At 45.8% G+C, this 288,358-nt stretch overlaps 1 protein-coding gene and 1 long non-coding RNA gene across 3 annotated transcripts; one reads left to right on the top strand and one right to left on the bottom strand.

Moving 5' to 3' along the window:
• Positions 1-112,535: 112,535 nt before the first annotated feature.
• On the top strand, positions 112,536-247,288 carry CNIH3 (cornichon family AMPA receptor auxiliary protein 3). 2 transcript variants are annotated; one of them, XM_056568458.1, is made up of 6 exons: positions 112,540-112,923; positions 176,380-176,448; positions 186,549-186,596; positions 220,940-221,052; positions 242,639-242,782; positions 246,251-247,288. In XM_056568458.1, exons 1-6 carry the CDS (start codon positions 112,843-112,845, stop codon positions 246,276-246,278), a joined length of 483 nt encoding a protein of 160 aa, XP_056424433.1. In that variant the 5' UTR covers positions 112,540-112,842; the 3' UTR covers positions 246,279-247,288. The 2 variants fall into 2 exon arrangements, with proteins under 2 accessions (XP_056424434.1, XP_056424433.1); XM_056568459.1 differs by lacking the exon at positions 176,380-176,448 and having other exon boundaries at positions 112,536-112,923.
• Positions 134,040-190,751, bottom strand: LOC130363106 (uncharacterized). Its single transcript, XR_008891727.1, has 3 exons — positions 190,623-190,751; positions 171,719-171,821; positions 134,040-134,390 (listed from the first exon to the last, which is right to left on the bottom strand). It is a non-coding gene; the product is annotated as an uncharacterized LOC130363106 (long non-coding RNA).
• Positions 247,289-288,358: the final 41,070 nt, after the last annotated feature.

The following is a 288,358-nucleotide window of genomic DNA, read 5'->3' as shown; positions in this document are numbered from 1 at the left end:
TTTCATGGCTTTAGGGAGGCTTGGGAATATTGATTTGAGCCAGAGTTTCGCTGTTCTGTTCTGGGGGGGGGGGGGCTAATAACACAGGGGGGCCTAATACTACTACAGGGGGTGGCTAATACTAATACAGGAGGGCCTAATACTACTACAGGGGAAACCTAATACTTAGGGAGAGGGGATTAATATTACAGATGGCCCAGAGGGGGACCAAACTACTATACGGGGGCACAGTGTGAAGCCTAATTACCATATGGAGGCACAGCGTAAGGCCTAACTACTATATGGGGGCAAAGTGTGAGGCCTAACGAGTATGTGGGGGCACATTCTGAGGCCTTACTCCCATTCACACTTCTGAAATTCCGCTTGCAGAATTTCAGAAGTGTGAATGGGAGTGCGGAATCCCATAGAAGTCTATGGTCTTTAATCTGAGGCAAAAATTCTGCCGTGTGAATAGACCCTCCGCCCAGCATCGCCAGTCAACCTGGCTCGGAGCGAACTTCGCTCCGTGCACGGGATGTATGGGGGGGCCGCAGCCAAGATCGCGCGGGTCACCTTTTGATAGGGGATAAGATGTCTAGGGGCTGAGTACCCCTTGAAGGCCTGGTTCACAGTACGGAATTTCCGAGTGGAATTCCGCTTTAAAATTCCACTGGGTATGGTATTCCCCTGCACAGTACACACTATGGAATTTCAGCAGTGGACGTTCCACCCCTGAAATTGCGCCACCGAAAGAATGATCGTGCTTATTCTTTTGACGGAATCCATCTGGATTACATTGCCGTCTATGGGAAGTCAATGTGCGTGAGGTCCTGGTGCCGACTGATTCTGAATTTTTCCCACCGGAGATTCCGTAGTGTGGATCGCGTAATTTTCACTGCGAAATTCAGTCTTCGGCTGTCCGGGCTTGCTGCTGGGTGTTGTAGTTTTGCAACAGCTGGAGACACCAATTAAAAGAAGAGGAGGCAGATGTAGTGGAGCAACTCATGGCTGCAGGATCAGACTACACAACGTTGTTTTGTAGTCTGTAACCATGGAGACACTCAGACACTTTGCATAGGAAATGTATACACATAACCAAAAGGAGATTTATTTATTTTATAAAACATCTTTTTGCTACAGTCTTTTTTTTTTAAAGCAAATATTACTATAAATAGTACTTATCAGCTGCTGTATACTACCGAGAAATTTGTCAAATTCTTTCGATTCTGACCACAGTGCTCTCTGCTGACACCTCTGTCCATGTCAGGAACTGTCCAGATTAGAAGCAAATCCCCATAGCAAACCTCTCCTGCTCTCGACAGTTCCTGACACAGACAGAGGTGTCAGCAGAGAGCACTGTGGTCAGACGGGAAAGAACTTCACAATTTTCTCTGAAGTATACAGCAGCTGATAAGTACAGGAAGGATTAAGATTTTTTAAATAGAAGTAATTTCCAAATTTGTTTAATTTTATGGCACCAGTTGATTTGAAAAACCTGGTCTTAAGGGTAGGTTCACACTACGATTGTAGTGTACGGGTGGTGGATCCGGTTGGGAGGAGCGAAAACCAGCCGCTCCCGTATCTCAGCCGGATCCAGCCCGAACCCCATTCATTTCAATGAGCCGACCGGAGTCAAACGCTAAGCGTTTGACTCCGGTCGGCTCATTGAACTGAATGGGGTTCGGCCGGATCCGGCTGGGATATGAGAGTGGCCGGTTTTCGCTCCTCCCAACTGGATCCAGCACCCGTAGTGTGAACCTACCTTTAACCTGGTCTTAGGCTGCATTCACACCTCGTTTTTTACATACGGGTGCCGGATCTGGCTGGGGTAGGGGCAAACCGGGCGCTCCCATATCCCAGCCGGATCAGCCCGTGACTTCATTTACTTTAAGGAGACGACCGGAGTCAAACGGTGACTCCAGTCGGCTCAGTTTTGACCCCTATGCGGTTTCCTGACCGGACCTAAAACCGTAGTATACTATGGTTTTAGGTCCGGTCCAAAACCGGATACGGGTCAAAACTGAGCCGACCGGAGTCACCGTTTGACTCCGGTTGTCTCCTTAAATGGGCACTGTCACCAACTTTATTTTTTGATATGTTGTAGTACTTATGTACTACAACATATCTCTAATATACTATTATTATTATTTTTTTTCATTAAAAAGGTTTAATTTACATTTAATAACCGGCTACTGAAAAAGGACTGATTTTGGAGTGGCAATCAGTCCTTTTTCAGTTAGGCTGCACTTGCTCCCTGCCTGTCAATCAGACAGGCGGGAGCGAGCGCATTGGCTCCCCGGCCACTGGCTGGGAGGCCACTCCTCCCGCACATCGCCGCCGCCTTGTTGCCGCCGCTGTCCCTGCACGCCCGCTGCCGGACTCTGCAGTAACTGCAAGTGTAATGAGGGAACGGGGTAGGGGGGGGGGGGGGAGGAAGGAACGGGCTAGTGCCGTAGCGGGGGGAGGGGGAAACAGGCTAGCATAAAAAAAAAATAGAATGGTGGAAGCTACTCTTTAAAGTAAATGGAGTCATGGGCTGATCCGGCTGGGGTAGGGGAGTGCTCGGTTTGCCCCTCCCCCAGCCGGATCCGTCACCCGTATGTAAAAAACGAGGTGTGAATGCAGCCTTAGAGAAATCTTGGTTACACCCGAGTGAGGCTCACAGGATCACACAAATATGTTTGACATGATGGAGAAGAGGTAGGATAGTAAGCGCCTGACCTGCCAAATAATAAAATCTCATGCAATGAATCACACAAGGAGTAATAAGTGTTTCATCTGTGCCAGCGGGGTAGATGTAAACAACAGAGCAAATCACAAGTGCAGGAATAACCACAGGGATGGCACGCATACCATGTGCCCGGAGGAGGCAGGCTACGAAATAATTTACCCATGTAAGGTAAGCACGAAAAATGCCAGTGTAGACCGAATATACTGTGCGTTCCCATGTGTGATGTGTTCCATTCAGGTGCAGAGGATGGCTGTATAATGTCCGGGTATAGGTAGTGCAAGTAACGGACCTAGACTGGGGGCCAGTAGTATAGTAGTTATATTCTTGTATATAGGAGCAGTATTATAGTAGTTATATTCTTGTATATAGGAGCAGTATTATAGTAGTTATATTCTTGTATATAGGAGCAGTATTATAGTAGTTATATTCTTGTACATAGGAGGCAGTATTATAGTAGTTATATTCTTGTATATAGGAGCAGTATTATAGTAGTTATATTCTTGTACATAGGAGGCAATTTTTATTAGTAAAAAACAAACAGAAATATTACAGTACATTCGACCACAAAAACTAAACGAAAATAATAATCACGTATTATATATCATACACTTGCATTAAAGAGAAAATAAATAAATAACAACACAAAAACATCATGAAGGTGAATATTATTCTATATGTACGTTCCTCCATAATGAACGATTTTTTCCATCCTTCCTGACCTCCAAACATTTGATCCACCTCAGCTCTGACATGATCAGGTCCACTGCTTTCCTATCATGGAAGGGTTCACTGTACATAGACACGTGGGTTCTGGTGTGCCAGTGATAGTATTTTATGACGGTGATGATCAGATATAACGTCTCCCGGTCAATGTCCCTCACACTAGATGTTACACCATATATAATTTCGGGGTATTTTAGGGTCTGTAGTCTCAGGATCTTAAGCTTCCTGGATATCGCCTGCCATATGTGTCGCCCTCCCCCACACTCCAATATAAAATGTGTCATGGTCTCCTCCTCCTGACACCCCAAGGGACACTTGCGATCTGACAGACTCAGATATCTTAAATTCCCCCTGACAAATAGTTTGCCGTGTAAGGACAGCCAGGCGATGTCATGAAATTTTTTCGGGAGCCTAACACTATTCAGGAGTCTCAGACTGTCCTGTAAGATGGCGGATGTACAGTCCTTCAGAGCTGGCTGTAAATAGAAGAACGTCCTACATACCATGACATACAGGTCCTTACGGGTCTTACTCTCTATATAGGACTTCTCAATGCGCCATCTCTTCAGACATCTGAGCCCGTATTCCAGGTACGGGGGGAGGTAGTCACGCATCCATCTCCCCCTCTTGAGACTGCCGCCTCACACCCAAGACTCTGCAAAAGGCAATATCCAGTCCCTGATACTATTCGCCCACAGTGAGCTGTTGTTTGAGTCCAGGCAACCAAAATTAACTTTTAGAAACATGGAGTCAAAGAACACCCTTGGATTCAGCATATCCAACCCACCCTCTCTCTTCTGTAGGTAGGTGATCCCTCTTTTTATTGGGTTCAACCTGTTCCCCCAAAACATCTGGAAGAACAGGCTAAAGAGCCGAGCGGAGAAACATTCTGGCAAAGGAAAAACGACAGAGACATATAAGAAGACGGGGACCAGGTAAGTCTTCAACAGCTTGACTCTTCTCAAAGTTGACCAGAGACCCTGAGGCCTCCGAGTAACTTCTGATGGCCATAGACAACATCTCCACCTCCCGAGGCTCAGATATCACTACAGTCACATCATCCGCATAGGCAACAACACTCAGGGGCAAGCAGTGGGGGACCGGCACCCCCTGAAAACCACACTCCTGCAGCGACCTCAGAAACGGGTCTAAGGCAAATACATACAGCAGCGGACTCAGTGGGCAACCTTGTCTCACCCCCGCCTCAACCCTGAACGTGTCACCCTGCCAACCATTGATCAGAGGAAAGCTCTCGGCCTCACAATACAAAGTCTTCAGCCAATCGATGAATTGTCCCGGAATACCGTACTTTGACAAAGTGGCCCATAGATACTCGTGATCTACTCTGTCAAAGGCTTTAGCCTGGTCAAGACTGACAACATATCTCCCACACCTCAGGACTTTACATCTCTCAAACATCTCCCTTATGGAGATCACTGCCCCAGAGATGTTCCGCCCTTTTACTGTGCCATACTGACAGCCTGCCAACAGTGCCGGGGACAGACAAACTAACCTAGAAAACAGGATTTTTGCCAGAATCTTCCTGTCGACATTCAAGAGGGCAATTGACCTCCAGTTCTTGATGTCACTCGGCTCTTTACCTTTAGACAGCAGAATCAGCGAGGACACTCTCACGGATGGAGGCATCAGGTGACTTTCTAGACAATTTGTATAAACATCCACGAGAATTGGAGCCAAGAGGTCTCTGAATGTCTTATAGAATTCTGCTGTTATCCCATCTGGACCTGGCGCCTTCTTCACATGTAACTTATCAATGGCCTCTTTGACCTCCGCCACCGTCAATTCTGCTGTCAAAGGAGAAAAGTCCAAATCATTAGTATCAGGGAGCGGAGTTGTCTCCAAGAATTGGGTCATCTTGTCTCTATCCAAAACCTTCCTCTGAAACAAGTCAGCATAGTACGATCTCACCACCCCCAGGATACCCTCCCGAGATTCCTGCAAAACACCCTGGGAGTCAGTGAGACCGGTGACAGATTTATTTGCCACCCGCTCCCGGCAATTCTCAAAGGGATCAGGAGACCCTAAGGACCCATAATCCCTTTCAAGAACCAGGGAGGTATACCTGCTGTACTGATACTGCCTTATCTCAGATTTCAGCCGGTCTATCCTTTGTTGGTCCCCACCCGCCGAATATAGTGACTCCAATTCTTTGCGCAGCTTGAGATACTGGCCATACTTACTCTTCCCCTTTATAACTGACAGTCTCTTTAAGAGGGTTTTGATCTCATCCTTGACATCCTCCCACCAGGCGGCCATATCATCATAGAAGTCCACTCTATCTAGCTGGCTCTGTATAAGAGAGTGAATACCTCCCTTAACATGCACATCATCCAAGATACTAGAATTGAGCTTCCAGAGCCCCCTTCCAATATCTGGACATTTGGTGACACCAAGACAGAAGACTAAGGCCATGTGATCTGAATATGGGACAGTTTTCTCATTCCTCTCACTAATAAATTCTTCAGGACTCACAAATGCCATATCTATTCTACTGCTCCTATTAGAACAAGAATATGTGAGTTTTGGATTCCTTCCACCCTGTGTGAACACATCACTCAGACCAGCCTGCAAGATCATGTTATTTAGGACCTTGGAGTACCTGGCCACCGCTCTGCCTGAGGACCTGTCACCTGATGTCCTAGTGACGTTAAAATCCCCGGCCATGACTACAGGAACAGATGTGAATAGATATGCCTTGGCCTCGTTAAACAACTGGACCCTTTCCGCCACTGTCTGTGGGCCATAGATATTTATGAGCCGGAGCCTTCTACCATGGATAGTGACCTCCAGGATCAGACACCTTCCCATGACGACCTCTGTCATCCTATGTACAGTCACATCCCTGGTGGTGAACAGTATGGCCACTCCGGCATAAGGCTCCACAGCCAGTGACCAGAAAGAAGGTCCAGATGTCCATTCCCTCTCAGCCTCACGTAAGTGCCCCAGTGTAGTCAGGCGCGTCTCCTGCAAATAGATGACCTCTGCGTCTAAATCTCTAAGATGGTCATAGACTATGTGCCGTGTCTTCCTCACTTTAATACTGTTCACATTACTTGAGATAATATTTAAAGTAAACTCAGCCATTACAAGGTAACACAAGAAGAGCAGAGACTTAACCTCCCTAGCGGTACGATTCCGTCTGGAAATTTGTACCAAAAGCGGTACAATTTTTTGCATTGAAATTCCACATCTCCCCCCGTCACATTCCCCCTCCCTTGTCACATTTCCCCCCCCATATCACATTCCCCCCCCTTGTTGCATTCTCCCCCCCCCCCTGTCACATTCATCCCCCCTGTCACATTCTCCCCCCTTGTTACACTCTCCCCCCCCGTCACATTCATCCCCCCCTGTCACATTCCCCCCTTGTTACATTCTCCCCCCCCCTTGTTACCTTCTCCCCCCTCCATGTTACATTCCACTCCCCCCCTGTCACATCCCCCTTTGTCACATTCCTCCCCCCTGTCACATCCCCCCCCCCCCTTGTCACATTCTCCCCTCTGTCACATTCCCCCCTATGTCACATTCCCCCCCTATGTCACATTCCCCCCTATGTCACATTCCCCCCCCTTGTCACATTTCCCCCCCCCCCCCCCCCCTTGTTACATTCTCCCCTGTGTCACATTCCCCCCCTTGTCACCTTGTCACCTAGTCCTGCAGCAAATACACTAGGTTTGCCGGGCAGATTTCAAACCTAGTGTATTTGCTGCAGAACAAGCCCTTTCCCCTTCAGCCAATCACAGACTTTACACCACTGCGGCCTGTGATTGGCTGAAAAGGGAAAGGTCCTGTAAGATGAATAGAGCAGTGAACAGAGCGCACGGAGGGGATCGACATCTTCAGGGACCGGGACTAGGTGAGCAAAAGGTTTTTTTATTTTCTTCCTTCTTACTTTTACACTTAGTTCAGGGTTTTCTTCCAGGGGGCCTCCAGCTGTTGTGAAACTACTGCTCCCAGCATGCCCGGACAGCCTTTGGCTGTCCGGGCATGCTGAGAGTTGTAGTTTTGCAACATCTGGAGGCCCCCTGGTTGAGAAACACTGACTTTTAGTATATGTCTTTACCTGCTCTGGCCGGCCCCCGCAACGGGAGCCGACCCGAGCAGATAATCACATATTTTCCCGGGGGCTGCATCACTACATCGCAAAAAGCAAAAATCGCGATTTGATTGCTTTTGCGATATACTGTGCAGCCCGCACAGCAACTCTGCAATTCTACCCCGAGCGTGACTCGGGGTTACCGCTTCTAGCAGCGAAAATTAACCCCGAGTCACACTCGGGAATACCGCTAGGCTGGTTAATCCCCATCATCACAAGTCAGAATCTGAGTCCCGCTGTCCACCACCTGTCTCCCTGTCTGACTCTACCTGAGGTTTTACACTCGGGGGTTTCTTTTTTATTGGGGGTTGGTCCCTTGTGTCACCATCACAGTCATCCTCAATTCTTTTCAATTCAGTGTCCAGATCTCCCTCGGACTCTGACAGGACCTCGTACCTGTTGGACACAACCATCACTCCAGCCCTGTTGTCCGCCCTTTTCTTCACACTTTGGCCGGAGCTGTTCTCCCCCCTCAGGCCTGCGGGAGGACTTGTCTTTTTTCCTCCTTTTAGTTTGTTGTATCCTATTCCCCTCAGACACAGTAGAGGATACCCCTGGCTGCTGCTGGTCTTGTGGCACAACCTCCATGTCCCCCTGTGTGCTCTCTGACTGCTGCGGTGTTGGTGCAATGTTACGTAAGTCGGGCTGAACCTCCTGTCTGGTCAGTATAGGGCCTGATATTAAAGCCTCCTCCTCTACAGCCTCTGCCCCCGCCACAAGGTCCTCATCAGGAAGCTCCCGGCAGATGTTGTGCCAGGCATTGGGACAGTCCCGGTGAGGGTGACCGATCTCAACACATAGATTACATCTGATCTTGTGACAGTCAGCACTTAGGTGACCAGTCTCACCACAGAGGTTACATTTTACCACGGTACAGGTGTTAGCCAGAAGCCCAGGTTTACCACATTTAAAACACTTTCTGGGCTGACCGGGGTAGAAGCATACGCCCTTTTCCCTCCCAATGAAGAAGGAGTTGGGAAGATGTTGGGTGATGTTCCCGTGTTGGCGCAGCTTCACCAGGACCTTCCACCCTCCAGTCCAGATACCGTCATCATCTCTGTTCTTGGTGAGATCAGACACCAGGTCACAATGTCTGCGGAGCCACACCACAATGTCCTGGGGGGGGAACAGCTTCATTCCAGAAGATGATGTTTATGATGACGGTATCTGGCTTGGATATAGGAATAAAGCTGAATTTATTCCAACCCTCTGTGTCTCTGAACCTAGAGAAGTTGGACCAGAACCTATCCAGATTAGACATGAGCTTAAAGCTGACATCCTAGCCCTGTCTATCTGGAAGGTTTATCACTGCCAAGATGTCCGCTAGCACAAACCCCATCTGGTGGCACAGGAGCTCCCTCACCACAAACCTCCTATCTGGAAGGTCCTCCTTGGCACCTCTGTGCTGAAATCGCACCACATTCCTCCTTTTAAATGGCTGGCCAGTGTAATTGGTGCTGGAAGTGAAGGATGGAGCACCACGGCTCCAGGCATTTCTAGGAGAAACCTGGCGGGTACCCGTGTCCTGTCTTACAAGGTTGGGGTCTACTCTGGGGGGCCCTGCTACATCTGCGGCATTTGTGGGTAAAGGGGGGAAATCCTGCACATTATTATGTACACCAACACCTGTCCCATCCACCTCTATATCATCATCAGACACAACACCCCACACAGACTGTGCACCCCCTCCAGCCACCGACCCCTCAGGAACATCGCAGTCCTCACCCCCAGTCCGTGCCCCAACATCATCACAGTCCGCACCCCCAGTCCGTGCCCCAACATCATCACAGTCCTCACCCCCAGTCCGTGCCCCAACATTGGAGCTCTGCTCCATCACCCCATCACCTTCATACACCGGCAAATGTCCACTGTCCTCCTGGTGTACTGGGTTCTCTGGGACTTGTGGTGCCTCTGCAGGTACCGGAATTGCAGGCTCTTGTTTAGGAACAGCTGCAGGTCTCTGAGATTGCTGATCTCCATACTTATGCTGATCCTTGAAGGTGAAGCTTGGCGGTTTTATTAGGGGTCTTTTCACCTCCTGGGGCTCCTCTGCGGTGATGTCAGGTATTACATCCGATCTGGGCTCTGCATCAAAATATAGCTGGTACTGGGAGAAGCGTTCCTGGTTCCTATAGGATTCCGCCAGTGGTCCCATCCTCTCCAGTAAACAGTCCATCTCACTCACTATGGTGGCCAGCTCTGTGCTCAGTGTATACAGTTTGTTGTCAAGTATTATAGTAGTTATATTCTTGTATATAGGAGCAGTATTATCGTATTTATATTCTTGTATATAGGAGCAGTATTATAGTAATTATATTCTTGTATATAGGAGGCAGTATTATTATAGTAATTATATTCTTGTACATAGGAGGCAGTATTACAGTAGTAATATTCTTGTATATAGGAGCAGTGTTATAGTAGTTATATTCTTGTATATAGGAGCAGTATTATAGCAGTTATATTCTTGTATATAGGAGCAGTATTATAGTAGTTATATTCTTGTATATAGGAGGCAGTATTATAGTAGTTATATTCTTGTATATAGGAGCAGTATTATAGTAGATATATTCTTGTATATAGGAGCAGTATTATAGTAGTTATATTCTTGTATATAGGGGGCAGTATTATAGTAGTTATATTCTTGTATATAGGAGCAGTATTATAGTAGTCATATTCTTGTATATAGGAGACAGTATTATAGAAGTTATATTCTTGTATATAGGGGCAGTATTATAGTAGTTATATTCTTGTAAATAGGAGGCAGTATTATAGTAGTTATATTATTGTACATAGGAGCAGTATTATAGTAGTTATATTCTTGTATATAGGAGCAGTGTTATAGTAGTTATATTCTTGTATATAGGAGACAGTATTATAGTAGTTATATTCTTGTATATAGGAGCAGTATTATAGTAGTTATATTCTTGTATATAGGAGCAGTATTATAGTAGTTATATTCTTGTATATAGGGGCAGTATTATAGTAGTTATATTCTTGTACATAGGAGCAGTATTATAGTAGTTATATTCTTGTATATAGGAGCAGTGTTATAGTAGTTATATTCTTGTATATAGGAGCAGTATTATAGTAGTTATATTCTTGTATATAGGAGCAGTATTATAGTAGTTATATTCTTGTATATAGGAGCAGTATTATAGTAGTTATATTCTTGTATATAGGGGCAGTATTATAGTAGTTATATTCTTGTAAATAGGAGGCAGTATTATAGTAGTTATATTCTTGTACACAGAAGCAGTATTATAGTAATATACCCGTGACCACAGAGTGCCGCATAAGACTGCGTTTTCACTTTCTGTCACAGGCATCCATAGGTATACTGTTGTATGGAGATGGAGAACAGTCAGAAAACTGCAGCTGAATACAGCACTAGTGTCCAGCTAAAGTGTCTGAACCCACAACTCACTGCTCTCTAGCACAGATTGGCTATAACAGTGGACGACCAGTTCCAGCGCCATTGTGTCTAAGGATACCAGAAAGGTGATACTTCAGGAAACAAAAGAGCAAAAACGATATCACTGAACGGTGGAGAAACATGGCCTGGTCAGATGGATCCAAATCTCTGTGGAGAAACATGTCCTGGTCAGATGGATCCAAATCTCTGTGGAGAAACATGTCCTGGTCAGATGGATCCAAATCTCTGTGGAGAAGAAACATGGCCTGTTCAGATGGATCCAGATCTCTATAGAGAAGAAACATGGCCTGGTCAGAGTGATTCAGATCTCTGTGGAGAAGAAACATGGCCTGTTCAGATGGATCCAGATCTCTGTGGAGAAACATGGCCTGCTCAGATGGATCCAAATCTCTGTGGAGAAACATGTCCTGGTCAGATGGATCCAAATCTCTGTGGAGAAACATGTCCTGGTCAGATGGATCCAGATCTCTGTGGAGAAGAAACATGGCCTGTTCAGATGGATCCAGATCTCTATAGAGAAGAAACATGGCCTGGTCAGATGGATCCAGATCTCTGTGGAGAAGAAACATGGCCTGTTCAGATGGATCCAGATCTCTATAGAGAAGAAACATGGCCTGGTCAGATGGATCCAAATCTCTGTGGAGAAACATGTCCTGGTCAGATGGATCCAGATCTCTATAGAGAAGAAACATGGCCTGTTCAGATGGATCTAGATCTCTGTGGAGAAACATGGCCTGATTAGATGTATCCAGGTCTCTGTGGGGAAACATGGTGTGGTGTCCCAGTACCGCATCCTATACGGTACCTTTGTATATAAGTCCCCATAGCCAGAGTCCCTAGGAAGTCGGGGTTCTTCTTAACTAGCCCGCCCCTAGTCACCTCTCATTTCGATATTAGTTATCTAATAATTATTTAGGATTTATATATATATATAGGATTTTACAAGTGTATATAAATGGTTAATTACCTGTGCATAGCGTAACAGGACCTGCGGGTCACGTGATCAGGTAAACTCTATGGTTTTATGCTTAAGGACCTTTGGAGGTCCCTGTGACGTTTATCTCCCATCACTCCTTGTAACGGTGAGTGACAGTTAATTGGACCAGTAAAAACGGCCCTGCCCCTGCCCATATAAGGGAGCGGTGGCCATTGCTCACTATCTTTCCTCGTGGGCTGTTGATGGAGAAGGATCTGCGCTGCTGTCATCAGTGAGTTTAGGCCTGAGCCTTGCGGCGACGGCTGATATCTGCTAAATTGTGAGTGTATCAATCAAGCTGACATTGGCCAGGTCAGTGCTGGTAACACATCATATAATGTATTGAACTGGCTTAATGTAGAGATGGTACAAGGTAAGTTAAGTAAAGTAAATGTAAGCAAATCTCCAGGGCCGGATGGACTACACCCAAGAGTTCTTAGAGAGGTAAGTTCAGTAATATCTGTACCCTTGTTCATGATATTTAGAGATTCTCTGGTGTCTGGTATTGTGCCAAGGGACTGGCGCAAGGCTAATGTGGTACCAATCTTCAAGAAGGGCTCTAGGTCTTCGCCAGGCAATTATAGACCGGTAAGTCTAACGTGCATTGTGGGTAAATTGTTTGAAGGACTTATAAGGGATTACATACAGGAATACATAGGGGATAATAGTATTATAAGTGATAGCCAGCATGGGTTTACTAAGGATAGAAGTTGTCAAACCAATCTAATTTGCTTTTATGAAGAGGTGAGTAGAAGCCTTGACAGAGGAATGGCTGTGGATATAGTGTTTCTGGATTTTGCTAAAGCATTTGATACTGTCCCTCACAGACATCTGACAGGTAAGTTAAGGTCCTTGGGCTTGGAAACTATAGTTTGTAACTGGATTGAACACTGGCTCATGGATCGTACCCAGAGAGTGGTGGTAAATGATTCGTACTCTGATTGGTCCCCGGTTATTAGTGGTGTACCCCAAGGTTCAGTACTGGGCCCGCTGCTGTTTAATTTATTTATCAATGATATAGAGAATGGTATTAACAGCTCTGTTTCTATCTTTGCAGATGACACCAAGCTTTGTAGCACGGTACAGTCTATAGAGGATGTGCATAAGTTACAAGATGACTTGGATAGACTAAGTGTCTGGGCATCCACTTGGCAAATGAGGTTCAATGTGGATAAATGTAAAGTTATGCATCTGGGTACTAATAACCTGCATGCGTCGTATGTCTTAGGGGGGATTAAACTGTCAGAGTCACTGGTAGAGAAGGATCTGGGTGTACTTGTAGATCACAGACTACAGAATAGCATGCAATGTCAGGCTGCTGCTTCCAAAGCCAGCAGGATATTGTCATGTATCAAAAGAGGCATGGACTCAAGGGACAGGGACATAATACTCCCCCTTTATAAAGCATTGGTACGGCCTCACCTGGAATATGCTGTTCAGTTTTGGTCGCCTGTTCATAAAAGGGACACTGCGGAGTTGGAAAGGGTGCAGAGACGCGCGACTAAACTAATATGGGGCATGGAACATCTTAGCTATGAGGAGCGATTAAAGGAGTTACAATTGTTTAGTCTTGAGAAGAGACGTTTAAGGGGGGATATGATAAACGTATATAAGTATATAAATGGCCCATACAAAAAATATGGAGAAAAACTGTTCCAGGTTAAACCCCCCCAAAGGACGAGGGGGCACTCCCTCCGTCTGGAGAAGAAAAGGTTTAGTCTAAAGGGGCGACACGCCTTCTTTACCGTGAGGACTGTGAATTTATGGAACGGTCTACCTCAGGAACTGGTCACAGCAGGAACAATTAACAGCTTTAAAGCAGGGTTAGATACATTCCTGGAACAAAATAACATTAATGCTTATGCAGAATTATAAAACTACATCCCTTTCCCTTATCCCCTTACATCCTTCCCTTCAATCCCCTGGTTGGACTTGATGGACGTATGTCTTTTTTCAACCATACTAACTATGTAACTATGTAACACTCTGCAAGATCACCGGACCTTATCTATCCCCTAAATCCGGACGGATCTTCGCAACATTCCCTAATTCAGAGACTTTTATGAAAAGTCAAGGTCCGCAACAACTGTCAGTGATTGCACTAGATATAGACTGTATTCCTGAGACTGTTACTGTTCATTGGATGTACCGCAAGCATTTAAGTAAAGTTATCCAAGTTGAAGTACCTTGTGGACCTTCAGTCATTTTATGCATGCACCTATCGTTACTGGGAAGAGCGGCGATAGGCCGGAGAATTACCTCAGCATACTAGCCCTCAGCCTGGCGTCACAAACTATAGGGTTAACATTAACCCCTCATCTACTGAAACAACACCCCCACTACCATACACCCCCCAAGGGCTACCACAATGGCCTGGTCATATGGATCCAGATATCTGTGGAGAAACATGGCCTGGTCAGATGGATCCAGATCTCTGTGGAGAAACATGGCCTGGTCAGATGGATCCAGATCTCTGTGGAGATACATGGCCTGGTCAGATGGATCCAGATCTCTGTGGAGAAACATGGCCTGGTCAGATGGATCCAGATCTCTGTGGAGAAACATGGCCTGGTCAGATGGATCCAGATCTCTGTGGAGATACATGGCCTGGTCATATGGATCCAGATCTGTGGGCAAACATGGCCTGGTCAGATGGATTCAGATCTCTGTATAGAAGAAACATGGCCTGGTCAGATGGATCAAGATCTCTGTGGAGAAACATGGCCTGGTCAGATGATCCGGATCTCTGTGGAGAAACATGGCCTGGTCAGATGGATCCAGATCTCTGTGGAGGAAAATGACCTGGTCAGAGTGATCCAGATCTCTGTGGAGAAACATAGCCTGGTCAGATGGATTCAGATCTCTATAGAGAAGAAACATGGCCTGGTCAGATAGATCGAGATCTCTGTGGAGAAACATGGCCTGCTCAGATGTATCCAGATCTCTGTGGAGGAACATGGGCTGGTCATATGGATCCAGATTTCTGTGGGGAAACATGGCCTGGTCAGAGGGACCCAGATCTCTTTGGAGAAACATGGCCTGGTCAGATGGATTCAGATCTCTATAGAAAAGAAACATGGCCTGGTCAGAGTGATTCAGATCTCTGTGGAGAAACATGGCGTGGTCATATGGATCCAGATCTCTATAGAGAAGAAACATGGCCTGCTCAGATGGATCCAGATCTCTGTGGAGGAACATAGCTTGGTCATATGGATCCAGATCTCTGTGGGGAAACATGGCCTGGTCAGAGGGATCCAGATCTCTTTGGAGAAACATGGCCTGGTCAGATGGATTCAGATCTCTATAGAGAAGAAACATGGCCTGGTCAGATTGATTCAGATCTCTATAGAGAAACATGGCCTGGTCAGATGGATCCAGATCTCTGTGGAGAAACATGACCTGGTCAGGTGGATCCAGATCTCTGTGGAGAAACATGGCCTGGTCATATGGATCCAGATCTCTGTGGAGGAACATGGCCTGCTCAGATGGATCCAGATCTCTGTGGAGGAACATGGTCTGGTCAGAGGCATCCAGATCTCTGTGGAGGAACATGGCCTGGTCAGAGGCATCCAGATCTCTCATGAGAAACATGGCCTGATCATATGAATCCAGATCTCTGTGGAGGAACATGGCCTGGTCAGATGGATCTATGAATCCATGACACCTTTCTGTCAGTTTAGGCTGGTGGAGGTGAAGTAATGGTGGGGGAAATGTTTCTCTGGAACCTCTGATACCTGTGGATCTGCTCTGCTGTCATCAGTGAGTTTAGGCCTGAGCCTTGCGGCGACGGCTGATATCTGCTAAATTGTGAGTGTATCAATCCCGTAACACTCTGCAAGATCACCGGACCTTATCTATCCCCTAAATCCGGACGGATCTTCGCAACATTCCCTAATTTAGAGACTTTTATGAAAAGTCAAGGTCCGCAACAACTGTCAGTGATTGCACTAGATAGAGACTGTATTCCTGAGACTGTTACTGTTCATTGGATGTACCGCAAGCATTTAAGTAAAGTTATCCAAGTTCAAGTACCTTGTGGACCTTCAGTCATTTTATGCATGCACCTATCGTTACTGGGAAGAGCGGCGATAGGCCGGAGAATTACCTCAGCATACTAGCCCTCAGCCTGGCGTCACAAACTATAGGGTTAACATTAACCCCTCATCTACTGAAACAACACCCCCACTACCATACACCCCCCAAGTGCTACCACAATGGCCTGGTCATATGGATCCAGATATCTGTGGAGAAACATGGCCTGGTCAGATGGATCCAGATCTCTGTGGAGAAACATGGCCTGGTCAGATGGATCCAGATATCTGTGGAGAAACATGGCCTGGTCAGATGGATCCAGATCTCTGTGGAGAAACATGGCCTGGTCAGATGGATCCAGATCTGTTACGCCTAGCGCTCCGGGTCCCCGCTCCTCCCCGGAGCGCTCACGGCGTCTTTCTCCCTGCAGCGCCCCGGTCAGTCCCGCTGACCGGGAGCGCTGCACTGTCATGGCCGTCGGGGATGCGATTCGCACAGCGTGACGCGCCCGCTCGCGAATCGCATCCCAGGTCACTTACCCGTCCCGGTCCCCTGCTGTCTTGTGCTGGCGCGCGCGGCTCCGCTCTCTAGGGCGCGCGCGCGCCAGCTCTCTGAGACTTAAAGGGCCAGTGCACCAATGATTGGTGCCTGGCCCAATTAGCTTAATTGGCTTCCATCTGCTCCCTGGCTATATCTGATCTCCTCCCTTGCACTCCCTTGCCGGATCTTGTTGCCTTGTGCCAGTGAAAGCGTTTAGTGTGTCCAAAGCCTGTGTACCTGAACTTCTGCTATCCATCCTGACTACGAACCTTGCCGCCTGCCCCCGACCTTCTGCTACGTCTGACCTTGCCTCTGCCTAGTCCTTCTGTCCCACGCCTTCTCAGCAGTCAGCGAGGTTGAGCCGTTGCTAGTGGATACGACCTGGTTGCTACTGCCGCAGCAAGACCATCCCGCTTTGCGGCGGGCTCTGGTGAAAACCAGTAGCCTCTTAGAACCGGTCCACTAGCACGGTCCACGCCAATCCCTCGCTGACACAGCGGATCCACAACCCGTAGCCGAATCGTGACAGTAGATCCGGCCATGGATCCCGCTGAGGTGCCGCTGCCAAGTCTCGCTGACCTTACCACGGTGGTCGCTCAGCAATCGCAGCAAATTGCCCAACAAGGACAGCAGCTGTCGCAGTTGACCGCCACATTACAGCAACTTCTGCCTCTGCTACAGCAACAACCATCTCCTCCGCCAGCTCCTGCACCTCCTCCGCAGCGAGTGGCCGCTCCTAGCCTCCGCTTGTCCCTGCCGGACAAATTTGATGGGGACTCTAAACTCTGCCGTGGATTTTTGTCTCAGTGTTCCCTGCATATGGAGATGTTGTCGGACTTGTTTCCTACAGAACGGTCTAAGGTGGCGTTCGTAGTAAGCCTACTTTCAGGAAAGGCCTTGTCTTGGGCCACACCGCTCTGGGACCGCAATGATCCTGCCACAGCCACAGTCCAGGCCTTCTTCGCTGAAGTCCGGAGTGTCTTCGAGGAGCCAGCCCGAGCTTCTTCTGCCGAGACTGCCCTGTTGAACCTGGTCCAGGGTAATTCTTCAGTGGGCGAGTACGCCATCCAATTTCGTACTCTTGCTTCCGAGTTATCATGGAATAACGAGGCTCTCTGCGCGACCTTTAAAAAAGGCCTATCCAGTCGCATCAAGGATGTGCTGGCCACACGAGAGATTCCTGCCAACCTCCAAGAACTCATCCATTTGGCTACCCGCATTGACATGCGTTTTTCTGAGCGACACCAAGAGCTCCGCCAGGAAAAAGACTTAGATCTCTGGGCACCTCTCCCACAGCATCCTTTGCAGTCTACGCCTGGGCCTCCCGCCGAGGAGGCCATGCAAGTGGATCGCTCTCGCCTGACCCAGGAAGAGAGGAATCGCCGTAGGGAAGAAAATCTCTGTCTGTACTGTGCCAGTACCGAGCACTTCTTGGTGGATTGCCCTATCCGTCCTCCACGTCTGGGAAACGCACGCACGCACCCAGCTCACGTGGGTGTGGCGTCTCTTGGTTCTAAGTCTGCTTCTCCACGTCTCACGGTGCCCGTGCGGATTTCTCCTTCAGCCAACTCCTCCCTCTCAGCCCTGGCCTGCCTGGACTCTGGTGCCTCCGGGAATTTTATTTTGGAGTCTTTTGTGAATAAATTCCGCATCCCGGTGACCCGTCTCGTCAAGCCGCTCTACATTTCCGCGGTCAATGGAGCCAGACTGGATTGCACTGTACGTTACCGCACAGAACCCCTCCTGATGTGTATCGGACCCCATCGCGAAGTGATTGAGCTCTTCGTCCTACCCAACTGTACCTCTGAGGTCCTCCTCGGTCTGCCATGGCTCCGGCTTCATTCCCCCACCCTTGATTGGACCACCGGGGAGATCAAGAACTGGGACTCTGCCTGCCATAGGAAGTGCCTCTCCCCCCCTCCCAGTCCCGTCAGGCAAGCCTCTGTGCCTCCTCATGGCTCCCGTCCTTGTGTCACCCTGCCCCGTGCCAAGCTTCACCCTCTGCCCTCCCTCCCCATTCCAACTCCTGCTGTACTGCCTGCCGTTGAGGAAACCCTCCATTCTTTCCCGGTGTCCCCATCCCAGGGGAGGCAGTTACCGGACAAAAAAAAGGGGAGACCTAAGGGGGGGGGGGGGGGTACTGTTACGCCTAGCGCTCTGGGTCCCCGCTCCTCCCCGGAGCGCTCACGGCGTCTTTCTCCCTGCAGCGCCCCGGTCAGTCCCGCTGACCGGGAGCGCTGCACTGTCATGGCCGTCGGGGATGCGATTCGCACAGCGGGACGCGCCCGCTCGCGAATCACATCCCAGGTCACTTACCCGTCCCGGTCCCCTGCTGTCGCGCGCGGCTCCGCTCTCTAGGGCGCGCGCGCGCCAGCTCTCTGAGACTTAAAGTGGATACGACCTGGTTGCTACTGCCGCAGCAAGACCATCCCGCTTTGCGGCGGGCTCTGGTGAAAACCAGTAGCCTCTTAGAACCGGTCCACTAGCACGGACAACGCCAATCCCTCGCTGACACAGCGGATCCACAACCCGTAGCCGAATCGTGACAAGATCTCTGTGGAGATACATGGTCTGGTCATATGGATCCAGATCTGTGGGCAAACATGGCCTGGTCAGATGGATTCAGATCTCTGTATAGAAGAAACATGGCCTGGTCAGATGGATCAAGATCTCTGTGGAGAAACATGGCCTGGTCAGATGATCCGGATCTCTGTGGAGAAACATGGCCTGGTCAGATGGATCCAGATCTCTGTGGAGGAAAATGACCTGGTCAGAGTGATCCAGATCTCTGTGGAGAAACATAGCCTGGTCAGATGGATTCAGATCTCTATAGAGAAGAAACATGGCCTGGTCAGATAGATCGAGATCTCTGTGGAGAAACATGGCCTGCTCAGATGTATCCAGATCTCTGTGGAGGAACATGGCCTGGTCATATGGATCCAGATCTCTGTGGGGAAACATGGCCTGGTCAGAGGGACCCAGATCTCTTTGGAGAAACATGGCCTGGTCAGATGGATTCAGATCTCTATCCCCTTAAGGACTCAGGGTTTTTCCGTTTTTGCACTTTCGTTTTTTCCTCCTTACCTTTTAAAAATCATAACCCTTTCAATTTTCCACCTAAAAATCCATATTATGGCTTATTTTTTGCGTCGCCAATTCTACTTTGCAGTGACATTAGTCATTTTACCCAAAAATGCACGGCGAAACGGAAAAAAAATCATTGTGCGACAAAATCGAAAAAAAAACGCCATTTTGTAACTTTTGGGGGCTTTCGTTTCTACGCAGTGCATATTTCGGTAAAAATTACACCTTATCATTATTCTGTAGGTCCATACGGTTAAAATGATACCCTACTTATATAGGTTTGATTTTGTCGCACTTCTGGAAAAAATCATAACTACATGCAGGAAAATTTATACGTTTAAAAATGTCATCTTCTGACCCCTATAACTTTTTTATTTTTCCACGTATGGGGTGGTATGAGGACTCATTTTTTGCGCCGTGATCTGAAGTTTTTATCGGTATGATTTTTGTTTTGATTGGACTTTTTGATCACTTTTTATTCATTTTTTTAATGATATAAAAAGTGACCAAAATACGCTTTTTTGGACTTTGGAATTTTTTTGCGCGTACGCCATTGACCGTACGGCTTAATTAATGATATATTTTTATAGTTCGGACATTTACGCACGCGGCGATACCACATATGTTTATTTTTTATTTTTTTTACACTGTTTTATTTTTTTTATGGGAAAAGGGGGGTGATTCAAACTTTTATTAGGGAAGGGGTTAAATGACCTTTATTAACACTTTTTTTTTACATTTTTTTTGCAGTGTTATAGGTCCCATAGGGACCTATAACACTGCACACACTGATCTCTAATGCTGATCACTGGCGTGCATTAACACGCCTGTGATCAGCATTATCGGCGCTTGACTGCTCCTGCCTGGATCTCAGGCACGGAGCAGTCATTCGTCGATCGGACACCGGGGAGGCAGGTAAGAGCCCTCCCGGTGTCCGATCAGCTGTTCGGGACGCCGCGATTTCACCGCGGCGGTCCCGAACAGCCCGACTGAGCAGCCGGGTCACTTTCACTTTCACTTTAGAAGCGGCGGTCAGCTTTGACCGCCGCTTCTAAAGGGTTAATACCGCACATCGCCGCGATCGGCGATGTGTGGTATTAGCCGCGGGTCCCGGCCGTTGATTAGCGCCGGGACCGACGCGATATGATGCGGGATCGCGGCGCGATCCCGCTTCATATCGCGGGAGCCGGCGCAGGACGTAAATATACGTCCTGCGTCGTTAAGGGGCTATAGAAAAGAAACATGGCCTGGTCAGAGTGATTCAGATCTCTGTGGAGAAACATGGCGTGGTCATATGGATCCAGATCTCTATAGAGAAGAAACATGGCCTGGTCAGATAGATCGAGATCTCTGTGGAGAAACATGGCCTGCTCAGATGTATCCAGATCTCTGTGGAGGAACATGGCCTGGTCATATGGATCCAGATCTCTGTGGGGAAACATGGCCTGGTCAGAGGGACCCAGATCTCTTTGGAGAAACATGGCCTGGTCAGATGGATTCAGATCTCTATAGAAAAGAAACATGGCCTGGTCAGAGTGATTCAGATCTCTGTGGAGAAACATGGCGTGGTCATATGGATCCAGATCTCTATAGAGAAGAAACATGGCCTGCTCAGATGGATCCAGATCTCTGTGGAGGAACATAGCTTGGTCATATGGATCCAGATCTCTGTGGGGAAACATGGCCTGGTCAGAGGGATCCAGATATCTTTGGAGAAACATGGCCTGGTCAGATGGATTCAGATCTCTATAGAGAAGAAACATGGCCTGGTCAGATTGATTCAGATCTCTATAGAGAAACATGGCCTGGTCAGATGGATCCAGATCTCTGTGGAGAAACATGACCTGGTCAGGTGGATCCAGATCTCTGTGGAGAAACATGGCCTGGTCAGATGGATCCAGATCTCTGTGGAGAAACATGGCCTGGTCAGATGGATCCAGATCTCTGTGGAGGAACATGGCCTGGTCAGATGGATCCAGATCTCTGTGGAGGAACATGGTCTGGTCAGAGGCATCCAGATCTCTGTGGAGGAACATGGCCTGGTCAGAGGCATCCAGATCTCTCATGAGAAACATGGCCTGATCATATGAATCCAGATCTCTGCGGAGGAACATGGCCTGGTCAGATGGATCTATGAATCCATGACACCTTTCTGTCAGTTTAGGCTGGTGGAGGTGAAGTAATGGTGGGGGAAATGTTTCTCTGGAACCTCTGATACCTGTGGATGGACATTTGGACAGTAGGGTTTATCTAAGCATTGTGGCCAACCAAGTTCCTCCATACATGGCAGCTGTTCTTTCTATGGCAGAAGGAGACTGTCAGCAGGACAATGCACCATCCACAAGGATCATAAAGTCATGTATTGGCTCCAGGAACATGACAGCGAATTTTCCTTTCTTTACAATCCTCAGATTTTAATCCTATAGAGCATCTCTGGAATGAGGTAGAACAGGCTGTTAAGGGCATGTAATGACCGCCACCTAATGCGATCTTGTCCATATGAGCCAACATTGTTGAACAATGTCATCACTGGAGTTGCAGTTCTGAAGGCCAATAGAGGTCCGTCGTGCTTAGGGTTGCCATCTTTCTTGCAAAAAAATACCGGCCATGATAATTTGCATAATAATTATATATGCGAGACATCACAGGATACACATATGTGGGGGAAATTTTGTCCTATTCTGACCCCTATAACTTCTTTATTTCTTCTTCTACGGGCCTGTTAGAGGGCTGATTTTTTGTGCCCCAATCTGTAGTTTTTAACAGTACCATTTTTGTTTTGATGGGACTTTTTGATATTTTTTTTTTTTTAAACTAACTACAACTCCCAGCATGCCCTGATACAGCTTGTGGCTCAGCAGCTACCCTAAACGAAAACTACAACTCCCAGCATGTTGGACTATATCAGTGGTTCCTAACCTTTTTCTGCTCGTGGCACCCCTCGCAAAAATTTTTTTGCACGGGGCAACCCTACCGAATAATATTTGACTCGCGAGAAAAAATGGCTAAGAAGAAGCAATACACATCACCTATATATCTGTTAACTATGTAGATTAAAGTGCTGCTATATGCAAGACTCACAGGTGATGTCTTCTCTGATCGGAGTCGTTCACTATTCTTTTCCATCTGGCCCAGACCGTCATGATGGTTTCTTTCAGTCACAACTCTTCACCATAGGGAAAAAAAACATATTAGGTTCCTTACTTTTCCAGCATCATCCTATCTTTTTTCCCCACAAATACCTTCAGTCTCACACACACAATCCCCCAGCAGCCTGACACATGAACACAATGCCCCCAGCAGCCTGACACATGAACACAATGCCCCCAGAAGCCTGACACATGAACACAATGCCCCCAGAAGCCTGACACATGAACACAATGCCCCCAGAAGCCTGACACATGAACACAATGCCCCCAGCAGCCTGACATATGAACACAAAGCCCGCAGCAGCCTCACACATGCACACAATGGTGGAGAGTTATCAAAACCTGTGCAGAGGAAGAGTGGTGTAGTTGCCCACAGCATAGGGTAGGGGATAAGATGCCTGATTGGGGACCCCCGCAATCTTTCATGCAGCACCCCGCTATCATCAGCCTCCACACCAGGGAGAGAAGTTCCAACTTGAATGAGCTGTAATTGGCATCGTTCTTCTCTGCTCCTCGCAGGTTGAGACTGGCATAAGCAATTACTCGCTCTTGTCCTTCCTGAACTCCTTCGCTGTACCCGGTAAGAGAGCTGTGAGGGGTTCTGCAATCTGGGCGAAGTGGGGAATGAAGCGGCGGTAGTAGCCGGCAAATCCCAGGAAGCTCCTGACATCTTTCACCATGCACGGGGTAGGCCGGTTCCTGACAGCTTCCACCTTTTCAGGATTGGGCTGGACCCCTTCTTCACTGACAACATGACCCAAGTAATGGACTTGAGGCTTGAGCAGGTGACACTTGGACGGTTTAATCTTTAATCCATGCTTGATTAAGACTTGGAAGACGTCTGAAAGATTACTGACGTGTTCCTGATAGGATTTGGAATACACAATGACATCGTTCAGGTACAATAGGACACTTCGGATGGCCGAAAATTCAGATGGCCCAGGCACCTTTCCATCAGACGCTGGAACGTAGCAGGGGCATTGCACAGTCCAAACGGCATACTTTTAAACTCGAACAGTCCCATCGGTGTCACAAAGCCAGTCTTCTCCCGATCCTCCACGGCCATGGGCACTTGCCAATATCTGCTGGTCAAGTCCAGGGTGGAGAAGGTAGCAGCCGACTGCGAGGGCTGTGAGTGACTCCTCGATCCTTGGCAAAGGATAAGCATCTTTATGAGTGACACATAAGTCTGGGGACTGGTTGCCCATTACCCGCAATTACTCTGAAGTTAACGTCATCAGGCTAACACAATAAACTAGCATCCCAATGCTGATAAAAAACACTTAGATATAGTAGACACTTGTGACCCTGTATCTATCAACGCCTCCAACGGTACACCTTCTACAATAACTTTTACATAGGGGCAGGAGGCGACATAAAGTGAGAGTCCTGACTTAGGTCATTCGGGGATTGGACCTGATGACTGTTTTCCTGAGGGCCAGTCCTCGACCTCAGGGGAAATCCGTTTAAATCCCAGCACTGCATTTTCCAATGTCCTGACTTATTACAGTAAGTGCAAAAGGGTCTTTGAGTCCCCGAGGGTCTATTGGGCAGAGGATTGCGGTAATTTAAATTGCGGGAAGCAGGGGCAGGTTTTCTAGGCAGAGGCAGTTCACGGTCAGGTGGAGTGGCCCGGGTGGCAAGCTCCTTCACAGTCAGTTGTTCAATGTCTTGCCTAACACTGGCAAAGTTAAGGACACTGGGCTGGGGCTGGTGACGGTGGTGGTATAGGTCTGTCCACCGCCCCTAGTGGCTCTTGAACGGGTGTACAAACTTCCTCTAACTCAGTCCCAAACTCAATCACTTGGATAGCCAGTCTTTTGAAAGCGGGGAATCACATGTTGGGGTTTTGCACCGCTAAAATTCTCAGCTGGGCTTTGTCCCACTTATTTCCATTAACACCTTGTTGCCTTGCTCGGGAGTTATACCATCTAATTTTTGGAAAGTTTCTAGGGCATTCTGTAGGGCTACGGCATATGCTCTCAAGGTCTCACCTGGCTTTTGTCGCCTTTCATACAGCCAGAGATGCACCTCTGATGGAGAATGTGACTCAAATACCTGGTAAAGTCCTTCAAACATCTGCTCTACAGTCGCCTTCTTGGAGGATGGCCAGGTGCAGACTTCCTTTAACGCTGGTCCCTGTAGTTGTCCTGTGAGCAATTGCACCTTTTGGTTAAGAGGGAAATAGTAAAAGGCTATGTGGTAGCTTGGGGGTGTAGGGTAGGTAGTGTATAGCTATGCAGTGATGAAAGGGTGTTGGATTAACCCTTAACTGTCGTGACGCCAGGGTGCGGGTTCCTCTCTGTATATATGTCCTACCGCCACCCGTCCCAGGAACGATAGGGAGGAATAAACTGAAGATAACTTTACTGCAGATTTTATGCAGGTTAAACGTAGTAACAGTCTTTACAGAGGACCGGACTTTAGGCTCCTCACAGGTTTGGTTGGGACCTTGTAGGGAATAAGCTTGAAAGATTAGCTTTACGCTGTTCCACTGGATTTAGGGAATTGTTTAGGTCCAGCAGTCACGTAGGATTAGGATTGAGTTAGATTGAACTCACTGTTTTGTATTTGGCTGAAGTTAGCAGGCTTAAGGCCTAGATTTGTCTTGCAGGTATAGGTATACACAGAGCTCCTCTCTCTCTCCTAGTCCGGAACCCAAGAGAGCGATGATTGGGTAACAGCGCCCTTATATCTAAGGGGGCGGGCTTCAAGCTTATTGGTCCCCCAGACCTGTCAGTCCTAATACAAAGCATTGTGGTACAACATGTGACATGAACACATGACCCAAAAGGTCCTTAACCTTAGCAGAACAAAACAATTATCAATCATGTGACCTAAGGTCCTGGAAGCAATATTTACACTATACATTTTATATATTACAAACACATAAAATTAAAGAAGGAAGAGGTGACTAGGGGTTATCCCACTAAGAGCATCCTATCGTTACGGAGGAACTCTGACTTTGGGGACTTATAAGACAAGGTACAGTACCGGGACACCACAACATATAAACTCTGGATCCTCTCTTTGAAATCCCTCAAGGTGAAGGGGTCTCCCTTGTAGGTAGGGAGGACAGGGTTCCCCATGAACACCGGTGCAGACGTTGGAACATCAGGACTGTTAATGTTGACTGCAGGCAGGGCTGGCAAGGTCCCGACTGTTGGGGCAGGTAATGACCTCGCTGCTGAAGATGAAGGGGCGCTGCCGCCTGGTTGATCTGGAGAGCTGAGTTCTTACATCCTGTTGATTTTTGAGTGCACTGTCGCTTTAAGAGAAAGAAGGTGCATTCCCCTTTAAGATGCTTGCTGTAGTGCTGCAGCGGCTTTAACTTGACTAATGGGGGTACTGTAATGGATGCTCCCCCTCTATTTTGCAGGCACCCGGTTGTGACTAGTCTTGCGACCAGACTGGCAGGCACTAACGGGTTAATACTGATAGCTGCTGGAACCGGAGACTTAATACTGGCAATCGCAGAGTTTGCGCTGCAGCAGGTGCTTGACAGATAACAGCAGAGACGAGTGCAGCAGCCGCAGCTTTCAATATGGCTGCACCCAGGGAACTTCCGTTCTTGGTCCAGTCGGCAAAATCTTCCCCTGTGCAACACAGGGCGGCTCTTTGGTTCCTCCTCGCTGTACTGAAGAGGCGTCACCGCTGGGGACTGACAGGCAGAGCTGCGACCGCTCATGCGGGAAACACCGGTCCAAGTTAACCCTTTTAGGTACCGACTCTCTGCAGTTCACAATGGCAAATAACAGTCCTTTCTCCACCTCCCCCTCTATTTCACAAGTGCCTTGGGTAAAACACTTTCCACTGAAAGAGTCCCATACACTTTCTGGCGCAAAATTTATTTGCATTGGCATGCGGTTTTCTAACAATACTAGATACAGTTCAGACTGGGGGAGGACTTGTCGCATAAGGCGCACACCCGTATCCTGTTCGTGATGCCAAAAGTTGTGGTATGGGGTGTGAGATGCAAGGCAGATGGCATTAACCACTTGTATTCCTGACGCCAGGGCGTGGTTTATCCTCAATACCAATCCGAAGGTATACTGCTGCATCCTGGGCTAGGTACGGGGACAATAATGACTATGACGCCAAGTTACGTACAACGGTAGTTTTTTTTTTTTTTTATATATTTTTTATTCATTTTCAAATAAACAAAATAACAAAACATGAGCCAGGACAATCCCCTGGACTGGATATTAGTGCATATCAAATATCGACACAGGACAAAACAGGAAAACATAAGAAAACAGGAATACATAGGAAATAAAGGTCACCGAGAGTCCCATCTAAGTTCTCTGTAGTGCCTGATCACCGACTGTACATCGAGGCACTCATACTCGCACCCGCAGGTACCGAACAAGCTCACAACGGTAGCTTTAATGAGTGGTAGATGGTACAGTCTATAGAGTGTAGCCAGGCCCACGGAGGTGACCAGTGACTTCAGAGACCTTAAAGGAGATCTATAGTGCAAAATAACTTATCCCCTATCCGAAAGATAGAGGATAAGTTATAGATCGCGGGGGGTCCGAGCGCTGGGGCCCCCCCCGCGATCTTCGGTACGGGGCCGCGGCAATATACAGGAAAGGGGGCGTTCGTTCCCCGCATGACGCAGCGGCTGACACGCCCCCTCCATGTACCCCATAGAGATACATGGAGGGGGAGTGTCTGCTGAGGACGAAACTTCACTTCCGGCAGACTGCCGCAGCCCCGTCCAGGAGATCCCGGGGGGCCCCAGCGCTCGGACCCCCCGCGATCTATAACATATCCCCTATCCTTTGGATAGGGGATAAGTTATTTTGCTCTGGAGTACTCCTTTAAGGGCTTGCTGGGACTTGCAGTGGCTTTGGACAATTTACTGCAGGCCACGTTGACTTGACAATAGATGACAGTGACTGACTTGACTTGAATGGAGACTGACTAAGCTGTGACTTTATCTTACTTGTAGACTTGTAGCTTGACTTGAGGCTCCTAGGACTCCAGACTCTTAGGCTCAACTGCACCTCAGAAAAGACTCAGGAACTAAGAGAGAGAAGAGACTCCTCCCAGGGCTTTTATGGGGGGACTCACACACACACAAAGCCTCCAGCAGCCTCACACACACACACACACACACACAAAGCCTCCAGCAGCCTCACACACACACACACACAGTGCCCTCAGCAGCTTCACACACACACACACACACATACACGCAATGCCCACAGCAGCCACACACACACACACACAGTGCCCTCAGCAGCTTCACACACACACACACACACATACACGCAATGCCCCCAGCAGCCACACACACACACACACACAATTCCCCCAGCAGCCTCACACACACACACACACATACACACACACACACATACACGCAATGCCCCCAGCAGCCACACACACACAGTGCCCTCAGCAGCTTCACACACACACACACATACACACACACACACACACACATACACGCAATGCCCCCAGCAGACACACACACACACACACAGAGTGCCCTCAGCAGCTTCACACACACACACACACACACACACACAAAGCCTCCAGCAGCCTCACACACACACACACAGTGCCCTCAGCAGCTTCACACACACACACACACACACACACACACATACACGCAATGCCCCCAGCAGCCACACACACACACACAATTCCCCCAGCAGCCTCACACACACACACACACATACACACACACACATACACGCAATGCCCCCAGCAGCCACACACACACAGTGCCCTCAGCAGCTTCACACACACACACACACATACACACACACACACACATACACGCAATGCCCCCAGCAACCACACACACATACACACACACACATACACGCAATGCCCCCAGCAGCCACACACACACACACACACACACACAGAGTGCCCTCAGCAGCTTCACACACACACACACACACACAATGTCCCCAGCAGCCTCACACACACACACACACACACACACACAGAGCCTCCAGCCACCCACTCATACCTTTTGCCTTCAGCCTCCCACCCATGTTGCTTCCAGCCTCCTAGCGCCATAGCCTTCATTGCCCCCCCGCCATTGCTTCCATTCACCCCTCAGCCACCCATCCACCCCTGCCACTGATTCCATTCACCTGCAGCCACCCAACCCTGCTTCCATTCAAACACCCCCTGCCCCTACTTCCATTTACCCCACCGCTCCTGCCCCTACTTCCATTTACCCCACCGCTCCTGCCCCTACTTCCATTTACCCCACCGCTCCTGCCCCTGCTTCCATTTACCCCACTACTCCTGCTTCCATTCACCCCACCGCTCCTGACCCTGCTTCCATTCACCTCACTGCTCCTGCCCCTGTGGTGGCCCAGTACGGGAGGTGTTACCTCGTGCTCCTGCTGTCCTGTCAGGCAGCCTCCTTCAGTGTCCCCTGGGCCCCCTGCACTTGTTTCCCCATTGTAAATATGTTTTACCATGTAAAGTGTTATAAAATGTGTTATATCTTTAAGAGTTATGTCATGTGATATGTCATGTGATTGTTACCCAGGAGGTATCGGTGACCAGGTGATCCCAAGAGTGACCTATGGGCTCCCTGCTAGTCTCCCCCATATAAGCCCTGGGTGGAGCTTCTCTCTCTTGGAGCTTCTCTCTCTCCTGCTGAGGTCCAGTGCAGTCTTGTCTAGTGTGTGTATCCAGAGTGTTGGAGACCTCAAAGTCCAGTCCTGCAGCCGCCATCAAGTCAAGTAAGATAAAGTCACAGCTTTATGAGTCAAGTCAGTCCCTGTCATCTGTCAAGTCAGCATGGTCTGCATTAAATTGTCCAAAAAAAAGTCCCAGCAAGCCCCCAAGGTCTCTGTGTCACTGGTCACCTCCTTGGGCCCTGGCTGAACTGTATAGACTTTACCATCTGTCTACCCTCAGTAAAGCTACCGTTATCCCTAACTTGGTGTCGGAGTCTTTATTGCCCCTGTGCCTAGCCCAGGATCCAGCGGTATACCTTCAGGTGGTTATAGGCTAAACCACGCCCTGGCATCACGAATACAAGGGGTTAATAACATATGCCTTGGGTAACAACATCTGCCCTGCACCAAACACCCCACCACCACATTCCATTCACCCCGCCGCTCCTGCCCCTGCTTCAATTTACCCCACAGCTCCTGCCCCTGCTTTCATTTACCCCACAGCTCCTACCCCTGCTTTCATTCAACCCCCCTACTTCTGCCCCTGCTTTCATTCAAACCACCCCCCCCCCCCCCTTGCTTCTGCTCCTGCTTTCATTAACCCCTTAAGGACCAGGGGTTTTTCCCGTTTTACACTTTAATTTTTTCCTCCTTACATTTAAAAAATCATAACTCTTTCAATTTTGCACCTAAAAATCCATATGATGGCTTATTTTTTGCGCCTCTAATTCTACTTTTTAAATGGGAAAAAAATCATTGTGAGACAAAATTGAAAAAAAAAAAACCCACCATTTTGTAACTTTTGGGGGCTTCTGTTTCTACGCCATAAATTTTTCAGTAAAAATTACACATTTTCTTTATTCTGTAGGTCCATACGATTAAAATGATCCCCTACTTATATAGGTTTGATTTTGTCGTACTTCTGAAAAAAATCATAACTACATGCAGGAAAATGTATACGTTTAAAAATGTCATCTTCTGACCCATATATCTTTTTATTTTTTTTTTATTTCTGCCTATGGGGCGGTATGAGGGCTCATTTTTGCACCGTGATCTGAAGTTTAGCGGTACCATTTTTGTATTGATCGGACTTATTGGACTTATTGATCGCTTTTTATTCATTTTTTCATGATATAAAAAGTGACCAAAAATGCACTGTTTTGGACATTGGAATTTTTTTGCACGTACGCCATTGACCGTGCAGTTTAATTAATGATATATTTTTATAATTCGGACATTTTCGCACGCAGCGATACCATATATATTTTTTTATTTACACAGTTTTTTTTGTTAATGGGAAACCTATAACACTGCACACACTGATCTCTTATACTGATCATTATTATCCCATAGGGACCTATAACACTGCACACACTGATCTCTCATACTGATCATTATTATTCCATAGGGACCTATAACACTGCACACACTGATCTCTTATACTGATTATTATTCCATAGGGACCTATAACACTGCACACACTGATCTCTTATACTGATCATTATTATCCCATAGGGACCTATAACACTGCACACACTGATCTCTTATACTGATTATTATCCCATAGGGACCTATAACACTGCACACACTGATCTCTTATACTGATCATTATTATTCCATAGGGACCTATAACACTGCACACACTGATCTCTTATACTGATTATTATCCCATAGGGACCTATAACACTGCACACACTGATCTCTTATACTGATCATTATTATCCCATAGGGACCTATAACACTGCACACACTGATCTCTTATACTGATCATTATTATCCCATAGGGACCTATAACACTGCACACACTGATCTCTTATACTGATTATTATCCCATAGGGACCTATAACACTGCACACACTGATCTCTTATACTGATTATTATCCCATAGGGACCTATAACACTGCACACACTGATCTTTTCCATCAATGAATGGTTTCTCATAGGAAACCATTGATCGATGATTCTGCCGCTTGACTGCTCATGCCTGGATCTCAGGCACTGAGCAGTCATTCGGCAATCGGACATCAGGAGGCAAGGTAGGGGACCCTCCTCATGTCCCAGAGCTGTTCGGGATGCGATTGCGCTGCGGACATCCCGAACAGCCCCCTGAGCTAAGCGGCAGTGATTTACTTTTATTTTAGACACGGCGTTCAACTTTGAACGCCACGTCTAAAGGGTTAATAGCTTGCGGCATCAGCCACGGGTCCCGGCCATTGTTAGAGGCTCCGCGTTATAGAAAGGGAAAGGACTCATGATGTACCGATACGTCCTTGGTCCTTAACAGGTTAAACCCCTCCCCTGCTTTTGCCCCTGCTTTCATTCAATACCCCCTCCCTGCTTCTGTCCCTGCCCCTGCTTACAATTCAATCCCCTTCCCTTGTGCAGTTTTCAGAAAACATCCCTGCTCCCCAACCCCTCACCATCCATTCGTGTCCTCCTTCAGATTGGCTTGGTCTGGCTTGGCCCCGGCTGTTTCCTTAGTTCTTTCAGCTTTGAAGTCTTGAACCATTGACTAAACTCTGATTGGATGTTGAACACTTCCTTACAGGCCAAAGATTCGATTTAGGTTTACTCATGTAAGCATATAGTTATGGTCATGAAATACTTCTTAGCTTCAGCTATTCTATCAATAGGATTCGACTAGCTCACCTCGTATACATTTAAAGGAGATGTCCGGCACAGACCTTTTCTATTCCGTCCTGCCCGGGCTGCAAAAAAAGACAAAACAAACTTTCACTCACATATGTTCTTCCGGAGCTCCGCAACAGCTGATTGGTCGGCCGGGCTGTTTACTTCCTACTTCCTGTTAGCCCGGTACATCACAAGGCACTTCAGCCTATCACTGGCCGAGGCGGACTGTTGAGACCCAATTAGCTCCTAGCAGGCTATAACTACCCCTCCCCCTTATTACAATAATTAATTAAATAATAACTGACACAACAACAATTCAACTTTTCCGTGGGTGGGGATCGGCCACAGCTTTATTTATAAAATTACTTATATAAATAACAATTTAACTGTAACAAAGACACCGATTGGCTTCTTGCCAACCCGAGAGGTGCTGCCACACTGTCCTGTGTGGAGGTCTACCCCGGGTTGACCCCGCTTTCACCGTCTTCTTACCGCCAAGCTGTGACTTACAATAAACAGAGATACAAAAAAGGGAGGGAGGGCAAAACTCCGGGTCCTGGGCAGATTGAGGGGGGGAAGGGAGGCACCACAGCTATAAATACCCAGGGGAGGGCCCCTGAAAGCCCAGGAAACTATTAAGCCCCTGATTGGTGCACTCCTTCCCCCCCACCCATGGGACATACCACTATATTTACCCACAAGTTTTACAGGCGGGGGAGGGGGCTAAAAAACCTTGCCTGTACATTTCTTAACCCCTTAACTGCTCACCAGTCAGGGGGCAAGCTAGTTATGCACAGCTTGCCCCTCCAGGACATCGCTGCGGCCGGTGATAGGCTGAAGCGCCGCGTGACGTACCGGGCTAACAGGAAGAACATATGTAGGTAAGTGGAAGTTTGTTTTGTCTTTTTTTGCAGCCCGTTCAGGACGGAATAGAAAAAGTCTGCACCGGACATCTCCTTTAACTTGTCTCAAAAGGTCAGTTCAGCCATCTTGTATTCAATACCCTTGATCCATGGATTATAATGATATTATATATTATGCACAATATTTTACAATTCCCCCTGTTTTGAGATTACCGTATATACTCGAGTATAAACCGAGTTTTTCAGCAAGATTTTTCGTGCTGAAAAGGCCCCCCTCGGCTTATACTCGAGTGAACTCTCCGCCTGTCAATAACTTCATAAGTGGTCTTCAACCTGCGGACATCCAGATGTTTCAAAACTACAACTCCCAGCATGGAAGTTGTAGTTTTGAAACATCTGGAGGTCCGCAGGTTGAAGACCACTGCGTGGACCTTCGTCATCATCCAGACCCCCCCCCCCCTTTAGTTTTCTACTCACCTCCCCTCGGTGGGAAGGAAGGGTGAGCTGGTCCGGGCCATCTATGCTGCAGGGACCCCTCCGGTGGGGAGGGTAAGTCGTTCCGGGCTGTCCATTTTCACCGGGAGGCCCTCTTCTCCGCTCGCTCCGGGCCGGCCCCGGACTAGTGACGTTGCCTTGACGACGACGCACAGGGACTTTCATGTGCATGAACGTCCCTGTGCGTCATCGTCAAGGCAACATCACTAGTCCGGGGCCAGCCCGGAGCGATCGGAGAAGAGGGCCTCCCGGTGAAAATGAACAGCCCGGACTAACCCTCCCCACCGGACGGTCCCTGCAGCATAGATGGCCCGGACCAGCTCACCCTTCCTTCCCACCGAGGGGAGGTGAGTAGAAAACTAAAGGGGGGGGGGGGTCTGGATGATGACGAAGGCCCGCGCAGTGGTCTTCAACCTGCGGACCTCCCGATGTTTCATAACTACAACTCCCAGCATGCACGGGAATTGTAGTTTTGCAACCTCTGGAGGTCCGCAGGTTGAAGACCACTGAGAAGGGATTGACAGGCGGTGATGATGAAGGGGGGGCAGGGATGATGATAGGGTGATAATGTCGGGGGTCTGGATGATGACAGGGGGGGATGATGACGGGGGTGTTAATGACGGGGGTCTGGATGATGACAGGGGGGGATGATGACAGCGGGGGATGATGACAGGGGGGATGATGACAGGGGGGATGATGACGGGGGTGTTAATGACGGGGGTCTGGATGATGACAGGGGGGATGATGACAGGGGGGGGATGATGACAGGGGGGATGATGACAGGGAGGATGATGACAGGGGGGGATGATGACAGGGGGGATGATGACATGGGGGGGATGATGTATTTCCCACCCTAGGCTTATAGTCGAGTCAATAACTTTTCCTGGGTTTTTGGGGTGAAATTAGGGGCCTCGGCTTATATTCGGGTAGGCTTATACTCGAGTATATACTGTAAATACATTTTAATACTAAAAATAAAGATCTTTCACTATACAACTACCATATAAATTTTGATTATCAAATTCTCACATTGTATTCTTCCTCATAATAAACAAGACAACTCCCATTACTATAGCATAGTATTATCATTATATCATCGAATAACAATTCATGGCATTTATGGGTAATATCATTAATTCTAATAATTCTATGTCATAGCATATCGTGATATGTACCAGATCATGTTATACTAGGCCACATTATGATAAACTATGTCACATTATATTATCATATTAAATTATACCATGTTGTGTTGTATTATGTCATGTTATGTTGTGGTATACTGTCATTTATTTTTCATAAAAAAAACATTAACTAATACCTAAACCTAATCTAGATCTTCTTGTCTTCTTCTCTTGGGCCTTGGAAAAATTAAAATATAAAAGATCAATGTAACTTTTTATCATAACACAGTCCATAAAAGTCCTTGGGATGGAAAAAACTTGAACGTAATATTGAAAATCTTTGAAAAATAAAGCATCTTCATCCTTATATTACTTTGTTTTTCTGTCATCATCTTTTTCATTATTTTTTACTGGGCTTAGTGTTTGGTAAGCAACAACAATTGTCGTCCTCTGGACAGCCAAGGGTTAAAGGTGTACTCCTGTGAAAAACTTTTTTTTTTTTTTTTAAATCACCTGGTGCCAGAAAGTTAAACAGATTTGTAAATTACTTCTATTAAAAAATCTTAATCCTTCCTGGACTTATTAGCTGCTGAATACTACAGAGGAAATTCTTTTCTTTTTTGAAACACAGAGCTCTCTGCTGACATCATGACCACAGTGCTCTCTGCTGACATCATGAGCACAGTGCTCTCTGCTGACATCATGACCACAGTGCTCTCTGCTGACATCTCTGTCCATTTTAGGAACTGTCCAGAACAGCATATGTTTGCTATGGGGATTTCCTTTTACTCTGGACAGTTCCTAAAATGGACAGAGATGTCAGCAGAGAGCACTGTGCTCATGATGTCAGCAGAGAGCTGTGTGTTTCAAACGGAAAAGAGTATTCAGCAGCTAATAAGTACAGAAAGGATTAAAAAATTTTAATAGAAGTCATTTACAAATCTGTTTAACTTTCTGGCACCAGTTGATTTAAAAAAAAAAAAAAAAAAAAAAAAAAAAGTTTTTCACCGGAGTACCCCTTTAACATCCCTCCTTTCACATGGACGCTGTGTTTTCTTACAGTATGGCACTGCATTCTTTTGCTCCTTTGCTTGAGACAACAGCTGATGCTCAGATACCTCACTCCCACTGGGACGGTGGTTTATTCAGTTAGAATACAGTCCATTTTACACAAACTTCACACCCCCTCCCATAGGCTTGCATTGAGGGGGCGGGGCGTGACGTCATGAAGGGGGCGGGGCTATGACGTCACAAGCTCCCGGTGCCGGCTCCAGCGTTCAGAACCGTTTGTTCCAAATGCTGAGCAGCGGAGTACCCCTTTAAAGCTATCAAATGGCTTTTAAACCTTTGAAAAATGCATCAATATGTAAGTACAAAACTTTATTTAACCTTTACTAAGTTAGTTTAGTCACACATCTTATTGTGCTAATTAGTTCTTTTAACAGCAATCTCTGTTAACCCTGCAATCCTTGTCCTTGTACATAGGATAATACAGTTTTCCACATTTTACTTCTACAAAGAAAGATAACATCAGATACCATTAGGTGCATATTTTTTTTATAATGTAAGCATTAACTCTATAATGTAAGCATTAACTTCTAAATGTGCACCTCATACATGTATATATCCTCTCTCTATGGAATATTATATATCTCTACCTTTACCATAAAAAGAAGTAGGGAAGGGTAAAATATACACAATCACGTGATCTTTCTTCATCTTATTGATACAGTGATCCCTCAACTTACAATGGCCTCAACATACAATAGTTTCAACATACAATGGTCTTTTCTGGACCATTGTAAGTTGAAACCAGACTCAACATACAATGCTACGGACAGTCCAGGTCTGTGAAATGTGTCAATGGCTGAAAGAACCGACCAATCAGAATGGACATTTTACTGGTAAAACCCCTGTATTACTGAAGTGTATGCACTGACTGGTGTCTGGTAGCACCTCCTACAGTACAGGGAGGTATTACATGTTCTGTACTCTTTACCTGTATTACTGAAGTGCATGCACTGACTGATGTCTGGCAGCGCCCCCTACAGTACAGGGAGGTATTACATGTTCTGTACTCTTCACCTGTATTACTGAAGTGTATGCACTGACTGGTATCTGGTAGCGCCCCCTACAGTACAGGGAGGTATTACATGTTCTGTACTACTCTTCACCTGTATTACTGAAGTGCATGCACTGACTGGTGTCTGGTAGCACCTCCTACAGTACAGAGAGGTATTACATGTTCTGTACACTTTACCTGTACCAGGGTTAGCTGCTCCTTTGGACATCAGGTGAGGGCGACTCCATGTTACTTTTTTAGGACACTGGGTGTACTGTACAGGACCCCGAAGAAGTTCCTTTCCTCTACATAGAGCCTCCAGCTGTTGCAAAACTACAACTCCCAGCATGCCCGGACAGCCGAAGGCTGTCCGGGCATGCTGGGAGTTGTAGTTTTGCAACAGCTGGGGGCACCCTGCTTGGGAAACACTGACATAAACAGTGATTACAGCTCCCAACAGATCTTTCTTACTTTTATATGTAAGGATTTGCTTTATATTAGTTATCTACTTATTTTTCTTTAATCCTCACTTTTTCCTATTTTTGAATGACATTTTGGGCCTTTAGAACCAATTACCAGGTTTCCATAGAGTTCTGGTCTCAACATACAATGGTTTCAACATACAATGGTCGTCCTGGAACCGATTAATATTGTAACTTGAGGGACCACTGTAATGTATATTACATTAATTCCTCACTGACATATAAAATCATAACTAACGATTTACACAATATTGTATCGAGCCGTTAAACTTGGCCAAGGTCATGTTACCATTAATCCTTAATCCATTAAAACATTAATACAGGTTTTTTTTTTTTTTCTTTTAAATCCAATGTATATTTCTGCTTTAACCCCCTTCCCGACCCATGACATACATGTATGTCATGGGTCGGCTCCCATTCTATAACGTGGGGCCACGGCGTGGCCCCTCGTCATAGCGGGTCGGGCCCGGCACCTTGCAACGGCCGGGACCCATGGCTAATAGCGTGTGGCAGTGATCGTGGTGCAGCGCGCTATTAACCCTTTAGATGCGGCGTTCAAAGTTGAATGCCGCGTCTAAAGTGAAAGTAAACGAATGCCGGTTAGCTCAGGGAGCTGCTCGGGATCGCCGCGGCAAAATCGCAGCATCCCGAACAGCTTACATGACAGCCGGAGGATCCCTACCTGCCTCCATGCTGTCCGATCGCCGAATGACTGCTCAGTGCCTGAGATCCAGGCATGAGCAGTCAAGCGGCAGAATCATTGATCACTGGTTTCCTATGAGAAACCAGTGATCAATGTAAAAGATCAGTGTGTGCAGTGTTATAGGTCCCTATGGGATAACAATGATCAGTATAAGAGATCAGTGTGTGCAGTGTTATAGGTCCCTATGGGATAATAAAGATCAGTGTGTGCAGTGTTATAGGTCCCTATGGGATAATAAAGATCAGTGTGTGCAGTGTTATAGGTCCCTATGGGATAACAATGATCAGTATAAGAGATCAGTGTGTGCAGTGTTATAGGTCCCTATGGGATAACAATGATCAGTATAAGAGATCAGTGTGTGCAGTGTTATAGGTCCCTATGGGATAACAATGATCAGTGTGTGCTGTGTTATAGGTCCCTATGGGACCTATAACACTGAAAAAAAAAAGTGGAAAAAAAAGTGAATAAAGATCATTTAACCCCTTCCCTAATAAAAGTTTGAATCACCCCCCTTTTCCTATTTAAAAAAAAACTGTGTAAATAAAAATAAACATATGTGGTATCTTCGCGTGCCGAAATGTCTGAATTATAAAAATATATCATTAATTAAACCGCACGGTCAATGGCGTACGCGCCAAAAAATTCCAAAGTCCAAAAAAGCATATTTTTGGTCACTTTTTATATCATGAAAAAATGAATAAAAAGTGATCAAAAAGTCCGATCATTACAAAAATGGTACCGCTAAAAACTTCAGATCACGACGTAAAAAATTAGCCCTCATACTGTCCCATACGCAGAAGAATAAAAAAGTTATAGGGGTCAGAAGATGATAATTTTAAACGTATACATTTTCCTGCATGTAGTTATGATTTTTTCCAGAAGTACAATAAAATCAAACCTACCGTATATACTCGAGTATAAGCCGACCCGAGTATAAGCCGAGACCCCTAATTTCAACCCAAAATCCCAGGAAAAGTTATTGACTCGAGTATAAGCCTAGGGTGGGAAATACCTCATCCCCCCCTGTCATCATCCAGACCCGTCATTAACATCCTCATCATCATCCCCTTGTCATCATCCCACACATCCCCCCTTCATCATCCCCTTATCATCCCACACATCCCCCCCTTCATCATCCCCTTGTCATCATCCCACACATCCCCCCTTCATCATCCCCTTATCATCCCACACATCCCCCCTTCATCATCCCCTTGTCATCATCCCACACATCCCCCCTTCATCATCCCCTTATCATCCCACACATCCCCCTTCATCATCCCCTTGTAATCATCCCACACCCCCCCTTCATCATCCCCTTGTCATCATCCCCACCCCCCTTCATCATCCCCACACCCCCCCTTCATCATCCCCTTATCATCCCACACCCCCCCATCATCATCCCCACCCCCCTTCATCATCCCCACACCCCCCCTTCATCATCCTCTTCTCATCATTCGCCCTCAGTGGTCTTCAACCTGCGGACCTCCAGAGGTTTCAAAACTACAACTCCCAGCAAGCCCGGGCAGCCATCGGCTGTCCGGACTTGCTGGGAGTTGTAGTTTTGAAACCTCCGGAGGTCCGCAGGTTGAAGACCACTGCGGCCTTCAACATCATCCAGCCCCCTCTCACCCCCCTTTAGTTCTGAGTACTCACCTCCGCTCGGCGCTGGTCCGGTCCTGCAGGGCTGTCCGGTGAGGAGGTGGTCCGGTGGGATAGTGGTTTCGGGCTGCTATCTTCACCGGGGGCGCCTCTTCTCCGCGCTTCCGGCCCGGAATAGAGCCGTTGCCTTGACAACGACGCATCTGCGTCGTTGTCAAGGCAACGTGACTATTCTGAGGCCGGGCCCGAAGCGCTTAGAAGAGGCCTCCCCGGTGAAGATAGCAGCCCGGAACCACTATCCCACCGGACGACCTCCTCACCGGACAGCCCTGCAGGACCGGACCAGCGCCGAGCGGAGGTGAGTATTCAGAACTAAAGGGGGGTGAGAGGGGGCTGGATGATGTTGAAGGCCGCAGTGGTCTTCAACCTGCGGACCTCCGGAGGTTTCAAAACTACAACTCCCAGCAAGCCCGGACAGCCGATGGCTGCCCTGGCTTGCTGGGAGTTGTAGTTTTGAAACCTCTGGAAGTCCGCAGGTTGAAGACCACTGCGGGTGGGGGAGTTCACTCGAGTATAAGCCGAGGGGGGTGTTTTCAGCACGAAAAATCGTGCTGAAAAACTCGGCTTATACTCGAGTATATACGGTATATAAGTTGGGTAAAAATCATGCTGAAAAACTCGGCTTATACTCGAGTATATATACATGGTAGGTTTCTTTGTAGGTTTTAATTCCCTATAATTTATTTTCCACGGTATTTACTAAGGTTTCCCTACATTTTCCACTTTCCCTACACTTTGCTTTTTTTACACATGTTCTGATCTGTCGGGTTTTCCTCAGCTCAAATCCACCACATTTTATGTGGAAACCTTAGTAAATATGTTGGGTTTTAATGAAAATGTCAGGAACACGCCCCATTTTGGAGGCCATGCCCCCTTTCCCGGCATCCATGCCCCTTTTTCGGGTTTTCTTAGCAAAATGGAGAGTTAGTCTGGGTTTTTTTCAATTCTGGTGCAAATTCTGGGGCAAAATCTGGCGCAGACGGAATTTCTAGCGCAATGTGACAGAATCCGGCACACAACCCGACAAAACATGGCGGGTAGAGATGAGCGAACTTACAGTAAATTCGATTCGTCACAAACTTCTCGGCTCGGCAGTTGATGACTTTTCCTGCATAAATTAGTTCAGCTTTCAGGTGCTCCCGTGGGCTGGAAAAGGTGGATACAGTCCTAGGAAAGAGTCTCCTAGGACTGTATCCACCTTTTCGAGCCCACCGGAGCACCTGAAAGCTGAACTAATTTACGCAGGATAAGTCATCAACTGCCGAGCCGAGAAGTTTGTGACGAATCGAATTTACTGTAAGTTCGCTCATCTCTAATGGCGGGTTTGCAATAGTAAATGGGGGCCTATGTGTTGGTTTATAGTCTCTCTGAGTTATCTGTGGTAGCTGTTTTTGCTGCGATACTAGGGGGGCCTTTTAGGTAGTTTACCTATCTCACTTTGCTCATGCTTTCTAGCAAAGTCAATCATTATAGCATCTTCTAATAATGTCTTTTTCTCTGAAGCTATGGCTAAAATTACCTGATTCAAAAACGGAAATATATGAATAAATGATTTTATCATTCTACTATCTTTCCCATGTCGCAGAATCATTCTGATAGCACGCTCATAGAGAGTCATGAAAGAATATGTATCTTCCTTTTTTCCTATCCGTAATGTTGTCAACAGCTCGTATGTAGGAATGTCATATAAGCCTTCACAAAGTACAGATAACCTACATTACAGAGCAAAAGTTTGGACGCCTTCTCATTCAAAGAGTTTTCTTTATTTTCATGACTATGAAAATTGTAGATTCACACTGAAGGCATCAAAACTATGAATTAACACATGTGGAATTATAAACATAACAAAAAAGTGTGAAAATATGTCATGTTCTAGGTTCTAGCCACCTTTTGCTTTGATTACTGCTTTGAACACTCTTGGCATTCTCTTGGTGAGATTCAAGAGGTAGTCACCTGAAATGGTTTTCACTTCAAAGGCGTGCTGGTGTGGAGGAGGAGGTGTGATGGTGTGGAGGAGGAGGTGTGATGGTGTGGAGGAGGAGGTGTGATGGTGTGGGGGAGGAGGTGTGATGGTGTGGGGGAGGAGGAGTGATGGTGTGGAGGAGGAGGTGTGATGTGTGGAGGAGGAGGTGTGATGGTGTGGGGGAGGAGGTGTGATGGTGTGGGGGAGGAGGTGTGATGGTGTGGAGGAGGAGGTGTGATGGTGTGGAGGAGGAGGTGTGATGGTGTGGAGGAGGAGGTGTGATGGTGTGGGGGAGGAGGTGTGATGGTGTGGAGGAGGAGGTGTGATGGTGTGGAGGAGGAGGAGGTGTGATGGTGTGGAGGAGGAGGAGGTGTGATGGTGTGGAGGAGGTGTGATGGTGTGGAGGAGGAGGTGTGATGGTGTGGAGGAGGAGGTGTGATGGTGTGGAGGAGGAGGTGTGATGGTGTGGGGGAGGAGGTGTGATGGTGTGGGGGAGGAGGTGTGATGGTGTGGGGGAGGAGGTGTGATGGTGTGGGGGAGGAAGTGTGATGGTGTGGAGGAGGAGGTGTGATGGTGTGGAGGAGGAGGTGTGCTGGTGTGGAGGAGAAGGTGTGATGGTGTGGAGGAGGAGGTGTGATGGTGTGGAGGAGGAGGTGTGATGGTGTGGGGGAGGAGGTGTGATGGTGTGGGGGAGGAGGTGTGATGGTGTGGAGGAGGAGGTGTGATGGTGTGGAGGAGGAGGAGGTGTGATGGTGTGGAGGAGGAGGAGGTGTGATGGTGTGGAGGAGGTGTGATGGTGTGGAGGAGGAGGTGTGATGGTGTGGAGGAGGAGGTGTGATGGTGTGGGGGAGGAGGTGTGATGGTGTGGGGGAGGAGGTGTGATGGTGTGGGGGAGGAGGTGTGATGGTGTGGGGGAGGAAGTGTGATGGTGTGGAGGAGGAGGTGTGATGGTGTGGAGGAGGAGGTGTGCTGGTGTGGAGGAGAAGGTGTGATGGTGTGGAGGAGGAGGTGTGATGGTGTGGAGGAGGAGGTGTGATGGTGTGGGGGAGGAGGTGTGATGGTGTGGGGGATCAGGTGTGATGGTGTGGAGGAGGAGGTGTGATGGTGTGGGGGAGGAGGTGTGATGGTGTGGGGGAGGAGGTGTGATGGTGTGGAGGAGGAGGTGTGATGGTGTGGAGGAGGAGGAGGAGGTGTGATGGTGTGGAGGAGGAGGTGTGATGGTGTGGAGGAGGAGGTGTGATGGTGTGGAGGAGGAGGTGTGATGGTGTGGGGGAGGAGGTGTGATGGTGTGGAGGAGGAGGTGTGATGGTGTGGAGGAGGAGGTGTGATGGTGTGGGGGAGGAGGTGTGATGGTGTGGAGGAGGAGGTGTGATGGTGTGGAGGAGGAGGTGTGATTGTGTGGAGGAGGAGGTGTGATGGTGTGGGGGAGGAGGTGTGATGGTGTGGAGGAGGAGGTGTGATGGTGTGGGGGAGGAGGTGTGATGGTGTGGGGGAGGAGGTGTGATGGTGTGGAGGAGGAGGTGTGATGGTGTGGAGGAGGAGGTGTGATGGTGTGGGGGAGGAGGTGTGATGGTGTGGGGGAGGAGGTGTGATGGTATGGGGGGGGCTTTGCTGGTGACACTGTTGGGGATTTATTCAAAATTGAAGGCATACTGACCCAGCATGGCTACCACAGCATCTTGCAGCGGCTGCTATTCCATCCGGTTTGCGTTTAGTTGGACCATCATTTATTTTTCAACAGGACAATGACCCCAAACACACATGTTCCACATGTATTAATTCATAGTTTTGATGCCTTCAGTGTGAATCTACAATTATCATAGTCATGAAAAGAAAGAAAACTCTGAATGAGGTGTCCAAACTTTTGGTCTGTACTGTATTTATATAATTAAATTTAAGCCAATTTTCATTTTGGAAAGACTGTTCTACCCTTCGCTAAAATTGTTTCAGGTATCCATATTTTAAAAAGTTTGTTTATATTTTCCTGTGTGAGGCCAAATCTTGCTACATGTGATTAAAATATCTCTGCATTTCTTGCTACATATAATTTTTCGTGAAATGCAGGTATTTGACTTTTTATCTTCATTAAAGGGATTATCCAGGAAAAAAACTTTTTTCTATATATCAACTGGCTCCAGAAAGTTAAACAGATTTGTAAATGACTTCTATTAAAAAATCTTAATCCTTTCAGTACTTATGAGCTGATGAAGTTGAGTTGTTCTTTTCTGTCTAAGTGCTCTCTGATGATACGTGTCTCGGGAACCGCCCAGTTTAGAAGCAAATCCCCATAGCAAACCTCCTCTACTCTGCTCTCTGCTGACATCTCTGCTTGTCTCGGGAACTGCACACTGTTGCCAGACAGAAAACAACAACTCAACTTCAGCAGTTGATAATTATTGCAAGGATTAAGATTTTTTTAATAGAAGTAATTTACAAATCTGTTTAACTTTCTGGAGCCAGTTGATATATAAAAAAGTTTTTTTCATGGAATACCCCTTCAAACAGATTTGTAAATTACTTCTATTAAAAAATCTTAATCCTTTCAGTACTTATGAGCTTCTGAAGTTAAGGTTGTTCTTTTCTGTCTAAGTGCTCTCTGATGACACGTGTCTCGGGAAATGCCCAGTTTAGAAGAGGTTTGCTATGGGGATTTGCTTCTAAACTGGGCGGTTCCCGAGACACGTGTCATCAAAGAGGACTTAGACAGAAAAGAACAACCTTAACTCCAGAAGGTCATAACTACTGAAAGGATTAAGATTTTTTAATAGAAGAAATTTACAAATCTGTTTAACTTTCCGGAGCCAGTTGATATATAAAAAAAAGTTTTTTCCTGGAATACCCCTTTAAATATGATTGCTCTTTTACATTTAAAATCTGCTCCTTTATTTGCATTGATCTGTCACTTTGACAGATGTCAGCAGCTGACTGCACGCTACTTTCCTTACTTCTCTGGGACACAAGGTCAGTATCATGTGTCGGCACAGACATAGTTTGACTCTGCCTTGGTACGTCATTATCGCACTGTATAGCAATATCTTTACTGCTATCAGTCTTATTATCTTCTTTTTTTAACAAAGTCATTGACTATTTTCACCATGTGACAAATATTTTGTGACTTAGCTATTTACAGTTATTAATTTACTCTCTAATTCTTTGTTCTTAATTTCACACTCTGTAAAAAGATTAAAGGGGTTATCCAGGAAAAAAACTTTTTTTTATTTATCAACTGGCTCCAGAAAGTTAAAGAGATTTGTAAATTACTTCTATTAAAAAATATTAATCCTTTCAGTACTTATGAGCTGCTGAAGTTGAGCTGTTTTTTTCTGTCTAAGTGCTCTCTGATGACACGTGTCTCGGGAACCGCCCAGTTTAGAAGCAAATCCCCATAGCAAACCTCTTGTACTCTGCTCTCTGCTGACATCTCTGCTTGTCTCGGGAACTGCACACTGTTGCCAGACAGAAAACAACAACTCAACTTCAGCAGTTGATAATTATTGCAAGGATTAAGATTTTTTAATAGAAGTAATTTACAAATCTCTTTAACTTTCTGGAGCCAGTTGATATATATATAAAAAAGTTTTTTCATGGATAACCCCTTTAAGCCATACTGTCTTTAAATCTATCTCATAACAAGATAATTCTGGAACTTGAACAAAACTTTTTCCTGCCATAATAAAATGTATTCAAGTAATATGCAATATGGGACAGAAAAGGAACCTTGGCACCGCTGAAGTCCCTTTGTGCAAATGCCCACTGCGGCAGCTGTAATGTCCTGGACTCCAGATGTAAAGCCAAGGGTGGTGCTACACGAACAAATGTAGAACATAGGCAATGGCGTGTGTAGAAGAATAAATCGGAGCACTCACCCGGTAGAAGCTTGCAAAATCTTCAGGCTTTATTCAGCGATGGAGCAGGTTACAAAAGCAGTGCGGGAGAGAGGATTGGCGTGGGGGGTTGGGCAAACGGACCGTGTATAGTATGTAATGTGTACAGTGTGTGTATATTATGCATGTACAGTATGTAATGTGTGCAGTGTGTGTGTATGATGCATGTATAGTATGTAATGTGTACAGTGTGTGTGTGTATATGATGCATGTACAGTATGTAATGTGTACAGTGTGTGTGTATATGATGCATGTACAGTATGTAATGTGTACAGTGTGTGTGTATATGATGCATGTACAGTATGTAATGTGTACAGTGTGTGTGTATATGATGCATGTACAATATGTAATGTGTACAGTGTGTGTGTGTGTATGATGCATGTATAGTATGTAATGTGTACAGTGTGTGTGTATAATGCATGTACAGTATGTCATGTGTACAGTGTGTGTGTATGATGCATGTGCAGTATGTAATGTGTACAGTATGTGTGTATGATGCATGTATAGTATGTAATGTGTACAGTGTGTGTGTATGATGCATGTACAGTATGTAATGTGTACAGTATGTGTGTGTATGATGCATGTATAGTATGTAATGTGTACAGTGTGTGTGTATGATGCATGTACAGTATGTAATGTGTACAGCATGTGTGTGTATGATGCATGTACAGTATGTAATGTATACAGTGTGTGTTGTGTGTATGATGCATGTACAGTATGTGATGTGTACAGTATGTGTGTATGATGCATGTACAGTATGTAATGTGTACAGTGTGTTGTGTGTATGATGCATGTACAGTATGTATTGTGTACAGTATGTGTGTGTATGATGCATGTACAGTATGTAATGTGTACAGTGTGTTGTGTGCGTGTATGAAGCATGCATGTACAGTATGTAATGTGTACAGTACCTGTGTGTATGAAGCATGCATGTACAGTATGTAATGTATACAGTATGGTGTGTGTATGAAGCATGCATGTACAGTATGTAATGTATACAGTATGGTGTGTGTGTGTATGCAGCATGCATGTACAGTATGTAATGTATACAGTATGGTGTGTGTGTATGAAGCATTCATGTACAGAATGTAATGTATACAGTATGGTGTGTGTGTGTGTATGAAGCATGCATGTACAGTATGTGATGTATACAGTATGGTGTGTGTGTGTGTGTGTGTATGAAGCATTCATGTACAGTATGTAATGTATACAGTATGGTGTGTGTGTGTATGAAGCATTCATGTACAGTATGTAATGTATACAGTATGGTGTGTGTGTGTGTGTGTATGAAGCATGCATGTACAATATGTAATGTATACATTGTGGTGTGTGTGTGTGTATGAAGCATGCAGTGGCAGATCCAGGGGGGGGGGAACGGGGCAATTGCTATGGTGGCAGGACAAAAGGAGCTGTGCTCAGAACACTGAAGTAGGGCAGTAAACAGGCATACAGCCTCCAGCCATACACTGTATGGCTGGAGGCTGTATGTCTGTGGGGGAACATACTACACCTAATGTGGGGGGACTATACTGCACCTAATGTGGGGAACTATACTGCACCTAATGTGGAGAACTATACTGCACCTAATGTGGGGAGAACTATACTGCACCTAATGTGGGGAGAACTATACTGCACCTAATGTGGGGAGAACTATACTGCACCTAATGTGGGGGACTATACTGCACCTAATGTGGGGAGAACTATACTGCACCTAATGTGGGGAACTGTACTGCACCTAATGTGGGGAACTATACTGCACCTAATGTGGGGGACTATACTGCACCTAATGTAGGGAGATCTATACTGCACCTAATGTGGGGGAACTACAGCCTAATGTGGGGAACTATACTGCCTAATGTGGGGAACTATACTGCACCTAATTTGGGGAACTATACTGCACCTAATGTGGAGAATTATACTGCACCTAATGTGGGGGACTATACTAATGAGGAGAACTATACTGCACCTAATGTGGGGAACTATACTGCACCTAATGTGGAGAACTATACTGCACCTAATGTGGGGAGAACTATACTGCACCTAATGTGGGGGACTATACTGCACCTAATGTGGGGAGAACTATACTGCACCTAATGTGGGGGAACTGTACTGCACCTAATGTGGGGGAACTACAGCCTAATGTGGGGGAACTATACTGCACCTAATGTGGGGAACTATACTGCACCTAAAGTGGGGAACTATATGGCACCTAATGTGGGGAACTATACTGCACCTAATGTGGGGGAACTATACTGCACCACCTAATGTGGGGGAACTATACTGCACCTAATGTGGGGGAGCTATACTGCACCTAATGTGGGGGAACTATACTGCACCTAATGTGGGGGAACTATACTGCACCTAATGTGGGGGAACTATACTGCACCTAATGTGGGGAACTATACTGCCTAATGTGGGGGAACTATACTGCACCTAATGTGGGGAACTATACTGCACCTAATGTGGGGAACTCTACTGCACCTAATGTGGGGAACTATACTGCACCTAATGTGTGGGAACTATACTGCACTTAATGTGGGGGAACACTGCTAGCCTAATGTGGGGAGAACTCTGCTACACCTAATGTGGGGGAACTCTGCTGCACCTAATGTGGGGGGGAACTGTGCTGCAATAACGTGGGGGGAACTGTGCCACACCTAATGTGGGGGGAACTGTGCTGCACCTAACGTGGGGGGAACTGTGCCGCACCTAACGTGGGGGGAACTGTGCCGCACCTAACTTGGGGGGAACTGTGCCGCAGCTAACGTGGGGGAACTGTGCTGCACCTAATGTGGGGGCCTCGTATCGCTGTTCGCTCACGTCGCGCTACCAGCATTCAAGGGCCGGCCCTAGAGCGTGACATGCGTGAACATCAAGGGGGGGCCTCCATGTCCATTTTGCTTGGGGCCCCCAAATTCCTTCAAACGGCCCTGACAGTACCTGACTGTGTTACAGGGACTATACCTGCATTTGTATGGAAATAATCCTTCCTTAATCCAATACGTAAGGTGCAGCTGTTCTTAGATTTGAACACATGTAAAGAGGTTAGAGGTTAGGTGATAGATACTTAGGTGATACTTAAAGAACATTCTGTATAAATATTCAGGGCCTGACTGCGATGGAGCTTCTTGTTCCCTATCAGTATAATAACAGGAGAATCTCCGCTCACCGCATGCACCGGAGACCCCACCTGGTGCGCAGAGGAGCTCCTGGCGCTGCGATATTTCCTTCACACTCGGCTGCACCGATAATTGTGTTGTAAGAGACACAAGGAGGTGTGAATGGGAACATGTCAGACGTGCGCGCGCTGCTCACATCTGCTTTGTGCTGCCTGGTAATGGCCATTAACACCTACGCAGCTGATTCGTCCGCCAATGTCTAACGCACCAGTCAGGGCACCTTGTGGCTCTGTCCCTGCTACAGTACACGCACAATCCTGCCACGTCCAAGGCGTCTGTAGTCAGAAACCAACCATTTGTGATCCTTACATGATCAAAGTAAGGACGTGTTCACATGTTGTGGTAATGTTGCTTTTTTTTGCTGCTATTTCTGATATAGGGTCCTATTGTATTTTAAAGGATTCTGCTGCACCGTGCACACACCGGAATTTCTAAGCAGGAAAAATCTTTTTTGTTGGAAAGAGTTAAAATGTCTATTCTTTTGGCGAAACCCACTCAGAAATGCATTGCCATCTATAGAGAAGGCACATCTCCGAGTGGTCCTAGCGCCGCCGTGTTCCAGTCACCGCCCCGCTATTTGCGAAAGGTCCCCCCATGTTTTCCATCCTAACATGACAGTACTGCAATGTGTGAACACAGCCCAAATTCTTCCAGATAAAGTATAGAAGGATTTATTTTAGCTATTTTGGGCATTCAGGACCAAGCTTTTTTTTTCTTTTCTTTGTTTTTACTTTCTTGACTAAGCCTGAAAATTAAAATATTTTATTTCGCATCATTTTGGGGGTACATATTTTTATTTATTGGTTAACTTTTACCTAACTTTTTTATTGCATCTCCTTTTTATAGAAATTAGGGTATATAAAAAAAAGACCACTAGAGGTCCCCATACCATCCAGAACATAATCCTGTCCGACTGCAGCATCATCTTTGTACCAACTAAAGCCCAGACTGGGACCAAGTCCAGGAAGTGAGGATGGGACTATCAGTCCTCTGTGCTCACTCCTGTTCTATCAGACTGCAGCATGAAAACAGAGAGAAGAGGGTTACAAAGCAGCCTGCAGTGATTGGATGAAGGGATACAGCACAGCAGACTCAGGGAGGAAGTGAATGCATGGTGAGTGAGGGCGGGCTCACTGCTTGCCTCGGACATGCCCTTTCCTGAGCAGTGGATGTCAGAATGAGTGAGTAGAAGACAAGAGGGATTTGTGAGGCAAATACAGAAGCTAGACATATAAAGAAGACAATTTTCTTTCTGTGATATGACAGATATGCTTTAATCGATTTTGGTGAGAGATTTTTAACTGATAGAAACTTTTTTTTCTTTATATAAAGTTTATTTTTATTTTTTTCCTTAAGGCTAGGATTCCACTTGGTTTTTTTTCTGGCAGTTTTTGGATTTCTGCCACTGCAGTTTTTGAGCCAAAGCCAGAAGTGTATTCAAAAGGAATAGGACATATAAAGGAAGGACTTACACTTCTCCTCCATTATGGATCCACTTCTGACTTTGGCTCAAAAACTGCAGTGACAGAAATCCAAAAACTGCCAGAAAAAAAAACAAGTGGAATCCTAGCCTTACGCTTCTTGGAACCCAGAAGTCGGACCCCTTACTGATCAGAATGCCATGGCAGATACTATTTATGCACAATTACATGGGAATGCTTCTTTAACCCCTTAACGACCATGGACGTGTATACACGTCCAATGGCCGTTACCGAGGTATGACGCGGGCTCCCGACTCGAGCCCGCGTTATACCGGCCGGCCCCCAGCTGATTCTTGCAGCTGGGGGCTGGCGTTAATGGCCGACATGCGGCGATCGCCGCGGCCGGCTATTAACCCTTTAGATCGCCGCTGTCAAAGCTGACAGCGGCATCTAAAGGTGCCTGTATCCAGTCCCTGGTGGTCCAGTGGGGTGGATCGCTCCCCCGCAGCGCGATCGTGGGGGAGCGATCCACTACTGAGGTAGCCTGAGGGCTTAACTCTCCTCCTGTGTCGGCTCCGGCTCTCCGAATGATAAAGCTTTATCAATCGAGCGCAGAGCACACAGACGAATGGGATTGTATGTAATCCCATTCATCTGTATGAGTAATCAAATGATTCCTCCTAAAAGTCCCCTAAGGGGACAAAAAGTGTAAAAGAAAAAAAAGGTAAAAAAAAGTTTAACACACACACATTAACCCCTTCCTTATTAAAAGTTTCAATCACCTCCCTTTTCCCAAATTCCATATAAATAATATATAAATATAATAAAAATAAACATATGTGGTATCGCCGTGTGCGTAAATGTCCAAACTATAAAAATATATCATTAATTAAACTGCACGGTCAATGGCGTATGCGCAAAAAAATTCCAAAGTCCAAAATAGCGTATTTTTGGTCACTTTTCATATCATGAAAAAGTGAATAAAAAGCGATCAAAAAGTCTGATCAATACAAAAATGGTACCGATAAAAACTTCAGATCATGTCGCAAAATATGAGCCCTCATAATGCCCCATATGTGGAAAAATAAAAAAGTTATAGTGGTCATAAAATGACAATATTAAACGTATACATTTTCCTGCATCTAGTTATGATTTTTTCCAGAAGTCCGACAAAATCCAACCTATATAAGTAGGGGATCATTTTAACCGTATGGAGCTACAGAATAAAGATAAGGTGTAATTTTTACCGAAAAATGTACTGCGTAGAAACGGAAGCCCCCAAAAGTTACAAAATGGCCTTTTTCCTTCAATTTTGATGCACAATGATTTTTTTGTCCGTTTTGCCGTAGATTTTTGGATAAAATGACTTATCTCACTGCAAAGTAGAATTGGTGGCGCAAAAAATAAGCCATAATATGGATTTTTAGGTGCAAAATTGAAAGGGTTATGAATTTTAAAAAGTGAGGAGGAAAAAATGAAAGTGCAAAAACGGAAAAACCCGTGGTCCTTAAGGGGTTATAGCGGTTGCAAAACTACAACTCCCATCATGCCCTGACAGCCTTTGGCTGTCAGGGCATGATGGGAGTTGTAGTTTTGCAAGAGAGAAACACAGATTTAAAGCAGTGTTTTCCAAACAGTGTGCCTCCAGTTGTAGCAAAACTACAACTCCCAGTATTCCCACACAGCCAAAGACTAATGAATAATTACATGGGAATGCTCCTTTAAGGATATGTTCACACAGTATTATCGGCGGTGGCCGCCAGACGGAAAACTCCACTCACTGAATTCAGCGAGTGGAGTTTTTTTGTCTGGGTTCCGCCACCGAAAATACCTTGGCGGTAGGACCGAGCGGCACTGCGCCTTCACCATTGACGGCTATGCAGTGCTCGCGGACTTCCGCGCAAAGAATGAACATGTTCTTTCTTTGCGCGTAACAATTTAGCGGCGGAATTATCCGCCACTGAAATTCCGCGGTCTAAACGGGTCTCATGGATGGTAATGTTGGCACTGATGGTAATGTTCACCGTGCGGAATCCCGCAGTGTGAACATACCCTTAAAGCGGTGGCAAAACTACAACTCTCATCATGCCCTGACAGCCTTCGGCCGGAGACACACTGTTTGGAAAACACTGCTTTAACCCCTTAACGACGCAGGACGTATATTTACGTCCTGCGCCGGCTCCCGCGATATGAAGCGGGATCGCGCCGCGATCCCGCATCATATCGCGTCGGTCCCGGCGCTAATCAACAGCCGGGACCCGCGGCTAATACCACACATCGCCGATCGCGGCGATGTGCGGTATTAACCCTTTAGAAGCGGCGGTCAAAGCTGACCGCCGCTTCTAAAGTGAAAGTGAAAGTGACCCGGCTGCTCAGTCGGGCTGTTCGGGACCGCCGCGGTGAAATCGCGGCGTCCCGAACAGCTGATCGGACACCGGGAGGGCTCTTACCTGCCTCCCCGGTGTCCGATCGACGAATGACTGCTCCGTGCCTGAGATCCAGGCAGGAGCAGTCAAGCGCCGATAATGCTGATCACAGGCGTGTTAATGCACGCCAGTGATCAGCATTAGAGATCAGTGTGTGCAGTGTTATAGGTCCCTATGGGACCTATAACACTGCAAAAAAAATGTTAAAAAAAAGTGTTAATAAAGGTCATTTAACCCCTTCCCTAATAAAAGTTTGAATCACCCCCCTTTTCCCATAAAAAAAATAAAACAGTGTAAAAAAAATAAAAAATAAACATATGTGGTATCGCCGCGTGCGTAAATGTCCGAACTATAAAAATATATCATTAATTAAGCCGTACGGTCAATGGCGTACGCGCAAAAAAATTCCAAAGTCCAAAAAAGCGTATTTTGGTCACTTTTTATATCATTAAAAAATGAATAAAAAGTGATCAAAAAGTCCGATCAAAACAAAAATCATACCGATAAAAACTTCAGATCACGGTGCAAAAAATGAGTCCTCATACCACCCCATACGTGGAAAAATAAAAAAGTTATAGGGGTCAGAAGATGACATTTTTAAACGTATAAATTTTCCTGCATGTAGTTATGATTTTTTCCAGAAGTGCGACAAAATCAAACCTATATAAGTAGGGTATCATTTTAACCGTATGGACCTACAGAATAATGATAAGGTGTAATTTTTACCGAAATATGCACTGCGTAGAAACGAAAGCCCCCAAAAGTTACAAAATGGCGTTTTTTTTTCGATTTTGTCGCACAATGATTTTTTTTTCCGTTTCGCCGTGCATTTTTGGGTAAAATGACTAATGTCACTGCAAAGTAGAATTGGCGACGCAAAAAATAAGCCATAATATGGATTTTTAGGTGGAAAATTGAAAGGGTTATGATTTTTAAAAGGTAAGGAGGAAAAGGGGTTAAAGGGTATCCAAAAAATCTAAAAAAAAGTTTAGGAAAATACAATAGTAAAAACGACTTGGCAATGTGATTACTTTGCCACTTCATGTATGGATTCCCATGTTTTTCATGTGTGTGAACAGGGCCTTGGGGGATCAGACCTACAGTTTTATACAGATAATAGAAATGCACAAAGTAATTTGATTCATAGACAATAGGAGGTGCTAGAGCGCCAAATCTATTTCTCCTAAAATATATATGATCACCAGCAGGACATCTATACGCAACGACTCGATGCCGGCTCATAGGGAATCCATCATTTCTAATAGTTCGCTGATAATTAATATAACTCGTCAATCAGTCATGTCACATGTATGTAGGAAATGATAGATTGATGTCATTCTCATTGCGCTTGATTAACACCCATTATCTCTCCGAAGATGCCAGATCCCCCCCCCCCAGTGATGACAGACGTGATAGATGAAGCCCTGTATATATGTCATAAGCCATATTCCCCATTGAGTTCAGTTTATGTCTGTAGGAGTTGAGTATATCTACAGTGGGGCAAACAAGTATTTAGTCAGCCACCAATTGTGCAAATTCTCATCATATAAAGATGAGAGAGGCCTGTAATTTCCAAAAGTTTTCTATGGGGTTGAGATCTGGAGACTGGCTAGGTCACTCCAGGACCTTGAAATGCTTCTTACGAAGCCACTCCTTTGTTGCCCGGGCGGTGTGTTTGGGATCATTGTCATGCTGAAAGACCCAGCCACGTTTCATCTTCAATGCCCTTGCAGATGGAAGGAGGTTTTCACTCAAAATCTCACGATACATGGCCCCATTCATTCTTTGCTTTACACAGATTAGTCGTCCTGGTCCCTTCACTGAAAAATAGCCCCAAAGCATGATGTTTCCACCCCCCATGCATCACAGTAGGTATGGTGTTCTTTGGATGCAACTCAGAATTCTTTCTCCTACAAACACAATGAGATTTCTACCAAAAAGTTCTACTTTGGTTTCATCTGACCATATGACATTCTCCCAATCCTCTTCTGGATGATCCAAATGCTCTCTAGCAAACTTCAGATGGGCCCGGACATGTACTGGCTTAAGCAGGGGGACACGTCTGGCAGTGCATGATTGAGTCCCTGGCGGCGTAGTGTGTTACTGATGGTAGCCTTTGTTACTTTGGTCTCAGCTCTCTGCAGGTCATTCACTAGGTCCCGCCCGTGTGATTCTGGGATTTTTGCTCACCATTCTTGTGATCATTGACACCACGGGGTGAGATCTTGCGTGGAGCCCCAGATCGAGGTAGATTATCGGTGGCCTTGTATGTCTTCCATTTTCTAATAATTGCTCCCACAGTTGATTTCTTCACACCAAGCTGCTTGCCTATTGCACATTCAGTCTTCCCAGCCTGGTGCAGGTCTACAATTTTGTTTCTGGTGTCCTTCGACAGCTCTTTGGTCTTGACCATAGTGGAGTTTGGAGTGTGACTGTTTGAGGTTGTGGACAGGTGTCTTTTATACTGATAACAAGTTCAAACAGGAGCCATTAATACAGGTAATGAGTGGAGGACAGAGGAGACTCTTAAAGAAGAAGTTACAGGTCTGTGAGAGCCAGAAATCTTGCTTGTTTGTAGGTGACCAAATACTTATTTTACAGAGGAATTTACCAATTAATTCATTATAAATCCTACAATGTGATTTCCTGTCTTATTTTCCCCCCATAGTTAAGGTTATAACCTATGATGAAAATTAGAGGCCTCTCATCTTTTTAAGTGGGAGAACTGGCACAATTGGTGGCTGACTAAATACTTTTTTGCCCCACCGTATATACTATGGGATTAGAATACCTCCTTTTATTAGCCGGAGTGCCTCTATTGCCTGGAGGACCCAACTAAGTTTATTTCATATTGATTTCTATAAGCAATGTGTAATTCTGCACTTCTCCTGTGGAGGCGCTGCAGGATATCTGAACAGAGAACAGAGAGGTGGTTTACACAGAGGGGTGGCATTTTTTTCCCCAAAAATAATGTGTATTAGTATAGGTCTTTTGGTTGTTCTTTTTTTTTTTTTTTTTGTCTTTATATCCCCCTGTGGAGGTATTTTTTTTCCATTACAAGTCATATGACACAATTTCAAGAATAGTGTGTATTAGTATAGTTGTTTTTTTTTTAACTCTTTATCCCGTGTGATAATTAAAAGTCATGTGATTCATTCAGAATTGAAAGGGTAGGGGACAATTAGAGATATACACTGCATTACCGTATTTTTCGTCCTATAGGACGCACCGGCGTATAAGACGCACCCAATTTATAGGTGCAAAATCTAAAAAAATAAAGATTTTGAACCCAATAGTGGTCTTCAACCTGCGGACCTCCAGATGTTGCAAAACTACAACTCCCAGCATGCCCGGACAGCCGTTGGCTGTCCGGGCATGCTGGGAGTTGTAGTTTTGCAACATCTGGAGGTCCGCAGATTGAAGACCACTGCATAGGAGGTAATACTCACGTGTCCCCGCCGCTCCGGACCCGTCACCGCTGCCCTGGATGTCGCTCCATCGCTGTTGCCGTGTCCCCGTCGCTCCGGAACGTCTCTGCTGCCGGCCGGGTATCCTCGCTCTCCGTCGCCGTCATCACGTCGTTACGTACGCCGACGCACGTACGCGACGACGAGGAAGGAGAGCGCCGGCCATATAGGGGACCCCTGAACGGAGAAGACACCGAAGAGGCAGGTAAGGTCCCTCCCGGTGTCCTGTAAGCACTAACCCGGCTATTCAGTCGGGCTGTTCGGGACCGCCACGGTGAAATCGCGGCGGGCCCGAACAGCCGGGTTAGTGTAACTTTCCCTTCAGACGCGGCGGTCAGCTTTGATCGCCGCGTCTGAAGGGTTAATACAGGGCATCACCGCGATCGGTGATGTCCTGTATTAGCCGCGGGTCCCGGCCGTTGATGGCCGCAGGGACCGCCGCGATAGGGGTGTATTCGCCGTATAAGACGCACCGACTTTTTCCCCCCAGTATTGGGCAAGAAAAAGTGCGTCTTATACGGCAAAAAATACGGTATTTTGGAGGGGGGGGGGGGGGGTTAAGTTGGCATGCTGCTCTGAGCCTATAAAAGGCACAAAAGGGTGAAAGAATCACATGACTTGTAATTAAAAAGAAAACGCAGGGAACCCCCCCCCCCTCCCCCATAAAAAAAAGGCATCTATATTAATACACGCTATTAGAAAAAAAAATTCCTGCAGAAAATTTGCACTTCCAAGATGCAGTTTTTGTGGGTTTTTATTTTTTTTTGCAAAAATAGTTTATTGCAGACTAAAGGGTATTAAAAAAAAATACATGATATGTTTCTGGTGTTCATACTTCCAGCTAACATGTGGACGCAGCTTTATTAGCACAAAAGGCACATTAGCCACCAAAACTGCATCATGGAGGAAAAAAACGCAAGGGCAATTGTTTTTTGTGGCGTTTAAATTTTTTAAAATTTTTTATTTTTTTTGCAGGCCAAAATAAAGCCAAAGTTGTATCCTGTTTGTAGCCTTAGGGTACGTTCACACGCGCATATTTTCAGCGTATTTTACGCTGCAGATCCACTGGTGAAGGCCCCGCTCTATGCTGTCTTTACATGTGCCTGCTCGTAGCGGCAATACGCCGCTACCAGCAGATACACTGCGATGTGCGAGTCGTCAGTATACGCGCACATCGCGGGAGCTCTCTGCCTAGCTCAGAGCAGGGAGAGCAGATGCGATGGGCGAGTACACCGCGCACATCGCTGCACTGTGTCTGCTGGTAGCGGCGTATTGCCACTACGAGCAGGCACATGTAAAGCCAGCATACAGGGGGCCTTCACCAGCGGATCTGCAGCTAAATATGCTGAGAAAATCCGCGCGTGTGAACGTACCCTTAGGCTGGGTTCACACCACGTTTTTGCTTACAGTTCCCGTATCAGGTTTTTGGATGAAAAACAGATTCCTCAAAACCGGACTAAACTGTATCAATACGTGTGTACAAATGATGTCCGTTTGCATCCGTTTTTTTTAAGACCGTATACCGTATAACCGTATACGTTTTTAACTTTTAACTCTATTATGAATAAAGTTTCACTTTTTTGATTGAAATTCAAAGAAAAAACTGTGTAAAGTCAAAAGCCGTATGGTGAAAACCAGATGGAACCGTACGCACATAAGGTTCTGTACGGTTCCCATTGACTCCCTTGTTAACCCTTTAACGACGCAGGACGTATATTTACGTCCTGCGCCGGCTCCCGCGATATGAAGCGGGGTCGCGCTGCGACCCCGCATCACATCGCGTCGGTCCCGGCGCTCATCAACGGCCAGGACCCGCGGCTAATACCACACATCGCCGATTGCTGACCGCCGCTTCTAAAGCGAAAGTGAAAGTATCCCGGCTAGTCAGTCGGGCTGTTCGGGACCGCCGCGGTGAAATCGCGGCGTCCCGAACAGCTGATCGGACACCGGGAGGGCCCTTACCTGCCTCCTCGGTGTCCGATCGGCGAATGATTGCTCCGTGCCTGAGATCCAGGCAGGAGCAGTCAAGCGCCGATAACGCTGATCACAGGCGCGTTAATACACGCCAGTGATCAGCATAGGAGATCAGTGTGTGCAGTGTTATAGGTCCTTATGGGATAATAATGATCAGTGTGTGCAGTGTTATAGGTCCCTATGGGAGCTATAACACTGCAAAAAAAGTGTTAATAAAGGTCATTTAACCCCTTCCCTAATAAAAGTTTGAATCACCCCCCTTTTCCCATAAAAAAATAAAACAGTGTAAATAAAAATAAACATATGTGGTATCGCCGCGTGCGTAAATGTCCGAACTATAAAAATATATAAAATTCCAAAGTCCAAAAAAGCGTATTTTGGTCACTTTTTATACCATTAAAAAATGAATAAAAAGTGATCAAAAAGTCCGATCAAAACAAAAATCATACCGATAAAAACTTCAGATCACGGCGCAAAAAATGAGTCCTCATACCACCCTGTACGTGGAAAAATAAAAAAGTTATAGGGGTCAGAAGAGGAAATTTTTAAACGTATAAATTTTCCTGCATGTGGTTATGATTTTTTCCAGAAGTGCGACAAAATCAAACCTATATAAGTAGGGGATCATTTTAACCGTATGGACCTACAGAATAATGATAAGGTGTAATTTTTACCGAAATATGCACTGCGTAGAAACGGAAGCCCCCAAAAGTTACAAAATGGCGTTTTTTCTTCGATTTTGTCGCACAATTATTTTTTTTTCCGTTTCGTCGTGATTTTTTGGGTAAAATGACTAATGTCACTGCAAAGTAGAATTGGCGACGCAAAAAATAAGCCATAATATGGATTTTTAGGTGGAAAATTTAAAGGGTTATGATTTTTAAAAGGTAAGGAGGAAAAAACGAAAGTGCAAAAACGAAAAAAAACCTGAGTCCTTAATGGGTTTCCTGGGTACAGGAAAAAAAACGGACAAAACCGTACAAGATGCAAAACGGACACAACCAGATGCATCTTTTGGCGTACGGTTATCAATGGAGAGTCAATGGATACGGTTTTCAATACGGTTCCGTACGGTTTTCATATTGAAAACGTATACGGGAACTGTATTGCAAAAAACGGGTTGTGAACCCAGTCTATGGGCGGAAACCTCACAGGGGTTAGTTATTGTTGTAGAAACTAGTACAGCCGTGTTTTCCAAACAGTGTGTCTCCAGCTGTTGCAAAACTACAACTTCCAGCATGCCCGGACAGCCAACGGCTGTCCGGGCATGCTGGGAGTTGCAGTTTTGCAACAGCCGGAGGCACGTTGTTTAAAAAAAAAAAAACACTGTAGTACAGATTGATCCCGACCACAGTCTCCAAAATTATTTAATTTTTTCCATTATATAAAGATCGGTGCCTGAAAAAAGCAAGAAAATCTGTGATATTTCCATGTGTATACCACAGTCTGCCACTAGGTGGCACCATAACCAAGCAGACAGGGAGGTATCACAGGCGTCAGCTGAGATACACAGGGGGATAAAAGGGGCTAAAGTTTTTACTGTACAATATTATCCAAGTAGCTAAAAAAAACAAAAAAAAAAAACTAATGTTTTTTGTATTTCCCAAATGGTGTGTGAACATCGTCCAATTCTTGTGTCTGTGTCTATCGTATATCAATGTGCTCCATAATTCAACCAGTCCCGTCCTATGATTTTCGGTTTATTTTTAGTTTTTTTACAATATGAAATCCACTTCTTTATTCATATAAACATTCAACATTTTTGCAGAGGCCTTGTTAAAAATGAAAGCAGCGAGCTGATTGGTTGCTATGGGCAACTGGGCAACTTGTCGTCTGCACAGGTTTTGATAAATCTCCCTCTATATCCCTGCGCAATTTTACAGACGCAGGACACTGTACTAGCACAGATGGGGACATGAATGATCCTAAGATCAGTATATGTTATACAGTAACTCTAGGCCAGTGGTCTCCAATCTGTGGCTCTCCAGCTGTTGCAGAACTACAATACCCATTATTCCCCATTAACATGTATGCAGAACACTATATTAGCACAGATGAGGGACAATAAAGGAGTACCCCTTTAAAGGGGTAGTCCAGTGGTGAAAAACTTATCCCCTATCCTAAGGATGGGGGATAAGTTTGAGATCGCGGGGGTCCGACCGCTGGGGCCCCCTGCGATCTCTCTGTACGGGGGCCAGGCTCTCCGGCCAGATAGTGGGTGTTGACCTCCGCACGAAGCGGCGGCCGACACGCCCCCTCAATACATCTCTATGGCAGAGCCGGAGATTGCCGAAGGCAGCGCTTCGGCTCTGCCATAGAGTTGTATTGAGGGGGCGTGTCGGCTGCCGCTTCGTGCGGAGGTCGACACGCCCCCTTCGCGCGTGCTGTCGGGGCCCCGTACAGGAGATCTCGGGGGGCCCCAGCGGTCGGACCCCCCGCGATCTGCAACTTATCCCCTATCCTTAGGATAGGGGATAAGTTGTTCACCACTGGGTTCACCACTGGACTACTCCTTTAATCCTTGCAGTACTTATCAGCTGCTGCATGCTCCAGAGGAAGTTGTGTAGTTCTTTCCAGTCTTACCACAGTGCTCTCTGCTGACACTTCTGTCCATGTCCGGAACTGTCCAGAGCAGGAATAAATCTCCATAGCAAGCCTCTCCTGCTCTGGACAGTTCTTGACATGGACAGAGGTGTCAGCAGAGAGCACTGTGGTCAGACTGGAAAGAACTACACAACTTCCTGTGGAGCATACAGCAGCTGATAAGTATCAGAAGGATTAAGATTTTTTAAGCCACCAGTTGATTTGAATTTTTTCCCCTCTAGAGTACCCCTTTAATGATACTAAGATCAGTATATGTAGTACAGTAACTCTAGGGTAGTGGTCTCCAATCTGTGGCTCTCCAGCTGTTGCAGAACAACAATACCCATCATTCCCTAGTAACCTGTATGCTGAACACTGTACTAGCACAGATGAGGGACAATACAGGGGTACTCTGGAGGAAAAAAAATATGTTTTCAAATCAACTGGTGCCAGAAAGTTAAACAGATTTGTAAATTATTTCTATATAAAAATCTTAATCCTTCCAGTACTTATCAGCTGCTGTATGCTCCACAGGAAGTTATTTTATTTCTTAATTTCTTTCCAGTCTGACCACAGTGCTCTCTGCTGTCCGTGTCAGGAACTGTCCAGAGCAGGATAGGTTTGCTATGAGGATTTGCTTGTACTCTGGACAGTTCCTGACTTGGACAGAGGTGGCAGCAGAGAGCACAGTGGTCAGACAAAAAAGAAATTAAAAAAGAAAATAACTTCCTCTGCAGCATACAGCAGCTAAGTACTGGAAGGATTAAGATTTTTATATAGAAGTCATTTACAAATCTGGTTCACTGGTTCATTTAAAAAAAATTGTTTTCCACCGGAGTACCCCTTTAATCCTTCCAGTACTTATCAGCTGCTGCATGCTCCAGAGGAAGTTGTAGTAGTTCTTTCCAGTCTGACCACAGTGCCCTCTGTCCATGTCAGGAACTGTCCAGAGCAAGAATAAATCCCCATAGAAAACCTCTCCTGCTCTGGACAGTTCCTGACATGGACAGAGGTGTCAGCAGAGAGCACTGTGGTCAGACTGGAAAGAACTACACAACTCCCTCTGGAGCATACAGCAGCTGATATGTACCGGAAGGATTAAGATTTTTTTCTGCCACCAGTTGATTTGAATTTTTTAATGATACTAAGAGCAGTAAATGTAGTACAGTAACTCTAGGGTAGTGGTCTCCGAACTGTGGCTCTCCAGCTGTTGCAAAACTGCAACCCCCATCATTCCCTAATAAGGTGTGACTTTTGCAACTGTTGAAAGACTACGACCCCCTCATCATGCTTTAATAAGCATTGGTTCTCTACAACTCTACAAATACTACAACTCTCATCCTGCCCTAGCAAATTGTGGCTCTCCAGCTGTTGCAAGACTACTACTCCCATCGAGTAAGTGGTAGTTTTGCAACTTTATTAAAAAAGTGAATATAATAGGGTAAGGAAGTATTTTGTCATATCTGCCATGGGAAATGAATTAGGAAACCATGTTTTCCCCCCCCCCCCCCAAATGGAAAGAAGACCAATGCAGGAGTTGCTGTCACTTGTAGTCCTCCACTTGCCAAGAGAGCACTTTATATTATATAGAGTTGTTCTCTCTCTATGGGGGAGATTTATCAAAACCTGTGCAGAGGAAAAATTGTCCATTTACCCATAGCAACTAGTGATGAGCGATCTTACAGTAAATTCGATTCGTCACGAACTTCTCGGCTCGGCAGTTGATGCCTTTTCCTGCATAAATGAGTTCAGCTTTCCGGTGCTCCGGGGGGCTGGAAAAGGTGGATACAGTCCTAGGAGGCTCTTTCCTAGGACTGTATCCATCTTTTCCAGCCCACCGGAGCACCGGAAAGCTGAACTAATTTATGCAGGAAAAGTCATCAACTGCCGAGCCGAGAAGTTTGTGACGAATCGAATTTACTGTAAGTTCGCTCATCTCTAATAGCAACCAATCAGATCGTTTCTTGTATTTCTAAGGTTGCGTTCACACGGCCGTCTGTTCCCGTTTTTTTTATCCCCGTTTCGGTTCCGTTCTTGCAGGCTGTAAATTCCTGTCAATGGGATTTTTTTAAAAATCCGTTTACATCCGTTTGAACCCATCTGCGCTCATTTCCGTTTTTTTTTATGGCAGAAAAAAACGGCACATGCGGTATTTCTTCTTCCGTCAAAAAAAAAACGGAAGAAAAAACGGATACAGTAAATTTAACATTGAAGTCTATGGGAAATGGATGAGCCTTTAATGTCATCCGTTTGCATCCGTTTTTTTCAATATGTTTTTTCGATCCGTTTTTACTTCTGAGCATGCTCAGAACAAAAAAAAAATTAATATTTTTTTTGGTTTATTAACTGAACAATAACGGATCCAAACGGATACAAATGGATAACATTCGTTATTGTCCGTTTTTATTTTTGACGGGAGAACGGGAGGGGTCTAGACGGCCGTGTGAACGCAGCCTTAGGCTGCGTTCACACGGCTGTCTAGACCCCTCCCGTTCTCCTGTCAAAAATAAATAGGGACTTTAAAAAAAAAAAAAAAAAAGAACGGACAATAACGGATGCAAACAGATGTTATCCGTTTGGATCCGTTATTGTTCAATTAATAAACCAAAAATTTTTTATTATTTTTGTTCTGAGCATGCTCAGAAGTAAAAACGGATCAAAAAAACATATTGAAAAAAACGGATGCAAACGTATGACATTAAAGGCTCATCCGTTTCCCATAGACTTCAATGTTAAATTTACTGTATCCGGGGATTTTTTTACAATCCGTTTACATCCGTCAGTACTCGTCTACATTTCCATTTGTTTGGACGGCATAAAAAACGGTGCATGCAGTATTTTTTCTTCCGTCAAAAAAAAAAAAAAAAAACGGAGGAAAAAATGGATACAATAAATTTAACATTGAAGTCTATGGAAACGGATGAGCCGTTAATGTCATACTGCATGTGCCGTTTTTTCTGTTGTCAAAAAAATCGGAAGGGGGCGCAGACGGGTACAAACGGATGTAAAAAAATCCCATTGACATGAATAGGATTTTTTTAAAACCGTTTTTAATCCGTTTACAGCCTGCAAGAACGGAACTGAAACGGGGATAAAAAAAAAAACGGGGGCAGACGGCCGTGTGAACGCAACCTTAGAGGCCTTTTTTTTTTTTTAACCTGTTAAGGACCAAGGACGTACCGGTACGTCCTGAGTCCTTTCCCTTTCTATGACGCGGGACCACGGCGTGGCCCTGCGTCATAGCGGGTCCAGCCCGGCCTCTAACAACGGCCGGGACCCGTGGCTAATAGCGCCTGGCACTGATCGCTTTTAACCCTTTAGACGCGGCGTTCAACTTTGAACCGGCCGTCTAAAGTGAAAGTAAAACCATGCCGGTTAGCTCAAGGAGCATCCCGAACAGCTTACAGGACAGCTGGAGGGTCCCTACCTGCCTCCTCGCTGTTCGATCGCCGAATGACTGCTCACTGCCTGAGATCCAGGCATGAGCAGTCAAGCGGCAGAATCATCAATCAGTGGTTTCTTATGAGAAACCATTGATCAATGTAAAAGATCAGTGTGTGCAGCGTTATAGGTCCCTATGGGAGCTATTACACTGCAAAAAAAATTTGAATCACCCCCCTTTTCCCATTTAAAAAAAAAAAAAAAGTGTAAATAAAAATAAACATATGTGGTATCGCCGCGTGCGGAAATGTGCGACTTATAAAAATATATCATTAATTAAACCGCACGGTCAATGGCGTACGTGCAAAAAAATCCAATGTCCAAAATAGTGTATTTTTGGTCACTTTTTATATCATGAAAAAATGAATGAAAAGCGATCAATAAGTCCGATCAATACAAAAATGGTACCGCTAAAAACTTCAGATCACGACGCAAAAAATGTGCCCTCATGCTGCCCCATACGCGGAAAAATAAAAAAGTTATAGGGGTCAGAAGATGACAATTTTAAACGTATAAATTTTCCTGCATGTGGTTATGATTTTTTCCAGAAGTCCGACAAAATCAAACCTATATAAGTAGGGGATCATTTTAACCGTATGGACCTACAGAATAAAGAGAAGGTGTCATTTTTACCGAAAAATTTACAGCGTAGAAACAGCAGCCCCCAAAAGTTACAAAAGGGCGTTTTTTCTTAAATTTTTGTCTCACAATTATTTTTTTGTTGTTGTTTTGCCGTAGATTTTTGGGTAAAATGACCGATGTCATTACAAAGTAGAATTGGTGGCGCAAACAATAAGTCATCATATGTATTTTTAGGTGCAAAATTTAAAGAGTTATGATTTTTTTTTTAAAGGTAAGGAGGAAAAAATGAAAGTGCAAAAACGGAAATGCCCCTGGTCCTTAAGGGGTTAAATGAAAGAAGAGCTCTGATTGGCTGCTATGGGCATGTGCACCGCTAAATCTCCCCCTATGTATTTTGTGTTTATCCTGGATCTTGTTTATGTTTGATGTTGTCTTATTTTCGTTCATTCCGGGGTCACGAGAAGCTTTTATCACTTATAAAGTGGCGGTGAGGCTGCCATGAGACGGTCCCGGAGTGACAGGTGCTAAAACCCAGACCGCCGGGGGCCGCTGGGGATACAGTGCCATTCTCTCATCATGAAATATGAAAGGCATCGCCAGCCTGCTTGTTACCGCTGTTCTAGGGAGCACAACACTCATCCAAAAATAATCCGCCATATTTTTGTATATGGAGATGTATAGAGCAATGTTTCCCAACCAGTGTGCCTCCAGCTGTTGCAAAACTACAACTCCCAGCATGCCCGGACAGCCGAAGGCTGTCCGGGCATGCTGGGAGTTGTAGTTTTGCAACAGCTGGAGGCACACTGGTCGGGAAACACTTGTATAGAGGTGGTGGTGTCAAGGTGCGATCAGACGTGGCAGTTTATGGTACAATATGTGGTCTTGCCCTTAACAGTTGCAATAAAAAGTAAGTGAACCCTCGACATAGTGTAAATCATTTATGCAGCCACAGCAAAACATTGGTTGGAGGCGACTGCTGCTTCAGGGGAATGTAGAGGTTATAAAATTAAAGTGATCACATGCTTTTATTCCCTGCACTGTGGATGTTTACTCCATGTGCTTAAAGGGGTACTCCGGTGGAGAACTTTTTTTTTTTTTTTTTTTCTTATTCAAAATTTTTATTAATTTTCAATAATTTTCAATAATCAAGAAAAACAATAACAAGGCACGACAGTGGCAGAGGCACAAGGTGTTAAGCATGGCCTCAATGCAAGATAAAAAAAAAACAGAATAAGTCATAAAGACTGTGCATGGCAGAAAGTGCGGTCAGCACAGAACTTTTTTTTTTTATTATTATTATTATTATTTTTAATGAACTGGTGCCAGAAAGTTAAACAGATTTGTAAATTACTTCTATTAAAAAAAATCTTTACCCTTTCTGTACTTTTTAGCAGCTGTATGCTACAGAGGAAATTCTTTTAGAATTTCTTTTTTTGTCTTGTCCACAGTGCTCTCTGCTGACACCTGATGTCCGTATCAGGAACTGTCCAGAGCAGGAGAAAATCCCCATAGCAAACCTATGCTGCTCTGGACAATTCCTGCTACGGGCATCAGGTGTCAGCAGAGAGCACTGTGGACAAGACAACAAAGAAATAAAAAAATTTCCTTGGTAGCATACAGCTGCAAAAAAGTACAGGAAGGGTAAAGATTTTTTAATAGAAATAGTTTACAAATCTGTTTAACTTTCTGGCACCAGTTGACTTATAAAGACCTAAAATAAAATGTTTTCCACCGTAGTAACCCTTTAATGCAAGACATGAACAGTGTGTCTGGTTTGGAGAACAATCAGTCCATGTTTTATTAGTAATCATTGCATAAATCCAGGTCATTCCAAAGGGGTTGGCTCACTTTTTTCCCCCTACACTGTGGATGTTTATTCATTGTACTCAATACAAGACACAAACAGAACGTCTGGTTTGGAGAGCAGTCAGTCCATGTTTTATTAGTAATCATTGCATAAATCCAGGTCATTCCAAAGGGTTCACTTACCTTTTCTCCTTGCACTGTGGATGTTTGCTCAGTGTGCTCAATACAATGCAAAACATGTACAGTGCAATAGGCTTAGAGAACGCTACTGTATTAAAATGAACAACAAATATGCACTAAAATTGCATCAGCACACATGTTACGCCGAGCGCTCCGGGTCCCCGCTCCTCCCCGGAGCGCTCGCTACACTCTCGCTACTGCAGCGCTCCGGTCAGATCCACTGACCCGGTGCGCTGCGATACCGCCTCCAGCCGGGATGCGATTCGCGATGCGGGTGGCGCCCGCTCGCGATGCGCACCCCGGCTCCCGTACCTGACTCGCTCTCCGTCGGTCCTGTCCCGGCGCGCGCGGCCCCGCTCCCTAGGGCGCGCCCGCGCCGGGTCTCTGCGATTTAAAGGGCCACTGCGCCGCTGATTGGCGCAAGTGGTTCTAATTAGTGTGTTCACCTGTGCACTCCCTATGTATACCTCACTTCCCCTGCACTCCCTCGCCGGATCTTGTTGCCATTGTGCCAGTGAAAGCATTTCCTTGTGTGTTCCTAGCCTGTGTTCCAGACCTCCTGCCGTTGCCCCTGACTACGATCCTTGCTGCCTGCCCCGACCTTCTGCTACGTCCGACCTTGCTTCTGTCTACTCCCTTGTACCGCGCCTATCTTCAGCAGTCAGAGAGGTTGAGCCGTTGCTAGTGGATACGACCTGGTCACTACCGCCGCAGCAAGACCATCCCGCTTTGCGGCGGGCTCTGGTGAAAACCAGTAGTGACTTAGAACCGGTCCACTAGCACGGTCCACGCCAATCCCTCTCTGGCACAGAGGATCCACCTCCTGCCAGCCGGCATCGTGACAACACATAGTGGATGTATACACAGAAAATGCCCCTATACATTAGCTACCAGAATAATATATATGAAAGAATAGTAACGGTACTGCAAAAATAGCTAAACCCACACAATGATGCAAGTAGCAACACTGCAGAGCAATGGAATAGCAACACGCAAGTACATGAAGGCATAAAAAAATCTGGGAAACACACAGCAAAGATGTAAACCATGTGGGGGCCAAACCCATGTTTACCTACCACAACACACGTTTCACTGTTATTAGGTATCGATGCAGAAATCCAGAGGATTTCCTAGGGTTCACTTACTTTTTCTCCTTGCACTGTGGATGTTTGCTAAATGTGCTCAATAAATGACATTAGCATTACAACTGTTTACATGTTATTTGTTTAGTTACATTGTTATCTAAGTCACAATTAGGTAACTAAACTAATATCACATAAACAATTGTACTGTTCAAGTCATTTATTGAGGGCAATGGGCAAACATCCACAGTGCAGGGAGAAAAAAAAAGAAAATGAACCCTTTGGAAACCCCTAGTTTTTTTTTTCATTGATAATATTACACATACCACATCTTATTAGTTATTAATGCAGAGATGAAGGGGATTCAAAAGGGTTCACATACTATTTCTCCCTGCATAGTGGATGTTTACTCAATTAAAAACATGAATGATACTACTGTTTGTGTACAATTTTGAGTAATGGCCAAGCCCCATAGAGGATGCCCAGCAAGTTCAGGAATTCACATACTAATTCCTATTCAAAAAAATTCTGGCATGATACCAGGTCCACTGCCATCTGGGACCTAAAGACATTGTGGTGACAGCCAACAATCCATAGGACCAAACCTTTGTAACTACCCAGAACTTACCATGTTAAAGGGTTACTCCGGTGGAAAACCAAAATGTTTTCAAATCAACTAAAGCCAGAAAGTTCTACATATTTGTAAATTACTTCTATATACAAATCTTAATCCTTCCAGTACTTATCAGCTGCTGTATGCTCCAAAAGACGTTGTGTAGTTCTTTCCAGTCTGACCACAGTGCTCTCTGCTGCCATCTCTGTCCATGTCAGGAACTGTCCAAGGCAGGAGCAAATCCCCATAGAAAACCTCTCCTGCTCTGGACAGTTCCTGACACTGACAGAGGTGTCAGCAGAGAGCACATCCTGTGGTTTCAGTGTGTGCAGCTGTCGGGTGTGGCTCCATTTGCTCTCCAGACTTCCAGGCAGAGAAGCAGGTTTTTACATCGGGCTTTCCCAGGAGCGTGGCAGGCTCCTTGGGAGGGCTTTCCTGCATGGAGCCTCGGGCTTCTACCTCTCATTCCCGGCTGGCGAGAGGGGGGAAGAAAGTGTCTACAGCCGGATTCAAGGTCGGGGTGAGACGTTCCAACAGGGCCCGCAGAAATGTGGAGCCCACTCCCCTGACCGGATCAGAGGGACATAAGGCATCAGCAAAGACCAGCGGTCCTTCTGTTACCCCGGAACCCCAGCAATGGGGGGCACGGGGACCAAGGGAGTCATTGGCGACATATGGCTCAAGGATACAAGCAAAGATGGCGGAGTACGAAGAGCTGGGCAGGAAGCTGAGGAGTCTGAGAGAGGACCTGAGATTTGCCCGCTACCAGGCTGACCAGGGCCCTACAGGTAAGAGGCAGAAGTTCACTGCCCAGGTGCGGGCTCTGAAGATAGAGGTGGCGGAGGTGGAGGAGGCCAAAAGAAAAATCTCTGAGGGGGCAGGATTCCTAAAAGAAAAACTGGTTAATGAGGAGAGATTCAAGGAAAGGAAGTATGGTGCATGCTGCCCTCAGGAGAGCAGTGAGGAGGAAGGAGGGGAGGAAGATGGCGGAGAGTCGGCTGTGGGAAGTGAAATGGATGCCACCCCTAGTGTGTGTGAGCCCCAGCCCCCCCAAGATAGCTACCCTGAGCCAGCCCAGGTGGCGCTACCCTCCAGTGATGGGGAGACAGAGGAGAGCGGTGAGGAGGAGCTGGCCAGTGGGGGTTTGCTGCAAGCCATTATACAGCAGGAGTCCCCTACCCGTATGGAGGATTTTACCTTTGGTGAGGATCTCGGTAAAGATGATCTAGTAAAGAAAAGGAAGAAAAGGCAGAAGGTTCAGGAGACTGTGACTTATGTGTTTCGTCCTTTCCAGCAGTCTGGGCCAGCTGTAAAGTTGGTTCAGACTGCTGGGCCCCCCAAACTGCCAGTCCCCGTTTCTGTGGTGAAGCGGGGCCAGAAAGGGGGGTACAGCATGGCGTCCAAGACGGCAGAGGACGCTATAGAGCCAGCAAGTCCTATTGGGCTTAAGGTGAGCAGCCCTGGTGCTGCGGGAGCGCCCCAGGGTGGCGGGGGGCGTGTCCAGGCACCAGGGGCAAGCTATGCTACTGTTTGCTTGGGGAGCGGTTCCCCAGGTGTTGCTGGCACTGAGGGGCACTTCCCTGTGAGGGGGGGGAGTGTCCAGATAAGTGATATGTCTGTGTGCTTGGGGGGCGGTCCCTCGAGTGCCGTGGACATTACCGGCGCTGCAGGGCACTCCTCTGTGAGGGGGGGGAGTGTCCGGGCATCGGGAGTGGAAAACGGTCGGTCTGTGTGTTCTGTGGGTGCTGCGGGGCACTCTCCTGTGAGGGGGGGGAGTGTCCGAGTGCCAGTGCCAGCCTCAGAGCCCGTGCAGTCGGGAAGACATGGTGATGGCGTTGTGGGAGGAGCTGGGGTGCGCTCGGAGGGGCAGCCCCAGGCTCAGGCAGTAACATCGCCCATGGAGGAGGAGCCATCAGAGTCGACCCCAGCAACAGCAAAGCCAGCGAAAAAGACTCTGTTAAAACCGGCAGTACTACAAGTCCCAGCCAGCCCAGGATATGTTAGGCACAACGCGAGTGTAGGGGGTGAGGATGATGGGTGTGGTAGTGTTGTGAATGAGAAGAGTGCATGTGGGAGTGTTAGTGGAGTGAATAATGGTGGGAGTAGTGGTGGTATGAATACAAAGTCTGGTATGGATGATGAGAATTGTGGTGTGAATGTTGGTGGGTGTAGTGGTGTGAATGGTGGTCCTGGGTCTGAGTCTGGGTCTGGTTCGGCTGCCCCCCCGGTAGTGACTGCTCCTAGGAGCTATGCTCATGTCGCTGCCGGGGGGTCCCCCTCTCCATCCGGCCCCGGGGGTCACTTGCAGCAGCGCCTCCTGGAGGCTCTACGTAGGGGCGACAGGTCAATCGAGGTAGAGGGAAGGGGTGAGGTCGACCTGTCTTTCTGGATAGAGAGGCACGGTTTGGGGGCATTCCGAGAGCAGAATGGGGAGGTGGTCTGGTCCCTCCCGACACCCGGGCAGGACAATAACCGTAGGAACGTGGTCCGTCTGATTTGGAGGGGCAAGGATGTGTGCCCGCCTCGCGCTAAAGTGGTTGAGCTCCTCCTCCAGATGGAATTCAGGGCGAATGACATCTTTGCTCTGATTCACCCCTATGGTTCGTCTGAGTTTGATGTCAGTTTCGTTCGGCCGGAGGGTCTTGAACTCTTCTGGTCGAACTACGAAGTGGCAAAAAACGAGCCCGGCTGGCGGGAGTTCGCCGTGAAGGCGATTTCCCGTCAGAATGCTGTCAAGAAGGTGACCGTTTTGACCCGTAACGAGTCACTTTCTTGTTATGATATCATGACCTGGCTCGGACGGTATGGGGATGTGACGGACATGCCCAAGAAAAACTTGGATGAGCACGGGATCTGGTCCGGGGCCTGGACGTTTTCCGTCAAACTCAAGCGTTCAGGGAGTACGGTTGCCCACATTCCGTCAGCCGCCTTCCTTGGACGTGATAGGATCCAGGTCTTCTACCAGGGGCAGCCTAAGGTCTGTCACAGGTGTGGCAGCCCCACCCACTTTAGCGCAGCCTGTACTGTGCAGGTCTGTGCTTTGTGTGGTGGGGTGGGTCATCTGGCCGCATCCTGTCGGCAGATCCGGTGCCACCTGTGTGGTGTCCTCGGACACCCTTTCAGCCGTTGTCCTAGCGCCTTCGCCCATGCGGCGGCCGCTCCAGCTGAGGAGAGCTGTGACGTTGCCTCGGCTGGGGAGGGTACGGGCAGGGATGGGGGCGCAACAGGGCTAGTGAGGAGGAAAAAGGGCCCTGCCAAACTAAGGCGGGAGGAAAATCGTAGAAGGAGTAGGGAGCTGGAGAGTGCCCAGGTGGCGGGGGTAGCTTCAGTCCCTGCTCCTGAAGCTGGCCCTGTAACTGCTGAAGCCCTGGTGGAGAATGTGCTGGATGAGGAGATCAGGAGACTTCACAGAGAGGAAAGCAATATGGCCGACCCTTCCGATTCCTCCCACTATGAAAGTGTGGATGAGGAAAGTGGGGTGAGGCCCAAAAAGAAAGAAAAGGGCAAAAGGAAAGGGAGAAAGAAGAGGTCAGAGCCCTCTGAAGCTCCTGGTACTACGGGCCAGGTCCAAAGCGGAAGCCTGGCTGCCCCCCCTCTGATTGACCTGTCAAACCGGTACCTCGTCCTCGATACCATCTCCTCCCCCTCCTTGGAGGGGGAAGGTGAGGGCGGGGTGCCTCGGGAGAAAGAGCCTCTGGGGGGAACTGGGCCCTGTCCTGTCGAGGCACCTTCCTCAGAGGGCAGGGCTAGACCGGGGCCGGACGGACACGGGGACCTTATGGACCAATCGGAGTCTAAAAAAAGATGTAAGAGTGGTCCTGCCCTTTCGTCGTCTTCGGGGGATGAGGGGGCTAAAAAGAAGGGGAAAAAGAAATAAATGGTGAGGCCATCTAATTCAATCACCCTGTATGGCGGCACTCACCCCATTGACGCTGGCATCTATTAATTGTGCCAGCATAAAGTCGGATACGGCTAGATTTGCAGCCTTTGATTTTCTCGGCCGTGTTGAAGCCGACATTTTGTATCTGCAGGAGACCAGGTTGTCAGATCTAGCCTCCCTGGTAAAAGCCAGGAGAGAGTGGAGGCGCGGCCCCTCCCACTGGTCTCTTGCGGCTGAGTCGTATATTGGGGTGGCGGTCCTTTTTACCGCTCCTGTTGAATGCCGACGGGTTATTGAATTAGAAATGGGGAGGTGCCTGATCTTAGATGTCTTCATGAAGGGACAAGAGCTCCGACTCATTAACATCTACGCCCCGCAAACTAAGCGGGGCCGTAAAGATCTCTTTATGAGGATTAAGCCCTTTCTTTTTACGAGTCGGCAGGTGATCTTTGGAGGGGACTTCAATAATGTCACGAGGTCCCAAGATAGGAGAGGCTCCAATGGTCCGCTGACTTGCGATAGTGTGGCACTGATTAGCATAACTAGAGAAGCTCGCCTAGAGGATGCCCACATCCGGAGCCCCTCGGGCCACGCGGGTTTCACCTATCATCAAGGTAGTCGCAGGTCTAGAATAGATAGGTTTTATTTGAAGGAGGAAGCCGTCTCTTCCGCAGTGTCCGTGGTTGAGGTGGAGTTCTCCGATCACTGTATGATTTTGTTTTCCCTGAATGTTTCAGAGACCCCCCGGATGGGAAAAGGTTATTGGAAGCTGAATTCGTCCCTCCTGGAGGAAGCGGAGGTAAGACAGTCCTTTGAGGATTTTCTTCAGAGTCAGGTACCTTTACTGGACCTTTGTAGTAGTAAGTCAGAGTGGTGGGAGATATTCAAGAAGTGGGTTGCGGGGTTCTTCCGCCAGCTCTCGAGCCTCAGGTCCCTGAACAGGTATCGCTTGTATCAGGGTCTGAGGAGGAAACTCGAGCTTCTCGTCTCGACTGGAGGTAGCCGAGAGGATATCTCCAGAGTGAAGTCCTTGCTGATGAGGTGTCAGTACGATAGGCACGCATCTTTGGTTTTTGAGAGGGATTTCGGGAAGTACCGCTCGCCCGACCCTTACAGAAACTGTAAGATGTCAGTGAGTAGTAAAGTCATTTCAGGACTGATTGATAGTACGGGATCTCTGAATCGGTCCAGATCAGGGATCTTGGAGGTCGTCAGATCCTTCTACTCGCACCTCTTGGGAAGGAAGGATCTAGATCGAGACAGGATGTCGGCTTTCCTGGCTGAAACCATTCCTGAGCCAGGGGTAGACCCCTCTCTTGTTGTTTTGGCAGAAGAAATCAGGGAAGAGGAAGTGAGACTGGCGATCGAGGGGCTTGCCCCTAAGAAGTCGCCAGGTCCGGATGGCTTAACATCCGAGTGGTACAGGACCTTTAAGGAGTCTTTAGCTCCCCTCTTGACTGAGGTATTCAATGAGTGTCTCTCCTCGGGCACTCTGCCGAAGTCAATGAGGAGGTCAGCCCTGATTCTTCTCTCAAAGGGTAAAGATCCCAGCCGAATTGAGAATTGGAGGCCCATAGCTCTTCTCAATACGGACAGGAAGCTTCTGGCCAAGATACTGTTTAATCGGCTGGTGAAGTTTGCACCCCGGCTCCTTTCGGGGACTCAGCACTGCTCTGTTCCAGGCCGAAGCACCTTAAGTGCTGTCCTTGGTGTCAGGGAGGCAGTGGAGCGGAGTAGTGCGGGTTTCTGGAAGGGGTACTTGCTGTCCCTGGATCAGGCCAAGGCGTTTGATCGGGTGAACCACGAGTACCTCTGGTCCGTCCTCCTGAGATATGGCTTACCGAGTACTTTTGTTAATTGGCTTAAGATCTTGTATGCAGGGGCAGAGAGTTTCCCGCTGGTGAACGGTTGGTCTGGCCGCTCTTTTGAGGTGGGGTCCGGAGTCCGTCAGGGTTGTCCTTTGAGCCCGCTTTTATACGTGTTTGCAATCGATCCCTTCGTCCGGAGGGTAGATTGTGGGCCGTTGGCGGGAGTCGGGATGAGTCTGGCGGAGCTGGATGTCACCCAGAGAGTGGTGGCGTACGCTGACGATGTCACTATTTTCGTCTCCTCACAGGAGGAGGTCGATGTGGTGATGTCGGAGGTGGACCGCTACTCGGAGGCATCCGGGTCTAAGATCAACCGGGATAAGTGTGAGAGTCTCTGGCTGGGAGGGGGGGATCCCACGTTTGATCTCCCGGACACCCTTCCAGGGCCCCAAGAATCAGCAAAAGTCTTAGGCATCACATTCGGCCAGGATGATTATCCCACCAAAAACTGGGATGGTAAGCTCCAGGATGCCGCTCAGAAGGTGGACCAATGGAAGGGTTGGTCTATGACCCTCAGGGAAAGGGTACACCTGATCAAATCGTACCTGCTCCCCTTGTTTATCTATCTGGGCAGCGTATGTATCTTGCCAGAGGCTTACTACACTAGGATCTACAGCCTGTTTTTCCAACTGTTATGGGGGAACAGGATGAACCTAGTCAAGAGGGAGGTTACGTACCGCACGAGGAGACTAGGGGGTTTATCTATGGTAAACCCTGTGGTGTTCTTTACGAACACCTTCTTGAAAGCTAACATCGCAAACCTCTGGAAAGAGAGGGCTCCTCCGTGGGTACTCTCCTGCAGGGAATGGTTTCGGCCTTTCTTCCAGGAATGGGAGAGAGGAGGGCGAGTGAAGGACCTCCGCACGCCCCATGGATATCTTCCGGCTTATGCTACCCCGACTCTGAAGGCGATACGTCGGTGGGGTCTGGGAGTGTGGGAGATCAGGACCCAGTCAAGGCAGTTCCTTGACAAACGGGTTCTGTTGACCCATTTCCAGAAGCCTCTGGCGCTCAGGGACTGCCCAGGTCGGGATCTGAGGGTGGGGTTGTACCTTTTAAACATGAAAAGGATCCCCCAGAAGTTTTGGGACTTGGCCTGGCGCTGCTTTCAGGGGAAGCTATATGTAAGGGACAACCTGAAGTGCAGGAACTCTGATGACCGGGGATGTCCCCGAGAAGAGTGCGGGGACACGCTGGAAAGCATGGACCACTTCCTGCTTCATTGTCCCTTTAATATAGGGGTTTACAACAGGGTGGGCGCTTCCATCGGCTGGAGTCAACTTGCCGGCCTAACCTATCCGGAGTGGGCTTATGGGGCATTCAGGAACCTGGGTGGCCGAGATCGGGGCACTTTATTCTTAGTTAGTTTAGTGGTTAGGTACTACACGTGGAATGCACGGTGTTTAGTGTCTACACAGCGGAAAGTCCTCTCCGAGGTGGAGGTCTGTAGGAACATCACCGGTGACCTCGGGAAGATCAGGTCTTTGGAGTATGGCAGTCTTGGTACCAGTAGGGCTTCTCTCCTGTGGAGAGGTTTTTCTTTTGATGTGCCCTAGGTACTAGACCTTTTTAGGTAGAGTACCTTTATTTTGGTTAGGGGCAGTGTTATAGGGATAGTGATAGGGTGAGAGCAGGGTCAGTTTTAATGGAGGGATAGAATTAGGGAAAATTGTAGGGGGGAGTTAGGGAAAGAGTTTAAAATTATTTTGATGTATCAAGTCTGCCATCCTTCTTCCTGGTGGTGGGCTAATGCATGCACACGCTAGCTTTTTGTTTTGTTTTAAGCTGATATGGTATGAAGGGCTTACAGGCGACCAAACTTGGGCCAAAGGTAGCTTTGGTTTAGTGTGTATATGTTAGTATGTATAAGTCTGTGTGTAAGTTGGTTGGGAGGAGTGCTAGGTGGGGAGGGTGTATTTGTGGGTGGTGGTGTTTGCTTTTCTTTTGGGGACCTGACATGGGTCAGTTAGGGACAGGACTTTGTGTACGAACGGTATGGACTCTGACCCATGTGCAGGAGGGGTGGTGTGGGAGAGGGTACAGTTTTAGTGTAGGGATTTTGGTAGGGTTTTCTATTGTTTTTGTAGGTTTTCTTTAGTGTATATATATTTATTTTTAGTTAAATACTATATTATTATGTTCATGTGATTTTGTATGTATATTGTTTATATATTGTTTTCATTTTGTTTCTATATTACAGCATTACAGTAGTCATGGCAGTCGGACCAGTTATTATGTTACGTGGTTTACTTGATTTTCTCATGTTGTTACGTTGTTTATTTTATAAAAATTTTTTTTTTTTTTTTTTTTTTTTTTTTTTTTGTAGCCAGGTAGTGCTAAATTTTATGTTTATGTTTATATTTTGCTAAGCCAAGTTGTGCTTTTGTATTTTAATTTTAATTTATAATTTTATTTTTATTTTTTTTTTTTTTGTGTTTCCCGAATATGGATGATTTTGAGTTGTAGCCAGGTAGTGCTAAATTTTATTTTCATATTTTGATAAGCCAAGCGCTATTTTTTTTTTTTTTTTTTTTGTTCATTTTTGTTATGTGTGTGAGTGTGGTTCGGTTAGGTGGGTTGGCATATTTTAGGTTTTTGTAAAGCTGGGCTGGCCGGTTAGGCAGGGTTTTGTTTTTGTTCTTTGGTACCAGTGTATTTCTTATTTATGTTATAGCTGGTTAAGCTTGTTTTGTGTTTTTGTATAAGTTTTGTACTTTTATAATAAAAAAAGAGTGTCAGCAGAGAGCACTGTGGTCAGACTAGAAAGAACTACACAGCTTCCTGCGGAGCATACAGCAGCTGATAAGTACTGGAAGGATTTAGATTTTTATATTGAAGCAATTTACAAATCTGTCGAACTTTCTGATACCAGATGATTAAAAAAAAAAATAATTGTTTTCCACTGGAGTACCCCTTTAAGTGTGCAAAAGTAATCTATTATAAAACCATAGCCCAAATGATAAATGCCACCTCACATTACATTGTCATTGTCACCTTGGAAGGTTGTCATCTTCTCCATATCCTCCTGAGCCGTAAACTTATGGCAATAAAAAAAAAAAAACTTTAAATGTTTCCCATATAAAGTCCAGATTGTCTATTCGCTGCATTAAAACCTTATTGAAATACCTTGGGGCGCAGCAATATTAAACATGCTGCCCCCTCCAGCTGCCTGGTTTATTGCCCGTCGGACCACCTGGGAGGGATATTACCATGTCCTTGGGCTCAACGGTCGCTTGTCTGCGCCAGCAAGTATTTTATTACTGCTTACTCCTCTCATTGCAGGGGATGTTGATATAAGGTACGATCACACTTACAGGATCCTGCGCAGATTTGATGCGCAGGATTTGTAACTGCCGATTAGAAGCGGAGCTCAGTCATTTCGGTTACATTGAAATCTGCTGCAGAGAATCCTGTGCATCAAATCTGCGTATGTGTATGTGATGGGCCATGGGGTGTGATGAGGTGAGGTATGGGGCAGATGTTATAGCCCAGGGGCAGATGGTAACCCCTAAATGTTCGTGGCGCCAGGGCGTGGTTTTCCCGGTAACCACCCCAACGGTAGTACTGCTATCCCAAAGTTAGGCAGGGCAATAATAGTCCAAGACCAGGTTAGGGTTAACGGTAGCTTTACTGAGGCAGACAGATGGAAATAGTCTTTACAGCTAGGCCAGGATCCCAGAGAGGTGGCCAGTAACACAGGGGACCTCGCAGCTTGCTGGGACTTGCAGTGACTTTGACAGACTTTAGGGCAGCCACGCTGACTATGATAGACTTGACTTGACTGTAGGTAGTGACAGCTGACAGAGACGACTTCACTTACGGGCATGTGGTTGTAGGTTTGGCTTGAGGCCTCCAGATGTGCTGGACACTGGCTCTGAGACGTCTGGTCTTTACTGTTCCTCAGAATCTAAGAGAGATTGTAATGGCTGCCCCTCTTTTATAAAGAGAGGCTGAGCCAGAAGCTCATAGGTCAAGCTGCAGGTCACCTGGTTAGCTGGTGCTCTCTGGGTAACAAACACATCATGTGAACACATTATCATGTGACTAACTCAAAGGTCCTTAAAGGTCCTTTATACATTACACACAATATATATTACTATGGGGGAGACACTGCAGGAGAGCACCTAGGACACAGAGGGACTCAACCTGACAGGGCCTAAGTACTGTACGGGACTATATCCCGTACTGGGACACCACATGTATTTTATGTTTTTACCTCCTTGTGGTTGTTTTGATCTCGGGTCAGGAACATTTGAATCATGTTGGTGGTACAGAAGATGAGGAGGTGGTGATGAGGTTGTCTGTCGGAGCTGTGATCTTACATCAGATATGACGCATCCCACACAAGATAAGTCACTGCTGTATGGGGGGGTGGCAGCCCGCCTGACACAATCAGGGTTAAAATACATTTTAGTCTATTCTTCTCCCTTAAAGTGTGACTCCAACTTCTTGTCCTTTTTAGGCCGAGAATTACGTGTGGGTTAAATTTAGCTCTGACCCCCCCACCCCTAGGCCCGGACTCCATATTTTTGTGATGTGACCCCCGAGGCCGGGACCCAATAGACCTGTGATGCGTCCTGTGGTATCAAACTGTGGCCCTCCAGCTGTTGCAAAACTTCAACTCCCAGCATGTCCAGACAGTCTTGCAAAACTAGAAGGTAACTAGATCCGTATTTTCCAACCTGGGTGCCTCCAGCTGTTGCAAAACTATAACTCCAAGCATGCCCGGACAGCCTTCGGCTGTCCGGGCATGCTGGGAGTTGTAGTTTTGCAACAGCTGGAGGCATCCTGGTTGGGAAACACTAATATTAGGGGTGCAGAAATAGCAGTAACACCCTAGCCATTGTAAGGGAGGGGAATCAAAGCCCCCCTACCAGAAAAGACACTAGTATTATATTATAAATGGCAGTATATATATTGGGGGAGATTTATCAAAACCTATGTAGAGGTAGAGGGGTGCAGTTGCCCATAGCAACCAATTAGATTGCTTCTTTCATTTTCACCAGTCTTGTTAAAAATGAAAGAATCGATCCGATTGGTTGCTATGGGCAACTCCCCCGCTCTCCTTCTACACAGGGTTTGATAAATCTCCCCCATAGACTGTTTGATTCTTCTTCTTTGAGGCCCGGGATCTTCTGGTAACGTCTCCGGGCGCAGCGACAGATCAGAGACGTATGTGATCTGTACAGCGCTCCATCTTCTGCTGTCCCTGAGTCAGCGAGTCACATCTAATCTATTCATTACTCTCCCATTCATCTCACTGTGAAGACTCTTGAGCTTTAACCGGTGATGAGGGATGAAAGCCCCGTTGGAGTGCGTTCAGAGGAGACACAAAGGGTATAGGATCTGTCACCGCCTGTTATACCGTCTGAGAGGGAGACATTACCATATGTATGAGTCTCATCCGTCCTGTGATATCTCTACATTATACTGACTATATACAGGTGTATTATACAACATCCACATATAGAAATCATCCTGACCGAGTAGTCATAGCAAACAGTAGTTATTTTCTACTACATAGGAACAGTATTATAGTAGTTATATTCCTGTATATAGGAGCAGTATTATAGTAGTTATATTCTTGTGTATAGGAGCAGTATTATAGTAGTTATATTCTTGTATATAGGAGCAGTATTATAGTAGTTATATTCTTGTATATAGGAGCAGTATTATAGTAGTTATATTCTTGTATATAGGAGCAGTATTATAGTAGTTATATTCCTGTATATAGGAGCAGTATTATAGTAGTTATATTCTTGTATATAGGAGCAGTATTATAGTAGTTATATTCTTGTATATAGGAGCAGTATTATAGTAGTTATAGTCTTGTATATAGGAGCAGTATTATAGTAGTTATATTCCTGTATATAGGAGCAGTATTATAGTAGTTATATTCTTGTATATAGGAGCAGTATTATAGTAGTTATATTCTTGTATATATGAGCAGTATTATAATAGTTATATTCTTGTATATAGGGGGCAGTATTATAGTAGTTATATTCTTGTATATAGGGGGCAGTATTATAGTAGTTATATTCTTGTATATAGGAGCAGTATTATAGTAGTAGTTATATTCTTGTATATAGGAGGCAGTATTATAGTAGTTATATTCTTGTATATAGGAGGCAGTATTATAGTAGTTATATTCTTGTATATAGGAGCAGTATTATAGTAGTTATATTCTTCTACATAGGAGCAGTATTATAGTAGTTATATTCTTGTATACAGGAGCAGTATTATAGTAGTTATATTCTTGTATATAGGAGCAGTATTATAGTAGTTATATTCTTGTATATAGGAGCAGTATTATAGTAGTTATATTCTTGTATATAGGAGCAGTATTATAGTAGTTATAGTCTTGTATATAGGAGCATTATTATAGTAGTTATATTCTTGTATATATGAGCAGTATTATAATAGTTATATTCTTGTATATAGGAGCAGTATTATAGTAGTTATATCAAACATCGAGGAGAAGAAAGTGAAAAGACCGTTCTCACCCACTGTACTCGCTGGTGGATTGTAGATTTATTCAGAATGCAAAAAACAATTCCATATTGTGGAGGACGTGGAGGGGAAAAAAAGCAAAACGGACTAGTTTCGCACCAGCCGGCGCTTTCTCTGACTGGGTAGGCCAGTCAGAGAAAGCGCCGGCTGGCGCGAAACTAGTCCGTTTGGCTTTTTTTCCCCTCCACGTCCTCCACAATATGGAATTGTTTTTTGCATTCTGAATAAATCTACAATCCACCAGCGAGTACAGTGGGTGAGAACGGTCTTTTCACTTTCTTCTCCTCGATGTTTGATGTTATCTGATATTACACCTGCACCCCCAGGTACGGCAGTACTTCAAATCTTCTGGATAGCCCTGATTATATTGCCTCAGAATCTCAATATTGAACAGGAATATTTGCTCTTTGGTGCCACTTTTCCTTTCTTCCTTATAGTAGTTATATTCTTGTACATAGGAGGCAGCATTATAATAGTTATGTGGTGTCCCGGTACCGTATGTTGTACCGTACCTTTTGTCAGAGTTCCTGTATATCGGTAGGATCCTCCTACTGGGATAGCCCCTTGTCACCTCTTCCTTCTTTAATTTTATGTGTTTGATGTATATAATTTGTATATAATTTATATATGTATAGTACTTCCAGGACCTTAGGTCACATGACTACTATGCCTACTGTTAGATTAAGCTTAAGGACCTTCCAGGTCACATGAGTGGGTCACATGATGTACCACAATGCTTTATGAAAGGACTGACAGTTGGTGGAACCAATAAGCTATGAGTCTGCCCCTTGCCATATAAGGGCGCTGTTACCCAATCATCGGTCTCTTGGGTTCCGTACTAGCAGAGAGAGAGGAGCTCTGTGTATACCTGCAAGGCAAATCTAGGCCTGAAGCCTGCCGAATCTGAAACTTCAGCCGAATACCAAACCGTGAGTTCAACTAAACTCAATCCTAAATCTATGTGACTACTGAACCTAAAACCAAAACCCTAAATTCAGTGGAACAGTGTAAAGCAAACCTCGGAGCTTATTCCCTACAAGGTCCCAACCAACTGTGAGGAACTTAAAGTCCGGTCCTCTGTAAAGACTGTTACTCCTGTTAACCTGCATAAATGTTGCAGTAAAGTTATTTCCAGTTGACTAAACCTCCAGTTGTGGACAATCCTTTATTCCTCCCTATCGTTCCTGGGATGGGTGGCAGTAGGATATATATATATATATGTATATATATATATATACATATAGAGGAAGAACCCGCACCCTGGCGTCATGACAGTAAGGGTTAATCCAACACCCTTTCATCACTGCACAGCCACACCCTTCCTACCCTACATCCCCACAAGCTCACCACATAGCTTTTGGGCGTCTTACGAACAGGATACTGGTATGTGCCTACAGCTGTTGTCACCATTAACAGAGTACTCCCTCCATGTAAAGAACTGTATTAATGTACTGTGAATTGCATTCAAGTGTCCGGGACTGTGCTTATGGTACGGTGTGTGTGAAATGCGCACGAAAAGTAAGGGGGGAGGTGAAAATATATTTGCTGCGAAGATGTGTAAAGTGCGTAGTTAAGCCATGCTATGATACTCTGGGCCATACAGTGCTGCAGGGGTTAACTGCTTGCCAGAAAAGCGCGCGAAGAAAGCCCGCGCTTCTCCACGACCCGCCCCTGGGCGTGGCTACCAAGTACATGTGTCGCAGCCAAAGGGGAAATTAAAGTCACTGCTGTTGTTTGCCGGGGGACCGGAAGTCGGGGCTGCACCGATGACGTCCTTCCGGTCGGCAGCCATTTTGGAGAAGCCCAAGATACAAGGAGCGCTGCACAGCGACCTCTTCAGTCTTCACGAGGAAGAGAAGGAGAGTACAGACATGGCAGAGAGCAGTGTTCCACGTGCTGAAAGTACCAAGATGGCACCGGAGCAGAAGAAAGTTGTGGCGGTTGCAGCCCAACTGTTCCAAGAAATAGCAGACAGTCTGCAGCAGTTGTCGCTGAACACGGAGGGGGCCTACGACCTGCCCCCGCTGCCCGATGATGACTGGCCGGCAACCTCTCCGGGGGAAACTCCAGGGACATCTGGAGCGGCATCACCGGTGAGACTGTCCCCTCACCACCGGACATGCGGGGTCCTGGGCCGAGATCCCGACGGAGGAGTCTTCTGTGAGTACCCGGCGGAAGCCGCATTTTCATCCTCCTCCAGCCCAGAGCCAGAAATACCCCTGTCCCGAATAACCCTGCCGAGTGCACGACCGGGACTGATCGAGTTCATGCACGAGACTGTCCTCACTGAGCCCGGGAAGCCACTCCCACCGGTCCCTACAGCACAAAGAGAGAGGGAGGGAGGCCGAAATGGCTAAGCTTATGGAACAGCTCCAAGCTCGACATAGGGCACTCTATGCTCCTAAATCCGTCCATCTGCCTTATGAAGAGAGGGTCCGTCAACAGCAAAACACCAAGGATCTGGAGGCCCTCTACATCCGTATGTGGGACTACCCCCGAGAAGGGGAAACACCGTTAGAGCGCCGCCGCACTATGGTGGCCAAATTTGACAAGGCCAGGGGATATGGTACTCTTCTTGATTGCAGGACGGGGAGTACCATCCTGGTGAACAGAAGGGCCGTCCAAAGGGAGTATCTTCACAAAAAATACCACTCCCTGGAAGATGGAGAGATTGTCGAATATACACCGGTCCAGAGTTTAAGGGGTGAGTGGGCTGCAGTGGTCACGAGGCCAAAGAACCCCACGCAGATCCCCTTCAAGTGTTTCCCCTCCGATGACTGGGAGGCAGATCCACATGGACTGAGGCCGAAGAGGTCCATCCCTATTGCCTCCAACAAAAGAGATCTCTTCCCACAACACCCGGATGTCTCCATGCCTTGTAATGTACCCAGGCCTACTCCTATTGAGGAGGTTTGGCCTAAACTGCGGGTACCAACCACAGTGCCGCGGCCTACTCCTACTGAGGAGGTTTGGCCGGACCAACCGGCACCAATGGGAACCGCAGCTGTCAATTTTATGGTGAATGTAAACCCCACGGTGTCTCAGTCCACCCTGTCTAATGTTGCTTGGGACACCACCATTAACCCTGTCAAGGGGTCCTCAGCTCATCCTGACTCCCAGAGGCGCAAGAGTGTCATCCAGAGGGGAGGGCGTGTCAGGAAGGGGTTTATGTGAAGGCTGATCTGATGTTTTTTTTGTTCAGCTTTGTCTCTCTCCAGACAGCGACGTTGAAGAAGCACCTAGCAGGACTGTGCTAAGACTGTTCTAGTTACTTATGCAACTATCAAGCTTGTGCCTGGCCTTTGGCCAAGAGACTCCTGGTCATTAGGAGATTCGTAAGTGTGTGCCCGGCTAAATGTGGTAGCCGTGTTTCATTGGACTCCTAGCACAGATGGACTGTTGATCCTTGTGCATCTGTTTACATGTAATGGGGCGATGGGGCGCCGGCACCGATAGTCAGGGGGACAGAACGGGCAGCGGCGCCGATAGCCAGGGGGAGAGAAGGGCCGGCAGCAGGGCTCTAGACCCCAGGAAAGGCAGGGGCAGAGAAGCGGGCAGCGACGGCCTCTCTCCCCCTGCCTTTCCTGCGGGTGTATCGGGGTATACACGCGCACACACGCACCCTCATTTTACCATGGATATTTGGGTAAAAAACTTTTTTTACCCAAATATCCTTGGTAAAATGAGGGTGCGTGTTATAGGCTGGTGCGTGGTATACCCCGATAAATACGGTAATAATAAGTTTATTCAGAGCTTGCAAGGACATTTTTCATGCGCAAAGACTCTCTTAATGTGTATTCATACAGCCTGACAAAAGGACATTTGGAAATTATGCCCATAACTGTTTCAGAACTTTCAGTACTTCGTCCCTCTGCCTTAGGGGACGGTCGTCGAGGTCAACTTATCTCAAGTAAGGGGGTTTGTGGTGTCCCGTACCGCCCCGGTACCGTACGTACGATATATGGTCAAAAATTTGAAAGAAGAGAAAGAGAAAACGTGTCTAAAATAGCATAAAATAACAACATTTATTTAGAAAATGATGTGAGGTCTGCGGCAGGGCCCTTGTCGCAGACTGGTCACTAGATAAAATGTTTACAATGGTATAAAATACTAAAAATATAAACAGTGATATTGCACTTCAACAATTGGACAATAAGACAATGAAAGTGGGGCAATGGAACAGTGCAAACAGTATCTGTTTAGTTATACTGTAAAGTCATATTATAGGAGCCGGGATTAATCCAGATGAAAGTGCATGGCAAAAAAGTTAATAATCCAATAGGGCAATTTTCAGTAGCTCTAGATTGGGGCCCACTATAAACGTTTTTAGGTGCAGAGATACAGGCGATGCCCCCTCTACCCCGACGGCACTGGGACTGAATGCAAGAGGGCAATCGCTATACAGTTCAGGCAATTAGTGCCTCTTACTAGCTACAGTGTGCACGGTCAGATGTGTGCGGCTATGCTTGCGATCCGGATGCACGTACCTCTGTCCCGGTGGCATGGGAGAAATGAAGGAGGGGTGATAGGATCCGGTGCTGGGGGTCGGAGATGATGGCTGGGAAGCAGCATGTGGCAGCGCTGTGAAGCCTAGCGATCGTAGCAGCGTATGGCAGCGCTGGAGGTATCCTCTCTACCCCGATGGTACGGGGAGCAGGTGAGAGAGTAGGTGAGGACCGGCAATGCGGTAACGATTGTCTCAGATGATGTGCAGGGTTGTCTTAACACCAGACGCGTATCGGGGAGCTGCGTCCCCTTTTTCAATGGTAGAGGTTCAGGAAGACTGTCATCTCCGACCCCCAGCACCGGATCCTATCACCCCTCCTACATTTCTCCCGTGCATCCTGATCGCAAGCATAGCCGCACACATCTGACCGTGCACACTGTAGCCGGTAAGAGGCACAAAGTGCCTGAACTGTATAGTGATTGCCCTCTTGCATTCAGTCCCCGTGCCGCTGGGGTAGAGGGGGCATCGCCTTTCTCTCTGCACCTAAAAACGTTTATAGTGGGCCTCAATCTGGGAGGCTCCAGAGCTACTGATAATTACCCTATTGGATTATTAACTTTTTCTGGATTAATCCCGGCTCCTATAATATGACTTTACAGTATTACTAAACAGATACTGTTTGCACTGTCCCATTGCCCCACTTTCATTGTCTCATTCTCCAATTGTTGAAGTGCAATATCACTGTTTATATTTAATATTTTTAGTATTTTATACCATTGTAACCATTTTATCTAGTGACCAGTCTGCGACAAGGGCCCTGCCGCAGACCTCACATCATTTTCTAAATAAATGTCGTTATTTTATGCTATTTTAGACAAGTTTTCTCTTTCTCTTCTTTCTAATTTTTGACCATATATCTTTTACTCTTACCTAGCCTAGCAGGACTGCCTCCCTTTTTATACTATTAAACTCAATCCTAAATCAACATGACTACTGAACCTAAAACCAAACCCTAAATTCAGTGGAACAGCGTAAAGCAAACCTCGGATCTTATTCCCTACAAGGTCCCAACCAACTGTGAGGAACTTAAAGTCCGGTCCTCTGTAAAGACTGTTACTCCTGTTAACCTGCATAAATGTTGCAGTAAAGTTATTTCCAGTTTACTAAACCTCCAGTTATGGACAATCCTTTATTCCTCCCTATCGTTCCTGGGATGGGTGGCGGTAGGATATATATATATACTGGTTGGGCCATTTATATGGATACACCTTAATAAAATGGGAATGGTTGGTGATATTAACTTCCTGTTTGTGGCACATTAGTATATGTGAGGGGGGAAACTTTTCAAGATGGGTGGTGACCATGGCGGCCATTTTGAATCCAACTTTTGTTTTTTCAATAGGAAGAGGGTCATGTGACACATCAAACTTATTGGGAATTTCACAAGAAAAACAATGATGGCTTGGTTTTAACGTAACTTTATTCTTTCATGAGTTATTTGAAAGTTTCTGATCACTTATAAAATGTGTTCAATGTGCTGCCCATTGTGTTGGATTATCAATGCAACCCTCTTCTCTATATACTACTATATACTACTATATACACCGCAGGAGAAATGCTAGCACAGGCTTCCAGTATCCGTATACACTGCTATATACTACTATATACACCGCAGGAGAAATGCTAGCACAGGCTTCCAGTATCCGTATACACTGCTATATACTACTATATACACCGCAGGAGAAATGCTAGCACAGGCTTCCAGTATCCGTATACACCGCAGGAGAAATGCTAGCACAGGCTTCCAGTATCCGTATACACTGCTATATACTACTATATACACCGCAGGAGAAATGCTAGCACAGGCTTCCAGTATCTGTATACACTGCTATATACTACTATATACACCGCAGGAGAAATGCTAGCACAGGATTCCAGTATCCGTATACACTGCTATATACTACTATATACACCGCAGGAGAAATGCTAGCAAAGGCTTCCAGTATCTGTATACACTGCTATATACTACTATATACACCGCAGGAGAAATGCTAGCACAGGATTCCAGTATCCGTATACACTGCTATATACTACTATATACACCGCAGGAGAAATGCTAGCACAGGCTTCCAGTATCCGTAGTTTCAGGTGCTGCACATCTCGTACCTTCACAGCATAGACAGTTGCCTTCAGATGACCCCAAAGATAAAAGTCTAAGGGGGTCAGATCGGGAGACCTTGGGGGCCATTCAACTGGCCCACGACGATCAATCCACTTTCCAGGAAACTGTTCATCTAGGAATGCTTGGACATGACTGGGAAAACTCGGGGAACGTGCCAGCTTCAGTGCATAAAGAGGGAAACACATCATCATTTAGCAATTTTGCATATCCAGTGGCCTACATGATGATATGTTTCCCTCTTTATGCACTGAAGCTGGCACGTTCCCTGAGTTTTTCCAGTCAGGTCCGAGCATTCCTAGATGAACAGTTTCCTGGAAAAGTGGATTGATCGTCGTGGGCCAGTTGAATGGCCCCCAAGGTCTCCCGATCTGACCCCCTTAGACTTTTATCTTTGGGGTCATCTGAAGGCAATTGTCTATGCTGTGAAGATAAGAGATGTGCAGCACCTGAAACTACTGATACTGGAAGCCTGTGCTAGCATTTCTCCTGCGGTGTATATAGTAGTATATAGCAGTGTATACGGATACTGGAAGCCTGTGCTAGCATTTCTCCTGCGGGGTATATTGTAGTATATAGCAGTGTATACGGATACTGGAAGCCTGTGCTAGTATTTCTCCTGCGGTGTATATAGTAGTATATAGCAGTGTATACGGATACTGGAAGCCTGTGCTAGCATTTCTCCTGCGGTGTATATAGTAGTATATACGGATACTGGGAGCCTGTGCTGGCATTTCTCCTGCAGTGTATATAGTAGTATATAGCAGTATATAGAGAAGAGGGTTGCATTGACAATCCAACACAATGGGCAGCACATTGAACACATTTTATAAGTGGTCAGAAACTTGTAAATAACTCATCAAAGAATAAAGTTACGTTAATACCAATCACATCATTGTTTTTCTTGTGAAATTCCCAATAAGTTTGATGTGTCACATGACCCTCTTCCTATTGAAAAAACTAAAGTTGGATTCAAAATGGCCAACTTCAAAATGGCCGCCATGGTCACCACCCATCTTGAAAAGTTTCCCCCCTCACATATACTAATGTGCCACAAACAGGAAGTTAATATCACCAACCATTCCCATTTTATTAAGGTGTATCCATATAAACAGCCCACCCTGTGCGTATGGATAGATAGATAGATAGATAGATAGATAGAGATAGATAGAGAGAGATAGAGAGAGAGAGCCCACACCCTGGCATCACAACAGTTAAGGGTTAATCTAACACCCTTTCATCACTGCACATCTACACCCTTCTTACCCTACATCCCCACAAGCTCACCACAGTTATATTCTTGTACATAGGAGCCGTATTATAGTAGTTATATTCTTGTATATAGGAGCAGTATTATAGTAGTTATATTCTTGTATATAGGAGCAGTATTATAGTAGTTATATTCTTGTATATAGGAGCAGTATTATAGTAGTTATATTCTTGTATATAGGAGCAGTATTATAGTAGTTATATTCTTGTATATAGGAGCAGTATTATAGTAGTTATATTCTTGTATATAGGGGCAGTATTATAGTAGTTATATTCTTGTATATAGGAGCAGTATTATAGTAGTTATATTCTTGTATATAGGAGCAGTATTATAGTGGTTCTATTCTTGTATATAGGAGCAGTATTATAGTGGTTCTATTCTTGTATATAGGAGCAGTATTATAGTGGTTCTATTCTTGTATATAGGAGCAGTATTATAGTAGTTATATTCTTGTATATAGGGGGCAGTATTATAGTAGTTATAGTCTTGTATACAGGGGGCAGTATTTTTGTAGTTATATTCTTGTATATAGGAGTAGTATTATAGTAGTTATATTCTTGTATATAGGAGCAGTATTATAGTAGTTATATTCTTGTATATAGGAGCCAGTATTATAGCAGTTATATTCTTGTATATAGGAGCAGTAGTATAGTAGTTATATTCTTGTATATAGGAGACAGTATTATAGTAGTTATATTCTTGTATATAGGAGCAGTAGTATAGCAGTTATATTCTTATACACAGGAGCAGTATTATACGGTAGTAGTTAAATTCTTGTATAGAGGAGCAGTATTATAGTAGTTATATTCTTGTATATAGGAGACAGTATTATAGTAGTTATATTCTTGTATATAGGAGCAGTATTATAGTAGTTATATTCTTGTATATAGGAGGCAGTATTATAGTAGTTATATTCTTGTATATAGGAGCAGTATTATAGTAGTTATATTCTTGTATATAGGAGACAGTATTATAGTAGTTATATTCTTGTATATGGGAGCGGTATTATAGTAGTTATATTCTTGTATATAGGAGGCAGTATTATAGTAGTTATATTCTTGTATATAGGAGCAGTATTATAGTAGTTATATTCTTGTATATAGGATCAGTATTATAGTAGATATATTCTTGTATATAGGAGCAGTAATATAGTAGATATATTCTTGTATATAGGAACAGTATTATAGTAGTTATATTCTTGTATATAGGAGCAGTATTATAGTAGTTATATTCTTGTATATAGGAGCAGTATTATAGTAGTTATATTCTTGTATATAGGAGCAGTATTATAGTAGTTATATTCTTGTATATAGGAGGCAATTTTTATTAGTAAAAAACAAACATAAATATGTTAGGACACTCGACCAAAAATTATCAAAACAATATCAAATATTAAATATCATACACTTCCATTACAAAAGAAACAATAATGTTAACTTAGAAAAAGCCCATTGCTTTTATATGAGAAGAAAAGTAAATAAATGAACAACACAAAAGCATCATGAAGGTAAATATCATTCTATATGTACATTCCTCCATAATGATACATTTTTCTCATCCCTCCTGACCTCCAAACACTTGATCCACCTCAGCTCTGACATGATCAGGTCTACTGCTCTCCTATCATGGAAGGGTTCACTGTACATAGAGACTCGGGTCCTGGTGTGCCAATGGTAGTATTTTATGACAGATATGATGATATATAACTTTTCCCTGTCAATGTCACTTACACTAGATGTTACACTGTAAATTATTTCGGAATATTTTAGGGTCTGTATTCTCGGGATTCTTAGCTTGTTGGATATCGTCTGCCATATGTGTCGCCCTCCCCAGCACTCCGATATAAAATGTGTCATGGTCTCCTCCTCCTGACACCCTAGGGGACACTTCCGATCAGACACACTCAGGTATTTTAAATTCCCTCTTACGAACAGTTTCCCGTGTAAGGACAGCCAGGTGATGTCATGGAATTTGTTCGGTAGCCTCACACTGTTTAGAAGCCTCAGACTGTCCTGTAGGACGGCGGTTGTGCAGTCCTTCAGAGCTGGCTGTAAATAGAAGAATGTTCTACACACCCTGACATATAGCTCTTTACGGGTCTTACTCTCTATATAGGACTTCTCAATGCGCCATCTCTTCAGACATCTGAGCCCGTATTCCAGGTACGGGGGGAGGTAGTCATGCGTCCATCTCCCCCTCTTGAGACTGCCGCCTCGCACCCAAGACTCTGCAAAAGGCAATATCCAGTCCCTGATACTATTCGCCCACAGGGAGCTGTTGTTTGAGTCCAGGCAACCAAAATTGACTTTTAGAAACATGGAGTCAAAGAACACCCTTGGATTCAGCATATCCAACCCACCCTCTCTCCTCTGTAGGTAGGTGATCCCTCTTTTTATTGGGTTCAACCTGTTCCCCCAAAACATCTGGAAGAACAGGCTAAAGAGCCGAGCGGAGAAAGATTCTGGCAAAGGAAAAACGACAGAGACATATAAGAAGACGGGGACCAGGTAAGTCTTCAGCATTTTAACCCTTTCTCTATAGGTCAGCCTCCAGTTCTTCCATCGCTGAACCTTTGCATTTCCGGCTTCCAATTTCTCTTCCCAATTTAGTTTGGCGTTATCGTCCCTCCCGAATTTGACCCCTAAGATTTTAATATAGGAGGAGGCTCTCACAAATTGGGGCAGATCAAAGTCTGGATTAGTATCTGATACCCAGAGAGCTTGACTCTTCTCTAGGTTGACCAGAGACCCTGAGGCCTCCGAGTAACTTCTGATGGCCGCAGACAACATCTCCACCTCACGTGGCTCAGATATCGCTACAGTCACATCATCCGCATAGGCAACAACACTCAGGGGCAGGCAGTGGGGGACCGGCACCCCCTGAAAACCACACTCCTGCAGTGACCTCAGAAACGGGTCTAAGGCAAATACATACAGCAGCGGACTCAGTGGGCAACCTTGTCTCACCCCCGCCTCAACCCTGAAGGTGTCACCCTGCCAACCATTGATCAGAGGAAAGCTCTCAGCCTCACAATACAAAGTCTTCAGCCAATCAATGAATTGTCCCGGAATACCGTACTTTGACAAAGTGGCCCATAGATACTCATGATCTACTCTGTCAAAGGCTTTAGCCTGGTCAAGACTGACAACATATCTCCCACACCTCAGGACTTTACATCTCTCAAACATCTCCCTTATGGAGATCACTGCCCCAGAGATGTTCCGCCCTTTTACTGTGCCATACTGACAGCCTGCCAACAGTGCCGGGGACAGACAAGCTAACCTAGAGAACAGGATCTTTGCCAGAATCTTCCTGTCGACATTCAAGAGGGCAATTGGCCTCCAGTTCTTGATGTCACTCGGCTCTTTACCTTTCGACAGCAGAATCAGCGAGGACACTCTCATGGATGGAGGCATCAGGTGACTTTCTAGACAATTTGTGTAAACATCCACGAGGATTGGGGCTAAGAGGTCTCTAAATGTCTTATAGAATTCTGCTGTTATCCCATCTGGACCTGGAGCCTTCTTCAGATGTAACTTATCAATGGCCTCTTTGACCTCCACCACCGTCAATTCTGCTGTCAAAAGGAGAAAAGTCCAAATCATTAGTATCAGGGAGCGGAGTTGTCTCCAAGAATTGGGTCATCTTGTCTCTATCCAAAACCTTCCTCTGAAACAAGTCAGCATAGTACGATCTCACCACCCCCAGGATACCCTCCCGAGATTCCAGCAAAGGTGAAAAGAAGCCGGTACAGTGGAGGCGCTGCTCGAATGGTGAAATTACTGAGAAACTCAGGCGGTGCAGGATAACGATTTTTATTCATATAAATTGGGACAACGCGTTTCGGCATCCACTGATGCCTTCCTCAGGTCCACTTAACAATTCCCATATTTCTATGTTCAATGTGGGAGAGCTGGAGGATGATCCTGTCTTGGCGTCTGCACCGCTGCTGGTCTGACAGACCAGCAGCGGTGCAGACGCCAAGACAGGATCATCCTCCAGCTCTCCCACATTGAACATAGAAATATGGGAATTGTTAAGGTGACCTGAGGAAGGCATCAGTGGATGCCGAAACGCGTTGTCCCAATTTATATAAATAAAAATCGTTATCCTGCACCGCCTGAGTTTCTCAGTAATTTCACCATTCGAGCAGCGCCTCCACTGTACCGGCTTCTTTTCACCCTTTCTTCTCACATTGCATATCGGCTCCTTATTTAGGAGCTCGATGCCGGTGGGAGAGCAGCAGCTCATCCAACACTAGGGCTGCACAGGTCCCAGTGCGGCCCCTTCCAAGGTCGGTATATCACTATTGGTGTGGTGGAGGGTGCACATCAGTGAATACAATTCTCTCAGGGAGCGCCCCCTGCACCTTTTTCTCCCCTCTCGTTTTCGAGATTCCAGCAAAACACCTTGGGAGTCAGTGAGACCCGCCGAATATAGTGACTCCAATTCTTTGCGCAGCTTGAGATACTGGTCATACTTACTCCTCCCCTTTTAAAAGGACAGTCTCTTTAAGAGGGTTCTGATCTCATCCTTGACATCCTCCCACCAGGTGGCCATATCATCATAGAAGTCCACCCGCTCTAGCTGGCTCTGCATAAAGGAATGAACACATTTCTGGACATAGACATCCTCCAAGATACTGGAATTAAGCTTCCAGAGCCCCCTTCCAATATCTGGGCGCTTACTGACACCAAGGCAGAAAGCTAAGGCCATGTGATCTGAATAAGGGACAGTTCTCTCATTCCTATCACTAATAAATTCTTCAGGACCCACAAACGCCATATCTATTCTACTGCTCCTGTCAGAACATGAGTATATTAGTTTGTGTTTCCTTCCACCCTGTGTGAAGACATCACTCAGACCGGCCTGCAATATTATGTTATTAAGGACCCTGGAGTCCCTGGCCACCGCTCTACCTGAGGACCTGTCACCCGATGTCCTAGTGACATTAAAATCCCCGGCCATGATTACAGGAACAGATGTGAATAGATATGGTTTTACCTCATTAAATAGCTGGACCCTTTCTGTCACTGTCTGTGGGCCATAGATATTTATGAGCCGGAGTCTTCTACCTTGGATGGTGACTTCCAGGATCAGACACCTTCCCATAACGACCTCTGTCATCCTATGTACAGTCACATCCCTGGTGGTAAAAAGTATGGCCACTCCGGCATAAGGCTCCACAGCCAGTGACCAGAAAGAAGGACCAGACGTCCATTACCTCTCAGCCTCACGTAAATACCCCGAAGAAGTCAGGCGCGTCTCCTGCATAAAGATGACATCTGTGTCCAGATCCCTAAGATGGTCATAGACTATGTGCCGTGTCCTCCTCACTTTAATACTGTTCACATTACTAGAAGTTACCCTTAAAGTAAACCCAGCCATGATAAGAAAGAAGAGCAGAGACCTGACCCCCATTACCACAAGTCAGAATCCGAGTCCCGCTGTCCACCACCTGTCTCCCTGTCTGACTCTACCTGAGGTTTTACACTCGGAGGTTTCTTTTTTATTGGGGGTTGGTCCCTTGTGTCACCGTCACAGTCATCCTCTATTCTTTTCAATTCAGTGTCCAGATCTCCCTCGGACTCTGACAGGACCTCGTACCTGTTGGACACAACCATCACTCCAGCCCTGTTGTCAGCCCTTTTCTTCACACTTTGGCCGGAGCTGTTCTCCCCCTCAGGCCTGCGGGAGGACTTGTCTTTTTTTCTCCTTTTATTTTGCTGCATCCTATTCCCCTCAGACACAGAAGTGGACACCCCTGGCTGCTGCTGGTCTTGTGGCACAACCTCCATGTCCCCCTGTGTGCTCTCTGACTGCTGAGGTGTTGGTGCAGTGTCACTCACATCTGTCTGGACCTCCTGTCTGGTCAGTATAGGGCCTGATAACAAAGCCTCCTCCTCTACAGCCTCTGCCCCCGCCACAAGGTCCTCATCAGGAAGCTCCCGGCAGATGTTGTGCCAGGCATTGGGACAGTCCCGGTGAGGGTGACCGATCTCACCACATAGATTACATCTGATGTTGTGACAGTCAGCACTTAGGTGACCAGTCTCACCACACAGGTTACATTTTACCACAGTACAGGTGTTAGCCACAAGCCCAGGTTTACCACATTTAAAGCACTTTCTGGGCTGACCGGGGTAGAAGCATACGCCCTTTTCCCTCCCAATGAAGAAGGAGTTGGGCAGATGCTGGGTGATGTTCCCGTGTTGGCGCAGCTTAACCAGGACCTTCCACCCTCCAATCCAGATACCGTCATCATCTCTGTTCTTGGTGAGATCAGACACCAGGTCACAATGTCTGCGGAGCCACACCACAATGTCCTGGGGGGGGGGGGGGGAACAGCTTCGTTCCAGAAGATGATATTGATGATGACGGTATCTGGCTTGGATATGGGAATAAAACTAAATTTACTCCATCCATCCTTGTCTCTGAACCTGGGGAAATTGGACCAGAACCTATCCAGATTAGACATGAGCTTAAAGCTGACATCATAGCCCTGTCTATCTGGAAGATTTATTACTGCCAAGATGTCCGCTGGCACAAACCCCATCTGGTGGCACAGGAGCTCCCTCACCACAAACCTCCTATCTGGAAGGTCCTCCTTGGAACCTCTGTGCCGAAATCGCACCACGTTCCTCCTTTTAAATGCCTGGCCAGTGTAATTGGCGCTGGAGGTGAAGGATGGAGCACCATGGCTCCAGGCATTTCTAGGAGGAACCTGGCGGGTACCTGCGTCCTGTCTTACAGGGTTGGGGTCTACTCTAGGGGGCCCTGCCACATCTGCTGCATTTGTGGGTAAAGGGGGGAAATCCTGCACATTATTGTGTACAACATCACCTGTCCCATCCACCTCTATGTCATTATCAGACATTACACCCCACACAGATTGTGCACCCCCTCCAGCCACCGACCCCTCAGGAACATCACAGTCCGCACCCCCAGTCCGTGCCCCAACATCATCACACTCCGCACCCCCAGTCCGTGCCCCAACATCATCACAGTCCTCACCCCCAGTCCGTGCCCCAACATTAGAGCTCTGCTCCATCACCCCATCACCTTCATACACCGGCAAATGTTCAATGTCCTCCTGATGCACTGGGACTTCTGGGACTTGTGGTGCCTCTGCTGGTAACTGAGTTGCAGGCTCAGGAACAGCTGCAGATGTCTGAGGTTGCTGCTCCTCGGGCTTATGAACATGCTGATTCTTGAAGGTGAAACTTGGGGCTTTTTTCAGGGGTCTTGTCACCTGCTGGGGCTCATCTGGGGTGATGACAGGTACCACATCCAATCTGGGCTCTGCACCAAAACTCAGCTGGTACTGGGAAAAGCGCTCCTTGTTCCTATAGGATTCCGCTAAGGGTCCTATCCTCTCCAGTATAGAGTCCATCTCGCTCACTATGGTGGCCAGTTCTGTGCTCAGTGCATACAGTTTATTATCATGCATGGACTTGTACTGTGGGTTAGCAGTCTTTAGTTTATATACACTGTCTATCTGCATTTGTAGCATTTGTTTTAGGTGCTTCAGCTCCTCCATCCTCCTCACCAGAGCAGGGATCTCCTCCGCCAGCTGTAGCTCTGGTGCCCGGGCGGTCTCTTTGCCCTGCTGGAGGGGTCTGGACAGTCTCTCAGGCTGGGTAAACACACCGGAGCCTTGGCTGGTTGTGTCTTCTGAGGCCCAGTCACATGCACCAGGGTCTGGGGCAGGAACAGTTTTGCAAACACTTTCAGATTTTTCGGCAGATTTCCCAGGTGTCACCTCCATAGACTCCTCTGCAGTGTTATGGCTCTTACCTCCAGCCTGGGATCTTGTGCGGCCTGAGCGGGCCATGCTGGAGACCACCTCTTGTTGCTGTAGGTTCTCCTGTAATGTCTGTCTCTCCAGAGATGTCCTCCTCTGTCTCTGTGCTGGAGAGTGGAGCTGCACACCTGCTGCCTGTGATCCACTCACCTCCTGTGCACCTTCATGTGATCCCCTCACCTCCTGTGCACCAACATGTGATCCACTCACCTCCTGTGCACCTTCATGTGATCCCCTCACCTCCTGTGCACCTCCATGTGATCCACTCTGCCCCAGCTCCTGTGCACCAACATGGCCTCGGTTTGCAGACTTTGGAGTTCCCACAATGGATTCTGTCTTGAATTCAGTCATGTTACCATCACACTGTTCACCATGGCTGGCAGACTGTTCCACATCACATTCCTTACACATACTTGCTGCTGCTGCTGCTTTCTTTTCTTTACATACGTCCATTGCTGTATAATCCTTCTTTACAATGGCTGGGCTTGCATGCTCAGTATTCTTCTGTATTGGAATGACTTTAGGATTTCCATCCACATTAGAAGAAGCCTGGGAGTTTTCCCCCAGGGTAGGCTGAGAAGCCTGGGCCTTGCTTGGGGAGCTTCCTCGCCCAGGGTGGCCCCTCCCTGGGCTTTCTCCAGACATGAGGAGAACCACAGACACACAACCTCACAGCTAGGAGGCAGTATTATAGTAGTTATATTCTTGTATATAGGAGCAGTATTATAGTAGTTATATTCTTGTATATAGGAGCAGTATTATAGTAGTTATATTCTTGTATATAGGAGCAGTATTATAGTAGTTATATTCTTATATATAGGAGACAGTATTATAGTAGTTATATTCTTGTATATAGGAGCAGTATTATAGTAGTTATATTCTTGTATATAGGAGGCAGTATTATAGTAGTTATATTCTTGTATATAGGAGGCAGTATAATAGTAGTTATATTCTTGTATATAGGAGCAGTATTATAGTAGTTCTATTCTTGTATATAGGAGCAGTATTATAGTAGTTCTATTCTTGTATATAGGAGGCAGTATTATAGTAGTTATATTCTTGTATATAGGGTCAGTATTATAGTAGTTATATTCTTGTGTATAGGAGCAGTATTATAGTAGTTATATTCTTGTGTATAGGAGCAGTATTATAGTAGTTACATTCTTGTATATAGGAGGCAGTATTATAGTAGTTATATTCTTGTATATAGGAGGCAGTATTATAGTAGTTATATTCTTATATATAGGAGACAGTATTATAGTAGTTATATTCTTGTATATAGGAGCAGTATTATAGTAGTTATATTCTTGTATATAGGAGGCAGTATTATAGTAGTTATATTCTTGTGTATAGGAGCAGTATTATAGTAGTTATATTCTTGTATATAGGAGGCAGTATTATAGTAGTTATATTCTTATATATAGGAGCAGTATTATAGTAGTTATATTCTTGTATATAGGGGCAGTATTATAGTAGTTATATTCTTGTATATAGGAGCAGTATTATAGTAGTTATATTCTTGTATATAGGAGGCAGTATTATAGTAGTTATATTCTTGTATATAGGAGCAGTATTATAGTAGTTCTATTCTTGTATATAGGAGGCAGTATTATAGTAGTTATATTCTTGTATATAGGAGCAGTATTATAGTAGTTATATTCTTGTATATAGGAGCAGTATTATAGTAGTTATATTCTTGTATATAGGAGGCAGTATTATAGTAGTTATATTCTTGTATATAGGGGGCAGTATTATAGTAGTTATATTCTTGTATATAGGAGCAGTAGTATAGCAGTTATATTCTTATACACAGGAGCAGTATTATAGTAGTTATATTCTACATAGGGGCAATATTTTATCCTGAACCTATATTATCTCTCTTGCCATTGTGGTGACCCACGGTGATGGCGGGACCACGGGGTGAAGCAGTGTAGGTGGATGGGGCAGATGTATTAACCCCAGGGGCAAGGTGTTATTAACCCCTAATGTTCATGACACCAGAGTGGTTTTTGGGTACCGAAACCACATGAACGGTATCTCCGCTATTCTAATAGCTAGGTAGTGAAAATGAGAGTCCACAACCAGGTTATGACTTAATGGAGGCTTTACTGAGGTCAGATAGGTGATATTATCTTCACAGTTCGGCCAGAATCCCAGAGAGGTGGCCGGGAACACAGAAGGACCTCGCAGCTGTCTGGGACCAATTATACTTGTAATAGAATTTAGATAATTGACATGAGGTTTGACTAGATTGTAGATAGCGACAGCAGACATAGACTTGACTTACTGGAATGACTGTAGATTTGAGGCCTTCCAGGTACTGGACACTAACACTGAGATCTCTGGTCTCCACTGTTCCTCAGCAAGAGCATAAGAGAGAGAATTGTAATGGCCGCCCCCTTATATAGAGGGGGGCTGAGCCAAAGCCCATTGGTCAAGCTGCAGGTCATGTGTTAAACTGGTGCCCTCTGGGTAACATGTGACAACATAAACATAACATGTGACATCTCAAAGGTCCTTTAGATGACATCTCACAGGTCCTTTATACTGACTATACATTAATACAGTGACTACAATTCTATTACAATAAATTGTAGTATAGTATAGTATAGTATTAGCAGGGGATACACTGCAGGACAACCCCAGGTCACTGAGGGACTCAACCTGACAGGGACTAAGTGTAGTGCAGGACCATGTCCTGTACTGGGACATCACACCATGTCACAGTGTATTAATAATCCCAGCTGTGTGTGCGTCTCACTGTGCGATGTCAGGAAAAGCGAAAGTAGCACCAAGGAAGTATCTTCTCTGACTGATTAATACCATAGAATTTAGAAATAACTCTGCATATCTGTAAAGAACGGGGAGGGTAGTGATTCCTGCACAGATGATAAACTGCTTGAAATGTCTCATGTTTATTCATCCTTGTTACATATCAGACTCTGACATACAGTCCAGAGATTTAACTATTACCTTTCCATAAAGTCTATGTAAATCTGCGTAAGATCTATATGGCTTGTATGGCTTGCAGTTCAGCCCTGTTTACGTCAATAGAACTGAGCTTCGTGGGAGGCGGCAGTAATGTTTTTTTTTTGTTCCTGTACAAGCCTTTTAAAAATGTTCATTATAAACATTTATTTGAAAAAAATATGTATATTTTTAAATTTTATGTGGCTTAAAAAATGTGGAAAAAATTATCTGAAATTGTGCACTTTTTTTAGGCTTCTTTCCCATTATGGTCTATGGGATTTTTCTAATTGCCGTTTTAACCCGTTATAGCCCGTTATTAGTAACGGCTGTTAGTTTGTGACGGAAGATAGTAACGGGAGAAATAGTGCATGCATTATGTCTTCCGTCACAAAATAACAGCCGTTATTAATGGCACAAGGGCATTAAAATGGAGGGGGTGGTCATGATTAACTCTCCACCCCCCCCCCCTCCATCTTAAAGGGGTTATCCAGGCCAAAACTTTTTTTTATATATATCAACTGGCTCCGGAAAGTTAAACAGATTTGTAAATTACTTTGATTAAAAAATCTTAATCCTTCCAATAGTTATTATCTTCTGAAGTTGAGTTGTTGTTTTCTGTCTAACTGCTCTCTGATGACTCACGTCCCGGGAGCTGTGTAGTTCCTATGGGGATATTCTCACATCATGCACAGCTCCTGGGATGTGACATCATCATTGAGCAGTTAGACAGATAACTTCAGAAGCTAATAACTATTGGAAGGATTAAATGGGCACTGTCACCAACTTTATTTTTTGATATGTTGTAGTACTTATGTACTACAACATATCTCTAATATACTTTTATTTTATTTATTTTTTCATTAAAAAGGTTTAATTTACATTTAAAAACCGGCTACTGAAAAAGGACTGATTTTGGAGTGGCAATCAGTCCTTTTTCAGTTAGGCTGCACTCGCTCCCTCAATCAGACAGGCGGGAGTGAGCGCATTGGCTCCCCGGCCACTGGCTGGGAGGCCACTCCTCCCACACATCGCCGCCGCCTCGTTGCCACCGCTGTCCCTGCACGCCCGCTGCCGGACTCTGCAGTAACTGCAAGTGTAATGAGGGAACGGGGTATGCGGGGAGGAGGAGTGAACGGGCTAGTGCCGTAGCGGGGGGGGGGGGGGGGGGGGGGCGGGGGGACTGGCCAGCAAAAAATAAATAAAAAATAGGATGGTGGGAGCTACCCTTTAAGATTTTTTTTATAGAAGTAATTTACAAATCGTCATGCCCCCTCCCATAGACTTGCATTGAGGGGGCGGGGGCATGACTTCACACGGGGGCGGAGTCGTGACGTCACGATCTTCCGTTCCCGTGGTCGGGACCAAGACCCTGCAGTGCTTCTGGAGCAGAAGCGGGGGTCCCCAGTGGCAGGACCCCCGCGATCAGACATTTGGATAGGGGATAAGATGTCTAGGGGTGGAGTACCCCTTTAAGTATCGCAATAGGTAAGAACACACCATTATGTAAATAAGTAATTTTATGACTTATTTTGTCCGCGGGTACCTCGCGCTTTCACCCTCCAGTCGCGAAAGGTTGAGGACCACTGCTGTAGTGTATACTTTTTTTTCTTTAACAATTGGATACAATTTGCCCGTATGGAATGCACCGTGGAATACATCGGTAGGATTATGGTGAGAACTTTTACTAACGTACTGTATACCTACAATTATAACTACAGACGAGACACAGTCCACAGAGTCTTCTAAAAAGATGAAATATACTGAAATATGTCATCTGAGATACAACCTGCAGGGGGCAGCATATACACTGGTAGAATTATCTAGAGCTTGGAATGATTCCTACAAACATATTATTTACCTGTAAAATATTATGGTTTAACCCCTTCAGCACAGATTGCCGTGTGCAGGGTAGGCTCTAGGTGTAAATGACCCCCTCTCCCATAGTAGTGCCCCTACATATGTATCAGCCATAGTAGTGCCCCTACATATGTATCAGCCATAGTAGTGCCCCTACATATCTATCAGCCATAGTAGCGCCCCTACATATGTATCAGCCATAGTAGTGCCTCTATATATGTATCAGCCATAGTAGCGCCCCTACATATGTATCAGCCATAGTAGTGCCTCTATATATGTATCAGCCATAGCAGTGCCCCTACATATCTATCAGCCATAGTAGCGCCCCTACATATGTATCAGCCATAGTAGTGCCTCTATATATGTATCAGCCATAGTAGTGCCCCTACATATGTATCAGCCATAGTAGCGCCCCTACATATGTATCAGCCATAGTAGCGCCCCTACATATGTATCAGCCATAGTAGCGCCCTTACATATGTATCAGCCATAGTAGCGCCCCTACATATGTATCAGCCATAGTAGCGCCCCTACATATCTATCAGCCATAGTAGCACCCCTACATATGTATCAGCCATAGTAGTGCCCCTACATATGTATCAGCCATAGTAGTGCCTCTATATATGTATCAGCCATAGTAGTGCCCCTACATATGTATCAGCCATAGTAGCGCCCCTACATATGTATCAGCCATAGTAGCGCCCCTACATATGTATCAGCCATAGTAGCGCCCTTACATATGTATCAGCCATAGTAGCGCCCCTACATATGTATCAGCCATAGTAGCGCCCCTACATATCTATCAGCCATAGTAGCACCCCTACATATGTATCAGCCATAGTAGTGCCCCTACATATGTATCAGCCATAGTAGTGCCTCTATATATGTATCAGCCATAGTAGCGCCCCTACATATGTATCAGCCATAGTAGCGCCCCTACATATGTATCAGCCATAGTAGTGCCCCTACATATCTATCAGCCATAGTAGTGCCCCTACATATGTATCAGCCATAGTAGTGCCCCTACATATGTATCAGCCATAGTAGTGCCCCTACATATGTATCAGCCATAGTAGTGCCCCTACATATGTATCAGCCATAGTAGCGCCCCTACATATGTATCAGCCATAGTAGTGCCCCTACATATGTATCAGCCATAGTAGTGCCCTTACATATGTATCAGCCATAGTAGCGCCCCTACATATGTATCAGCCATAGTAGTGCCCCTACATATGTATCAGCCATAGTAGTGCCCCTACATATGTATCAGCCATAGTAGCGCCCCTACATATGTATCAGCCATAGTAGTGCCCCTACATATGTATCAGCCATAGTAGTGCCCCTACATATGTATCAGCCATAGTAGTGCCCCTACATATGTATCAGCCATAGTAGCGCCCCTACATATGTATCAGCCATAGTAGTGCCCCTACATATGTATCAGCCATAGTAGTGCCCCTACATATGTATCAGCCATAGTAGTGCCTCTATATATGTATCAGCCATAGCAGTGCCCCTACATATCTATCAGCCATAGTAGCGCCCCTACATATGTATCAGCCATAGTAGTGCCCCTACATATCTATCAGCCATAGTAGTGCCCCTACATATGTATCAGCCATAGTAGCGCCCCTACATATGTATCAGCCATAGTAGTGCCCCTACATATGTATCAGCCATAGTAGTGCCCCTACATATGTATCAGCCATAGTAGTGCCTCTATATATGTATCAGCCATAGTAGTGCCCCTACATATGTATCAGCCATAGTAGTGCCTCTATATATGTATCAGCCATAGTAGTGCCCCTACATATGTATCAGCCATAGTAGTGCCCCTACATATAATAATTCTAATATTTTTATTTATATAGTGCCTACAGATTCCGCAGCGCTTGATACACATGTATCAGCCATAGTAGTGCCTCTATATTATTTATCAGCCATAGTAGTACCTCTATATATTTATTAGCTATAGAAGTGCCCCTAAAAATGTATCAGCCATAGTAGTGCCCCTAGATATTTATCAGCCTTAGTAGTGCCCATAGCTATGTGACAGCCTTAATAGTGTCCATATCTGTGTGTCAACCTAGTGCCCCTAGCTCTGGGTCAGCCATTAAAGTGCCCATACCCATGTATCATACAGAGAACTATCCATACTTGTGTTGCAGCCAGAGAAGTGCCTATAACTATCACACACAGAATTGCCTGTATCTATGTGTCAGCCATAGATGGGGCCATGTCTATAAATCAGTTATAGTAGTGCCCATACCTATATATATATATAAGCAATATTAGTGCCCTTGCATATGTGTCAGCCATAAGAGTGCCCAACTCTCCTGGAACAACCCTTCATATTGCTGACTGTTTTCTTTCCTGCCTTCCTCCCCTCTTGCTCAGCTAGAAGGCATCATACCTCAGTATATAGAGTATACGGTATATAGGGGGTACAGTATGTAGAGTATACAGCATAAAGGGATGTACAGTTTATAGAGTATAAGGTATATAATAAAGTGTTCATTATAGGGGGGTACAGCATATAGGGAGTACAGCATATAGGGGGTACAGCATATAACGTATACATTATATAGGGGGTACAGTATATAGAGGGTACAGTATATAGAGTATACAGCATAAAGGGATGTACAGTTTATAGAGTATAAGGTATATAATAAAGTGTTCATTATAGGGGGGTACAGCATATAGGGAGTACAGCATATAGGGGGTACAGCATATAGGGAGTACAGCATATAGGGGGTACAGCATATAACGTATACATTATATAGGGGGTACAGTATATAGAGGGTACAGTATATAGAGTATACAGCATAAAGGGATGTACAGTTTATAGAGTATAAGGTATATAATAAAGTGTTCATTATAGGGGGGTACAGCATATAGGGAGTACAGCATATAGGGGGTACAGCATATAGGGGGTATAGCATATAGCGTATACATTATATAGGGGGTACAGTATATAGGGGGTATAGCATATAGCGTATACATTATATAGGGGGTACAGTATATAGAGGGTACAGTATATAAAGTATACAGCATAAAGGGATGTACAGTTTATAGAGTATGAGGTATATAATAAAGTGTTCATTATAGGGGCATAAAGTATATAGGGTATACAGCATATAGGGTGTACAGTATATAGAGGGTACAGCATATATAGGGTGCACATTATATAGGGTGTACAGCATATAGGGGGTACAGTATAAAGACTATACATTATATAGGGCGTACATTATATAGGGTGTACAGCATATAGAGTATTCATTATATAGGCGGTACAGTATATAGCGTATACATTATATAGGCGGTACAGTATATAGCGCATACATTATATAGGGGGTACAGTATATAGCGTATACATTATATAGGGGGTATAGCATATATCGTATACATTATATAGGGGGTACAGTATATAGAGGGTACAGTATATAAAGTATACAGCATAAAGGGATGTACAGTTTATAGAGTATGAGGTATATAATAAAGTGTTCATTATAGGGGCATAAAGTATATAGGGTATACAGCATATAGGGTGTACAGTATATAGAGGGTACAGCATATATAGGGTGCACATTATATAGGGTGTACAGCATATAGGGGGTACAGTATAAAGACTATACATTATATAGGGCGTACATTATATAGGGTGTACAGCATATAGAGTATTCATTATATAGGCGGTACAGTATATAGCGTATACATTATATAGGCGGTACAGTATATAGCGCATACATTATATAGGGGGTACAGTATATAGCGTATACATTATATAGGGGTGTACAGTATATAGATTATACAGGGATGTACAGTATATAATACAGCTGCACAGTGACATGGGGGGAGATTTATCAAAACCTGTGCAAAGGAAAAGTTGCTGAGTTGCCCATAGCAACCAATCAGATCACTTCTATCATTTTGCAGAGGCCTTATTAAAAATGAAAGAAGCGATCTGATTGGTTGCTATGGGCAACTCAACTTTTCTTCTGGACGGGTTTTGATAAATCTCCTCCCATGGACCCCAGCAGTGAGGAGCCCCGGTTTCCTCCTCCTTTTTCAGATACATTGTTATACAGGATTTCTGGGGATATATTTCTGTACAGCAATATCCCCTGTATATAACAGTCTTTGTTACATCCCTGTACAGCAGTATCCCCTGTATATAACAGTCTTTGTTACATCCCTGTACAGCAGTATCACCTGTATATAACAGTCTTTGTTACATCCCTGTACAGCAGTATCCCCTGTATATAACAGTCTTTGTTATGCTCCTGTACAGCAGTATCACCTGTATATAACAGTCTTTGTTACATCCCTGTACAGCAGTATCACCTGTATATAACAGTCTTTGTTATATTCCTGTACAGCAGTATCACCTGTATATAACAGTCTTTGTTACATCCCTGTACAGCAGTATCACCTGTATATAACAGTCTTTGTTATATTCCTGTACAGCAGTATCCCCTGTATATAACAGTCTTTGTTACATCCCTGTACAGCAGTATCCCCTGTATATAACAGTCTTTGTTACATTCCTGTACAGCAGTATCACCTGCATATAACAGTCTTTGTTACATCCCTATACAGCAGTATCACCTGCATATAACAGTCTTTGTTACATCCCTGTACAGCAGTATCCCCTGTATATAACAGTCTTTGTTACATTCCTGTACAGCAGTATCACCTGTATATAACAGTCTTTGTTACATCCCTGTACAGCAGTATCACCTGTATATAACAGTCTTTGTTACATTCCTGTACAGCAGTATCACCTGCATATAACAGTCTTTGTTACATCCCTGTACAGCAGTATCACCTGTATATAAGTCTTTGTTACATCCCTGTACAGCAGTATCACCTGTATATAACAGTCTTTGTTACATCCCTGTACAGCAGTATCACCTGTATATAACAGTCTTTGTTACATCCCTGTACAGCAGTATCCCCTGTATATAACAGTCTTTGTTACATCCCTGTACAGCAGTATCACCTGTATATAACAGTCTTTGTTATATTCCTGTACAGCAGTATCCCCTGTATATAACAGTCTTTGTTACATCCCTGTACAGCAGTATCACCTGTATATAACAGTCTTTGTTACATCCCTGTACAGCAGTATCACCTGTATATAACAGTCTTTGTTACATCCCTGTACAGCAGTATCACCTGTATATAACAGTCTTTGTTACATCCCTGTACAGCAGTATCACCTGTATATAACAGTCTTTGTTATATTCCTGTACAGCAATATCCCCTGTATATAACAGTCTGTGTTACATCCATGTACAGCAGTATCACCTGTATATAACAGTCTTTGTTACATCCCTGTACAGCAGTATCACCTGTATATAACAGTCTTTGTTACATCCCTGTACAGCAGTATCACCTGTATATAACAGTCTTTGTTACATCCCTATACAGCAGTATCACCTGTATATAACAGTCTTTGTTACATCCCTATACAGCAGTATCACCTGTATATAACAGTCTTTGTTACATCCCTATACAGCAGTATCACCTGTATATAACAGTCTTTGTTATATTCCTGTACAGCAGTATCACCTGTATATAAGTCTTTGTTACATTCTTGTACAGCAGTATCACCTGTATATAACAGTCTTTGTTACATCCCTGTACAGCAATATCACCTGTATATAACAGTCTTTGTTACATCCCTGTACAGCAGTATCCCCTGTATATAACAGTCTTTGTTACATCCCTGTACAGCAGTATCCCCTGTATATAACAGTCTTTTTTACATCCCTGTACAGCAGTATCACCTGTATATAACAGTCTTTGTTACATTTCTGTACAGCAGTATCACCTGCATATAACAGTCTTTGTTACATCCCTGTACAGCAGTATCACCTGTATATAACAGTCTTTGTTATATTCATGTACAGCAGTATCACCTGTATATAATAGTCTTTCTTACATCCCTGTACAGCAGTATCACCTGTATATAACAGTCTTTGTTACATCCCTGTACAGCAGTATCACCTGTATATAACAGTCTTTGTTACATCCCTGTACAGCAGTATCCCCTGTATATAACAGTCTTTGTTACATCCCTGTACGCAGTATCACCTGTATATAACAGTCTTTGTTACATCCCTGTACAGCAGTGTCACCTGTATATAACAGTCTTTGTTATATTCCTGTACAGCAGTATCACCTGTATATAACAGTCTTTGTTACATCCCTATACAGCAGTATCACCTGTATATAACAGTCTTTGTTATATTCCTGTACAGCAGCATCACCTGTATATAACAGTCTTTGTTACATCCCTATACAGCAGTATCACCTGTATATAACAGTCTTTGTTATATTCCTGTACAGCAGTATCACCTGTATATAACAGTCTTTGTTAGATTCCTGTACAGCAGTGTCACCTGTATATAACAGTCTGTTATATTCCTGTACAGCAGTATCACCTGTATATAACAGTCTTTGTTATGCTCCTGTACAGCAGTATCACCTGTATATAACAGTCTGTTATATTCCTGTACAGCAGTATCACCTGTATATAACAGTCTTTGTTATATTCTTGTACAGCAGTAACACCTGTATATAACAAAGACTTTGTTATATTCCTGTACAGCAGTATCACCTGTATATAACAAAGACTGTTATATACAGGTGATACTGCTGTACAGGAATATAACAAAGACTGTTATATACAGGTGATACTGCTGTACAGGAATATAACAAAGACTGTTATATACAGGTGATACTGCTGTACAGGAATATAACAAAGACTGTTATATACAGGTGATACTGCTGTACAGGAGCATAACAAAGACTGTTATATTCCTGTACAGCAGTATCACCTGTATATAAGTCTTTGTTATATTCCTGTACAGCAGTATCACCTGTATATAACAGTCTTTGTTATATTCCTGTACAGCAGTATCACCTGTATATAACAGTCTTTGTTACATCCCTGTACAGCAATATCACCTGTATATAACAGTCTTTGTTATATTCCTGTACAGCAGTATCACCTGTATATAACAGTCTTTGTTATATTCCTGTACAGCAGTATCACCTGTATATAACAGTCTTTGTTACATCCCTGTACAGCAATATCACCTGTATATAACAGTCTTTGTTATATTCCTGTACAGCAGTATCACCTGTATATAACAGTCTTTGTTACATTCCTGTACAGCAGTATCACCTGTATATAACAGTCTTTGTTACATCCCTGTACAGCAGTATCACCTGTATATAAGTCTTTGTTACATCCCTGTACAGCAGTATCACCTGTATATAAGTCTTTGTTACATTCTTGTACAGCAGTATCACCTGTATATAACAGTCTTTGTTACATCCCTGTACAGCAGTATCCCCTGTATATAACAGTCTTTGTTACATCCCTGTACAGCAGTATCCCCTGTATATAACAGTCTTTGTTACATCCCTGTACAGCAGTATCCCCTGTATATAACAGTCTTTGTTACATCCCTGTACAGCAGTATCACCTGTATATAACAGTCTTTGTTACATTCCTGTACAGCAGTATCACCTGTATATAACAGTCTTTGTTACATCCCTGTACAGCAGTATCACCTGTATATAACAGTCTTTGTTATATTCCTGTACAGCAGTATCACCTGTATATAACAGTCTTTGTTATATTCCTGTACAGCAGTATCACCTGTATATAACAGTCTTTGTTATATTCCTGTACAGCAGTATCACCTGTATATAACAGTCTTTGTTACATTCCTGTACAGCAGTATCCCCTGTATATAACAGTCTTTGTTACATCCCTGTACAGCAGTATCCCCTGTATATAACAGTCTTTGTTATATTCCTGTACAGCAGTATCACCTGTATATAACAGTCTTTGTTACATCCCTGTACAGCAGTATCCCCTGTATATAACAGTCTTTGTTACATCCCTGTACGCAGTATCACCTGTATATAAAAGTCTTTGTTACATCCCTGTACAGCAGTGTCACCTGTATATAACAGTCTTTGTTATATTCCTGTACAGCAGTATCACCTGTATATAACAGTCTTTGTTACATCCCTATACAACAGTATCACCTGTATAAAACAGTCTTTGTTATATTCCTGTACAGCAGTATCACCTGTATATAACAGTCTTTGTTACATCCCTATACAGCAGTATCACCTGTATATAACAGTCTTTGTTATATTCCTGTACAGCAGTATCACCTGTATATAACAGTCTTTGTTAGATTCCTGTACAGCAGTATCACCTGTATATAACAGTCTTTGTTACATCCCTGTACAGCAGTATCACCTGTATATAACAGTCTTTGTTAGATTCCTGTACAGCAGTATCACCTGTATATAACAGTCTTTGTTAGATTCCTGTACAGCAGTATCACCTGTATATAACAGTCTTTGTTAGATTCCTGTACAGCAGTATCACCTGTATATAACAGTCTGTTATATTCCTGTACAGCAGTATCCCCTGTATATAACAGTCTTTGTTACATCCCTGTACAGCAGTATCACCTGTATATAACAGTCTTTGTTACATCCATGTACAGCAGTATCACCTGTATATAACAGTCTTTGTTATATTCCTGTACAGCAGTAACACCTGTATATAACAAAGACTTTGTTATATTCCTGTACAGCAGTATCACCTGTATATAACAAAGACTGTTATATACAGGTGATACTGCTGTACAGGAATATAACAAAGACTGTTATATACAGGTGATACTGCTGTACAGGAATATAACAAAGACTGTTATATACAGGTGATACTGCTGTACAGGAATATAACAAAGACTGTTATATACAGGTGATACTGCTGTACAGGAGCATAACAAAGACTGTTATATTCCTGTACAGCAGTATCACCTGTATATAAGTCTTTGTTATATTCCTGTACAGCAGTATCACCTGTATATAACAGTATTTGTTATATTCCTGTACAGTAGTATCACCTGTATATAACAGTCTTTGTTATATTCCTGTACAGCAGTATCACCTGTATATAACAGTCTTTGTTATGCTCCTGTACAGCAGTATCACCTGTATATAAGTCTTTGTTACATTCCTGTAAAGCAGTATCACCTGTATATAACAGTCTTTGTTAAATCCCTGTACAGCAGTATCACCTGTATATAAGTCTTTGTTACATTCCTGTAAAGCAGTATCACCTGTATATAACAGTCTTTGTTAAATCCCTGTACAGCAGTATCACCTGTATATAACAATCTTTGCTATATTCCTGTACAGCAATATCACCTGTATATAACAGTCTTTGTTAAATCCCTGTACAGCAGTATCACCTGTATATAACAATCTTTGTTATATTCCTGTACAGCAGTATCACCTGTATATACGTCTTTGTTATATTCCTGTACATCAGTATCACCTGTATATAACAGTCTTTGTTACATCCCTATACAGCAGTATCACCTGTATATAACAGTCTTTGTTACATCCCTATACAGCAGTATCACCTGTATATAAGTCTTTGTTATATTCCTGTACAGCAGTATCACCTGTATATAAGTCTTTGTTATATTCCTGTACATCAGTATCACCTGTATATAACAGTCTTTGTTACATCCCTATACAGCAGTATCACCTGTATATAACAGTCTTTGTTACATCCCTATACAGCAGTATCACCTGTATATAACAGTCTTTGTAACATCCCTATACAGCAGTATCACCTGTATATAAGTCTTTGTTATATTCCTGTACAGCAGTATCACCTGTATATAACAATCTTTGCTATATTCCTGTACAGCAGTATCACCTGTATATAACAGTCTTTGTTACATTCCTGTACAGCAATATCCCCTGTATATAACAGTCTTTGTTACATCCATGTACAGCAGTATCACCTGTATATAACAGTCTTTGTTACATCCCTGTACAGCAGTATCACCTGTATGTAACAGTCTTTGTTACATTCCTGTACAGCAGTATCACCTGTATATAACAGTCTTTGTTACATTCCTATACAGCAGTATCACCTGTATATAACAGTCTTTGTTACATCCCTGTACATCAGTATCACCTGTATATAACAGTCTTTGTTATATTCCTGTACAGCAATATCCCCTGTATATAACAGTCTTTGTTACATCCATGTACAGCAGTATCACCTGTATATAACAGTCTTTGTTACATCCCTGTACAGCAGTATCACCTGTATATAACAGTCTTTGTTATATTCCTGTACAGCAGTATCACCTGTATATAATAGTCTTTCTTACATCCCTGTACAGCAGTATCACCTGTATATAACAGTCTTTGTTACATCCCTGTACAGCAGTATCACCTGTATATAATAGTCTTTGTTACATCCCTGTACAGCAGTATCACCTGTATATAACAGTCTTTGTTACATCCCTGTACAGCAGTATCACCTGTATATAACAGTCTTTGTTATATTCCTGTACAGCAGTATCACCTGTATATAACAGTCTTTGTTACATCCCTGTACAGCAGTATCACCTGTATATAACAGTCTTTGTTATATTCCTGTACAGCAGTATCACCTGTATATAACAGTCTTTGTTACATCCATGTACAGCAGTATCACCTGTATATAACAGTCTTTGTTACATCCCTGTACAGCAGTATCACCTGTATATAAGTCTTTGTTACATTCCTGTACAGCAGTATCCCCTGTATATAACAGTCTTTGTTACATCCCTGTACAGCAGTATCACCTGTATATAACAGTCTTTGTTACATCCCTGTACAGCAGTATCACCTGTATATAACAGTCTTTGTTACATTCCTGTACAGCAGTATCACCTGTATATAACAGTCTTTGTTACATCCCTGTACAGCAGTATCACCTGTATATAAGTCTTTGTTATATTCCTGTACAGCAGTATCACCTGTATATAACAGTCTTTGTTACATCCATGTACAGCAGTATCACCTGTATATAAGTCTTTGTTATATTCCTGTACAGCAGTATCACCTGTATATAACAGTCTTTGTTACATCCATGTACAGCAGTATCACCTGTATATAACAGTCTTTGTTACATCCATGTACAGCAGTATCACCTGTATATAACAGTCTTTGTTACATTCCTGTACAGCAGTATCACCTGTATATAACAGTCTTTGTTACATCCCTGTACAGCAGTATCCCCTGTATATAACAGTCTTTGTTACATCCCTGTACAGCAGTATCACCTGTATATAAGTCTTTGTTACATTCCTGTACAGCAGTATCACCTGTATATAACAGTCTTTGTTACATCCCTGTACAGCAGTATCACCTGTATATAACAGTCTTTGTTACATCCCTGTACAGCAGTATCACCTGTATATAACAGTCTTTGTTACATTCCTGTACAGCAGTATCCCCTGTATATAACAGTCTTTGTTACATTCCTGTACAGCAGTATCACCTGTATATAACAGTCTTTGTTACATCCCTGTACAGCAGTATCACCTGTATATAACAGTCTTTGTTACATTCCTGTACAGCAGTATCACCTGTATATAACAGTCTTTGTTACATCCCTGTACAGCAGTATCACCTGTATATAACAGTCTTTGTTACATCCCTGTACAGCAGTATCACCTGTATATAACAGTCTTTGTTACATTCCATCATATACACAGGATATAACAGTCTCTATTCTGCTGGTCCTGACTGGGCATGGCTGGGATATGCTGGGCACCTCTCCTGCCCCCAGGATTTCTCCAGCACCAGTTACAGCAGCAGCACATGGAGTAAGTTTCTGTCTGCTCCTCCTCCTCACTCCTCCCCTGGCAGCACACTTCATGCCCCCTGTATGGGCACCAGCTCTCCACAAGTGTCCTGTGTGTGCTGGGGGGATGCAGGGCAGAGGCTGGAGCCGGGCACCTTGGTGCTGGAGAGTTGGCAGCTGTGTGCCCAGGCATCTGTCATCACTATGAGGATTACTCTGCTGGACTAGGAGCCTGGAGGAGACTGATGCCCGGTGCAGAGACCTGGACGCTGAGGTCCTGGCTGGATGGACTGAGCCCGATCCCTCTTCACTCTGGGGCACCATGGCATTTACTTTCGCTGCCTTCTGCTACATGTTGTCCCTGGTGCTGTGCGCTGCGCTCATCTTCTTTGCGATTTGGCATGTAAGTGATGGGCACTGAGGGTGGCAGAAGCATGTCCAAGAATTGTGTATATAGGGGGCACTGAGGGTGGCAGAAGCATGTCCAAGAACTGTGTATATAGGGGGCACTGAGGGTGGCAGGAGCATGTCCAAGAATTGTGTATATAGGGGCAACTGAGAGTGGCAGAGGCATGTAAAGGAATTGTGTATATAGGGGGCACTGAGGGTGGCAGAAGCATGTCCAAGAATTGTGTATATAGGGGCAACTGAGAGTGGCAGAGGCATGTAAAGGAATTGTGTATATAGGGGGCACTGAGGGTGGCAGGAGCATGTCCAAGAATTGTGTATATAGGGGGCACAGAGGGTGGCAGAAGCATGTCCAAGAATTGTGTATATAGGGGGCACTGAGAGTGGCAGAAGCATGTCCAAGAATTGTGTATATAGGGGCAACTGAGAGTGGCAGAAGCATGTAAAGGAATTGTGTATATAGGGGCACTGAGAGTGGCAGAGGCATGTAAAGGAATTGTGTATATAGGGGCACTGAGAGTGGCAGAGGCATGTAAATGAATTGTGTATATAGGGGGCACTGAGGGTGACAGAGGCATGTAAAGGAATTGTGTATATAGGGGGCACTGAGAGTGGCAGAAGCATGTCCGAGAATTGTGTATATAGGGGGCACTGAGAGTGGCAGAGGCATGTAAAGGAATTGTGTATATAGGGGGCACTGAGAGTGGCAGAAGCATGTCCTAGAATTGTGTATATAGGGGGCACTGAGAGTGGCAGAAGCATGTCCAAGAATTGTGTATATAGGGGGCACAGAGGGTGGCAGGAGCATGTCCAAGAATTGTGTATATAGGGGCAACTGAGAGTGGCAGAGGCATGTAAAGGAATTGTATATATAGGGGGCACCGAGGGTGGCAGAAGCATGTCCAAGAACTGTGTATATAGGGGGCACTGAGAGTGGCAGAGGCATGTAAAGGAATTGTATATATAGGGGGCACCGAGGGTGGCAGAAGCATGTCCGAGAATTGTGTATATAGGGGGCACTGAGAGTGGCAGAGGCATGTAAAGGAATTGTATATATAGGGGGCACTGAGGGTGGCAGAAGCATGTCCAAGAACTGTGTATATAGGGGGCACTGAGAGTGGCAGAGGCATGTAAAGGAATTGTGTATATAGGGGGCACTGAGAGTGGCAGAGGCATGTAAAGGAATTGTGTATATAGGGGGCACTGAGAGTGGCAGGAGCATGTCCAAGAATTGTGTATATAGGGGGCACAGAGGGTGGCAGAAGCATGTCCAAGAATTGTGTATATAGGGGGCACAGAGGGTGGCAGAAGCATGTCCAAGAATTGTGTATATAGGGGGCACAGAGGGTGGCAGAAGCATGTCCTAGAATTGTGTATATAGGGGGCACTGAGAGTGGCAGAGGCATGTAAAGAAATTGTGTATATAGGGGGCACTGAGAGTGGCAGAAGCATGTCCAAGAATTGTGTATATAGGGGGCACAGAGGGTGGCAGGAGCATGTCCAAGAATTGTGTATATAGGGGGCACTGAGAGTGGCAGAGGCATGTAAAGGAATTGTGTATATAGGGGCACTGAGAGTGGCAGAGGCATGTAAAGGAATTGTGTATATAGGGGGCACTGAGAGTGGCAGGAGCATGTCCAAGAATTGTGTATATAGGGGGCACTGAGAGTGGCAGAGGCATGTAAAGGAATTGTGTATATAGGGGGCACTGAGGGTGGCAGGAGCATGTCCAAGAATTGTGTATATAGGGGGCACTGAGGGTGGCAGAGGCATGTAAAGAAATTGTGTATATAGGGGGCACTGAGAGTGGCAGAGGCATGTAAAGGAATTGTGTATATAGGGGGCACTGAGGGTGGCAGAGGCATGTAAAGGAATTGTGTATATAGGGGGTACTGAGAGTGGCAGAAGCATGTCCAAGAATTGTGTATATAGGGGGCACTGAGGGTGGCAGGGGCATGTAAAGGAATTGTGTATATAGGGGGCACTGAGAGTGGCAGAGGCATGTAAAGGAATTGTGTATATAGGGGCACTGAGAGTGGCAGGGGCATGTAAAGGAATTGTGTATATAGGGGCACTGAGAGTGGCAGAGGCATGTAAAGGAATTGTGTATATAGGGGCACTGAGAGTGGCAGAGGCATGTAAAGGAATTGTGTATATAGGGGCACTGAGAGTGGCAGAGGCATGTAAAGGAATTGTGTATATAGGGGGCACTGAGGGTGGCAGGGGCATGTAAAGGAATTGTGTATATAGGGGGCACCGAGGGTGGCAGAGGCCTGTAAAGGAATTGTGTACATAGGGGGCACTGAGAGTGGCAGAGGCATGTAAAGGAATTGTGTATATAGGGGGCACAGAGTGGCAGAGGCATGTAAAGGAATTGTGTTTAGGGGTACGTAGGGTACGTAGGTACGAAGGGGCATGTCTTGGAATTATGTATATAGGGGGCACTGAGGGTGACAGGGGCATGTCCAGGAATTGTGTATATAGTGGGCACTGAGGGTGACAGGGGCATGTCCAGGAATTGTGTATATAGGGGGCACTGAGGGTGGCAGGCGCTTGTCCAGGAATTATGTTTATTGGGGCACAGAGGGTGGCAGGGGAATGTCCAGGAATTCTGTTTATTGGGGCATAGAAGATGGCAGGGCATGTCCAGGAATTACGTAAATAGGGGTACAGAGGGTGGCAGGGGTACATTCAGGAGTTTTATGGATCTGGGCTTAGAGGGTGGCAGGGGCATGAAAAAAATGATATAAATAGTAGGCAGAAAGGGTCGCAGGGTTATGTCCTTGTGTTTGTGTATAGGGGGCAAAGAGGTGGTAGGGACATAGTCAGGAGTTTTGTGTATAGGGGGCATAGAAAGTGTCTGAGGCATATCTAGGAGGTATGCGTTTAGGGGGCATAGAGGATGGCAGTGGCATAAGCAGAATTTATGTGTATAGGGGCACTGGGTGGTAGGGGGCACAGAGACAAAGACTTAGACATACTTAGGAGGTATGTTTATAGGGGGCACAGAGGATGGCAGGGACTTCCTAAAGTTAGAGATACTGAGGTTGGCAGGGACATATTCAGGAGTTATGTGTATAGAGCACAGAGGTTGGCAGGGACATATATAGGAGTTATGTGTATAGGGCACAGAGGTTGGCAGGGGCATATATAGGAGTTATGTGTATAGGGCACAGAGGTTGGCAGGGGCATATATAGGAGTTATGTGTATAGGGCACAGAGGTTGGCAGGGACATATACAGGTGTTATGTATATAGAGGTACTGAAAGTGGCAGGGACATGTACAGGAGTTATGTGTATAGGGCACAGAGGTTGGCAGGGACATATTCAGGAGTTCTACGTACAAAGGCTCAGAGAGTGGCAGGGACATATCTATTGGTTATGTGTATGGGGGGCACAGAGGGTGGCAGTGATAGCTTGAAGTTACATGTATAGAAATACTGAGGGTGGCAGGCTTATAGCCAGGGGTCATGTGTATAGGGGCACCGATGATGGCAGGGACATTAACTAGTTATGTGTATAGAAATACTGAAAGTGGCAGGGGGATATCCAAGAGTTATGTGTATAGGGAACAGAGGATGCCAGGCACGTCCAGGAGTTATGTATATTGAGGTACAGTGGGTGGCAGGCTCATAGCCAGGGGTCATGGGTATAGGGGCACAGAGGATGGCAGGGGCATATCCTGAAATTACATGTTATGGCGCATCCAGGAGTTATGTGCATAGGAGGCACAGAGGGCCTTGGGCACACACGAGTTATGTGTATAGGGCACATGGGGTGGCAGAGGGATGCACAGGTATTATCTGCATAAGGGCACAACTGTTGGTATCCATGAATTATGCTTATAGGGGGGCACAGCGGGTGTCAAGGCATATAGGGATTGACAAGTAGTGCAGTGTTTCCCAACCAGGGTGCCTCCAGCTGTTGCAAAACTACAACTTCCAGCATGCCCGGACAGCCATTGGCTGTCCGGGCATGCTGGAAATTGTAGTTTTGCAACAGCTGGAGGCACCCTGGTTGGGAAACACTGAAGTAGTGTTTTGTTGGTTTATAAAATGGGCAGGGGTGGTAGAAAAAAAAAAAACATAGTTGAGGAGAAAAGAAGGAACATTCAGCAATTTAGAGACATTCTGGGACTTGTGGTTCCATGAACCTGGGTCTCTTCTGCAATTTACCAAGTTATAAATTCCAATGATCAGCTGATCTCTCTGTCCTTTACTGTCCTGTTTTCGTTCTGCATTGTGTCTCATCCTTGACTTGTGGGTAATAGTTATTATGGGGGCACACCGGGTGATGGCATCAATTGTGATGGCAGTATAAAAGGGTATCACACAGTCATGGTAAATATATGTGTATGGGCACAAGTATGCTGAGAGTTGTAGTACCACCTCAGCATGTAAGAGGCCTAAGGGTCTATTCACACGGCGCAAATTCCGACGGCAGAATTCCGCCTCAAATGAAAGCCCAATAATCTTCTGTGGGATTCCACACTCGCGTTGACACTTTGGAATTTCTGCAATCACTTCTATGGGATTCCGCACTCCCATTGACACTTCGGAATTTCCGCAAGCGGAAATTCCGAAGTGTCAATGGGAGTGCGGAATCCCATAGAAGTGTATTGGGCTTTCATTTGAGGCGGAATTCTGCCGTGTGAATAGACCCTTAGGGGAGATTTATCAAAACCTGTGCAGTGGAAAATTTGCCCAGTTGGGCAACTGGGCAACTTTTCCTCTGCACATGTTTTGATAAATCTCTACCTAAAGTCTTGCTTAAAGAGTAGCTCCCACCATATATATCATTTTTTTCTGTCCCTACCTATTGTTAATCTATCCCTAACCCCCTCCCTGTCTTTAAATGTTTTTCCCCTACCTTCTAAACAGCTGCTTACTATTGCTGAGCAGGAAGCCGACTTCCCCAGCAGGCATCACATCACTGATGCCTGCTGGGTGCTGACTTCTGCCCTCACCTCATCTATGCTGCGCTCCTGTTGGGAGCACGCATAGATGAGCGGCCAATTGCACGTAGGCTTTAGCCATTATGCGCTACCCAGGGAGGAGGAGTATAGGAACATCGCCGACCTGCCGTGCAAGATATCCCTGATGGGGGCGGGGACAGGCTGCATGTGAGGCCAGTAAGCCAATGCGCGCAGCTCTGGCGTTCACAGCGCTCGCTCCCGCCTGTCTGATTGACAGGCAGGGAGCGAGCACAGGCTGACCGAATTCGGACCAAATGCCCGGCCGGGATCGGTCCGAATTCAGCTGTGATGTCACAGCAGGCTGCAGCCGGTCACTAGAAGGGAGACCCCTAGTGGTCTGATTTCAAATAGAAAATACAATATTGTAAACACAAAAACAATAATTGATTTATATTAGAGATATGTTGTAGTACATAAGGATTACAACATAGATATAAAAAAAAAAAAGTTCAAGACAGTGCCCATTTAACCTCGAACATCAGTCACATACATTGGTTGTCTGGGCATGCTGGGAGTTGAAGTTTTGCAGCAGTTGAAGAGTCACAGGTTGGAGACCATTGCGGTGTGGACCCTGTGAGCTATTGTCTAATGTTATCAGCCGAGGTATCACTGCAGATGGTGAACAGCAGAGAAAACCGACATAATGGACCGAGCTGTCAGATAAAAGAAGACGCAACAATAAGATATATCCGCAACACCGAACCGCTAACAATAATGGCCCTGATTTTCTAAAAGTTGAGTTTTCTTTGTGTCCCCCCCCCCGTCATATACTATGATCTCTCCATACACTATGATCTCATCATACACTATGATCTCACCATACACTATGATCTCACCATACACTCTGATCTCTCCATACACTATGATCTCACCATACACTATAATCTCGCCATATACTATGATCTCACCATACACTATGATCTCACCATACACTATGATCTCATCATACACTATGATCTCGCCATACACTATGATCTCTCCATATACTATGATCTCTCCATACACTATGATCATGCCATATACTATGATCTCTCCATACACTCTGATCTCTCCATACACTCTGATCTCTACATACACTATGATCTCGCCATACACTATGATCTCACCATACACTATGATCTCTACATACACTCTGATCTCTCCATACACTATGATCATGCCATATACTATGATCTCGCCATACACTATGATCTCGCCATACACTATGATCTCTCCATACACTATGATCTCACCATACACTATGATCTCTCCATATACTATGATCTCTCCATACACTATGATCTCTCCATACACTATGATCTCGCCATACACTATGATCTCGCCATACACTATGATCTCTCCATACACTATGATCTCACCATACACTATGATCTCTCCATATACTATGATCTCTCCATACACTATGATCTCTCCATACACTATGATCTCGCCATACACTATGATCTCGCCATACACTATGATCTCGCCATACACTATGATCTCTCCATACACTATGATCTCACCATACACTATGATCTCGCCATACACTATGATCTCGCCATACACTATGATCTCGCCATACACTATGATCTCTCCATACACTATGATCTCACCATACACTATGATCTCTACATACACTATGATCATGCCATACACTATGATCTCATCATACACTATGATCTCACCATACACTATGATCTCACCATACACTTTGATCTCGCCATACACTATGATCTCACCATACACTATGATCTCGCCATACACTATGATCTCGCCATACACTATGACCTCACCATACACTATGATCTCGCCATACACTATCATCTCGCTATACACTATCATCTCGCCATACACTATGATCTCGCCATACACTATGATCTCGCCATACACTATGATCTCGACATACACTATGATCTCGCCATACACTATGATCTCGCCATACACTATGATCTCACCATACACTATGATCTCGCCATACACTATGATCTCGCCATACACTATGATCTCACCATACACTATGATCTCGCCATACACTATGATCTCGCCATACACTATGATCTCACCATACACTATGATCTCACCATACACTATGATCTCGCCATACACTAAGATCTCACCATACACTATGATCTCGCCATACACTATGATCTCACCATACACTCTGATCTCTCCATACACTATGATCTCGCCATACACTATGATCTCACCATACACTATGATCTCACCATACACTATGATCTCACCATACATTATGATCTCACCATACACTATGATCTCGCCATACACTATGATCTCGCCATACACTATGATCTCGCCATACACTATGATCTCACATACACTATGATCTCGCCATACACTATGATCTCACATACACTATGATCTCGCCATATACTATGATCTCGCCATACACTATGACCTCACCATTCACTATGATCTCGCCATACACTATGACCTCACCATACACTATGACCTCACCATACACTATGATCTCACCACACACTATGATCTCACCATACACTATGATCTCACATACACTATGATCTCGCCATATACTATGATCTCACCATACACTCTGATCTCACATACACTATGATCTCACATACACTATGATCTCGCCATACACTATGATCTCACCATACACTATGATCTCTACATACACTATGATCATGCCATACACTATGATCTCATCATACACTATGATCTCACCATACACTATGATCTCACCATACACTTTGATCTCGCCATACACTATGATCTCACCATACACTATGATCTCGCCATACACTATGATCTCGCCATACACTATGACCTCACCATACACTATGATCTCGCCATACACTATCATCTCGCTATACACTATCATCTCGCCATACACTATGATCTCGCCATACACTATGATCTCGCCATACACTATGATCTCGCCATACACTATGATCTCGCCATACACTATGATCTCACCATACACTATGATCTCGCCATACACTATGATCTCGCCATACACTATGATCTCGCCATACACTATGATCTCACCATACACTATGATCTCACCATACACTATGATCTCGCCATACACTATGATCTCACCATACACTATGATCTCTACATACACTATGATCATGCCATACACTATGATCTCATCATACACTATGATCTCACCATACACTATGATCTCACCATACACTTTGATCTCGCCATACACTATGATCTCACCATACACTATGATCTCGCCATACACTATGATCTCGCCATACACTATGACCTCACCATACACTATGATCTCGCCATACACTATCATCTCGCTATACACTATCATCTCGCCATACACTATGATCTCGCCATACACTATGATCTCGCCATACACTATGATCTCGCCATACACTATGATCTCGCCATACACTATGATCTCGCCATACACTATGATCTCACCATACACTATGATCTCGCCATACACTATGATCTCGCCATACACTATGATCTCACCATACACTATGATCTCACCATACACTATGATCTCGCCATACACTAAGATCTCACCATACACTATGATCTCGCCATACACTATGATCTCACCATACACTCTGATCTCTCCATACACTATGATCTCGCCATACACTATGATCTCACCATACACTATGATCTCACCATACACTATGATCTCACCATACATTATGATCTCACCATACACTATGATCTCGCCATACACTATGATCTCGCCATACACTATGATCTCGCCATACACTATGATCTCACATACACTATGATCTCGCCATACACTATGATCTCACCATACACTATGATCTCGCCATATACTATGATCTCGCTATACACTATGACCTCACCATACACTATGATCTCGCCATACACTATGACCTCACCATACACTATGACCTCACCATACACTATGATCTCACCACACACTATGATCTCACCATACACTATGATCTCACATACACTATGATCTCGCCATATACTATGATCTCACCATACACTCTGATCTCACATACACTATGATCTCACATACACTATGATCTCGCCATACACTATGATCTCACCATACACTATGATCTCGCCATACACTATGATCTCACATACACTATGATCTCACCATACACTATGATCTCGCCATACACTATGATCTCACATACACTATGATCTCGCCATATACTATGATCTCGCCATACACTATGACCTCACCATACACTATGATCTCGCCATACACTATGACCTCACTATACACTATGACCTCACCATACACTATGATCTCACCACACACTATGATCTCACCATACACTATGATCTCACATACACTATGATCTCGCCATATACTATGATCTCACCATACACTCTGATCTCACATACACTATGATCTCACATACACTATGATCTCGCCATACACTATGATCTCACCATACACTATGATCTCTACATACACTATGATCATGCCATACACTATGATCTCATCATACATTATGATCTCACCATACACTATGATCTCACCATACACTATGATCTCGCCATACACTATGATCTCACATACACTATGATCTCGCCATACACTATGATCTCACCATACACTATGATCTCGCCATATACTATGATCTCGCTATACACTATGATCTCGCCATACACTATGATCTCGCCATACACTATGATCTCACCATACACTATGATCTCGCCATACACTATGATCTCGCCATACACTATGATCTCGCCATACACTATGATCTCACCATACACTATGATCTCACCATACACTATGATCTCGCCATACACTATGATCTCACCATACACTATGATCTCTACATACACTATGATCATGCCATACACTATGATCTCATCATACACTATGATCTCACCATACACTATGATCTCACCATACACTTTGATCTCGCCATACACTATGATCTCACCATACACTATGATCTCGCCATACACTATGATCTCGCCATACACTATGACCTCACCATACACTATGATCTCGCCATACACTATCATCTCGCTATACACTATCATCTCGCCATACACTATGATCTCGCCATACACTATGATCTCGCCATACACTATGATCTCGCCATACACTATGATCTCGCCATACACTATGATCTCGCCATACACTATGATCTCACCATACACTATGATCTCGCCATACACTATGATCTCGCCATACACTATGATCTCACCATACACTATGATCTCACCATACACTATGATCTCGCCATACACTAAGATCTCACCATACACTATGATCTCGCCATACACTATGATCTCACCATACACTCTGATCTCTCCATACACTATGATCTCGCCATACACTATGATCTCACCATACACTATGATCTCACCATACACTATGATCTCACCATACATTATGATCTCACCATACACTATGATCTCGCCATACACTATGATCTCGCCATACACTATGATCTCGCCATACACTATGATCTCACATACACTATGATCTCGCCATACACTATGATCTCACCATACACTATGATCTCGCCATATACTATGATCTCGCTATACACTATGACCTCACCATACACTATGATCTCGCCATACACTATGACCTCACCATACACTATGACCTCACCATACACTATGATCTCACCACACACTATGATCTCACCATACACTATGATCTCACATACACTATGATCTCGCCATATACTATGATCTCACATACACTATGATCTCACATACACTATGATCTCACATACACTATGATCTCACCATACACTATGATCTCACATACACTATGATCTCACCATACACTCTGATCTCACATACACTATGATCTCACATACACTATGATCTCGCCATACACTATGATCTCACCATACACTATGATCTCGCCATACACTATGATCTCACATACACTATGATCTCACCATACACTATGATCTCGCCATACACTATGATCTCACATACACTATGATCTCGCCATATACTATGATCTCGCCATACACTATGACCTCACCATACACTATGATCTCGCCATACACTATGACCTCACTATACACTATGACCTCACCATACACTATGATCTCACCACACACTATGATCTCACCATACACTATGATCTCACATACACTATGATCTCGCCATATACTATGATCTCACCATACACTCTGATCTCACATACACTATGATCTCACATACACTATGATCTCGCCATACACTATGATCTCACATACACTATGATCTCACCATACACTATGATCTCACCATACACTATGATCTCACCATACACTCTGATCTCACATACACTATGATCTCGCCATATACTATGATCTCACCATACACTCTGATCTCACATACACTATGATCTCACATACACTATGATCTCGCCATACACTATGATCTCGCCATACACTATGATCTCACATACACTATGATCTCACATACACTATGATCTCACCATACACTATGATCTCGCCATACACTATGATCTCACCATACACTATGATCTCGCCATACACTATGATCTCACCATACACTAAGAGCTCTTCTTGACCTCTAGGCTCTAGGTGGACACTTGATGGGGTTTTTTTGAGGATATTTTCCTCTCATGACCCTTATGTGAGGCCTTTTCCTGATTACGTCCTATTATATAAATGGCGGAGCTTTATCCTGACCTCTGTAATGTTTTCCGTCATATCTGATGATTTTGTCTAGAGGAAAACTTTCTTGCTGCTGTAAAATAGTTAAAAGCCATTATTGACCTCTGGCCCTAGACGCGGCTGCCCTTGGGTTTTCATGACATTTGTCTTAAGCTTTTAGAAGCTTTTGCTACTGCCACGGAGGAGGTCATGTACTGTAAATGTTGCTGCAGATAATTTCATTAGAGTATTAGAAAATAACCCATGCTTTTGACAGATTTATTTTAATGCTTAAAGAGGAAATGCTTTTCTTTTTAGATTTCTCTTCTGTCACGACCACAGTGCTCTCTGCTGACCTCTACTGTCCATTTTAGGAACTGTCCAGAGCAGGAGAAAATCCCCATAGCAAACATATGCTGCTCTGTACAGTTCCTTGAATGGACAGCAGAGGTCAGCAGAGAACACTGTGGTCGTAACAGAAGAGAAATCCAAAAAGAAAAGCATTTCCTCTGTAGTATACAGCCCCTAAAAAGTACTGGAAGGATTAAGATTTTTTTTAATAGAAGTAATTTACAAATCTAAAAAACTAAAAAAGTAGCCAACCCCTCTAGGCTAGCATCAGTTGCCTGATACAGTGATGTAATGGTAAAAATGATGACTGGATCGTGCTCCAATTATAATATGAAAGTGCAAATTTATTACACAATATAGAATACATATAAAATATAATGTAAGCAATACTCCTCGAGACACAAGGGCCCTTGTGCCGAGGAAAAGTTACAATTTAAAACTTATACAAACACCAATAGCTAGCATTGAGAATTTTGGCAATACAATATTAATTTAAATCCGGCCTCCGATATTTCGAATTAGGTTAAATGTCCCTTTAAAGGTATGGATTCCAATTATTATACCTAAGGTACGTCAAGTCCCATAAAGGATATAGGTTCCAAATATTAAGCGTGGAATAGGTAAATTATGGTTACCAGTCTGCAATACATCCCGATTGGAAATGTGGAGTCCGCACGGTTAGGTGGTACCAGACGCTGTCATGCGTCCTCGCGGCGGTCTGCCTGCCACAGACCGGCTGTAATAATAACCGCTTGCTGATGTGTTCGCTGCAGATGGTAACCACACGATGAAGCAGGTGCGGACTTCTAGGTAACTTGATGGTGGGTGACGTCACAGGCGCTTGGGCAATGCTGCCTGGAAGATGGTCCCGGGAATGGTGTACTGCTTAGCAGAACTGGATCGGAGTTCGCCGTTGAATAGTCAGGTAGCGGTGATGTATAATAATCTTATGCCTAGACGCGTTTCAGGGCTCACGTGTATAAAGCACATGTGACCCCTGAAACGCGTCTAGGTATAAGATTATTATACATCACCGCTACCTGACTATTCAACGGCGAACTCCGATCCAGTTCTGCTAAGCAGTACACGAGTTACCTAGAAGTCCGCACCTGCTTCATCGTGTGGTTACCATCTGCAGCGAACACATCAGCAAGCGGCTATCATTACAGCCGGTCTGTGGCAGGCAGACCGCCGCGAGGACGCGTGCCAACGTCTGGTACCACCTAACCGTGCGGACTCCACATTTCCAATCGGGATGTACTGCAGACTGGTAACCATAATTTACCTATTCCACGTTTAAAATTTGGAACCTATATCCTTTATGGGACTTGACGTACCTTACGTATAATAATTGGAATCCATACCTTTAAAGGGACATTTAACCTAATTCGAAATATCGGAGGCCGGATTTAAAGTAATATTGTATTGCCAAAATTCTCAATGCTAGCTATTGGTGTTTGTATACGTTTTAAATTGTAACTTTTCCTCGGCACAAGGGCCCTTGTGTCTCGAGGAGTATTGCTTACATTATATTTTATATGTATTCTATATTGTGTAATAAATTTGCACTTTCATATTATAATTGAAGCACGATCCAGTCATCATTTTTACCATTACATCACTGTATCAGGCAACTGATGGTAGCCTAGAGGGGTTGGCTACTTTTTTAGTTTAGTTTCCCTTTTTTACCTAATTTACAAATCTGTTTAACTTTCTAGCACCAGTTGATAAAAAAAAAAATAAAAAAGTTTTCCATGGGAGTAAAATGGTGTAAACGTGTACATTGCTTGCATTTTACACGCATTTCTTATTATTGACCATCTTCATTTTGGGGGTGTGGTCTTATATACATGAAGCACAAAATGTATACAAGGTGAAGACATTTAAATGTGCTCTTGTTTAAAAAAAAAACTCAATGTGATAGCCTATGACAGTTTTTCCCAACCAGGGTGCCTCCAGATGTTGCAAAACTACAACTCCCAGCATGCCTGGACAGCCGAAGGCTGTCCAGGCATGCTGGGAGTTGTAGTTTTGCAACAATTGGAGACACCCTGGTTGGGAAACACTGGCCTATGATATTCCTAACATATCTGTAAAAAACTTCATTTACCCCTTACCCCTGAAAAATAGGTCTAAAGTCTTAGCCACTAGGTGTCTTATCCTTCTATGGATGATCCACAAATGTAAATCAAGGCTTCCCTCTCATGTGTGACCACCCTTAAAGCTCCGAGCAGCTGTCCCATATGTAACTATCAGTGTAAATACTGATGTATGTTCACGGTGCTGCAGAGGAGGACACTCGAGGATTTAAAAATTTTCCATCTCCAATTTTTGTCTTGGTTTGGGCGTATGAGCATTCTGGCGTTCTTGCTGGACCGGGCACATCCCCATCTGACAATTTTTGTGGCTTTCATTGGAATTTGCTATTGCCCATTTCGATCTGTTGTTGTCTCAATGACTTTCTAGCTCTGACCGAGGTAGGTCCTTATTATAACCATATTTGGCCCCCCAAGTCCTGTGTGTGTAGGATGAATAGGTTCTTTCTTTTTAAATTGTTTTCATTATTAATGGAATAGCAGGTAACAAAATAAAGCAATGCGTTAAGAAAAACAACCCAGCTGCCCCCACTCCGAGTGGGTTCTTAAAGGGGTACTCCACCCCTAGACATCTTATCCCCTATCCAAAGGATAGGGGATAAGATGTCAGATCGCCGCGGTCCCGCTGCTGGGGAGTCCTGGGATCCCCGCTGCGGCACCGCGCTCTCATTACAGCACAGAGCGAGTTCGCTCTGCACGTAATGACGGGCAGTACAGGGGCCGGAGCATCGTTACGTCACGGCTCCGCCCCTCGTGATGTCACGGCCCGCCCCTTTCAGTACAAGTCTATGGGAGGGGGCGCGGCGGTCATCACGCCCCCTCCCATAGACTTGCATTAAGGGGACGGGCTGTGATGTCACGAGGGGCGGAGCCATGACGTCACGCTGCTCCGTCCCCCGTATCGCCCGTCATTAGGCACAGAGCGAACTCGCTCTGTGCTGTAATGAGAGCGCGGTGCCGCAGCAGCGATCCCCGGGGTCCCGGCGGGACCGCGGCGATCTGACATCTTATCCCCTATCCTTTGGATAGGGGATAAGATGTCTAGGGGCGGAGTACCCCTTTAAACATGGCAAGTCCAAAAGATCTGGCTTAAAGAGTACCTCTCATGATAAAAATGTTCTCTTTTTAATGTTATAATCCTCCCAGTTCACTGCCCCCATCATAATAACCCCCCCCCCCCCCGCCTTTATTTTTATTATTTGTTAGTTTTTTACCTTGATATTGCTCTGTATTTTCTGCTCAGTCTCAGTCAGATTCACAGACTGGGAAGGGGCGTTCCCCAGCAGGTGTGACATCATCTGAAGCCATACAGGGGAGAACTTCCTCCCTCACTCTGCTACACACAGCCCAGAGCAGTTCAGTGTGAGATGAGCTATGATTGGGTAAGGCTGCACCCCCCCATTCTCAGCACTCCAGACAGCATTTCCTGATTTTGGACTTCTGCCAGGCCAGCAGGAGTCCAAAGCCTGTGCAAGAGATGGGGGAAAATGTGCTCTGGAAAAGTAGGGAGACACCTAGTGGCAGCTTTTTTAAACACAAAACGTCATCTTTTATTTATTTATTTATTTATTTATTTATTTTTTAATTAGTGCAATAGCGAAAATTAGTTTTAATGAGAGTGCCCATTTAATGATAGCCATATTTGTAAATCCTGGCTTTCCACTAAACCACACTGCTAGGCTCTTCTTCATATGGGATAAGTCTTATTGACTCAGCTTATGGCATTTCCTAGTTGGGGAAGAATTACTCTTTTGAAGACCTCAGTAGCTCCCATCTAGATAGACGTCTATCCTGGTTGGCATACGACCAGCTACGTTCCTTTGTTCATACCAGATTGCTTGTCACTGCTTCCGAAAACACGTTGGCCAAACTTCATTGATCGGAGAACCTTTCGAGACTGTGAGGCCCATTGATGTCTTATAGTGATTCTGATAGAGATCTGTTGTTTTCTAGGTGAGAAGGAGATTTTGGAGTTTCCTTTAGCTAGAAGAACACAAAAAAGCAATTGCCTTTTCACATAGGTTGTCAATGGCCTCCGATGTTAAATAGAAAAACAAGATTGGCTCCCGTTGTTACCGCTTTCCTACGGACATACATTGCATGTACCCTGATGACTTGGATCGTTGCTGGAGGTGTAGACTAGAGAAGGGCACCATGGGTCACGTGTGATCATCATGTTGCCAATTCCCCACAAGTGGCAAAGATATCTCTACTTCCAGGTACTTTGGAAAAACTTAAAGGGGTACTCTGCTGCTAGACATCTTATCCCCTATCCATAAGATAGAGGATAAGATGTCTGATTGTAGGTGTCCCATGGCCTGGGCCCCCTGCGATCTCCCGCATCACCCGGCATTCTAAAGAAACACTGGGTTCCTGCGGCAGTGGTTGTGACGTCATGGCCATGCCCATGGTGACATCACGCCCCCTCCATTCATGTCTATGAGAGGGGGCATGTCTGCTGACACGCGCCCTCCCATACACATGAGTGGAGGGGGCATGGATTGACATCACCAGGGGCGTGGCCGCAGGCTCAGAGGGTTCTGAACAAAATGTTCAGAATGCTAGAGCACCGGAGTACCCCTTTAATGAGGGAGTGTTCAGAGAGATATTGGAAATCACAACGTACCCACTTTCTGACTGAATGGTTTTCCAAATTGGGCTCCTGAGGTCTGAGGAATTCATTGCAGAGGAAATTAGTAGTTTGCTAAAGTTTGGGGTACCTGGATTATCTATACAGAATCTCCCTTTCTGGCTGTACTGTGTTATACCTGTGGTGACCACGGGGTGTTGCAATGGATGTATTAACCCTGGGGGCAAGATGTTGTTAAACCCTTAGTGTTCGTGACGCCAGGATGTGGTTGTTTCGGTATAGGGACCGCCGACAACCAGCCCAAAAACGGCATGCAATGGAGGAATGTCCATAGCAAGGGTTTTGAAGTAACCGGGACACAGGATACCTCGCAGGCTTGCTTGGACTTGTAGTTATTTAGGCAGGCCTCTGTGCTACTAATATATTCCTTTAGCTGAGTAGTAGTCACTGGATTTGTGGAGATATTTGTAACTCACGTTTTAGATGTGGCTGCTGGACTTTAGGCTTTGGCCTAGATGAGATGAATTTGCAGTATACAGGAGTTTGTGCTTTATTTTAGGTCCAGGTCTCAAGAGAGAGAATAGAGACTACAGCCCCTTATATACTAGGGGGCTGGATTAAAGCCCATTGGTTGCTAGTCCCTGGGGTTCCTGTGCACATAGAACTCTGGGTATATCACATGACAGTAGTTCTCATGAACAACACTTTATACAATTTTGTACAACTTTACACATATGAACAATAGATACACTTAACGAATAGAGATTGCATTTATACCAGGCAACAAGGGAGAGCCCTGCAGGAGAGCCCTATGGACCTAAGGGACTCTTCCTGAGGGAACTTAAGGATGGTACAGGACAGGTCCTGTACCGGGACACCACAAACCCCCTTACTTAATGAAAGTCGCCCTCGTCGTCGGTCCCCTTAGGGAGAAGTGCGAAGTGGCCATTAGGCCGGATGCAGTCCTGAAGCATTTATTAATAATGTCCAATTTCAGGCTGATAAACGAGAAAACAATGAAGAAGTGAAGAGTCTCTGTACACATGAAAATGTCCTCTGGGGGAGTAGGCCTGGGCACATTTTCTGTAAGTGAAGATGCAGAGCTGGACTTCTTCATGAATTTAGGAGCCAAGATGGGCACCTCGGACAAATACATTACTTCTTCTAGAGCAGTATCTGGAGACCTCGTCGGCCGAATTCCATGGGGATCTGCGTCCCAGTCGTCCGACGGGAAATATGTGAAGGGTATTTGAATGGGATTCTTGGGCCTGGTTATGGCTGCTGCCAATTCTCCCCACAGACTTTTCACCGGGGTGTATTCCACTATCTCCCCAGCTTCTAAGGAGTGGAGTGCTGGAGGCAGGTAGTACCGCTGAACTGTTTGGTATGGTACCTCCATGCCGGCAGTCTTGGAGGGTGCCAAAGCCCCGTACTCTATCAAACTTTATAACGGTGGCGCGTCGGCGCTCCAAGGGTGGCTCACCCTCTCGTGGATAGTCCAGCTTACGTATTTAGAGGGCCTCCAGCCTTTTGGGATCCTGCTGTTGCTCCAGCTGTACTTCATAGGGCAACTGCTTAGGCCCGTACCTTTCTCTGTGCTGGACTTTCAACCTCTCTATTATGCCGGTGATTTCGGCCTCTCTGCGGGCTCTCTCTGCCTGTGCTGTGGGGACCGGTGGATGGGACTTCCCTGGCAGGGGAAGGACATGGTCCCACATATATTGGATAAGCGCTGGCTCGTCGCCGAACACCCATTGAGGAAGAGGAGGTGACTGCGGGCGTGCGCTGACTGGAACAGACTTCGGCACTGGTGGCTCCCTATCTGGGCTGGAGGAGTAAGAAGGCGTAGAAAATGCGGCCTCAGCCGGCGTATTTACATCAGATACTACAGATACTTACAGATAAGAGAGTGCAGGAACAAGAGCAGGAACTAAGAGACTACAGCCCCTTATATACTAGGGGGCTGGACTAAAGCCCATTGGTTGCTAGTGCCTGGGGTTGCTGTGCCCATGGAACTCTGGGTATATCACATGACAGTAGTTCACATGACCAACACTTTATACACTTTTGTACAACTTTACACATATGAACAATAGATACACTTAACAAATATACATTGCATTTATACCAGGCAACAAGGGGGGAGCCCTGCAGGAGAGCCCTATGGACCTAAGGGACTCTTCCTGAGGGAATTTAAGGATGGTACAGGACAGGTCCTGTACCGGGACACCACATACCCAAGAAAAAAGGTATCAGTGATACACTTTATAATAAAACATGAATGAACTTTATTGAAGTAAATGCACATACATTTAAAACCACTAAAAATAGAGTCATATGGCACATCAAGAAAGGTACAGAGAATAAGCTTCTGGTATCGGTAGGTACAATTAAAGTGCAGTAATACAGAGCATAAAGTATCAATTGCACAATCCCAATAAATAGACAATTGTAAAAGCTAAAGTAACAATGTAGGATTAGGGAATGTGCATAGTAACAGCATATGACAAAAAAGATAGTGATAAAATCATAGCTCCGCAATATGTCTGCCATGTACCCAAGTGGACACCAGAGCACCTATACCCCGACGCACATTTTGCATATAGGTTTAGTCAGGGGGCCTCTACTGTCTTATACTAAACCCCCATAGTTATCTCCTGATTTACCTTGCCATAGGTAGCCCCACTGTTCCTCCGCTCTGGAAGAAGTACTACCCCCCCTTCTAATATGTACTTTATATTTTCCATCCCCCCCCCTCCTTTTTATTTTCCCTTTTTCTCTATTTTTTCTTTCTGAATTTACCTTCCCTTGTCTCCACCCATATGTTCCTACCTGTACCCCTGTACCCCAACTTTTAGATACCCTCAAGGAGTTACGTATTTTTTCATGTAAGCAGATTGGTACAATTATGATGCCTTGCTAGTGGCTTTATTGTAATATTTTATCGCCTTTGCTATGATTCTAACATGGTGCCTTATGACATTTTTCACAACCCTGTGACTTTGAACCTTTCATTGTTATTGAAATGTTATTGAAAATATGACTAAAAAGAGTTTACACTAAACTAAAACATTTTGACAGGCACCCCTAGGGGGAGCTAAGAAGCTTTCTGCATACACTTCATGCATTGAATTCAATGGTAAACCAGTATGCACTAAGGTGGCTGCATGTATATGGAGGGGATCTGCTGCCACTGGCCTGGGCTGTGATTGGGCCCGCTTGCACCCGCTACACTGTGGACATTGGCTGGTGTGCTGCTCTCATCTTCTATATGTATATATATATATATATATATATATATATATATATATATATATATCTGGTGAGCCACGAGTGTGAGGTGAGGTGTAAGGGGCAGATGTTGTTGCCCAGGGGTAGATAGTATTAACCCCTTCGTGTTCGTGATGCCAGGGCGTGGTTTGCCTATGTAACCACCCGAAGGTAGAACCGCTAGTTCTAGGTTAGGCAAGGCAAATAATAGTCCAAGGCCAGGTTAAGGTTAACTGTAGCTTTACTGAGGTTAGACAGGTGTTACAGTCTATACAGCTTGGCCAGGATCCCAGAAAGGTGACCAGGAACACGGGGGACCTCGCAGCTTCCTGGGACTTGCAGTGACTGGAGAGACTATAGGTGCAGGCCACGCTGACTACAATTTACTTGACTTGACTTGACTGAAGAGGATGATGGCAGATAAAGATGACTTGACTTACTGACTTGTGGCTGCAATTTAGGTTGAGGCCTCCAGATGTGCTGGACACTGACCCTGAGACGTCTGGACTGGACCCGACCTCAGCAGAAAGTGCGGTGTTAGAGAGAGATTGTAGAACCTCCCCCCTTATAAAGTGGGGCTGAGCAAGGAGCCCATAGGCTAGCTGCGGGTCATCTGGTCACCTGGTGCTCTCTGGGTAACAAAACATATGACTTAAACATGTGACAAAAATTATCATGTGACTAACAACCATGTGACCGTATCAAAGGTCCTTTACCCTTAGTACATTATGGGGGAACACTGCAGATGAGCCCTGAGGACGTACAGGGACTCAAGCTGATAGGACTGTAGGATTATATCCCGTACTGGGACATCACACACACACATATATATATATATATATATATATATATATATATATACAGTGGTCCCTCAAGTTACAATATTAATTGGTTCCAGGACGACCATTGTATGGTGAAATCATTGCATGTTGAGACCATAACTCTATATAAACCTGGTAATTGGTTCTAAAGGCACCAAAATGTCATCCAAAAATAGGAAAAAGTGAGGATTAAAGAAAAATAAGTAGATAACTAATATAGATAAAGCAAATCCTTACATATAAAAGTAATAAAGATCTGCTGGGAGCTGCAAACCATTGTCTATGTGTCAGTGTTTCCCAAGCAGGGAGCCTCCAGCTGTTGCAAAACTACAACTCCCAGCATGCTGGGAGTTGTAGTTTTGCAACAGCTGGGGACACCCTGCTTGGGAAACACTGGTCTATGTTGAGGACAGGATCTTCTTCGGGGTCCTGTACAGTACAGGCAATGTCCTAAAAAAGTAACATGGAGTCGCCCTCACCTGGTGTCCAAAGGAGCAGGTAACCCTGGTACAGGTAAAGTGTACAGAACATGTAATACCTCCCTGTACTGTAGGGGGCGCTACCAGACACCAGTCAGTGCATACACTTCAGTAATACAGGTGAAGAGTACAGAACATGTAATACCTCCCTGTACTGTAGGGGGCGCTACCAGACACCAGTCAGTGCATACACTTCAGTAATACAGGGGTTTTTCCAGTAAAATGCCCATTCTGATTGGTCAGTTCTTCCAGCCATTGACACGTTTCACAGATCTGGACTGTAGCATTGTATGTTGAGTCTGGTTTCAAGTTACAATGAGAGAGAGAGAGAGAGAGAGAGAGAGAGAGAGAGAGAGAGAGAGAGAGAGATATTAGTTAGGAGTAGTCATATTAGTCCCGTGGTGCAAAAAGCAAAATCATCAGTAGTTGCAGTATCTTGTAATACCTTATTTTTTTTTTTTTTTTTTTAATATAACTGTTTATTTATTGTTTTATCAATAAAATTATGAATACAGCAAAAAAGGAAGAAAAAGGAGAGAAACCTAGTAGCAACAAGGGTAAAAAATAACATACAATTCCAGTAAAGACATGTTATAGGATACCAAGTATCTTACATCTGTAAAGCTGTAAACTATGTCTAGGTCTCTATAGGTTTGTGTCTCTATTATAAAGACTATCTAAAATCTTGTATATAGTAACTCATTAATATTTTCTTTATACAATGTTTCCATGCTTCTGAGTTATGACATCTATAGTTTTACTATTTAGTTTAACAGATACATCCCTAGTGGACTAATAAGATTATGTAGAGAAGCTTTCGGGATTCCTCCCTTTATCAAGTCATAAGCATTTCTGAGCTCACAAGGAGAAAACACACGTTCTATCTCACAAAATATGCAGGGGTTAAAACATCATATGTAGAGAATGGACATTAAAGGGGTTATCAAGGGAAAAACTTTTTTTTATATATTAACTGGCTCCAGAAAGATAAACAGATTTGTAAATTACTTCTATTAAAAAATCTTAATCCTTTCAATACTTATGAGCTTCTGAAGTTTAGGTTGTTCTTTTCTGTCTAAGTAATCTCTGATGACACGTGTCTCGGGAACCGCCCAGTTTAGGAGAGGTTTGCTATGGGAATTTGCTTCTAAACTGGGCGTTTCCCGAGACAGGTGTCATCAGAGAGCACTTAGACAGAAAAGAACAATCTTAACTTCAGAAGCTAATAAGTACTGAAAGGATTAAGATTTTTTAATAGAAGTAATTTACAAATCTGTTTAACTTTCTGGAGCCAGTTGATTTATATAAAAAAAAGTTTTTTCCTGGAATACCCCTTTAAGTTGGGCCATAAATTGTATAGCTATAGGACGATAGATACAGATAAGGATGAGGGGGGGGGGGAGCTGGAGAGCAGAGGTGAGAACACGCTGGACAGAGGAGAAAGGACAATTTTACTACAGAACCATAGACTGAAGATAAGACTTAGACAGGGGAGGGGGAGCAGGGGTGTGATGGTGTTAGAGCAGGGAGAGGGAAGACAGTTTAGCAAAGGTTATAGGACATTTTGATAATGGGATAAGAAGCTTAAATCCGCATTAAGTCCTCTGTTCTTGGAGTCATAAAGAACTATCATTTTGGCTTCAAATGTCTTTCTTTCCTGGGTGTTCTTGAAGTTTCCTTTCAGGATCTTGATTTTGAGGTCCTGTAGGGAGTGACCTGTTTGGGTGAAATGGTGTCCAACTGGGGTGCGATAGTCCTTTTCTCTATGGTTGTTGATGGACGATCTGTGGAGGTTCATCCTTTTATTGAGTGGCTGACCGGTCTCACCAATGTAACATCCCAGGTCACACTTGTATCATGTAGACTGCATTGAACACACCTTCCCTCTACAAAACCTTTTGCCCTCCCCCCGCTCAGTAAATAACAACAGACACCGTGTTTCTCTTTTAGTGGGCTGAGGTGGTGGTCACAGCTCCAATTTTATTAAGTAATAAACAGCACTATAGCGTGCAACTCTAAATCAACACTGCATAGCAGTAACCATATAACAAAAACGGTGAGATTGACCTGTTCCACAGCCGTAGAGGAATGCCAACCGTCGGATCCCCGACGGGCATGACTGCCCACGGCATCTTCCATCTTCTAAGGTCATACCATTCCATGCCACTAGGAGCCCGTGTATCCCTACACGGAGCTCCGACCGCCACTTAACAGGAACAGGGCCTGCTCCAGACCATCCTGCAGGCGCGATAGAAAAATGTCCAGCCCAATATCATTGAGGTGGACCCCGTCTGCGATCATGAATCGTCTGTTGTCACCCTCCAGCTCGCGGTGACGGACCACCACCCCGCCCTTGGACCGAACAAAACGAGCCATCCTAGCATTGACCAGGCGGCAAGACCGCTCAATGGCCTCAGCATCCCTGGCCCCTTGCCACTTGACCCGAGGAACAATTTCCGACCATACCAAAACCAGCTCCGTAAAGAAGCCAGATAACCTCTCCACATCAACTTTCATGACGGTGATAAGCTCTGGAAAGCGGGTAAAACAAAGGTCGTTCCCACCGGCATGAACAACCAAAATCACCGGCGAGCGAACCATACCGGCAATAACCACTGCTTCCGAAAGAATTTGGTGCCACCGCATGCCCGGAATCCCACGCCAGTGGGCATCAATGTTTGGAACACCCAACGATCTTCCGCCAGGACGGCAACTCGCCCTTTGGGCTGCCCGGTGGATATATGAATGCCCCAAAAAGAACACGGAAGCCACCGGAGACTCTGAAACAGAAAAACAAGTTAAAGAAGCAGTTCCGGACGAACGTATCCCGCATAACATGCCGAGAGCCATCTCCCAATTCGCTGAATGTCTGCTACAGCCAGCCCGGCACGCGACGCCTCCGTAGCCGCACCAATCCGAAAGGAATGTGTGCCAAATTCAGCCGCCGGGGCACCAACAGCCCCAAGGCACCGCTTAAAAACCGCCTGGAACTGATAGCGCGTCAGAGGGGAACCGTCAGCATGCGCGAAAAAATGCTCACCACCCGCGCGAACCGCCAAATAACCCAAAAAGGCCCGAACAGGACACACTTCCACGTCCACAGACCGCAAACTAACCCACGCCCCTTGGCCCATCTGATCCGTCTTGGACCTGCGTATACGTAACTGCAATACGCCGTTCGAGCAAACTACATCCTCAAACAACAAACCACCCACGCCCGACTTAGACGCGGGAACCATCTCACCGACCCGAAAAGCGCCCAAAAACCCGGCGCAAAAAGCAGCAGAAAAAAGCAACGACTCAAATTGAGAAGGACAACACTCCTCCGTAGCCGACAGCAGAGCCACCAACAAAGTATAGGAAACCGGGCGCCTGCGCTCGCGCCTGACGTGGGTCTTCTGCCAACCCCTCAGCGCCTGCTGAATTAAAAAACGCTTCGTCACATCTTCCCAACCCAAAAGTTTAAAGTAAAAACTCACACCCGCCAGCCTCCGGCGGGCCACCACAGCGGAAACAGCAGCTGCGCGCAAAGATAACAAATAGTCAATGGTTACCGATAAGCGGGACTCCCCACAAACTTCCACCGGGCATCCAGCAACCATACCCCACCAAGCAGCCCACGCCTTACCATGTCCTGTCCAAGTAGCAGCCGCTACCGATGATTGGATAAGGGGCATCAATCGACCGTCACCAAGTCCCACACCAACCGGGGGCAAGGAGTGACCTCCTGGGCCGCGTCCGGACACATCTTCCGAAAGGCCTGAAACTGAAAACGGGACAAAGCATCAGCAATCACATTGTCAATACCAGGGACGTGGCGGGCCCGGAACCAAATATTCAGCTCCAGACAGCGAAGCACCAGATGACGAAGCAGAGACAACACAGGAAGCGAAGAGGACGTAAGACCGTTAACACAATGAACCACACTCACATTGTCAGACCAGAAAACAACCCGGCGGTTACTAAAAAGATTCCCCCAAAGTTCCACCGCAACCACAATGGGAAAAAGTTCCAGCAACGTAAGGTTCCGGCATCGCCCGTCTTCACGCCACTCCCGAGGCCACTCCTCGGCACACCACGCACCATCAAAGAAAGCCCCGAAACCCAAAGACCCCGCAGCGTCCGTGAACAGTTGAAGGTCACCATTGGGCAATTCAGCCGCCTGCCAACAAGTGCGACCATTATAGCATCTCAAAAATTCCCTCCAAACCAAAACATCAGCTCGCAACTGCCGGGAAATGCGGATCCTGTGGTCTGGATGCCGCGCCCCTCGCGTGGACAAAGACAGCCTCCGAGAAAAAACCCGCCCCATGGGCATAACTCTGCACGCAAAGACAAGGTGACCCAACAACACCTGCATTTGCCGCAACGTGGCCTTCTTAACCTCACAAAAAACTTTCACTAAGCCCAACAAAGATTCCAACTTCTCACTCGGCAGGCGAAAAACCATGGCAACCGAATCAATCTCAATGCCCAAGAACGACATCACAGTAGCAGGACCCTCCGTCTTATCCGCCGACAAAGGAACACCAAATCTACGCATCAAGAAACAAAAAGAATCCAACAAAAAATGACATCTGGAGGACCCGGCTGGGGCAACAAACAAAAAATCATCCAAGTAATGAATAATAGAGGAACTGCCTGTTTCCACCCGAACCACCCATTCCAAAAATGAACTGAACAACTCAAAGTAGTGGCACGAGATGGAACAGCCCATAGGTAAACAGACATCAAAATAAAACAACCTGTCAACCCGACACCCCAGCAGGTGGTGACATTCCGGATGAACCGGCAACAACCTGAATGCCGATTCAATGTCGGATTTTGCCATCAAGGCCCCAGCTCCCGCACTCCTAACCAGGGCAACTGCCCTATCAAAAGAAACATAGGACACAGACGCATCCTCCTTGGGAATTCCGTCATTCACCGAGGAACCCTTCGGGTACGATAGGTGATGGATGAGCCGGAACTTCCCTGCCTCCTTCTTGGGCACCACACCCAAAGGGGACACCCGCAGGTTGTGAAAAGGCGGGATGGAAAAGGGGCCCATAAACCTACCCAACGCCACCTCCTTGCCAATCTTGTCCCGGAGCACTTCAGGGCGCTCACGAGCCGATTTCAAATTATCCGGAAAAACACCACCAACCGTACTCAAAACAAACGGAATAAAGAAACCACATTCAAAACCATCTGTTAGAACCAAAGCGGCTTCCCTAATGGGGTACTGCTCTAACCACGGGCGCATCGCGGCCACCCTCACCGGGGTCCTTCCCTCCGGCAGCAGACGCCGGGCGGGCGTTTTTGCAGCCCTAGGACAGCGCACTGCGGCATGTCCCCCGCCGCAGGAGGAACACTCATGCTTGTACTTGCACAAGCTGAGAAATCGGCAGTGGCCCTCATTGAAGAGCCAACAAGCCCCGGGCCTTCGCACGGCCACTGACCCCGTAGCCCCGGGCTGACCAGCGGCCCCTGACTGAAAGGACGGCCCCTTTTGGGACATCATTAGGCGCAACCAGACATCAGTCGCCTTGACACCCCAACCAACCTCCGGCTGCAAAGCCAGCCGCCGACGAAATTCTTCGTCATAACGCCACCAGGCAGAACCCCCATGAGCCTTGTAGGCATTGTAAACAGAATCCATATAAATAAAAAGTTCCGAACAGCGTTCGGGATGCTTTTCACCCATAACACACCCCAAGACAGCAAAGGCCTGTAACCAGTTATCCATGGACTTGGCAACCTTAGGCCTGAAGGGGCCCGCCTTCTCAGACTGAGGTCTCCGCTCCTTATCTATGGTATGTTGGTCCACAGAAACCAGGGACCACAAATCCACATATGCATTTCCCCAAATCTTCTCCTTAACCGCTTCGTCCACATGCACCCCCAAAGGGCTAAGCCCACAAAAAATAGCCTCCTTGTGTACGCTCGCTCTAACCGGGGACACACGACGGGCTGGGGTAGCCAGTTTTTCACCTGGCGGCCCTTCCAACTTGGAAAGAACGGCCTTCAAAACAGACAAAACATCAGCAGACCCACCCCCAGTACCCCAAGCCCCCGCAAAGTCGAACTCACCAGTCCGCGCAGGAGCACCAGAAGAAGTCGATGGACCACTGGAGGAAGCATCAGGCACTGGATCTGACACCGGAGCAGGAGGAGGAGCAGGATCCGGATTCGGAGCTGGAGCCGCGCTGGGCCGCTCGCATCCACGCGAAGACCTCCTAGGGGACCTGGAACGTCGCCGACGACTGCCACGCCGGCGAGCCCTCCTGTCCGGGCTCGCCGAGCTCCATGAGCTGTCTCTCGAAGAAGATGGCGTTCGCCAGCGGGACGAGCGGGACCTCCCCGATCTCGCTCTGCATCTGTGGTCCCGGCGACAACTGCGGTGTGACCGAGCCCGAGACTCAGCAGCCCTGCACCGCCGAGAGCGGCCAGAACCCCGGGAGGATGACCTGGAAAAACGCCTGCGTACACTCCTCACAGACCCCCTTGAATCCCGGTCACGCGGGGGCTGGCTGACCCGCTGCTCAAACACCTGACCCCCAGCAAGAGACAGTGAAGGGCCGGTGATAGGGGGGGGAGGGGGAGGTGGGGGCGCTACCTGAGGGACAGTCAGAGAAGAGGGGCCCGCAGCATCATCCCCGGGGCCCATGCTATCTTGGGCATCCTCAAATAAAGGGTCCTCCTCCCCCAAGTCTACAGGCAGGGGTTGGGACACAGCCAGCCCACCACCATGTGGCAGGCTGACCGCGGATACCCGCGCCGGCGGCGTGTCCGGAACCTCGTCAGCCGACGAGGAGGCACGAGATCCGGCCGAGGGGGCATGATGATTTCCCATTACCCCGGAACTCACACTGCACTGCCCGGGGACCGCCGCCACTACCGAAGATGCGCGCGCGACTACCGGAAGCGCGCGCGCAGGAAGGGGAGGAGCCATCCCCCGCAACCCGGCACCAGCAGCAGCAGGCCCAGGCCCCAATGCAGAGGCCAAAGCCTGCGCCACAGCACGTCCCCGCCGCCCGCCGGTATTAACCCGCGGCGGGCTGGGACTCAACCTAGAAGGGGGGCGGGATTGCCTACCCGTCCGGCGGCTCGCTGCAGGCACCGAAACCGCCACCGATGACAAGGACCGGGCCGAGGAGGGAACCCCAGCGGATGCCATATCGGGAAGGAGCCGTGACAGGAGCCCAGGATCAGCCAGCAACCGCTCCCGTATCGCCAACCACACAGCCTCGTCAGCCATAGCGAGCACCTACGTCTCTCGTTGCTGGTGAGGTAAGAGGAGGGGAGGAAGCAGGAGAGTCTCCTATATCCCCTATGGGCGTAACTATACACCCAGTTCCCACCCCGACCTGTGGGAGGGCCTCAACCTTGTTCGGCACATGTTAACCCCCCAGTGTCCATACAGTCAGTGGGACCTATTCCTATTATCGGACAGGTCCCATACAGACTACATTCTCTGTGGTGCAGGAGTATTGTCCCTTGTTAATCCAATAAAAAAGGTATTACAAGATACTGCAACTACCGATGATGTTGCTTTATATATATATATATATATATATATATATATATATATACATATATAACTCAGGGAGAGTTCACCACTCCTGGTGTGACGGAGCTCCGTCACACCAGGAGTGGTGAACTCTCCCTGAGTTAAATACTCATCCCGTTTAGTTGGTCTAAGGCCCCTCATCTCAGCCAAGCCAGATCACCCTGCTCTGTACTGACGAGGGGCAAGTACCCCGAAACAGCTGTCTGCAGATGGGTGCTCCTTCCTTCTGGAGAGAGAGTTCTGGCTTGGCATTAATCCCGATTAGCTTTTTATATTCCGTAACTGAAGCTGAGCTGATACTAGGGAACATCGCCTGAAAAGGTGATGTAATGAGCTGATTTGCATAATCCCATGTATATATATATATATATATATATATAAATATATATATATATATATATATATATATATATATATATAGTATATAAATCCAATGCTGAATTGCCTACAATATGTTTTATTAATGGAATTATCCTGAAATTTTTTTAAGTCACATGACTTCAGTATGTGTGGTCCCATGTCCGAGGGAAGGGTCATATCAGGTGTATTGGTGACCTGCGTTAGAAATGGGTTTCCGTACACGTCTTTCCTGAGGCTGGATATTAAGATGCCGTTCCCGTCTAATTGCCGTCTGAAGCTGTGTGCTATCTGGGCCAAGAAGATTAATCTGTCTCCCGGTGAGAAGGTTTCACGCCGACGCCTGCACTTTACAGTGTAAAACTTCTGTCAGATCAGATTGTCAGAGTCCATGGTTCGCTGTCGCTGGAAACTACTATGACCTAGTTGTCTCCATATATAACGTGAATGGCGGTTTCACCCAAATGTAACGCAATTCCATCCATGTTATGACTAGAGATGAGCGAACTTACAGTAAATTCGATTCGTCACGAACTTCTCGGCTCGGCAGTTGATGACTTTTCCTGCGTAAATTAGTTCAGCCTTCAGGTGTCCCGGTGGCTGGAAAAGGTGGATACAGACCTAGGAAAGAGTCTCCTAGGACTGTATCCACCTTTTCCAGCCCACGGGAGCACCGGAAAGCTTTACTAATTTATGCAGGAAAAGTCATCAACTGCCGAGCCGAGAAGTTCGTGACGAATCGAATTTACTGTAAGTTCGCTCATCTCTAGTTATGACCACAAAGTCCATCCTGACCATTTGTCTTATGACTCGAACTGACATCACCATAGGGAGAAGATGCTGATTGGATGCATGGCCCGGAACATGGGTTCAAAAATTGCTTTGTGAATTCAAGTAGAAAAATCAGACATGGTCGCACATTCACATTTTGTATTTTGATCTTCTTGCTTCTCAGCATGAATTCAAAAACTAACAGGCTGTAAGTATACATTTTGATCAAAAAGTAGCATATTGTAAGTGAGCTTTTATACCTTGTTCACACTGGTGTGGTGCTGTGCGGCGTCCATTGCTGCCGTGGCGCCGTGTCTGTGGGGAGGCGCGGCCCATAGACTGGTTTGAGTGGCATTGGGGCCGCTCTGCCAGTGGGTCGTTCCCCCCCTGTGGGCATTGGTGTCGCGGCGGTGGTGGTCGCCGCCCAGTGCTACGCTATTTTATGCTAGGGACGTTAGGGACCCACTCTAAATAGGTGGCCTTGACGTGGCGAGTGGGCTTGTACTTTTTTATCAAAATGTATAATAACAACCTGTTAGTTTTTGAATTTATGCTGAGAAGCAATTCGATCAAAATACAGTTTTTGGATGTGCGACCATGTCTGTTTTCTCTACTTGAATTCAAAAATTGCTTTGTTTTACACTAGTGGTCCCCAAACTGTGGCCCTCCAGATGTGGCAAAACTACAATTCCCAGCATGCCTGGACAGCCGTTGGCTGTCCAGGCATGCTGGGAGTTGTAGTCTTGCAACATCTGGAGGGCCGCAGTTTGGGGTTCACTGTTTTACACTCGTGACTCAGATTTATCAATCTATCTGAGGTTTAAAGGGGTACTCCAGGGGAAAACAATTTATTTTAAATCAACTGGTGCCAGAAAGTTACACAGATTTGTAAATTACTTCTATTAAAAAATCTTAATCCTTCCAGTACTTATCAGCTGCTGTTTGCTCCACAGGAAGTTATTTTCTTTTTTAATGTCTTTTCTGTCTGACCACAGTGCTCTCTGCTGACACCTGATGCCCGTATCTGGAACTGTCCAGAGTAGGAGCAAATCCCCATAGCAAACCTATCCTGCTCTGGACAGTTCCTGACACGGACAGAGGTGTCAGCAGAGAGCACTGTGGTCAGACAGAAAAGAAATTCAAAAAGAAAAGAACTGTCTCTGTAGTATACAGCAGCTGATAAGTGCTGAAAGGATTTTTTTTAATAGAAGTAATTTACAAATCTGTATAACTTTATGGCACCAGTTGATTTAAAATAAATTGTTTTCCACCAGAGTACCCCTTTTAACCCCTTAAGGACCAAGGACGTACCGGTACATCCTTGGTCCTGCTCCCGTGATATAACACGGGGTTACACAGTAACCTCGCATCACATCACGGTGGGCCCGGCGTCATAGTGAAGCAGGGCCCCGCCGCTAATAGCGCGCAGCGCCGATTGCAGCGCCGCGCGCTATTAACCCTTTAGCCGCGCGCTCAGATCTGAGCCGCATGGCATGGCTAAAAGCGAAAGTAAAAAGTGCCGGTTAACTCAGTGGGTTGTTCGGGATCCCGAACAGCTTACAGGACAGCCTCCTCGCTGTCCGATCGCCGAATGACTGCTCAGTGCCTGAGATCCAGGCAGGAGCAGTCAAGCGGCAGAATCATCGATCACTGGTTTCCTATGAGAAACCACTGATCAATGATAAAGATCAGTGTGTGCAGTGTTATAGGTCCATATGGGATAACAATGATCAGTGTGTGCAGTGTTATAGGTCCCTATGGGACCTATAACACTGCAAAAAAAAAGTGAAAAAAAAAGTGAATGAATATCATTTAACTCCTCCCCTATTAAAAGTTTGAATCACCCCCCTTTTCCCATAAAAAAAAAACACAGTGTAAATAAAAATAAAAATAAACATATATGGTATCAAAGCGTGCGCAAATGTCCGAATTATAAAAATATATTGTTAATCAAACCGCACGGTCAATGGCGTACGCGCAAAAAAATTCCAAAGTCCAAAATAGTTCATTTTTGGTCACTTTTTATATCATGAAAAAATGAATAAAAAGCGATCAATAAGTCCTATCAATGCAAAAATGGTACCGTTAAAAACTTCAGATCACGGCGCAAAAAATGAGCCCTCATACCGCCCAATAGACGGAAAAATAAAAAGTTATAGGGATCAGAAGATGACAATTATAAACGTAGTTATGATTTTTTCCAGAAGTACGACAAAATCAAACCTATATAAGTAGGGGATCATTTTAATCGTATGGACCTGCAGAATAATGATAAGGTGTCATTTTTACCGAAAAATGTACTACGTAGAAACGGAGGCCCCCAAAATTACAAAACAGCGTTTTTTTTTCAATTTTGTCGCACAATGATTTTTTTTCCCGTTTCACCATAGATTTTTGGGCAAAATGACTGACGTCATTACAAAGTAGAATTGGTGGCGCAAAAAATAAGCCCTCATATGGATTTTTAGGTGCAAAATTGAAAGAGTTATGATTTTTTAAAGGCAGGGAGCAAAAAATGAAAATGCAAAAACGGAAAAAAAACCCGCTCCTTAAGGGGTTAAACTGTCTATTACAACTCAGCTTTCCCTTAAAGGGGTACTCCGCTGGAAATTTTATTTTATTTTTTATGCAGATTTGTAAATTAAAAATCTTAATCCTTCCAGTACCTATCAGCTGCTGTATGCTCCACAGGAAGTTATTTTCTTTTCAAATTTATTTTTTTGACTGACCACAGTGCTCTCTGCTGACACCTCTGTCCATTACAGGAACTGTCCAGAGTAGGAGCAAATCCCCACAACAAACCTATCCTGCTTCAGACTGTTCCTGACATGGACAGAGGTGTCAGTAGAGAGCACTGTGGTCAGCCTGTAAAGAACTACACAACTTCCTCTGGAGCATACAGCAGCTGATAAGTACTGGACGGATTAACATTTTTAAATAGAAGTAATTTACAAATCTGTTTAACTTTCTGGCACCAGTTGACTTAAAAAAGCAGAGTACCCCTTTAAAGAAGTCTTCTGCTCAGAAATTAACAGACTTGGCTGCCTAGTTTACAGCACTACATTGCAGACCCTTCTGATGCTAATCGAGCCGCTTGATTGAGAACTGGTCGGTAGTACCTTTGGGCGTTAAAAGATAAAACTCTGTTTCCTCAAACAATCTTACTTTGAACTAAGGAACCAATCTAGTAAACTTCTTGCCTATATTGCTATACAGCAGTGGTCTCCAACCTGAGGACCTCCAGATGTTGCAAAACTACAACTCCCAGCAGGGAGTTATAGTTTTGCAACATCTGGAGGTCCGCAGGTTGGAGACCACTGCTATACAGGATTCAGCTTCTTCTTGCCGTATCGGTGTCCATTCCCTTACTGGAAATGTCCTACACACTCCAATATACGTACAGTGGTCCCTCAACATACGATGGGAATCCGTTCCAAACGGACCATCGTTTGTTGAAACCATCGTATGTTGAGGGATCCGTGCAATGTAAAGTATAGGACAGTGGTCTACAACCTGCGGACCTCCAGATGTTGCAAAACTACAACACCCAGCATGCCCGGACAGCCAACGGCTGTCCGGGCATGCTGGGAGTTGTAGTTTTGCAACATCTGGAGGTCCGCAGGTTGAAGACCACTGGTATTAGACGTTATACTCACGTGTCCCCGCTACTCCGGACCGTCGCCGCTCGTCACCGCTGCCCTGGATGTCGCCTTCCATCATTGTCGCCGTGTCCCCGTGTCGGGGTAAAATTAATGAATCGGGGTAAACATTTTCCTGTCCAGGATTTTAACCCCTTAAGGACCAAGGACGTACCGGTTGAAAGAGTTATGATTTTTTAAAGGCAAGGAGCAAAAAACGAAAATGCAAAAACGAAAAAAAAACCCGGTCCTTAAGGGGTTAAGATTTTTCAAGCAAAAAATCTAGAAATAATACATAAAAAATAACCAGAAAGGTAAACAGATTTGTAAATTAATTCTATTTAAAAATCTTAATCCTTCCAGTACTTATCAGCTGCTGTAGGCTCCAGAGGAAGTAGTGATCCCACCACCTACATCGGGACCCGCCAAATACCGGTGGTCCACCACATTTGAATTTCTTTCCAGTCTGAGCACAGTGCTCTCTGCTGACACCTCTGTCCATGTCAGGAACTGTCCAGAGCAGGAGAAAATCCCCATAGCAAACCTATCCTGCTCTGGACAGTTCCTTACACGGACAGAGGTGTCAGCAGAGAGCACTGTGGTCAGACTGGAAAGAAATTTAAATGTGGTGGACCACCGGTGTTTGGCGGGACTACGGGTGTAATGGTGTAGGTGGTGGGATCAGATGGTATTAACCCCTGGGGCAAGATGTTATTAACCCCTAGTGTTCGTGACGCCAGAGTGGTTTTTGGTACCGGAACCACACGAACAGCATCTCCGCTATTCCAATGGCTAGTTAAGGAAGGAGAGACCACAACCAGTTATGGTTTAACGGAGGCTTTACTGAGTTTAAGACAGATGGTTTTATCTTCACTGCTCGGCCAGATTCCCAGAGAGGTGGCCAGGAACTCAGAAGACCTCGCAGCTTGCTGGGACCAATTATACTTGTAATAGACTTGAGACATTTATCTTGAGGCTTGACTATATGCAGGACTTGACTACTTGTAGTGACAGCAGACATAGACTTTTGACTTACTGGAATGACTGTAGCTTTGTGGCCTTCCAGGTAGCTGGTCACTTGCACTGAGATCTCTGGTGTTAACTGTTCCTCAGCAAAGATCATAAGAGAAGAGAGTGAATTGCAATGGCCGCCCCTTTATATAGTGGGGAGGGGGGTGGACTAAGGCCCATTGGTCAAGCTGCGGGTCATAGGTTAAGCTGGTGCTCTCTGGGAGAACATGTGACAACAAATCCAAATCGTGTGACTGCATAACATAACATGTGACAGACTTACAGGTCCTTGAGACAACCTATAATAATAACCTATAAACAAATCTATACATTAGGATCCTGTCTAGGGGATGAGATGTCTGATCGCAGGGGTCCTGCCGCAGCACCCATGCCCACCTGGCATTCTAACCAGTATGTTTAGAATGCTGGGTTCCCGTGGCAGGAGACATCACGCAACACCCCCTTGTGATGTCACGCCACGCCCCCTCCCATAGACATGTATGGAGGGGGCGTGGCGTGACGTCACGAGGGGGCGTGGCGTGACTTCACGTCTTTGGCCGCTGAAACCCAGCATTCTGCGTGGGTGCTGCACAGAGATTGTGGGGGGGTCCCAGTGGCGAGACCCCCACGATCAGACATCTTATCCCCTATCTTTTGCATAAGAGATAAGATGCCTGTGGGCAGAATACCCCTTTAAGGTACAATACCCACTCCCATTCAATTTATTGGAGTGAGCCGCAGCGCCACACACAACCCAGGGACAGCCATGTTTATATAATCCTGTAAATCCTTTTCTGTCACTCAAATGACAGCGTGCGGCCTAATGTATCATGACCCCAATATAAAACCATGAATTTTTCATTGCTGTATTTACACCATTTCACACTAAGTGTTGCCGTTTCCCCCCCGGTGGACGTCCGTCTTCCATCTCCACCACCGTCCAGCTGTTACCTCCTCCATTTTCATTCATGGTTCTGGATGTTCGTAATGAATAATTGATGTAAAGTTTCCAGCAGGGAGCGAGATTCTTAGAAGTATTTCCAGCGTTGGATAATTTAGTATCATCGTATCCGGCTGTCATGTTGTGTCAGGTTAGAATCATATGAAATTACACTGATGTCTGCCACGTCTGGGTTTTACTGCAGCATAAACAGTGGAAAATTAACCGCACGCCGTCTCGGCGGACGCTTCTACTGTATGACTCTTCGAGTGGAAAACATTTTTTTTTAAATCAACTGGTGCCAGAAAGTTAAACAGATTTGTAAATTACTTTACTATATTTTGCTATTTAAAAATCATAATCCTTCCAGTACTTGTCAGATGCTGTATGCTCCAGAGGAAGTTGTGTAGTTCTTTCCAGTCTGACCACAGTGCTCTCTGCTGACACCTCTGTCCATGTCAAGAACTGTCCAGAGCAGGATAGGTTTGCTATGGGGATTTGTTTCCGCTCTGGACAGTTCTTGACGTGGACAGAGGTGTCAGCAGAGAGCACTGTGGTCAGACTGGAAAGAAATTCAAAAAGAAAAGAACTTCCTGTGGAGAATGCAGCAGCTGATAAGTACTGGATTATTAAGTATTAAGATTTTTAATAGAAGTAATTTACAAATCTGTTAAACTTTCTGGCACCAGTTGATTTAAAAAAAAAAAAAAATAAACCATTGTTTTCCACCTTTAAACCTGGAATGAACTTTACCGCAGATAAGAAATTATGCAACGTATCGAACGATTCACCGCACCGTATGGACCTGTGGGGGCTCACAGCAACACTCAGAATGGGGGCCCAATCCACCAGCAACCCCTAGTTCAGATATTGCTATTGTGTCCAGGCGCCCAGAATATAAAACAGGACTCACCTGCCGCCGCTCCCTCGGTGTCCTGGTATCACCGCTCCTTCTTCTGCGTTGCCCGTGGTCAATGTGTCACACTGCTGGTCAGAAAATCGCCAACCCCAACAATGTCCCGCCTCCTGTTAAGCGGCAGTGTGATGTTTCTCCCCCAGGCGTTGCATTGTGCCCCAAGAATAATGGCTTAAGATTTTTGGCGAGAGATATCTCCTTTTAAGGATGGCCCCAATTATTAATTTTTTTGTGGTATATGGCCCACCCCTTTATACAGGCCACACCCTCAACATAAAGTGAGGAGATGCGCACTGATCCTGTTTTTTCTTAAAGGATTTCTCCTTAGAGAAAAATGCCTCATTTGGTCCCAAGTCCTGCTCCTCTGGAATACAACTGATTTTGCTGGGGAAATCATCACTAGCCGAGGCCTCCTTAGGCCAAATGTGGTATTACCGTGTTTCTCCGAAAATAAGACCGGGTCTTATATTAATTTTAGTCACAAAAAACACACTAGGGTAGGGCTTATTTATTTACGGTATGTACATTGAACAACATTTAACGATATTTACCCCCTCCCCCCCATCATCATCATGTGATGGGTGCAGCTCTGCCCCCCCCCCCCAACAACCCCCGCCACCGGTTTATCAGCCCAGCGCTGCACCCCACATCAGGAGACTAATCGTATGTCTCCCGCGAACACAGCTTCTCTCCCCCCCTGCCAAATAATTATCACTACTTGTACTTTGTATTCCTGTGCCCAGGCTGCAAATATTAAAAAACTAATTTTAACTCTACCTTCGTCCTCCGTTCCCCCGTTGCTAAGGAACCGGCCTCATGTTCCATCCACCGTTGGGACGTCTCAGAGCCTTCAGCCTATCACCGGCCGCAGCGATTTCCCGCCTCGGCCAATGATAGGCTGAGCCCACTGTCATGTAAGAAGCCGGCCGGCTCCTCACATGACAATGCGCTCAGCCTATCATCGGCTGAGGGGAGACATCGCTGCGGCCGGTGATAGGCTGAAGGCTCTGAGACGTCCCAACGGGGGAACGGAGGATGAAGATACGGTAAGTTAAAGTTTGGCATTGCCTAGGTCAGTGGTCTTCAACCTGCGGACCTCCAGATGTTGCAAAACTACAACTCCCAGCATGCCCGGACAGCCAACGGCTGTCCGGGCATGCTGGGAGTTGTAGTTTTGCAACATCTGGAGGTCCGCAGGTTGAAGACCACTGGCCTAGGTCTTATTTTCGGGGTAGGGCTTATATTGCAGCCCACCCCGATAATCCAGCTAGGGCTTATTTTCGGGGTAGGGTGTATTTTCGGGGAAACAGGGTACTTGGCAGTCATACAGATGAATGGCCGCCAATGTAAAGCGGCTCTTCATTTTGGCTCATACAGGGGGGTCCCGAGTAGGACACCTCCTTTAGGGTGTTCATATGTCCTAACAGGGAATATGGACAAGATTTGTCTTCACTGGCTGCCTTAATCCCAGAGCAGGACCGGGACAAGTGCACAAGATTTCTACCTTGTAACAAGTTGGCCTCCAGAACGACTATGACGCAATCGGGAAACCTTTTGTGCTTTTAATAAAAACAGTTATGTCGGGTCCACAATTCTGAACAATGTCTGCAGAGCGGACTCTGCCAGAACATTGAGCAGGGTCAAGGTTCAAGGATAACCCATTCACCTGCATGCTAAGCTTCATGCAGCAGAATTTCTGATGGAAATTCCTGAGTGGAATTTCTGTCGGAAATTCTGCAGTATGAACTTGGACTTAAAGAGTACCCGTCATTATCTTGTAAAATGTTATAATCCTCCCAGGTCACTGCCCCCATCATGATAAACCACCCGCTGCCTTTATTTTTATTTTTTTTTAGTTTTCTACCTTGATATTGCTCTGTATTTTCTGCTCAGTCTCAGTCAGATTCACAGACTGTGAAGGGGCGTTCCCCAGCAGGCGTGACATCATGTGAAGCCATACAGGGGAGAACTTCCTCCCTCACTCTGCTAAACACAGCCCAGAGCAGATCAGTGTGAGATGAGCTATGATTGGCTAAGGCTGCACCCCCCCCCCTCCCCCCTCAGCACTCCAGACGGCATTTCCTGATTTTGGACTTCTGCCAGGCCAACAGGAGTCCAAAGTCTGTGCGATGGGGGGGAAATGTGCTCTGGACAAGTAGGGAGACACCTTGTGGCAGCTTTTTTTAAACACAAATAAAACATAGAAAACTTTATTTTAAACAAAGTACATTAGAAAGATTTTTTATTTACCATAAGGAGTGCAATAGCAAAAATTAGTTTCAATGAAAGTGCCCATTTAAAGTTTTACATATTGGATCTTCTTCTAAAGTCTGCCTAGGTAGACTCTACTAGCAGAGTGCAGATCTTACTGCTCATTACTGATCATTTGCAATTTATTAAATATATATATATATATATATATATATATATGTATATATATATATATATATATTAGCTGAGTAGCCGGCGCTGCCCGGTTTTTGCTACCTTATTCTTCTGGGGAAAAGCAACAAAGGAGGAAGCTTTTGTCCTCATATCCCATCCCAAAATCTTTTGACCCCATATCCCCTCCTCATATTCCGACCTCATATCCCGTCCTCACTTCCCGTCCCCACTTCCCGTCCCCATATCCCGACCCCATATTCCGTCCCAATATCTTGTCCCCATATCCCGCCCTCATATCCCGTCCTCATATCCCATCCTCATAGCCCGACCCCACATCCCGACCCCACATCCCGACCTCATATCCCTTCCTCATATCCCAACCTCATATCCCGTCCTCATATCTCGTCCTCATATCCCGTCCTCATATCCCGTCCTCATATCCAGTCCTCATATCCCATCCCCATAGCTAATCCACATTTCTAATCCTCATATCCCATCATCAGGTGGGGCTGTGTTGTGGTGAAGATATTGTAGCTGAAAATAAAAGGGGTGTGGCTTAAAAGGTGGTCGTGTCTTTGTGAGAATGGGTGTGGCTTACACATTCACAAGGAGATGCAGAACGGAACTTGTGGAGTAAGGCACCAGAAGTCCCATATACTTGTATGGTTAGGGGTTAATTTTACTATTATATATTTTTGTTTGACATATAAGTAACTTGTGACCAAGTATTATCGAAATATCTCCAGCTGTTTGGAAATTATGCAGAAACATACATTTCCCATAGACTTGTACCTGGCAAAGGGGGGTGGTTAAGGGTTAAATTACCTATCCTATGTTTCTTGTGACGCTCTGGCAAGGAAAGGGTGTATTTCCCTTGCTAACCCTGGAGAAACCTCCACCTGTGGCCTAATTAATGAGGTAGCAGAAAGGGGAAGTGTGTTTAAAAGGAAGTCAGACAGAATAGTTGGGGCTCTCCCCAGAAGACAGCAAGGTGGCTGTGGGGGGGAGGCAGGGGTCCTGGTGAGGAACACACAGCCCGCGCTGTGAGTGGCCCCAACAATGAAGTGGACAAGACAAGGTGTCTTAGCACACACAGCAAGAGGTTGCAAACGCTGTGTGTGAACAGTAAGTAGAAGGTTCCAGGTGGCCGGGAAAAGCCCACCAGTTGATAGTCATGGCATGCTGGATTGTTTAGTTAGTGACTAGAAGGTCTAGGGTTTTGTTTGTTCCTGTGTTATGTTTTTATTTATCCTGCAACCTGTCTAATAAAGCTGGCAAGGGGCCAGACTTGCATAAAGAACTGTTGTTTGCCTGCTGATTGAAGTGGAAACGTGTCCTGTGGCTGTGTTAAGGACTATCCCAGAGCTATCCCCAGGGTGAAATCCTTACAATTGGTGGAGGATGCGGGCAGCACGTTGCTAAGAGCAACCAACGGTCAAATTGCAGTGAAGTTGTTGCAAGGAGCAACCAACCATGCTTGTTGCAAGTGGGACAAGCCCAGCTGTGAAGTACAAGAACAGAACTGAGCCTGTGGTGAAAGCATTGCTAGGGGCAACGGATCGTGTCAAGCGAGTGAGCACTCTCTCAGCTAAGGAGACAGGTGGACGAGCCACCTGCACAGCGCAACAGCAGTAAGCCGTGTTGTTTGTTTTGTAAAGATGGGTTGACGTCAAAATGCTGTTGCTAGGAGCAACCGACATGGACAGCAACAGGTTGTCGCCAAGATGGATGTGAGGATCCATGAATTGATGGTGGGTGGTATTCTGATGTACGTGGAACTGGACTGTCACCAGGCTGTATCCAGAGTCATGCCGGACATAATACCGTTTGTGAAGATTCGACCAGAATTTGGTAAGACTGTTCTAATTGACTTTGAAACCTGTTATGGGACAGTGAGCCATGTTATGGAGGTGTGTGCAGAGCTTAATGTGGAGTTTATACTGGGCAGAGACTTCCCATATTTTTGGCAGTTGTGGAACGGGGAGAATGTGCCAGAGAAACCGCACACAAAGGTTCCTGAGCTAATGGTGGGTGGTGTGTCACTCCTTGACTGTGTGAACTGTCCTGTAAATTTTGAACCTATGCAGTGTGATAATGTTTTTTTATGAAAAATCCATGCCTATGTTTTCTGAAGTAATGTGTACTGCTGCCAACTCTGACAGGACAAATGAAAACCTGTGTGAGCTGGTAGCAGGTGGTAAAAAGATGATTGCTTTGTTAGAGCCTAGTGGTATAATAAGTCTGGGGAAGCCGGACCCTGTTATAGTGTCTATACAGTGTGAGGAAAAAGCAAAAAGGAGGGGCGCTCTCTCATGTAAAATAAAAAAGCAGATGGATGACAAAACACCCACTGCACCTGAAGTGATGTGATGACCTGCTGGGGTGGTCAGCAGAGACAGCACTTCACTTGGGTTGGGTGCGGGGTGAGGAGCGATCAAGGCAGTTGTGCAGCTCGAATTCCCCTATCCGTATCCGCAAGGGTATGAAACAATGGAGGCAAGAAGAAAAGTGAACACAAAAATGGGGGTTGGAACAAGCACTACTGCTGATAAGGAAAGAAATCAGGGCGCCACGGTAGCACAGGACAGTTTATTGAATTTGAAGTCAAAGGACAACGCGTTTCGGCTCTAGCAAGTGCCTTCCTCAGGTCCACAAAACAATTAAAGCATAGCGTCCTGTAGCCTGTGTAGTGCTAGGCTGCCACCCTAGCACTACACAGGCTACAGGATGCTATGCTTTAATTGTTTTGCAGACCTGAGGAAGGCACTTGCTAGTGCCGAAACGCGTTGTCCTTTGACTTTAACTTCAATAAACTGTCCTGTGCTACCATGGCGTCCTGATTTCTTTCCTTATCAGCAGTAGTGCTTGTTCCAAACCCCATTTTTGTGTTCACTTTTCTTCCTGCTTCCAGTGTCTATACAGGCAGTTATTTGGGGTTGTAAAACTGTTAATAACTATTTTTCTACTCCCTATCATACTGTGAGTCACAAGGTTGCAATAGAGCCCTCCTTGGAGTATTATGGGAAGACTGTCAGGTGGCTAGAGCAGGTACACCTTATGGGCCCACAACACTTGACTTGCACCACACACTAGTTGAGAGTTACTCAGCAGAGGCTGAGGATGAGGAGTGTCAGCAGACCCTCGGTATATGTCAGATAGGGGTCTGCCAGACTGCCAGGGGAGCTGAAGAACAGACCGAGAGTCAAGTCCAAGAGGATCCAGAGACTCAACTGACAAGTGTGCCTCTGTCTGAAACAGAATCTTCAGTAAAACCAGAAATGGATCAGGTACAGGAACATGGGTTCCATCCGCCAGCTGAAGATGAGCCCAAGGTGAGGCTAGAATTGCGCGGTCATCTGGAAGAGGTGACTGGAAAAGAAGCTACAGAGATGTCTGTGGATAATGCAGAAGTACGGAAGAGAGTACATGTGGAGCTGGGTGCTGCGCTTACTGTCACAGACAGAGTCCTGAGTGAAGGAGATGTGACGTCTGGACCAGAGATGGATCGTGACCAGGAAGGTCGAACCACTGGACCAGATGTTGTAGCAGACCCAGGAGCTCTTGACGTTTCTGCGAGTGAGCGGAGAGACTGTAGTGAAGTGAAGTAAGAGACAGGCCAAGGACAGGTGACTGTCAGAATCCTTGCAAAGGGGACAACAACCCCTAAAGGAGGAGAATACTTGGAACAAGATGGCTTGAAAGAGCAGGAATCAAAGCTTCAGCTGCAGAAAAATGAGTTTGTGGCTCTGCGGGATGAGCTGTCCCGCTCCCAGGATCTTGTGACCAACAAGAAGAGAGAATTGGAGAGTCTGGCCAAGCAGGTCTCATTCAAGGATGAAGAAGTGAATGTCCTGTGTGAGGCATATCTGACTCTACAAAGTGACCACAAGGCTAGGTTCTTAGCCATGGAAGAGCTGGAGAAGGAGAAGGTGGTAATGGCTCATAAGGTGCAGAGCCTGGAGGCGCAGAACGAAACGCACCTTAAGTCTCACGCAGCTGCCTTGGATTCACTGGGAACTGAGCTCTATAAACAAGAGGCTGAGCTAAAAGTCTATGAGCAGAAAGTGTCCAAGATGGCGCAGCTTAATAAAGGCAAGGAGCAGATGAGAGAACAACTGCTGTCCCTGGAGGATACTGTCAAAAACTTGACAGAATTGCTGGAAAGGGAGAAGGTGAACTCTGCTAAGCTCAAGAGTGAGCAGCAGAAACATTTAACGCTACTGGAGACTGAGATGCTTTCTCTAAAAGTTGCAGAGTCTGAGCAATGGACTCAAGAAAAGGTCAGAAGACCATGAGAGGAAGCCATATGAGAAGTCCTCTGAAGCTGAGACTGAGGTGAAACCCTATGAAAGGTCCTCTGAAGCTGCAGAGATATGGACATTGGGTGATGAAAATGCTGAGGCAGAGAAGTTCTCTGAGGCAGAAGCTAAACCAGAGATAGCTGCAGAAGTCCTGCAAATGGGTGATACAGGCTTGGTTGGCCAACAGCAAAGTTTGGGCGATGGTCGTATTGGTGAAAGAAGAAGACAAAGGCCTGTAGCATCTGCCTTGTCCGCACCTAGTGTCCAGAGCACTGCACAGACCAAAGTGAAGAACCTGGCATTGGAAAGGTGTGACATGAATAGAGCCTTTTACAAGGAATTTGTCAAAGGTGACCAGAAGTCTTGTGCTTGGTGGCTGATGAAAGTGCGAATAAAAGAAGGGTGAGCCATTGAAGTGGTGCATACTAAATCTGCTGAAGAAGTAAGCCAAGTGCCTCAAAACCTGTTGGACGAAGTTGTTCAAGGAAAAGGAAAGGCAGTTGAGGGTGGGGGAGGGGGGGAGTGACACTGTGGCAAGGGAATGGTGAATTTCCCTTGCTAACTCTGGAGAAACCTCCACCTGTGGCCTAATTAATGAGGTAGCAGAAATTGGAAGTGTGTTTAAAAGGAAGTCAGACAAAATAGTTGGGGCTCTCCCAAGAAGACAGCAAGGTGACTGTGGGGGGGAGGCAGGGTCCTGGTGAGGAACACACAGCCCGAGCTGTGAGTGGCTCCAACAGTGAAGTGGACAAGACAAGGAGTCTTAGCACACACAGCAAGAGGTTGCAAACGCTGTGTGTGAACAGTGAGTAGAAGGTTGCAGGAGGCATAAGTTTAACTGGTCGGGAAAAGTCCACCAGTTGATAGTCAGGGCATGCTGGATTGTTTAGTTAGTGACTAGACGGTCTAGGGTTTTGTTTGTTCCTGTCTTATGTTTTATTTATCCTGCAACCTGTCTAATAAAGCTGGCGAGGGGCCGTACTCGCATAAAGAACTGTTGTAGAAACGTGTCCTGTGGCTGTGTCAGAGCTGTCCCCAGAGTGAAATCCTTACAATATATATATATATATATATATATATATATACATATATATATATATATGTGTGTGTGTGTGTGTATATAGATATATATATCTATATATATATATATATGTTTGGTGTAAAAGGCATGAACACAAAACAATAGCAAAATCCAAAATTGCTGATTTTTTATCACATCCCAGAGAAAACAGAATAAAAAATTATCAAAAAGTCCAATCTAAAACAATAAAAACTGCAGATCATGGCACGAAAAATTAGAACTCAAACAACCCCAAAGACCCCAAATATACTGATTTTGAGAATGATAATTCTGTAAAAAAAAAAAAAAAAAGTTTGACTTTTTTTTTAAAACCAGTACAATAATAGAAAAGCATGTAACCTGGGGTATTATTGTATTTGTATCGACCCACAGAACAAAGAATGCATAAAAACAAACCCCTCCCCCCAAAAAAGTTTTTTTTTTAATCATACTTCATCAAAAAATTCCTAAAATAATTTTTCCTAATTTGCAGATTTTGCCAGTCCTTAGAACATAATTGGAGAATCGAAAAGTGAAAATTGAATCTCAAACCTGGCCAATCAAATCAGTCAAAAATAAATAAATAAATGTGGTTTTGTGTCTTGGCTTAGATCAGTGTTTTTAAACAGTGGGCTCTACAGCTGTTTCAAAACTACAACTCCCAGCATGCCCGGACAGCCTTTGGCATGCTGGGAGTTTTGCAACAGATGGAGACGCACTGTTTGGAAAACACTGGCCTAAATGGGCACTCTCATTAAAACAAATTTTTGCTATTGCACTCCTTATGGTAAAAAAAAATCTTTCTAATGTACTTTGTTTAAAAAATTAAGTTTTCTATGTTTTATTTGTATTTAAAAAAGCTGCCACTAGGTGTCTCCCTACTTGTCCAGAGCACATTTTCTCCCTATCTCTTGCACAGACTTTGGACTTCTTCTGGCCTGGCAGAAGTCCAAAATCAGGAAACGCCGTCTGGAGTGCTGAGGGGTGTGTGTGCAGCCTTAGCCAATCAGCTCATTTCACACTGAACTGCTCTGGGCTGTGTGTAGCAGAGTGAGGGAGGAAGTTCTCCCCTGTATGGCTTCAGATGATGTCACACCTGCTGGGGAACACCCCTTCCCAGTCTGTGAATCTGACTGAGACTGAGCAGAAAATACAGAGCAATATCAAGGTAGAAAACTAAAAAAAAAAAAAATGCAGGGGGTGGTTTATCATGATGGGGGCAGTGAACTAGGATGATTATAAAATTTAACAAGATCATAAGAGGTTCTCTTTAAATCTCAAACAGCAAGTGAAAGCTAATGTATGCACAGAATTATGCACAACAGTGCCCCTAATGGCCATAACTGAGGATACAAGCCAAAGCCGATGCTAATTGTAAGGAAATGATATGCTTCCACGTTTTATGGGATTACACAGACTCACTTATCCGTGAATAGAAATGTTCTGTCGTATAAGAGCAGCTTGGATTTCAGCCACACTTTTTTATTTTGTACAGAGAGAAGTATCCAATACTATTTGTTGGGAAAAATAGCCGTGTCTCGTAAGGCGAGCAGCTTGCTCAACGCAAGAACGGGACAATGAGAAGCAGAAATGTAGATGAGACAAGACAGGATTATGTCTCAGCTGTAATGTGACCCGGGGCAGAGCTACTGCAGCGCTGATAGACTCAAACAGACAGTTGGGTAAATCCAGGGAGGTATATTGACGATGTGCGCCATAATATGTGTATAAGATGTTTCATTAAGCGGAAGAGAATGTGTCTACAAGTACATTTTTAGGTTTTAGGTTTTTTTTTTGCTTAAAACTAACTGTAAGGAAGGAGCAGCCACAGTAAAATCCTGGCAGCGAAGGACCCCGGGGGTGTCTGACCATATTCTCTGTTGTTTGGGTAAACTTAATAATGTAATGTGGTGTCCCGGTACCATATAGTATACCATACCTTGTATGGTGGTCCCCAAAGTCAGAGTTACTTCGTTCCAGTAGGGCCCTACTGATGGGATGGCCCCTAGTCCCCTTTTCCTTCTTCAATTCTATGATGTTTATATGTATAAATAATTGTATATTTAATTATCTATATAGTGTTGCATGACCTTAGGTCACATGACTAATGTTAATTCTAGGAAGGTATGTTGAAGGGCCTTCCTAGGTCACGAGTGTGGTCACATGGTTAGACCATAATTCCTTGTAAAGTGAATGACAGATGGTATGGACCAATGAGCTCAAGGCAAGCCCCTGCCCATATAAGGGAGGTGCTAGCCAATCCTCGCTCTCTTGGGTTCTGGACTAGTGGAGAAAGAGAAGTGATCCGTGCAACTTACAAAGACAAGCTTAGGCCTGAAGCCTGCCAGCCTCAGCCTGAATCTAAATGTGAGTTACGATATCAATCGCGGCTAAAGCTAGTGTGACTGCTGGACCTAAACTCAATCCCCTAAATCCAGCGGAACAGCACTTATTCCTTTTCTAAGCTCAGAACTCAAGCTCCCAAACAACTGTCAGGATCTTAATAGACTCTTGTACAAAGACTGTTCCTGCTTAATGTTGCATAAAAGCTGCAGTAAAAGTTCCGACAGTTTTCTGAAAACCTCCGGTTATGGACAATCATTTATTATACCTCCCTGTCGTTCTTGGGACAAGTGGCGATAGGACAAGCATATACAGAGGAGCCCACACGCTGGCATCACGAGTGATAAGGGTTAAACAAGCACCCTTTAGTTACCGCACAGAGGGAAGCAAAGCAAACACATCCAGAGCTTTCCCTCGCAGCCGTGGGGTTAGATGTCGTCCCCACTGTTCCTTAGGTAGATGGAACTGCCGGCAAACCTTTTCAAATCCCCTCAGGAACCAATCCAGATCACCATCTTTCTCCAACATGGGGAAATGTTCCAAGCGGGGTTTGTGGTCTCCTTGATCCTGCACATCACTCCGTGCGGATGAAGCATCCCCTCTCAGCCTCAGAACCTCCAGTTCATGCCTCCGCTGGGCCTCTCTTTCTGCGACTCGTGCCTGGGCCTCTCTTTCTGCCGCTCGTGCCTCTCTCTCTGCAGTTTGGTACTGGAGAAGAAGTTGGAGTTTCTTATTGGCATCCACATTCCCAAGGTGTTGTAAGGCAGTCCGCATATAAGAGTCCAAGGCCTCATGTGGAGTACTGTCCTGATGGGGAGTAATGTTGTATTCCCCAGGAGATATCAGTCCTTGGATGGCAGTTCCAGCTGTAGGACTTTGCCTCATGTCACTCAGCCCTTCTGCACGGGCATCATACTCCACAAGATCAGCAATAAGTTGTTCCTTGTTCTTTCCTGCAGTAGGGATGTCCTTTTCTTGGCACATTAGCTCCAGTGCAGGATTGGACTGCTTGCAATATGCCTCCATATTTCCGAGATGAGACAGAGGAGGTAAAACAGGAGATGGGGAGGACAGAACTGTCTTGCACTCTTTTTGTATGTCTTTTAAACCAGCACTGAGCTCTGTCTTTGGAATTGACACACAAGAATATGTATGCAATTTCTTTTTAGTGTTAAGATTTCCTTACAGGTAAAATCCAGCAAGCACTAAAAATCTCTAAATATATCCCGACGCTGCCACCAGTTGTCACACCCTATCGGTCCTGCCAAGACATTAGAGAGAGTGTGATGCTGCAAGGGTTAAAGCCGCCAGACCTCTGCGTATCCACTACTAGTCCCAGCAAGTCACCAAATTAACCCTTAGATAAACGTGTTTCCACCAGAGCTGCCTTCAGAAAGGTGAGCTCATATATTTAGATCAAAGACTTATCAAAGACCAGAGCTGATTAATTAAACATTTAATCTGATAAAAGGTATCACAGTGCTAAATATATAAAAATACAGGAACAAATGACATACAGGTATAACAATATATAAAAGAGGCAAGGCAGGTTCAGAAAACAAAAGATGAAGTTCTTACAGCATGATGATATAGCAGTCCATGAGAGTGAGTTCCAGCTGTTCTTAGGATGGTCTCGTCAGCTTGTTGCACAGCATTCAACACCCTGAGTCTAGCATTGTTAAATATTATATATCTGCCTTTTTGGAGGGAGACTCCATTCCCCCCTCCCCTCTGATCCCACCAGGGGGGCATCTCTGTTGCTTCAAAGGGCCTCTGACTTCAAAGGAGATACAAACAGCCAGACCCCCAATAAAATGCAATACACAAAAAACAAAGGATACACCGTCTGAATGACCCCTCACCCATGTCTTATAAAACACATGTATGTTTCCATAATCAGGCCTTGGGCCTGACAGTAAGGTTTATCTGTTGAGTTCTAGGGATTAGTGCGTGTAGCCAATGGACCCTAGTAGCTAGTTATTGGTAGATAGCCACAGGCAAGCCAATATAACTTCAGTGTACTAGACAGGTAACAAATGTGGTAATAACAATGTCAAGTGAGATTTATAAAATGTTATATGATGTTTCTAGTCAGTCAAAAGAAAATAGAAAAATGATAAATTAAGTAAAAGTGTTTAGGATGTATATAATGCCTTATAATGTCTTCCTGTTACTAAATTTGTGAACAGCACAACACTGTTCATGAGTTTATCAGTACTCATGTCTGTACATACTAATACATACAAACTAATATATAGTAAATAACAAAAATCCTTCAGAGCTTGCAAGAACTCTCATCATATGCAAAGATTGCGTTCATACAGCCTGAATAATGAACATTTGAAAGACTATGCCCAGGACTGTAAAAAACAATTGTTGCACTTCGTCCCTCTGCCTTAGGGGACAGACGTCGAGGCCGACTTATCTTCAGTAGGGGGGATTGTGGTGTCCCGGTACCGTATAATATACCGTACCTTGTATGGTGGTCCCCTTGTATGGTGTATGTGCGCGGATCAACCAGTCCCGCCTCCGGCTACAAAACGAAATTATTGTCCAGCACCAGGATGTGGATAAAAACGGGTTTCTTTATTCAATGAAGACAGCTACATACATGAAATCTCTAAAAGAGATTTCATGTATGTAGCTGTCTTCATTGAATAAAGAAACCCGTTTTTATCCACATCCTGGTGCTGGACAATAATTTTGTTTAATCATTTATTATACCTCCCTATCGTTCTTGGGACGGGTGGTGATAGGACAAGCATATACAAAGGAGCCCTCACCCTGGCGCCACGAGTGATAAGGGTTAAACAGGTCGGGATATGAGGATGAGATGTTAGATCAGAATTTGAGGAGGGGATATGAGAACAAGAGCGTCATTGTTGCTTTTCCCGTCCCACATGGTTTTTGTAGCAAGACCGGGCAACACTCTGATACTCAGCTTGTTTAGGATTAATCATCATGTGATCAGTGGAGTTGTAACCGCAGCGACCGCAACTGATCAATTGAGTAGGAGTAAGCTGCTCCGTGTATGGACAAGACACTAAGACTGGAGGCACCATAAAGGGTCTTGACAAACTGTGACCCCTTCACTCCTGAAGGTAGAACCCTACAGAACACACATTCATCCCCCTATAGTTACAGGGCTATCTCTTTCAGGGTAGGTGCCCTTTCTGAATACGGTACACATGCCTGATATTTAGGATATATACTGATACATAGCTGGGGATGTGACGTGGCATTCTCCTCCACAGCAGCGCTCCTCAATGAGGTGTCAGGCGGGAGATTTCATTTCTGTGCCCTTGAGATTTATTCATTTCATTAGCTGGGCCTCCGCCTGTGTCGTAGACATAAACAAATAGCACATTTACTCCCATCAGATAAAGGGCTGCTGTGATGGGGCGCACAGCCTGCAGAGCTGCACTTCCCTCCCGTGTGACAAATGGGCTGAAGAGCCGACTGTACAGATTATTTATTCATGGGGTGTAAAAAATAGAAAAGATCCCACCGCCTGGTATCTGGTTCTGCTTATTATCGCTTATGGAACCAGATGTGTTAGTATAAAGACAAGATTGGCGCGGGAATATACATCTGGGAGGTTCGCTGCTGGTGATAATATAATGTTGTGGAGTAAATCATCATTTTAAGACATAGGATTAAGTATGTGCTACCAATTTAGGATGAATTCACACAACTATTTTGCATAACGGCTGCCGGATCTGGTAGGGAAATTTTAAATCCGCCCGCTACCGTATCCCCACTGGGGACTGTATGTGCCACATTAGGAGGTATTTACAGTTATATGCGGGACACTTTGGTGCCATTCTGGAACGGCGGGACATCACCCAAACCACAGTATTGTCCTGCTGGATCCGTGACGGTTGCGAGCTATGTTAAAAATCTTCTCTGTGAAGGTGCTGCCTGGGTCCAATGGACCCAGTAGGACCCATTGTAGGGCCGGCCCTGTTTTTGAGGCATACTGAAGGGGGTCAAGTGTACTGCTTGTGATTCTGTGCATGCCACTTTCTATTCCTCTCTTTGTAATGTTCCAGATGCCCCTTCCCATAAGTTGGGAAGTATGGGTTAACGGCTTTGTATGAAGTGTATTGGTGTGGTCACTAGTGTTGAGCGGCATAGGCCATATTCGAATTCGCGAATATTCGCGAATATATGGACGAATATTCGTCATATTCGCGAATATTCGCATATTCGTAATATTCTCGTTTTATTTTCGCATATGCAAATTTTACATATACAAAAAATAGCATACGCGAAAATTCGCATATGCGAAAATTAGCATATGCAAATTTGCGCATATGCGAAATATCGCACACCAGTCTCACACAGTAGTATTAGAGCCTTCTTACACCACATAAGCTGGAAACAGAGAGGGGTGATCACTGTGATGTGTACTGTGAAAAAAAAACAAAAAAAAAACGAATATTCGTAAATATGCGATATTCGCGAATAAAATTCGAATTTCGAATATTCGCGAGCAACACTAGTGGTCACGTCAGAAAAAGGCTACTTGTAATGACTGTAGTCAGTTGGTGTGATGAGGGTAGTAGTCCCTGATATGCCACGTGGCCTCCAGTGCTGTAACTCTATGTCCCTCTGTTGGCCAACAATGTCCTTTTTCAAAGGAAGCTGTTCCCCTTACACAAAGCCCAGTAGGAAGAAGACTTCTGTAGCCAGAGATTCGGTGAACGACTGTTCACTCTACTGAACTCCTGAGGCAGTACAATACAATGTAGATGCTCTGGAATGTTGCCGGGCTTTGGTAAAGTTTATTAGAAAACAATGTTGGTTTCAGGAGATGCAGAATTTGGTCACTGTCCTTTAACCCTTTCCCTTTTGCAACGGCCGGGACCCGTGGCTAATAGCGCGCGGGACTGATCACGGTGCCGCACGCTATTAACCTTTTAGACGCGGCATTGAACTTTGAACGTCGCGTCTAAAAGGTTATTAGCGCGCGGCACCGTGATCAGTCCCGCGCGCTATTAGCCAAAGTGGAAGTAAACCTATGCCGGTTAGCTCAGGGAGCTGTTCGGGGTCGCCGCGATTAAATTGCGGCATCCCCAACAGCTAAAAGACAGCCGGAGGGTCCCTATCTTCCTCCATGCTGTCCGATCGCCGAATGACTGCTCAGTGCCTGAGATCCAGGCATGAGCAGTCAAGCGGCAGAATCATTGATCAATGGTTTCCTATGAGAAACCATTGATCAATGTAAAAGATCAGTGTGTGCAGTGTTATAGCCCCTATGGGAGCTATAACACTGCAAAAAAAAAAGTGGAAAAAAAAAGTGAATAAAGATGATTTAACCCCTTCCCTAATTATAGTTTGAATAAAAAAAACTGTGTCAATAAAACTAAAAATAAACATATGTGGTATCGCGGCATGCGCCGAATTATAAAAATATATAGTAAATTAAACCGCACGGTCAATGGCGTATGCGACAAAAAATTCCAAAGTTCAAAATAGCGTATTTTTGGTCACTTTTTATCTCATGAAAAAATGTATAAAAAGCGATCAAAAAGTCCGATCATTACAAAAATGAAACCGCTAAAAACTTCAGATCACAGCGCAAAAAATGAGCCCTCATACCACCCCATTCGCAGAAAAATAAAAAAGTTATAGGGGTCAGAAGATGACAATTTTAAATCTATAAATTTTCCTGCATGTAGTTATGATTTTTTCCAGAAGTGCGACAAAATCACCTATATAAGTAGGGGGTCATTTTACTTGTATGGACCTACAGAAAAAAGATAAGGTGTCATTTTCACCGAAAAATGTACTGCGTAGAAACAGAAGCCCCCAAAAGTTACAAAAGGGTTTTTTTTCTTCAATTTTGTCGCACAATGATTTTTTTTCCCGTTTTGCTGTAGATTTTGTAAATAAGCCCTCATATGGATTTTTAGGTGCAAAATTTTAAGAGTTATGGTTTTTTTTAAATGTAAGGAGGAAAAAACGAAAGTGCAAAAACCCCGGATCATGAAGGGTTAAGAACTGTCCATTGTACGCAGCCTTTTCATTTTTAGCAGACTTGTTTCTGTGGTGCTATTCTCGCACTTGTAGTTCTACTTGACCTCTGTAGATGTAGCTTTGGTGATGCGCTAGTTTGTGTCCTATTTAACAGGGCAAACTGACTAAGAACCTTACAGGGGTGAAGCATGGATGTGTAGAATCCCTCTCCACTTGCTTTGTGGACTAGGCTGAGACATGTCTCCTTTGACGCTTCCAAGATTTTGTTGACTTGTGTATACCTGGACCACAGCCAAGTTTTTCTTTGCAATTGAGCCCCAGAATTATTTTCTCAAATGCTGCCCCTTTGTAAGACTCACCACAGACGGCAGGTACCCAGGGAGTAGTAGTTCTGTAGTTCCACGGTAGTCTGGTGCAGGTGATGTAGTGGATCCGCTGGACCTGTGTGGCTGATGACGCGGGCCGTGCCAGGGAGTGGAGTCTAAGGTGCCGCTGGTTTTCACCAGAGCCCGCTGCCAAGCGGGATGGACTTGCTGCGGCAGGCGACACCCTGGTCTCTACCCCTGGCACGACTCGACCACACAGGCGGCTGAGGTGATGCGTGGCACCGAAGGAATAGGCAGGACGTAGTCAGGCTGGCTAGAGGTCAGGGCAGGCGGCACAGGAGCGTAGTCAGTGGGATAGCAGAAGGTCAATAGGCTGGCGGCTAGAAACATGGTCGGGTCATGGAATGCAAAGGTCTGGTACACGGCAAGGGAACACTAGGACTGCTTTCTCTAAGGTGCAAGGCAAACAAAGATCCGGCAAGGGTACTAGGGAGGTGCTACAACTTATAATAATGGTTCAGGTGTAAAACTAATTACGGGCGCACTGGCCCTTTAAATCTCAAAGCGCCAGCGCGCGCGCACTAGGAGGCAGGGGCGCGTGCTTCGGAGCTGAGAGACAGAGGCCTGACTGAGATGAGGTGGGCCTGACTTAAAGGGATACACCCCTCGTGATGTCACGCCACACCACCTCCATTGATGTCTATGGGAGGGGGCATGACGGTAGTCACGCCCCCTTCCATAGACATCTATGGAGGGGGCGTGACCATGATGTCGCGACCGCGGCTGCTACTCAGAGCCTTCTGAACCGGATGTTCAGAATGCTGGGGCACAGGAGTATCCCTTTACAAAAAAACTAAAAAATGCAGTGCAATAACACAGTTATATAGGCCATCAGCACTTCAGACACATATTTGACTGTTCAACAAATTTTATGACACGGAAGCCACCCGAGCTAAGTTCAGAATAGTAACTGGTATAGCAGTGCTGGGCCACCACATTAGCTCCTGGGAACAGTGCCCGATGATAGTGATAATAATACTGAGCACAGCTCTGCAGAATAAGCTGCTATTCTATACGAAATCTGCTATAATACAGGCATCACTTTTGTGGTGATGATAATACAGTGTTATGATAAAAAGGTAGCACATTATTCAGATGAACATTATCCCAGATCGCCATAATGTAACAGCTCCGAGTGGCGGCGGCGGCGGCTGACATCATGGGGCACAGGCAAAATGAGAAGATTATAATGAGGAAACCTGAATATTCCTATATCCGATGCTGCTGGATTCATGGGCTCGGGGGGCGCGCGGTGATGAAGACCTCAGAACGGTTTATAAACTTTTCACAGCTTGTTATTCTCAGCCCCAGGAAAGACGGGAAAATATCATTTGTATCAAGTTACATTAGAGTTATTTCCTCACTTCAGGCATGATAAATAGAATCATGAAGGAATTCAGCTCCGGCAGGTGAATAAATATGTGCCCCCCTGCGCTATGCTGTAATATATATTGTTACGGCTCAGTATGGGATGTCAGGGGGTCACTTATTATCACTCTCGGGGCTTTTATTACTCTTGGTTGTTACATAATCTTCTTGTTTTTGGGGACTTATTCTTCACAGAGTAATATATTTATGTTTTTATTTGAAAACTTAATTTTTATTTAAAGTGTACCTTTCATCAAAAAAAAACTTTGATATATAATAGATTAATGTATGCAGAATAACTTTCCAATTGCATGTTATTAAAAAATATGCTTCTTTCTATTTAATTTTCCACTTTGAAAAAAAATGACCACTAGGGGTCTCCCTACCAGTTCTGGCCGCAAGCCCTTTTTATAGATTTCAGACTCATGCTGGAGTCCTAAATCCCAGACTGCAGCCAGGACACAGACAAGCTCAGCACTGCTCCCTGCCTGTCAATCAGACAGGCCGGAGCCAGCACTGTGCTCATAGCACAGCAGAGCATACTCCTGAATCTGCCCTACTGCATGCCCTCATTCATTTTACTATCTGAGCTCCGATCTTTCTTCTCTCTGCACATGCTGCTGTAAACAGAGAGGAGAAGATTCAGAGCTGCAGGCTGCTGTGCTCATAGCCTCTATGCTGGGCCACGCCCCCCCTTCCTCCCTCACACTAGGACAGCTGAATGAGCAGCCAAGAAGACAATAAATCAGGTAGAAAGAGGGGGTTTTGAATGAAAAGACCAATTACAAAAAATATACTGTCCCTGAAGGTTACAGGGCAAATCAATCAATAACAACCGTTAAGGGGTTGCCCCCTCGTGGGGAAAACCCTTTACGAGAACCCCCTCAAAAACAAACTTTATTGTTTATTCTCTTAAAGTATACCCCACAACTATGTTTAAAATGAAAAGAAGCACAGGGATAGTGTCAGTGAGAGTCAGGGACAGATGGGGGGGGGGGGGATTAGGGAGAGTTTAGATCATCATAGGCATTCTTTAAATATAAAAAATTGATTTGTTAAATCTTTTTACTGACACCTTAAAGGGGTAGTCCAGTGGTGAAAAACGTATCCCCTATCCTAAGGATAGGGGATAAGTTTGAGATCACGGGGGGTCCGACCGCTGGGGCCCCCTGCGATCTCTCTGTACGGGGGCCAGGTTCTCCGGCCGGATAGCGGGTGTCGACCCCCGCACGAAGCGACGGCCGACACGCCCCCTCAATACATCTCTATGGCAGAGCCGGAGATTGCCGAAGGCAGCGATTCGGCTCTGCCATAGAGTTGTATTGAGGGGGCGTGTCGGCCGCCGCTTCATGCGGAGGTCGACACGCCCCCTTCCCGCGGGCTGTCGGGGCTCCGTACAGGAGATCGCAGGGGGCCCCAGCGGTTGGACCCCTCGCGATCTGCAACTTATCCCTTATCCTTAGGATAGGGGATAAGTTGTTCACCACTGGGTCACCACTGGACTACTTTAAGAAACTGAAGTAAAGTTAAATTTTATAGTAGATGTGTGGTCAGTCCGGAATATAATTTAGCGATCTGGTAATATTTGACAGTGTAGAACTGAACAGTAATAGCAATCTAGTGATTGCCATAGATAACAATTTACTTAGTGGGTCCCATACCCAATAACCAACAAACAGATATACAGTTATGGCCGTAAATGTTGGCACCCCTGAAATTTTTCAAGAAACTGAAGTATTTCTCACAGAAAAGGATTGCAGTAACACATTTTGCTATACACATGTTTATTCCCTTTGTGTGTATTGGAACTAAACCAAAAAAGGAGGAAAAAAAGAAAATTGGACATAATGTCACCAAACTCCAAAAAATGGGCTGGACATAATTATTGGCACCCTTAACTTAATATTTGGTTGCTCAACCTTTGGAAAAAAATAACTGAAATCTGTGTCTTCCTATAACCATCAATAAGCTTCTTACACCTCTCAGCCGGAATGTTGGACCGCTCTTCCTTTACAAACTGCTCCAGGTCTCTTACTGGAAGGCGTCTTTTCCCAACAGCAATTATAAGATCTCTCCACAGGGGATCAATGGGATTTAGATCTGGACTCATTGCTGACACTTCAGAACTCTCCAGCACTTTGTTGCCATCCATTTCTGGGGGCTTTTTGTCGTATGTTTGGGGTCATTGTCCTGCTGGAAGACCCAAGATCTCGGACGCAAACCCAGCTTTCTGACAATGGGCTGTACAGTGCGACCCAAAATCCATTAGTAATCCTCAGATTTCATGATGTCTTGTACACATTCAAGGCCCCCAGTGCCAGAGGCTGCAAAACAACCCCAAAACATAATTGACCTCCACCATATTTCACTGTATGTACTGTGTTCTTTTCTTTGTAGGCCTCATTCTGTTTTTGGTAAACAGTAGAATAATGTGCTTTACCATAAAGCTCTATCTTGGTCTCATCTGTCCACAAGATGTTTTCCCAGAAGGATTTTGGCTTAATCAAGTTCATTTTGGTAAAATGTAGTCTTGCTTTTTTATGTCTCTGTGTCAGCAGTGGGGTCCTCCTGTGTCTCCTGCCATAGCGTTTTATTTAATTTAAATGTCGACAGATAGTTCACACTGACACTGATGCTCCCTAAGCCTGCAGCACAGCTTGAATATCTTTGGAACTTGTTTGGGGCTGCTTTTCCACCATCCGGACTATCCTGCGTTGACACATCAATTTTTCTCTTCCGTCCACGCCCAGGGAGATTAGCTACAGTGCCATGGGTTGCAAACTTCTTGATAATGTTGTGCACTGTGGACAAAGACAAATCTAGATCTCTGGAGATGGACTTGTAACCTTCAGATTGTTGATATTTTTCCACAATTTTGGTTCTCAAGCCCTCAGACAGTTCTCTTCTCCTCTTTCTGTTGTCCATGTTTAGTGTGGCACACACAGACACACAATGCAAAGACTAAGTGAACTTCTCTCCTTTTTATCTGCTTTCAGGTGTGATTTTTATATTGCCCACACCTGTTACTTGCCCCAGGTAAGTTTAAAGGAGCATCACATACTTGAAACAGTCTTATTTTTCCACAATTTTGAAAGGGTGCCATTAATTTTGTCCAGCCCATTTTTGGAGTTTGGTGACATTATATCCAATTTGCTTTTTTCCTCCCTTTTTTGGTTTAGTTCCAATACACACAAAGGGCATTAAACATGTGTATAGCAAAACATGTGTTACTGCAATCCTTTTCTGTGAGAAATACTTCATTTTCAGGGGTGCCAACATTTATGGCCATGACTGTATAAATACAAACAAGGCAGGATATAGCATACTAACATACAGTTAAGAAACCGGAATCAAGATTAACGGCAGATATGATAATAAGAACAAGACTAGATATGAGGATAGCGTATGTGTAAAAAAGAAGAAGAAAGCAAAAACAAATGCTCAACTATTTTCAATTATCTCTGGTGGGTAAGGTGGAAGGAGAGAAAATTATTGTGCTCACCTTGTGGTGTTGGGCTGCGAGCACAACACCGTAGTACGCCTATCGTCACTTTCCTGTGACATCTCAATGTGGGATGCTGCCGTCAGTCTGCCGTGGTCGTCCGCAGTGGCCCCCGGATTAGTGGCCCCTGGATGAGGAAATCGTGATCCGCCCCGCAGACAAGGGGGGCGCCATCGTTATACAAGACTACACTGAACACAATGCAGAAGCACAAAAAATCCTAGGAGATAAGAAATTCTATACACCAATCATAGGAAACCCTTTCCCCCAACTCCAGCGTGAAATACTCACCCTCCTAAATGAGGGCATCAAACAAAAAGTCATCACGAAAAAAGAAAAGCAGTTCCTTTTCATATCAAACCCAGCCATACCCTACTACTACCATTTGCCAAAGATTCACAAAAATATCACACACCCTCCAGGCAGACCAATCATCTCAGGTATAAACAGTAGCACATGCAACATATCAAAATACCTTGACCTAATCTTACAGGAAGATGTACAGGCATTACCAAGCTACCTGAAAAACTCGGATCAACTTATTGCACTTCTGAAAGAATTCCCGTGGGAAGATGACATGATCTTACTAATAATGGATGTAACAGCCCTCTACACAAACATCCAACATGACCTTGGTATCGAATGCACCCTGTCATTCCTACAGCAAGATGAAGACATGCCGGAACAACAGGCCTTCTTTCTCACCAACTGCCTACGAATCATCCTCAAGAACAACTTCTTCACTTACGATGGCATAACATACTAACAGATCCATGGGACCGCCATGGGCACGATGTAGCCCCCACATATGCCAATCTATTCATGGGCAAATTCAAAGACCAACATATATACCATGTGCTCCAACAGACAAAAGATACATAAACAAGACATGATTAGAGTACAAATCTAATTACCAGCAGCAAGTTCCAGCAGAGCTAGGGTCCAAATAACCCCACCTGGGATGCAATAGGCTGGAAGCATTAACTCTTCCCAAACCAGAAGAATTAACACAGAAACTGTTCAGACACAAACCTAGTGTCTGAACAGGACCAAAAAAAGAAAATACAAAATACAGATAAATGGATATTACAAAGCAACTTGAGATACAAACTGACCTGATATTTATGTGCACCTGAGAAGGGCGTGGATGATGAAATCAGATGTAAATGGCTCTATGTCCAAGCCCGCTGGTAGGCCCGGGTGTTGTCACAGCAATGCCTGATGGTGCAGCCAAACACAGTAAAATTAACCCTTAAGTCAGAACCAGATCCTACTTATTACAATCTACAAGAGATAGATATATATAAATTAGATAGATAGATATGAGATTAATAAATAGATATATATGAGATAGATAGATAGATAGATATGAGATAGATATGAGATAGATAGATATACATGAGATAGATAGATATGAGATAGATAGATATGAGATAGATAGATAGGAGATATATAGATATGAGATAGATAGATAGATATGAGATAGATAGATATGAGATAGATGGAGATGAGATAGATACATGGATATATATATATATATATATATATATATATATATATATATATAAATATACATGAGATAGATATATAAATTAGATAGATAGATAGATAGATTTCCATGTGTCATCAGCTGCACAGATATACTGGGATCCAGTGAAGTAGAACATAGCAGAGAGTTTAGAAATAGCTCAGCGCTCTCAGTCATCTCCGCTCTTTACAGTATAAGTAATAAGAAAACTGTTTTATCGATGGCTGAATAAGTAGGAAATTGCCAAAGGTGAAATGTATCATGTTATGGGCACCGGATAATTCCATGAGAAATCCCGTCTCCATCTGTGACAAACAGCGGCATGACAGCTCCTACCTTCTCCGGGGTAAGCATGGGATCTGAGCTTTATGTAAATGACCCTTTTATTGAGGAGTATATACAAGGGCGTATATAACATAGTGGCAGACAATGCAGCCATTATGGGGCCCTTGGAGAGAGGGGGCCCCGTCCTTATTGGTCCCCTTTCTATTGGTAAGGAACTGTGCAGAACTCTTCTCCAGGGAACTGTATTGTCAGCAAATAATGGGGGGTACAGACCAATGGGGAAATAAACAGTAGACCTTTCTGCCCAGGGGGGTACAATCAGACACAAATGATTTTGCTATATTTGCCATCTGTTCCACTTTCCTCTATGTACTTGTAATGGACTCATACAATCCCCTTTTTTGTTAGATGAGTATTCTAGTAATAAGTGGATCTCAGAATGTTCTGCCATTGGAATCTCAGTGATCAAATGGGATCTAAGGAGGAACCCTAGCAGCACATGCTCAGTTTCCCTGCAGCGCCACCACTGGTATGATAAAGCATTACACAGTTATTAGTGAAATGAATGGTTTGTCTGTGGAATATATAGTCCTACTAGGTGAGAGCTACTATTTGTCTACCTGGCTATTAGATGAGGGTCCTGTAAAGGGGATTACTGATAATCCAGGTTATGTATGAGGGTGCAGTCTCTTTATCATGTGTGTCCGACCGTACATTGGTTGTTCTGATATAGTAAATTATGTTATTACTCTGTCAGGCAGCCCCCCTGCAGTGTCCCCTGGACCCCCTTACACCTGTCCCCTCGTGTACCTATGTTTTGCCATTTGTTATGCTGTAAAATGTGTAAAGAAGTGTTATAACTTTAAGAAATGTTCCCATGTGATCTTCAATTGTCATGTGACTTATCATGTGATTGTTACCCAGGAGGTATCAGTGACCAGGTGACTTAAGGGTGACCAATGGGACCCCCCCCCCCAAGTCTCCCCTATAAAAGCCCTGGGAGGAGTCTCTGCTCTCTCTTTTAGCTCTGCTCTTTCTGCTAAGCTGAGGTCCATAGGAGCCTCAAGTCAGTCCTGCAGCCACAAGTCTACAAGTAAGATAAAGTCACAGCTTAGTCTGTCTCCAGTCAAGTCAGTCACTGTCATCTATTATCAAGTCAGAGTGGCCTGCACAAAATTTTCCCGTTCTACTACAAGTCCCAGCAAGCCCTTAAGGTCTCTGAAGTCACTGGTCACCTCCGTAGGCCCTGGCTGAACTGTATAGACCATCTGTCTACCATCAGTAAAGCTACTGTTGTCTGTAACTTGGTGTCGGAGTCATTATTGCGCTCCGTGCCTAGCCCAGGATCCAGCGGTATACCTTCGGGAGGTGTAGAGGATAAACCACGCCCTGGCATCACGAATACAAGGGGTTAATGCCATCTGCCCTACATCTCACCCCATACCACATAATGCTATAGTACTTACTGATAATATATGCAACATATCTATCTATCTCTCATATCTATCTATCAATCAATCAATCTCATATCTATCTATCTATCTTTATCTATCTCATATCTATCTGCCTCTCATATCTATCTGCCTCTCATATCTATCTGCCTCTCATATCTATCTATCTCTTATCTATCTCTCATATCTATCTATCTCATATCTATCTAATATCTATCTATCTATATATCTCATATCTATCTATCTATCTCTCATATCTATCTATCTCATATCTATCTATCTATCTATCTATCTATCTATCTTTCTATCTGTCTCTCATATCTATCTCATATCTATCTCTCATATCTATCTATCTCATATCTATTTATATATCTCATATCTATCTATCTATCTCATATCTATCTATCTATCTATCATATCTATCTATCTCATATCCATCTTCTATCTATCTATCCTCTATATATTTAGATATTGTTTTATATCTTCTGATATTGTATGTAGCAGGGTTGTATAATGGATAATTTTAGTAGTCTCATTTTGAACCATAAATGGCTGAAAGAAATAGCTGTTTTTTGCTTTTGTCACATTTTTTTCCAGTTGTTTACGGTTCGAAAAACAATGTGTAAGCATAGCCTAAGATATATAAGTTTAAATATACTGAATGTACTGATCCAACCATCTGATGTGTATGGTGGCCACCTCCCGACTTACCAACAATGGCACATATCAGTGGAGAGAAGGCTCGGGTATGTTAAATGTCAGCATACCCAATTTTTTACTTCTCCATGAAGATAAGCCACAACCATAGGTATCTGCCAGCATCTTTCTCCCCATTTGTCTTTACAAAAACAGGCACACTCAGCCAAAATGAGTGTGCATGTGTATGAGATCAGGGGAGAGAGACAGAGCTGTTAGTCAAAAATGCACAGTCTACTGGACTATTCCATAGAGTAAAAATATGGCAACAATAACCTATACCACCAAACGGGCCAATAATAACCTATACCACCAAACCGACCAACAATAACCTATACCACTAAACCGACCAACAATAACCTATACCACCAAACCGACCAACAATAACCTATACCACCAAACCGACCAATAATAACCTATACCACCAAACCGACCAACAATAACCTATACCACCAAACCGACCAATAATAACCTTTACCACCAAACCGACCAATAATAACCTATACCACCAAACCGACCAATAATGACCTATACCACCAAACCGACCAACAATAACCTATACCACCAAACCAACCAATAATAACCTATACCACCAAACCGACCAATAATAACCTATACCACCAAACCGACCAACAATAACCTATACCACCAAACCGACCAATAATAACCTATACCACCAAACCGACCAATAATAACCTATACCACCAAACCGACCAACAATAACCTATACCACCAAACCGACCAATAATAACCTTTACCACCAAACCGACCAATAATAACCTATACCACCAAACCGACCAATAATAACCTATACCACCAAACCGACCAATAATAACCTATATCACCAAACCGACCAACAATAACCTATACCACCAAACCGACCAACAATAACCTATACCACCAAACCGATCAACAATAACCTATGCCACCAAACTGACCAATAATAACCTATACCACCAAACCGACCAACAATAACCTATACCACCAAACCGACCAATAATGACCTATACCACCAAACCGACCAACAATAACCTATACCACCAAACCGACCAATAATAACCTATACCACCAAACCGACCAACAATAACCTATACCACCAAACCGACCAATAATAACCTATACCACCAAACCGACCAATAATAACCTATATCACCAAACCGACCAATAATAACCTATACCACCAAACCGACCAATAATAACCTATACCACCAAACCGACCAACAATAACCTATACCACCAAACCGACCAACAATAACCTATACCACCAAACCGACCAATAATAACCTATACCACCAAACCGACCAACAATAACCTATACCACCAAACCGACCAATAATAACCTATACCACCAAACCGACCAATAATAACCTATACCACCAAACCGACCAATAATAACCTATACCACCAAACCGACCAACAATAACCTATACCACCAAACCGACCAACAATAACCTATACCACCAAACCAACCAACAATAACCTATAACACCAAACGGACACTGTTTTGGCCTCTGTCTGGTCAATGGCGGCCTACTGATCCCCTCGCCATACGAGTTGGGCGCTTTCACACTACATAAGGCTCCCAAAAAACCACAGAGCCTTGATGCAGTGGAGAGTATATCCCTCCGTCCCATCGTCAGACATTTGCCAGATTTGACCAATTTTCCAGTTATAACAAATAATGTTATTAAATCATTTATTTAGGGATACAGCGATATTTTAGCGGCAGCTTTGATGGTTGGAAGTGAAGGGGATAATGTGGCTGATGAAATGCATGCAGATCCGGCACTAAGAACACTCTCATCATCTCTTGCAGATAATTGCTTTTGACGAATTAAGAACCGACTTCAAAAGCCCAGTCGATCAGTGTAATCCGGCGCACGCGGTAAGTCGCCTTTGAAGACGCCTGTTTGCTCTTAAAGAATTATTGCTTTGTTTCAAGTCCATGGGAAGTGAATTGTGGAGGTCAACGATAGGTCATTTTGTGCCACTAACATGCCCAGTGTTGGATTCCTGGCCATGTCTGGGGTTTTTGGGTCCCTGATGTCTGAATTCAGTGGCCCCCGACAACTTTGGTTCAATAGTTGTTGAAAAACTTAAATTTTGAGACATGCCCTGACAGACGGTGACCCAGACCAGGAAACCTGACGGCAAAACTTGCCTTATTTCAAAAGTTAACGTCAAGGAGACGTTAGATTAGATTATGTAAACCCCACCCATGCTTAAAGGCCACACCCACATAGCAAAAACTTAGGTGAATGCTAGTAGTTGTAGTTTTGTCGCAGGTTGCAGATCACTGTCCTAGATGATTTTTAAACCCAGGACTTGCCTACTCTTAGGAGTACATTAGGAAGATTTGAGGCTATGTAAACCCCACCCATGCCCAAAGGCCACACCCACAGGACAAAAATTGAGGTGAATGCTGGTACTTGTATTTTTGTCACAGGTTGCAGACAACTTCCCTAAATTAATTTGCCTTCAAATAAATAAATAACACCAAGGAGACCTGAGATTATGGAAACCCCACCTGTGCTTAAAGGCCAAACCCACATAACAAAAAACGGAAGTGAATGCTGCTATTTGTAGTTTTGTCACAAGTTGCAGATCTCTCTACTATTTACACAGGACTTGGCTCACATTAGGGAGATCCGAGGTTATGTTAAACCCACTTATGCTTAAAGGGGTACTCCGCCCCTATACACCTTATCCCCTATCCAAAGGGATGGGGACCCCCAGGATCTTGGCTGCAGCACCCTCCTCAACGGCTTCCGGCAACGCTGGAGGCTTCGGATCTCGACCACGCAAGCGGAAGAGCGTGACGTCACGAGTCCGCCCCATGTGACGTCACGCCCCGCCCCTCAATGCAAGTCTATGGGAGGGTGCGTGACAACTGTCACGCCCCCTCCCATAGACTTGCATTGAAGGACGTGGCTTGACATCACACGGGGGCGGAGTTGTGACATCACGCTCGCGTGGACGGGATCCGAAGCCTCCAGCGTTGCCGGAAGCCGTTGAGGTGTCTAGGGGCGGAGTACCCCTTTAAAAGCCGTAGAAAGACATACATAAAAAATTGAAGCAAATGCTGGTGGTTGTAGTTTTTTCACAGGTTGCAGACCTCTTTACTTAATGAACTTGCCTACTTTAAACAAATAACAGCAGGGGACCTGAGATTATGTAAACCCCACCCATGCTTAATGGCCACACCCACATAACAAAAAATGCAAGTAAATGCTGGTAGTTGTAGTTTTCTTACAGGTTTCAGACCACTTCTCTAAATGATCTTGGGACCCAGGAGTAGCCTATTTTTAACAGTAAACCCACATAGCAAGAAAAGTAAGCAAGTGCTGGTAGTTGTAGTTTTGTCACAGGTTGCAAATCACTGTCCTGACTTATCTTTGAACCCAGGACTTACCAACTATTAGGAGTTAAAGGGGTACTCCAGTGGAAAACTTATTATTATTATTTTTTTTTTAATCAACTGGTGCCAGAAAGTTAAACATATTTGTAAATTGCTTCTATTAAACAATCTTAATCCTTCCAGTACTTATTAGCTGCTGAATACTACAGAGGAAATTATTTTCTTTTTGGAACACAGTGCTCTCTGCTGACATCACGAGCACAGTGCTCTCTGCTGACATCTCTGTCCATTTTAGGAACTGTCCAGAGCAGCATATGTTTGCTATGGGGATTTTCTCCTACTCTGGACAGTTCTTAAAATGGACAGAGATATCAGCAGAGAGCACTGTGGTCATGATGTCAGCAGAGAGCTCTGTGTTCCAAAAAGAAAATTATTTCCTCTGTTGTTTTCAGCAGCTAATAAGCACTGGAAGGATTAAGATTTTTTAATAGAAGTAATTTACAAATCTGTTTAACTTTCTGGCACCAGTTGATTAAAAAAAAAAAGTTTTCCACCTGAGTACCCCTTTAACATCAGGGAGACCTGAGGTTATGTAAACCCTACCCATACTTAAACCACCTTATACTGGATAACCCCATCCAGTATAAGGTGATTTTAGTACGTACCTGGAAGACAGTAATGGACATGCTTAGGAAGGATTTGCGCTTGTCTTGGGGCCAAATGGCTATGTTGTGAGATTACCATAATACTGTGGCTAGCTTTTTGTGAACTAGTATTTCCTGTTTGACTTTTCTTTTTTTTACTACAAATCCCATAATTCCATCTTCCTCCCTCCCACACATCAGCCACCCCACCCATTGAAACATAAATGAGCTGCATCCATTCAAATCAGTGTGGTTTTCAATCAGGGTGCCCACAGCTGTTGCATTAGTTGCAGATTGATCGCTCCACCCATTGAAGCAGACAGGCTCCCTGTCATCAGCTGACTAGTAATGTCAGGCCTCGGCCGCATTGCAAGCTGGGAAAAATCTGAGACAACAGTAATTTTGTATGCTGGTAAAAATAAATAATAGGTGAAAATCACATGAGAATTGTGAGAAAACCGTCACACACAGGTACAGACACTATATTATGAACTACACTAACTTTACAGCCCCTGTAGCACAGTCAAATAAAAAAAAAAAATCCTGGAATACCCCTTTAAAGGTCACACCCATATAGCAAAAAATTTAGGCAAATGCTGGTAGTTGTAGTTTTGTCACAGGTTGCAGATCACTGTCCTTAAAGGGGTACTCCGCCCCTGGCATTTTATCCCCTATCCAAAGGATAGGGGATAAGATGTTAGATCGCCGCGGTCCCGCTGCTGGGGACCCCGGGGATCGCCACTGCGGCACCCCGCAATCATTACTGCACAGAGCGAGTTCGCTCTGTGCATAATGACGGGCGATACAGGGGCTGGAGCTGCGTGACGTCATGGCTCCGCCCCTCATGACATCACGGCCCGTCCCCTTCATGCAAGTCTATGGCAGGGGGCGTGATGACCGCCACGCCCCCTTCCCATAGTATTGTATTGACGGGGGCGGGCCGTGACGTCACGAAGGGCGGAGCCGTGACGTAACGATGCTCCGGCCCCTGTATTGCCCGTTATTACGTGCAGAGCGAACTCGCTCTGTGCAGTAATGATAGCGGGGTGCTGCAGCAGCGATCCCCGGGGTCCCCAGCAGTGGGACCCCGGCAATCTGACATCTTATCCCCTATCCTTTGGATAGGGGATAAGATGTCTAGGGGCGGAGTACCCCTTTAAATGATTTTTGGACCCAGGACCTTTAAGAGCAAACTACAGGGAGACCTCAGATGGGACCTAAATGGCAGTAATTGTCAGGATAGCAATGCATGGGTATGGCCTCAGTTTACCGAATTATTTCCAGTGTCACAGCGAAGCTTCTATCTCACGAAGGCCGTAATCAGCCGTATACATATATCTGCTCTGTCACATCTCCAGTCTGATCTCCTACAGTCATGAGATGTATTGTGACTCACTGTTACTCTAAGAATATACAGGAGTAAGTGAATTACATGTAATGCCATCACGTCCCATGGTATAGACTCCAGAAGAGAAAGTCAACATGTGCACCGCTCATAAACATGACATCTCCAAGGTTATACAGACAATGTATACAGCAAAAAGTCTATATACCTCCAGGAAACACAAAGCTAATGTAGCAGAAGTAATGATGAGAGTCATTAAATTAGGGATCAGAGCTTCAAAATCCTAATACAAAGATCCAAACCCTCTGTATTCCTTTATACACGTGTATTTAAACCAGGGTACCTCCAGCTGCTTCAAAACCACATGTCCCAGCATGCCCGGTCAGCCTATGGCTATCTATTAGACTATCTACAGTGGGGCAAAAAAGTATTTAGTCAGCCACCAATTGTGCAAGTTCTCTCACTTATAAAGAGGAGAGCCTGTAATATTCATCATAGGTTATAACCTCAACTATGAGAGACACAATGAGAAAAAAAAATCCATAAAATCACATTGTCTGATTTTTAAATAATTTATTTGCAAATTATGGTGGAAAATAAGTATTTGGTCAATAACAAAAGTTCATCCCAATACTTTGTTATATCCCCTTTGTTGGCAATGACAGAGGTCAAACGTTTTCTGTAAGTCTTCACAAGGTCTTCACACACTGTTGCTGGTATTTTGGCCCATTCCTCCATGCAGATCTCCTCTAGAGCAGTGATGTTTTGGGGCTGTCGCTGGGCAACACGTACTTTCAACTCCCTCCAAAGGTTTTCTATGGGGTTCAGATCTGGAGACTGGCTCGGCCACTCCAGGACCTTGAAATGCTTCTTACGAAGCCACTCCTTTGTTGCCCGGGCGGTGTGTTTGGGATCATTGTCATGCTGAAAGACCCAGCCATGTTTCATCTTCAATCCCCTTGCTGATGGAAGGAGGTTTTCACTCAAAATCTCCCGATACATGGCCCCATTCATTCTTTCCGCTACACAGATCAGTCATCCTGGTCCCTTTGTAGAAAAACAGCCTCTAAGCATGATGTTTCCACCCCCATGCGTCACAGTAGGTATGGTGTTCTTTGGATGCAACTCAGCATTTTTTCTCCTCCAAACACGGTGAATTGAGTTTTTACCAAAAGTTCTACTTTGGTTTCATCTGACCATATGACATTCTCCCAATCCTCTTCTGGATCATCCAAATGCTCTCTAGCAAACTTCAGAGGGGCCCGGACATGTACTGGCTTAAACAGGGGGACACGTCTGGCACTGCATGATTTGAGTCCCTAGCGGCGTACTGTTTTACTGATGTTAGCCTTTGTTAATTTGGTCTCAGCTCTCTGCAGGTCCTTCACTAGGTCCCCCCGTGTGGTTCTGGGATTTTTGCTCAGCGTTCTTGTGATCATTTTGACACCACGGGGTGAGATCTTGTGTGGATCCCCAGATCGAGGGAGATTATCAGTGGCCTTGTATGTCTTCCATTTTCTAATAATTGCTCCCACAGTTGATTTCTTCACACCAAGATGCTTGCCTATTGCAGATTCAGACTTCCCAGCCTGGTGCAGGTCTACAGTTTTGTTTCTGGTGTCCTTCGACAACTCTTTGGTCTTGGCCATAGTGGAGTTTGGAGTGTGACTGAGCTTGTGGACAGGTGTCTTTTATACTGACAACAAGTTCAAACAGGAGCCATTAATACAGGTAACAAGTGGAGGACAGAGGAGACTCTTAAAGAAAAAGTTACAGGTCTGTGAGAGCCAGAAATCTTGCTTGTTTGTAGGTGACCAAATACTTATTTTCCACCATAATTTGCCAAGAAATTCTTTAAAAATCAGACAGTGTGATTTTATGGATTGTTTTTCTCATTATGTCTCTCATAGTTAAGGTTATAACCGATGATGGAAATTACAGCCTCTCATCTTTATAAGTGGGAGAACTTGCACAATTGGTGGCTGACTAAATACTTTTATCTATCTATATATTTTATATCTGTCTATCTCATATCTATCTATATTTCTATTGTGGTGGCCCAGTATGGGAGTTGATACCCCGTACCCCTGCGGCCCTGTCAGGCAGCCTCCCTGCAGTGTCCCCTTGTGTATATATATTTCTGCATGTGTTATACTGTGTAATGTATATAGAAGTGTTATTACTTTAAGAAAGGTTAACCTGATTGTCATGTGGTTGTAACCCAGGAGGTACCAGGTGACCTAAGGGTGACCTATGGGACCCCACCAGAGTCTCCCCCATGAAAGCCCTGGGAGGAGTCTCTTCAGTCTCTTTGTGCTCAGCTCTCTTTGGAGAAAAGTCTTTGCTGAGGTGCAGTCGAGCCTAGGAGTGTGTCTGGAGTCTATAGGAGCCTCAAGTCAGTCCTGCAGTCACAAGCTACAAGTCTACAAGTAACTACAGTCACAACTTAGTCAGTCCCAAGTCAAGTCAAGTCAGTCACTGTCATCTATTGTCAAGTCAGCGTGGCCTGCACTAAATTGTCCAGAGCTACTGCAAGACCCAGCAAACCCTTAAGGTCTCTGAAGTCACTGGTCACCTCCGTGGCCCTGGCTACACTGTATAGACTTTTCCACCTGTCTAAACTCAGTAAAGCTACCGTTATCCGTAACTTGGCATCAGAGTCATTAAAGGGAACCAATCATCAGATTTTACTCTATATAACGCTTGGCAAAGCGTTATATAGGGTAAAATCTTTATTTTCACCATTCCCGGAGGACGCTCCTGCCCCCAGGGATGGTGAAGATATATATATATAAGTTATAAACTAGTCACCGCCGCCGCCGTAAGTAGTCACCTGGGCGGGGAACTCCACTCACCTAGTACCGTTCTTCGGCCGGGAGCGACGCCCCCTCCGCTTGATTGATGGGCCGCGTCATCGCTCTGCTCCGTCTGTTCAGTGAGCGGAACAATGACGCGGCCCATCAATCAAGCGGAAGGGGCGTCGCTCCCGGCCGAAGAACGGGACTAAGTGAGTGGAGCTCCCCGCCCAGGTGACTACTTACGGCGGTGGCGGTGACAAGTGTATAACTTCATATCTTCACCATCCCTGGGGGCAGGAGCGTCCCCCGGGAATGGTGAGGACAACAATTTTACCCTATATAACGCTTTGCCAAGCATTATATAGGGTAAAATGTGATGATTGGTTCCCTTTAAATCCCCCCTTGCCTAGCCCAGGATCCAGCGGTATACCTTCAGGTGGTATTGAGGATAAACCACGCTCTGGTGTCACAAATACAAGGGGTTCATGCCATCTGCCCCTAGGGTAATTCCATCTTCCTTGCCTCACACCCCCATACCACACTATCTGTCTGTCTGTCTATCTATCTACTATTATATAATCCTGAGTTATTAAAGAGTTTAAAGTCAAACTTTTTTCCCTCCCGGCTTAGTGAAATTATAGTGAAAGCGTGCAATACCTCATTTGCCCTGTGGTGGCACTGCAGGGAAATTGAAGACATATTGAATGTTCCTTCACAGATCACTGCTGATCGCTGGAGGTCCCAGCAGCAGAACTCCATATAATCACTTTATAATCGGGGGAGCCTTAGAACAAAAAGGGGTTGTCCATAGGGGAGAGAGCCCCTTTAATCCCAGTTCGTTATTACCAGGTGAACGTAAGGAGTAATAACTCTGCCGTTATCGCCCGGTGAGCACCGTCATTTGTATTCACCGCACTCCGAGCCGATCTCATTATCCTTTACTGTAGATATAGAGGTTTGATAAGGAATCTTCTCAATTGCTACAATACATCTCCTGGTTCTTCAGATTACAAGATGATGATAATGTATGGGAGAACGTGGCGCCCAATAATTACAACCGTACATCGGTAGGGGGGACGTTACTCCTGGGTACTGATATATTTGTTTACGAGAGTTTAGATTTTGGGGTTATTTTGGTATTCAGGTCAGAACTGGAGCAGAAGTTATCTACAGTATATGTGTGGTCTGCAACTTGTATCAGAAAAGCAGGGTTTTCAAAACAGTGTGTCTCCAGCTGTTGCAAAATACAACTCCCAGCATGCCCGGACAGCCTTTGGCTGTCCGGGCATGCTGGGAGTTGTAGTCTTGCAACAGCAAGAGGCACCTTGTTTGGAAAACACTGCTGTAAGAGCATGATGGGAGTTTTTGTTTCTTACATACACATTCACACACTCAGCTCTGCTACATACACACACTCAGCTCTGCTACATACACACATAACACACTCAACACTGCTACATACACACATAATACACTCAACTCTGCTACATACACAAATAAACTGGTGCCAGAAAGTTAAACCGATTTGTAAATTACTTCTATTAAAAAAATCTCAATCCTTCCAGTACTTATCAGCTGCTGTATGCTTCACAGGAAGTTCTTTTCTTTTTGAAATTTTCATTCTGTCCGAGCACAGTGCTCTCTGCTGACACCTCTGTCCATGTCAGGAACTGTCCGGAGAAGAAGCAAATCCCCATAGCAAACCTCTCCTGCTCTGGATAGTTCTGTAAACGGACACAGAGGTGACAGCAGAGAGCACTGTGATCAGACAGAAAAGAAATTTCAAAAGAAAAGAACTTCCTGTGGAACATACAGCAGCTGATAAGTACTGGAAGGATTAGGATTTTATAATAGAAGTCATTTACAAATCTAGAAATAGAAAAACAGGTGCCAGCGGTAAGATGATTTTCTAATTTATTGTATCCAAGTTAAAACACTGACATTGGAAGGTCTCAAAAACATCAACAGCATAGTAAATCTCATGAAACGCTCTGCATGATGCGTTTCGGGTCATGTGACCTTTCTTCTGATGCATGATAGGTAGTGGAGATGTGTGGGTTTATATATGGCTGGAGGAAACAGGTGCACGGCTTCTATAGCTTATACCAGAGGATCGCAGCTGGTGTCAGAAGTGACACCTGCTGCGATCTGTCTATTAGTACAGGTACTACTACGCCCATCATGGAACAGTCTGTTCCATGCTGGGAGTAGTAGTACTACCTAAAAAATCTAAAAAAAAAATATAAGTAAAAAAAACACACACATTTTATTAAACGTATAATTAAAATACATTACAAATAAAAAGTTTTACAAAATTGATTATAAAACATATATAATTTTTTATAATTAAATGGCCCCTATTTTTATATTGCTGGCTAGATTTTTAGTTCTCTGCCCACCCACATCAATTGATCCCTGTTAAAAAAAAATTGTTAAAATGATGTTCTAAAAAATATTAATTTAGTTAAATACCATTTTTTCCATCATTACTGTATCTTTATTTTTTATTTTTTTTTAATGGTACCCTACAAAATTTTACAAAAAAAGGTATCTCCATCACTTTTTTTGGATGGCTAAAGTCCTAAAAAAGAATAAAAGCCGCCTGCAAAAACACCAAAGTTAAAACCCACACGAGGTTTTTCTTGCGGTTTTTTTTCACTCCGATAGACTTCTATGGGAGGAAAACACCAAGATTATCCTTAAAAAAATGCCAAAGTCTCAACAAGAGGTCGTTTTGAAAAACAGGAGCCGAAAATAGCTGAAAACGACACACTGAAAAACACCAAGTGGATTTGGCATTTTGCAGTTCCCTATTGACTTGCAGCTAACATCTGGCCGCAGCGTTTTTTCACAAAAGAAAAATACACCATGCGGCAGAATGGGTGTTTTTTTCTTGCCGTTTTTGCCCAAAAAAATATAAGTGGAAATCTAGCCTTAGGGTTTACAGAGAATGGTCCCAAAAAAAGAGAACATATACAGTGTGTGGATTAAAATGCCTGGTTGATGTCAGGAAAGAATGGGCAGACTGGTTCTAGATGACAAATAGGCAACAGTAACTAAAATAATCACTGGTTACAACCAAGGCATGCAGAATACTATCTCTGAATGCACAACATGTTCAACCTTGGAGCAGATGGGCTACAGTAGCAGAAGAACACACCGGGGGCCACTCCCGTCAGCTAAGAACAGGAAACTGAGGCTACAATTCACACAGGTCACCAAAACTGAACAATGGAAGATGGAAGAATGTTGTCTGGTCTGAGGAGTCTCTATTCCAGCTGTGATATTCAGAATTTGGTGTAAACAACATGAAAGCATGGATCCATCTTTACTTGCATCAGCGGTTCAGGCTGGTGGTGGTGTAATGGTTGTTTGAGCATGCTTGGAGTTGTAGTTTTGCAACACCTGGAGGTACACTGGTTGGGATACACTGAGACTGATTACAGTGCTCTCTGCTGACACCTCTGTCCATGTCAGGAACTGTCCGGAGCAGGAGTGCTTCGCTATGGGGATTTGCTCCTGTTCTGGACAGTTCCTGAAATGGACAGAGGTGTCAGCAGAGAGCACTGTGATCATAATGGAAAGAACTACACAACTTCCTGTGGAGCATACAGCAGCTGATAAGTACTGGAAGGTTTAAGATTTAAAAATAGAAGTAATTTACAAATCTGTATAACTTTCTGGCACAGGTTGCTTTAAAAAAAAAAATTGGGATTCTCTCCAACCATTAGAGTTTTAGAACTTAAATTCCAGACAATTCTGAATAGTTTCCTGACATATAATTGTGTAATATGAATATTATTCACTCCTGATTTTTTTACCCTCACTTCTCTATTACAGAGGGAACGACTGAGAAACATTGAACGAATCTGCTTCCTCCTCAGGAAGGTGAGTCTTCTGTTATTATGTACCCCTAAAAATTGGATTCCTTACTCTGGGCAACACTTTAAAGGGGTACTCCGGTCCTAAGACATCTTATCCTTTGGATAGGGATAAGATGCCTGATCGCGGGGGATGCCTCTGGGGACCCCCGCAATCTTTCATGCAGAACCTCGCTATCATCAGCTCTGGGTCTGATGAATCAAGATCACTGGCCGGAGTATTGTGATGTCACCGCTCTGCCCCGTGTGATGTCATGCTCCGCCCCCTCAATGCAAGCCTATGGAAGGGGGCGTAACAGCCACCACGCCCCCTCCCATAGGCTTGCATTGAGGTGGCGGAGCGTGACTTCACACCCAGGGGGAGCCGTGACATCACAACCTCACAGCCAAAGGCTGTCCGGCCATGTTGGGGGTTGTAGTTTTGCAACAGCTGGAGGCACCTTGGTTTGGAGACACTGCTCTAGATGCATAAAACAGGAGGGACCCTTTAAATCCTAATAACAAATTACATTTGCAAAGTACAAAGCGTCTTGTAATCATGGCTAAAAGAAGACGAGGACTGAATAGAACTTTTTTATGTTGCATCACATTGTTGCTGTAGATGCTGTATAAAATTGTTTATCTGAATGCTATTTTGGATAATCTGGACTGCCTGAATGCCGTATGGTGTAACTGTTTATCCAGTACTTTAGGACACTATCTGGGCATTGTTTGACACAATTCATATTGGCTTTCTATGACACACTTTATCTGGGCACTGTATAGTTGTTACGCCGTGCGCTCCGGGTCCCCGCTCCTCCCCGGAGCGCTCACAGCGTTCTCTTATTCACAGCGCCCCGGTCAGACCTGCCGACCGGGTGCGCTGTGATAATGTTTCCAGCCAGGATGCGATTTGCGATGCGGGACGCGCCCGCTCGCGATGCGCATCTCGATTCCCTTTCCAGACCCGTCCCCCGTCTGTGCTGTCCCGGCGCGCGCGGCCCCGCTCCTTAGGGCGCGCGCGCCGGGTCTTTGCGATTTAAAGGGCCGGTGAGCCACTGATTGGTGCATCAGGTTTTCATCAGTACCTTCACCTGTGCACTCCCTATTTATACCTCACTTCCCCTGCACTCCCTCGCCGGATCTTGTTGCCATTGTGCCAGTGAAAGCGTTTCCTTGTGTGTTCCTAGCCTGTGTTCCAGACCTCCTGCCGTTGCCCCTGACTACGATCCTTGCTGCCTGCCCTGACCTTCTGCTACGTCCGACCTTGCTCTTGTCTAATCCCTTGTACCGCGCTTATCTTCAGCAGTCAGAGAGGTGAGCCGTTGCCGGATACGACCTGGTTGCTACCGCCGCTGCAAGACCATCCCGCTTTGCGGCGGGCTCTGGTGAATACCAGTAGCAACTTAGAACCGGTCCACCGACACGGTCCACGCCAATCCCTCTCTGACACAGAGGATCCACCTCCAGCCAAGCCGAATCGTGACAATAGTGTTATTTATATGAAGGCTATAAGACACAATTTATCTGGGCACTGTGTAGTATTATTTATATGAATGCTATATGACACAATTTATCTGGGTACTGTATCGTATTATTTATATGAAGGCCATATGACACAATTTATCTAGTAGTAATTTGTAAATTACTACTATTTAAATATCTTAATCCTTCCAGTACTTATCAGCTGCTGTATTCTCCAGAGGAAGTTGTGTAGTTCTTTCCACTTTGACCACAGTGCTCTCTGCTGACACCTCTGTCCATGTCAGGAACTGTCCGGAGCAGGAGTAAATCCCCCATAGCAAACCTCTCCTGCTCTGGACAGTTCCTGACCCGGATAGAGGTGGCAGCAGAGAGCACTGTGATCAGACTGGAAAGAAGTACACAACTTCCTCTGGAGCATACAGCAGCTGATATTTACTGGAAGGATTAAGATTTTTAAATAGAAGTCATTTACAAATCTGTATAACTTTCTGGCACCAGTTGATTTAAAAAAAAAAAAAATTCCAACGGAGTACCCCTTTAACACTATCCTGGCATTCTATGACACTGTTTATCTGGCACATTTATCTGGACTATTTGTGCTTTGATTGAGACTATTTATTTCCATACTATATGACACTGGTTATCTGGGCTTTGTATGACACTATTTATTTGAATGCCATGTGACATTATTTAGCTGGGCTTTTTTTTTTTTTTTTAACTTTCTGGGTGCAGGTTAGAAGTTTTGGGAAAAAAAAAAAGACATGGCCGCACATCCGCATGTTGTACATTGATCTTGTAGTTAGTATACATTTTGATGTGTACGAGCCCACATGCCATTTCACGCCCACCTGATTCAAGCTGTTGCAAAACTACAACTCCCAGCATGCTAAGCAACAGGTTTCATGGTCTGGGCAGTGCATGGGAGACCAACAGAAATGCTCAGAGCAGTGTTTCCCAACCACGGTGCCTCTAGCTGTTGCAAAACTGCAACTCTCAGCATGCTAAGCAGCAGATATCATGGTCTGGGCAGTGGATGGGAGGCCAACAGCAATGCTCAGAGCAGTGTTTCCTAACCTGGGTGCCTCCAGCTGTTGCAAAACTGCAACTCTCAGCATGCTAAGCAGCAGGTATCATGGTCTGGGCAGTGGAGGGGAGGCACACAGCAATGCTCAGAGCAGTGTTTCCTAACCAGGGTGCCTCCAGCTGTTACAAAACTGCAACTCTCACTATGCTAAGCAGCCGGTATCATGGTCTGGGCAGTGGATGGGAGACCAACAGCAATGCTCAGAGCAGTGTTTCCTAACCAGGGTGCCTCCAACTGTTGCAAAACTTCAACTCTCAGCATGCTAAGCCGCTGGTATCATGGTCTGGGCAGTGGATGGGAGGCACACAGCAATGCTCAGAGGAGTGTTTCCTAACCAGGGTGCCTCCAACTGTTGCAAAACTACAACTCCCAGAATGCCCGGACAGCCTTTGGCTGTCCGGGCATGCTGGGAGTTGTAGTTTTTCAACAGCTGAAGGCAACGTATTTCGGAGAGACACTGCTCTAGTTACGTGAAACTGGAGGGACCCTTTAAATCCTAATAACAGAGAAAAAAAGAACAAATTAAATTTGCAAAGTACAAAGCATCTTGTAATCGCGGCTGGAAGTAGACGAGGAATGGAGAGAACTATTGATGTAATTCCCATCACTCATAACAATAAGGCGCTATAGGAAACCTGCACACTTCCAGCTGAGGACTTCGCTCCCAGAACAATAGATGGAAATTATCCCAGAATCAGTTGCATCCGTCTCATTATAGTAACAAGTAGGAAGACGAATATAGGAAATGCTGAAGGTTGTTTTCTATTACACGTCATTGTTATATTTATTATTTAATTGGATTAGAGGACTTCCAATGAACCAGATACTGAAACTTGTTCTTTTCTTTTTCTAATCCGTTACTATTTTGTAATATATTTTATTTCTTTTATTATTATTATTATTATTATTGGGGGGGCAGGCATTTTGCTTGTTTTTAACAGCATTTAGAGATATGCTTTACAACAGCAGTGACCATGGACTATAGACATGAGCTGTCCTAATCCCATAAAAGGGAAACGTTACTGTCACATGGGGTAGGGAATAGTGCGGCCCTGAGCTCACACAGAATCTTTTTCCCTTCCTACGTGTGTATCCACCCTAAACAACAGATCCACAACTGGGCGACGGTCCCTATCCTGGAATAAAGTGCAAGGGTGACTCAAGTCAAAATAATAAACAGAACTGCATGGAGGTCAGGGAAACCGGTCAGGACACAATGGGGCAATATATAATGGCAGGTATGCAAAGTAGTAACAAACAGGTATCAGGAAGATATAACGGCAGGTATATAGAGTACTGAATTACAGCTTCAGGACCATAGTTCTATGGCAGATATGAGAGTAAAAACAGACAGGTTACCAGAAAGATAGTGGTCCGAGGAAGTGCGGCCAGCGCAGGAAATAGCTATCAACGCTAGCGTGGACGGCGTCCGTGCTCTCCCTTTGCCATGTATGTATCTTTGCATTTTCATTGAATAAACCTTACCTTCACTTCTGGAACCTGGTGAGTGCCATTCATCTTCTTTTACATATACCCGATAGATATAGCGCCAGGTTTACCAGGAATGAAGGTGAGTGACAGGTAACTGAAATCAGGACACTCTACAGATCAGGATACACAGGTTCTGGATCACAAAAGAATAAACATAGAAAATAACACATCAGGCATAGGGGCAAAGCAAGAGAAGCAATTGATCAGGACTTATACCTTGGTGGAGTGCAAAAAACACAAACTGGTCAGAATACAAGTCATGATACAGGTTCAGGTTTAACCTGTTAAGGACACAGGGCATACCTCTACGCCCTGAGTCCGCTCCCTTTCTATAACGTGGGGCCATGCTGCGGCCCTGCGTCATAGCGGGTCGGGACCCGTGGCTAATAGCGCACGGCACTGACCGCGGTGCCGCACGCTATTAACCCTTTGGACGCGGCGTTCAAAGTTGATCGCCACGTCTAAAGGGAAAGTAAACTACCCCCGGTTAGCTCAGTGGGCTGCTCGGGACCGCCACCGCAAAATTGCCGCATCCCGAACAGCTGGAGGACGCAAGGAGGGTGCCTACCTTCCTCCTGTGTGTCCGATTGACAAATGACTGCTCAGTGCCTGAGATCCAGGCATGAGCAGTCAAGCGGCAGAAACATTGATCAATGTTATCCTATGGGATAACAATGATCAATGTAAAAGATCAGTGTGTGCAGTGCAAAAAAAGTGGGAAAAAAAAGTTAATAAAGATCATTTAACCCCTTCCCTAATAAAAGTAAAAATCACCCCCATTTTCCCATGAAAAAGAAATAATAAAAAAAACAGTGTAAATAAAAAATAAATATATTTGGTATTGGAAATGTCCGAATTATAAAAATATATATCGTTAAATAAACCGCATGGTCAATGGTGTACGCACAAAAAGACTGGACTAGACTTACAACTAAACAAACGGGTCAGAACTACAAAGCCATAGCAAAATCAACCTAACAAGTCAGAACTAAAAACAAACCGGACTGAAGGCTAAGGCCCCGTTCCCATTACGGAATTCCCGCGGAATTTCCTGGCGGAATTCCGCGGACGGAATTCCGCGGTGTGAACTTTAACATTAGTGTGAACGGGTTTCCGCGAGACCCGTTCACACTGCGGAATTTCAGCGGCGGACATTTCCGCCGCTGAAAGTGTTCCGCGCAAAGAAAGAACATGTTCATTCTTTGCGCGGATTCTGCGAGCACTGCATAGCCGTCAATGGTGACGGCTCAGTGCCCCGTGGCCCTAGCGCCGAAGTATTCATCCGCGAGAATTCCGTAGTGTGAACTACGTAGTGGGGCCTAAGGAGGAATCAAATATCCCACCTCAGCTGCTCTATGGCCCAAGCCTGTAACTCCGAAAGCCTATAGACTTCTCTGGGATTCTGCACTCCCGTTCACACTTCTGAATTTCTGCTTGCGGAATTCTGCAAGCGGAAATTCAGAAGTGTGAATGGGAGTGCGGAATCCCATAGAAGTCTATGGGCTTTAATTTGAGGCGGAATACGGCAAGCTGAAATTCTGCCCTGTGAATAGACCCTAAGGCTAGGTTCACACTGCGGAATCTCTGAGCAGAAAGTTTCTGCCTGGAGATTCCGAGTGCGGCCAGCACCGATTGAATCAGTTGGTGCTAGGACCCTGCGGACACTGCAGTCTCCAATAGACTGCAATGTGTTCCGCGAGTATTTCCGCCTGAAGAATGAGCAACGCCATTCTTCAGGCGGAAATTTTCAAGCGGATTTTCCGTTCACAAATTCCGCTTCACAAGTTCCAAAGTGTGAATTTGTGAACGGAAACCCATTCACTACACTATTGTTACGCCGAGCGCTCTGGGTCCCTGCTCCTCCCCGGAGCGATCGCGGCGTTCTGCTGTCTGCAGCGCCCCGGTCAGACCCGCTGACCGGGAGCGCTGCACTGTTACTGCCGGCGGGGATGCGATCCGTGTAGCGGGACGCGCCCGCCCGCGGGTCGCATCCCAATCGTCTCACCTGTCCCGTTCCCCTGCTGTCATGTCTCTGTGCGCGCGGCCCCGCTCTCTAGGGCGCGCGCGCGCCGGCTCTCTGAAATTTAAAGGGCCAGTGCACCACTAATTGGTGCCTGGCCCAATCAGTTGTTATCACTCCCATTCCATATAAAAACCCACTTCCCCTTCCTGTCCTTGCCGGATCTTGTTGCCTTGTGCCCTGAGAAAGCGTTTTGTGTGTCCAGACCCCTGCTGTTGCCCCTGACTACGAACCATAGCTGCCTGCCCAGACCTTCTGCTATGTCCGACCTTGCTCATGCCTTGTCCTTTGTACCGTGCCTGTCTCAGCAGTCAAGTAAAATATGTGAAGAGAAAAAACACAGAAGTGGCGCCTTGATGGTGCCTTTACCTTTCTAGTTATAGGAGGTAAGGGGGGGGGGGGGGGGATTTAGCGGGGAAGGATAGGGAGATTTTCTGCTCACCTTTCAGAGTTGTGCTGCATAACAGGCACAACTCTGCGATGCGTATAGGCTGGTATGCGGCAAGGTTCCGGGGCCGCTGACTGCTGGATCTGCTGGCTGATGTTCTTGCTTGTCTCCGGTGCTGCGGGGTGTCACCTGGTGACGGTGATGTGGAGCGCTGCTTTTGTGGAGTAGACACTGTCCTCTGGTGTACTCCAGATGTTCAGATGTGATCCGCTTGGCAGAGTCGGCAGATGCGGTCAGCTGGATGATCCCCTCGATGTGTGCTGGTACCTTGCGGCCAGTGCGCGGTGGAGATCGGGGTGAGCAGTCGGGTGCCACTATCCTTTAAGTCCCGATGATGTGGCGAGGAAAAGAGCCTTAGGTTGGTGATCGGGAGCAGCTTTCTGCCGAGACCGCTGGCAGACGGTGGCAATAGTACAGGAGCAGGTTGCGGGAGATCCCACACGGGGATTTATCCCAGAAAAAACCTCGGCGTGTGAAAGCGCTTCTCCGTTGCAAAAAATAAGGTTGCTGGAAACTTCTTGGATAAGAAGGGGGGATTTATTGACGGTTGGGTTTACAGAAATAAAGAACACAAAAAGTAAAAAATAGAAAATAAAAAAATATAAAGCATAAAGCAAACAGGATTGGACAACGCGTTTCAAAAGGCTATCCCTTTCTTCTTCAGGTCTTTGTGTTCTTTATTTCTGTAAACCCAACCGTCAATAAATCCCCCCTTCTTATCCAAGAAGTTTCCAGCAACCTTATTTTTTGCAACGGAGAAGCGCTTTCACACGCCGAGGTTTTTTCTGGGATAAATCCCCGTGTGGGATCTCCCGCAACCTGCTCCTGTCTCAGCAGTCAGTGAGGTTGAGTCGCTATCGGGTGGAACGACCTGGGGGTTACCTGCCGCTGCAAGTCCATCCCGCTTTGCGGCGGGCTCTGGTGAAAACCAGTAACCCCTTAGATTCCGTTCCCCTGGTACGGCCCACGCCATCACCTCACTGACACAGAGGATCCACCTCCAGTGTCCTCTCCACATACCAGTCCGGATCCTGACAACTATTTTAGCAAGCGGAATTTCTGCCTGCAATTTCAAAGCGGAATTGCAGACGGAAATTCCGTAGTGTGAACCGAGCCTAACACAAAGCAAAGAAGAAAATCAATTCCACTGCGAGGAGAGCGGTGTCCCAATCACATGTACACTTGTACAATAACAGCTGTGTGTTCCATAATTGAAAAGTAAAAAGAAAAAAAACAAAACAATATTGCGCACATAAAACCGGGCCCCAAGGTGCCAGACATAAAGGGGATTTTTTTTAAACACCATTTATCCTTGGACTGTATGACACAATTTGTTTGGACATGATTTGACCCTATTTGCATCATGTCTTATGAGACTATTTATCTGGACACTGTGGGGGAGATTTATCAATACCTGTGCAAAGGAAAAGTTGCCCAGTTGCCCATAGCAACCAATCAGATCGCTTCTTTCATTTTGCAGGGGCCTTGTTAAAAATGAAAGAAGAAATCTTATTGGTTGCTATGGGCAACTGGGCAACTATTCCTCTGCCCGACACTGTTTATCTTGACCATGAAGATAGAATTTATCCAGAATAATCTTTTTTGGGGATATGTTCATAACTTTCTCTTTCTTTCCCCCCCCCCCCCCCCCCCTTTTCCTTCATCAATTTCAACCAGAAGGTTCTTCTGGATTCGGACAAGGACCCTCTTGTTGGTTTTTCCTTCGCCTCCCATCGTCTCTCAGGAGGGAGCCCCTGGTTCCCTCCATAAAAAAACACACATACTTTGTAAATGATATAAAAATTGTCACGTAAAGTCCCTTTGAAACCGCCACTTACTGCACATTACCACCCATAAGGCCATGACACACAGTGGTAACGTTCTATTTAAAGTGGAGACAGTAATGAATTCTGCCCAGCCGGAGGTCCATGTTTTATTCATGGACATATTTTGCGAAGCTACTTTTGATGTAAAGCCTCCGACGCTGGCTGCCCGCGAGATGTGTCACAACTTTTGACAAAACCCATAAATATTTCATGAGCTCTGTAGGAAGAGCAGGTTTGTGCCAAGTAGGTAATCCTTTTCTAGATCGTAGGTGGCAGAGTGCGTGGTATTGATATGCACGCTGTAGAGGTGATTTGCAGTCTGCGCTGGTACATATATTAACCCCTTTACTAACGTCCATATGGATATGGGAATGAGACAGCATGTAAACAGCAAATAAAGCAGTGTATCACAACCAGTGTGTCTCAAGCTGTTGCAAAACTACAACTCCCAGCATGCCCGGACAGCCTTCGGCTGTCCGGGCATGCTGGGAGTTGTAGTTTTGCAACAGCTGGAAGCACCCTGGTGAGGTAACGCTGAACTAGAGCTTCATCAGTTGGGGGACATGTGGTATGGTAATGATGATGTGATGGATACTTAGCTGGCAAGGTTGTCCCGTTCGTGACGCCAAAAGTACTGTTGTGATTAGGATGAATGGTAGATAATGAGGGTTATAGTCCGGGCATGCTGGGAGCTGTAGTTTTGCAACCGCTGGGGGCACCCTGGTTATGTAACACTGAACTAGAGCTTAATCACTAGGGCGACATGTGGTATGGTGATGATGCTTAGCTGGCAAGGTTGTCTCGTGCGTCACACCAAAAGTAGGGTTGTTATTAGGATGAGTGGTAGAGAATGAGGGTTATAGTACGGGCATGCTGGGAGCTGTAGTTTTGCAACCACTGGGGGCACTCTGGTTAGGTAACACTGAACTAGAGCTTAATCACTAGCGGGACGTGCGGTATGGTGATGATGTGATGGATACTTAGCTGGCAAGGTTGTCCCGTCGATCACACCAGCAGTGTGTCTCCAGCTGTTGCAAAACTACAACTCCCATCATGCCCAGTCTTTGGCTGTCCGGGCATGCTGGGAGTTGTAGTTTTGCAACAGCTGGAAGCACACTGGTTAGGTAATGCTGAACTAGAGTTTCATCAGTAGGGGGACATGCTGTATGGTGATGATGATGTGATGATACTTAGCTGGCAAGGTTGTCCTGTTCGTGATGCCAGAAGTACTGTTGTGATTAGGACGAATGGTAGATAATGAGGGTTATAGTCCCGGCATGCTGGGAACTGTAGTTTTGCAACAGCTGGAGGCACTCTGGTTAGGTAACACTGAACTAGAGCTTAATCACTAGGGGGATATGCAGTATGGTGATGAAGATGTGATGGAAACTTAGCTGGCAAGGTTGTCCCGTTCGTGACTCCAAAAGTAGGGTTGTGATTAGGATGAGTGGTAGATAATGACGGTAATAGTCCGGGCATGCTGGGAGCTGTAGTTTTGCAACAACTGGGGGCACTCTGGTTAGGTAACACTGAACTAGAGCTTAATCACTAGCGGGACGTGCGGTATGGTGATGATGTGATGGATACTTAGCTGGCAAGGTTGTCCCGTTCGTGACGCCAGAAGTACTGTTGTGATTAGGATGAATGGTAGAGAATGAGGGTTATAGTCCAGGCATGCTGGGAGCTGTAGTTTTGGAACAGCTGGAGGCACTCTGGTTAGGTGACGCTGAACTAGAGCTTAATCACTAGCGGGACATGCGGTATGGTGATGATGATGTGATGGATACTTAGCTGGTAGGTTGTCCAGTTCGTGACACCAGAAGTAGGGTTGTGATTAAGATGAGTGGTCGATAATGAGGGTAATAGTCCGGGCATCCTGCTAGCTGTAGTTTTGCAACAGCTGGGGGCACTCTGGTTAGGTAACGCTGAACTAGAGCTTAATCACTAGGGGGACATGTGGTATGGTGATGATGTGATGGATACTTAGCTGGCAAGGTTGTCCTGTTCATCACACCAGAAGTACTGTTGTGATTAGGATGAGTGGTAGAGAATGAGGGTTATAGTACGGGCATGCTGGGAGCTGTAGTTTTGCAACAGCTGGGGGCACTCTGGTTAGGTAACACTGAACCAGAGCTTAATCACTAGGGGGACATGCGATATGGTGATGATGATGTGATGGATACTTAGCTGGCAAGGTTGTCCTGTTCGTGACGCCAGAAGCACTGTTGTGATAAGGATGAATGGTAGAGAATGAGGGTTATAGTCCGGGCATGCTGGTAGCTGTAGTTTTGCAACAGCTGGGGGCACTCTGGTTAGGAAACGCTGAACCAGAGCTTAATCACTAGGGGGACATGTTGTATGGTGATGATGATGTGATGTATACTTAGCTGGCAAGACTGTCCCGTTCGTGATGCCAAAAGTAGGGTTGTGATTAGGATGAGTGGTAGAGAATGAGGGTTATAGTACGGGCATGCTGGGAGCTGTAGTTTTGCAACCGCTGGGGGCACTCTGGTTAGGTAACACTGAACTAGAGCTTAATCACTAGCGGGACGTGCGGTATGGTGATGATGTGATGGATACTTAGCTGGCAAGGTTGTCCCGTCGATCACACCAGCAGTGTGTCTCCAGCTGTTGCAAAACTACAACTCCCAGCATGCCCAGACAGTCTTTGGCTGTCCGGGCATGCTGAGAGTTGTAGTTTTGCAACAGCTGGAAGCACACTGGTTAGGTAATGCTGAACTAGAGTTTCATCAGTAGGGGGACATGCGGTATGGTGATGATGATGTGATGATACTTAGCTGGTAGGTTGTCCAGTTCGTGACACCAGAAGTAGGGTTGTGATTAAGATGAGTGGTCGATAATGAGGGTAATAGTCCGGGAATGCTGGTAGCTGTAGTTTTGCAACAACTGGAGGCACTCTGGTTAGGTAACACTGAACTAGAGCTTAATCACTAGCGGGACGTGCGGTATGGTGATGATGTGATGGATACTTAGCTGGCAAGGTTGTCCCGTTCGTGACGCCAGAAGTACTGTTGTGATTAGGATGAATGGTAGAGAATGAGGGTTATAGTCCGGACATGCTGGTAGCTGTAGTTTTGCAACAGCAGAAGTACTGTTGTGATTAGGATGAGTGGTAGAGAATGGGGGTTATAGTCCCGGCGTTCTGGGAGTTGTAGTTTTGCAACAGCTGGAGGCACCCTGGTTGAAAATCACTGCTATAGAGAACATAATACAATATGTAAACTACAGTTATGCCTTTAAAGGGGTCTTCCAATCACAGACTCTGATGACATATGCTACATCATGTATTTTTACATAGGGTCTTTTCATAGTATTTTTGGTAACATGGTGTTTCAGGGGTTAATATGTGATGTATCTGGTTGGTAAGGGCAGCGAAGGGGTTAATGGTAAGGGATTTAACCAAAACTTTCTTATTCATGGCCTACCCTTAGGGTGAAGCACGCAATGGCGATAAACTGGCTGCTGGCCATCACGTGACCACAGCAGCCAATTGGCGGCCTCAGCAGTGGCGCTTCATACGCCTGGCATCACTGCTCAATGACAGGAGCCATGATGCAAAGAGTATGAAGTGTGACAGCCGAGGCTCTCATTTGACTGCGGTGGTCAAGTGACATCCGCTCCTTGTGGAGACCAAAAGGCAGTTTATCGCGTTGAGGCCACTGATTGGCTGCGGCAGTGACGTGATGTCTGGGAGGCCAAAGTGCAGACAGCTACTGATTTCCAACTTTCTATATACAGTGACCCCCCGACCTACGATGGCCCCAACATACGATCATTTCAGCATACGATCATTCTCAGAGACCATCGCATGGTGAAGGCAGCATCAACATACGATGCTTTTGTATGTCGGGGCCATCGCATAAACGGCTATCCTGCAGCGCAGACTGCTTCAGCTGCCACCGGATAGCCGTTTACGGTGCCCCGTGTGGTCCGCTGACGATCACTTACCTGTCCTCGGGGCTCCGGCGCGTCCTCTTCGGGATCCCCTGCATCGTCGGCGCTCTCCATCATCGTCATCACGCCGCTGCGCACGCCGTCCCGTCATCCAATAGGAGCGGCGTGCGTAGCGACGTGATGGCGGCGACGGAGAGTGAGGATGCCGGGGAAGTAGAGGCCTTGCCGGAGCATCGGGGAAACCCCGGGGACGCGGCTACAGCGATGGACGGCGACATCCAGGGTAGCGGTGACGGTCCGGAGCGGCGGGGACACGTGAGTATAACCTCCAATACCAGTGGTCTTCAACCTGCAGCCTCCAGATGTTGCAAAACTACAACTCCCAGCATGCCAGGACAGCCAACGGCTGTCCGGGCATGCTGGGTGTTGTAGTTTTACAACATCTGGAGGTCCGCAGGTTGTAGACCACTGTCCTATACTTTACATTGCACAGATCTCTCAACATACAATGGTTTCAACAAACGATGGTCCATTTGGAACGAATTACCATCATATATTGAGGGATCACTGTATTGGATGTGTACATGCTAAAAGATGGGAGTGTGACTGCAGGATCAGACCACATGGGAGTTGTTTGTAGTCTGTTACCATAGGCTAGTTAAATCAGTAAGTGGGGAGAAGATGCGGATGAAATTAATTTGGGGAAAATCTAAGAACATAGGGGGTCATTTATTAAGGCCCTAAGTGGCCTATATTTTTCCAAATTCGTTGCACACAGCGTTCCATGCATTTTTATGAGACTTTTCCCGGCATATATGGCTTTTTTCTGATGGCTTATCCAATGGGCGTTGTGTGGGTGTGGTTCGTGTGTGGTTTTCTAAGTTGCAGAAGTGGCACAGTTTTGCGCATTGGCCACTCCAGCCGGGACCAGGTATGCCTGGCTGATCGGCAAGTACGCACCATATTATTGGAAACATAAGCCGCAAACATCCTAAGAAATGCCGACCAGCTGGGCTAGTGCGCCACACAGGCTGAACCACCTCCCCCCAACAAAAGTCACACATTTTAATAAATCACCCCCTTAGTTTCAATCTAGTGATCCAGATGTAGACAGAAATTTGCTTAACAGCAGAAACCTGGGCATAGGAAACCTAGGTCGAAAAATAACTAATTGACTTCCATGGGAGAGTATTGTGGGCATGCTCTGTGACATAGTCTGTTCAGGGCAGAGCCAAACCTTTAAAAACAGCTTGATGGGTGAATGTTGTGAGCATGCTCTGTGAAATTGTCTGTATAGGGCCGGGTAAATGTTGTGAGCATGCTCTGTGACATAGTCTGTTTAGAGAGGGGTGAATGTTGTGGGCATGCTCTATGACCTAGTCAGTTTAGGGAGGGGGGAATGTTGTGAGCATAGTCTGTGACAGTCTGTTTAGGGAAGGGTGAATGTTGTGGGCATGCTCTGTGACAGTCTGTTTAGGGGCAGGTGTATGTGGTGAGCATGCTCTGTGACATAGTCTGTTTAGGGGCAGGTGTATGTTGTGAGCATGCTCTGTGGCAGTCTGTTCAGGGACAGGTGAATGTTGTGAGCATGCTCTGTGACATAGTCTGTTTAGTGAGGGGTGAATGTTGTGAGCATGCTCTGTGACGTAGTCTGTTTAAGGAGGGGGAATGTTGTGAGCATTCTCTGTGACAGTCTGTTTAGGGAGCGGTGAATGTTGTGGGCATGCCCTGTGACATAGTCTGTTTAGGGGTGGGTGAATGTTGTGAGTATCCTCTGTGACATAGTCTGTTTAGGGATGGGTGAATGTTGTGAGCATGCTCTGTGACATAGTCTGTTCAGGGCGGAGCCAAACCTTTAAAAACAGCTTGACAAGTGAATGTTGTGAGCATGCTCTGTGACATAGTCAGTTTAGGGACGGTGAATGTTGTGGGCATGCTCTTTGACATAGTCAGTTTAGGCAGGGGTGACTGTTGTGGGCATGCTCTGTGACATAGTCGGTTTAGGGAGGGATGAATGTTGCGGGCATGCTCTGTGACATAGTCTGTTTAAGGACGAGTAAATGTTGTGAGCATGCTCTATGAAGTAGTCTTTTAAGGGACGGGTGAATGTTATGGGCATGGTCTGTTCAGGGCCAAGCCAAACCTTTAAAAACAGCTTGAGGAGTGTTGTAAGCATGCTCTGTAACATAGTCAGTTTAGGGAGCGGTGAATATTGTAGGCATGCTCTGGGACATAGTCAGTTTAGGAAGGGGGAATGTTGTGAACATGCTCTGTTACATAGTCTGTTTAGGGAGAGGTGAATGTTGTGGGCATGCTCTATGACATAATCTGTTTAGGGACGGGTGAATGTTGTGGGCATGCTCTGTGACATAGTCTGTTTAGGGAGGGGGAATGTTGTGAGCGTGCTCTGTGACATAGTCTGTTTAGGGAAGGGTGAATGTTGTGGGCATGCTCTATGACATAATTTGTTAAGGGACTGGTGAATTTGGTGGGCATGCTCTGTGACATAGTCTGTTCAGGGAGGAGCCAAACCTTTAAGAACAGCTTGACAGGTGAATGTTGTGAGCATGCTCTGTGACATAGTCTATTTACGGAGGGGTGAATGTTGTGAGCATGTTCTGTTACGTAGTCTGTTTAGGGAGGGGGGAGTGTCGTGGGCATGCTCTATGACATAGTCTGTTTAGAGATGGGTGAATGTTGTTGGCATGCTCTGTGAAATACTCTATTTAGGGAGGGGGAATGTTGTGAGCATGCTCTGTGACATAGTCTGTTTAGGGAGGGGTGAATGTTGTGGGCATGCTCTATGACATAATTTGTTAAGGGACTGGTGAATTTGGTGGGCATGCTCTGTGACATAGTCTGTTCAGGGAGGAGCCAAACCTTTAAAAACAGCTTGACGGGTGAAAGTTGTGAACATGCTCTGTGACATAATCTATTTAGGGAGCGGTGAATGTTGTGAACATGCTCTGTGACATAGTCTGTTTAGCGAGGGTGAATGTTGTGAGCATGCTCTGTGACCTAGTCTGTTTAGGGAGGGGTGAATGTTGTGAGCATGCTCTGTGACCTAGTCTGTTTAGGGAGGGTGAATGTTATGTGCATGCTCTGTGACAGTCAGTATATGGATGGCGAATGTTGCAAGCATGCTCTGTGACATAGTCTGTTTCGGGACGGTGATTGTTGTGGCCATGCTCTGTGAGATGTGCAGGGAAGAGGCTGTGCTGTGCTGTACTCACGTATGGATCCTGTGTTATCTGCCCCCAGCTTTTCTGTCTATTCCTTTAGAGTTGCGCCCATCCTTCCGATCATCTTCCCGTACTGTACATATTTTATTCACGTCGCCATAGTGTGTAGCTATGTCACCAGTGCATTAGGCCCCATTCCAAGCTCCCCACCGGCTCCGGGAGTCGTCATACTGCGAGCTCTTAAAGGTCACGATTTACACAGCTAATTGCTTAAGCAGCTAGAAAAGCGAGGAGGGAAAGGTCACGCTCTGTCGGCTCTTATTGTGCGTTTATTTTTATCTGATCGCTGTATTTATTGCCCGGGCGAATGTTAAATATTTTATATATACTCTGGGCCCTGCAGGGACAATTCTTGGTCAGTGTCTCATATCTAATGACTAGAGCAGTGTTTCCCAACCAGGGTGCCTTCAGCTGTTGCAACAGCTGGAGGCACACTGGTTAGGACCAAAACTACAAAATGACCCAAAAAGGGGCTTAGAGGCCAAAACAATACAATTAACCAAACCCCAAGGCCGCATCCTGGGGTGCAAACACCTCAAATTTCTCCCCCCTAAAACATAACTTTTAATAGTATATATCTAAAAAGTAACAAATCCAGAAGGTGATGATTAAAAATACAATGTCACATGGGAAAATAATATAGTTATTGGGGCAACATGGCTCCAGTGTACAGGGCTCTGCAGAAGCCCAAACTTCCCAATTGTGACACTAATTAAAACACAAAATTGCCGCCTCTACATGTTTCGCCGTCACCACGGCGTTCTCAAGAGGCAATATGTGGCCACATATTGCCTCTTGAGAACGCCGTGGTGACGGCAAAACATGTAGAGGCGGCAATTTTGTGTTTTAATTAGTGTCACAATTGGGAAGTTTGGGCTTCTGCAGAGCCCTGTACACTGGAGCCATGTTGCCCCAATAACTATATTATTTTCCCATGTGACATTGTATTTTTAATCATCACCTTCTGGATTTGTTACTTTTTAGATATATACTATTAAAAGTTATGTTTTAGGGGGGAGAAATTTGAGGCGTTTGCACCCCAGGATGCGGCCTTGGGGTTTGGTTAATTACACTGGTTAGGAAACACTAAACTAGAGCTTAATCACTAAGGGGACATGTGGTATGGTGATGATGTGATGGATACTTAGCTTGTCCCGTTCGTGATGCCAAAAGTGGGAGTTGTAGTTTTGCAGACTGTTGAGACCCAATTAGCTCCGAGCAGGCTATAACTCCCCCTCCCCCTTACTACAATAATTAATTAAATAATAACTGACACAACAACAATTCAACTTTTCCGTGGGTGGGGATCGGCCACAGCTTTATTTATAAAATTACTTATATAAATAACAATTTAACTGTAACAAAGACACCGATTGGCTTCTTACCAACCCGAGAGGTGCTGCCACACTGTCCTGTGTGGAGGTCTACCCCGGGTTGACCCCGCTTTCACCGTCTTCTTACCGCCAAGCTGTGACTTACAATAAACAGAGATACAAAAAAGGGAGGGAGGGAGGGCAAAACTCCGGGTCCTGGGCAGATTGAGGGGGGAAGGGAGGCACCACAGCTATAAATACCCAGGGGAGGGCCCCTGAAAGCCCGGGAAACTATTAAAACCCTGATTGGTGCACTCCTTCCCCCCCCCCACCCATGGAACATACCACTATAGTTACCAACAAGTTTTAACAGGCGGGGGAGGGGGCTAAAAACCTTGCCTGTATATTTCTTAACCCCTTAACTGCTCACCAGTCAGGGGGCAAGCTAGTTATTCACAGCTTGCCCCTCCAGCTTGCAAACACTGACATAGGCCTTATAGGAGAACTCTGGCAAAAATGTACTTATCCTGTGGATAGGGGATAAGTAGCTGACAGTCGGAACAGTACCTGTGGTCAGACCCCCGCAACCTCCAGGACAGTACCTGGCTCCTTCACTGAGGAGTGCTTGTCATTTAGCGGTAGATGGTTCGCGCGCCATTCATTTCTATGGGAGCACTGATTTTGCCCAAGTGCTGTACTCAGGTCTTTTCAGCCCACTGAGAGCCGGGTCCCAGCAGTCGGACCCCCTATGATCAGCTGCTTATCTCCTATCCTTTGCTTCACTGGCCAGTTTGCTCAGTTAAAACTGACTTTAAATTAGAAAGCTAGTGCAATATCTAGCGCTCGGAATACCGTGGGTTGGAGAATATTGGTGAGGTGGCCCAGTACAGTTGCACCCCTGTACCATTGCTGTGCTGTCCTGTCATTCCGTGACCCCCAGGCCTCCCCTACACCTGTGTGCCCTGAATAGTTAAAGGGGTATTCTGGGCAAAAAACATTTTATCCCCTATCCAAAGGGACCGCTGGGACCCACCCGCGATCTCCCTGCAGCACCCGCATTCTATGCGGGAGCTGCGTCTCCAGTTTGGAAACCTCCGGGTTTCCGGGACTGGGACATCACGCCATACCCCCTCCATTCATGTCTATGGGAGTGGGCGTGATGGCCGTCACACCCCCTCCCATAGACATGAATGGAGGGGGCGTGGCATGATGTCACGTCCCCAGTCCCGGAAACCCAGAGATTTCCGAAATTGGAGACGCAGCTCCCGCATAGAATGCGGGTGCTGTAGGGAGATTGCGGGGGGTCCCAGCGGCGGGCCCCCAGCCATCAGACATCTTATCCCCTATCCTTTGGATAGGCGATAAAATGTTTTTTCCCGGAATACCCCTTTAAATAATGTAATGAACATAATTGTTCTATGCCTTTAAGTACTGTTGTCATGTGATTATAACCAGGGAAGGTACCAGTGACCATGTGACCTAATGGTGACCTATAAGACCCCTCCAGAGTCTCCCTCTCTTGTCACCTCTGTGGGCCTAGCCAAGCTGTATAGACTATTGTGGTGTCTGGGGTGTTGCATTAGTGAATGAAGGGTCTGGTGGTTTTAAAGGGGTATTCCTGGCAAAAAAAATTTTTATATATATCAACTGGCTCTGGAAAGTTAAACAGATTTGTAAATTACTTCTATTAAAAAATCTTAATCCGTCCAATAGTTATTAGCTTCTGAAGTTTTCTGTCTAACTGCTCAATGATGATGTCACGTCCCGGGAGCTGTGCATGATGGGAGAATATCCCCATAGGAACTGCACAGCTCCCGGGACGTGAGTCATCAGAGAGCAGTTAGACAGAAAACAACAACTCAACTTCAGAAGCTAATAACTATTGGAAGGATTAAGATTTTTTAATAGAAGTAATTTACAAATCTGTTTAACTTTCCGGAGGCAGTTGATATATAAAAAAAAAGTTTTGGCCTGGAATACCCCCTTTAACCCTTAGTTGTCGTGACGCCAGGGTGCAGTTTGCTTAATAGTAATGTTCCTGCCGCCAACCGGCCCAGAAACGGCAGGGATAATAAAATGAATGTCCACAGCAGATTTTATGAAGTAACTGGAAAACTTTACTTTAACCGATATGCAACAGTCTTTACAATTATGCAGTCTTTCAGAGAGAACCGGGATGCAGGTTCCTCACAGGTTTTGCTGGGACTTGTATAATGAGCTGTTGAGCAGGTCACTGTGCTACTAATTATAAGATTCTTAGCTGGTAGTAGTCACACAGGATTTGATAGGTTGAGCTTGTTAACTCACGGTTTAGTGGCTGCTGGTTCTTTCAGGCTTTGGCCCAGATGAATTGAATGAAGTTATGCTGATTGTGCTTGCTTGATATCCAGGAGATGAGAGAGAGAGAATTTACAGACTACAGCCCTTTATATAATAGGGGGCTGGACTAAGCTCATTGGTCAGCAAACCTGTAAGTCCTGAACCTAGTGAACTCTGGGTACATCACATGACCCAGTAAGGTCCTTAAACAATTGTACATCACAACTGTATATCACATGACCTGGGAAGGTCCTTAACGTTTATATTTCCTATACATTAAACAATATATCCACACAATTTATGTGAGGCGACCAGGGGTAAGCCCTGCAGGAGAGCCCTATGGAAATGGAGGGACTCTGGCTGAGGGGACTTTAGACAGGGACAGGACATCTGGCTGACTCAGTAAAGATGCCGTTGTTCCGTAACTTGGCGTTTGAGTCATTATTTGCCCCCATGCCTAGCCCAGGATCCGGCGGTATTCATTTGGGTGGTATCCTTTCCTCTGCTCCTGTGCCCAGACTGTTGGGTAGTGTCTCCCTTCCACACAGACATGTAAAAATACAAAGTATGTTTATTGAGGAATAAATAATGATAGAATACAGGCAGAACGTAATAACCTACGCGTTTCGGGCAGCAATGCCCTTAGTCATGGCATGGCTCATTATTTTATCTGCTGTCGTGGTGCCGGACATACTTTGTATTTCAACGAATGTTCTGGAATGTTACAGTCTTAAGAGCAGATGAATGAGTATTAGGTCACTGTCCCTTTAAAAGTTGCATTCACAGTTGTACTGAATGGAAAGTTTCTAGTGTAAGGGAAATGACTAATGTAGATGCGGCTGCAGACAGGATACAGTCCAATAGAAGGCCTACACAGGTTGGCTAACTGTGATGTAAATACTAGTACTTTTTTACTCACTGTTGTGTGCGTCTGAGGGCGTACAGAACTCCAACCGTAGGTCACTGAAGAGATTATTGTGTGCAGAGGGGTCCTTGTTCAGCATTATTCTTCTCTGGCTAAAACAGTACTTCTTTTAGGAGCTAAAGACTTGAGCCCATTGACTTCACAGCATGGACTGGAGATGACCTTTTAGACGTAATCCTCCAACCTCTGTACAGTGCCCTGATCACTACACACTCTCATAGGTGATGGAACTTGCAACAGGAATAACATTTTGGCCAAGGCGACATTTCGTGATGTTCTTTTTCCAAAGGACCCCTCTATCAAGTCCAAAACAGAGATCATTTTTAGGGTTAAAGGGGTACTCCGGTGAAAAACTTTATTTTTATTTATTTATTTTTTTAAATCAACTGGTGCCAGAAAGTTAAACAGATTTGTAAATTACTTCTATTAAAAAAATCTTTATCCTTCCTGTACTTATTAGCTGCTGAATACTACAGCGGAAATTATTTTCTTTTTGAAACACAGAGCTCTCTGCTGACATCATGAGCACAGTGCTCTCTGCTGACATATCTGTCCATTTTAGGAACTGTCCCGAGCAGCATATGTTTGCTATGGGGATTTCCTTTTACTCTGGACAGTTCCTAAAATTTACAGAGGTGTCAGCAGAGAGCTCTGTGTTTCAAACGGAAAAGAATTTCCACTGTAGTATTCAGCAGCTAATAAGTACAGGAAGGATTAAGATTTTTTTTAATAGAAGTAATTTACAAATCTGTTTAACTTTCTGTCACCAGTTGATTTAAAAGAAAGGAAAAAAAAACGTTTTTCACCAGAGTACCCCTTTAAAGCTTAATAAATATTTGCTCACTGTCCCTTTAAAAGTTGCATTCACAGCAGTTGTGCTGAATGAGAAGGTCCTAGTGTACTTTTCGCATGTGTAAGTGAAATTACTAATGTAGATGCGATTGCAGACAAAATACAGTCCTATTAGCCTGTATTCTACTATTATACCATGGAAGGCCTACACAGGTTGGTTTACTGTGGTGTAAATACTTGTACCTTTTATTCACAGACTTTTGTGTGCATCCTACACTTTGTGTATAGGGCATAAAGGGTTACATTTGAGCCACACAACACAAACTCCAATGTAGGTCACTGAACAGATTATCGTATGCAGAGGAGTCCTTGTTCAGTTTTATTTCCTCTGGCTAAAACAGTTCTTTTTTGGAGCTGAAGACTTGAGCCCTTTGACTTCACAGTGTGGACTGGAGATGAACTTTAGGGCATAATCCTCAAACCTCTGTACAGTGCCGTAATCACTGCACACTGTCTCAGGTGATAGGACAATGACTTACCTGTAGCTGGCCTCATCCAGACTAACTGGTTTGGGTCCACCTCTCTGTGGAAAGGAGGCTGGACTAGGGACAACACTTGCTCCATTCATTTCTATTGGAGGTACAGCATTCGGGGATCTCTGGACTCCCAAAGAAATGAATGGAGCGTGTGCTGTTTGCAGCACCCGCTTTCTCTGAGTGCCAGGGCCCGGTTCTGGATATAGTAAGGGGGTGCTAGCAGGATCCCAAGCGATCAGACACCTTTCCCCTATGCACAGGATACGTTTTTTCTTACTGGATCAATATAGAATCCAGCACCATGAAGAGTAGAGAAGCACTTAGCTTGTTCTAATGATCGGTGGTGGACCCAGACCCCAGCAGATCAAAACTTTTTACATGTCCTATCAAAAGTTTTTTTTAAATTACCCAAACATTGAGATCCAAAATAGTGGCTGTTTAGGTTAGAAGACCCATTTTTTCATATACTCTATTATCCCCTGTATAGGATCTTCATCTCTTGACCAAAGAAGAGAGCAGTGATAAAGAGCGTCTCCCTCTGGAGGACCCATCTTGTCCTCTACTAAACACACAACACATTGATGTGAATGGACACTGTGTAATGTTTCATTTACCCCTGAGGACTGTCCTCATTTTTTAGCAAAGATTGTCCATGGGTGGAGTATCACTTTCATTCAGTCCAAAACTATACGACTCATGTAAAGGGGTACTCCAATGAAATTTGTTTCTTTCAAATCAACTGGTGCCAAAAAGTTATATAGATTTGTAAATTACTTCTATATAAAATTATTGATCCTTCTAGTACTTATCAACTGCTGTATGCTCCACAGGAAGTTGTGTAGTTTTTTCCAGTCTGACCACAGTGCTCTCTGCTGCCACCTCTGTCCATGTCAGGAACTGTCCAGAGCAAATCCCCATAAGCAAACTTATCCTGCTCTGGACAGTTCCTGACATGGACAGAGGTGTCAGCAGAGAGCACATCCTGTGAACACAGCAGTTTCAGTGTGTGAAGTTGTCGGGTGTGTCTCCTTTGAGCTCCAGACTTCCACACAGAGAGAAGCAGCGTTTTTCACCTGCCTTCCCAGGGGTGTGGCAGGCCCCTGGGGAGAGCTTTCCTGCATGGAGCCAAGGGAGTCTCGGGCTTCTACCTCTCGTTCCCGGCTGGCGAGAGGGGGGAAGATAGCATCTACAGCCGGTTCCAAGGTCGGGGTGAGGCGTTCCAGCAGGGCCCGCAGAAATGCGGAGCCCGCTCCCCCGTCCAAACCCGAAGGACGCAAGGCTACAGCCAAGAACAGCGGACCTTCTGCTACCCCTGAACCCCAGCAATGGGGGGTACGGGGTCCAAGGGAGTCTCTGGAGATGTATGGGTCACGGATCCAATCCAAGATGGCGGAGTATGAAGAGTTGGGAAGAAAACTTAGGAGCCTGAGGGAAGACCTGAAGTTTTCACGCTACCAGGCTGACAATGCCTCTGCAGGTAAGAGGCAGAAGTTTACTGCTCAGGTGCGGGCTCTTAAGGCAAAGGTGGCTGAGGTGGAGGAGGCCAGAAGGAACATTGCTGAGGATGCAGGGTTCTTTAAGGAAAAACTTACTAACAATGAAAGATTTAAAAACCTGCATGCATGTGCAGACAGCCATGAGGACAGCAGTGAGGAGGAAGATGGAGAGGAGGAAGGTGATGGAGAGTCAGGTGAAGCTGTGGAGAGTGAGGGGGATGCTGCCCCTGGTGCATGTGACCCCCAGCCCCCCCAAGATAGCTACCCAGAGCCCTATCAAGTGGCGTTACCTTCCAGTGATGGGGAGATGGAGGATAGCTGTGAAGAGGACGCAGCTAGTGGGGGTTTGCTGAGAGCTATTGTGCAGCAGGAGTCACCTACCCGCTTTGAGGATTTTGCCTTTGGTGAAGATCTTGGCAAGAATGATGTAGTGAAAAAAAGGAAGAAGCAGAAAGTTCAGGAAACGGTATCTTTTGTTTTTCATTCATTCAAGCAGTCTGGGCCAGCTGTGAAGTTGGTTCAGGCTGCTGGGCCCCCCAAACTGCCAGACCCCGTTCCTGTCATGGACCGGGGCCAGCAAGGGGGGTACAGCATGGCGTCTGAAAAGGCTGTAGGCGCAATAGATGTGAAGCCCACCCATCCTGCCGGTAGGGAGGGGCAGGATGGGCTCATGGTGGGAAGTGGCGAGGCAAGCTATGCCGCCGCGTGCTCGGGGGGCGGTTCCCCGAGTGCTGTGGGCATTACCGGCGCTGCGGGGCACTCCCCTGTGAGGGGGGGGAGTGTCCAGGCGCCGTTGGCAGAGAATGGTGGGTCCAGGTGCTCAGGGGGCGGTCCTCCGAGTACTATATGTTCTGTGGGCGCTGCGGGGCACTCCTCTGTGAGGGAGGGGAGTGTCCGGGCGTCAGAGTCTGCTGCAGAGCCCGTGCGGACGGGCACAGCTGGCACGGTGGGGATTCCCTGCGTGTCAGAGAGTGTGGGCGGAGCTGGGGTGCGCCCGGGGGGGCAGCTCCAGACTCCAGAAGGGACATCGCCCATGGAGGAGGAGCCCTTGGCGTCAACCCCAGCAACAGCTAAGAAAGCAAAGAACATTATTAAACCAGCTATACTACAAGTCCCAGCCAGCCCAGAATCTGTTAGGCAGGTAATGAGTGGAGGATGTGAGAATGCTGAGTGTAGTAGTGTTGTGGATGAGAGGAGTGCATGTGGGAGTGTAAGTGGAGTGAATGATGGTGGGACTAGTAGTGGTAAGAGTGGAAAGTCGGGTATGAATGGGAATAAAGATGGGAGTAGTGGTGTGAGTGGCTGTACTGACGGTTCTGGGTCTGGGTCTGGTCTGGCTGCCCCCCCGGTAGTGGCTGCTTCTAGGAGCTATGCCAATGTCACTGCCGGGGGTTCAGGGGGGTCCCCATCTCTGTCCGGCTCTGGAGGCCACTTGCAACAGCGCCTCCTGGAGGCTTTACGCAGGGGCGACAGGTCGATCCAGGTAGAGGGAAGGGGTGAGGTCGACCTGTCTTTCTGGATAGAGAGGCACGGTTTGGGGGCTTTCCGAGAGCGGAATGGGGAGGTGGTCTGGTCCCTCCCGACAACCGGGCAGGACAGTAACCGTAGGAATGTGGTCCGTCTGATTTGGAGGGGCGAGGATGCGTGCCCACCTCGCTCTAAAGTGGTTGAGCTCCTCCTTCAGATGGAATTCAGGGCAAGTGACATCTTTGCCCTCATTCACCCCTACGGTTCATCCGAGTTTGATGTCAGTTTCGTACGGCCAGAGGGTCTCGAACTCTTCTGGTCAAACTACGAAGTGGCAAAGAACGAGCCTGGCTGGCGGGATTTTGCCGTCAAGGCGATTTCCCGTCAGAACTCTGTCAAGAAAGTTACCGTTTTGACCCGTAACGAGTCACTTTCTTGTTATGACATTATGACCTGGCTTGGTCGGTATGGGGATGTGACGGATATGCCCAAGAAAAACTTGGATGAGCACGGGATCTGGTCCGGGGCCTGGACGTTTTCCGTCAAACTCAAGCGTTCAGGGAGTACAGTTGCCCACATTCCGTCAGCCGCCTTCCTTGGACGCGATAGGATCCAGGTCTTCTACCAGGGGCAACCCAAGGTCTGTCACAGGTGTGGCAGCCCCACCCACTTTAGCGCAGCCTGTACTGTGCAGGTCTGCGCTTTGTGTGGTGGGGTGGGTCATCTGGCCGCATCCTGTAGGCAGATCCGGTGCCACCTGTGTGGTGTCCTCGGGCACCCTTTTAGCCGTTGTCCTAGCGCCTTCGCCCGTGCGGCGGCCGCTCCGGCTGAGGAGAGCTGCGAAGTTGCCTCGGCTGGGGAGGGTACGGGCAGGGATGGGGGCGCAACAGGGCTAGTGAGGAGGAAAAAGGGCCCCGCCAAACTAAGGCGGGAGGAAAATCGTAGAAGGAGTAGGGAGCTGGAGAGTGCCCAGGTGACGGGGGCAGCTTTAGCCCCTGCTCCTGAAGCTGGCCCTGTAACCGCTGAAGCCCTAGAAGAGAACGTGCTGGATGAGGAGATCAGGAGACTTCACAGAGAGAAAGGCAATATGGCCGACCCTTCCGATTCCTCCCACTATGAAAGTGTGGATGAGGAAAGTGGGGTGAGGCCCAAAAAGAAAGATAAGGGCAAAAGGAAAGGGAGAAAGAAGAGGTCAGAGCCCTCTGAAGTTCCTTGTACTACGGGCCAGGTCCAAAACGGAAGCCTGACTGCCCCCCCTCTGGTTGACCTGTCAAACCGATACCTCGTCCTCGATACCATCTCCTCCCCCTCCTTGGAGGGGGAAGGTGAGGACGGGGTGCCTAGGGAGAAGGAGCCTCTGGGGGGAACTGGGCCCTGTCCTGTTGAGGCACCTTCCTCAGAGGGCAGGGCTAGACCGGAGCCGGACAGAGACGGGGACCATATGGATCAATCGGAGTGTAAAAAAAGATCCAAGAGTGGTCCTGCCCTCTCGTCTTCTTCGGGGGATGAGGGGGCAAAAAAGAAGGGAAAGAGAAAGTAAAGGGTGTGGCCGTCTAATTTAATCACCCTGTATGGCGGCACTCACCCCATTGACGCTGGCATCTATTAACTGTGCCAGTATAAAGTCAGATACGGCTAGATTCGCAGCCTTTGATTTTCTCGGCCGTGTTGAAGCCGACATTTTCCTTTTACAGGAGACCAGGTTGTCAGATCTAGCCTCTCTGGTAAAAGCCAGAAGAGAGTGGAGGCGCGGTCCCTCCCACTGGTCTCTTGCGGCTGAGCCGTATAGTGGGGTGGCGGTCCTTTTTACCGCTCCTGTTGAATGCCGACGGGTTATTGAATTAGAAATGGGGAGGTGCCTAATCTTAGATGTCTTCATGAAGGGACAAGAGCTCCGGCTCATTAACATCTACGCCCCGCAAACTAAGCGGGGCCGTAAAGATCTCTTTATGAGGATTAAGCCCTTTCTTTTTACGAGTCGGCAAGTGATCTTTGGAGGGGACTTCAATAATGTCACGAGGTCCCAAGATAGGAGAGGCTCCAATGGTCCGCTGACTTGCGATAGTGTGGCACTGATTAGCATAGCTAGAGAAGCTCGCCTAGAGGACGCCCACATCCGGAGCCCCTCAGGCCACACGGGTTTCACCTATCATCAAGGTAGTCGCAGGTCTAGGATAGATAGGTTTTATTTAAAGGAGGAAGCTGTCTCTTCCGTAGTGTCCGTGGTTGAGGTGGAGTTCTCCGATCACTGTATGATTTTGTTTTCCCTGAATGTTTCAGAGACCCCCCGGATGGGAAAAGGTTATTGGAAGCTGAATTCGTCCCTCCTGGAGGAAGCGGAAGTAAGACAGTCCTTTGAGGATTTTCTTCAGAGCCAGGTACCTTTACTGGGCCTATGTAGTAGTAAGTCAGAGTGGTGGGAGATATTCAAGAAGCGGGTTGCGGGGTTCTTCCGCCAGCTCTCGAGCCTCAGGTCCCTGAACAGGTACCGCCTGTATCAGGGTCTGAGGAGGAAACTCGAGCTTCTCGTCTCGACTGGAGGTAGCCGAGAGGATATCTCCAGAGTGAAGTCCTTGCTGATGAGGTGTCAGTACGATAGGCACACATCTTTGGTTTTTGAGAGGGATTTCGGGAAGTACCGCTCGCCCGACCCTTACAGAAACTGTAAGATGTCAGTGAGTAGTAAAGTCATTTCAGGACTGATTGATAGTACAGGATCTCTGAATCGGTCCAGATCAGGGATCTTGGAGGTTGTCAGATCCTTCTACTCGCACCTCTTGGGAAGGAAGGATCTAGATCGAGACAGGATGTCGGTTTTCCTGACTGAAACCATTCCTGAGCCAGGGGTAGACCCCTCTCTTGATGTTTTGGCAGAAGAAATCAGGGAAGAGGAAGTGAGAATGGCGATCGAGGGGCTTGCCCCTAAGAAGTCGCCAGGTCCGGATGGCTTAACATCCGAGTGGTACAGGACCTTTAAGGAGTCTTTAGCTCCCCTCTTGACTGAGGTATTCAATGAGTGTCTCTCCTCGGGCACTCTGCCAAAGTCAATGAGGAGGTCAGCCCTGATTCTTCTGTCAAAGGGTAAAGATCCTAGCCGGATTGAGAATTGGAGACCCATAGCTCTTCTCAATACGGACAGGAAGCTTCTGGCTAAGATATTGTTTAATCGGCTGGTGAAGTTTGCACCCCGGCTCCTTTCGGGGGCTCAGCACTGCTCTTTTCCAGGCCGAAGCACCTTAAGTGCTGTCCTTAGTGTCAGGGAGGCAGTGGAGCGGAGTAGTGCAGGTCTCTGGAAGGGGTACTTGCTGTCCTTGGATCAGGCCAAAGCATTTGATCGGGTGAACCACGAGTACCTATGGTCCGTCCTCCTGAGATATGGCTTACCAACTACTTTTGTTAATTGGCTTAAGATCTTGTATGCAGGGGCAGAGAGTTTCCCGCTGGTGAACGGGTGGTCTGGCCGCTCTTTTGTGGTGGGTTCCGGAGTCCGTCAGGGTTGTCCTCTTAGCCCGCTTTTATACGTGTTCGCAATCGATCCCTTCGTCCGGAGGGTAGATTGTGGGCCGTTGGCGGGAGTCAGGATGAGTCTGGCGGAGCTGGATGTCGCCCAGAGAGTGGTGGCGTACGCTGACGATGTCACTATTTTCGTCTCCTCAAGAGAGGAGGTCGATGTGGTGATGTCGGAGGTGGACCGCTACTCGGAGGCATCCGGGTCTAAGATCAATCGGGATAAGTGTGAGAGTCTCTGGCTGGGAGGGGGAGACCCCACGTTTGATCTCCCGGACACCCTTCCAGGGCCCCAAGAGTCAGCAAAAGTCTTAGGCATCACATTCGGCCAAGATGATTATCCCACCAAAAACTGGGATGGTAAGCTCCAGGATGCCGCTCAGAAGGTGGACCAGTGGAAGGGTTGGTCTATGACCCTCAGGGAAAGGGTACACCTGATGAAATCATACCTGCTCCCCTTGTTTATCTATCTGGGCAGTGTATGTATCTTGCCAGAGGCTTACTACACTAGGATCTACAGCCTGTTTTTCCAACTGTTATGGGGGAACAGGATGAACCTAGTCAAGAGGGAGGTTACGTACCGCACGAGGAGACTAGGGGGTTTATCTATGGTAAACCCTGTGGTGTTCTTTACGAACACCTTCTTGAAAGCTAACATCGCAAACCTCTGGTCAGAGAGGGCTTCTCCGTGGGTACTCTCCTGCAGGGAATGGTTTCGGCCTTTCTTCCAGGAATGGGAGAGAGGAGGGCGAGTGAAGGACCTCCGTACACCCCATGGATATCTTCCGGCTTACGCTACCCCGACTCTGAAGGCGATACGCCGGTGGGGTCTGGGAGTGTGGGAGATCAGGACCCAGTCAAGGCAGTTCCTTGACAAACGGGTTCTGTTGACCCACTTCCAGAAGCCTCTGGCGCTCAGGGACTGCCCAGGTCGGGATCTGAGGGTGGGGTTGTATCTTTTGAACATGAAAAGGATCCCCCAGAAGTTTTGGGACTTGGCCTGGCGCTGCTTTCAGGGGAAGCTATATGTAAGGGACAACCTGAAGTGTAGGAACTCTGATGACCGGGGATGTCCCCGAGAAGAGTGCGGGGACACGCTGGAAAGCATGGACCACTTCCTGCTTCATTGTCCCTTTAATATAGGGGTTTACAACCGGGTGGGCGCTTCCATCAACTGGAGTCAACTTGCCGGCCTTACCTATCCGGAGTGGGCTTATGGGGCATTCAGGTCCCTGGGTGGCCGAGACCGGGGCACTTTATTCTTAGTTAGTTTAGTGGTTAGGTACTACACATGGAATGCACGGTGCTTAGTATCGACCCAACAGAAAGTCCTCTCCGAGGTGGAGGTCTGTAGGAACATCACTGGTGACCTCGGGAAGATCAGGTCTTTGGAGTATGGCAGTCTTGGTACCAGTAGGGCTTCTCTCCTATGGAGAGGTTTTTCTTTTGATGTGCCCTAGGTACTAGGCCCTTAAGGTGAAGTACCTTATTTTGGCCAGGGATAGTGTATATATCTTAGGGTGAGTATAGGGTCAGTTTCATGAAGGGATAGTGATAGGGTTAGAGGTTGATAGGGAGAGGAATTTAAATTTAATTTTATCAGGATTGCCATCCTTCTTCCTGGTGGGGGGCTATGCATGTCACCTTAGCCTTTTGTTTTGTTTTCTATGGATGGATTGTAAAGGGCTTGCAGGCAACCAAACTTGGGCCTTGTGGTTTTGGTGTATTGTACTGTTAATATTGCTTTGTTGTAGACTATGTATATATTGTTTTGTATATATTGTTCTGTTTACATTAGGTGGGTAGGGGTGTATTTTAGGTTGGGTGGGGTTTCTTTTTTTGGGGGGGGGGGGGGTGGTGGTGGTGTGTACCCAGGACTGGACTGTTGCAGTGGGTACTATTTTGGGGGTCTGGTATGGGTCAGTTGTGGACAAAAACTGTGACCTATGGACTCTGACCCATGTCCAGAGGGGGTGGTGGGATAGTTTAGTATAGGTTGTTTTTCTGTGTTATTTTTTTTTTTTTTATTATTTTTTTTTTTTTTTCTGTGTTATTTTTTTTTTTTTTTTTTTTTTTTTTGGTATGTATATTCTGTATGGTTTTATGTATAGTGGGAATTTTTTTTTTTTTGTATTTTTATTTACATTTTTTATTTTTTTTTATTTTATTTTATTTTTATTATTATTTATATAATGTCATAATTATTTTGAGAGAAAGGCAGTCGGACCAGTTTTCAGTTACTATAGTATTATATTATTTTTGTTAAGGCAGCTAGCCATATTTTTGTTTTTAGGGGGGGGGGGGGGGGGGAGTGTGGTTATGTTTCCTAGTTTGGATATTTTTAGTTTTTGATCCAAGCGAGGAAAACTTTATTTATGTTCATTAGGTATGTGTGTGTGTGTGTGTGTTGGACTATAGTAGGTAATGATTTATTTATTCATTTATTTTTGGTTTATCTGGGCTGGCCGGTTAGGAAGGTTTAAGTTGTTATTTTGAGACGGATAGTTTGTTTTTATGTTCAGTTTTGTTAATTTTGTTACAGTGAAATGAACTTGTTTTGTGTTTTGTACTTTTATAATAAAAAAGAGTGTCAGCAAAGAGCACTGTGGTCAAACTGGAAAGAACTACACAACTAAGTACAGGAAGGATTAAGATTTTTATACAGAAGTAATTTATAAATCTGTATAACTTTCTGGCATCAGTTGATTTGAATTTTTTTCCCCCCTCCGGAGTACCCCTTTAAGGCCATAATTGCCCCGGCTATTAAGCAGTTAATCAGAAGTCCTACCAAGAAGATGAACATTGCTGATTGCGACGTCATAATTGTGTCAGTAATTTCATGTACGAAATAAAGTTCCTCCCCCCACAAAGCCCTGTATCTGGGATGATGGGCTCATGTATTATACATAATAGACCCGTCATAGTGTAGGCGGCTGCTGTACGTATCTCATCATTAGGTTGAGTAGTTGTAATGTTTCTGTCAGTATTTTGGTATTCTAATCCAGGGGAATTGGCGCGCTCGGTCTATGACTCCAGGGCTTAAAAAATACTTCTAAGTAGGAGACAATTTCAGCTTCTCATGGTGACCTGACATAGATGACATATACCAGTGGTCTCCAAACTGTGGCCCTCCAGATGTGGCAAAACGACAACTCCCAGCATGTCTGGACAGCGATTGGCCATTGGCAAATGTAGCTCAATTACATTACCCTGTATTAAAGGGGTACTCCTCCCCTAGACATCTTATCCCCTATCCAAAGGATAGGGGATAAGATCCTGCGATCCCGTGATTTCCCTGCTGCACATGGCTTTCTTTTAGAGTGTCGGGTGCAGTGCCGGAGGCTCATGACATCACCCTCAGCCACACCCTATTAACGAACGCAAGTCTATGGGAAGGGGCGTGACTGCGATGCAGTGACCTCACAAGCCTCCGCATCGCCAGTCATCCGGCACAGAGCGTAGTTCGCTCCGGGCATCGGATGTCTGGGATGCTGCAGCCAAGATCGTGGGGGACCCCTGCGGTGTATATAGTAGTATATAGCAGTGTATACGGATACTGGAAGCCTGTGCTAGCATTTCTCCTGCGGTGTATATAGTAGTATATAGCAGTGTATACGGATACTGGAAGCCTGTGCTAGCATTTCTCCTGCGGTGTATATAGTAGTATATAGCAGTGTATGCGCATACTGGAAGCCTGTGCTAGCATTTCTCTTGCGGTGTATATAGTAGTATATAGCAGTGTATACGGATACTGGAAGCCTGTGCTAGCATTTCTCTTGCGGTGTATATAGTAGTATATAGCAGTGTATGCGCATACTGGAAGCCTGTGCTAGCATTTCTCCTGCGGTGTATATAGTAGTATATAGCAGTGTATACGGATACTGGAAGCCTGTGCTAGCATTTCTCCTGCGGTGTATACAGTAGTATATAGCAGTGTATACGGATACTGGAAGCCTGTGCACGCATTTCTCCTGCGGTGTATATAGTAGTATATAGCAGTGTATGCGCATACTGGAAGCCTGTGCTAGCATTTCTCCTGCAGTGTATACAGTAGTATATAGCAGTGTATACGGATACTGGAAGCCTGTGCACGCATTTCTCCTGCGGTGTATATAGTAGTATATAGCAGTGTATGCGCATACTGGAAGCCTGTGCTAGCATTTCTCCTGCGGTGTATATAGTAGTATATAGCAGTGTATACGGATACTGGAAGCCTGTGCTAGCATTTCTCCTGCGGTGTATTTAGTAGTATATAGCAGTGTATACGGATACTGGAAGCCTGTGCTAGCATTTCTCCTGCAGTGTATATAGTAGTATATAGCAGTGTATACGGATACTGGAAGCCTGTGCTAGCATTTCTCCTGCAGTGTATATAGTAGTATATAGCAGTGTATACGGATACTGGAAGCCTGTGCTAGCATTTCTCCTGCGGTGTATATAGTAGTATATAGCAGTGTATACGGATACTGGAAGCCTGTGCTAGCATTTCTCCTGCGGTGTATATAGTAGTATATAGCAGTATATAGAGAAGAGGGTTGCATTGACAATCCAACACAATGGGCAGCACATTGAACTCATTTTATAAGTGGTCAGAAACTTGTAAATAACTCATGAAATAATAAAGTTACGTTAATACCAATCACATCATTGTTTTTCTTGTGAAATTCCCAATAAGTTTGATGTGTCACATGACCCTCTTCCTATTGAAAAAAAAAAAGTTGGATTCAAAATGTCAGACTTCAAAATGGCCACAATGGTCACCACCCATCTTGAAAAGTTTCCCCCCTCACATATACTAATGTGCCACAAACTGGAAAGTAATATCACCAACCATTCCCATTTTATTAAGGTGTATCCATATAAACAGCCCACCCTGTACATTAACTCTTTATATTACAGAAGGAGTGATGAAAGTCCTGAGAAGTGTGGAGGCCAGGGGACTGGGACTGAGTCCACCTGATAGGACCAACAGTGTACAGAAGGGCCACTTCTGTACTGGGCCACCACATGGTCAAGAGTTGGTCATATGCGAAAGCTCATCCGTTTCCTCAACCCTCTGTGGTGTATAATTTAGTGTGCCAGGGACATGACTTCCCCCTACTTCTAACTTTTGTGACTAAGGATGATTTACACTGCTCCATTCTGGGTCCAAATTTTTTTTCGGGACCCAGAACAGATCGGAGCACAACTGACAACAACGGTTGATCCTATTGACTTGCATGGAGGCGTGACCGTGACATAATGAGCCCCCGATGCTGTACCCGACGCTCTAAACGAATATTGGGTGCAACAGGGAGATTGTGGAGGTCCCCAGCGGCGGGACCCCCATGATCAGACATCTTATCCCCTATCCTTTGGATAGGGGATAAGATGTCTAGGGGCGGAGTACCCCTTTAAGCATAGAAAATAATAGGACATGCAGAATTTTTTCCGGAGCACAATTGCAGTGTGAACTAGGGATCGACCGATATCGGTTTTTTAGGGCCGATACCGATAATCGGTGGAGGTTAGGGCCGATAGCCGATAACTTATACCGATATTCCGGTATAAGTTATCGGCTATTTAACCCCCTGCGACACCGCTGCAGATCATTGATTTAAAGCGGGCGCTTTAAATCAATGATCTGCAGTGGCTTTTGCGGGGCCATAGGCCGCCGCCGCCACCACCCGCTTCTCTCCCCTACCTGCCAGGGTGCTCCGGGCCATTCATCCATCGTTCCTGTAGTGTCCGGGGGCGTTCTGGGTGGAGGGTGGTCCGGTCCGGGCTGTCCTTCTTCTCCGGCGGGCCTCTTCTCCACTCCGGGCAGGCTCCGGCCTAGTACGCTGCATAGACGTCGCTGCGCAGTGACGCACCTGACGTCACGGTGTAGCGGCGTCTATGCAGCGTACTAGGCCGGAGCCTGCCCGGAGTGGAGAAGAAGACCGTGGGAGAAGAAGGACAGCCCGGACCGGACCACCCTCCACCCGGAACGCCCCCGGACACTACATGAAGGAAGGATGGCCTGGACCACCCCCATTAGGGGTAAGTTTAATTTTTTTATTCACTCGGAGGGTGGGGGAGGGGCCCGACCGGTATAGCGGTATGGGAAAAAATCCATACCGGTATACCGCCTAGCATCACGGTGGGGGGTGCGACGCGGTGCGGTGGGTCGGAGGTGCGGTGCGGCGGGTCGAGGGGGTGGCGATCGCGGTGCTGTGGGGGCGGTGCGGGGGCGGGGCATTATCGGCTTATCGGCAAGATAATTGCCGATACCGATAATGCCCAAAATCGTGATTATCGGCCGATAATATCGGCCATACCGATAATCGGTCGATCCCTAGTGTGAACAAGCCCTAAGTTTTATAGGCTCAATCGCGCAACAGACAATGGGAAGCTTGTTCCCTCGTAAGATAAGTGCACCAGTTATCTGATGGGATATCCTTAAACTACATGCCATAAATAACTATTGTCGGAATACCACTTCAATTTCTTTAATACTTTATGACTTTTATCTATTTTTTTTTAGCTGGTGCTTCCGGAATATTCCATTCACAGCCTGTTCTGCATAATGTTCCTATGTGCCGAGGAATGGTTAACACTAGGACTGAACGCCCCATTGCTCTTCTACCACATCTGGAGGTAATTACTATGACAGCGATTTGCATACATTTTGTTTTATTTATTTATAGCAATACGCATAATGTGGACGGGTTTTATGAACTGCGCCTTTTCACAAAATGGGGCAGTTCATCATTAAACCCGTCCATATAGGCGCAAAGCCACCAAAAAGTCCCTAAACGACACCAGCCTAGACTTAACTTAGCTTTTTGATGTATGCGAAGAGTGAAATTTTGGAAAATGTCTACCTGCACAAAATTTAAATCTGGTTCTCCTACACATTACTAGTGATTAGTGATCGATTATTAGTTTGGCAGATATTATCGGCCGATATTCTCGATTTTGGGCGTTATCGGTATCGGCAATTACCTTGATGATAATCCGATAATGCCCCGCACCGCGCCGCACCACCCACCGCCCCGCCCCGGCCAGAGACCGCCGCCGCCCCATTGCCTCCCCCATCCCCGGTTTTATAATTGTCTGTTCCTGGGGACTGGGTCCACGTTACTTCTGGCTCCTGCTGTGTCCTGTGTTACGCTCTGCGCTGCGCAATGACGAGTGACGTCCTCAACGCGACGTCACCGTCAGTGCACACAGTGACAGCTCAGGAGGACGCCACCGGAGCCAGATGTAGCGTGGATCCCGGGCCCCGGGAACAGGTAATTATAAAACCGGGGATGGGGGAGGCAATGGGGCAGCGGTGGTCTCTGGCCGGGGCGGTGCAGTGGGGGGTGCGGCGGTGGGAGGGGCGGTGGCGGTGATAGGACTCAGGAGGACCCCCGGAAAGGCAGGGGGAGAGAAGCGGGTGGCGGCGGCAGTCTCTGGTTCCGCAATAGCCGCTGCAGTTCATTGCTTTAAATCAATGATCTGCAGCAGTGTCGCGTGGGGGGGGGGATAAATAACCGATAACTTATACCGGAATATCAGTATAAGTTATTGGCTATCGGCCCTAATCTCCACAGATTATCGGTATCGGCCCTAAAAAATCTATATCGGTCGATCCCTACTAGTGATGAGCAGCAGGGGCCATATTTGAATTCGCAATATTTCGCAAATATATTGACGATTATTGGCATATTCGCTATGTTCATTCACTTTTTTTTCCATGCGAAAATTTGCATAAAAATTGAAATGTAGAAGCTTCCAGAGGGAGTAAGAGAGAAAATTCAAGGACTTCATTGCACAGGAGAACTGGACGATATTAGCATCTGGTCCTGGTCGTTACCTACCGTTAATACTGGGGATAACTTACCTGGATTCACCTAGGATGATGTGTCACAGCATAGCCAGTGTTTCCCAACCAGTGTGCCTCCAGTTGTTGCAAAACTACAACCCCCAGCATTTGGCTGTCCTGGCATGTTTGAAGTTGTAGTTTTGCAACAGCTGGAGCCACCCTGGTTCAGAAATAGGAAACACTGGACTAGAGGTTGGGTTTGTATCGCCAACCCATCTATTTTATACAACAGTGATCTCCAAGATGTGGACCTTTACTGGTGTGATACAAAACATGAAGAAAGGGTGAGGAGTCGGCTACTACTAGTGAGTGGTAAACGCTGTGAAAATATAGGTAGCAGGAGGTAGTATGTATGTGTGGTCGCCCAGTACAGGATGGTGTTTCCCCATAACTTCCCCGCCCTGTCAGGCAGTGTCCCTTAGTGTTCCCAGGGCCCCCTGCAGTTGTTCCCCCTATGCAAATAGGTAATGTATTATATTGTGTATTGTACCTTTAATAAATGTACCATGTGATTGTTACCCAGGAGGTACCAGTGACCAGCTGACACCAATGGTGACCTATGGGCTCCCTGCTAGTCTTCCCCATATAACCTCTGGGTGGAGCTTCCATCTCTTCCTGCTGAGGTCAAGTAAAGTCGTTTCTAGTGTGTGTCCAGAGTAGTGGAGGCCTCACGTCAAGTCCTGCCACCTCAAGTCAAGTCCTGCCGCTTCAAGTCAAGTCCTGCAGCCTCAAGTCAAGTCATGCAGTCACAAGTCAAGTCCCGCAGTCACAAGTCAAGTCCTGCCGCCTCAAGTCAAGTCCTGCAGCCTCAAGTCACGTCCTGCCGCCACAAGTCAAGTCCTGCAGCCACAAGTCAAGTCCTGCAGCCACAAGTCAAGTCCTGCAGCCACAAGTCAAGTCCTGCCGCTTCAAGTCAAGTCCTGCCGCCTCAAGTCAAGTCCTGCAGCCTCAAGTCACGTCCTGCCGCCTCAAGTCAAGTCCTGCAGCCTCAAGTCAAGTCATGCAGTCACAAGTCAAGTCCCGCAGTCACAAGTCAAGTCCTGCAGCCACAAGTCAAGTCCTGCAGCCACAAGTCAAGTCCTGCAGCCACAAGTCAAGTCCTGCCGCCTCAAGTCAAGTGCAAGTAAGCTGAAGTCACTGTCCTGTCAGTCAACTCAAGTCTTCTGTCTACTCAGCATGGCCTGCACTAAATTCTCCTGTCTATTACAAGTCCCAGCAAACCTGTGAGGTCTCTGTGTCACTGGTCACCTCCTTGGGCCCTGGCTGTACTGCATAGACTGTAACATCTGTCTACCCTCAGTAAAGCTACCGTTGTCCGTAACTTGGCGTCGGTGTCTTCATTGCCCCCGTGCCTAGCCCAGGATCCAGCGGTATGCATTCGGGGGGTTAAGGCTAAACCACGCCCTGGCGTCACGAACACAAGGGGTTAATACCATCTGCCCCTAGGGTAACAACATCTGCCCTGCACAACACACCCGGCCCCAATACCACAACTTTTGGCGTCACGAACATGATATGGGTGTGTACCTTATGCCACAGACTTTGTCTGTGTAAAGTGTTTTCCCCGAGGCGCTTGTGAAATAGAGGGGGAGGTGAAGAAAAGACTGTCATCTGTTATTGAGGAAAACTCTGAAGTCGTGAACATTATGTGCAAAATTCATACTGAAGCAATGTTACGTGCCAAGATGTCTGCGGTCATACCTGAAAGGGTTAATCTGTTGGAAGAAAAGCATGTGAAAGGATCCCGCCATGGCCAGACCTTGTAAGGTCTGCTGCCCCTTGTTGCTAGGGGGGGCAAAAGAAGAGGACGGACCACTGAGTCACTTCTGGTCCCAGGCCCTGCTGATGAAGAAGTTCTGTCCGGCGGCCATTTTGCTGGAGACCGATATAAGAAGCAGAGCGGAGCTCGACCTCTTCAGTCTTGCGGAAGTTCCTGGTGAGAGCAAAAAGATGGCGGATGCGCAGCAGACTACCTGAGCAGAGAGTCCCAAGATGGCGTTTGATACCCAGAGAGTCACCGCGGCCACAGCGCACATATTCCAGGGGTTAGCGGACCATCTTCAGAAGATCTCCCTCGGGGCCGAGGAGACCTTCTATCAAGTCCCCCTGGCCGAGGATGACGGAGACTGTCCTGCAACCCCTGCGGAAGATACGCCGAAGTCTTCAAGAGAGCCGTCGCCGGTGAGGCTGTCACCACACCACTGGACCTGGGAATTCTGGGTGGAGATCTACATGGAAGAGTGGAAAGTGAGTACCCCGGCCGGTGCTGCGTTTTCTACCCCTCCATCTGCCCCCAGTCCAGAGCCAGTGCCCCAGGTCCAGCAGCCCCCAGGACGGCCCCAGTCTCCACCGCTACCCAAGTGGTTATTCGGTGACAGGCCAACATTAGTCCAGTTCATTAGTTACCATCTCCTACCCCTACCAGGAAAGTCCCATCCTCCCGTCTCAGCAGCCCAGGCCAAGAAGGCCAAACGTGAGACCGAAATGGCTGCTATAATGGAAGAGTTAAGGGCGCAGCTGACCCCAAAGGTGACCTATGGGCTCCCTGCTAGTCTCCCCCCATATAAACCCTGGGTGGAGCTAGTCTACCTTTCTTGCTTCCTGCTGAGGTCCACTAAAGTCGTGTGTGTGTCCAGAGCATTGGAGAGTTCAACTCAAGTCCTGCAGCCTCAAGTCCAGTCCTATAGGCTCAAGTGAAGTCCTATAGCCTCAACTCAAGTCCTGCAGCCTCAACTCAAGTCCTGTAGCCCCAAGTCAAGTGCAAGTAAGCTGAAGTCACTGTCCTGTCAGCCAAGTCAAGTCTTCTGTCTACTCAGCGTGGCCTGCACTAAATTCTCCTATCTATTACAAATCCCAGCAAACCTGCGAGGTCTCTGTGTCACTGGTCACCTCCTTGGGCCCTGGCTGTACTGTATATAGACTGTAACAACTGTCTACCCTCAGTAAAGCTACCGTTGTCCCTAACTTGGCGTCGGTGTCTTCCTTGCCCCGTGCCTAGCCCAGGATCCAGCGGTATACCTTTGGGTGGTTAAGGTTAAACAAGGGGTTTATACCATCTGCCGCTAGGGTAACAACATCTGCCCTGCACTACACACCCTGCTGCCATACTACATGTGCTTCCCGGAGGTGCTCTGCTTGTTACCGTATTTTTCGCCGTATAAGACGCACTTTTTCTTTTTTTTTGGGGGGGGGAAAAGTTGGTGCGTCTTATACAGCGAATACACCCCTATCGCGGCGGTCCCTGCAGCCATCAACGGCCGGGACCCGCGGCTAATACAGGACATCACCGATCGCGGTGATGCCATGTATTAACCCTTCAGATGCGGCGATCAAAGCTGACTGCCGCGTCTGAAGGGAAAGTGACACTAACCCGGGTGTTCAGTCGTGCTGTTCGGGACCGCTGCAGTGAAATCGCGGCGTCCCGAACAGCTTACAGGACCTTACCTGCCTCCTCGGTGTCTGCTTCGTTCCGGGATCCCCTGCTTAGCCGGCGCTCTCCTTCGACGGAGAGCGTGGATCCCGGGGAAGAAGACGTCCGGAGAGTCGGGGACACCACGGGGACGCGGCGACAGCGATGGAGCGACATCCAGGGCAGCGGTGACGGGTCCGGAGCGGTGTGGACACGTGAGTACTACCTCCTATACCAGTGGTCTTCAACCTGCGGACCTCCAGATGTTGCAAAACTACAACTCCCAGCATGCCCGGAGAGCCAACGGCTGTCCGGGCATGCTGGGAGTTGTAGTTTTGCAACATCTGGAGGTCTGCAGGTTGAAGACCACTGTTGGGTTCAGAATCTTAATTTTTTTTAGATTTTTGCCCCTATAAATTGGGTGCGTCTTATACGCCGGTGCGTCCTATAGGGCGAAAAATACGGTACATGTAGAGACAAGGGGTCCTAGGTGTGATCCTAGGATCGATGTAAAACTTCAATCTTAAGAAAGGTTATATGAAAGCGGCACTCACCGGGTCTTAATGGTTAAAATCTTGAATGTTTTATTAATTCATATTAAAATCCATTTCATAGCAGCAAGGTGGGAAGAGAAACAGACAGGCGGGGACGGCGGTAGCTACTTCGCACGCGTCGTGCGCTTCATGTGGCTCGTCCCAGGATTCCGGGGGGTGGATGAAATACCCTCCTTCTTGGGCGAATCCAGCTAAGTAATAAGGAAAAACTGGAATGGCATAGTTACTGAAAGTGATAGATGAAGCTACAGAATACATATAATATATCAAAAAGAGAGGACAGATACATAAAGAAAATGCATTAAAATACAAATAGGTGAGTAAGTGTGGATTATGTCGATATCAATGTTGTTCATCTGATAAAAACACCAAGGTCATTGCTGCATTCACATCTCGTTTTTGCAATACGGCTCCCTTGTCCTGTTTCTGTACAAAACACGTATGTCTCCAAACCGGACCGAAACGTATTCAACCATATATGCCTCCTCCGTATACGGTTTGAAAACTGATGTCCGTTTGTATACGTTTGAATACGTTTTCCTTGAAAAAAAAACGGATACGGTTTTATGTTTGTCAACATTTTAAATAAAGTTCTTTTTTTATTGAATTAAAAAAAAAAAAGTATTGTGCAAACCGGATGTAACCGTAAGCAAATACGGTTACCATAGAACTCCATTTTAAAATAACCGTATACGGTTTTTGACCGGGACACAAAACCGTAGTAGACTACGGTATGATGTACCGTAAAAAAAACTTCTAAACCCGTAAATGATGCAAAACGTACACAACCTGATGTTACGGTTGGCATACGGTTTACAATGAAATGTCTATATATACGGCTTGCAAAACGGTTCCATACGTTTTTTTTTTCAATGAAACCGGATACGGCAACCGTCTTGCAAAAACGAGATGTAAATGCAGCCTACCCCTCCCTGAGCCCGGGTTTGGATAATCCATTTGGGATCCATTTGAGTAGATATGTTCTCTTAAAGGGGTATTCCAGGCAAAAACATTTGCTGCTGAGACCCCCCCCCCCCCCCCCCGCGATCTCCCTGCAGCACCCGCATTCTATACAGGTGCTGAATCTCCAGTTTCGGAAACCTCCGGGTTTCCGGGACTGGGGACGTGACGCCACCCCACGCCCCCTCCATTCATGTCTATGGGAGGGGGCGTGACGACCGTCACGCCCCCTCCCATAGACATGAATGGAGAGGACGTGGCGTGATGTCACGTCCCCAGTCTCGGAGGTTTCCGAAACTGGAGATTCAGCACCTGCATAGAATGCGGATGCTGCAGGGAGATCGCGGGGGGGGGTCTCAGCGGCGGGCTCCCCGCGATCAGACATCTTATCCCCTATCCTTTGGATAGGGGATAAAATGTTTTTGCCCGGAATACCCCTTTAATCTAATATGCATAGGACAGACTGTAGATCCAATAGAAAATCTTCTACAAGTGCATATTATGCAATAAATGACATATTTATTCTGCAATTTATGAAATCTTTAATAACGATTGTTTTGCCTCCGATGTTTATTTTATTTTCTTGCTGGATGTAATTGCAGTAATTAGATGACCCACACTTGTAGCTTCCTTTAGGGATAGACTTTTTCAACCAATTCTTTTTCAATTTTCTTTGGCATTTTATTTTGTGGGAATAGTTATTATAATTAAAAGAGAGGACGAATCTCTCTTTCTTTGTTTTTCCTGTCAGTTCCATTTTCTTTTTTTGTATTTTTAGTTTATTTTTAGTATATAGTTTATTTTTCTGACTCTTTGTAGTGCATCTTCTAATATTTTGTTGGGGTATCCCCAATTCTGGAACCACTTCTTCATTTCTTCTGTTTCTTGAAATATGCTATCATTACTGTTGATTTTCTGAATTCTGAGCAATTGACTATAAGATAACCCTTTTCTTATATGTTCTGGGTGGAAACTGTTATAATGTAGAATCACATTAGAAGCTGTAGGTTTACGGTAGCTGCTTGTTTTTATGTTGTTGTTTTCGATTTCCACGGCCACATTTAGAAACTCTAATTTTAGAGCGCTGTACTGACTGGTGAAAAACATATTGTAGGAGTTGTTATTCAGATACATGATGAAATTTGTGAAAGTCTTTTTCTGTGCCCTCCCATACAAGGAAGACGTCGTCTACGTAGCGTAAATAAGCTTTTATATTATGTTTATATGGGTTGCTAGAGGTGAACACCATATCTGTTTCTAATACTGCAAGATAAATATCGCTGTCCCTGTCTTTTGATTTGTACCACTGTCCATTAAAGATAAATGCATTGTTAGTTAGTATCAGTTTGAGACCTTTGCAAATGTAATTAATCATGTTATCTTCAAAGTTGAGAGCTTGTAAGAATTTGTAAGAATTTCCTTTTTCCTGGGGAATTCTTGTATATAAACTCTCTACATCGATGGATGCTAGAGAATAGTTTTGTTGCCATGGAAGAGTCTCTAATGTAGCTAAAAACTCGTCCGTGTCCTTCAAATAGGACGGCATACAGTTAAGAGTTGGTCTTAACTTCCAATCTAGGAATTTGGACAGTGGTTCAGTTGTGGAACCTATACCCGTCACTATGGGTCGACCCGGTGGGTTCTTATGGGTTTTAGGGATAAAATACCATACTGGTTTGGTGGGGAGTTTTGGTAGTAGCTTTTCTGCTTCTTTCTGTTTGATGACGACCATGTCTGCATTGCGTCTTAGAAATGTCTGTATTTTGGATAATATTTTTGATGTTGGGTCAGTTTTTAATTTAGTGTATGTTGTCTCCATATTTAATTGCCGTGTAGATTCTTCTATATAGTAATCCCGTGTCATGATCACTATGGGGGACATTTATCAAAGCATTTAGTAGGTTTTTTTTCTATTAAAATTGTCGCAAAAAAGTCGCACTTGCAAATCCTCTTTTTTTTCTGTGACTTTTTGATTGTGCAGTGTCCTAAGCAAAAAATAAAAATCTTGCTTACCAAAGCAAAAAGCGATTTTTGACTTGCAATGGTCAGAGATTTATCAAGTGTGAAAGTCGCAAAAAAAGTCGCATGGCATGAAAAAAACCTACTAAATTTACTCCAGCTCAGACATGGAGCAGAAAAAGCCACTACCATAGCAAAAAAAAAGAAAAATTGCTTACGTAAAAGAAATTTATCAACAGGCTGAAACCAGTTGATAAATAAGTCGCACATAAGCAAAAAATTTTAAGAAATAAATAACTAAAAAAAGGAAAACATAAGCAAACATTGATAAATGTCCCCCAATATTATTACCCTTATCGGATCTTTAAATAGCTAAGTTGTTAAGTTTTTTAAAATCTTGTAATGCTCTTAACCCCTTAAGGACCAAGGGTGTACAGGTACGCCCTTGGTCCTGCTCTCCTGATATAAGGCGGGGTTACACAGTAACCCTGCGTCATATCATGGCGGCCCGGCGTCATAGTGAAGCCGGGACCCGCCTCTAATAGCTATTAACCCTTTAGCCGCGCGCTCAGAGCTGAGCCGCGCGGCTAAAAGTGAAAGTTGCCGGCTAGCTCAGTCGGGCTGTTCGGGATAGCCGCGGCTAATCGCGGCATCCCGAACAGCTGACAGGACAGCGGGAGGGCCCCTACCTGCCTCCTCATGCGGCAGAATCGTTGATCACTGGTTTCTTATGAGAAACCAGTGATCAATGATGAAGATCAGTGTGTGCAGTGTTATAGGTCCCTATGGGACCTATAACACTGCAAAAAAAAGTGAAAAAAAAAAGTGAATAAAGATCATTTAACTCCTCCCCTATTAAAAGTTTGAATCACCCCCCTTTTCCAATAAAAAAAAAACACAGTGTAAATAAAAATAAAAATATATGGTATCACCGCGTGCGGAAATGTCCGAATTATAAAAATATATGATTAATTAAACCGCTCGGTCAATGGCGTGCCCGCAAAAAAATTCCAAAGTCCAAAATAGTGCATTTTTGGTCACTTTTTATATCATTTAAAAATGAACAATAAGTCCTATCAATGCAAAAATGGTACCGTTAAAAACTTCAGATCACGGCGCAAAAAATGAGCCCTCATGCCGCCCCATACACGGAAAAATAAAAAGTTATAGGGGTCAGAAGATGACAATTTTAAACGTATTAATTTTCCTGCATGTAGTTATGATTTTTTCCAGAAGTCCGACAAAATCAAACCTATATAAGTAGGGTATCATTTTAATTGTATGGACCTACAGAATAAGGATAAGGTGTCATTTATACCGAAAAATGTACTACGTAGAAACGGAAGCCCCCAAAAGTTACAAAACAGCGTTTTTTTTTTCAATTTTGTCGGACAATGATTTTTTTTTCCGTTTCACCGTAGATTTTTGGGCAAAATGACTGACGTCATTACAAAGTAGAATTGGTGGGGCATAAAATAAGCCATCATATGGATTTTTAGGTGCAAAATTGAAAGAGTTATGATTTTTTAAAGGCAAGGAGCAAAAAACTGAAAATGCAAAAACAGAAAAACCCCCGGTCCTTAAGGGGTTAAAGGGGTACTCTCATGGAAAACTTTTTTTTTTTTTCTTTTTAAATCAACTGGTGCCAGAAAGTTAAACAGATTTGTAAATTACTTCTGTTAAAAAATCTTAATCCTTCCAGTACTTTTTAGGGGCTATATACTACAGAGGAAATGCTTTACTTTTTAGATTTCTCTGATGTCATGACCACAGTGCTCTCTGCTGTCCATTTTAAGAACTGACCAGAGCAGCATATGTTTGCTATGGGGATTTTCTTCTGCTCTGGACAGTTCCTAAAATGGACAGCAGAGGTCAGCAGAGAGCACTGTGGTCATGACATCAGAGAAATCTAAATAGTAAAGCATTTCCTCTGTAGTATACAGCCCCTAAAAAGTACTGGAAGGATTAAGATTTTTTAATAGAAGTAATTTACAAATCTGTTTAACTTTCTGGCACCAGTTGATTAAAAAAAAAAAAAAGTTTTTCACGGGAGTACCCCTTTAATTCTTGAGCTTCTAGATTCTTTGGGGCGTTGGGATATATTAGAGCAGTCAGTTCTTGCAGGACCTGTTGGTAAAAAATGTCTATACTCGTTCCTGGAGTAATAAATGGGCAAAATGATGATTTTATTCCCCCTGAGAAATATTTTTCCTCTTGGTTTTCAATTGTTTCATTTTTCTATGTTAGGCTTAGTAGGAGTTTTACGTCTTCTTGATCTATATTAGCGTATATAGTTTAATATATAAGGACCAATACAGGTGGGTTGATTACCTATGGGGTCTTCTAGGGTAGCGTTCACATTATGCGGTTCTGAGATAGATCTACAAAAAAACTTTTTTGGGTTGATTTTGCGTATGTTTTTATATAGATCTATCTCAAAGTCAAACATGTTGAAATTAGAGGGAAGACAATAGTTCAGTCCTTTTGATAGATGAGATATTGTGGCATCGCTGAAAGTTTCATTTGTCAGATTGATTATTGTAGTGCGGTGTCCGTTGGTTTTTCCAGCTGACTTGTTTCTTTCTGTCTACACTGCGTATTGGTCTTGAGGGTATGTCTCCTTCTTCTTGTTGATTTCCTAAAGGGATATGTTCCCTGGTGTCATCTGGTTCTTGAATATTGGAAATTGCGTTTTCTGTAGATGTTCTCATTGGTGCTGTAACACTCACGTTTCTGAAGACAGGAACTCCGGTGTATGTGGATCCGCTGAACCTGTGTGGCAGATGACTCGGACCATACCAGGGAGCGGAGTCTAAGGTGCCGCTGGTCTTCACCAGAGCCCACCGAAAAGCAGGATGGGCTTGCAGCTGCAGGCGACACCCAGGTCACTACCCCTGGTACGGCTCGACCACACAGGCGGCTGAGGAGATGCGAGGCACAGGAGGGATGAGGCAACTCGTAGTCTGGATAGCAGTAGGTCAGGGCAGGCCGCACAGTAGCATAGTCAGGACGTAGCAGGAGTTCAGTAGGCAGGCGGCAGAGGAGCAAGGTCAAGTCACAAGAGCAGGAGATCTGGTACATGGCAAGGCAATACAATGGAGCGCTTTCTCTAGGGCACAAGGCAGCAAAGATCCGGCAGAGAACTGAGGAGGAATTTATAAACAAGCCACAGGTGGTTACACTAATGAGCGTACTGGCCCTTTAAATCTTAAAGCTCCAGTGCGTGCATGCCCTAAGGGACTCGCGATGCGAGTCCCAGCCCCGTCGGCAGCAGAAGGTAAGGGGACCATGCGCTCACGGCCAGCGTGTGAGGTGCTTGTTCAGACTACAGTACAGTATGGGAGAGGAGGGGGCACATGACAGGGGGGGTATGAGGAGCAAGTAGGGGTTAACTATAGGTCAGTGGGGAGAGCGGGAAAATGGGGGGGTGGGGGAACAGATAGGAAGACTATAAAAGGGGACAGGAACCGGAAACAGGGTCAGTCACTGGTCAGCAGGGAAAGTTGAGGTACTCACCAGCGATGGCTTCGCAGCTTGAGGAGATCATGCGACAGGTGCAGGCCGAGGTGCTGCAGCGGGGCCCCGAGTGGTTGGAGCAGCAGCTGTGGGGTTCCCCCCGGCGGCTGCGGCTGCTCTGGTGGCCACGCGAGCGAGCGCCCGGCGTTCCCGGGCACCTGAGCGACTCAGCCCGGAGCCGGTTCCACATACGCGGCCCCTCCAGCTTCCCCTGCCCGTTCTGTGGCTTCCGCGGTGGGTGGGGGTGCTGGGAGGACTTCCGGGGGGGCCGAGGTACTGGGCGACGGAGAGGGAGAGTCTGCCTGCTTCCTTCCCCCGGCAGTCTCGGCGCAGGTCTCCAGTGAGTGACGGCCGAGGGCGGGGGGCGTGGCCTTCGTCAGCTGTGCAGGGAAGGGGCCTCGAGGCCAGTGAGGCGACCAGCACGGCTGCCTGCAGGGGTGAAGTCAGGGTGCCTGCGTCTTGTGGAGGTGCTGCGGCCTCGGGAGAGGCCTCGTCGGCAGGCGATCCAGCGAGGAAGGTGGCCAGGAGTGTGCCCACCTCTGGTGAGCAAGAGGACTGCCATAGGCTGGAGGGGAGGATCGGACGCTCGGTACAGTGACCACCGAGGCCCCGGTCAGAGATGGGGGTTGGAGGCTGACAAGTTGTTCTCATGCTGCTCTAGTGCGTGGGGGACTAGTGACATGTCCAGCCCACTGCTCGTCCGAAGAGGAAGAAGGTGAGATCTTGGAGCTGCACGAGGGTTGGGGGTACTGCAAGTGTGGAGCAGAGGGACAACGCCAGGGGGGGGGGGGATGGACCCTTCCCCTGTGGCCAATGACAAAGAGGGACATGGAGCCGCGACCCTGGCCAATCGGGTTGCGAGTGTCTTGCTGTCTAGAGGGAACGAGGGCTCAAGGAGGGATCGTCCGGGATCGTCTGGAGCAACAGCCGCTGGGCAGTCTGCCCCAGAGAGGTTGGTTGAGTGCACCACCAGCTCCAGGGGTGATGGGGCGGGGGTGGGGGAGGGACTGTATGATTTGTTGCGGGAGGTCATTGTTGCAAGGGCGCGGGGTCTGGTGCTAGTGGGGCGGTGGTTGTTGAACATGTGGGGGCCGCTGTGGCGCCTGGTATAGTGTCGGGGTCGGTTGGGGTGGTCCCGAGTGTAGGGTCAGCGTCTGAGGGGGTGGCTCCAGGGGCGGCGGTTTTCGCTCCTGTGGTTGGGTCGGGTGGGCAGGCGCCGGTGGTGGCGTCTGATAAAGCTGTGGATAGTGTGCGTTTAGCGGACTCGGCTTAGTGTGAGGTCTATGTCTGTTTTGAGGGTCCGTTAGGGGCACATTTAAAGGCGGAGGTGAGGGAGCGTATTTGGAAAGGGAAGAATGTGGAAAATTTTTCCCTGCTCCCTTTGGAGAAGTTTAACTTAGATAGGGTAAAGCCTGATGAGTGTAAGAAGGAGGAGGAAGAGAGGCTGTGGTATCGGCTGATACCTCGCACTTTCGCTAATTGGCTTCAGGCGTTTGCCATCTTTCCGAGCATGGTGGGGGAGAAGGCGCCCGAGAATTGCTACCTAGATTCGATAGGGGAAGCGTATAGGGTCTACGGCAGTAACGCTTGGCTCCGGTACAACGAACAATTCCGCCAGAGGAAGGCTGGGACCATAAGGATATCAGCCTTTGGATGCGCCTCATGTCAGGCCCTAAGACTGAGACTGGGAAGTAGTCCTTTCGGGAGGGGGCCGGCGGCTCGGGCTCAGGGGCCGGCCGGTCGGCTGGGGGTGGTAAGGGATGTTGTTGGCTATACAATGAAGGGCAGTGTCGCTTTGGGGCGGACTGCTGCTTCAAGCACGAATGCTCAGGTTGTGGCGGCGCGCACGGTTTGTCGCGGGGCTTCAAGCAGGGCAAGGGTAGAGGGGGTGGAGAGGTTGACTCGAAGAGGGGCGACGCCGGTGAGGGTGGCAGAGATGCTGCCGTTCCTCGCCCGGTACCCAGATAGGCGCGCGGCTGCGTTGCTGAAGGAGGGGTTTGAGTGTGGCTTTCGGATTCTTTGTGAGTCAGTGGGACGATCTGGTGGGGTGCGTAATTTGTCCACGGCTTTGGCTCACCCGGACGTGGTGGCTGAGAAGCTTGGTAAAGAGGTGGTGCTGGACCGTATGGCGGGTCCGTTTGAGTCTTTGCCGTTGCCAAATTTATGCTTATCTCCTCTGGGACTGGTGCCAAGAAGGAGAAGAACAAGTTCCGTCTCATCCACCACCTCTCTCATCCGTAGGGATCGTCGGTGAATGACGGCATCGACCCCGACCTTTGTGCGGTGTCTTACACCTCTTTTGATGAGGCCTTGACGTGGGTGCGGGGGTTTGGGCAAGGGGCTCTGTTGGCCAAAACTGATATTGAAGCTGCGTTCCAGTTGCTCCCCGTGCACCCGGACAGCTTCCACTTGTTGTGTTGTTGTTGGTAGGGCTGTTTTTTTTGTTGATATGTGCCTCCCGATGGGGTGCTATATTTCTTGTGCATATTTTGAGTGTTTTAGCACGTTTTTAGAATGGGTGGTGCGGTCGGAAGCGCAGGTTGGTTCAGTTCTTCACTATTTGGATGACTTTTTGTTTCTGGGGCCGGGGGGGTGGGCTTTGTGTGGTATTTTGCTGAAGACTATGGAACGTGTGTCCCAGAGGTTTGGGGTCCCGTTAGCCCCTGACAAGACTGAGGGCCCGGCTACAGAAATTAAGTTTTTGGGGATAGTGATAGATACTGTGGCAATGGAGTGCATGCTGCCGGTGGATAAATTGAGGGAGTTGCAGGAGGCGGTGTCGGGAGCGGTCCGGGTACGGAAGTTGCAGTTGCGGGATTTGCAGTCGTTGTTGGGACGTTTGAACTTTGCCTGCAGGATTATGCCCATGGGGCGTGTGTTTTGTAGGAGGTTGGCGGCTGCCACGGCGGGGATGAGGCGGCCGCAACACTATGTTCGGTTGTCGGCAGATGTGCGGGCGGATTTATTGATATGGCAGGAATTTCTAGGGACTTACAATGGGAGGTCGTTGGTTATGGATGAGTTGGTGTCCAGCGAAGCACTGGAGTTGTTTACAGATGCTTCTGGTAATTGTGGGTTTGGGGCTTTTTTCCAGGGGCAGTGGTGTGCCGGGACGTGACCTCGGGAGTGGAGGGAGGCTGGTCTGGTGCGCAACCTTGCGTTGCTTGAGTTGTTCCCAATCCTTGTGGCTGTGGAGATTTGGGGTGCTCGGCTTAGGAACCGTAAGATTTGTTTTTGGTGTGATAATTTGGGGGTGGTTCAGGCGGTGAACGTGCAAACCGCGTCTTCTCCGCCTGTAGTGCGCCTGCTGCGCCGGCTGGTGCTGCGGGGGCTTGAGTTGAATTTGTGTTTTATTGCTCGCCATGTACCGGGTGTGAAGAATACTATAGCTGATTCTCTTTCTCGCTTTCAGTGGGAGCGGTTCTGGGAGTTGGCTCCGGCGGCGGAAGAGCACGGTCTGCAGTGCCCGGATTGGCTATGGAAGTTGGTCTGAGGGATGCCTTTGCGTTGGTCCGGCGGTCAGTGAGGGAGTCCACCTGGTCAGGGTTTACTAGGTTGTGGCGTGAGTGGGAGGCTTTGCTATCTGATGTTGGTGGGATGGATGGTTCTGGTGGATGGGAGGCGTTAGTGCTGTTTTATGTGGGGTGGTGTTTTGGTGAGCGGGTGTCTCCTTCTGGTTTGAATCAGCGTTTGACGGCGTTGGCATTTTGGTTTAAAGTTCGGGGGTTGGCTGACGAGACGAAGTCGTTTTTTGGTTCAGCAGGCAGCGAAGGGTTTCCGGAGGGGGGCTGCAGCGCGTGATACGCGTAGGCCTGTCTCTTTTGCATTGTTGGAACGGTTGGGGTTGTTGTTGGATGAGGTGTGTGTGTCTGCTTACGAAGTGGTGCTGTTTCGTCTGGCGTTTTCGCTCGCGTTTTTTGGTGCTTTTAGGGTTTCGGAATTGGTATCACCTAGTCGGAAGGTGTCGGGGAGTTTGCAGTGGACAGAGGTGAGTGTGGTGGATTCGGTCTTGGAATGTTTTGTGCGCAGGTCAAAGACGGACCAGTTGGGTAGGGGTTTTTTGGTTCGTTTGGCGGAGCATGGGGAGTCTGCTATGTGTCCGGTGAGGTGTTTCAGGGCTTTTGCGGCCGGGGGTTGGTGGTCCGTTGCTGCAGCATGTGACTGGTGAGTTCTTGTCTCGTTATCAGTTCAGTCAGGTTTTTCGACGTTGTGTGATTTTGGCCGGTCAGGATGTGGGGGAATTTAGCTCCCATTCGTTCCGGATAGGGGCGGTCACCGAGGCTGCCCGGTGGGGCTGGGGGCTGAGGTGATCAAGCGTATTGGCCGGTGGGAGTCTGGGCGGTTCCAGGTGTATGTCCGGCCTCATATACTGTATGTGTTGTGGGGGTGCTTGTTTTGGTTGTGGTCTGTTTATTTTTTCTTTTGTGTCTTACAGATGCTGGTCCTTGCTTAATTTGGATTGTGGGTCACTTTTACGTGCGGAGGGGTAGCGTGAGGGCTGCAGTGAGGCCGGACGGTTGGCAGCTGGGTTTCCCCAGGGCTGTTGCTCAGGTGCGCTGGTTGGGGCGGGGTGGGTTTCTGTGGCCAGAGCTCCTCCTGTTTGTGTAATCTTTTGTGGAGATGGATCGTCCCCCAGATGTGCTTGTTGTGCACGCGGGGGTAAACGACCTGGCTGTGCGTACATCTCGGTCTTTGATTAGGGATGTGAAGATGGACTTGTTGCGGCTGTGGTCGCTTTTCCCTCGACTCGTTGTAGTTTGGTCCGACATCGTGGCCAGGCTGCGGTGGCGACAGGCGAGGTCAGTGCGCTGTGTCGATAGGGATAGTGCCCGTGTCAATAAGGCTGTGGGAAAATTTGTTGCAGCTAATGGTGGATTGGTGGTCAGGCATATCGACCTGGAGGTTCCCTCGGTCGACTTGATGGATGGTGATGGGATTCACCTTAATGGGATAGGTTCTGACATGTGGGCTTTGGACATTCGAGTGGTGGTGGAGCGAGCCGTGGCTTTGTGGAGGGGCGGTCGGGTGTAAGGTTTCACACCCGGCCGCCGTGGCTGGAATGGAAAGAGGGGACATGGAGGCATGGCTGGGAAAACGGTGGCAGTGGCCCGGTTATACCGGCCCTGGTGGAGCTGGGATGGAACTCAGCTAGTCGTGGCAGTAGATATCCTCCGAAGGTGGGGCCCTTGGGTCAGGGGGTGAGGTGACTAAGGGCTAAGTAGGAGGGGAATAGGAGTTGGTTGCCTTCAGGTCCCCCCTTCTGCTGGGGGTTGGTTTATCTCAGGGGTTAAAATGTTTGTTGCACTTTAAATGATTATTAGGGGTTATGTTATTACCCCTGTGTTTTGTATGATATTTATATTTATATATGAAAATTTATATATTTTGTTGGTTAAAAAGGTTAATAAAATGGTCCGCTGTGGCCTTTACTACCACAATATTGGAGTTGTGTCTTCTTTAAGGGGACGGTGGGGTAGTAGGCCTGCGGATCTATACGATCCCCTAGTCATGTTTGATTCTGAATCTGATGTCCAGTAGTCTTTTTGTTTTTTTTTCTTCCTTGGTTTTTTCTTTTTTTGACATTGTATTTGTTTGTTCCAAGTAAATACCCGGTCAATGTCATAATCTTGTTTATCACAAATAAATTTATCTTTTTTTCTTTCTTTTCATTCGGCTTGAGTGATTACAGATTTTTTTTCCAATTTTTTCAAAAAGTTGCCATATTGCTGTTACGTTAACCGTGTATTTAATTCACTTCTTCATTTCTCCAGTTCTATAAGAGTTTTTTCTTATTCTATTTCATTTCTTTTTAACACGTATAACATTAAATGTTAATGAGTGTTCTTGGTGTAATCTGTTCCGTTTGGCGACAAAGACGGTGTCGTCTACGAATTGTGATGCTTCCTTGAATACCCGTAGATCCCTAGGAACTCGTTTGGAGTTGCTGTATGATTTTAATGAATGAATAGACCAGAAAAGTTGACTAGCCTCCTGGATTTCATCTATCTCCATATTGAATACAATGGATCCCCGTGCTCTGGCTCCCAGTATAAATGTAAGACAGTCTTTAAAGGGATACTCCACTGCCCCAGTGTCCAGAACCTTTTGTTCCGAACGCTGGGTTCGGGCGTCGTGACTTCACGGCCATGCCCCTCATGATGTCACGCAACGCCCCCTCAGTGCAAGTCTATGGGAGGGGGCGTGGCAGTCGCCACGCCCCCTCCCATAGACTTGCACTGAGGGGGCGTTGCGTGACATCACGAGGGGCGTGGCCGTGATGTCACGACCCCCGCAGCCCGCACCTAGCGTTCGGAATAAAACGTTCTGGACGTTGGGTCAGTGGAGTATCCCTTTAAGTCAGCATACAAAACATGACGAAAGGGATGAATGACAAGAATGACCTTGGTGTTTTTATCAGATTAACTACATTGATATCGACATAATCCACACTTACTCACCTATTTGTATTTTAAAGGGTTTATCCAGGAAAAAACTTTTTATATATATATATATATATATATATATATATATATATCAACTGGTTCCAGAAAGAAAAAAAATCTTAATCCTTTCAGTACTTATGAGCTTCTGAAGTTGAGGTTGTTCTTTTCTGTCTAAGTGCTCTCTGATGACACGTGTCTCGAGAACCGCCCAGTTTAGAAGTAAATCCCCATAGCAAACCTCTTCTAAACTGGGCGGTTCCCGAGACAGGTATCATCAGAGAGCACTTAGACAGAAAAGAACAACTCAACTTCATCAGATTTTTTACTGACCACAGTACTTTCTGCTGGCACCTCTGTCCATGTCAGGAACTGTCCAGAGCAGGAGAGGTTTCCTATGGGAATTTGCTCCTACTCTGGACAGTTCCTAAAATGGACAGAGGTGTCAGCAGAGAGCACTGTGATCAGACAGAAATGAAATTCAAAGAGAAAAGAACTTCCTCTGTATTATACAGCAGCTGATAAGTACTGAAAGGATTAAGATTTTTTAATAGAAGTAATTTACAAATCTGTTTAACTTTCTGGAGCCAGTTGATATATATATATAAAAAAAAAGTTTTTTCCTGGATAACCCCTTTAATGCATTTTCTTTATGTATTTGTCCTCTCTTTTTGATATATTACATGTATTCTGTAGCTTCATCTATCACTTTCAGTAACTATTCCATTCCAGTTTTTCCTTATTACTTAGCTGGATTCGCCTGAGAAGGAGGGTATTTCATCCACCCCTCGGAATCCTGGGACGAGCCACATGAAGCGCATGACGCGTGCGAAGTAGCTACCGCCGTCCCCGCCTGTCTGTTTCTCTTCCCACCTTGCTGCTATGAAATTGATTTTAATATGAATTAAAGGGGTATTCCAGGAAAAACTTTTTTTTTTTTTTTATATCAACTGGCTCCAGAAAGTTAAACAGATTTGTAAATTACTTCTATTAAAAAATCTTAATCCTTTCAATAATTATCAGCTGCTGAAGTTGAGTTGTTGTTTTCTATCTGGCAACAGTGCTCTCTGCTGACATCTCTGCTCGTCTCGGGAACTGCACAGCGTAGAAGAGGTTTGCTATGGGGATTTTCTTCTATACTGGGCAGTTCCCGAGACACGTGTCATTAGAGAGCACTTAGACAGAAAAGAACAACTCAACTTCAGCAGCTGATCAGTACTGAAAGGATTTTTTAATAGAAGTAATTTACAAATCTGTTTTACTTTCTGGAGCCAGTTGATATATATATATATATATATATATATTAAAAAAAAAAAAGTTTTTTCATGGATAACCCCTTTCACATTCAAGGTTTTAACCAGCAAGACCCGGTGAGTGCCGCTTTCATATAACCTTTCTTGAGATTGAAACTTTAGCTGGTGTGAAGCTACAACACAGGTTGGAGAATACTGGGGTAGTTTTGCAGCAGCTAGAAGCCCCCTGGTATGGAAATACTGACATAGGCCTTAAAGGGGTACTCCACTGGAAAAAATTTTTTTTTTTTTTTTATTAACTGATGCCAGAAAGTGAAACAAATTTGTAAGTTACTTCTATTTGAAAATCTTAATCCTTCCAGTACTTCTCAGCTGCTGTATGCTCCAGAGAAAGTTCTTTTCTTTTTGAATTTATTTTCTGTCTGACCACAGTGCTCTCTGCTGACACCTCTGTCCAGAGTAGGAGCAAATCCCCATAGCAAACCTCTCCTGCTCTGGACAGTTCCTAAACTGGACAGAGCTGTCAGCAGAGAGCACTGTGGTCAGAAAGGAAATTCAAAAAGAAAAGAACTTCCTGTGGAGCATACTGCAGCTGAAAAGTACTGGAAGGATTAAGATTTTTAAATAGAAGTAATTTACAAATCTGTTTAACTCTCTGGCACCAGTTGATTAAAAATATTGTTTTCCAGTGGAGTACCCCTTTAAAGAAACCATATATACGGTTTTAATACAGTTTCTCACCCGGACAAAAAAACGTGGTAGGCTACAGTTTTTGGTAGGGGGAAAAAAATGGACAAAACCGGACAAGACACAAAACGTACACAACCGGATGCATCGTTTGACATAGGGTTTTCTATGGAGAGTCAATGCGTACGGTTTTCAATACGGTTCCGTACGGTTTTCAATTGATAACTTATATGGGAACTGTATTGCTAAAACGTGGTGTGAATGCAGCCTTAGCCAGGGACTTGAAAGTTAGTAGAATTCGTGTCTGCATAAGCTGCATAGTCTGCCTAGCCAGTCCCGCTGACAGGATAGTCACAGGTTATCATGGAAGAGAGAGAGAAAATTCAAGGACTTCATTGCACAGGAGAACTGGACGACATTAGCATCTGGTCCTGGTTATGGTCAGACAGAAAGGAAATTCAAAAAGAAAATAACTTCCTGTGGAGCATACAGCATCTGATAAGTACTGGAAGGATTAAGATTTTTTTACTGACCACAGTGCTTTCTGCTGACACCTCTGTCCATGTCAGGAACTGTCCAGAGCAGGAGAGGTTTGCTATGGGAATTTGCTCCTACTCTGGACAGTTCCTAAAATGGACAGAGGTGTCAGCAGAGAGCACTGTGGTCAGACAGAAAGGAAATTCAGAAAGAAAATAACTTCCTCTGTATTATACAGCAGCTGGTAAGTACTGGAAGGATTAAGATTTTTTTACTGACCACAGTCCTTCCTGCTGACACCTCTGTCCATGTCAGGAACTGTCCAGAGTAGGATAGGTTTGCTATGGGAATTTGCTCCTACTCTGGACAGTTCCTAAAATGGACAGAGGTGTCAGCAGAGAGCACTATGATCAGAGAGAAATGAAATTCAAAGAGAAAAGAACTTCCTCTGTATTGTACAGCAGCTGATAAGTACTGGAAGGATTAAGATTTTTTTTATAGAAGTAATTTACAAATCTGTTTAACTTTCTGGCACCAGTTGCTAAAAAAAAAAATGTCTACCAGTGGAGTAACCCTTGAAGTTTTATTGTCCCCTTTACAAATGCAACGTTTCGGCAACAGTAGCCTTTATCAAGCAAGACCTAAGTCACACTACATCCTCAAGGGACTTACATAGGTCAAGGTACAGAGAGAGTAGTGGAGTTGGCAAGGACAGGTCCAGGGACTAGAGATGAGCGAACTTACAGTAAATTCGATTCGTCACGAACTTCTCGGCTCGGCAGTTGATGACTTTTGCTGCATAAATTAGTTCAGCTTTCCGGTGCTCCGGTTTGCTGGAAAAGGTGGATACAGACCTAGGAAAGAGTCTCCTAGGACTGTATCCACCTTTTCCTGCCCACCGGAGCACCGGAAAGCTGAACTCATTTATGCAGGAAAAGTCATCAACTGCGGAGCCGAGAAGTTCGTGACGAATCGAATTTACTGTAAGTCCGCTCATCTCTACCAGGGACTACAAACAATACACAACCAAACATCATTATATTGCAGTCATACTGACATGTACTGTGCATGTGTGGTCTATGCGCCATTGTTGACCCGTCATCTTTATCTGTCACCAGGTACTTCCACTGCCCGGCAGACAGCTCCGAGTTGGCGTATGACCCACCTGTAGTAATGAACGCCAGCACCTTGAGTTATTGTCAGAAAGAAGCCTGGTGTAAACTAGCATTCTACCTCCTCTCCTTCTTCTATTATCTATACTGGTAAGTTCCTGTGAAATACCGTATTTTTCGCCGTATAAGACGCACTTTTTCTTCCCCAAAACTGGGGGGGGGGGAAAGTTGGTGCGTCTTATACGGCGAATACACACCTATCGAGGCGGTCTCTGCGGCCATCAACGGCCGGGACCCGCGGCTAATACAGGACATCACCGATCGCGGTGATGTCCTGTATTAACCCTTCAGACGCGGCGATCAAAGCTGACCGGCGCGTCTGAAGCGAAAGTGACACTAACCCGGCTGCACCGGGAGGGACCTTACTTGCCTCCTCGGTGTCTGCTCCGTGCCAGGATCCCCTGCATGGCCGGCGCTCTCCTTCGTCGTCATCACGTCGTCGCGCACGCCGCCCCGTCATCCAATAGGAGCGGCGCGCGTAGCGACATGATGGCGGCGACGGAGAGTGAGGAGATGTTCCGGAGCGACGGAGACACCCCGGGGACAACGATGGAGGGGACATCCAGGGCAGCGGTGACGGGTCCGGAGCGGTGGGGACACGTCAGTATTATCTCCTATACCAGTGGTCTTCAACCTGCGGACCTCCAGATGTTGCAAAACTACAACTCCCGGCATGCCCGGACAGCCAACGGCTGTCCGGGCATGCTGGGAGTTGTAGTTTTGCACCATCTGGAGGTCCGCTGGTTGAAGATCACTGTGACCTATACTTTACATTGTATTCTAGATTTTTCTCATGTAAAATTGGGTGCGTCTTATATGCCGGAGCATCCTATAGGGCGAAAAATACGGTATACGTCTTACAACCGTGACATACCGTGGGGCCGTGACAACCATTCAGTTATTTACATAAATAGAAAAAAAAATTGGCAGATATTTAAAAACTACTCAAATTTTTTTTTCCTCCTCAGATTTTCAAAGGTCTCCTGGGCCGCTTTGAAAATATGCAAATATGTAAGAGTAAATTTTCATGCCACTTTTTGTTTTTTTGTTAGTTTTTTTTTTTATGCCAAAATTGCCGAATTTGGCATCCCATTTTTTTTTTCTGACGCCATATAGAGTTTTATTTGTGCTAAAAGATTATGCCGCCAAGTTGTATATCTCGGAAAATTTAGCCGAAGCATCTCGCGCAGTATTCCATGATTACCAGCGCCCATACAAGCGATAACTGTATGAATAAAACAGGAGTTAAATGCGAGTGCAGGTGCAGTGACCATAAAGAAAATAATTAAAAAAAAATGTATTAACATTTGCCAACAATTAAAGTGTACCTGTCGTCAACAAAAACTTTTTATTATAATATATTGGTTAAAAAATGTGTGTATTTTTGGGTGAAAAAATGCTGTTCCTACATCTATTGCCTGTGTGTCTCTATGAGGAGTCCAAATACAGGAAATGAGGGCAAGACAAGCAGGGCTCTGTGCAGACTCCTGGCTTGTCAATCATCCTCATGTGTGAGGCGGGAGCTTGTCATAGAGCCTCACTGCACAGAGCCCTGCTTGTCCTCAGTGCACAGAGCCCTGCTTGTCCTCAGTGTACAGAGCCCCGCTTGTCCTCAGTGTACAGAGCCCCGCTTGTCCTCAGTGTACAGAGCCCTGCTTGTCCTCAGTGTACAGAGCCCTGCTTGTCCTCGGTGTACAGAGCCCTGCTTGTCCTCAGTGCACAGAGCCCTGCTTGTCCTCGGTGTACAGAGCCCTGCTTGTCCTCAGTGTACAGAGCCCTGCTTGTCCTCAGTGTACAGAGCCCCGCTTGTCCTCAGTGTACAGAGCCCTGCTTGTCCTCAGCGTACAGAGCCCCGCTTGTCCTTAGTGTACAGAGCCCCGCTTGTCCTTAGTGTACAGAGCCCTGCTTGTCCTCAGTGTACAGAGCCCTGCTTGTCCTCAGTGTACAGAGCCCTGCTTGTCCTCAGTGTACAGAGCCCCGCTTGTCCTCAGTGTACAGGGCCCTGCTTGTCCTCAGTGTACAGGGCCCTGCTTGTCCTCAGTGTACAGGGCCCTGCTTGTCCTCAGTGTACAGAGCCCTGCTTGTCCTCAGTGTTCAGAGTACTGCTTGTCCTTAGTGTACAGAGCCCCGCTTGTCCTCAGTGTACAGAGCCCTGCTTGTCCTCAGTGTACAGAGCCCTGCTTGTCCTCAGTTTACAGGGCCCTGCTTGTCCTCAGTGTACAGAGCCCTGCTTGTCCTCAGTGTACAGAGACCTGCTTGTGCTCAGTGTACAGAGCCCCTCTTGTCCTTAGTGTACAGAGCCCTGCTTGTCCTCAGTGTACAGAGCCCTGCTTGTTCTCAGTGTACAGAGCCCTGCTTGTCCTCGGTGTACAGAGCCCTGCTTGTTCTCGGTGTACAGAGCCCTGCTTGTTCTCGGTGTACAGAGCCCTGCTTGTCCTCGGTGTACAGGGCCCCGCTTGTCCTCAGTGTACAGAGCCCTGCTTGTCCTCAGTGTACAGAGCCCCGCTTGTCCTCAGTGTACAGAGCCCTGCTTGTCCTCAGTGTACAGAGCCCTGCTTGTCCTCAGTGTAAAGGGCCCTGCTTGTCCTCAGTGCACAGAGCCCTGCTTGTCCTCAGTGTACAGAGCCCTGCTTGACCTCAGTGTACAGAGCCCTGCTTGTCCTCAGTGTACAGAGCCCTGCTTGTCCTCAGTGTACAGAGCCCTGCTTGTCCTCAGTGTACAGAGCCCTGCTTGTCCTCAGTGTACAGAGCCCTGCTTGTCCTCAGTGTACAGAGCCCTGCTTGTCCTCAGTGTACAGAGCCCTGCTTGTCCTCGGTGTACAGAGCCCTGCTTGTCCTCAGTGTACAGAGCCCTGCTTGTCCTCAGTGTGGAGCCCTGCTTGTCCTCGGTGTACAGGGCCCCGCTTGTCCACCCTCACTTCCTGTATTTGGACTCCTCACTGAGACACACAGACAATAGCTGCAGGGACAAAAACATACATATTTTTTAACCAATGTAAATTAGAAATATACATAGAATGGTATTATCTACATTATGTAAAAGTTTTTGTTGACGACATGTACACTTTAATATTTATATTTCTTTCAATAACTGATTAAAATAACAAAACTCAAGAAAAAAATAAATAAATGACACCCATTTTTGTGAATTCGCCACTAGCCAAGAGCTGGTGTGAAATTTTTTATGTAACCACGCCCACTTTTGGAAAACTGGCGCGACTAGTGTAAACCTTGGATCATTCTCATGTAAAACACTTTGAATATCTGATGGAAACTTTTTTTTTCTAAATGACCCAAAAAATGGGGGTTATATTCAGAACTCTTCTTGGCACGTAACGCAAACATTTTTACGCGAAGAGTTCTGAATATGACCCCCATTTTATTTTTTCATTTAGAAAACATTATTGGATGGAAAATGGAAACAGAACCTTAGTCTGTTAATGACAACATTATCTTGACTGCCGATGATATGTGACCACTAGTCTTCTACTACCGTAATATAGGTTGACGGCGCCTCTCTTGTGAGATGACTAACCGCGTCTTCTCTGTTTTCTCCAGTATGATATACTCTTTAATGAGTTCCTAAAGGAGGAAGAGGCTGGGAGTTTGGAAAAATATTAAGAACTTGCCTGGTTTAGAGAAGATGTCCACCGACATTACCGTATGGGAATGGACTCTGGTGGACCAGTATGGTCGTCCTGGACATCTGAGAAGGGGGCGTCTATATGTTTGGCTACGCCAGTTACCAGGACGTTGAGGAATCGTCGATCCATTCCTAACATTGATCATGGAACTATAGACTTTTTGTTGCCAAGATCATGGACGACGGGAGAACAGGTCACCTCGGAGATGTGGTCTACAAAATGGCGGCTATCATGCAGTAACCTGACATCTTGAACTTGCTTCTTCTCTATTGCAATAATGTACTCCCCATTTTTTTATGCTGACGTCGCTGTCACATTGATTGGGGACTATGCTAATGGGTGAATTTGTTTACATCTTTATGCCGATCATCAGCCCCGCTTCGTATTCTAAGCTTCAGACGTCGCTACGCGGAGATTCCTAATGGACAGGTAATTTCTTCTGAGAAGCGCCGGCTCGGTCATACCTGCCACAAGTAATTACGGATTATTCTTTCCATTTTTTAAGCCTCGCATGTGTTCAGTTAAGTCATCTCGCGGCTTGAAGCAGAATTATCATTAACTATGTGCTGTGCACTCGGAATGCAAATTCGGCCACGTCGGGTTGGGAATTTGTATTTTGTATATCAATTAGTGTTGGTTTATACTGAGAGGTAACTGTTCTAATGCTGTCTGTAGGCGCACAGACAACTCGCCGAATTTACACTGTTTATCTTTGTTCAGGTAGTCGCATCCAACGTACATATTGGGGTCGGGAAGGAGTTTTTCCTCTGTCATGGGGCAATTGGCATCAGCCTCATGGGGTTTTTTTTTTGTTGCTTTCCTCTAAATCAACGCAGTAGGGTTCTAGGTTGAACTTGATATGGAAATCATCCATTTACGGGTCACCCATATGGGTCCAAATTAAAAGAGAACTGTAGTGCAATACAGTGGTCCCTCAACATACGATGGTAATCCGTTCCAAATGGACCATCGTTTGTTGAAACCATCGTATGTTGAGGGATCCGTGCAATGTAAAGTATAGGACAGTGGTCTACAACCAGTGAACCTCCAGATGTTGCAAAACTACAACTCCCAGCATGCCCGGACAGCCAACGGCTGTCCGGGCATGCTGGGAGTTGTAGTTTTGCAACATCTGGAGGTCCGCAGGTTGAAGCCAACTGGTATAGGGAGTTGTACTCACCTGTTCCCGCCGCTCCGGACCGTCACTTCTCGTCACCGCTGCCCTGGATGTCGCCTTCCATCGTTGTGACCGAGTCCCCGGGGTGTCCCCGACGCTTCGGCAAGGCCTCTGCTTCACCGGCATCCGCGCGCTCCGTCGCTGCCATCACGTCACTACGCACGCCGCTCCTATTGGATGACGGGACGGCGGGCGCAACGACGTGATGATGACGATGGCGAGCGCCGACGATGCAGGGGATCCCGAAGAGGACGCGCGGGAGCCCCGAGGACAGGTAAGTGATCGTCAGCGGACCACACGGGGCATCGTAAACGGCTATCCAGTGGCAGCTGCGCTGCCGGATAGCCTTTTATGCTATGGCCCCGACATACAAAAGCATCGGATGTTGATGCTGCCTCTGAGAGACCATCGTATGCTGAAATGATCGTATGTCGGGGCCATCGTAGGTCGGGGGGGGTCACTGTATTACTTATCCTCTTTCCGAAGGATAGGGGATAAGTGATAGATTTCGGGGTGTGTGACCACTGGGCCCCCCACAATCTCCTGTACAGCCATACAGAAGATCGGGGGGGGGGGGGGCGGCGGTCGGACCCCCACAGTCTATAACTTATTCCCTATCCTCTATCCTCTAATTTATCCCCTATCCTATATTGCACTACAGTTCTCCTTTAAGGTTTGAGGTGTGACTGACCAGTCATTAGCATTAGAGAATACACAGGAAAGCTGGGTAATCCAGAATGCTCTGAGCATAATGCTGTATATTAGGAGAAGTTATCCATCCTTTATACACCAGATATACGTCAAAGATTATATTGCTTCTTCATGCATAACACTTAAAGGGGTACTCCACTTGCCAGTGTTCCGAACGCTGTGCTCACACTGCGGGGGTCGGCCATGCTCCCCTTGTGATATCAGGCCATGCCCCCTCAATGCAAGTCTATGGGAGGGGGGTGCCACGCCCCCTCCCATAGACTTGCATTGAGGGGCGTGGCCTGACGTCATGAGGGGGCGTGACTGACCCCCGCAGTACGCGCTAAATGTTCAGATTGCAGCTGTGACACTGGCCATTGGAGTACCCCTTTAACTAGAAGACACCTGTTAATTTAGTCCTTTTCTCAGACTTTTATTAACACCAAGTAGAACCATCTCTTTTCTTTTTAAAGGGCAACTGCAGTGAAATAAACTTGTCTCCTATCCGCAGGATGGGGGATAAGTGTCTGATCGTGCCGGGGGGTCAGACTGTTGGGACCCCTACGATCGCCCGAACGGGACCCCGGCATTGCCGCGCTGTGCGCCGGCTTATGCGCGTATTGTCCAGCTCACTGAGCACACCGGACATGCCCCCCACAATACAGCTCTATGGGAGAAGCGGGGAGACATGAACGCTACATCCCCGCCTCTCCCATAGGATTACATGGAGGAGGTGAGTCGGCCGCGGCTTCATGGTTCTTCTTAATGAAGACTTTTTGCAATGCTGCCTCATTTTGTAGCTGCCCAGGTGGACACGGTCAACTTCATGTAAAAATCTGCAGAATTGATTGATTTTTTATTTTTTTTTTGCTCCGTCTGCCTACGGCCTCGTTCACACAGCAGAATTTCTGAGCAGAATCCTCTGGAAAAATTCTGCGGAATCCGCCGTAAAGGGATAGTCCTGGTGCCTGGCATCGGCTGTCTGCGGAAAAAATCTGCCGTGTGAACATAGCCAAACAGTCTGTATGTCCATGGCAGGTATATACTCCATGGCAGGCGTATAAAGGGCTGTAGCGGGACACGTACAGGGTGATGCGGCCCATCTCTATATAATTCTACTTGAAGAATCTCTGCCGTGTGCTCCGTCATTATATGCATGCAAGGATGTGGGTCTGGGGGGGGGGGGGTCCTGGGTCTGGAAGAGCATTTGTTTAAATAAAGTTTAAAAAAAAAATTTTTGTCTTTTTGCATTAAATGTCAATATGTTGGTAGTTATGATTGGTCTCCTTTGCTTCATTTGCTTTTCAGGAAATGTATCATTTAATCTTTATTTTAAATGAAAAAAATCTTTACTGATTTCTTTTTTAAACTGTTATTTTTAAGTTATATATACTTTTTTTTAAGCTCATGGGGGGAGGGGAACGGGGACGGTGCCATATTTGCGTAAGCTGATTCAGCAACAAAATCTGACAAAATGATATGCTTTACAGCAGGCAACAGGTCAATAAACCTGTCTATTGGTTTCCACAGGAGAACGTTATGGGCATGCTCTGTGACGTGTGTTGTGGGGGAGGAGGGAGATGTCTCCGTGACCTATTGTCAGTGTTGGGTCCTGTATTATCTGCACCTACTTTTGTAATAGAGTTACCTTTTATTGAAACTCTGTCCATTTATTATGGTGGGGTGACTGCTGACCCTGCCCCCATCTCTGCAATGCAGGAAATATTAGTGTAAGGCTACGAGGCACCGCTACGTGGAGAAACTGTAATGACATGCCGACGTATCCATGCTCAGACAGGCACGGGTCCTATTCATTTCAATGGTCCAAGCATAATCAGCTAGTAGCTACGTTTGGGTCAATTTCCCAACGTATTCGGGTTTTGTCTTGGACAGAAAATTGCTGCAAACCACATTTTTCAGTCTGAGTCAAAACGTGTATGCGCTCGGAAAATGACCTGAATGTAGACACTAGCTGACTATGCTGACTAGTTTCCCAACGTATCCATGTCTCGGAGGCACAAATCATATTGTCAACGAGGCCTAAGAGACTTACCTTTCTGTGCTCTAGTGATGGCCTTAGTCTCTCATCGCCAACAGTGTTGCTCTGGTTAGCCTTTTAGGCTGGACCTGTCTGATGGCACCAGATTTAAACATGTGGCTGCTGGCCACAGTTGCCTGTGGTTGGTTTTGCCGTCTGCTGGCCACAGTTGCCTGTGATTGGTTTTGCTATCTGATGGCCACAGTTGCCTGTGATTTGGTTTTGCCGTCTGCTGGCCACAGTTGCCTGTGATTGGTTTTACTGTCTGCTGGCCACAGTTGCCTGTGATTGGTTTTGCTATCTGATGGCCACAGTTGCCTGTGATTTGGTTTTGCCGTCTGCTGGCCACAGTTGCCTGTGATTGGTTTTACTGTCTGCTGGTCACAGTTGCCTGTGATTTGGTTTTGCCGTCTGATGGCCACAGTTGCCTGTGATTTGGTTTTGCCGTCTGATGGCCACAGTTGTCTGTGATTGGTTTTACCATCTGATGGCCACAGTTGCCTGTGATTGGTTTTACCATCTGATGGCCACAGTTGTCTGTGATTGGTTTTACCATCTGATGGCCACAGTTGCCTGTGATTGGTTTTGCCTTTTGGTGGCCACAGTTGCCTGTGATTGGTTTTGCCTTTTGGTGGCCACAGTTGCCTGTGATTGGTTTTGCTGCACCCCACACTTGTTCTTTATTCTCTGTGAATATTACTGTGATTCTGATCCCTTTTTTGAAATCCGTAGTACCCATTTTTACTAACATATTGCACTTCAACCGTTGGCCCTTCTTTAGACTTTCCCTAGGTTTGCTGAATTGGACTTCCTGATGACCCCCTTTTACTGACCCTGTTTTGTTGACAGAGTGTTTTCTGTCTTTTCTCATCCCTTTGCTTTGTAATTAGATAGGGAAGAACCATCACCCAGTTTGGGGCCACTATCTAGGGTGGTTAATCCAAAGAGGCAGTGATGAGGGTGCAGATGTAGAATACGTTGACACGTCCTTTCCCTTGTTATGACAGCTTATTGGGAGGGCCCGGTGTCTAGTGTGAAACTACAATATTTCAGGAATATTTTTTAGCCCTAGAGGATACTTCAGGAATAAATTTTTGTAAATTATATTTCCAGAAAGTATTTCTTAAAATGAGTGTTGCGAAAAGGAAGCATTATGTGGATGTGCTGTATTGAGGCATCTGGCACACAACAGTACCTTTTAATAAGCATACATATATAGATATATACCAGCAAATAGGCAGCAGCAACTCGATTAAAGTGTAGAAAGTGTTCTTTTATTCACACAATGTTGAGGGTTGAATGCTGAGGGTGGCACCCGTGCACTTTGTTTAAGGGATGTGCTGCTCTCCTTTTCGTTATATATATATATAAATATATATATATATATATATATATATATATATATATATATATATTTATATTGTTTGTAACCATAAGTAAGAGCTGGTAAAAGCTTGAAAAGCATAATTTTTCATTTTTGCTTGCGTCATGTGCTTGTCTGTTCCTGCTTGATGCATTTTAAGGAAGATTAATAAAGGAACAGTTTTTACTTCATTGAAGAGTTACAATCTCGTTTGGTACTCTTGGAGCACTATGGTTCACTCTGACGGTGCTGTGGCTAAGTTTTTAGGGTACCAGGATTGACCCTGAAGGGTGACTGGTCTATTGAGGGTACTGTGGCTGATCCTGGTGGTAGTATAGTAGAAAAGGAGTCCCAGCACTCACCAGTACTTCAAGCAAAGTGGTAGTTTATTGCATGTCCTTATAGAAACAGGACGCATTTCGGCCCCTAGCCTTCCTCTGCTGTCGAACTTGACCTCTCACAGGCGTCAGTTAAATGCATGAGGGGACGCCCAATAGTGACATCACGTTCCGGGCTGAACGTGACGAGCTAGTACTCATGGTTACAATATAAACAAGATAACAATCTGGGTGATAGATGTGATAGACACCTGTCCCGGCATTAAGTGATAGTATAAACAAACATAGTAAACTATGTTTATATTGTAACCATGACTACTTGCTCGTCACGTTTGGCGCACCAGCCACTACAGGCTGATCCAACTTTGATGTAATATGCTTAAAACCAGTCACAATGAGGCTCAGTAGTATGACCTCCCTACAACGCCTGGGCATGCTCCTGATGAGGTGGAGGATGGTCTCCTGAGGGATGTCCTCTCAGACCTGGACTAAAGCATCCGCCAACTCCTGGACAGTCTGTGGTGGATGGAGCGAGACGTCCCAGATGCTCAATCGGATTCAGGTCTGGGGAACGGGCGGCCAGTCCATAGCATCAATGCCTTCCTCTTACAGGAACTGCTGACACACTCCAGCCACATGAGGTCTGGCATTGTCTTGTACTAGGAGGAACCCAGGGCCAACCGCACCAGCATATGGTCTAACAAGGGGTCTGAGGATCTAATCTCGGTACCTAATGGCAGTCAGGCTACCTCTGGCAAGCACATGGAGGGCTGTGCGGCCCCCCAAAGAAATGTCACCCCACACCGTTACTGACCAAACTGGTCATGCTGGAGGATGTTGCAGGCAGCAGAACGTTCTCCACGGCGTCTCCAGACTCTGTCACATCTGTCACATGTGCTCAGTGTGAACCTGCTTTCATCTGTGAAGAGCACAGGGCGCCAGTGGAGAATTTGCCAATCTTGGTGTTCTCTGGCAAATGCCAAACGTCCTGCACGGTGTTGGGCTGTAAGCACAACCCCCACCTGTGGATGTCGGGCCCTCATACCACCCTGATGGAGTCTGTGTCTGACCATTTGGGTGGACACATGCACATTTGTGGCCTGCTGGAGGTCATTTTGCAGGGCTCTGGCAGTGCTTCTCCTGCTCCTTCTGCATAAAGGCGGAGGTAGCGGTCCTGCTGCTGGGTTGTTGCCCTCCTACGGCCTCCTCCACGTCTCCTGATGTACTGGCCTGTCTCCTGGTAGCGCCTCCATGCTCTGGACACTACGCTGACAGACACAGCAAACCTTCTTTCCACAGCTCGCATTGATGTGCCATTCTGGATGAGCTGCACTACCTGAGCCACTTGTGTGGGTCGTAGACTCCGTCTCATGCTACCACTAGGGTGAAAGCACCGCCAGCATTCAAAAGTGACCAAAACAAAACATCAGCCAGGAAGCATAGGAACTGAGATGTGGTCTGTGGTCACCACCTGCAGAACCACTCCTTTATTGAGGGTGTCTTGCTAATTGCCTATAATTTCCACCTGTTGTCTGTTCCATGTGAAATTGATTGTCAATCAGTGTTCTTCCTGAGTGGACAGTGGGATTTCACAGAAGTGTCATTGACTTGGAGTTACATGGTGTTCCCTTTATGTTTTTGAGCAGTGTACAATCCTATAACCCTGTATCCACAAGGCTGTAGACATGAGGAGGCAGTAAGCATCCTAAGGCACCAGATCCTGGTTGTGACTACTTCTTGGGAACCATTTTTATCTGTGACCCTGGTGGATAATAAATGGGGGCATTGAATATAATAAGGAACGTCAGTGGGAAAAAAAAAAGGCACAATTTTGTAGCCAGACTCATACGATCAGGCCCAGTTCTCATGGAAACATATATCAAAGGAGACATAATTCGCCTATGTATCCTATGTAGACGTAGATTGTGTATGTCAGAGGACACCAACAACCATGAGCACCATGCGGGAGCTCGGTGCGGTAACACAATACATTAATGTCATTGTGCTTCTCAGCTGTCATATCTCATCCTGTCAGGAAACCTTATGAAGTCCTGAGAGGATTGCAGCCACCTTGTCACATCCAATCACTCTTCAGTCTTACATCACTTCGCCTGCCACCATGGAGTCTTCCGCTGGCCGGAGTTCACAAGCCATGGATTTTAGTGGCCGTGATGTTAGAATTTACTCACTGCCCCCAGCCCCATTCAATGACCTATTTGTTCTTCATGGTATAAACTCCATTTCCAACATCATGTCCTGTTTCCTTTTTACATGTGACAGATCTATTTTTGCCGAGGACCTTAATGGGATGTGTTTTGTTTTGTTTTTAAAAAAGCCGAGAAACCTATGGATTCAAGATGTTCAGCCAAACTGAAGACTTAAAGGGGTATTCCGGGCAAAAAACATTTTATCCCCTATCCAAAGGAATCTCCAGTCTGGAGTGCTGAGTGGGGGGGTGTGCAGCCTTAGCCAATCATAGCTCAGCACACACTGAACTGCTCTCTGGGCTGTGTGTAGCAGAGTGAGGGAGGAAGTTCTCCCCTGTATCGCGGGGCTGCTGCTGATCCTAAACAGTCACGACCCCTCCCATAGACATGAATGGAGGGGGCGTGGCGTGACATCACGTCCCCAGTCCCGGAAACACAGAGGTTTCCGAAACTAGAGGCGCAGTCCCCGCATAGAACACGGGTGCTGCAGGGAGATCGCAGTGGGGTCCCAGCAGCAGGCCCCCCACGATCAGACATCTTATCCTCTATCCTTTGGATAGGGGATAAAATGTTTTTACTTGGAATACCCCTTTAAATGGGCACTCTCATTAAAACGAATCTTTGCTATTGCACTCCTTATGGTAAATTAAAGAATCTTTCTAATGTACTTTGTTTAAAAAAGAAATGAAATTTTCTATGTTTTATTTGTGTTTAAAAAAAGCTGCCACTAGGTGTCTCCCTACTTGTCCAGAGCAGATATCCCCCCCCCCCCCCCCCATCTCTTGCAGAGACTTTGGACTCCTGCTGGCCTAGCAGAAGTCCGAAATCAGGAAATGCAATCTGGAGTGCTGAGTGGGGGTGTGTGCAGCCTTAGCCAATCATAGCTCATCACACACTGAACTGCTCTGGGCTGTGTGTATGGAGTGAGGGAGGAAGTTCTCCCCTGTATGGCTTCAGATGATGTCACGCCTGCTGGGGAACGCCCCTTCCCAGTCTGTGAATCTGACTGAGACTGAGCAGAAAATATAGAGCGATATCAAGGTAGAAAACTAAAAAATAATAAAAAAAAAAATAAAGGCCGGGGGTGGTTTATCATGATGGGGGAAGTGATCTGGGAGAATTATAACATTTAACAAGATCTTGAGAGTTACTCTTTAAAGGGGTACTCCGGCGCTTAGACATCTTATCACCTATCCATAGGGGCGGGACCCCCGGGATCTCGGCTGCAGATCCCACCTCAACGGCTTCCGGCAACGTTGGAGGCTTCGGATCCCGACCACGCGAGCGAAAGAGCGTGACGTCACGACTCCGCCCCTGTGGGACGTCACGCCCCGCCCCTCAATGAAAGTCTATGGGAGACGCCGTGACTTCCCACGGGGGGGGGGGGGGGGGGCAGAGCCGTGACGTCACAGCACTCCGGCCCCGTGATCGACATTAATCAGACCCGCTCCGGGGACTGATTTTAACGGGGGTGCGGCATGCAAGACCATGGGGGTCCCCAGCAGCAGGACCCCTGCGATCAGGGATCTTATCCCCTATCCTTTGGATAAGGGCACAAGATGTCTAAGTGCCGGAGTACCCCTTTAAGCATTTATACAACTCCAATATAGACTTATCTGTTTCCATGGCGACAGACTACAAACTCTTAGTGTAGTCTGATCCTACAGACATGTGCTACTTTTCTTACTAACCTACACACAGTAGAAGCCAAGGAACCACATGATGTAGAGAGTCACGAGTTACGAGGCTATAAGGGGCACCTAGGTTTACATAGGAGATAATGCAAAACAACAGGGAATTTTTAAGCAAGACTATTTGCAAAATTGCTTAATTTTTTATTTTATTTTAGATACATTTTCACACATATGGCAGCTAAAGTCTACATGCCTGCGATTCATTTTTCCTGACTTAGTTACTGTTGCGTTTCCTTTGTTTCCTATTCCGTTTCAATAAACCTTTCAGTCCAGGGATTTATTTTGCAGAAAACTAGAATGATATGTCCGCAGACTGGCAAAGATGGAAGAACTTGGCACGTCTGCGCAATTTATGCTTCCACTCAGAAATGTAATGGGCAACATCTGCTCTGTACTTTGGCGGGAGCCATCCCGAGACCACATGCCATTAGGATAACAGCGTTCTCTGAAGTTCCCCTCTTAATCTCACACTGCGAACAGCCCAAGAGTATGGGTAATTAGCGGCACCATAATGAATATCCCTCCGCTCAACCGCGAGCACTACTTGGCAAAGAGCGGTACAGACTGCAGCAGAGTAATCACCATCCCCGGGCCCAGCTACTGGTTATTATAGGCAATAGAACAACGGGGCATACGTATTAAAGAGATACTCCACTTTTTTGAGTGCATTTAGAGACACCTTAAAGGGGTTATCCAGGAAAATACTTTATATATCAACTGGCTTTAGAAAGTTAAACAGATTTGTAAATTACTTCTATTAAAAAATCTTAATCCTTTCAGTACTTATGAGCATCTGAAGTTGAGTTGTTCTTTTCTGTCTAAGTCCTCTCTGGTGACACGTGTCTCGGGAAACGCCCAGTTTAGAAGAGGTTTGCTATGGGGATTTGCTTCTAAACTGGGCGTTTCCCGAGATACTTGTCATCAGAGAGCACTTAGACAGAAAAGAACAACCTTAACTTCAGAAGCTCATAAGTACTGAAAGGATTAAGATTTTTTAATAGAAGTCATTTACAAATCTGTTTGACTTTCTGGAGCCAGTTGATATATATATATATATATATATATATATATATATATAAAAGTTTGTTCCTAGATAACATCTTTAACCCCAGGTTTTTTTCATTTTTCCTTCCCACCTTTTAAAAATCAGAACGCTTTAAATTTTGCACCTACAGACACATATAAGGGCTTATTTGTTGAGCCGCCAATTGTACTTGGTAATGAAATCAATCATTTCATCCCAAAATTTATGGTGAAACCAGAGAAAAAAAATTGTGGGTCAAAATTGGAAAAAAACGCTATTTTGTAACTTTTGGGGGCTTCCGATTTTACGCACTGCACTTTACGGTAAAAACATACCATACCATGACACCATATCTTTATTCTGTAGGTCCATACGGTTACAAGGATACCCAATTTATAAAGGTATTTTACTACAGTGATCCTGCAACTTACAATGGCCTCAACATACAATAGTTTCAACATACATCGGTCTTTTCTGGACCATTGTAACTTGAAACCAGACTCAACATACAATGTACAGAGAGTCCAGATGTGCAAAACGTGTCAATGACTGAAATATCTGACCAATCAGAATGGACATTTCACTGGTAAAACCCCTGTATTACTGAAGTGTATGCACTGACTGGTGTCTGGTAGCGCCCCCTACAGTACAGGGAGGTATTACACGTTCTGTACTCTTTACCTGTATTACTGAAGTGTATGCACTGACTGGTGTCTGGTAGCGCCCCCTACAGTACAGGGAGGTATTACACGTTCTGTACTCTTTACCTGTATTACTGAAGTGTATGCACTGACTGGTGTCTGGTAGCGCCCCCTACAGTACAGGGAGGTATTACACGTTCTGTACTCTTTACCTGTATTACTGAAGTGTATGCACTGACTGGTGTCTGGTAGCGCCCCATACAGTACAGGGAGGTATTACATGTTCTGTACTCTTTCCTTGTACCAGGGTTAGCTGCTCCTTTGGACACCAGGTGAGGACGGCTCCATATTACTTTTTTTAGGACACTGTGTACTGTACAGGACCCTGAAGAAGCTCCTGTCCTCTACATAGACAGTGATTACAGCTCCAGCAGATCTTTATTACTTTTATATGTAAGGATTTGCTTTATTTATATTAGTTATCTGCTTATTTTTCTTTAATCCTCACTTTTTCCTATTTTTGGATGACATTTTGGTGGCTTCAGAACTAATTACCAGGTTTCCATAGAGTTCTGGTCTCAACATACAATGGTTTCAACATACAATGGTCGTCCCAGAACCAATTAATATTGCAACTTGAGGGATCACTGTACTTAAAAAAAAAATTATAACTACATGCACCAAAATTAGTATGTTTAGTATATCATCTTCTGACCCTCTATAACTTATTTATTTTTACGTATACGGTGGGCGGTACGATGGTTCATTTTTTGCGCCGTGATGTGAAGTTTTTATCAGTACCATAAGGCTAGGTTCAGACTACGGAATCTCCGGGTGCGGCCAGTGCCGGCTGAATCAGTTGGCGCTAGGACCGCACGGACTCTGCAGTCTCCAATAGACTGCAATGTGTTCCGCGAGTATTTCCACCTGAAGAAAGAGCAACCCCTTTCTTCAGGCGGAAATTTCCAAGCGGATTTTCCGTTCACAAATTCCGCTTCACAAATTTCGAAGTGTGAATTTGTGAACGGAAACCCATTCACTAGCATATACATTTTAGCAAGCGGAATTTCCGCCTGCAATTTCAAAGCGAAATTGCAGGTGGAAATTCCGTAGTCTGAACCGAGCCTAATTGTTTTGATGGGACTTTTTGATTGCTTTTTAAAGTGACCAAAAATATGAAATTTTGGAATTTGGAATCAGACATCTTTGGATAGGGGATAAGATGCCTAGGGGCGGAGTACCCCTTTTAGTGTCAATAAAAACACAAAAATATTAAACAGGACAGAGAAATTACCAGTCGGAAGTATATGGATAGGAAATCACTCTGTGACACTTTCTTCTCGCTTATATGCTGGTGATATAGAAATATACTCTCAATAAAATAGACTAACCAGGACAATGCCAAGACCATGTGATCGAAAAGAAGAGAAACAACAGCAGGATTACAGCAAGGAAGGGGTTACACCTAGCACTGACCCTCTGCTACTGTTGCTGCTGAGAAGCTAAAGGGAGATCACACTGCAGCACTGTAAACATACAGAGGTAGGTACACTGGTATTGTAACAAGAAACGGGTGTGCATCCACTGTGCTACCAACCGGTTTGCCTTTGGGCCACGCCCTGGAGCGGGTCTAAGTACTGTATTTTTCGCCGTATAAGACTCACTTTTTCTTCCCCCAAACTGGCGGGGGGGGGAAAGTTGGTGCGTCTTATATGGCGAATACACACCTATTGCGGCGGTCCCTGCGGCCATCAACGGCCGGGACCCGCGGCTAATACAGGACATCACCGATCGCGGTGATGCCCTGTATTAACCCTTCAGATGCGCCGATCAAAGCTGACCGCCACGTCTGAAGGGAAAGTGACACTAACCCGGCTGTTCAGTCTGGCTGTTCGGGACCGCCGCGGTGAAATCGCGGCGTCCCGAACAGCTAACAGGACACCGGGAGGGACCTTACCTGCCTCCTCGGTGTCTGCTCCGTGCCGGGATCCCCTGCATGGCCGCGCACTCCTTCATCGTCATCACGTCGTTGCGCATGCCGGCCCGTCATCCAAAAGGAGCGGCGTGCGTAGCGACGTCATGGCGGTGACGGAGAGCGAGGATACCGGCAGCAGAGACGTTCCGGAGCGACGGGGACACCCCGGGCACAGCGATGGAGGGCGACATCTAGGGCAGCAGTGACGGGTCCAGAGCTGCGGGGACACGTGAGTATTACCTCCTATACCAGTGGTCTTCAACCTGCGGGCCTCCAGATGTTGCAAAACTACAACACCCAGCATGTTGAAGATCACTGTCCTATACTTTACATTGTATTTGGTTCAGAATCTTTATTTTCTAGATTTTTATCCTATAAAATTAGGTGCGTCTTATATGCCGGAGCTGGGTTTTTACCTGTTATCCTGCTCCTGGATGCGGAAGCTGATCTTAGCTGCGGGGATGCTTCCAAATAATGGTCCTAGCTAGAGATGAGCGAACTTACAGTAAATTCGATTCGTCACGAACTTCTCGGCTCGGCAGTTGATGACTTTTCCTGCATAAATTAGTTCAGCTTTCAGGTGCTCCGGTGGGCTGGAAAAGGTGGATACAGTCCTAGGAGACTCTTTCCTAGGAATGTATCCACCTTTTCCAGCCCACTGGAGCATCGGAAAGCTGAACTAATTTATGCAGGATAAGTCATCAACTGCCGAGCCGAGAAGTTCGTGACGAATCGAATTTACTGTAAGTTTGCTCATCTCTAGTCCTAGCAGTGGTCTAAATGTGTTCCGAATGCATATACTAATACACACAGATATGAGAAAAAAAACACAGAAACTCAATCATAGAGGAGAAAAAAATATATTGTCGCACTATTTGTGGCTTTTTGTTTTTTTAAGGCAAAAACATTTCTCTACAAAAAATATTTCTAAAGGAAGCCCAATGTGTTCTTCTAGATTTCTTGTGGTGAAATTTCATCCCCCAGAATTCATTCATATCTGGCCTAATGTTACACCATAGACAAATGGGAATTGGCTGATGGATATTGATACAGGTTTGGATGTGGATTTGCTGCAGAATTGCTGAAGATGTCACCTGTCTCATTGTGAAGGGTGAAATCCACAGAAAATCTTTTAGATATATATAAGTTATACTGCTGCTGCTATTTCTATGGGATCAGCATATAGTAATTATGCACCTCACCTCCAGCTCTATCTGTATACTGCTGCTGCTATTTCTATGGGATCAGCATATAGTAATTATGCACCTCCCCTCCAGCTCTATCTGTATACTGCTGCTGCTATTTCTATGGGATCAGCATATAGTAATTATGCACCTCCCCTCCAGCTCTATCTGTATACTGCTGCTGCTATTTCTATGGGATCAGCATATAGTAATTATGCACCTCACCTCCAGCTCTATCTGTATACTGCTGCTGCTATCTCTATGGGATCAGCATATAGTAATTATGCACCTCCCCTCCAGCTCTATCTGTATACTGCTGCTGCTATTTCTATGGGATCAGCATATAGTAATTATGCACCTCACCTCCAGCTCTATCTGTATACTGCTGCTGCTATCTCTATGGGATCAGCATATAGTAATTATGCACCTCACCTCCAGCTCTATCTGTATACTGCTGCTGCTATTTCTATGGGATCAGCATATAGTAATTATGCACCTCCCCTCCAGCTCTATCTGTATACTGCTGCTGCTATCTCTATGGGATCAGCATATAGTAATTATGCACCTCCCCTCCAGCTCTATCTGTATACTGCTGCTGCTATTTCTATGGGATCAGCATATAGTAATTATGCACCTCCCCTCCAGCTCTATCTGTATACTGCTGCTGCTATTTCTATGGGATCAGCATATAGTAATTATGCACCTCACCTCCAGCTCTATCTGTATACTGCTGCTGCTATCTCTATGGGATCAGCATATAGTAATTATGCACCTCACCTCCAGCTCTATCTGTATACTGCTGCTGCTATCTATATGGGATCAGCATATAGTAATTATGCACCTCCCCTCCAGCTCTATCTGTATACTGCTGCTGCTATCTCTATGGGATCAGCATATAGTAATTATGCACCTCCCCTCCAGCTCTATCTGTATACTGCTGCTGCTATTTCTATGGGATCAGCATATAGTAATTATGCACCTCCCCTCCAGCTCTATCTGTATACTGCTGCTGCTATTTCTATGGGATCAGCATATAGTAATTATACACCTCACCTCCAGCTCTATCTGTATACTGCTGCTGCTATCTATATGGGATCAGCATATAGTAATTATGCACCTCACCTCCAGCTCTATCTGTATACTGCTGCTGCTATTTCTATGGGATCAGCATATAGTAATTATGCACCTCCCCTCCAGCTCTATCTGTATACTGCTGCTGCTATCTCTATGGGATCAGCATATAGTAATTATGCACCTCCCCTCCAGCTCTATCTGTATACTGCTGCTGCTATTTCTATGGGATCAGCATATAGTAATTATGCACCTCCCCTCCAGCTCTATCTGTATACTGCTGCTGCTATCTCTATGGGATCAGCATATAGTAATTATGCACCTCCCCTCCAGCTCTATCTGTATACTGCTGCTGCTATCTCTATGGGATCAACATATAGTAATTATGCACCTCACCTCCAGCTCTATCTGTATACTGCTGCTGCTATCTCTATGGGATCAGCATATAGTAATTATGCACCTCACCTCCAGCTCTATCTGTATACTGCTGCTGCTATCTCTATGGGATCAGCATATAGTAATTATGCACCTCCCCTCCAGCTCTATCTGTATACTGCTGCTGCTATCTCTATGGGATCAGCATATAGTAATTATGCACCTCCCCTCCAGCTCTATCTGTATACTGCTGCTGCTATCTCTATGGGATCAGCATATAGTAATTATGCACCTCACCTCCAGCTCTATCTGTATACTGCTGCTGCTATCTCTATGGGATCAGCATATAGTAATTATGCACCTCACCTCCAGCTCTATCTGTATACTGCTGCTGCTATCTCTATGGGATCAGCATATAGTAATTATGCACCTCACCTCCAGCTCTATCTGTATACTGCTGCTGCTATCTCTATGGGATCAGCATATAGTAATTATGCACCTCCCCTCCAGCTCTATCTGTATACTGCTGACGTTATCTCTATGGGATCAGCATATAGTAATTATGCACCTCACCTCCAGCTCTATCTGTATACTGCTGCTGCTATCTCTATGGGATCAGCATATAGTAATTATGCACCTCACCTCCAGCTCTATCTGTATACTGCTGCTGCTATCTCTATGGGATCAGCATATAGTAATTATGCACCTCCCCTCCAGCTCTATCTGTATACTGCTGCTGCTATCTCTATGGGATCAGCATATAGTAATTATGCACCTCCCCTCCAGCTCTATCTGTATACTGCTGCTGCTATCTACATGGGATCAGCATATAGTAATTATGCACCTCCCCTCCAGCTCTGTCTGTATACTGCTGCTGCTATCTCTATGGGATCGGAATAGATAGTAGTTATACACCTCCCCTCCAGCTCTGTCTGTATACTGCTGCTATATCTATGGCATCAGGATATAAAGTAGTTATACACCTCTCCTCCAGCTCTATCTGTATACTGCTGCTAGCTCTATGGAATCAGGATATAAAGTAGTTATACACCTCCCCCCCAGCTCTATCTGTATACTACTGCTGCTATATCTATGAGATCAGGATATAAAGTAGTCATACACCTCCCCTCCAGCTCTATCTGTATACCGCTGCTGCTAGCTCTATGGAATCAGGATATAAAGTAGTTATACTCCTTCCCTCCAGCTCTATCTGTATACTTCTGCTATATCTATGAGATCAGGATATAAAGTAGTTATACACCTCCCCTCCAGCTCTATCTGTATACCGCTGCTGGTAGCTCTATGGGATCAGAATAGATAGTAGTTATACACCTCCCCTCCAGCTCTATCTGTATACTGCTGCTAGCTCTATTGGATCAGGATATCTAGTAGCTATACACCTCCCCTCTAGCTCTATCTGTATACTGCTGCTATCTCTATGGGATCAGGATATAAAGTAGTAATACACCTCCCCTCCAGCTCTATCTGTATACTGCTGCTGCTATCTCTATGGGATCAGGATATAAAGTAGTAATACACCTCCCCTCCAGCTCTATCTGTATACTGCTGATGCTATCTCTATGGGATCAGGATATAAAGTAGTTATACTCCTTCCCTCCAGCTCTATCTGTATACTGCTGCTATCTCTGTGGGATCAGAATATAAAGTAGTTATACACCTCCCCTCCAGCTCTATCTGTATACTGCTGCTATCTCTATGGGATCAGGATATCTAGTAGGTATACACCTCCCCTCCAGCTCTATCTGTATACTGCTGCTGCTAACTCTATGGCATTGGAATAGATAGTAGCTATACACCTCCCCTCCAGCTCTATCTGTATACTGCTGCTGCTAACTCTATGGCATTGGAATAGATAGCAGCTATACACCTCAATTGCAATAATAGGTCAAATCAATATCTCCTCATTCAATATTCCAAAATGCACTTCAACTTACAAAATGCATCAAAACTGCAAATCCTATAACCTCAACCCACTTATGAGTCTCAGCAGTTCAGGCGATTAGGTCGGTCTCATTAGATGAACTGCAGTCATTACACTCCACCCCGTCTGTCTGCAAACCTAGAAGATTCATGGGAAATGTAGGCAACGTGAGAAAATAATTTTTGCCCTGTACCAGAAACAAACATGTCTGAAAACCCCATGCCTGCCACATCAGCTTAAACAGGTAAGCACAAGGTATCCACGAGAACCTCTGCATTATTCTCTAACATTAGCCTCTGCTGCACTGTATAAGAAGAAAAGACTCTAGAGTGCCTCTTTAATCCAGCAGGGGAAGCAGAGTGACGTGAAGTCGGGGGTCCTCACAGCCAGGCCTTGTACACACTGTAACAAACCTCCTCCTCATGTAATCACCTTACTACTGGGGTGACACACTGTAACAAACCTCCTTCTCATGTAATCACCTTAATACTGGGGTGACACACTGTAACAAACCTCCTCCTCATGTGATCACCTTACTACTGGGGTGACACACTGTAACAAACCTCCACCTCATGTAATCTCCTTACTACTGGGGTGACACACTGTAACAAACCCCCATCCTCGTGTAATCTCATTACTACTGGGGTGACACACTGTAACAAACCTCCTCCTCATGTAATCTCATTACTACTGGGGTGACACACTGTAACAAACCTCCTCCTCATGTAATCACCTTACTACTGGGGTGACACACTGTAACAAACCGCCTCCTCATGTAATCTCCTTACTACTGGGGTGACACACTGTAACAAACCTCCTCCTCATGTAATCACCTTACTACTAGGGTGACACACTGTAACAAACCGCCTCCACATGTAATCTCCTTACTACTGGGGTGATACACTGTAACAAACCTCTTCCTCATGTAATCTCCTTACTACTGGGGTGATACACTGTAACAAACCTCCTCCTCATGTAATCTCCTTACTACTGGGGTGACACACTGTAACAAACCTCCTCCCCCTCATGTAATCTCCTTACTATTGGGGTGACACACTATAACAAACCTCCTCCTCATGTAATCACCTTACTACTAGGGTGACACACTGTAACAAACCGCCTCCACATGTAATCTCCTTACTACTGGGGTGATACACTGTAACAAACCTCCTCCTCATGTAATCTCCTTACTACTGGGGTGATACACTGTAACAAACCTCCTCCTCATGTAATCTCATTACTACTGGGGTGACACACTGTAACAAAGCCCCTCCTCATGTAATCTCATTACTACTGGGGTGACACACTGTAACAAACCTCCTCCTACTACTCGGGTGACACACTGTAACAAACCTCCTCCTCATGTAATCTCATTACTACTGGGGTGACACACTGTAACAAACCTCCTCCTCATGTAATCACCTTACTACTGGGGTGACACACTGTAACAAACCGCCTCCTCATATAATCTCCTTACTACTGGGGTGACACACTGTAACAAACCTCCTCTTCATGTAATCACCTTACTACTAGGGTGACACACTGTAACAAACCGCCTCCACATGTAATCTCCTTACTACTGGGGTGATACACTGTAACAAACCTCCTCCTCATGTAATCTCCTTACTACTGGGGTGACACACTGTAACAAACCGCCTCCTCATGTAATCTCCTTACTACTGGGGTGACACACTGTAACAAACCTCCTCCTCATGTAATCACCTTACTACTAGGGTGACACACTGTAACAAACCGCCTCCACATGTAATCTCCTTACTACTGGGGTGATACACTGTAACAAACCTCCTCCTCATGTAATCTCCTTACTACTGGGGTGATACACTGTAACAAACCTCCTCCTCATGTAATCTCCTTACTACTGGGGTGACACACTGTAACAAACCTCCTCCCCCTCATGTAATCTCCTTACTATTGGGGTGACACACTGTAACAAACCCCCTCCTCATGTAATCTCCTTACTACTGGGGTGACACACTGTAACAAACCTCCTCCTCATGTAATCACCTTACTACTGGGGTGATACACTGTAACAAACCTCCTCCTACTACTCGGGTGACACACTGTAACAAACCTCCTCCTCATGTAATCTCATTACTACTGGGGTGACACACTGTAACAAACCCCCTCCTCATGTAATCTCATTACTATTGGGGTGACACACTGTAAAAAAACCTCCTCCTCATGTAATCTCATTACTACTGGGTGACACACTGTAACAAACCTCCTCCTCATGTAATCACCTTACTACTGGGGTGACACACTGTAACAAACCGCCTCCTCATGTAATCTCCTTACTACTGGGGTGACACACTGTAACAAACCTCCTCCTCATGTAATCACCTTACTACTGGGGTGACACACTGTAACAAACCGCCTCCACATGTAATCTCCTTACTACTGGGGTGATACACTGTAACAAACCTCCTCCCCATGTAATCTCCTTACTACTGGGGTGATACACTGTAACAAACCTCCTCCTCATGTAATCTCCTTACTACTGGGGTGACACACTGTAACAAACCTCCTCCCCCTCATGTAATATCCTTACTATTGGGGTGACACACTGAAACAAACCTCCTCCTCATGTAATCTCCTTACTACTGGGGTGACACACTGTAACAAACCTCCTTCTCATGTAATCTCCTTACTACTGGGGTGACACACTGTAACAAACCCCCTCCTCATGTAATCTCCTTACTACTGGGGTGACACACTGTAACAAACCTCCTTCTCATGTAATCTCCTTACTACTGGGGTGACACACTGTAACAAACCTCCTCCTCATGTAATCTCCTTACTGCTGGGGTGACACAGTGGTGCTGGCTGGGCAGGTGCTTCGGATGCTGGCTGGCTACTAACTTTCTTACAGCGTACAGAACGGCGCCCCAATCAATGGGGCGCTGTAGGCAGCTGCCTATTTTGCCTATAGGCAGAACTGGCTCTGTTCACAGCCATAAGAAAACCAGCAGAATCCTGTATTTTCTGATTTTATGAACATACGGTAACAATTCTTTGGGAAATCACACATTTTCCTCTCTGTTAGCGGGCGGCCAGATCCGCCGTACTGTGATGCACATTGCACGTTCTGCCCCCTATTACCACTGTCAGTCCTACAAACATAATAAATGGTCGGAAAAAAGCAAAGAGCTCAGATAAATGGAGTGTGTGAGACAGACAAATGGCCGCCTGGAAGAACATTCTCCGCGCTCCATCATCTCGCTGGTTTTCCCATTATTAGTAACTGCTTGTGCGGTAATTAGCTAATTGGGGCCGGGAGGGCGGGGTCGGGTGGGCCTGCGGAGTGATGGATTGCTTCCCCGCCGCTTCCCTTGCGTTGATCAGACGCCCCGTGGATTGTCGCACACAGAGCAACCTCAAACGAAGTTACGAAATCCAACGCGGCTAATGTGCTGGAGACCGGGAACCTGCGCTCTCCCACCGCTCCGAACAAAACTGACGAGAAAGGGGCCATTAAAATGACATTAAAAGCAGCTTGGAGGCCCCGGCCGAGGCTTTCCAGGGGTTGGCTTGTGTTATTAGCACAATATGATGCATCGCGCGGACAGCGCAGCCATTCCCGGAGGACGCAGATTTCCGAAGAGTTGGCGAAAGTTTTTACACCTTTTTCTCATAACTCATCCGGCTCCATATGGACCCGGTCTGACTGTGTGATGCGTCTGAATCATGATCCAAAGTGAACGCTATGCCAGAATATTACCGCGCAACTCCACCGCCCAACAAAACAACGGAAAAAACGATATTCTCTGCTGTAGATTAAAGGGAATCAGTCACTGGCCTACTATGTATATCAGTGTTTCCCAACCAGGGTGCCTCCAGCTGTTGCAAAACTACAACCCCCAGCCTTCGGCTGTCCGGGCATGCTGGGAGTTGTAGTTTTGCAACAGCTGGAGGCACCCTGGTTGGGTAACACTGATGTATATATACACACACTCACTGGCCAGTTTATTAGGTACACCTCTATAGGCCCGGATTGGTCCCCTTTATACTTTCTACAATGTTCTATAAACATTTCTCAGAGATTTCACTCCATATGGACATGATGACATCACACAGTTCCTCCATATAGACATGATGACATCACACAGTTCCCCCATATGAACATGATGACATCACACAGTTCCTCTATATGGACATGATGACATCACACAGTTCCTCTATATGGACATGATGACATCACACAGTTCCTCCATATGGACATGATGACATCACACAGTTCCTCCATATAGACATGATGACATCACACAGTTCCCCCATATGAACATGATGACATCACACAGTTCCCCCATATGGACATGATGACATCACAAAGTTCCTCTATATGGACATGATGACATCACACAGTTCCTCCATATAGACATGATGACATCACACAGTTCCCCCATATGGACATGATGACATCACACAGTTCCTCCATATGGACATGATGACATCACACAGTTCCTCCATATGGACATGATGACATCACACAGTTCCTCCATATGGACATGATGACATCACACAGTTCCTGCATATGGACATGATGACATCACACAGTTCCTCCATATGGACATGATGACATCGCACAGTTCTCCATATGGACATGATGACATCGCACAGTTCCTCCATATGGACATGATGACATCACAAAGTTCCTCCATACGGAGATGATGACATCACACAGTTCTCCATATGGACATGATGACATCACACAGTTCCTCCATATAGACATGATGACATCACACAGTTCCTCCATATGGACATGATGACATCACACAGTTCCTCCATATGGACATGATGACATCACACAGTTCCTCCATATGGACATGATGACATCACACAGTTCCTCCATATGGACATGATGACATCACACAGTTCCTCCATATGGACATGATGACATCGCACAGTTCTCCATATGGACATGATGACATCGCACAGTTCCTCCATATGGACATGATGACATCACAAAGTTCCTCCATACGGAGATGATGACATCACACAGTTCTCCATATGGACATGATGACATCACACAGTTCCTCCATATAGACATGATGACATCACACAGTTCCTCCATATGGACATGATGACATCACACAGTTCCTCCATATGGACATGATGACATCACACAGTTCCTCCATATGGACATGATGACATCACACAGTTCCTCCATATGGACATGATGACATCACACAGTTCCTCCATACGGACATGATGACATCACACAGTTCCTCCATATGGACATGATGACATCACACAGTTCCTCCATACGGGCATGATGACATCACACAGTTCCTCCATATGGACATGATGACATCACACAGTTCCTCCATATGGACATGATGACATCACACAGTTCTCCATATGGACATGATGACATCACACATTTTCTCCATATGGACATGATGACATCGCACATTTCCTCCATAAGGACCTGATGACATCACACAGTTCCTCCATATGGACATGATGATATTACACATTTCCTCCATATGGACATGATGACATCACACAGTTCCTCCATATGGACATGATGACATCACACAGTTCCTCCAGATGGACATGATGACATCACACAGTTCCTCCATATGAACATGATGACATCACACAGTTCCTCCATATGAACATGATGACATCACACAGTTCCTCCATATGAACATGATGACATCACACAGTTCCTCCATATAGACATGATGACATCACACAGTTCCTCCATATGGACATGATGACATCACACATTTCCTCCATATGGACATGATGACATCACACAGTTCCTCTATATGGACATGACGACATCACACAGTTCCTCCATATGGACATGATGACATCACACAGTTCCTCCATATGGACATGATGACATCACACAGTTCCTCCATATGGACATGATGACATCATACAGTTCCTCCATATGGACATGATGACATCACACATTTCCCCCATATGGACATGATGACATCACACAGTTCCTCTATATGGACATGATGACATCACACAGTTCCCCCATATGGATATGATGACATCACACAGTTCCCCCATATGAACATGATGACATCACACAGTTTCCCCATATGGACATGATGACATCACACAGTTCCTCTATATGGACATGATGACATCACACAGTTCCTCCATATGGACATGATGACATCACACAGTTCCTCCATATGGACATGATGACATCACACAGTTCCCCCATATGGACATGATGACATCGCACAGTTCTCCATATGGACATGATGACATCACACAGTTCCTCCATATGGACATGATGACATCACACAGTTCCTCCATACAAAGATGATGACATCACACAGTTCTCCATATAGACATGATGACATCACACAGTTCCTCCATATAGACATGATGACATCACACAGTTCCTCCATATAGACATGATGACATCACACAGTTCCTCCATATGGACATGATGACATCACACAGTTCCTCCATACGGACATGATGACATCACACAGTTCCTCCATATGGACATGATGACATCACACAGTTCCTCCATACGGACATGATGACATCACACAGTTCCTCCATATGGACATGATGACATCACAGAGTTCCCCCATATGGACATGATGACATCACACAGTTCTCCATATGGACATGATGACATCACACATTTCCTCCATATGGACATGATGACATCACACATTTCCTCCATAAGGACCTGATGACATCACACAGTTCCTCCATATGGACATGATGACATTACACATTTCCTCCATATGGACATGATGACATCACACAGTTCCTCCATATGAACATGATGACATCACACAGTTCCTCCATATGGACATGATGACATCACACAGTTCCTCCAGATGGACATGATGACATCACACAGTTCCCCCATATGAACATGATGACATCACACAGTTTCCCCATATGGACATGATGACATCACACAGTTCCTCTATATGGACATGATGACATCACACAGTTCCTCCATATGGACATGATGACATCACACAGTTCCTCCATATGGACATGATGACATCACACAGTTCCCCCATATGGACATGATGACATCGCACAGTTCTCCATATGGACATGATGACATCACACAGTTCCTCCATATGGACATGATGACATCACACAGTTCCTCCATACGGAGATGATGACATCACACAGTTCTCCATATAGACATGATGACATCACACAGTTCCTCCATATAGACATGATGACATCACACAGTTCCTCCATATAGACATGATGACATCACACAGTTCCTCCATATGGACATGATGACATCACACAGTTCCTCCATACGGACCTGATGACATCACACAGTTCCTCCATATGGACATGATGACATTACACATTTCCTCCATATGGACATGATGACATCACACAGTTCCTCCATATGAACATGATGACATCACACAGTTCCTCCATATGGACATGATGACATCACACAGTTCCTCCAGATGGACATGATGACATCACACAGTTCCTCCATATGAACATGATGACATCACACAGTTCCTCCATATGAACATGATGACATCACACAGTTCCTCCATATGAACATGATGACATCACACAGTTCCTCTATATGTACATGATGACATCACACAGTTCCTCCATATAGACATGATGACATCATACAGTTCCTCCATATGGACATGATGACATCACACATTTCCTCCATATGGACATGATGACATCACACAGTTCCTCTATATGGACATGACGACATCACACAGTTCCTCCATATGGACATGATGACATCACACAGTTCCTCCATATGGACATGATGACATCACACAGTTCCTCCATATGGACATGATGACATCACACAGTTCCTCCATAAGGACATGATGACATCACACAGTTCCTCCATATGGACATGACGACATCACACAGTTCCTCCATATGGACATAATGACATCACACAGTTCCTCCATATGGACATGATGACATCACACAGTTCCCCCATAAGGACATGATGACATCACACAGTTCCTCCATATGGACATGATGACATCACACAGTTCCTCCATATGGACATGATGACATCACACAGTTCCTCCATATGGACATGATGACATCGCACAGTTCCTCCATATGGACATGATGACATCACACAGTTCCTCCATATGGGCATGATGACATCACACAGTTCCTCCATACGGACATGATGACATCACACTGTTCTTCCATACAGACATGATGACATCACACAGTTCCTCCATATGGACCTGATGACATCACACAGTTCCTCCATATGGACATGATGACATCACACAGTTCCTCCATATGGACATGATGACATCACACAGTTCTTCCATACGGACATGATGACATCACACAGATCCTCCATATAGACATGATAACATCACACAGTTCTCCATATGGACATGATGATATCACACAGTTCCTCCATATGGACCTGATGACATCACACAGTTCTCCATATGGACATGATGATATCACACAGTTCCTCCATATGGACATGATGACATCACACAGTTCCTCCATATGAACATGATGACATCACACAGTTCCTCCATATGGACATGATGACATCACTCAGTTCCACCATATGAACATGATGACATCACACAGCTCCTCCATATCGACATGATGACATCACACAATTCCTCCATACGGACATGATGACAGTAGACAGCGCTGTCTTCTCCTGTATGTGCGGTACATGCGCATACAACAAAAACTGTCCCCTCTGTGCATCTGCCGCCTACACAGAGGGGAGATGTGACCTCCGCCCCCACGCAGTGCAGGCGCCAATGACGTCACTCATCGGCACCTGCACTGTGGAGGAAGGAAGACGTGGGCCCCTGCTGCACTCCGGAGAAGATCGCTGCGTGGGACATCAGGTGTGGGACATCAGGGGGAAAAACTCTGCTGCTTGCACCAACTGGGGGGGGGGGGGACTCTGCTGCCTGCAAATACTGGGGGGGGGGGGGACTTTGCTGCCTGCACCTACTGGGGTGGGGGGAACTCTGCTGCCTACACCTACTGGGGGGGGGGGGGAGGTAAACTGTGCTGCTTACACCTACTGGTGGGGGGAGGGGGGAAAACTCTGCTGCCTACACCTACTGGGCGGGGGACTCTGCTGCCTACACCTACTGGGGGGAACTCTGCTGCCTACACCTACTGTGGGGGACTCTTCTGCCTTCACCTACTGTGGGGGAACTCTGCTGCCTACCCCTACTGTGGGGAAACTCTGCTGCCTGGGACAAGACTCTGGATCCACCACTGGGTGGAGGGGGTGCTGGCTACCTACTTGACTAATTCCCTGGCTACCTAACGTTTTACCTGGATGCCTACTTACATACATACCTGGCTAACTACCTATCTTCTTATCTTGCTTCCTACCTATGTGGTGAGCCACGGGGTGTGAGGTGAGGTGTAAAGGGCAGATGATGTTGCCCAGGGGTAGATGGTATTAACCCCTTCGTGTTTGTAACGCCAGGGCGTGGTTTGCCTCTGTAACCACCCAAAGGTAGAACTGCTAGTCCTATATTAGGCAGGGCAAATAATAGTCCAAGGCCTGGTTAAGGTTAACGGTAACTTTTACTGAGGTTGGACAGGTGTTACAGTCTATACAGCTCAGCCAGGATCCCAGAGAGGTGACCAGTAACACAGGGGACCTCGCACCTTGCTGGGACTTGTAGTGACTTGAGAGATTATAGGTGCAGGCCACGCTGACTACAATTTACATGACATGACTGAAGATGATGACAGATGATAGAGATGACTTGACTTACTGACTTGTGGCTGCAATTTAGGTTGAGGCCTCCAGATGTGCTGGACACTGACCCGGTGACGTCTGGACTGGACCCGACCTCAGCAGAAAATGAAACACCTGAGAGATTGTAATACCTCCCCTCTTATAAAGGGGGGCTGAGCAAGGAGTCCATAGGCCAACTGAGGGTCACCTGGTGCTCTCTGTGTAACAAACACATGACTTAAACATGTGACAAACAAATAATCATGTGACCAACATCAAAGGTCCTTTGCACTTAATATACAACCTATTCACATTTTGGGGGAACACTGCAGGAGAGCCCTGAGGGCGTACAGGGACTCAACCTGACAGGACAGTAGGAACATATCCCATACTGGGACATCACACCTTCATACCTGGCTACCTAACTATGTACATACCTGGCCTTCATACATGGATGCCTAACTACCTAGCTAGCAACCTACCTACCTACCTGGCTAGTCCCCTACCTACATATCTGGCTTCCTGATCTACCTACCTTGTTACCTATATACCTTCCTGCCTACCTACCTGCCCTTTTCCTGTGCAGGACACCAAGGAGGGCATTATTACAGTTTGTGGGCTTATAGATGGAAACATTGTGTACAGGAGAGGAGGGCACTAAAAAAATGCATAGTCTAACATGTTTGTCTTGCAGATGTTAAAAGATCGATATGGCAGTCTGAAGGCGAAGAAAAGGAAGGAGGACACCGCCGATTCGAAAATATGTAATTGTGAGTCCCTAGTATGTAACTGTAATCACTTCTATGGTGTACAGATCCTGTGTACAGCTGATATCTACCGCCATATGGTCCTGTATTTAATCACTTATATGGTATACAGATCCTGTGTACAGCTGATATCTACCGCCATATGGTCCTGTATATAATCACTTATATTGTATACAGGTCCCTGTACAGCTGATATCTACCGCCATATGGTCCTGTATATAATCACTTATATTGTATACAGATCCTGTGTACAGCTGATGTGGTGTCCCGGCACCGGATTGCATTCGTTGCCTTGTGGTGAGGTCCCCAAAGTCAGAGTCCCTAGGTGTAGGTGGGGTCCTCATCTTTAGTTAGCCCCTTGTCACCCCTTTTGTAAATAAAATTATTGAAATTTAATGTATATATTTATATAGTAGGTGTACTTACCTAGTTAGCGTTGCAGGACCTGCGGGTCACGTGATGCGTTCCAAAGACTCTATGGTTTGTAGTTCAAGGACCTTTGGAGGAAGTCAGGTGTTTACTCATCAGGCTATGTAACGGTGAGTGACAGTTGACTTGGACCAATCCAAAACGGCCCTGCCCCTGCCCCTATAAGGGAGCGGCGGCCATTACTCACTCTTTTTCCTCGTGGGCTGTTGACAGGGAAGGATCTGCGCTGCTGTCATCAGTGAGTTTAGGCCCGAGCCTTGCGGCGACGGCTGATCTTTACAAAACTGTGAGTGTATTCAATCCCTAAGCACTCTGCAAGATCACCGGTCCATATCTGTCCCCTAAATCTGGACGGATCTTCGCAATTAACCCTAAATTCTAAGACTTATATCAAAAGTCAAGGTCCGCAACAACTGTCAGTCACTGAAGTGTATGGAGACTGTATTTATGAGACTGTTACTGTTCGCTGGATGTACCGCAAGTCTTTAAGTAAAGTTTGTGGACCTTCAGTCATTATATGCATGCACCTATCGTTACTGGGAAGGGTGGCGATAGGCCGGAGAATTACCTCAGCATACTAGCCCCCAGCCTGGCGTCACGAACAATAGGGTTAACCTTAACCCCTGATATACTGAAGCAAAACCCTGACTACACTACCCCTACCCCAGAGGCCTACCACACTGATATCTACCGCCATATGGTCCTGTATATAATCACTTAAATTGTATACAGATCCCTGTACAGATGGTATCTACCGCCATATGGTCCTGTATATAATGACTTATATTGTATACAGATCCCTATACAGCTGATATCTACTGCCATATGGTCCTGTATATAATCACTTATATGGTATACAGATCCTGTGTACAGCTGATATCTACCGCCATATGGTCCTGTATATAATCACTTATATTGTATATAGATCCCTATACAGCTGATATCTACTGCCATATGGTCCTGTATATAATCACTTATATATTATACAGATCTCTGTACAGCTGGTATCTACCGCCATATGGTCCTGTATATAATCACTTATATTGTATACAGATCTCTGTACAGCTGGTATCTACCGCCATATGGTCCTGTATATAATCACTTATATTGAATACAGATCCCTGTACAGCTGATATCTTTCCCCATATGGTCCTGTATATAATCACTTACATGGTATACAGATCCTGTGTACAGCTGATATCTACCGCCATATGGTCCTGTATATAATCACCTATATAGTATACAGATCCTGTATAGTATATTGGACTTTGTATAGTGGTTTTATTCAGAACAGTATGGCGGTATTATCCAGTTATTGTGTGGTGGTATATATTTACTCCTTGTATACAAGTATTATTGGTCATGCAAAATTATATTTTCCTCAACACAACTGCCTCTCACTGGATATTTTTCTGACCATTTCCTTTTTGGGACCATTCTCTGTAAACCCTAGATATGGTCGTGTGAAAAAATCCCAGTAAATCATGGGCCGCGTGTATTGTCGCCGCCTTCCTTGCCAAAAAATACCGGCCATGCTAATTTGCATAATTAATTATAAATGCGTGACATCACGGGATACACATATACAGGGGAAATTTTGTCCTATTCTGACCCCTCTACATTTTTTTTATTTCTCCTTATACAGGGCTGTGTGAGGGATCATTTTTTGGGCGCCACGATCTGTAGTTTTAAACAGGAAAATTTTTGTTTTGATGTCACTTTTTTCTCACTTTTTTTTAAATTAAATTTGGAAGTTGCAATTAGTTACTAACTACAACTCCCTGCATGCCCTGATACAGCCTGTGGCTCAGTAGCTGCTCCAAACGAAAACTACAACTCGCAGCATGTTGGTGTGGTGCCTTGGGGGGGGGGGGGGTGTATGGCAGTTGGGGTGTTGCTGTGAGGTATATCACAGTTATAATTATCTCTTGTCAGTCGTGACGCCAGGGTGAGGGTTAAATGCTGTATGGCTTGGCCTATCGCCACCCTTCCCAAGAGCGATAGGTAGATGCAGAATAAAGTATTGTCCACAACCAGAGCTTTGCTGAAAACTTACGTAAACTTTACTGAAGATTTTCTGTAACATGCGAATACAGGAACGGTCATGCGCAGATCTTGACTCTCCAACGATCCGGAACCCAAGAGAGCGTCTATTGGCTGCAGCTCCCTTATATGGGCAGGGGCTGAGCCGTTTTATGATTGGTCCACACCATCTGTCAATCAGCTTTACAAGGCATTGTGGGTATTACATCACCCAGAACCTCCAAAGGTCCTTTTACCTACCATAGAGACTAAACCACAATCACATGACCCGCAGGTCCTGCGACGCTATGTAAGGTAAGAATACACTTTCTATAGAGTATTTACATTTATTTTAGTAATATATTAACTATCTGAGGGGTGACTAGGGGATGACTAGAGAAGCGGACCCCCACAGTTCCTAGGAACTCTGACTTTTGGGACCCCTAACCAAGGTACGGTGTGCAATACGGTACCGGGACACCACATTGGGCTATGTAGTAGTGTATGGTATAGGTCAGTGTTTCCCAACCAGGGGTGCCACCAGCTGTTGCAAAACTACAACTCCCAGCATGCCCGGACAGCCGTTGGCTGTCCGGGCATGCTGAGAGTTGTAGTTTTGCAACAGCTGGAGGTTCTCTGGTTGGGAAACACTGGTATAGTATATGGTACAACATTCCGGGAGTTGGAGGATTGGTTGGATAAATACCGGCAGGGTGGCCAAAATACCGGCTGTGTCGGTGAAATACCAGCCAGGTGGCAACCCTACCCGCGTGGGCTCCAGTGATGTCCTAGGCCGCATCCTGTCAGACTGAAGGACACATGAGGACACGGCGGTCTGTGAGTGACACGGACACATCAAAGTCATCTGCAGAAAGTCTGCTGTCAGGCCCAGGATCTCCTTGAGATGCAGTCATTCGCATGGCTGCCGGACATGGACACCATATCACGCCTGGCTTATTTGGAGTCTTCTCCAGTCATGGGCTGCACACTGACCCAGGGGAGAATCTGGGGTCTCATGGTCAATACAACATAAATGTACGGGGAATGTTACATCTATATCTGCAACAAATCCGCAGCATTTCAGTCCTAAGCCCCCTACTAAGGGTCTGTTCACATGCTGCGTATATTACTAATTAACTTCAATAGGATGAAGATGGCCATATACATCAGACATATAACAACAAAACTATCATAAAGCATAACTGCAATACATCTATCTATCTCATATCTATCTATCTATCTATCTCATATCTATCTATCTATCTCATATCTATCTATCTATCTCATATCTATCTATCTATCTATCTATCTCATATCTATCTATCTATCTATCTATCTCATATCTATCTCATATCTATCTATCTATCTCATATCTATCCATCTATCTCTCTATCTATCTATCCCATATCTATCTATCCCATATCTATCTATCTCATATCTATCTATCTATCTCATATCTATCTATCTCATATCTATCCATCTATCTCATATCTATCTATCTTTCTCATATCTATCCATCTATCTCTAATCTATCTATCTCATATCTATTTATCTATCTATCTCATATCTATCCATCTATCTCATATCTATTTATCTATCTATCTCATATCTATCTAATATCTATATTATCTATCTCATATAGGGTTGCCACCCTGCCGGTATTTTACCGGCACAGCCGGTATTTTCATCTACATTCCGGGCTGTGCCGGTAAGTTTGGATGAAAAATACCGGCTATGCAATGGCCGGTATTTTTCATTCACTGACAGGGGCGGACGGAGCAGCATCCCCAGAGCAGCACTGCTTTCATGACCGGCCGTACAATGCCCAGGTCTGACACCAGCCTGTGACAGGGAGAGCTCCGTGCGATGACAGGAAGAGATTGTACAGTGCTGGGGAGGGGGCGTGACCTCCTGTCTCCTCTCTCCCCCTCCCCCGCCTTCTCTCTGCCGTGCAGTCTTACAACCCTCCATAGGCAGAGCAGGGAGGGGAGAGGCCGTGTATTCTGTCTCCATCTGCTGCGCAGGGCGGGTGAGTGTCTGTGTATATATGTGTGTGTGTGTATATGTGTCTGTGTATACATGTGTCTGTGTGTATATATGTGTCTGTGTGTATATATGTGTCTGTGTGTATATATGTGTCTGTGTGTATATATGTGTCTGTGTATATATGTGTGTGTGTATATATGTGTGTGTGTATATATGTGTCTGTGTGTATATATGTGTCTGTGTGTATATATGTGTCTGTGTGTATATATGTGTCTGTGTGTATATATGTGTCTGTGTGTATATATGTGTCTGTGTGTATATATGTGTCTGTGTGTATATATGTGTGTGTGTGTATATATGTGTCTGTATATATGTGTCTGTGTATGTGTCTGTGTATGTGTCTGTGTGTATATATGTGTCTGTGTGTATATATGTGTCTGTGTGTATATATGTGTCTGTGTATATATGTGTCTGTGTATATATATGTGTGTGTATATATGTGTCTGTGTATATATGTGTGTGTGTATATATGTGTCTGTGTATATATGTGTCTGTGTGTATATATGTGTCTGTGTATATATGTGTCTGTGTGTATATATGTGTCTGTGTGTGTGTCTGTGTGTATATATGTGTCTGTGTGTGTGTCTGTGTGTATATATGTGTCTGTGTATATATGTGTCTGTGTTTATATGTGTCTGTGTGTATATATGTGTCTGTGTCTCTATGTGTCTGTGTATATATGTGTGTGTGTGTGTAGGGGGGGGGGGGGTAAACTGCCTAATCTGGGGGACAACTATGCTGCCTAATCTGGGGGACAACTATGCTGCCTGATCTGGGGGACAACTATGCTGCCTAATCTGGGGGACAACTATGCTGCCTGATCTGGGGGACAACTATGCTGCCTAATCTGGGGGACAACTATGCTGCCTAATCTGGGGGACAACTATGCTGCCTAATCTGGGGGACAACTATGCTGCCTAATCTGGGGGACAACTATGCTGCCTGATCTGGGGGACAACTATGCTGCCTAATCTGGGGGACAACTATGCTGCCTAATCTGGGGGACAACTATGCTGCCTAATCTGGGGGACAACTATGCTGCCTGATCTGGGGGACAACTATGCTCCTAATCTGGGGGACAACTATGCTGCCTAATCTGGGGAAAAACTACCCGGCCCTCCACAATATTTTTAGTTTCTCATGTGGCCCCATGGGATAAATAATTGCCCCCCCCATTCCTCCTCAACCCCGGACATTCCTTAACCTGGAGCCGCCCGGGGAAAGGAGAAAGTGAAGACAAGAGACTGGTGAGACCTCTCTGCAAAATTGTGTATTTAATGCAGTGTTTCCCAACCAGGGTGCCTCCAGCTGTTGCAAAACTATTACTCCCAGCATGCCCAGACAGCCTTTGGCTGTCCGGGCATGCTGGGAGTTGTAGTTTTGCAATAGCTGGAGGCACCCTGGTTGGGAAACACTGATTTAATGTGTGAAACTATCTGCTGCGCTCTGTATCTAATCCTGTCATGTGCGATACTGTCTGCTGCGCTCTGTATCTAATCCTGTCATGTGTGATACTGTGAGCTGAGCCTGTATATCCAAATCTGTCATGTGTGATACTGTCTGCTGAGCCTGTGCATCTAAATCTGTCATGTGTGATACTGTCTGCTGAGCCTGTGTATCTAATCCTGTTATGTGTGATACTGTCTGCTGAGCCTGTGCATCTAAATCTGTCATGTGTGATACTGTCTGATTAGCCTGTTTATCTGACGTTGCGCAGGGGGACGTCACTCGTCAGAGAGAGCCAGCGTTGCTGTCGCGCACCACCACTACCGCCGCCGCCGGCATAAATAGGGTTTTGGTAGGTATTCTCTAAATGTAAATTTTTTTGTGCGATATAGGAAAACTCCCCCCGCATATATATTGTATCCATCCCATCCCCCATGCCATTTCTTAAACCCCCCTCCCATCCCCCATGCCATTTCTTAAACCCCTGATCCCTCAGCCCCTGTGCAATCTGGCCCCTCCCCTTTTGTAGCTCCACCCCCACATAGCCACACCCATGACCGGTATTTTTCTGAGGGAAAGGTGGCAACCCTAATCTCATATCTATCTATTTTATATCTATCTATCTCATATCTATCTATCTAATATCTCTCTATCTATCTATCTATCTCATATCTATCTAATATCTCTCTATTTATCTCATATCTATCTATCTCACATCTATCTATCTCATATCTATCTATCTCATATCTATCTATCTATCTTATATCTATCTATCTCATATCTATCTCATATCTATCTATCTCATATCTATCTATCTATCTATCTCATATCTATCTATCTATCTATCTATCTCATATCTATCTATCTATCTATCTATCTATGTATCTCATATCTGTTACGCCGAGCGCTCCGGGTCCCCGCTCCTCCCCGGAGCGCTCGCAGCGTCCTCTCATTCGCAGCGCCCCGGTCAGACCTGCTGACCAGGTGCGCTGCGATATTACTCCCAGCCGGGATGCGATTCGCGACGCGGGATGCGCCCGCTCGCGATGCGCATCCCGGCTCCCGTACCTGACCCGTTCCCCGTCTGTGTTGTCCCGGCGCGCGCGGCCCCGCTCCTTAGGGCGCGCGCGCGCCGGGTCTCTGCAATTTAAAGGGCCTCTGCGCCACTGATTGGCGCAGCAGGCCTAATCAGTGTTTTCACCTGTGCACTCCCTACTTATACCTCACTTCCCCTGCACTCCCTCGCCGGATCTTGTTGCCATTGTGCCAGTGAAAGCGTTTCCTTGTGTGCTCCTAGCCTGTGTTCCAGACCTCCTGCCGTTGCCCCTGACTACGATCCTTGCTGCCTGCCCTGACCTTCTGCTACGTCCGACCTTGCTCTTGTCTACTCCCTTGTACCGCGCTTATCTCAGCAGTCAGAGAGGTTGAGCCGTTGCTGGTGGATACGACCTGGTTGCTACCGCCGCTGCAAGACCATCCCGCTTTGCGGCGGGCTCTGGTGAATACCAGTAGCAACTTAGAACCGATCCACCGACACGGTCCACGCCAATCCCTCTCTGGCACAGAGGATCCACCTCCAGCCAGCCGAATCGTGACAGTAGATCAGGCCATGGATCCCGCTGAGGTCCCGCTGCCAGTTGTCGCCGACCTCACCACGGTGGTCGCCCAGCAGTCGCAACAGATAGCGCAACAAGGCAACCAGCTGTCTGAACTGACCGTGATGCTACAGCAGCTACTACCACAGCTTCAGCAATCATCTCCTCCGCCAGCTCCTGCACCTCCTCCGCAGAGAGTGGCCGCTTCCAGCCTCCGATTATCCTTGCCGGATAAATTTGATGGGGACTCTAAGTTTTGCCGTGGCTTTCTTTCACAATGTTCCCTGCATTTGGAGATGATGTCGGACCAGTTTCCTACTGAAAGGTCTAAGGTGGCTTTCGTAGTCAGCCTTTTGTCTGGGAAAGCTCTGTCATGGGCCACACCGCTCTGGGACCGCAATGATCCTGTCACTGCCTCTGTAAAGTCCTTCTTCACGGAGATTCGAAGTGTCTTTGAGGAACCTGCCCGAGCCTCTTCTGCTGAGACTGCCCTGCTGAACCTGGTCCAGGGTAATTCTTCTGTAGGTGAGTACGCCATCCAATTCCGTACTCTTGCCTCCGAATTGTCCTGGAATAACGAGGCCCTCTGCGCGACCTTCAAAAAAGGCCTATCCAGTAACATTAAAGATGTTCTGGCCGCACGAGAAATCCCTGCTAACCTGCATGAACTTATTCATCTTGCCACCCGCATTGATATGCGTTTTTCCGAAAGGCGTCAGGAGCTCCGCCAGGATATGGACTTTGTTCGCACGAGGCGTTTTTTCTCCCCGGCTCCTCTCTCCTCTGGTCCTCTGCAATCCGTTCCTGTGCCTCCCGCCGTGGAGGCTATGCAAGTTGACCGGTCTCGCTTGACACCTCAAGAGAGGACACGACGCCGCATGGAGAATCTCTGCCTGTACTGTGCCGGTACCGAACACTTCCTGAAGGATTGTCCTATCCGTCCTCCTCGCCAGGAAAGACGCACGCTGACTCCGCACAAAGATGAGACAGTCCTTGATGTCAACTCTGCTTCTCCACGTCTTACTGTGCCTGTGCGGATATCTTCCTCTACCTTCTCCTTCTCTGCTATGGCCTTCTTGGATTCCGGATCTGCAGGAAATTTTATTTTGGCCTCTCTCATCAACAGGTTCAACATCCCGGTGACCAGTCTCGCCAGACCCCTCTACATCAACTCTGTTAATAATGAAAGATTGGATTGTACCGTGCGTTACCGCACGGAACCTCTCTTAATGTGCATCGGACCCCATCACGAAAAAAATTGAATTTTTGGTCCTCTCTAACTGCACTTCAGAGATTCTTCTTGGATTACCGTGGCTTCAACGCCATTCCCCAACCCTTGATTGGACCACAGGGGAAATCAAGAACTGGGGTACTTCTTGCCACAAGGACTGTCTTAAACCGGCTCCCAGTACTCACAGTCGAGACCCTGTTGTTCCCCCGGTATCTGGTCTTCCTAAGGCTTATATGGACTATGCTGATGTTTTTTGCAAGAAACAAGCAGAGACTTTGCCTCCTCACAGGCCTTATGACTGTCCTATTGACCTCCTCCCGGGTACTACCCCACCCCGGGGCAGAATCTATCCTCTGTCTGCTCCAGAAACCCAAGCCATGTCGGAATACATCCAGGAGAACTTAAAAAAGGGGTTTATCCGCAAGTCCTCCTCTCCTGCCGGAGCTGGATTTTTTTTTGTCTCCAAAAAAGATGGCTCCCTACGCCCTTGCATTGATTAACGCGGACTTAATAAAATCACGGTAAAAAACTGCTACCCCCTACCTCTTATCTCGGAACACTTTGACCGCCTACAAGGCGCCCACATCTTTACCAAGCTGGACTTAAGAGGTGCTTATAATCTCATCCGCATCAGGGAGGGGGACGAATGGAAGACTGCATTTAACACCAGAGATGGACACTTTGAGTATCTGGTCATGCCCTTTGGCCTGTGCAATGCTCCTGCCGTCTTCCAAGACTTTGTTAATGAAATTTTTCGTGATCTTCTATATACCTGTGTTGTGGTTTACCTGGACGATATTCTGATTTTTTCTGCCAACTTGGAAGAACACCGCCAGCATGTCCGCATGGTTCTTCAGAGACTTCGGGACAATCAACTTTATGCCAAAATGGAAAAATGTCTCTTTGAATGTCAGTCTCTTCCTTTCCTAGGATACTTGGTCTCTGGCCAGGGACTACAAATGGACCCAGATAAACTATCTGCCATATTAGATTGGCCACGCCCCTCCGGTCTCCGTGCTATCCAACGTTTTTTGGGGTTCGCCAATTATTACAGACAATTCATTCCACACTTTTCCACTATTGTGGCTCCTATCGTGGCTCTAACCAAAAAAAATGCCAATCCCAAGTCCTGGTCTCCTCAAGCGGAAGACGCATTTAAACATCTCAAGTCTGCCTTTTCTTCTGCTCCCGTACTCTCCAGACCTGACCCATCTAAACCCTTCTTATTGGAGGTAGATGCCTCCTCAGTGGGAGCTGAAGCAGTTCTTCTACTAAGAAATTCTTCCGGGCATGCTGTTACTTGTGGTTTTTTTTCTAGGACCTTCTCTCCGGCGGAGAAAAACTACTCCATTGGTGATCGAGAATTACTGGCCATAAAATTGGCGCTTGAGGAATGGAGGCACCTGCTGGAGGGATCCAAATATCCAGTTATTATATACACTGAGCACAAGAATCTCTCTTATCTCCAGTCTGCCCAACGGCTGAACCCTCGCCAGGCTAGGTGGTCGTTGTTCTTTGCCCGTTTTAACTTTGAAATCCATTTTCGCCCTGCTGACAAGAACATTAGGGCCGATGCTCTCTCTCGTTCATCGGATGCCTCTGTAGTGGAAACCTCTCCGCAACACATCATTCCTCCGGACTGTCTGATCTCCACTTCTCCAGCCTCCATCAGGCAAACTCCTCCAGGGAAGACCTTCGTTTCTCCACGCCAGCGCCTCGGGATTCTCAAGTGGGGACACTCCTCCCACCTCGCAGGCCATGCGGGCATCAAAAAATCCTTTCAACTCATCTCTCGATTTTATTGGTGGCCGACTCTGGAGACTGATGTTGTTGATTTTGTGCGGGCTTGTACTGTCTGTGCCCGGGATAAGACCCCTCGCCAGAAGCCTGCTGGTCTCCTTCATCCTCTGCCTGTCCCCGAACAGCCTTGGTCTCTGATTGGTATGGACTTTATTACAGACTTACCCCCATCCCATGGCAACACAGTTGTTTGGGTGGTCGTTGATCGATTTTCCAAGATGGCACATTTTATCCCTCTTCCAGGCCTTCCTTCAGCGCCTCAGTTGGCAAAGCAATTTTTTACACACATTTTTCGTCTTCACGGTTTGCCCACGCAGATCGTCTCGGATAGAGGCGTCCTATTTGTGTCTAAATTCTGGAGGGCCCTCTGTAAGCAGCTCAAGATCAAATTAAACTTCTCTTCTTCTTATCATCCCCAATCCAATGGGCAAGTAGAAAGAATTAATCAGGTCCTGGGTGACTATTTACGGCATTTTGTTTCCTCCCGCCAGGATGACTGGGCAGATCTTCTACCATGGGCCGAATTCTCATACAACTTCAGAGTCTCCGAATCTTCTGCTAAATCCCCATTCTTCGTGGTGTACGGCCGTCACCCTCTTCCTCCCCTCCCCACTCCCTTGCCCTCTGGTTTGCCCGCTGTTGATGAAGTGACTCGAGATCTTTCCACCATATGGAAAGAAACCCAAAATTCTCTTTTACAGGCTTCATCCCGGATGAAAAAATTTGCTGATAAAAAAAGAAGAACTCCCCCCATTTTTGCTCCTGGAGACAAGGTATGGCTCTCCGCCAAGTATGTCCGCTTTCGTGTCCCCAGTTATAAACTGGGACCACGCTATCTTGGTCCTTTCAAAATCTTGTGCCAGATCAACCCTGTCTCTTACAAACTCCTTCTTCCTCCTTCTCTCCGTATTCCCAATGCCTTCCATGTCTCTCTCCTTAAACCACTCATCCTTAACCACTTCTCTCCCAAAGTTGTTTCTCCCACTCCTGTTTCCGGTTCGTCTGACGTCTTCTCGGTGAAGGAGATTCTAGCGTCAAAGACAGTCAGAGGTAAAAAATTCTTCTTGGTTGATTGGGAGAATTGTGGCCCAGAGGAGAGATCTTGGGAACCTGAGGACAACATCCTAGACGAAAGTCTTATCCTCAGGTTCTCAGGCTCCAAGAAGAGGGGGAGACCCAAGGGGGGGGGGTACTGTTACGCCGAGCGCTCCGGGTCCCCGCTCCTCCCCGGAGCGCTCGCAGCGTCCTCTCATTCGCAGCGCCCCGGTCGGACCTGCTGACCGGGCGCGCTGCGATATTACTCCCAGCCGGCATGCGATTCGCGACGCGGGATGCGCATCCCAGCTCCCGTACCTGACCCGTTCCCCGTCTTTGTTGTCCCGGCGCGCGCGCGCCGGGTCTCTACGATTTAAAGGACCACTGCGCCACTGATTGGCGCAGCAGGCCTAATCACTATCCTCACCTGTGCACTCCCCACTTATACCTCACTTCCCCTGCACTCCCTCGCCGGATCTTGTTGCCATCGTGCCAGTGAAAGTGTTTCCTTGTGTATCCCTAGCCTGTGTTCCAGACCTCCTGCCATTGCCCCTGACTACGATCCTTGCTGCCTGCCCTGACCTTCTGCTACGTCCGACCTTGCTCTTGTCTACTCCCTTGTACCGCGCTTATCTCAGCAGTCAGAGAGGTTGAGCCGTTGCCGGTGGATACGACCTGGTTGCTACCGCCGCTGCAAGACCATCCCGCTTTGCGGCTGGCTCTGGTGAATACCAGTAGCAACTTAGAACCGGTCCACCGACACGGTCCACGCCAATCCCTCTCTGGCACAGAGGATCCACCTCCTGCCAGCCGAATCGTGACAGTAGTATTATATTCAGAGGGCACAGTGTGTGGTAGTATTATATTTAGATGGCACAGTGTGTGGTAGTGTTATATTCAGAGGGTACGGTGTGTGATAGTATTATATTCAGAGGGTAGGGTGTGTGGCGGTATTATATTCAGAGGGTACAGTGTGTTGTATATTCAGGAGGTACATTGTGTCAGAATTATATCCGGAAGTATGTGCCAGTATTATATTCGAAGAATACAGTGTCTGGCAGTATTATAATAATTATTGTTTTCATATAGAGGATCAGAATGCGCTGACATAGTGAGGAGACGTCTGGGCATCAAGTTCTGCAGAGAGAACATTTAGCTGAAACAAGTCCTGGCGGTATGTACTATCTGAATTAGGCTGGGTTCACACCACGCTTTTCAAATACGGTAACCGTACACGGTTTTCCGCAAAAAAACGTATACGACCGTATCCGAAACCGTATGCATAGAGAATGCATTGTAAACTGTATTCCAAATGTTGTGTACGGTTGCATCCGTTTTGCCTCGGATACGGTTTTGCCGATTTTTCAACCGTAGGCAAAAAACGCTGTCGACCACGTTTTTGCCTCCAGTTGGAAAACCGTATGCGACCCGTATGCGGTTCTTTTAACATTGTTGTCTATGGGAAACGTACACAGAATTTCAGAATACGGTTGCACACGGTTTTTCTAATCCGTTTTTGGAGTTGACACATGCGCAGATTGGAATTTCAATAGAACAATAGAAACTTTATTAAATTGCTGGAAAACTAATTCCAACAAAATAGCAAAACCGTTGGCAAAAACTGATGCAAACGGATAGAACTGTACGGGGGTAACACCGTATACGTTTTAATTTGGAGTCATACGGTTGTATAAGGTTGCATACGGTTTTTGCCATACGTTTTTTAGCGGAAAATCGTATACGGTAACCGTATTTGAAAAACGTGGTGTGAACCCAGCCTAAGATAAGGGAAGACTATAGAGAAGACGTCACCTGTAGTCACTGATATCATTGTGTATCCTCCTGTGTGTGTCCCATCAGAGCTGTAGTCACTGAAGAAGTAATGATGGGTGAAACAACAACTCCCAGCATAACCTCACCACTACTTAGGTCATACTGGGAGCTGTAGTTTTAAATGGTAAAAACCTCTTTAGCACTTTCCCATTCTGTGGCAATTGGTATATTTGATAATTATTCTGACATGTGAACACGGCCTAAGAGTCTTAAACAAGGTTAGGACTGTATGATACATTTAATAATATTGTAAGTTCCGTAAGCAACACCTTGTTTTCTGTCCACCAACACAAAATACTCTAATAGTGCCCCTCCCAAGACTCGACTCTGGATCCGCCCCTGATCTCATATCTATCTTTCTCATATCTATCTATC

The sequence above is a fragment of the Hyla sarda genome, chromosome 3 (assembly GCF_029499605.1).
Source record: "Hyla sarda isolate aHylSar1 chromosome 3, aHylSar1.hap1, whole genome shotgun sequence".
NCBI classification, from domain to species: domain Eukaryota; kingdom Metazoa; phylum Chordata; class Amphibia; order Anura; family Hylidae; genus Hyla; species Hyla sarda.
This window is presented reverse-complemented; position numbering and strand designations above follow the sequence as displayed.

Excerpts from the sequence above, each read along its gene's own strand:
- CNIH3 (XM_056568458.1), top strand. The coding sequence starts at position 112,843 with ATGGCATTTACTTTCGCTGCCTTCTGCTACATGTTGTCCCTGGTGCTG. Across the intron at positions 176,449-186,548 it reads AGTGTAATCCGGCGCACGCG|AGGGAACGACTGAGAAACAT; the intron begins GTAAGTCGCCTT and ends TCTCTATTACAG. Across the intron at positions 242,783-246,250 it reads TTCTTCTATTATCTATACTG|TATGATATACTCTTTAATGA; the intron begins GTAAGTTCCTGT and ends TGTTTTCTCCAG.